This window comes from Schistocerca serialis, chromosome 7 (assembly GCF_023864345.2).
Source record: "Schistocerca serialis cubense isolate TAMUIC-IGC-003099 chromosome 7, iqSchSeri2.2, whole genome shotgun sequence".
NCBI lineage: Eukaryota > Metazoa > Arthropoda > Insecta > Orthoptera > Acrididae > Schistocerca > Schistocerca serialis.
The window spans coordinates 584634233-584884443 of NC_064644.1; the positions used below are offsets into that span (position 1 = coordinate 584634233).

The 250211-nt window shown below is 42.0% G+C and overlaps 1 protein-coding gene across 1 annotated transcript; it reads left to right on the plus strand.

Moving 5' to 3' along the window:
• Positions 1 to 79803: 79803 nt before the first annotated feature.
• Positions 79804 to 204596, plus strand: LOC126412161 (trans-1,2-dihydrobenzene-1,2-diol dehydrogenase-like). The gene is made up of 6 exons (XM_050081627.1): positions 79804 to 79938; positions 85052 to 85253; positions 120722 to 121013; positions 159530 to 159779; positions 180741 to 180888; positions 201686 to 204596. The coding sequence occupies exons 2-6, from the start codon at positions 85052 to 85054 to the stop codon at positions 201790 to 201792; spliced, it is 999 nt and encodes a 332-aa protein (XP_049937584.1). The 5' UTR covers positions 79804 to 79938; the 3' UTR covers positions 201793 to 204596.
• Positions 204597 to 250211: the final 45615 nt, after the last annotated feature.

A 250211-nucleotide genomic window follows, 5' to 3' on the forward strand; every position in this document is an offset into this window, starting at 1 on the left:
CCTCTCTGGCCGGCTCATCGGACTCAGAGTACATTGGTATGAAAAGTAGCAAAGTTCCATACTTAAAAAGAATAAGATTTCAGTTTACTTGATGTATTAATTACTAGGTGGGTCTTTACTGAAACACAAATAAATGCACATCATGTAACATTTATTACTGACTAAAATTTATGGCGTTTAAAATTTTCGCATGTAAATAAATATAGTGAACCTACGAAACAATTTTCACGTTTTATATCACATTACCAACTATATTTCTCTTTCCGTAACATTTCCAGTTTTTTCTACTGTACATTTATGTTTCTAAAGTCTGTTTTTCTAGAAGAAACTAACATCACTCTTTTATAAAAAATAAAATAAAAAAAATTCGTGTGCTCATCACTGTTATGTGTGCAGGTCGAAAAATTCACTTCAAAATTCTGTCTGATTCCACTGCTGCTCCCTACTGGCAATTATTATTAACTCCTCGACTGTGAGGTTTCGTTACATTGTTTGTAGAGCGTGACTCTGTCGTCTAACGAAAGAATCATTTGATAGTGCATGGCGATACAGTAACTTCTCAGAGAAAACAATAATTTTACAAACTTATAACGTTTTAGCAGATTCATTAGCAGCTCATCCCTGTTAAATTACAAAATACGATGGAGGAAACAAAAAGAAGAGAAATTACGATGGGTTTAAGTTTGTCACTGTCTTAAAGAAATATGCCCTGACAGTATGAAATAACAATATTTACCATGGTGATCAGCAACCACCCTATAGACTTCCAATGGTTACGTGTGCCTCAGTGCATCTTTCGCACAAGATCAATGACGAAATGTCCGCCCCGGTAGTTGAGTGGTTGTCGGCACGGTAGCTCAGCGTATTCGGTCATAGGGCTGCTCGCCCTCTGTAACAAAAAACTGAGTAAAAAGGGATCAACTATCAACTTGAACGGTTGTCTTGCGACATCCGCCCAGACCAAACGCAACGAACAATACCGAACAAAATGAAAGAAAAAAAAGTGGTCAGCGCGACAGAATGTCAATCATAATGACCCGGGTTCGATTCCCGGCTGGGTCGGAGATTTTCTCCGCTCAGGGACTGGGTGTCGCGTTGTCCTAATCATCATCATTTCATCCCCATCGACGCGCAAGTCGCCGAAGTGGCGTCAAATCGCAAGACTTGCACCCGGCGAACGGTCCACCCGACGGGTGGCCCTAGTCACACGACATTTACATTTAATGACCAAATAAGTAGGATATATCTCCTGTGGCCTTACAACACCAGATGGATGTACACTACTGATGACGACCAATCGCTAACGAGGAGAACTCGGCAAATGCTATATCCAGATTTCCCAGAAACTTCGCTCAGTGGAAGAGGAGTCAAAATAAGCGAATAGTTGTCTTGGCTTATCCGTAGATGCTGGATATTTTCTGAGAAAACAACGCTCACAGTTTTCGAGGTACCTTACATGAATTTGGCAAACGATATTTTCAGTGGCTGGCGTCGTGGCCAGTCAATTTTGCGCCTGATGTAAGAAACTCGTTAATTGTTTTTATTTGTTTTAGTTTTTTTTTCATTTATCTACCAATGTCAGTAGAAGATTAATGCACGAATCTTTCTTGTCAAGTTAGGAAGTACAAGGGTGTTATATTAATTGTCAAATTACAACTGGGTTTCACGATAATTGTCGTATATTTATTATATAGTAAATGTGTGTATGGTATTTTCATGGGCTATAATCTCTCTAAATTCTCATATTCTTATGTTTCTTTCTTATATCAATTATTATATTAAGTAGCATATTTTATTCTTATGTTTATTCTTCAGCAAGATTTGGTGCATTCCCTTGGATGAGACTGATTGAAGAAACATTCGAAACATATAAATTCTGAACTCGGGAACATCGTGCGAAGGCAGGTTTGCCACACTGACATTTCGTCGTATGAATCTCTCTCGGGAAATAAGAATCGTTAACACTACTAAAAATCTCATGCATTGGCAATAATTTCGTAGCAAACCACTCACAACGGATCAATTTACCGAAAACTGGCGCGTGAAACTGATTATGATTCAAGAGACACTACAGGAATTTCACCGAAAACAATTTCAAATAATTTCCTCGTTCATTTATTTTTTTCTTTTTAATTCGTTAATTAGACATGGAATTAGTAGGCAAATAAAGACACACTGGAAAACATTCGTGTAGTAATCTTCTACAGGTATGGGTAGATAAATGAAAAACAAAAATAAAAATAATAATCGGGTTTCGAAGGCACGGCGCAAAAGTTTGCGAGCCACTGTGCCACCGCTACGGTGGAACTAATTACTCACTAAAAGGCACATGAAGTACCTCAAAAACTGTGGCGGCGTTTTTTCAGAAACAGTCGAGACTTTCCGAATAAGCCGACACATATATTTGCTTATTTTTATCCCAAACGTGTTGCGGTATATGGAACCACATCTCGAACCGTGGACCTGGTTTTAGAAGACATGTTCCTGTGACTGTTTTTCATCACCAACATCTAGGAGCCCATGCTAGTGGATGATTTCCTCAAACATTTACACCCCCCCGCCTCCTTCTGGCACGTGGAACTCTTTTTGTATCACAGCAGCGGATGTCTTTAACCAAAATCATCGGCGCTCTGTCACCACCCACGCAGCCGCCTCCCGATCACCAGCTCACAAACTATTCGTTCAGGCAAGACATACAATCAAGGCCAACAGAACTTCCAAGACTGTCTGTCATCACCCAGCTCTTTATCGACATAAAACAACAAACACTTCCGCTATGTGAAGAGAACTACTCTGTGTGTGTTCAAGTTCACGACCTTACTGCCGCATGTTCAGTACCTCATACATCTCGCTCGAGAATAGCATAATTTCGACAATATTAGCACAAATGAGACACCGGGCGTGGGCAGCTGGCTAGAGATGCACACACACACACATCTGATTGGAGAAGCATGCAACATCTGTACCATCGCCACCGCAGCTTAGTACAGTGTACCCTTCTCCCGGTGCCCATAATCCTACTGTATGTGTTTTCCCCACGCCTCTAGATATATACACTATTGGCCATCAAAATTGCTACACCACGAAGATGACGTGCTACATACGCGAAATTTAACCGACAGGAAGAAGATGCTGTGATATGCAAATGATTAGCTTTTCAGAACATTCACACAAGGTTGGCGCCGGTGGCGACACCTACAACGTGCTGACATGAGGAAAGTTTCCAACGAATTTCTCATACACAAACAGCAGTTGACTGGCGTTCCCTGGTGAAACGTTGTTCTGATGCCTCATGTAAGGAGGAGAAATGCGTACCTTCACATTTCCGACTTTGATAAAGGTCGGATTGTAGCCTATTTCCATTGCGGTTTATCGTATCGCGACATGGCTGCTCGCGTTGGTCGAGATCCAATGACTGTTAGCAGAATATGGAGTCGGTGTGTTCAGGAGGGTAATACGGAACGCCGTGCTGGATCCCAACGGCCTCGTATCACTAGCAGTCGAGATGACAGGCATCTTATCCTCATGGCTGTAACGGATCGTGCAGCCACGTCTCGATCCCTGAGTCAACACATGGGGACGTTTGCAAGACAACAACCATCTGCACGAACAGTTCGACGACGTTTGTAGCAGCATGGACTACCAGCTCGGAGACCATGGCTGCGGTCACCCTTGACGCTGCATCACAGACAGGAGCACCTGCGATGGTGTACTCAACGACGAACCTGGGTGCGCGGATGGCAAACGTCATTTTTTCGGATGAATCCAGGTTCTGTTTACAGCATCATGATGGTCGCATCCGTGTTTGGCGACATCGCGGTGAACGCACATTGGAAGCGTGTATTCGTCATCGCAATACTGGCGTATCACCCGGCGTGGTGGTATGGGATGCCATTGGTTACATGTCTCGGTCACCTTTTGTTCGCACTGACAGCACTTTTAACAGTGGACGTTACATTTCAGTTATGTTACGACCCGTGGCACTACCCTTCATTCTATCCCCGCGAAAACCTACATTTTAGCAGGATAATGCACGACCGCATGTTGCAGGTCCTGTACGGTCCTTTCTGGATACAGAAAATGTACGACTGCTGCCCTGGCCAGCACATTCACCAGATCTCTCACCAATTGAAAATGTCTCGTCAATGGTGCCCGAGCAACTGGCTCATCACAATACGCCAGTCACTACTCTTGATGAACTGTGGTATCGTGTTGAAGCTGCATGGGCAGCTGTACTTGTACACGCCATCCACGCTCTGTTTGGCTCAATGCCTAGGCGTATCAAGGCCGTTATTACGGCCAGAGGTGGTTGTTCAGGGTACTGATTTCTCAGGATCTATCCACCCAAACTGCGTGACAGTGTAATCACATGTCAGTTCTAGTATAATATACAGGGTGATTCAAAAAGAATACCACAACTTTAAAAATGTGTATTTAATGAAAGAAACATAATATAACCTTCTGTTATACATCATTACAAAGAGTATTTAAAAAGGTTTTTTTTCACTCAAAAACAAGTTCAGAGATGTTCAATATGGCCTCCTCCAGACACTCGAGCAATATCAACCCGATACTCCAACTCGTTCCACACTCTCTGTAGCATATCAGGCGTAACAGTTTGGATAGCTGCTGTTATTTCTCGTTTCAAATCATCAATGGTGGCTGGGAGAGGTGGCCGAAACACCATATCCTTAACTTACCCCCATAAGAAAAAATCGCAGGGGATAAGATCAGGGCTTCTTGGAGGCCAGTGATGAAGTGCTCTGTCACGGGCTGCCTGGCAGCCGATCCATCGCCTCGGGTAGTTGACGTTCAAGTAGTTACGTACAGATAAGTGCCAATGTGGTGGCGCTCCATCCTGCTGAAATATGAATTGTTGTGCTTCTTGTTCGAGCTGAGGGAACAGCCAATTCTCTAACATCTCCAGATACTGTAGTCCAGTTACAGTAGCACCTTCGAAGAAAAAGGGACCAAAAACTTTATTGGCTGAAATGGCACAGAAAACGTTCACCTTAGGCGAGTCACGTTCATACTGAGTTGTTTCCCGCTGATTCTCAGTGCCCCATATACAGACATTGTGACGGTTGACTTTCCCGTTAGTGAGGAAAGTTGCTTCATCACTAAACACAATCTTTGAAACGAAAGATTCATCTGTTTCCATTTGAGCAAGGATAAAATCACAGAAATCGATTCTTTTAATCTTATCAGCTGCAGACAGTGCTTGAACCAATTTCAGACGATAAGGTTTCATAACTAACCTTTTTTGTAGGATTCTCCATACAGTTGATTGTGGAATTTGCAGCTCTCTGCTAGCTCTGCGAGTCGATTTTCCTGGGCTGCGAACAAATGCTTGCTGGATGCGTGCTACATTTTCATCACTCGTTCTCGGCCGTCCAGAACTTTTCCCTTTGCACAAACATCCATTCTCTGTAAACTGTTTATACCAACGTTTAATACACCACCTATCAGGAGGTTTAACACCATACTTCGTTCGAAATGCACGCTGAACAACTGTCGTCGATTCACTTCTGCCGTACTCAATAACACAAAAAGCTTTCTGTTGAGCGGTCGCCATCTTAGCATCAACTGACGCTGACGCCTAGTCAACAGCGCCTCAAGCTCCCTTAATTCGCCGACAGATAGTGCTCAGGTCTGCCTTTTGTCATTGCAGAGTTTTAAATAACTAAAGTTGTGGTATTCTTTTTGAATCACCCTGTATTTGTCCAATGAATACCCGTTTATCATCTGCATTTCTTCTTGGTGCAGCAATTTTAATGGCCAGTAGTGTATGTGCTGTTCAGGCAGAGTGCTGTCCGCAATGAAACTGTTCATAAAACGAACATCACACCAGGCCCTCCAGTTCGGCACAAGGCACGCAGATTAGACTTGCATAAAGTGCGTGTGGCCAAGTTGATTATACATGAGATATTACAAGCCGATATCGTCAGACGGTCTGATAGTCCTTGGGCCTCTCCCATTTACCTGACATCGAGAGACGATGGTTCATACAGTTTGAGTGGCGAATATCGGGTTCTTAACGCCCATACAATCCCAGACATTTATCCAATCCCGAATTTTCAGAACTTTACTCATAATTTAGCTAGCGTCTTGGACTATAGGAAGACTTATTTTCAGATTCCCATGAATCAAGAAGATATACCAAAGACAGCCACTATCACCCCTTTTGGAGTTCATTAATTCTTTTACAAGCCATGCGGACACAAAAATGGAGCACAGACTTGGCAGATGTCCATAGACTTTTTTTAAAATAAATTTTCCCTTTGCTACGATTATTTGATGATATATCAGTCTTCTCAACATGAACATGAAGAACATTATGACTCAAATTTTGATGCCCTAAACGAGCTGATGAATGTGTTAGCGAGCAAGCACACAACAGACAAGTGAGATACTAAATGGACCCCTCAAATCCAGCAGGCATTTGAGCAAATCAAAGACTGCCTTTCTCAGCCTACAAAGTTGGTATACCCACTACCATCGCGCACCTATCGTTCTCCAACAACGGGAATTGTTGACAGTGTATAGAGTAGAATGCCAGTTCAGAGATGATGTTGAGGGCACACTTCTGACCATCTAAACAGATCATCAGCCTCTGGTAGATTCTATCCAGAATCCACCAATGGTTGCTGACCACGGCGTTCTCGCCATTAAATTTGATTTCCCACCATTTACCAGAGTGTCTCCAGATACATCTTTGGCCTGTAATCTTATTGACTGGAGTAGAATTGATGAATCCTACTTAGAAATGAGCCATGGTGACCAATGAAGACATGTCTGGAGATGCCCCAAACAGCAGTGGGATACCAACCTGACTGTCACCCACCATACAATCCAACAGCTGGGAGTGATGGTCTGGGGTGCAATTTCTTTTCATAGCAGGAGCCCTTTGTTTGTCATCCATGTCACCCTTACAGCACAGCGGTATATCGACGATATTCTACACCCCATTTTTTTGCCCTTCATGTCAAGCCATCCGGGACTTACATTTCAGCAAGACAATGCCCGCACGCACACGGCGAGAGTTTCTATTGCTTGTCTTCATGCTTGCCAAACCATACTTTGGCCAGCAACGTTGCCGTATCTCTGTTCAGAACGTTTGGAGCATTATGAGCAGGGCCCTTTAACCATCTCGGGATTCTGACGATCTAACACGCCAGTTGGACAGGTTTGGCAGTATATCCCTCAGGAGGACGTCCAAGAACTCAGTCAATCAATGCCAAGACAAATAATCGCTTGCGTAAGGGCCAGAGGTGGACCAACGCGGTATTGACGTGCTAAGTTTGTGGAGCTCTTTCTCTTTAAACAAATCAACCAATTTTTCTGAAATTGTAATCATTTGATTGCCTGTGTATGTTCATCACATCTATCGATTTTCCTCCCATTGGGATAATTCCTTCGTGGTATGTCGTTTTTTCTCCCCTTTGAGTGTTTATCAGAAAACCTTTTAATGAAGAAACTATGACAAGCGGTACAGCACTTATGGAAATGCTACGTGAAGCAATGCAAAATAGACTGATTGGGACATTGCAGAGGATGGACATGACACGAAGCAGTAAAATAGCCTGGAATCTTAGCAAAAAGCTCAATGGTGACCCAAAAGGCTCCAGTTAGTCTGCTGAGGCAACACCCAACCAATTGGCCCATCAATTTCTCTTGAATGGAAAATCCAATACAAGACACCAAAAAGTAAAAATCCACCAGTACGCAGACGTCAAAAATGTGGATTCTGTGGTTCTTCAGCCATGGCCACGAAGATCCTAAAGATGCGGATAAAGGCAAGGATAGTAGTGCTGCTGAAGCCTGAGAAGGAACCAGACTTGCGAAATAACTGCCGACCTATATCACTTCTTTGCCACGTACACAAATTGTATGAGAGACTCATTTTGAACCATATGGCAGACTCTATCGATCTGAGACTTATCCCTCACTAAGCTCGTTTTAGGCATGGCAAATCAACTACCAGTCAAATTCTGTACCAGACAGAAAGACAAAAGAACTACACGGCTACAATTGATCGACCTCAGCTCTGCATACATTACAGTAAGGCACAGGTTGCTCTTTCGGAAACTCTATAACAAACTCAGAGATTACCACGTGGTCAAGATCATTGAGTCAATTTTACGTCGTCCTCGATGGAAAAAAAGAGCCGATGGAAAAACCGAACAAATGGACTGGCCCGTTTAAGGAACCCAGCACCCCTCTCATTTTAACATATACATTAACGACCAGCCAACACCTAATCAACCTAACATTTCCTATATGCAGACGACCTGATATTCACAGCTCAGGAGAGGACTTTCGAAGACGTAGAGCAGAAACTGAAGAAAGCACCCAGAGATTTGTCAGAATACTATCAAAATAACTCCTGTTAATCGAATACACTCCTGGAAATGGAAAAAAGAACACATTGACACCGGTGTGTCAGACCCACCATACTTACTCCGGACACTGCGAGAGGGCTGTACAAGCAATGATCACACGCACGGCACAGCGGACACACCAGGAACCGCGGTGTTGGCCGTCGAATGGCGCTAGCTGCGCAGCATTTGTGCACCGCCGCCGTCAGTGTCAGCCAGTTTGCCATGGCATACGGAACTCCATCGCAGTCTGTAACACTGGTAGCATGCCGCGACAGCGTGGACGTGAACCGTATGTGCAGTTGACGGACTTTGAGCGAGGGCGTATAATGGGCATGCGGGAGGCCGGGTGGACGTACCGCCGAATTGCTCAACACGTGGGGCGTGAGGTCTCCACAGTACATCGATGTTGTCGCCAGTGGTCGGCGGAAGGTGCACGTGCCCGTCGACCTGGGACTGGACCGCAGCGACGCACGGATGCACGCCAAGACCGTAGGATCCTACGCAGTGCCGTAGGGGACCGCACCGCCACTTCCCAGCAAATTAGGGACACTGTTGCTCCTGGGGTATCGGCGAGGACCATTCACAACCGTCTCCATGAAGCTGGGCTACGGTCCCGCACACCGTTAGGCCGTCTTCCGCTCACGCCCCAACATCGTGCAGCCCGCCTCCAGTGGTGTCGCGACAGGCGTGAATGGAGGGACGAATGGAGACGTGTCGTCTTCAGCGATGAGAGTCGCTTCTGCCTTGGTGCCAATGATGGTCGTATGCGTGTTTGGCGCCGTGCAGGTGAGCGCCACAATCAGGACTGCATACGACCGAGGCACACAGGGCCAACACCCGGCATCATGGTGTGGGGAGCGATCTCCTACACTGGCCGTACACCACTGGTGATCGTCGAGGGGACACTGAATAGTGCACGGTACATCCAAACCGTCATCGAACCCATCGTTCTACCATTCCTAGACCGGCAAGGGAACTTGCTGTTCCAACAGGACAATGCACGTCCGCATGTATCCCGTGCCACCCAACGTGCTCTAGAAGGTGTAAGTCAACTACCCTGGCCAGCAAGATCTCCGGATCTGTCCCCCATTGAGCATGTTTGGGACTGGATGAAGCGTCGTGTCACGCGGTCTGCACGTCCAGCACGAACGCTGGTCCAACTGAGGCGCCAGGTGGAAATGGCATGGCAAGCCGTTCCACAGGACTACATCCAGCATCTCTACGATCGTCTCCATGGGAGAATAGCAGCCTGCATTGCTGCGAAAGGTGGATATACACTGTACTAGTGCCGACATTGTGCATGCTCTGTTGGCTGTGTCTATGTGCCTGTGGTTCTGTCAGTGTGATCATGTGATGTATCTGACCCCAGGAATGTGTCAATAAAGTTTCCCCTTCCTGGGACAACGAATTCACGGTGTTCTTATTTCAATTTCCAGGAGTGTAGTTCAAATAAGCGGTTCCCACTTTAGATCTCGGCAAGCAAAGCGAAAGTCAGTGTTTCATGGAATAACACGACACTGGAACGCACAGATAAACAGACCAAAGTGGTTTTGATATTGCATAGATATCTGACATATAGACACCACGTGAAAAGATCCGTCAGAAGGTGGCCTCTAGAAACAATATTTTGTGAAAACTCGTAAATAGCAAATGTGGAGCAAAACTTATTATGCTGTGAACCACTACCAGAGCTCTATGCAGCTCTACAGCTGAATGTGCCTGCTGGCTGTAGACCAGATCAACCTATGCAATGAAAATCGACATAAGCCTTAATGAAACATGTCTCTGAAGAACATCTCACGAATTTCTGGAGAGGCTCCAACAAACCATCAGCGATCGACATCCTCTCTTTGGTACTGAGTGCGAACCTTGACGACTGAGATCCCGTAAAATGTTCTTAAATACAGCCACTGAAGAACTACCACCTGACTATCCACCAGTACAGGTAGGGCCTGGCGGCTCCAGAACATGGAGACCCTGAACTTTGTAATATCAAGGATGGTCTCAGTGAAAACAAGCGTGACCAGGAGGGGTCGTGGTAATGTAGATGAAGACAAATGCGATTATGGTGCTTTGTAAGACATGGAACACCCCCTGGCCTGTCCAGACTGTCCCCACACGTGCAACCTCGGGGAACTGTGGCTGGATAAGAAAGAAGCCCTGGACGTGGTCCGATACTGGGCTGAAAAAAGGCAGAGTCCACTGGATCGAATGCTGGAGATATTAGAAAACTACACATCACAGTTAACAGTCATGAGTGAGGAGAATAAAATACGGTTTGAAATAGTGGAAACTGAGCTAAAACTTTGCAGTCAAAAACTTGATTGGCAGATCGCTGAGGTTAGGCACGAAAAGATACAGACGGAGGTCACTAACAACCTGGACAATGTGAGGAAAGCGTGTGAAACGAAAGTTGACAACTGAGAAACGCGGGTAAAAGCGAAGATGACAGACATGTCTGTGCCCATATACACCATATAGGAGGAAAGCATATCGTCCAAGAAAACACAAACACGAGTATCAGTCCTCGAGCAAGAAGTGTGTGCAATGCGACAAGGTAATGTCTCTGTAACGCAGGTCATGCATTCCTGATGCACGGGGTAGACTTACCACTGCCTATTTTCGGCCGAACACGCAGTACCCACCAGAATGCATATATAAAGAAGTTATATGCATATCTTGGTGCGAAAGAAGTGCAGAAATATAATGCTTTATTCGTTGCACGGCAGACGCTCTACCAGGAAGAGGGTGCTTAGTTTGGCTTCACAATTCGCGAGACCAGTAGTTACAATGTTTTCTGCGCTAAGTTTCTGGCAACATGCTGGAACCTGGCTGCACAAACAAGTGCAAAGATGAGTATACAGGGTAGTCCATAGATCGTGACTGGGCCAAATATCTCACGAAATAAGCGTCAAACGAAAAAACTACAAAGAACGAAACTTGTCTAGCTTGACGCTATGGTTGGCCCGCTAGATGGCGCTGCCATATGTCAAACGGATATCAACTCCGTTTTTTTAAATAGGTACTCCCATTTTTATTATATATTCGTGTAGTACGTAAAGAAATATGAATGTTTTAGTTGGACCACTTTTGTCACTTTGCGATAGATGGCGCTGTAATAGTTACAAACATATGGCTCACAATTGTAGACGAACAGTTGGTAAGAGGTAGGTTTTTAAAAATAAAAAAACAGAACGTAGGTACGTTTGAACATTTTTTTTCGGTTGTTCCAATGTGATACATGTACCTTTGTGAACTTATCATTTCTAAGAACGCATGCTGTTACAGCGTGATTATCTGTAAATATCACATTAATGCAATAAATGCTCAAAATGATGTCCGTCAACCTCAATGCATTGGCAATACGTGTAACGACATTCCTCTCAACAGCGAGTAGTTCGCCTTCCGTAATGTTCGCACATGCATTGACAATGCTCTGACGCATGTGACGCACGCGAGCTATGTGCCGGACATCCATCATGTTGGAAGTACATCGCCATTCTGTCATGCAGTGAAACATCTTGTAGTAACATCGGTAGAACATTACGTAGGAAATCAGCATACATTGCACCATTTAGATTGCCATCGATAAAATGGTGGCCAATTATTCTTCCTCCCATAATGCCGCACCATATGCCTGGTTCAAATGGCTCTGAGCACTATGCGACTTAACTTCTGAGGTCATCAGTCGCCTAGAACTTAGAACTAATTAAACCTAACTAACCTAAGGACATCACACACATCCATGCCCGAGGCAGGATTCGAACCTGCGACCGTAGCGGTCGCTCGGTTCCAGACTGTAGCGCCTAGAACCGCACGGCCATTCCGGCCGGCGCCGCACCATACATTAACCCGCCAAGGTCGCTGATGTTACATTTGTCGCGGCCATCGTGGAATTTCCGTTGCCCAGTAGTGCATATTATGACGGTTTACGTTCCCGCTGTTGGTGAATGACGCTTCGTCGCTAAATAGAACGCGTGCAAATAATCTGTTATTGTCCCGTAACTTCTCTTGTGCCCAGTGGCAGAACTGTACACGACGTTCAAAGTCGTTGCCATGCAATTCCTAGTGCATAGAAATATGGTACGGGTATAATCGATGTTAATGTATCATTCTCAACACCGACGTTTTTGAGATTCCCAATTCTCGTGCAATTTGTCTGCTACTGATGTGTGGATTAGCCGCGACAGCAGCTAAAACACATACTTGTGCATCATCATTTGTTGCAGGTCGTGGCCGACGTTTCACATGTGGCTGAACACTTCAGTCTCCTTTAATAACGTAACTATGCAGCGAACGGTCCGGACACTTGGATGATGTCGTCCAGGATACCGAGCAGCATACATAGCACACGCCCGTTAGGCATTTTGATCACAATAGCCATGCATCAACACAATATTGATCTTTTCCGCAATTGATAAACGGTTTTTTTTTTTTCTTTATTGTATTTCAATTCCCCATCGGGGCGGGCTGGCAGCAGCATATGCGCTGCTCTTCAGCCGAAAGACATAGAACAAAACAAGAGAAGACATTTAAAAACAGCAAAGGAGAGAAGAAGGCGAACATAGATATAAAAAGGGAGAACATCATGGAAGGCAATAGACAAAAAAACGGGGTGACTGTAAAATGGAGATAAAAAACTGTTTAAAAGTAGCACACACAAAAAGCCAAACACTGCGACGATTAAAAGAACACAAGGCACAGTAAGACTGGAGCATAAAGGTGTTGACGGATGGCATAGCACATAACTTAACACTGACGGCGAACCTCAAGGCAGTACACAATTAAAATCACACCTCTTGATGCACACGAGAAACAGCACTAAACACAACACTGATGTGGCACACTGATGATGATCAATACAGAGGATCTGCCAGGTTCAAGGAGATGAGGGAGACCTGAAGAAGGGAGGGAGGGGAAGAGATGGGGGAGGGGAAGGGGGGGCACGCGGAAGAGGGCCAGGTAGGGAGGGATGTGGGAAGGAGAGAGGCAAGTATGGGGTGCAGGGTCTCAGGGGAGGGGGGGATGGAGGAAAATCCGCTCTGGCAGAAGGAGGAAAGAGGAGAAGGGGGCCCTGGGGAGGGGGGGGGGGGGGAACAAGGCCGGGTTATAGTTGGAAGGAAGGGTATATGTCACGGCGAAGTTCGTCATCCGGGAGGGGGAGGCGTTGGAAATTGCCCTGATGAAGGAGATCGAGGGTGTGGAGGTGGAGAGAGGGATGGATACAGCGATAGAGGTGCGGCAACGGGTGGTGGGTGGAGAGGAAGGAGGAAACCAGAGGGTGGGGGGGATCAACCCTGCGAACAATGTAAAGGATGCGGAGATGTTGGAGGAACAAGAGGAGGTGGGGGAAGGGGATCAGTTCATACAGGAGCCGTGTGGGGGAAGGAAGGCGGATACGGAAGGCAAGGCGGAGCGCATGGCGTTCAAGGATTTGGAGGGCCTTGTAAAAGCGGGTGGGGGCGGAGATCCAGGCGACGCTGGCATAACAGAGGATAGGACGGATGAGGGATTTGTAGGTGTGGAGGATGGTAGAAGGATGCAATCCCCATGTCCGGCCAGACAGGAGTTTCAGCAGGCGGAGGCGGGAATGGGCTTTCTGCTGGATGGTCAGGAGATGAGGGGTCCAGGTGAGGTGTCGGTCAAGGGTGAGGCCAAGGTATTTCAGGGTGGGGGTGAGTTGGATAGGACGACCATAAAGGGTGAGGTAGAAATCATGGAGGTGAAAGGAGTGAGTGGTGCGGCCTATGATGATTGCCTGGGTTTTGGAGGGGTTGAGACGGAGGAGCCACTGGTTACACCAAGTGGTGAACTGGTTAAGGTGGGTTTGGAGGGTACGTTGAGACCGTTGAAGGGTAGGATAGAGAGCCAGGAAGGCGGTGTCATCAGCATATTGGAGAAGGTGGACTGGTGGGGGTGGCTTGGGCATATCAGCTGTATACAAGAGATAAAGGAGATGGGAGAGGACAGAACCCTGGGGGACGCCAGCCGTGGGATAAAAGATACGGGAGTTGGTGTTGTGGAGGGTGACATAGGAAGGACGGTGCGAGAGGAAGGAAGCGACCAGACGGACAAAATTGATGGGCAGGGCGTAGGTTTGGAGTTTAAAGAGGAGACCGGGATGCCATACACGGTCATAGGCATTTTGGAGGTCAAGGGAAACAAAAATGGCGGAGCGACGGGAGTTGAGCTGGAGGGACAGAAGGTGAACAAGGTTGAGGAGTTGGTCGTCAGCAGAGAAGGAGGGTCGGAAGCCACACTGGGTAAGGGGGAGGAGGTGGTGTTGAGCAAGGTGCCGATGGATACGGTGGGAGAGGATGGATTCAAAGACCTTACTGAAGACGGAGGTGAGGCAGATGGGACAATAGGAAGAGGCGGCAGAAGGGGGTTTGTTGGGTTTGAGGAATAGGAGGACGCGGGAGGTCTTCCACAGGTCAGGGTAGAAGCCAGTAGAGAGGATGACATTATAGAGATGGGCGAGGACAGTGAGGAAGGAATAGGGGCTTTCTCGAAGGTGACGGTAGGTGACACAGTCGTGACCAGGGGCCGTGTTGCGTTTGGACTGGAGGAGAAGTTTAATGTCTTGTGCTGTGATGGGAGTGTTGATGTCGGAGGGGGGCAACTGCCCCAAGTACTGGAGACTAGGAGCAAGTGGAGCGACTGAGGTATCAGCACATTCCATGACGGTGGGGAAAAGAAAATAATCAAAGTGGGGATCATTGGGGATGGAGAAGACCTCGGAAAGGTGGGAAGCGAAGTGGTTGGCCTTACTGAGGTTGTCTGGAAGGGGGCGATCGTCATGGAGAAGGGGGTAGCGGGGAGCGGAAAGGGAACCAGTAAGACGATGGAAGGCGGACCAGTACTTGGAGGAGTTGATAGGGAGGGTGGCATTGAGTCGTGTGCAGGTCTGGCGCCAGTCCCGGCGTTTCGTTGCTGTAATAAGGTTCCGTACGTGTCGCTGTATTTGCCGGTGGCGTTGGAGTGTATCCCTGTCACGAGTGCGGAGGAAGGAGCGATAGAGGCGGCGGGATTCACGGAGGAGGAGGACAGCCCGCGGAGGGAGAGTGGGATGGTGTGGGTGGATGGTTTTAGTAGGAACATGGGCCTCCACGGCGTCAGTAATTACCGTCTGAAGGAAGGACGAGGCGCGGATGATGTCGTCAGGATGGCGATAGGTAAGAGGGTGGCTTTCGACCTGGGTGGAGATGGAGTCCCGGTAGGCATCCCAGTTGGCACGGCGATAGTCATGGACGACCTTGGGAGGGGGTGCAGGTTGCGGAGCTGGAGGGGGGCGGTTTGCAGACGTTATGGTGAGAAGGACAGGGAGGTGATCGCTACCTGTGTGGTCAAGGACGGCGACAGTGATACGCCCAAGGAGGTTGGTGGAGGCAATGACAACATCGGGGGTGGTGTTACTTTCGGGTCGGGTGTGCTGGGGAATGGGAACAAGGTCACCCTGGATTGTGGAGAGGAACTGATGCCACCGCCGAAGGGCAGCAGGAGTGCGGCTATGGACGTTGAGGTCGGCGGCAATCACATAGGTGGAGAAGGTGTGGTCAATGTGTGAGATGAAGTCATAAGGAAGAGGAGCAGTGGAGCGGACATAGATGGTGGCACAGGTAATGGTGAGGGAGGGGAAGAAGACGCTAAGGATAAGGTGTTCAGTGGGGTCATTGAGGAGAGGTTGTGGCCGGACGGGGATATGCTTAAGGTGGCCAATCGCGACTCCACCCTGCGCACGAGGACCAGGAGCATCAGTGCGGTGGAGGATACAGGGGAAGGTGCGGATAGAATGGTGGGGCTGGAGAAAGGTTTCGTTCAAGAGGAAGGTGTCGACCTGGTGGTGGGAGAGGGTGTGCATGAGGAGGTATTTGTTGGAGCGGAAGGAGCGAATGTTCTGGAAGAGGATGCGAGACTCGTGCCGTGCCATGACGGGAAGGAGGGGGGGAAGAGAGGGAAGGGAAGAGACTTAAACTAGGGTGTCGAGGCGGGTGAAGGTGAAGTGCGCTTGGTTGTGGGAGTAAGTGGCGAAGGTGTTCAGGTGGAAAACAGAGCGAGCAGCAAGGGATATTTGTTGGAAGGTGTGCGGGCGCTGAAAAGGGTGAATGTTTTGGAGTACAACGGTAATGAACCGGATGATGTCCTCGGCCGTGGGGGGTGGATGGAGGGAATTGTTAGGATGGACAGGAGGATCGACGGGACGAACTGGGACTGTAAGTTCAGGGGTGGCTGGAGGGGGTTTAGCTTTACACTTGTGGGAGTATGTGGGATGGGTGCCATTGCAGGTATTACAGGAAGGAGGAGCAGCGAGGTTGGGGCAGTTCTTGAGAAAGTGGGAGGCCTTGCAATGGGGACAGGTGGGGGGGATAAACGGTCCATTTTAACACGGGTAATGTATCACGAAGCAAATACCGTGCGCACTGGTAGAATGTTACGTGATACTGCCTACTTATACGTTTGTGACTATTACAGCGCCATCTATCACAAAGCGAAAAAAGTGGTCCAACTAAAACATTCATATTTCTTTACGTACTACACGAATATGTAATAAAAATGGAGGTTCCTATTTAAAAAAAAAACGCAGTTGATATCTGTTTGACCTATGGCAGCGCCATCGAGCAAGCCAACATAGCGCCATCTGGTTTCCCCCTTCAAGCTAGACGCGTTTCGTTCTTTGTGGTTTTTTCGTTCGATGCTTTTTTCGTGAGATATTTGGCCCGGTCACTATCAATGGACCAGCCTGTATATCTAGGACAGCATGCGCCACAATTACGCCAGTCGATCACAACATACGCTGGTCACTTTGTCGTTCTGATGGGATACTTGGACGACGAAATGACGTGAGAAATCGTGTAGCGCGAAACGCTCACGTTTCCCCGTTCACGTACAACTTGTCGGGGCACTGTCGAGAGAACAATTCCTCGCTACTTTAAGGTCCTTGGACGGCATCGCAGAGCAGGAGAAACAAAGGACGGCACACACCAACGCAATGAGGACAGACAATAGGGCGCTACAAGGGTTTGTGCAGCCCAATGACAGGCAGAACTGGCGCAATAACGGACAAAGGAAAGAAGAAGAGTAGGCGAGAGCGAGACCAGGCCCCCACAACCGCACGAGTGGTCGACTGTGAAGAGCGGACAAATTGAATAGCTGGGCGGCGGCCATTAGAGTGGTAAACTGACGCGCGGAGTTCGAATGTTTATACATCGCTTTTGGTTATAAAATGCCTTCCCTTGAGTTAGGTCACAAACATAATGCCTCATTTAAATACGTTACGACAATATACTTTTTAATTTATGAACAAGCAGCAACTAGTCACTGTTTATGAATTTATCTTACGTACTACATGGAATCTGCCGTAGCTAAAAGTTGTGTACTGGACCCCTAGCATTTTTCGTAGTTCATTTACGATAGATGTACGAAAAATGCATCAAAATACTCGAAGATTTGCCCACTATATTAACAGATATTTCCTGACTCTACCTTGCTTTAGATTTTATGACGAGAAGTGCGTTATATATGGCATAGTGCTTTGGCAACTCACGTCCAAATTATCAAGTTTCAGCCTAACCTAGACCATGAAAACACTACCGATAAGCCAACTTTCTTCAAAAATGTAAAATGGTATTCTGTCGGTCGGAAATCTTGCTTCCTGACAGCGTGTAACCATTTTTGTAACGACTGTGGTTTTGAGAAAGGAAAACTGCAAATAGATGTACAGACATTAAGCTAATACCGTGTTACAAAAACATTTATTAAGCAAGTGCACTGACATACAAAACAACTTAAAATATCCATATACTTGTGAAATGTAATATTCGTTCCCTTCTCGAATTTATTTGTACAATTAATCGCTGCACAACTCTTCACCATTGTACTTCTTTTGATTGGAACGTACAGACAGTAGAATTACGAGTAACAAATACTGTATGTACGCCCCAACAAATATACAACGTTGAATCAGGGTCTTCATAAACAACAATACTACACAACACGTCAGACTACAACCACTATAATGGCGTCCAGCCGAAGGTTCAAATTATCCCGTGACTGCAGCGCCATCAGTGAGTCTAGTTATTTTTTACAAGGTCTTTGAGCGAGACAGACACCATGGTTCACACGAGGGCAGGAACGAAGTGCCAAACCACAGACGCCACGTGAACTGCGTGTAAGCATCGCATAATGAAGGAGAGACTGTGAGAATAATGGAGGTTCACCACCTCTGGCGTCTCATCAGGCAGAGGAGCGTGAGATCATACAAGTGAATTACCAAAGAAAGTGAGATATCGCAGGGGACGCCACAGTAGAGAAGGGCCATTACCAGGGGCGCTGGCTTATAAAAAATAGTGGGGGCCCATACTGGGGATCTTGCTCCCGGGAAATTTTCTAAATTTTAGATGAAAAATAGTGAGTTTTGAAGTTTTTAAAGCATTTTAGAGTTGTATGATCAACATTAGAATCCCGAAAACTGGACTCTGGATAACTCGACACTACGGGAAACTCGACATGCCTGATAAATTTTTTGGCTTTGAAAAAAAAAATCAAAAACATAAACACGCACGGTATTTTCGTAAAAAGCTAATCTAATTTACAGTAATAATCACGCTTATAGACTATTACAGAGCAGTGAATATATAGCTCTGAAAAGACTGAAATTACACTCCTGGAAATGGAAAAAAGAACACATTGACACCGGTGTGTCAGACCCACCATACTTGCTCCGGACACTGCGAGAGGGCTGTACAAGCAATGATCACACGCACGGCTCAGCGGACACACCAGGAACCGCGGTGTTGGCCGTCGAATGGCGCTAGCTGCGCAGCATTTGTGCACCGCCGCCGTCAGTGTCAGCCAGTTTGCCGTGGCATACGGAGCTCCATCGCAGTCTTTAACACTGGTAGCATGCCGCGACAGCGTGGACGTGAACCGTATGTGCAGTTGACGGACTTTGAGCGAGGGCATATAGTGGGCATGCGGGAGGCCGGGTGGACGTACCGCCGAATTGCTCAACACGTGGGGCGTGGTCTCCACAGTACATCGATGTTGTCGCCAGTGGTCGGCGGAAGGTGCACGTGCCCGTCGACCTGGGACCGGACCGCAGCGACGCACGGATGCACGCCAAGACAGTAGGATCCTACGCAGTGCCGTAGGGGACCGCACCGCCACTTCCCAGCAAATTAGGGACACTGTTGCTCCTGGGGTATCGGCGAGGACCATTCGCAACCGTCTCCATGAAGCTGGGCTACGGTCCCGCACACCGTTAGGCCGTCTTCCGCTCACGCCCCAACATCGTGCAGCCCGCCTCCAGTGGTGTCGCGACAGGCGTGAATGGAGGGACGAATGGAGACGTGTCGTCTTCAGCGATGAGAGTCGCTTCTGCCTTGGTGCCAATGATGGTCGTATGCGTGTTTGGCGCCGTGCAGGTGAGCGCCACAATCAGGACTGCATACGACCGAGGCACACAGGGCCAACACCCGGCATCATGGTGTGGGGAGCGATCTCCTACACTGGCCGTACACCACTGGTGATCGTCGAGGGGACACCGAATAGTGCACGGTACATCCAAACCGTCATCGAACCCATCGTTCTACCATTCCTAGACCGGCAAGGGAACTTGCTGTTCCAACAGGACAATGCACGTCCGCATGTATCCCGTGCCACCCAACGTGCTCTAGAAGGTGTAAGTCAACTACCCTGGCCAGCAAGATCTCCGGATCTGTCCCCCATTGAGCATGTTTGGGACTGGATGAAGCGTCGTCTCACGCGGTCTGCACGTCCAGCACGAACGCTGGTCCAACTGAGGCGCCAGGTGGAAATGGCATGGCAAGCCGTTCCACAGGACTACTTCCAGCATCTCTACGATCGTCTCCATGGGAGAATAGCAGCCTACATTGCTGCGAAAGGTGGATATACACTGTACTAGTGCCGACATTGTGCATGCTCTGTTGGCTGTGTCTATGTGCCTGTGGTTCTGTCAGTGTGATCATGTGATGTATCTGACCCCAGGAATGTGTCAATAAAGTTTCCCCTTCCTGGGACAATGAATTCACGGTGTTCTTATTTCAATTTCCAGGAGTGTATATTTAAATAGATCCTAAACTATCATTGAAAGAATAAAACCTAAAATATTGATGTCACACAGTAATAGTACTTTGATTAATAAGTGAAATAACTAATTTAAGCTTACTTTGTATAAGACCCAGGGTTCATTAAATGAAAACAATATCTCAGAGTTAATGCTTTAATACAATTAATAAAGTTAATACAGTATGCCTAATACTTTCAGTCAAAAAGTATGTAAATAACGGGTTTTAATTGGGTCTTACACCCTAAAAATATTTAAGTATTTGAAAATAACTAATACAGTACTATAGTAATATAATAATGAGTACTAAAGTAGAACTAATATTTCGAAACTGAAAATTTAACATTATGGATGTATTTAATTATCTATTTTATGAAGATTTTTAATATTGCTCTAAATGCCATTATTAGGGCTAGAGTGTCTTTAGAAAGGTGCAAATTTCGACCGTCTGACTGGATTACTGAATATCAAGTCGTTGATGACTGGTCGGATATCCAATTCATCCAAAACATCTCAGTGGGCATGGAGAACAGCCAAGTAGTTCATTCGCTTCTGTCCCATTGTTGATCGGAAATATGACTTCAGACGTCTATGGACGCTAAATGACCGTCTGCTGTTGCTGTCGTGACTGGAACTACTTGGAGAAGCTTAATGCACTTCACTACTTCACATAACATTTCTCCAACTGCAGGCTCTAGTGTAATGTACTTTCTTACATACGCATGTTTTTTAAGACCAGTTGTTTTTTATTAGCGATATCGGGTAACATATTCAAGTGTGAGCGCAGTCTCTCCAAACACTCTTGTTCAACTGCAATAACCTGTGTGAGTCCAGCTGAAACAAACCGCTCAGTAATAAAAGACTGCACCGTTTCACAAACTTCAATGTAAATAGCTTTGTAGTATTCCTTTGGGGTTTTGAAAGTATGCGGTGAGCTGGCTTCGTTGTTTTCATACTTCTTTGGTATATTTCGATTCCGAGAAAGCGAAGGATCATTAACTTCTGAAGGTTTTTCCTTTAAACACAATTCCTAAAAGTGTTCAAAACTATCACGCCTTCCATTCAATATACAAATTACAAATCAAACCTTCATATATTTTTTCCAGATCATCAACACTTAGATGAAGGCATTGAATTTTTTCATTGACATCCTCTACTGGGTCCATTGCATGGCAATAAAGACGTAAAAAGAAATAAGTCTTGAATTCTAACACTGACACAAGGTAGCCTGCACATTTGTACCCTGCCTCTGTTTTGTCCCCTGCAGAAAATGTTTCAAAAAACTCTAGAAGTTCTTCAAAGTTTTTCAGTGTTCTCAAGATACTAGAAGCTCGCATAGTCCTTCGAGACGGGCAAAGGGGTCGTAGACCAGCTTGGTCGTTGGCGTCCTCACAGCATATGCTTCTGAAAAGTCCCATTGTTTTGTTGGATCCCCTTACGGTCTTTATTAAGTCCTTGGCTAAAGCCATAATATCCCTCACAGACGTAAGGAGGCAGAGACTGTGTACAATTGCCAAGTTTAAACTGTGAGTAGTGCACTGCACATAACATCCTTTTGGTTGTATATCCAAAACTAACTTTTTTAGTCCTTTGAACTCACCTCTCATATCACAGAACTGTCCTCTTAAGTTATACATTGACAAATAAACACGAGCAAAATCGTCTTTTAAAGTTGTTTTCATTCACCTCTAAACCAAAGACTTGATACTTCGGGGGGGGGGGGGGGGGTCATAACCTTGTGGTTAGTGTCTTTCAGTGAGTTAGTTGTAGTTCTTATTTCTAACTTGGCTTTTGTTATTTTTACATGTAAACAGTGGGTTATTCGTAGTAGGAAGGCAGATTTTGACGAAATATTTAGAAAAGAAGGGCCAGAGTATTTAAATAGGAGTCATTCAGTATGCAGTATTTTGTAGAGAAGGACTTCAGGAACAAGAATTTTGCAAAGCCAAGGGTAAGAACTGTTTCAAAGCAATAAAATGGCTATATTTAATGCCTGTACAATGATTTCTTACTTTACTGCTGTTAACATACAACATTTTTTCTCCTCGTTTCCGTATTTGGCCTGGTTCTGTTCCTTCAGTTTTGCCCAATAGAAAGTAAAGTAATTTCAGACCAAGCCCAAAGAAGAGAGAGCAAGAAGAGGAAGTGGAGCAACAAGAATCAGTCGCTGACACTCAGGCTGAAACGGACGATAGTGTCACCTAATTTTAAAGTGTAGAATGTTACAGAAAAGAGTATCGAGACAGAAAGGAGTGACTCGTGCTCCGAGATCCGAGTTGTGTATTTTAAAACGCAAAGTTATGAAGTGCAACATTGCTAAAGGCAATGTTTCTCATGATGTGGCAGGCACGTTTATCAGCCTACAGGAAATTATGACAAACAGGAAACCTAAGGGAAGAAGGCATACAGAACAAGACAGGAGCTTTGCTTTGTCTCTTCATTTCTGTTCATCAAAATCGTATAGGCTTTTGCAGAAATATTTTTGTTTACTTACTTCAAGAACATTGAGGAGATGGTTGCAAAATTCAGTGGTTAAGGCACGTATTAATAGCTTAGTGTCTGATTTGTTATAACTAAAGGCTGAAAAAATTTAACCAGAGGAAAAAATTGTGTCAGTAGTATTTGATGAAATGTCACTTAAGTCACTGTTGACCCAATAGTGCACAAAATGACTTATTCGAAGGTTTTGAGGACGCTAGTGTAGAAATTTGTAGTGATTCAAAGTTAACTGAGCGACAGTTATGTAACGAAGCTGTGGTAGTGATGGTCAAAGGTCTGTACTTAAATTTTAAGCAAATAATAGATTATTATTTGTCCTTAGAAGTCGTGAGGGGAGATAGTAAAAGATATGTTGATTAACATTTTGGTTCAATAGGATAGTGACCTAATACCTAAAACTGTAGTTTGCGATCAAGCTACAAATGATGTGAAAAATGAGAAAACTCTTAGGGATTAACTCAGAAAATTCATTTTTTGAAGTGAACGGAGAAAAGTTTTTTTTTTCGCATTGAAGAATTTTATAAGAGAGACTCAGTAGTCGTACCTAGACTTGCCCCAAGCCCCCAAAACTATGCCTCCCACTCCCTCCATTCTCACCAATGAGGGTGTATTTAGCAGTGAGACTGTAAGTCACTCTGTTGCTTGTGGTACTCACGTACATTTGAGATTTTGTTCTTTGCCACCCTCAGCAGCTGTTACAGCTGATTTCATTGAAATGTGTGATAACCTATTTGACATTTTCAATTCATCAAAATGTAGCAATCCCAGAGACTGTAGAAAACCACCTTGCAGTGATTCTAAAAATTTACAGAAAATGTTGGAAATTCAGGAAATTTTAAAGCAGCTATTTGTTCTTAATAATGGAAAAAAATCCACATTGTATTCAAGGTCGGATTGATAATATGACCGCTCTAAAATCCTTGTGGTCAGAATTTAATGAAAGGTTTAATTTTAAATTTCTTTTTACCAGAAGACTGACACAAGATTGTATTGAAAATGCATTTGCCATAGTGAGAGGTAAAGGGAGCAACAGTGTTACCTCAGATGCATCAAAATTTCGCAGTGCCCTTAGGACAGTTATGATAAACAGTCTGTTATCCGCAACATAAAGCAGTAACTGTGAATTCGATATTGCAGCATTTCTTATTACACAGAAAGATCTGCAGATGAGGAAACTTACAGTTTGTGTCATCTCTCTTTAATGTAGCCGCTGATGGAGTTAAAGATGCAGTAGATGTTGCACAAAGAAATGCAGATAATTGTTATTTGTTGGGCCATAAGCAGAATTGAGCACAATGAGTGTAAAATTGCTTTAACACTTTCGCTGCGGCATCGGTGCAGGCGCGCAACAATTCAAACAAGCAACAAATCCACCGCATTCAGGAAAAATTTGGATTGCAAAATGCAAATTCTTAAGAAGGAAAAAAAGGAAACTGGATTCATTTGAAATTATATTTACTTCAAATGCGCATTTTTAAGATTGACTCTGGTAGAGGTCGTCAGTTTAGAAGCGTGTTTGCTCCTGGTATGAGAGATTTAGTCGTTTCATTTATCATAGACGCCCAGGGGAAGCCCGGACGTGTAGAAATTAGTAAGCGAAACACACCCTACGTGGAGGCTTCTCTCGTGTCCCCCATCACTTCAATTGCGGTGCTATTAAAACAAATTTAGCACAACAAGTTCTTTCGCAAAAAACTGAAGTGAGTGCTTTACAACGCAATAAGAAATAAGTCGACTTAACACAAAAGAAAACCTCATTTTCTGAGTACTCGTGAAAAAAATTTCTTACTTTCACGTCATAAAAAGAAACCATGCAATGTCAAAAGAAATAAAAGAAGTTGTCTTTGATAATCGGAATTTCCCCGATATTATCGCGTTTTTGCTACTTATGGGAAATTATACAGCAGTTCAACCAGTATCCAGGTTTGTCTGGGCAGGTTGTACACTCGTATGGTGTATCACTGCGTTTGCCTTGTTCTGCGCACTCCTTACACCGCTTCCTCATAACTTGCTTCTTCCCTGCAGTAGCTTCCCACTTTTGCACAACGTGTGTTTGTGATTTTTCTGGCTCACACTTCGTGGAACGTCCATTGGTGGAAGGAAGTCCTTTATATTGCTCATTCTGTAATCGTACAGCGTCATTTTATTTCCTGAGTATTTGTTGTACAGATATAGAGAATTGAAAACTAGCATGTCAATGACATGAAAGAATAGCTTTTTCGGCCAGCGGATAGTCTTTCGTTCACATAAATAATACGATAACATCTGATCTTGTTTGTCACTCCCAGACATACACGCATTGTACCTAATAATAGGCAAAGGTTTCGTGACTACTTGATGGCACGCATTCGTCACTTTCTCCATAACATTTACATGTTCTGTGGAAATTTAGGAAACCTCTCGTCGATCCTTCCATTTTCCAATCATAACTCCATTAGAATACCGCGTAATTATGTCTCCTCTCCCACGTTTTGCCGATACAACGTCTTCGGGGGTATATTTCCTATTTAATTTCAGCTAAATGTAGCTAATTGTAGCTAAATGAAACTGTTATAATAATTGTCCAAGTAAATGTGATGACCAACATGCAGGTTTTCTGCCATCAAATGCAAAACGACCTTTTCAGCGTGACATTTTCCCCCCTCATATCTCCAGTACTTCGCGTGCACACAGCACACTTATTTATGAAACCGTCTGGATTGTTGAGCATGTACATCTTAATGCCATGTTTATTACGTTTCCTTTTTATGTATTGTCTAAATGACAACCTTCCCCTCCAAAGAATCATTGATTCATCTATTGATAAATCTCTTCCCGGGTAATACATTTGAGGCATTCTCGTGTTAAAATAATCCAATACAGGTCGTATTTTATATAAACGATCGTCTGGTTTCGGGTTTCCTGGAAGTGGATTTTTTGCAAAATGCAGAGAGCGTAATATGATCAAATACCGGTCTCTGCTTATACTCATCGCTTTTCATCTATTCTCAAACAGCGGTTCTTTCTTCCAGTAGTCTTGTAATCGCGGATATTTAACGTTACTCATATGTAACGAAACACCCAGGAAAACTAGTAATTCGCCTATACTTAGAGGTTTCCGTTTACAGATCCTAGATCCCTCTTTTGTATTTTCGCTCAGTAATATGTTGACTGCGTTATCGTTCGCTTCGTCAACTACAAGTTGCAACAATTCGTTTGTTACCAATAATCTGAAGAAATCCATAGGAGAATTGCCAGCAGGATGAATTTGCAAAACTTCTTCCTTCGTAAATGTATGATACTGCATATTATGTGGTTCTTTATGCCAGGACTCATCTGTATATCTCCGTGTGACAGTTGGGGCTCTTTTTCGTCGTCGATTTCCACACAATCGTCGTGATCCGTATTGTCGTCAGATTCGGTACTGTCACGAAACCGATTCGAAAGCTGTGCTTACTCGCTATCATCACTCTGCAGTTCTGCAGCCTCAAAATGACAATCTCCGTGGTATGCCTCGTCCTCTCTACACAGAAAATCACTGTCGTGTAGTACACTAAGTAACTGTTCCTCTGTCAATTTAACACTTTTTCTGCTCCTTTTCACATTGGAAGTTCCAGATGTTGGTTCATTAGGTGCCATTACGAAAAATATACGTTCGATAACTGATCACACAAAACAAAAGTTTACACGCTTTGATGCTAGCTTAGACGCTGTAACTAGACTAAGCAATCCCACAGTGAGCGCAGACGCTTATGAGCGGCAGCCGCACTGGCTCGTGGCTTGTTGTGACGCTTATAAGCGTCAGCCGCAGCGAAAGTGTTAATACACTCCTGGAAATTGAAATAAGAACACCGTGAATTCACTGTCCCAGGAAGGGGAAACTTTATTGACACATTCCTGGGGTCAGATACATCACATGATCACACTGACAGAACCACAGGCACATAGACACAGCCAACAGAGCATGCACAATGTCGGCACTAGTACAGTGTATATCCACCTTTCGCAGCAATGCAGGCTGCTATTCTCCCATGGAGACGATCGTAGAGATGCTGGATGTAGTCTTGTGGAACGGCTTGCCATGCCATTTCCACCTGGCGCCTCAGTTGGACCAGCGCTCGTGCTGGACGTGCAGACCGCGTGAGACGACGCTTCATCCAGTCCCAAACATGCTCAATGGGGGACAGATCCGGAGATCTTGCTGGCCAGGGTAGTTGACTTACACCTTCTAGAGCACGTTGGGTGGCACGGGATACATGCGGACGTGCATTGTCCTGTTGGAACAGCAAGTTCCCTTGCCGGTCTAGGAATGGTAGAACGATGGGTTCGATGACGGTTTGGATGTACCGTGCACTATTCAGTGTCCCCTCGACGATCACCAGTGGTGTACGGCCAGTGTAGGAGATCGCTCCCCACACCATGATGCCGGGTGTTGGCCCTGTGTGCCTCGGTCGTATGCAGTCCTGATTGTGGCGCTCACCTGCACGGCGTCAAACACGCATACGACCATCATTGGCACCAAGGCAGAAGCGACTCTCATCGCTGAAGACGACACGTCTCCATTCGTCCCTCCATTCACGCCTGTCGCGACACCACTGGAGGCGGGCTGCACGATGTTGGGGCGTGAGCGGAAGACGGCCTAACAGTGTGCGGGACCGTAGCCCAGCTTCATGGAGACGGTTGCGAATGGTCCTCGCCGATACCCCAGGAGCAACAGAGTCCCTAATTTGCTGGGAAGTGGCGGTGCGGTCCCCTACGGCACTGCGTAGGATCCTACGGTCTTGGCGTGCATCCGTGCGTCGCTGCGGTCCGGTCCCAGGTCGACGGGCACGTGCACCTTCCGCCGACCACTGGCGACAACATCGATGTACTGTGGAGACCTCACGCCCCACGTGTTGAGCAATTCGGCGGTACGTCCACCCGGCCTCCCGCATGCCCACTATACGCCCTCGCTCAAAGTCCGTCAACTGCACATACGGTTCACGTCCACGCTGTCGCGGCATGCTACCAGTGTTAAAGACTGCGATGGAGCTCCGTATGCCACGGCAAACTGGCTGACACTGACGGCGGCGGTGCACAAATGCTGCGCAGCTAGCGTCATTCGACGGCCAACACCGCGGTTCCTGGTGTGTCCGCTGTGCCGTGCGTGTGATCATTGCTTGTACAGTCCTCTCGCAGTGTCCGGAGCAAGTATGGTCGGTCTGACACACCGGTGTCAATGTGTTCTTTTTTCCATTTCCAGGAGTGTATAAACTGAACAAAATTATCATGACTCGTGCTTTCATACATCTGCAAAAAAGTACGGGTATGAAAAAAGCAAAATGTTTTTTCCCAATGAGTGTGCAAAATTCTTGTCTTCTACAATTTATGACATTTTCAGGATTCATTTTAGTAATTTTTCATTGGAAAGCAATTGTGAAGTTAGAAATTGGTCCATGGACCGATGAGTCAGTGTGCTGCTATAGAGGGTGTCTCTGATAATGGTTTACTCTTATTGGCTAAGAAATACTTTTAGGTGCTGATTGAAGCATATGTAAATAAAATAAACATCTCTTGTGCGTCTCTGTCATCGAAAAAGAATGTGAAACTGCAGAGTGATTAAATAACTTTGATTAAATAACTTTTGTAAGACGTCAATTGTAAGTAGCATTCAGTTCTCTGACGAATGAAATTGTTTATTCCACAGCAAAAATATTTCCTTTATGCCAAGATTCCAACCCTATGATTCATTAAATGCCTTCTTGGGCCCAAGATATCTCATACTTCTTTTCATGCGTGTATTACGTGCTAGCAGGCGATCAAAATATAGTTATCATATCGAGCCACTAGATGTCACCGTTATGCGCTGTCTCGTCCGGAACTAATGCATTTTTGGGCAAGGTTTGTAATTTTGTTTTTGTTAGTGTAAACGACACTGAAATAAATATAACTTCTTATTTCTGTTTTGTGTCGGACTCAAGGAATTTAGCGTTGAAAATGTTTTCCAGCTGTTTGTATCCCACCTAAAGCAATCACTGTCTATATACTAGGTTTTCCAAGTTCGTAGTTTGTAGTTAGTAAAAGAAACGTGACAGTCTCATAATTATGTGTTGCAATGATCTAGACGTGCCGATCAGTCTTTGTGAATGGTGAAATTCATGCCCTGCTGCGTACTAGATGAAGAGAGACTGTCATAGGTCTACAATCGAGGACGACATGCAACTTGGAAGCGTATATCGAACAATACGTAAGTGTCTTACACAAGAGCAAGCAGCGGTGCATATAAGGCAAAGTCATTCCGTATGTGTGAAACTGGTTGACGGAGACGTCTTATGTCGCTGGAAGGACTTAACCACATCATACACGCAAGAAGGGTTGTCATAGATGCCAGCAGATTGGAATCTTAAGTGGGTAAATCTACATAAGGCTGACAGAAATTTTTGGGTTTGATACGAAACATCCAAATGCTTTATGTGCAGTGTACGAAAGGAGTCGGAGGCATTCTAAACTATCCTATTCGAAACATTCCACAATTTGTATGGTACACTAGCCATTACCCGCTGCGTCACTCACGTATCTGTAGTTTTGTTATGATGAGTGGTGTGAGTAAGTAAGTAATTAATATTACAAGATGTCTGTGTACATATTGGTATGGAGACGTATGTATAAAAAAAGTATTCATTGTCAGTATGTAGGTACATAATGAATGTGTTTGTTATGTTTGGTATGTCGAATATGGAAACATGAATTATATTTTCTAATTATACTTAAAAGAATGCCTCGATTCATTACATTTGTATGGAAGTAGAGTTTTTCTGGCTTTCTCTGCTTCACCTAATACTGGAGATGAGATATTGCCACGAAAGCAACATATGTCAACCGTTTCTTCCTTCCGTGGCTACGAAGTCTTTGGCGACGTATTTCTTAAATAAAAATCTCTCGGTGTACACGCCGCGACAATTCAGGATAAAACTCCAAGCTTTCGACCATGGTCGTCGTCAGGGCTAAAACAGTTTTAGCCCTGACGACGACCATGTTTCTTCCTTCCATTTTAATGCGTTATGGTGCCTACATTTTTGATCCATCACCCTATGATGACTAATTAATAATTAACATAGTTAATAGATCATAATCAAATCCAGCCTCCCACGTTCCACGCGTAGAGGTACGATTGTCGGTTTGTCGTAGAGCCTTTAAATGACGCTGCCGTTGTGTGTCTTGAGACGTCGAAAATGCAACGTCCTTGTGACGGTTCTAATGTCTCTGTAGCTCTCAAGGCGGCCAGACGTACTGCATCCAAGTTCCGGCGGACATGAAATTGCTCAGACTTTTCTTGTATTTGAGTAACTTCCGCAGCTTGAGCTTCTTCGAAGTCCACGGTAAATCAGACACGTTTGTGAGGTTTGTAGTAATAGTTTTAAATATGATCCTCGGGCTTGCCATCCGATTTTCTTGTTGTATCTCAATCAAAACTCTCCAGCTATGCCAGGCTGTGTAGGAACTCAATACTGTAAACTAAGACGACAATAACATTGGATTTGCACTGTCAAGGAATAATCTATAGACAGTAAGAGCCAACGACCATCGCGCCACTCACGTATACCATATTTAAAAATGTTAATAATACTCAAAAACATACAACTTTCTAAAGTAGCCTAAGGTCCTCCTCAGGGACCATGCTATCTCCGTATCCAATACCATGGGAATCGGTTCAGCGGTAGAGTCGTGAAAACATAACATAGAGAGTTACTTACGCAATTAATAATATTAGTATGGAAATATGGATTAAACATGTTGAGAATTCAATAAGCATTGTATTGATAACAGTTACGTAGAGTATATCAAACAACAAAAGCATTTTCACAAATATGATAATGTTCAAAAACCAAACAGTCAATAGCTTTCTCAAAGACGAATTATTGTTCCTTATTTCGCGTTATATTCTTCAAATCAATAAATATGTAGTACTACGCACTTTCTAAAGTAGCGTATGTTCTTCCTCGGCGCTCAAGCTGTCTCCTTACCAAATTTTATCAAAATAGGTTCAGCGGTTTAGTAGTCAAAGCGTAACAGACAGTGTTACTTTTGCATTTATAATATGAGTATGGATTCAAGGATCTTATAGATGCTTTCTTGCTGATTTTACCCGGCCTTCCTCCTGCTACCACACTGTCTTGACGCTGGTTCTCACAGAGATAAACTTAAAGCGTTTATCACGTAATTAGCTGCTAAAGACACCACGTACATTTCAGAGCACTTTTTAGGTGGACTTCTTGTTCTAACAAGACGTTGAAGGCTGTTTGACATTTTAGAGTAGAAGAAGCATATATGACAAATCACAATCATTTACAAATGGAATTATATGTATCGACTGTGATTAGTCATCTATGCTTGATTTGCTCTTAAGTGACTAACAGCCTTCAGTTTCGTGGTAAGACGACGCATCCAACTGGCAAGTTCTTGGAAGATAGGTGGTATCTTTAACAGCTATCTATGTGGTAAATTCTTCTTCAAAGTCATCTCTGTGAGAGACGGCTTCAAGACTGCAAACCATTTCTCCGATATGAGGGTTACAGTGTGGTAGCAGGAGGAATACTATGTAAAATCAGCAAGTTGGCATCTAATAGACCCGCAATCGGACTACATAGATTGGAGTTGACTGATGTTAAAACTGATGTGCTGATTGAGGAACGGGCTGAAATATTGCAGTAGCTCTAAGTTCTTCTTCGATGTACGTGATCAACTATATGTTAGTAGGACTTTTACCGTCTTACCCGTTGTCAATCCAACCATCCCTCTCTTGTACTTTCATTCCAATATGCTCTTCTACATGTTATTTATTACTCTCTTCCTATAGCCAATGCTTTTCTTACGATTTCAAACATCTGTTAGTTATCTCGTTGGAAGTCTACACTTTTGACAGTCGAAAGTGTTACAGAGACTTCCCATCGCTGCAGGTATGTGATAGGAAGATATCCCGCAAAGGTCACTTGCTGTAAGAAACTACGAGAAGCACTACCAGAGAATCTAGGTCTTAGACCTTTTGTTTCACGACAGTACATGTACCGTAACAGTTCCAGGTATTATTATTTCTCAAAATACTTAAAGATTTGTTGTGTAGCATTACGAGGCACGCATGTAACTTCTGTTGATCTAACTTACACGTTAAAGTGTGCTTGTCAGTGACTGATTTATGCTGTCATTACAGTGTAAGGTATAAGACAGGTCCGTGCTCGTCAGTACTTTTAAGATAACGTCATAGAAATACAAAGGGCGTTCAAAAAGTTTTGCACAGTCATCATTAATTTTTTTAATTTTTTGCAGGAGGAGAATGTAATTTTTTGTGAACATACTCGGAACATTTGGCTATACATTGAGCCTAGTCAATGTAGTCTCCATCAGCTGTGACGCATCTGACCCAACGCTCTTTCCATGACGTAAATGCACTTTGGTAAAATTCTGGGGATTGACTTTTACACCACCGCTTGACACAGGAAATAAGGTCTTTCTCACTATCAAATGTTTTACCGCGCAGGTGGGTTTCAAATGGCTCTGAGTACTATGGGACTCAACTTCTGAGGTCATCAGTCCCCTAGAACTTAGAACTACTTAAACCTAACCAACCTAAGGACATCACACACATCCATGCCCGAGGCAGGATTCGAACCTGCGACCGTAGCGGTCGCGCGGTTCCAGCCTGTAGCGCCTAGAACCGCTCGGCCACCCCGGCCGGCGCGCAGGCGGGCCTTCAGACGACCAAAGAGGTAAAAATCAGACGGAGCCAAGTCCGGACTGTAGGGAGGATGAGGAACAATTTTCCAACCCATTTTCCTGATTTTCTCCTGCGTCATAACGGCTTTATGGGGTTTGGCATTGTCATGGTGTAGTCTGATGAACTGACCCTGAAGCTGTGGTCTGTGGGTCTTGATGGCACGTTGCAGTTTGTCCAGTGACAAACAGTAATAGTCCCGGTTAATTGTGGAGCCAGGTTCCAAAAAGTCAATGAAAATGACACCACACTGATCCCAGAAGATGGAGGCCATCACCTTTTGGCCTGCTGTTCGTGAAAGTCTTGGTTTCTTCTTCCGAGGGGAACCTGGATAACGCCACTCCATGGATTGGGTTTTGCTCTCAGGTGCGAACAAAAACAGCCATGTTTCATCCTGGTTAACGACGCCGTCAGAACACTGTTTCCACTCTTCAGTAAAGGTCTTCATGAGGCCCTCGCACACATGCTTCCTTATCGTTTTCATTTCTCTTGTCACTAATCTCGGCACCCAACATGCACAGATTTTTCTGTACTCTACTGACTGTATCAGTGATACCCCACTACCCAGTGACAAACGAGTCATTTCAGCAAGCTGTCGTGTCGTCACACATCTGTCATTTTGGATGATTTGATCAGTGGTCTCCTTATTCACATCACTCACTGCTCCGCTGGATACTGCTGCGATCCACTGTGTCTCCCCATAAACAGGGAGCAACTTCTTGTTAATCGATGTGGCAGAGTCATCGCCGGTCTCGAAGAGGAACGCCATCACTGACCGTCGTCGCAATCTGACATCTACTTCCCGGTCCATTATGGCTCACTTGTAAATAAAAGAAAATACTTTTATATACCAACTTATAGCTAAATGTTCCAAGTATGTTCACAAAAAATTTCATTCTCCTCCTGCAAAAAATAAAACAATTAGAGACAACTGTGCTAAACTTTTTGAACTTCCTTTGTACTATTTTCGTGCTAAGTGGTTTACTGTCATTTCAGGCGAGAGAATATCTTGTATAGTACTGGTGTGGAGGTAAGATGGCCATAAACAGCTAACGGAATCTGCCTCTCGTTTAGATATGTCTATGCTGATTCTACCTGTAGGGTAACGATATAGGGCTGTGTAGACTATAAATAACATGCTTCTTCAAAGTGGTTTACAGTGCTGGAATGTCACCTGCTAACAACATGGTGGAAATTCACAGCAAAAACTTCTTCTGAAGTCGGCTTTCCAAAACATCCCAAAGGTGTTCTATGACATTCAGGTCAGGACTCTGCGCAGGCCAGTCCATTATAGGGATGTTACTGTCGTGTAACCACTCCGCCACAGGCTGAGCATTATGAACAGGTGCTCGATCATGTTGAAAAATGCAATCGCCAACCCCGAATCGCTCTTCAATACTGGGAAGCAAGAAGGTGCTTAAAACATCAGTTTAAGCCTGTGCTGTGATAGTGCCACGCAAAACAACAAGGGGTGCAATCCCCTCCATGAAAAACACGACCACACCATAACACCACTACCTCCGGATTTTACTGTTGGCACTACACACGCTGGCAGATGACGTTCACCGGACATTCGCCATACCCACACCCTGCCATCGGGTCGCCACATTGTGTACCGTGGTTCGTCAATCCACACAACGTTTTAAAACTGTTCAGTCGTCCAATGTTTACGCTCCTTACACCAAACAAGGTGTCGTTTGGCATTTACCTGCGTGATGTGTGGCTTATGAGTAGCCGCTCGACCATGAAATCCAAGTTTTCTCACTTCCCACCTAACTGTCATAGTACTTGCAGTGGCTCCTGATGCAGTTTGGAATTAATGTGTGATGGTCTGGACAGATGTCTGCCTATTACGCAGTATGACACTCTTCAACTGTCGGCAGTCTCTGTCAGTCAACAGACGAGGTCGGCCTGTATGCTTTTGTGCTGTACGTGTCCCTTCACGTTTCCACTTCACTATCACAATGGAAACAGCGGACTTAGGGATGTTTAGGAGTGTGGAAACCTCACGCACAGACGTATGACACAAGTAACACCCAATCACGTGGTTGCAGGACGTGTTGAGGAGACAGGAACCGAAACTTTGGCTGGTGCTGAGCTCCTGTCCGCACTCCAGCCTCCGCCTTGAGACCTTGTATTAAAAATATGCAGCTGTCAAGCAACTATGCAACAATGCCGCGTTTGCAGCGCTTCCGAGCGCTGTGTTTGTTGTTGATGTGGTCTTCAGTCCTGAGACTGGTTTGATGCAGCTCTCCATGCTATTCTATAATGTGCAAGCTTCTTCATCTCCCAGTGCCTACAGCAGCCCACATCCTTCTGAATCTGCTTAGTGTATTCATCTCTTGGTCTCCCTCTACGATTTTTACCCTCTACGCTGCCCTCCAATGCTAAATTTGTGATCCCTTGATGCCTCAGAACATGTCCTACCAACCGGTCCCTTCTTCCAGTCAAGTTGTGCCACAAACTCCTCTTCTCCCCAATTCTATTCAATAGCTCCTCATTAGTTACGTGATCTACCCATCTAATCTTCAGCATTCTTCTATAGCACCACATTTCGAAAGCTTCTATTCTCTTCTTGTCTAAACTATTTATCGTCCATGTTCCACTTCCATACATGGCCACACTCCATACAAATACTTTCAGAAACGACTTCCTGACATTTAAATCTATACTCGATGTTAACAAATTTCTCTTCTTCAGAATAGCTTTCCTTGCCATTGCCAGTCTACATTTCATAACCTCTCTACGTCCACCATCATGAGTTATTTTGCTCCCCAAATAGCAAAACTCCTTTACTACTTTAAGCGTCTTATTGCCTAATCTAATTCCCGCAGCATCACCCGATTTAATTCGACGGCATTCCATTATCCTCGTTTTGCTTTTGTTGGTGTTCATCTTATATCCTCCTTTCAGGACACTGTCCATTCCGTTCAGCTGCTCTTCCAGGTCCTTAGCTGTCTCTGACAGAATTACAATGTCATCGGCGAACTTCAAAGTTTTTATTTCTTCTCCATGGATTTTAATTCCTACTGTGAATTTTTCTTTTGTTTCCTTTACTGCTTGCTCAATATACAGATTTAATAACATCGGATATAGGCTACAAACCTGTCTCACTCCCTTCACAACCACTGCTTCCCTTTCATGCCTCTCGACTCTTATAACTGCCATCTGGTTTCTATACAAATTGTAAATAGCCTTTCGCTCCCTGTATTTTACCCCTGCCACCTTCAGAATTTGAAAGAGAGTATTCCAATCAACATTTTCAAAAGCTTTCCCTAAGTCTACAAATGCTAGAAATGTAGGTTTGTCTTTCCTTAATCTATTCTCTAAGATAAGTCGTAGGGTCAGTATTGCCTCACATGTTCCAACATTTCTACTGAATCCAAACTGATCTTCCCCGAGGTCAGCTTCTACCAGTTTTTCCATTCGTCTGTAAAGGATTCGTGTTAGTATAAGCCGTGGCTTATTAAACCGATAGTTCGCTAATTTTCACATCTGTCAGCATCTGCGTTCTTTGATATTGGAATTATTATATGGCCTTTGAAGTCTGAGAGTATTTCGCCTGTCTCACACATCTTGCTCACCAGATGGTAGAGTTTTGTCAGGACTGGCTCTCCCAAGGCTATCAGTAGTTCTAATGGAATAGCATAGCCTTCAGCTACGTCATTTGCTACGACCTAGCAAGGCGCCATTACCAGTTACTATTGATGCTGTAAAACATGTACCGTCAAGAGCGATATTCACCAATTATGGATTAAAGTTAAGTATTCCACAGCTACGTACTTTTTTTTGCTAGTCTCACTTCCTTGTCCTGTTCCAGACCTCACGCCAGCCTGCGTGAGCTAAAACGCGTGCCTTTCGGCTTCCTCTCATAGTGGGTTGGTTCTCTTGCCAATCCACAACATTGTCTACTCTCGGAGCCTTGTTTCGACTCAGGCCTTTCAGTGCTCTGTCAAACTCTTCGCGCAGTATCATATTTCGCAATTCATGTTCTTCTACCTCCTCTTCCATTTCCATAATATTGTTCTCAAGAACATCGCCCTTGTATAGACCCTCTATATACTCCTTCCACCTTTATGCTTTCCCTTCTTAGCTTAGAACTGGATTTCCATCTGAGCTCTTGATATACATGCAAGTGCTTCTTTTTTGTCCAAAGGTCTCTTTAATTTTCCTGTAGGCAGTATCTATCTTTCCCCTAGTGATACATGCTTCTACATCCTTACATTTGTCCTCTAGCCAATTCTGCTTAGCCATTTTGCAGTTCCTGTCGATCTCATTTTTGAGACGTTTGTATTCTTTTTTGCCTAGTTCATGTACTGCATTTTTATTCTTTCTCCTTTCATCAATCAAATTCAATATCTCTTCTGTTACCCAAGGATTTCTATCAGCCCACGTCTTTTTACCTACTTGATCCTCTGCTGCTTTCACTATTTCATCCCTCAAAGCTACCCATTCTTCTTCTACTTTATTTCTTTCCCCCATTCTTGTCAATCGTTCCCTAATGCTCTCCCTGAAACTCTCTACAACCTCTGGTCCTTTCAATTTATCCAGGTCCCATCTCCTTAAATTCCCACCTTTTTGTAGTATCTTCAGTTTTAATCTACAGTTCATAAACAATAGATTGTGGTCAGAGTCCACATCTGCCCCTACAAATGTCTTACAATATAAATCCTGGTTCCTAAATCTCTGTCTTACCATTATATAATCTATCTGACACTTTCCAGTATCTCCAAGCTTCTTCCATGTATACAATCTTCTTTTATGATTCTTGAAGCAAGTGTTACATATGATTAAGTTATGCTACCAGGCGGCTTCCTCTTTCATTCCTTAACCCCATTCCATATTCACCTACTACATTTCCTTCTCTTCTTTTTCCTACTATTGAATTCCAGTCCACCATGAATATTCAATTTTCGTCTCCCTTCACAATCTGAATAATTTCTTTTATCTCATCATACATTTCATCAATGGTTTCTTCATCTGCGGAGCTAGTTGGCATATAAACTTGTACTACTGTGGTAGGCGTGGGCTTCGTATCTATCTTGGCCACAATAATACCTTCACTATGCTGTTTATAGTAGCTTACCCGCAATCCTATTTTTTAATTCATTATTAAACCTACTCCTGCACTACCCCTATTTGCTTTTGTATCTATAACCCTGTATTCGCCTGACCGGAAGCCTTGTTCATCCTGCCACCGAACTCCACTAATACCCACTATATCTAAATTTAACCTATCCATTTCCATTTTTAAGTTTTCTAACCTACTTGCCTGAATAAGGGATCTGACATTCCACGCTCCGACCCGTAGAACGCCAGTTTTCTTTCTCCTGATAACAACGTCCTCCTGAGTAGTCCCCTCCTGGAGATCCGAATGGGGGACTATTTTACCTCCGGAATATTTTACCCAAGAGGACGCCATCATCATTTAACCATACAGTGAAGCTGCATGCCCTCGGGAAAAATTACGGCTGTAGTTTCCCCTTGCTTTCAGCCATTCGCAGTACCGGCACAGCAAGGCCGTTTTGGTTAATGTTACAAGGCCAGATCAGTCAGTCATCCAGACTGTAGCCCCTGCAACTACTGAAAAGGCTGCTGCCCCTCTTCAGGAACCACATGTTTGTCTGGCCTCTCAACAGATACCCTTCCATTGTGGTTGCACCTACGGTACGGCTATCTGTATCCCTGAGGCACGCAAGCCTCCCCACCAACGGCGAGGTCGATGGTTCATGGAGGGACCGAGCGCTGTATGACTTGGAAAAAACAGGATCATTAGTTTGATACTGTGCCAGAACGAGCGGAGTAGGCGCCGGCCGCTGCCTTAGATGCGACAACTAGAGTAAGTTGCGATGGCGCTGTCCATTGAGCAACTTCGCCGGTGATGCGCCGTTGCGAGGTTGGGAACAGTAGGAAGACAAGACGAGCAGGAAAAATTGGTCCCGTGTGTGTTGGGTACATAGTTTATCCATCTGCCGCTTAAAAGTGCGAACGAAGCATTCTGCTTCTCCGTAGGTTTGTGGACGAAAAGCTGCACCGGTCATGTAACGAATCCCGTTGACTGTACGGAAGTCCTCAAATTCTGCAGACACAAATTGACGTCAATTGCCAGTCACAAGCAACTCTGGCAGACTCTCAAGGGAAAGGTAATCTATTTGGACTATTTAATTGATTGAGAATGTTGGAAAAAATTAGTGTACTAACAACATTTATTTTACCAAACGAGACATGAATTATACTAAACAAGTTACAGATTGAATTCCCTTAACTACTAACAGATGATTAAACACTCCACTGGTTGGCGCCTGGTTGGCAGAGACAGTTTAACTAGGTGATCAGTGAGTCAAGTACTCTGTCCCTAAAAGCGAAAGAAATACAAAATCTCACAGTCTAGCGATCAGGCAGATAGATCGCAATTTACTCTCTACCAGAGCCCTGAAATCACGGTAGATTTCAGTCTGTGACACACCCGTTTGCTGGTCATACCAAGAACCAATTTGGCTCACTTATACGACAGAGCACACAAGGATGCCAAACGTCAAATCTGGTAACCCAAAAACGAATATGTGTGCCCTTCACAAATGAGGAGTCCCGAGACGTTTGCTGTCACACTGACGATGCAGTTAGAAGAACTTCAATACAAGCTCCCCAGTCTAAACTACTTGCAAGTGAAGTCAGTCTCGGCACAGGTCCCAAGTACCAACCACACATGCCAGAGCTTCGACCAGAAGTCCTCACCAGACCAAAGTCCCCCACCGGGTGCTTCCTACAAATCCAGAAAAAAAAATTCCGTTTTCCCGCAAAGTGCACCAACGACACTGCCCCTCACACCGTCTTGAGTCAATCACAAGGCTCTAGAGGCGCTAAATCTCCCCTCCCAGACGACAGCACAAACTCATGTCGAACCAGGGCAAGAGTTAAGAAAACTGCATCTCTGAGAAAAAGAAACTGCCAATTACTGGCCTCTTTAAGTCTTCACAGAGAGGGAAAAGATGACTCAGAAGTCGTTTGTCTTCCCATGGCAACAAGCAAACAGATACAATCTCAAAGATCCTTATCTAAATCGCCTGTGCTTTGGAGCTTGTTAGTCCTAGCTATGAGGTGTAATAAAGATTCCATCCCTAAATGCTTCTCGGATGCCAGAGTTTTCTTACACGACAGGGGTGGCCGAGGGAAGTGGCTCACAGGCCTTCTTTCACTATCGGCGAACATGAAAACGTGAATTTTTATTACATGTGGCTCTCCACAAAATGCTTGGTTTACGTCTCCCCTGTGTATATGCTTTGCTTTAGACCATCGCCCTTGCCCGGGCTTCTGCTGGCCCCGTGGCACGTATTGTGGCATTGTTCTGCTGGAGCCCTGTCCTGACAAGGGGCTGCCCTGTATGGCTGTGGACCTGTTCGGCAAAATTTACTAAGGGATGGGCTAGCCACCAATTGCTTAAAACTCCCAACAAGCCATTTCTACGAGCTAAGAATCATAAAAATACCCCAAGCTTTCAGCTCCCTACTAGGCTCCATCAATGTCTGCTCAGGCTGTTAACTTTCTGGAGTCTCGCTCAAGGTGCGCCAGGTTGTAATAAAATCCTTAGTAATTTTCCGTATGTGAAAAATAGGAGAGAGAGTAACTTGTCCTCTCACATACTGCAAGGCTTGAAGAGTACAACATGTCGTCGTAGAGTAGCAAAAGGAGACTTGCTATTGTGCCGATGACAGTCAGCCAATGAGTGTACTGGTAGGGTGCAACAAAATCCAAATGCAAGTGCTGCCAAGGCGCTTCAGGCTCTGGCTAATCAAAGAATTGTTGAGGACAGGCTGCCTGGTGTTCTGCACAAGTGTGGCACTTAGCCGTCATCTGCTCTATTTGCTAATTATTTTGTGTGGACCCTGATGAAGAAAACTAGGAACGTATCACTGTGAATCATCATACACTATTGTTCAGATTCAGTGGCTAGTAGTAGGACATCTTGGGGCACAGATAAGTCATGCCACCGCGCAAAGTATCAGCAAACAACCAGGCTGACAATTTGTTTCACAGTGCGAGGCCAACCATTGTGGACGTAGGACAACAGCATCTGCAAGTCCTGCGCAACTGTCGTGGTCTGAGCGATCTTCCAGTGATCTAATGGACACTGCTCCAGTGTGCCTGAGTCCTGTGCATCAGTGTAGCAACAAGATGCTTCTGAAGCGTCAAAGTCAGCAACTGGTCCCAAAGGAAGGTGCGAAAGCGTATGTGTATTGGCATGCTTGTATGTGGGCCTGTACATTGGTAGTGGGATAAAATGAGGCCCAACGTTGCAATTTCTGCTCTGCGCCATTCGGAATGGGCATGGCTGGTTTCAAAAGTGACTGCAAACCCTTGTGGTCAGTGACCAAGTAGAACTTCCTTCTATACAAATATTGATGAAATTTATTCACACCACAGATGATGGCAAGAGCCTCGTTCTTTGTTTGCAAATAGCTGCTCTGAGTGTTGTTGAGCTGTTTGCAGGCGAAGGCTATTGATCTGTCAGCTGAACCACTCGTGTGAGAGAGTACAGCACTAGTGCCGTACGAAGAGCCAGCCACTGCCGAGACTACAGGTTTGGAAGGATCAAAATGAACTAGGCAATGATCACTGCGTAAATTGTTTTTGAGTCGAAAAGTAATGCCACATTCCTGAGATCACACAAATGGTACACCCTTGTGACGAAGGCGGTGCAACAGTGCTCAATCTGAGCTGCATTCGGATTGAAGCGACGTAATGCGTCAGCTTCCATACCACTGATTGTAATTCAGTTACATTCCTTGGAGGTTTGAAATCACGAATGGCCTGCATGTGCGACTGCGACGAATGAACGCCCTCAGAATTAATTATGTTCCCCAAACACTCTATCTCAGTTTGAAAGAACACACACTTGTCCCGGTTGCATTTAAGGCCTACCTCTGATAACGCCTGGAATAGGGTGCGCAAATTACTAAGGTGTTCGTCTGCTATGCGACCTGATAGCATCAATCATTTAAATAACCTGTACACGAAGGCACAGACGCAGTTAATAGTTCCAAATAGTGTTGGCAAATTGCAGGTGCAGATACACTAACGAAAGGCAAACGAAGAAAGATGAAGAGTCCCCTGTGTGTATTAATGACAAACATTTGCTTTGACTGTTCATATGATGGTAGGCATCGTATAAGTCAATCTTAGGGAAGTAACGACTAGCTCCCAAACGGTCCATAAGTTCATCAACTCGAAGCAAAGGAAATGAATAAATCGTTGTTTGAGGGTTCTCTGTTGCCTTAAAGTTCGTACAAAAACGCAGTTTGCCGAAAGACTTCTAGTCGAGTACTAAGGGAGACGTCCACTGACTGGCCGTGATGGGTGCAGTGACGTCACTGTCCTGCCACTGTGGAAGCTCACGAGCAAACTGTTCACGGAACATGTGAGGTACAGCGCGAGCAGTGAAGAAGCGAGGTTGTGTATTTTCTTTGCTGGTGACACGCGCAACAAAATTAGAGGCTTTGCGGAAGCCATCAGCAAATGATTCTTCGAATTCCACACACAACTGAGCGACACTGTCGTTCGTATGAAAGGGAGCAACTGTCTACCACATACAACCCAAACGAATCAAACAAGTTAAGGCCAAATATATTTGCACTGTTCCGTAAACGCAAAACCTGAAATGACACGGTCATTTGGAAATTCTGGTATATGGCAGGAAGGCTGCAAGAACCTACCACTAGAATGTCTTACCCATTATTTGCTGTAAGGGTAGCGTGCGATTTCTGCAGTTTGGGCTTGCCAATATCATAAGTATTGCAACCGAGCAAAGAAATCGATTGCATCTGAATGGTTTGGCCGCCTATCACAACGTCCACGGTGAGCGGCGTTGTACCGAAGAAAAGGCTACTGATTTCTTGAACTGAGAACCACCACATTTCTGTTCCACAGTAGAAGCTTAGTTTGGTTCAGAATGCACAGCATGTGCAGTAAAGCTTGGCTTCTATGTACATGTGTCAGGAGAGGGAGCCTTCCTTTTATGTAAGCATACAGCTTGAACATGTCCATTCTTACCACGTGAAAAACAAGTTGCGTTTCGTGATGGGCGTAAGTGACGCTTATGCGCCAAAGAGCAGCGCGGGTAACATTTGACGCCGGTACCTTGCCGTCATGGCTGTTTTCGTGGCTGGCTTTGCTGAGTCCGAGTGGGCCGCTGTGCGCTTGACTTAGGCCGATATTACACTGGCAAATTTGTCAAAGATATTTTATAGTGTAATAGGGAACGTAGTCAAATGTCGTCCAATATTTGATCAAATCTAGGGCATCGCTGTAGATTTGATCGAAGAAGCCGCTTGTCTTCTGTTCACTGCAATGTGACATCTTACCACATGGAGCGCTAGCATCGCTGCAGCGTTCTGTCGTCTGTAGTGTTTTTATAAACGTTGCCGGTAAATACAATTGGTGTGTGCCGACAACTACAAAATTAATAGAGATGCATGAAGCTGATTAGGTGCTTTACAACGCGATGCACCCTGAATACAAAAATAGATTAAGAAGATTGGAGACCTGACCTGACCTAATCTAATCTAACATACCCTAACCCTCTCCTGTAGCAAGGAATCGAAGTGTTACAGTGAGCCTGTCTTCTGCAGATGTAGCAATCCTTAAGTGAATATTGTGCTTTGTGATATGAGGATACACTTACAGAAATGTATGCTCATCCATTCTTAAGTAATTGATGTACGACTTGACGCCCTCCACTATAAGCTCACGTAACAAGTTTTGTTGAATGCTTTTATCGTGTCGTCGTAAAACCCACGGCTTCACCCAAGTATGTTTTCTTTTTTCCCCCGCTTCTCTTCCGCATGTGCACATAGTGCAATTGTGGTACATGCAACTGCTGCGGTTAATAACAAGTTGTTGTTGTCAGTCATCTTGAACTTTGACGAAAAATATGACAGTGTAATACCCCTTCTAGCGCTACATCAAAGATCTTTGTCAAATATATTTGACGGAATATTTGAGCCGGCCAGTGTGGCCGTGCGGTTCTAAGCGCTTCAGTTTGGAACCGCGTGACCGCTACGGTCGCAGGTTCGAATCCTGCCTCGGGCGTGGATGTGTGTGATGTCCTTAGGTTGGTTAGGTTTAAGTAGTTCTAAGTTCTAGGGGACTGATGACCACAGAAGTTAAGTCCCATAGTGCTCAGAGCCATTTGAACCATTTTTTTGAACGGAATATTTGATCACATCTTTGATCAAATCATTGAAAAAGAAATTTGATAGTGTAATACCGGCCTTAGAAACGGTCTGTTTACGTGGCCGCGCGATGCTATTTCTAGGCGGTACAGTACAAACGTGACGGACTGATAACGCTACGGCACTGTCACAGGAGTCTCGACAGTCAATGATTTGGAAACCAGTAGCAAGGAAGGGTCGGGATACTTGTGATCTTTTCCCTTTTTTTCAGCCACGATCTCAGTAATGGCTTCACATATCATGAGGTCACTATAATACTTGCCACACGTATATTTAAACTTACACTGCATATGTAAGCCCTTGTAAATCTGTCATCCACTCTCTCTAAGTCTGCCCTGACTGCTTCTTTAGTCACAAAAATTTAAACTGGCAGCCACCATACGGACTTTCTGATCATAGTATCTATTCAAAGCGTGAATTTTTCATAATTCAAAGATTCTGGCCGCAAAGTGGAGGAGGATTTTCAGCACGTCCTGTATAATGACACATAGCTGGCATCTGGCGTGCAGGTAGACGAGCTTCAGACTGGGCCAAGTACTCAACCGAGTCTTCTTTAACCTCTTCAAAGGGCGAAGCCGAGGCGCAAATGATAGCTGCGTAAGTTGTGGCGCTGCCGTAGTTGGTGGCGACTGAATGTCGTTCTCTCTGGCTGCAATGTGCATTTGAATGAAGCCTCTGACGATCGCCTCAGTAAGCTACGTCATTTGTTGCGTCTGTAACTTAGGAAGCTGTGTTAGATCGAACATAGATACCAAATGCGCTTGCAATTGTAGCACCTTCTAAAAATGTGAAAAATGCTAAAGTTAAATCACTATGTGGCAGCAAAAACAAGTAAACTGAACAAAAATCGCAAGCACGGATCTGAAACAGAAACATCCACAACCACAAATGGTAAAAACTCAAACAAAAATGTCCACAAAGCTATAGAAAACGGGCGACAAAGGATATAAAACGAAGTAGCTTCGTAGATTCGACAACGTGACTGCTTTGTTCCGAGAAGTCAAATGTTACGTCCTCGCTGCTAATGATATCTGGAAGGTGACCAAAGGATCTGTCGCCGTAGAAATCTGGACATGCAAGCAAAAGATTAGTTGACACGAGTGCTCTTTAAACAAATATAATTATGTCAACTTGTGCAGAAGAATTGCCTCACTGTCGACAATTTGTGGCAGACGCGCGTTAATACGAGCAGAGGCTCGACACGGGCGTGCTTCTAACAAGTACACCGTGTGTATGGCGGTAGAGCTAACTACACTACTGGCCATTAAAATTGCTACACCAAGAAGAAACGCAGATGACAAATTTATTATACCAGAACTGACATGTGATTACATTTTCACGCAATTTGGGTGCATAGATCTTGAGGAATCAGTACCCAGAACAACCACCTTTGGCCGTAATAACGGCCTTGATACGCCTGCGCATTGAGTCAAACAGATATTGGATAGCGTGTACAGGTACAGCTGGCCATACAGCTTCAAACACGATACCACAGTTCATCAAGAGAAGTGACTAGCGTATTGTGACGAGCCAATTGCTCGGCCACCATTGACCACACGTTTTCAGTTGGTGAGAGATCTGGACAATGTGCTGGCCAGGGCAGCAGTCGAACATTTTCTGTATCCAGAAAGGCACGTACAGGCCCTGCAACATGCGGTCGTGCAGTATCCTGCTGAAATGTAGGGTTTATCAAAGATCGAATGAAGGGTAGAGCCACCGGTCGTAACACATCTCATATGTAACGTACACTGTTCAAAGTGCCGTCACTGAGACGTGTAACCAATGGCACCCCATACCATCACGCCGATGACGAATACACGCTTCCAATGTGCGTTCACCTCGATGTTGCCAAACACGGATGCGACCATCATGATGCTGTAAACAGAACCTGGATCATCCGAAAAAAATGAGGTTTTGCCATTCGTGCATTCGTTGAGTATACCATCGCAGGCGCTCCTGTCTGTGATGCAGCGTCAAGGGTAACGGTCTCCGAGCTGATAGTCCATGCTGCTGCAAACGTCGACGAACTGTTCATGCAGATGGTTGTTGTCTTGCAAACGTCCCCAGGTGTTGACTCAGGGATCGAGACGTGGCTGCACGATCCGTTACAGCCATACGGATAAGATGCCTGTCATCTCGACTGCTAGTGGGATCCAGCACGGCGTTCCGTATTACCCTCCTGAAGGGAGCGAGATAGGGTTGTAGCATCTCCCCGATGTTATTCAGTCTGTATACTGAACAAGCAGTAAGGGAAACAAAAGAAAAATTTGGAGTAGGAATTGAAGTTCAGGGAAAGAAATAAAAACTTTGAAGTTTGTCGATGGTATTGTAGTTCTGTCAGAGACAGCAAAGTACTTGGAAGAGCAGTTGAAGGGAGTGGAAATTGTCTTGAAAACAGACTATAAGATGAACGTCAACAAAAGCAAAACGAGAATAATGGATATAGTCGATATAAATCAGGTGATGCTAAGAGAATTAGATTAGGAAACGAGACACTTAAAGTAGTAGATAAGTTTTTGCTATTTGAGCAGCAAAAGAAAATGTAGAGTGACAATGGCAAGAAAAGCGTTCCTGACTAAGGGAAATTTGTTGACATCGAATTTAGGTTTAAGAGTCAGGAAGTCTTTTTTGAAAGTATTTGTCTGGAGTGTATCCATGTATGGAAGTGAGACATGGACGACAAACAGTTTAGACAAAAAGAGAATGGAAGCTTTCGAAATGTGACGCTACAGAAGAATGTTGAAGATTAAGTGGTTAGATTAGGTAACTAATGAGGAGGTACTGAATAGAACCGGGAAGACAAGAAATTTGTGGCACAACTCGACCGAAAGAAGGGTTCCGTTGATAGGACAAATTCAAAGACATCAAGGGATCACCAGACTAGTGTTGAAGGAAAGTGTGAGGGTATAAATCGTAGAGGGAGACCAAGAGATGAATACAGTAAGCAGCAAGGTTGCTGTAGTTATTCAGAGACGGAGAGGCTCCCAGAGGATAGAGTAGCATAGAGAGTTTCATTAAACCAGTCTTCCGATTGAAGACCACAACAGCAATTCAGTACATAAAGGGAGATAAAAATCGTATAGTCATGGGGGACTTTAATGTGACTGTAGAGGAAGAAGTAGAAGAAATTGTTATGGGGCAATAAATTAGTCTAATAATGGCGAATACTCCGTTCAAGAATCACAAGAGGCGAAGGTATACTTGTAAAAGGCCGGTAGATACGGGAAGATTTCAGTTAGATTACATTATGGTTAGGCAAAGATTCCGAAATCAGATACTGGATTGTAAGGCATACCCAGGACCAAATATAGATAATAATTTTGTAATTTATGAAGAGTAGGCTGAAGTTTAAGACACTAGTCAGGAAGGATCAATGCACAAAAGAGGTATACAGAAACACTAAGGATAAAAGAGATATGCTGGAAGTCCTCTGAGGCTGCAGATACTGCGATAACGAATAGCTCAGTCAATAGTTTATTTGAAGAGGAACTGAAACCTCTAAAAAGGACAATCACAGAAGCAGGAAAGAAAAAGTAGACAGAAGGAAGGTAACTGCAAAGTATCTATGGGTAACAAAAGAAATACTTCAGTTGATCGACGAAAGAAGGAAGTACAAAAACGTTCATTGAAATTCAGAAATACAAGTCACTTAGGAATAAAATAAACAGGAAGCGCAGCGAAGCTAATGTGAAATGACTGCATGAAAAATGCGAATAAGTCGAAAAAGGAATGATTGATGGAAGGATTGACTCAGCAGACAGAAAAGTCAAAACAGTCTTTACTGAAATTAAAAGCAAGGGCTGTAATATTAAGAGTGTAATGGGAAATTAACTGTTAAACGCAGAGCAGAAAGCGAATAGATGGGAGGGGTACAGTGAAGGCCTTTATGAGGGGGAGGACTACTGATGACGTTGTAGAAGAAGAAACAGGAGTTGGCACGGAAGAGATGAGGAAAACCGAGACAGAATCAGAATTTAAAAGAGATTTTGACGACTTAAGATCAAATAAGGCACAAAGGATAGATTACATTCCATCGGAATTTCTAAAATCACTGGGCAAACAGATACAAAACGAATCTTTAACATAATGCAGCGCGTCAGCAACCGTATATGTATAGAAAATAAACAATTTTTTTTCAATTGTTTGGATACAAAACGGTTCTTCTATTCAATACCACCTCATTAGTTATGTGATCTATCCATCTAATCTTCAGCATTCTTCTGTAGCACCACATTTCGAAAGCTTCTATTCTCTTCTTGTCCAAACTATTTATCGTCCATGTTTCACTTCCATACATGGCTACACTCCATACAAATACTTTCAGAAACGGCTTCCTGACACTTAAATCTAGACTCGATGTTAACAAATTTCTCTTCTTCAGAAACGCTTTCCTTGCCATTGCCAGTCTACATTTTATATCCTCTCTACTTCGACCATCATTAGTTATCTTGCTCCCCAAATAGCAAAACTCATTTACTACTTGAAATGTCTCAATTCCTAATCTAATTTCCTCAGCATCACCAGACTTAAGTCGACTACATTCCATTAGCCTCGTTTTGCTTTTGTTGATATTCATCTTATATTCTCCTTTCAAGACACTGTCCATTCCGTTCAACTGCTCTTCCAAGTCCTTTGCTGTCTCTGACAGAATTACAATGTCATCGGCGAACCTCAACGTTTTTATTTCTTCTAAATGAATTTTAATGCCTACTCCGAACTTTTCTTTTGTTTCCTTTACTGCTTGCTAAATATACAGATTGAATAACATAGGGGAGAGGCTACAACCCTGACTCACTCCCTTCCCAACCACTGCTTCCCTTTTGTGCCCCCTCAACTCTTATAACTGCCTCTGGTTTCTGTACAAATTGTAAATAGCCTTTCGCTCCCTGTATTTTACCCCTGCCACCTTTAGAATTTGAAAGAGAGTATTCCAGTCAACATCGTCAAAAACTTTCTCTAAGTCTACAAATGCTAGAAACATACGTTTGCCTTTCCTTTATCTTTCTTCTAAGATAAGTCGTAAAGTCAGTATTGCCTCACATGTTCCAACATTTCTACGGAATCCAAACTGATCTTCCCCGAGGTCGGCTTCTACCAGTTTTTCCATACGTCTGTAAAGAATTCGCGTTAGTATTTTGCAGCTGTGACTTATTAAACTGATAGTTCGGTAATTTTCGCATCTGTCAACACCTGCTTTCTTTGGGATTGGAATTATTATATTCTTCTTGAAGTCTGAGGGTATTTCGCTTGCCTAATACATCTTGCTCACCAGATGGTAGAGTTTTGTCAGGACTGGCTCTCCCAAGGCCGTCAGTAGTTCTAATGGGATGTTGTCTACTCCCGGGGCCTTGTTTCGACTCAGATCTTTCAGTGGTCTGTCAAACTCTTCACGCAGTATCGTATCTCCCATTTCATCTTCATCTACATTCTCTTCCATTTCTATAATATTGTCCTCAAGTACATCGCCCATCTATAGACCCTCTATATACTCCTTCCACCTTTCTGCTTTCCCTTATTTGCTTAAAACTGAGTTTCCATCTGAGCTCTTGATATTCATACAAGTGGCTCTCTTTTCTCCAAAGGTCTCTTTAATTTTCCTGTAGGCAGTATCTATCTTGCCATTAGTGAGATAAGCCTCTACACTCTTACATTTGTCCTCTAGCCATACCTGCTTAGCCATTTTGCACTTCCTGTCGATCTCATTTTTGAGACGTTTGTATTACTTTTTGCCTGTTTCATTTACTACATTTTTATATTTTCTCCTTTCATGAATAAAATTCAATATTTCTTCTGTTACCCAAGTATTTCTACTAGCCCTTGTCTTTTTACCTACTTGATCCTCTGCTGCCTTCATTACTTCATCCCTCAGAGATACCCATTCTTCTTCTATTGTATTTCTTTCCTCCATTCCTGTCAATTGTTCCCTTGTGCTCTTCCTGAAACTCTGTACAACCTATGGTTTAGTCAGTTCTTCCAGGTCCCATCCCCTTAAATTCTCAACTTTTTGCAGTTTCTTCAGTTTTAATCTACAGTTCATAACCAACAGATTGTGGTCAGAGAGCCCCTGGAAATGTCTTACAATTTAGAACCTGGCTCCTAAATCTCTCTCTTACTATTACATATTCTATCTGATACCTACTAGGATCTCCAGGATTCTTCCATGTATACAACCTTCTTTTATGATTCTTGAAACAAGTGTTAGCTATGATTGAGTTATGCTCTGTGCAAAATTCTACCAGACGGCTTCCTCTCTCATTTCTTAACCCCAATCCATATTCACCTACTACGTTTCCTTCTCTCCCTTTTCCTACTCTCGAATTCCAGTCACCCATGACTGTTAAATTCTCGTCTCCCTTCACCACCTGAATAATTTCTTTTATCTCATCATACATTTCATCAATTTCTTCATCCTCTGCCGAGCCAGTTGGCATGTAAACTTGTACTGCTGTAGTAGGCGTCGGGTTCCGTATCTATCTTAGCCACAATAATGCGCTCACTATACTGTTTGTAGTAGCTTACCCGCACTTCTATTTTTTTTATTCATTATTGAACCTACTCCTGCATTACCGCTATTTGATTTTATATTTATAACCCTGTATTCACCTGTCCAGAAGTCTTGTTCCTCCTGCCACCGAACTTCACTAATTCCCACTATATGTAACTTTAACCTATCCATTTCCATTTTTAAGTTTTCTAACCTACCTGCCCAATTGAGGGATCTGACATTCCACGCTCCGATCCGTAGAACGCCAGTTTTCATTCTTCTGATATTGACGTCCTCTTGAGTAGTCCCCGCCCAGAGGTCCGAATGGCAGACTATTTTACCTCCGGAATAATTTACCCAAGAGAACGCCATCATCATTTAACCATACATTAAAGCTGCATGCCCTCGGGAAAAATTACGGCTTTAGTTTCCCCTTGCTTTCAGCCGTTTGCAGTACCAGCACAGCAAGGCCGTTTTGGTTACTGTTACAAGGCCAGATCAGTCAATCATCCAAACTGTTGCCCCTGCAACTACTGGAAAGGCTGCTGCCCCTCTTCAGGAACCACATGTTTGTCTGGCCTCTCAACAGGTACCCCTCCATTGTGGTTGCACCTACGGTACGGCCATCTGTATCGCTGAGTCTAGGATCGGTACCTGGAAGGTACTGGTAAGAGAGAACATAAACACACGCACTCCTAGTGCTACAACGTTCCGCTCTTAAAACGGGCTATAACGCCATATCACTTGTGTTTCCGATCTACCAGTCATATGGAATGGAGCGCTGTTAACATTCCAATGTAAGAAATATATTTCAAGCGGGTGACATAAATCCTTCATCGCAGTTTCTCTACGATAAACTATGTTATCGATCCATAAAACGAAAAAACTACTTCCTTAAGACATTGGCTCTGTGTGATGCGAGTACAATATATCTTTCCGGAGATGTACAGCGCCCACTGTTCACATCCGATCACAGGTTGGAAATTATACTATGCCTACATCAGCCCTATATAAAATGATCGTTAGTAACGACGAATACCTCTTACAAGAAAACAGATAAACGCATAGCAGCAACGTCCAGCATGTGTAAATTACAAGTCATTCCGTCACCAATTCTGTAAACAGCACATCTGTCAGGCAAATGTATACATGGGGATTGCAGCGCCTCACAAGCACCTATTGCTAACTTAGTTATGAAGCTGAAGTCTCGATTTTACACCCAAGATGCTACAGGGGGATGGAGTACATTGCATAAATCATAATTTGTTTAGAGGAATGTGCCATGTTTCATCAAACATGAGATGGAAGTCCTCTGATGACCTACAGGTTTACCATTAACAATCGCAATTAGTGCTTTAAACCACATACAATACACGTGGCTGCATACAAGTCGAACACATGCTATGTCACGCGAATGATGCACCTTAGCAGAACAGTGGAAAAACTGACCTGTAGCAACTTCCCACCTCACTAGATTGCACCATCAGTCTACCATTTAATAGTACTTCATTACAGCTCCATCTCAATCGATCACCCCATCCGCTCTCCATTATCCTTTAACACAGATGCATGTAAGTTTAGAGGCAGATGGTTCTCGGTCTTCCTGAAAAGCGTTCAATACAGTAGTCATTTCGCGTGTATCACTAGTACCTCAACAGACATACAGCATAATGCTGCCTCAACAGAGAAAAACTCGACTGCTTCCTCGATACCCTTCACTTCCATGTCGACGTTTTCTCGAATTTCTTGTGCTGCCACATACTCGTCCCCACATACAAATTGTTCTGCGCGAACAAGAAGATATACAAGTACTTCCTCAAGTTCCCCACATTTCGGTGTATATTCGGTTAATTTATAGCTATTCCCCCATAATTTCTCGCAATTCTGTCGATTTTTCTATGTCACTTCTATCCCTGTGATCATGACGTAACCTCACGTTCTGCGTTCTAAAATTGCTTGTAAATGAAGCACAGCTGCCAACACATAGCCCAAGTGCACTGATCGGGAGGTGTAGTATAGCAGTGTACTCGATTGTGTCGAGTCACCTCCACATTTGGAGAGCGTTTGCTCCGTTTTCTGTATGTCTGTGCATATGCATGTGTCGTGGAAGGCTCCCTGGACCCCGTCCCCTCAGCAGGTGGGCCAAACTTCGAACATAGTATGTGTGTTCAGCCGTAACAGGTGGCTGGTCCACCTGCGAGCCCTATCCCAGATTTGACATGTGGTGGATCCACCACCAAACATCGGTCCAGATATACAGGGTGATTCAAAAAGAATACCACAACTTTAGGAATTTAAAACTCTGCAACGACAAAAGGCAGAGCTAAGCACTATCTGTCGGCGAATTAAGGGAGCTATAAAGTTTCATTTAGTTGTACATTTGTTCGCTTGAGGCGCTGTTGACTAGGCGTCAGCGTCAGTTGATACTAAGATGGCGACCGCTCAACAGAAAGCTTTTTGTGTTATTGAGTACGGCAGAAGTGAATCGACGACAGTTGTTCAGCGTGCATTTCGAATGAAGTATGGTGTTAAACCTCCTGATAGGTGGTGTATTAAACGTTGGTATAAACAGTTTACAGAGAATGGGTGTTTGTGCAAAGGGAAAAGTTCTGGACGGCCGAGAACGAGTGATGAAAATGTAGCACGCATCCAGCAAGCATTTGTTCGCAGCCCAGGAAAATCGACTCGCAGAGCTAGCAGAGAGCTGCAAATTCCACAATCAACTGTATGGAGAGTCCGACGAAAAAGGTTAGTTATGAAACCTTATCGTCTGAAATTGGTTCAAGCACTGTCTGCAGCTGATAAGATTAAAAGAATCGATTTCTGTGATTTTATCCTTGCTCAGATGGAAACAGATGAATCTTTCGTTTCAAAGATTGTGTTTAGTGATGAAGCAACTTTCCACACTAACGGGAAAGTCAACCGTCACAATGTCTGTATATGGGGCACTGAGAATCCGCGGGAAACAACTCAGTATGAACGTGACTCGCCTAAGGTGAACGTTTTCTGCGCCATTTCAGCCAATAAAGTTTTTGGTCCCTTTTTCTTCGAAGGTGCTACTGTAACTGGACTACAGTATCTGGAGATGTTAGAGAATTGGCTGTTCCCTCAGCTCGAACAAGAAGCACAACAATTCATATTTCAGCAGGATGGAGCGCCACCACATTGGCACTTATCTGTCCGTAACTACCTGAACGTCAACTACCCGAGGCGATTGATCGGCCACCAGGCAGCCCGTGACAGAGCACTTCATCACTGGCCTCGAAGAAGCCCTGATCTTACCCCCTGCGATTTTTTCTTATGGGCGTATGTTAAGGATATGGTGTTTCGGCTACCACTCCCAGCCACCATTGATGATTTGAAACGAGAAATAACAGCAGCTATCCAAACTGTTAAGCCTGATATGCTACAGAGAGTGTGGAACGAGTTGGAGTATCGGGTTGATATTGCTCGAGTGTCTGGAGGGGGCCATATTGAACATCTCTGAACTTGTTTTTGAGTGAAAAAAAACCTTTTTAAATACTCTTTGTAATGATGTATAACAGAAGGTTATATTATGTTTCTTTCATTAAATACACATTTTTAAAGTTGTGGTATTCTTTTTGAATCACCCTGTATATAGCGCAGGGCAGATCCACACTCGAACGCTATTTGGGATGTGGTATATTGCGGGTCTGCATCCCAACATCGGTTCATACAGTGTATGTGGCGTATCCACCTTCAAACCCTATCCCGTGCATGGTATATTGTGGATCCGCATCCCGACGTTACTCCGGATATAACGCGCACCGGATCCACACTCAAACACTAACTCAGGTCTGCTACGGGTCCTGGGAGCCATCCGTGACACATGCATATCCACAGACATATAGAAAACAGTGCAAACGCTCTCCGAAGGTGGAGGTGACTGGACACAATCGAATACAGTGCTATACTGCACTTCCCGATCAGTGCATTCGGGCTAGGTGTTAGCAGCTGTGCTTGTGTCATGATCGCGTGGATAGAACTGACATAGAAAATAGATAGATTTGCGAAAAATGATGGGGGAATAGATATAAATTGACCGAATATACACCAAAATGTAGGGAACTTGAGGAAGTACTTGCGCAACTTCTGGTTCAAGAAGAACAATTTGTATGTGGAGATGAGTGTGTGGCAGCAAGAGGAATTCGAGGAAACGTCGCCATGGAAGTGAAGGGAATCGGGGAAGCAGTCGGTTTTATCTCCGTCGAGGCACCATTATGCTGTATGTCTATTGAGGTACCAGTGATACACGGGAGATGCCTACTGTATTTGACGCTTTTCAGGAAGACCGAGAACCATCTGCCTCTAAACTTACATGCATCTGTGTTAAAGGATAATGTAGAGTGGATGGGGTGATCGAATGAGATGGAGCTGTAACGAAGTACTATTTAATGGTAGACTGATGATGCATTCTAAAGAGGTGGGAAGTTACTGCAGGTCAATTTTTCCACTGTTCTGTCAAGATGCATCAGTCGCGTGACATAGCATGTGTTCAGCTCATATACAGCCACGTGTACTGTATGTGGTTTAAAGCACTGTATAATTGAGATCGTTAACGGTAAACCTGTCGGTCATCAGAGGACTTACATCTCATGTGTGATGAAACGTGGCACATTCCTCTAAACGAACTATCATTTGTACAATGTACTCCATCCCCCTGTCACATCTTGTGTGTAAAATCAAGACTTCAGCATCATAATTAAATTAGCGATAGGTGTTTCTGAGGCACTGCAATCACTGTGTATACATTTGCCCGACAGATTTGCGGTTTACAGAGTTAGTGACGGAATGACTTGCAATTTACACATGTTCGACGTTGCTGTTGTGCATTTATTTGTTTCCTTGTAAGAGGTATTCGTCGTTACTAACGATCATTTTATATAAGGCTTATGCAGGCATAGTATAATTTCCGACCTGTGATCGGATGTGAACAGTGGGCGCTGTACATGTCCGAAAACTATATTGTACTCTTATCACATAGAGCCAATGTCTTAAGGAAGTAGTTTTTTCGTTTTATGGTTCGATAACATAGTTTATCGTAGAGAAACTGCGAAAAAGGATGTATGTCATCCCTTTGAAATATATTTCTTAGCCGGCCGCGGTGGTCTAGCGGTTCTAGGCGCTCAGTCCGGAACCGCGCGACTGCTACGATCGCAGGTTCGAATCCTGCCTCGGGCATGGATGTGTGTGATGTCCTTAGGTTAGTTAGGTTTAAGTAGTTCTAAGTTCTAGGGGACTGATGACCACAGATGTTAAGTCCCATAGTGCTCAGAGCAATTTGAACCATATATTTCGTACATTGGAATATTAACAGTGCTCCATTCCATATGACTGATAGATCGGAAACACAAGCAATCTGACATTATAGCCCATTTTAAGTGCGGAGCGTTGTAGCATTAGGAGTGCGTGTGTTTATGTTCTCTCTTACCAATACCTTCCAGGTACTGATCCTAGACTCTGGAACAATAGAGTTGATATCTTGGTTGATTTATGTAGAAATGCGTCGAACTCCATCCGTCTGGAGCTCCATTGCGCACAAAAATCATTCGTTTCTTGTTCTTCTTAACCATCTGCTATTATATCACGTCACTTTTAAATGTGATATTATACATCGATAAGGAGTGCTAACCTCCTCGATATTGGCGCATCTCGAGAAATCTTGTGCACTTGGATGGGTGAGGACTCAGGAACGGGACGTGGAGTGTAGCGGCCTACTTCGTCGGTTGCAGATTAAATCGGTAACGGGGCTGCAGGGCGGTTTGGCCAATGACAGTGTGAGGAGGGTCTTTCACTCTCTAATTTTACCCAAATCAGCGAGAATGCTCTGTGACTCCCATACGCAGAGAGATAGATAGTCATTTAACCCCTATGTTCAAGGTGTTAGAAATATGTTGAGCGCTGTCTGATGTACATCGATGATATATGTGTTCGAGAATTACCAATGAATGGACCTACTGCACAGTCATCTATCCACGTTCGCAATGATACTCGCAAAGTGGAGAAGGGGTGGTTTAGCTATGATACTGAAAATGGGAAACATGCTGTCGCATCATTGGTTGGTGCTGAATTTCGCTCAGTCCGGAACCGCGCGACTGCTACGGTCGCAGGTTCGAATCCTGCCTCGGGCATGGACGTGTGTGATGTCCTTAGGTTAGTTAGGTTTAGGTAGTTCTAAGTTCTAAGGGACTGATGACCATAGATGTTAAGTCCCATAGTGCTCAGAGCCATTTTTTGTTGGTGCTGAATTTACTCTAAAATTGCTAAAATAGTACGCACTATCGACATGTAATGCTTATAATTAGACTACATCAACGGTGTCTTTTCCACGCTTTTGGTTACCACATAATGGTTGAATGACATCGCTTGTTTGAGTTGGAGAAAAGGTTTGGTGAATGGACAACACCTTCTGAGGTGGACAGCACCGAAACAGTGATCGCGTACATGACTGCAATATGATGAATCAGTTAAAACGGAATGTAGAGTCATCAGCTATTCCATGACTACGACAAATGAGTTTAAATGTAGATCTCGTGAATCACATTCGGACTGTAGTTTGGAAAACATCCATAACGCCGCAAAACTCCCTCAATTTGCTTATGTTGTAACTCTCATTTATTGAAAATCATTCAGTGATTGTGGCATGTTATGTTAGCCACAGTAACAATATGATTTACATTGTACGATGTCAAGTTTTTGTGAGAGGCCGTCGATCAGAACGTCTTAATGTCAGTTTAGGACCTGACATATACCCCGAAGTCTTCGCAGAAAAAACAAAATTTATGGCAGTGTACAAAACATGTTAGAAAACAATGTTTCAAATAACGGTACAAGGTCACAGGGAGCGTCTCTTGCGACTTACACTATAGCCTGTGGGATAAAGTCATCGTCCTACAGTATGGGTGATGAAACCTTTAACTGCCTTCTGCAATGGATCAAAAGCTGTATATTAAATAGGATCGTCTCGCAGCGGCAGCTGCAGCAGTTTGACAGGTAAATTCGATGAATGATGGGGTGTCCCGTTAGGGATGCTATTCTGGGAAGCATCGCAACAACTCTCTCTCTCTGCACTGGATCCACATCGCAGCTATGCGTCATCGTGCCTGCAACGGCAGCTAGGTGAGTTCTAGATTGGATGAGGAGCTTTTATGAATCGTAATTTTTCTCTGTTGGATGCTACAAATAACGATAATAGCATGTTGAGCTGATAGGTGTGAAAGGATGTGGATCTTCTTCGGACTGTAGTATCTGTATCTAGTTTGGAGACGCACCGCAATGTGCTCATTTCCATCGAATGGTCAAAACACAGTCCTATTGCACTAACTTAGGTAATTCTGTTTCTACACAAGTGGCAGAAGGTGCTGGATATGGCTTTCTCCAGCCTGCTCAGTTCTGACTTAAATTGGAACGATCACATGCGCAAAGCTGCAGAAATGGGAGCAGTTGCAGATTGTGTAGAGACTGACTAAAACTACATTGGAATTTTACTGTAGCACATAGGATTGAGAAAGACGACTCGTTTAGAGATATGAGAGTGCCAGAAATACGATTCACTTGTGGTCGTGATCCTACACAAGTATGTGGTTGATCCTTCTCAATTAGTCATCGCTTATAACTCAGTGGATATATTGCAGAACCTCTGACATGGTATCGAGACAGAATACGTTAAACATACTTGAGATATATCTAGCGGCATGAGCGAGTTGCAGATAGCGGTTTCATACCACGTTTCTTTGCCGAAACACTTTCAAAATTGAGCGATTTTATGACGAAGTTGCATCGTGGGTTATGTGTAAGCAGACTGATGGTCTGATAAAACACACTCCTACGATCACCAATTCGTTATTTGGCCGTAGAAACCAATTCATTCTAGGGTAATGCCATACCTCGATTTACGAAGCCAGTATAGATTTTAACATGGGTACTAGTGCGCATCTGTAGAACCTAGACCGCATGTGATGGTAACATACTGTAGTTGTTGCGATCGGGTTTTTTAACATCTGGCCAATTACGTCTCTCTTTCTAAGAAACAGTGGTAGCACATGCAAGAAAAACTTATGAGTCATGTCCACCCATCTCTGATTTTCTCTCAGTATTATTTCGTATCGTAGGTTGGTTGGTTGGTTTGTGGGATTAAAGGGACCAGACTGCAACGGTCATCGGTCCGTTTCGTATCGTAGGCAATCAGTTATTAATGAGGTATTAGTAGTAGTAGGGAATGTGTGATAGGTTCACCTTGAGCATCAGGCTTATAAAGTATGTATTTGTGTTCCGACATGTGCAAAAGAGATGACCGTGGAATACTGTGATAGCAGAGGGAAGAGTATGTCAAATAAGAATGGTGCGGATATTTCTTTTTCCAGAGCCACAGCCGTCAGCAGGGTGTATTTCCAATACTTCGCTCATTGTCGAATGTCCTTCAATTGAGGCCCCGATCGTAACATTTAATTGTAAGTACAATGGTAAAACATATATGTGACTGGTTTTGTAGGATGATTCCGTGTATGCGTTGCCTCTGGTGGGAGTGATCACATTTCCCGTTAACGGTAGGAGCTGTCAGAATGGAGAGGCCTGTTGGAGTGTAGAAATGTAGATGAATTAAAGGTGTTGTCCTCTAGACGACCGAATAGCGAACTATTTCTTAGTATGTGTTGGATGGCTTTCGAGATCAAGTGGAAATTTGAGAATATTGAATATGGAGGTGTGTTCGCACTGGACTGTTATTCCCTCCCGTGTAAATTGTTCAGTTGACTGCTTCTGCACTTGTCGCGCCTTTATTTAGTTGAGAGAAGATCGATTGTTGTGTGTGCATCTAGCATGTGGAAGACACGTTTGCCGGTTCTCTAGACATGAGAAACACCTTAAGCGACCTTGTAAATTATAGGGATGATTTGGAATCTGTAACATCAACGACATCGGTATTCGAGAGTGGAAATATCAGTTTCCTCTATTTGTTTCGAGTTTTCACGTAAAAGTCCTCGCAGACGGGATAAGCGCTAGAGTTTCAGGTTTGTAGAGAAATAACTTCCAGTCTATATCTTCAGAATTATGTTGCATGAGCGATCAGTAGGCTACTGCTGTGTGCTTGATTTCGAGAACAACTGCCTAAATGGCACAATATTATGGCAAACCATGCGAAAATACGTGTGTTCTTGTAATTCCAGAGACTGGAGATTGGTGTAGAGAAGCAATCAAGTAAGTAGGTCCAGACCAGAAACAGTAACGCGCTTGTTCCGAGGGGAAGTGAGTCAGAATTTGTAGAAGAGTTTTGACAGTGACTTCGGTCACTGAGGGTACTGTGGCCACCAGTTGGGTGTCAATGCCCGCCAAACCTCACGGTAAATATCTAGTGCCATGAGTATATGTACTGTGCTGTCTGGCTTCGAGGTTTATGTATGAGTGATGTAAAAGGGCTGACTTTGTATGGTGCAGGATATGAATTGTATGTTTATTACATCGACACGGTATGCAGTGATATATTGATGGGTCAGAGATCGGTTACACATTCTAATATTCAGGCTCCTGTCCTTGGTGGGAGAGCAGTATAATTGAGTAGGAGTCTTTCTGTATTTGAATATATGTAGGGTACATGGTCATGTATTGATGGGTCGCAGGTAAAAAAAAATGGCTCTGAGCACTAAGGGACTTAACTTCTCAGGTCATGAGTCCCCTACAACTTAGAACTACTTAAACCTAACTAACCTAAGGACATCACACACATCCATGCCCGAGGCAGGATTCGAACCTGCGACTGTAGCGGTCGCGCGGTTCCAGACTGTAGCGCCTAGAACCGCTCGGCCACTCTGGCCGGCGGTCGCAGGTCAGTTTCACGTTCTAATATTCAAGCTCCTGTCCTCGGTGGGATGGCAGTGTAATTGAGTAAGACTCTTTTCGGATTTGACGATATGTAGGATAGTTTGTAAGATCTAATTGCCAGTGCAATATGGTGGTCTGTGTAAAGTAATCGCTGAAAGTCTGGTCTGCAGAAAAAAAAGGTTGATTGTGCTTCCACACCCATCGCATCAGTAATTCATAGGGTAAATTCTATAAGAGCCAGTCATAATGCTCTATTCATTCACATCCTTTGAACTAGGATATAGGAGTCTCTACATACCAGTGGGAACGTTTGTGTGTGTTGAAAGCAGGAAGGGTAATACGTGATGGATGGGGTACCACGTTAGGACTGCGAGGAAGACTGTATTTGTTGTTATTCTGCGCTATTTTCGTAAACAGTTTCTGTTAGGGAAAGAATTTCCATGCATACAAGCTGAGACATCAAGAAAGCGAGCATTAACTATTTCTGGGACACTATATAATTTTCGAGAGGTCGACTCGGTTCTTATTTTTTACATAGCCATGTGACATCATTATAAGAATGAGAACCTTGTTAGATGCACTTACAATGGTTTGTAGCTATGCGTGTGCACATCACGGCGTTGAGTCAGTCACGCTGTTCAGTTAAGCATGGTTAGATGCATTTCGCATGCCACGCTAGGAACAATGCGCCCTGTGCCATTCGGTGACGTCAGTATCCCCAGGTATCACATCAGCAATGGTAAAACACACGTGCTGCCATGAGGTGACTCGCATATAGGACCCGTGTGAACGTGCGTTGAAGTTTTGTGACATTAGTATAACACTCGGAGAACTCTAACTAGATGCTCGAAAACAGAAGCAACTTTCACCTGCTCACTGTAGGCAGCAGTGGTGTGAGACCAATAGCTTGCACTGGCTTGCATCTGGTGGTGGATCGCAGCGGCGTTGGCGCGCTCTGGAAATAGGTCTTTGCTCCCATCTGGTCACGTCAGCAACGGTGCGTAGGTGAACACGTATTTCAAGAGGAATTTCTCAGGTACAAAGTATGAAAGGCATATTGCCGCCTCATGCTTGTCAGACCCGAATGGGCACCTGTGCGTGGTTTCTCATCTGATGGCTGCGTCACGTCGTGGGGGCTGCCGCTAGCCTCCTATGCAGTCCAGCGGACAGGGGGCAACGGACGGTGCTTGCATGTGTTGATTGCGTGTCTGATGCATTATTTTGCGAGCAGGTCTGTAGACTGTGCTATGCACTATTTGGACAGTTTACGAGTTGATTTCATGTGTGCACATCGGGGTACTGCATTATTTAGGAGGATTCTGCATGTCTGCACTGAAAATATTTCTGTAATTTAGGAGCTGTTTGCATGTCTGCAGAGCGTTATTTAGGAGTAGTTTACAGGTCTGTGGGCTGTGATACCTAAACAATTTGTTCCAAAAGAAATAAAGTACATTCCTTCCTTACTCTCTCCAGTAGCCCAGCACAGGTTAAGTCATTTTCGCGCCATTTTCCCCTCCAGACTATCATCTTGGATTACATCACAGGAGGGATGACAGCCCCCTCTGGTGGCAGTACTGTGTATTAGGTCAGTTGGACTCTAGATCTCATGGTGGAGACACTGTCTGCAAAATAAAGACTTAAGTCTAGCACAGACAGAATCCTTTTCCCACCATTTCCCCCACCTCGCACCGTCATGTCAGATTATGTCACAGAATGGATGACAGTGCTCTCTGGTGGTGGTACTGTATACTAGATCCAGACCTTGTGGCAAAACAATGTTTCCCGCCATCTTGGATAATGGTACTTGCGTCAACAGCTGACATAACGGTAGCAATGTTGGATTTCGTCACAGATGAGAACACCCTCTGGTGGTGGTACTGTGTACTAGGCAAGTTGGAGTCTGGACCCCATGGCGACCACACTGTTTCCTGCCATTTCCCCCACCATCTTGGATTATATCACAGGAGGGATAACAAAACCCTCTGGTGGTGGTACTGTGTACTAGGTCAGTTGGAGACCAGACCCCTTGGTGACCAAACTGGATGGTGGTAGCGCCTCTAATTGTTTAAATAAAATAGTGCATGCAAAATAATAAAGACTTATATCCAACACAGGTCGAGTTCTATGCCCACCAAACCATAGGAGGAGGTTGCGATCGGGTAACGTAGGTTAGTGTAGGTGGCCCAAATGCCCTTTCTTGCCGCCATTTTCTTAGGTTAGCAGATTAGCAGAGGTAACTGTGGTGTGATGCATTATCCTGTTTTAATTTGATCTTCCCACAATTTTTCTGGGGGAAGGAAGGGGAGGAGAGTTAGGTTAGTGGAGGTAGCCTAATTGACCTATCTTCCCACCAAGATTCAAACTTACCGCCATAATCCGCCATCATGGATGACATCACAGCCGTCATGTTGGATGACCTCATCGCCTCCATCTTGGATAATGGTACTTTGTGCCAGAGCCCACCTTGCTCCAATACTTCTGAGTATTTACGTATTTGGCAGGGTGTGGCCTCTCATGGTACTTTGAATGATCAAATATTAAATTGTTATTAGGAAATAGCACCCAAGTGAAATGACATAACGTAATTTGTTATTAATAAATAGACACAGACTGATCCTCTCCCTTTGCTACTCAGCTCCAGAGTGAATCTCTCCCACTCAAGTCTTCCCAGTTATGAAAGATAATATGAGGGGGCTGATCTCATTGATCCAGGAGGAGGTGGAGAGTCTTCTGCCATTTAATTGTGACCCCATTGTCTAGGAGAGACATGTTGGCGCTTCCCACCAATTTTATGTCACGTAACTACTATCACGCACTTGCCTGGAGGGATTCGTCTGGGTGACGTTGATCAATTCCTGGCCCTTTCCCGGGAGGACAGGACCTCGCCCAAGAGTGTAACCTGATACAAGATGTGATAAGAATGGAATGTTCTAGAACCGGTAATAATAACCTACTGCAGGCTATCGAGATCCTGCAACTTTTCTCAGTGCCTCTAAACTTATTTCAGTCACTGAAAGTGATGTGTTTCCTAATATTTACCTGCCCTTGTATTCACCCTTCATAACAACTTACTGGGAGATGAAAAAGCTTGCACAGGATAGAGTAGCATGGAGAGCTGCATCAAACCAGTCTCAGGACTGAAGACCACAACAACAACAACAACTTACAACTAGAGAAGGAACTTCGCCATTTTTTCCTCTACTGTCGTGAAACAAATGTTAGGATGAAGAGAGTTTAGAATTTAGAAGTTCTAAAGATGAATATAATAGCATTCAGTTGATTCTTTGCTCCATTTTTCATGTTATGCATCCATAGACATGGTATGTTTCATAGATCGTATCAAGATGAAGAATCATTGGTATATGGTCTGACCCAAAGTAGCCATTAGCAGAGAGAAATATTCGTCAGAAACTCAACGTTAAATTCCAGTTTCATTTCAGCCACAGATATAATGGTGGGGAGGAGGGGGGGGGCATGTAATAGGAGTCATAATTTCGCCACCCCCATGAGCAAAATTACTACTAATCACTGATCTAAAAAAGTTATTATGATTAAATTAAAACATTTTGTTCTTTATTTTCGTTACTATTAAAATTCTAGGCATATCTTCTGACGTATGTCACATGTGGAGATGATGGTATGTTATAAAGGAATGTGGCGGGAGGGGGAACAGTAGGGGGAACAGTAAGAAGTAGAGCGCATATATAGTAAAAAGCTGCAACGTATCCCCCCCCTTCTGCCCCCTAAACCGAACCCTGGATTCGCGCCTAACTCATTTCCATTACTATTGACTACAGCTTTCTCATAAATCCTCAGGTTCTGCCAATATTGTAGCTTGGGAACCAATTCTTGAGCATGTAGCCTGGTGCATAGTTCATAGGCCTACAGTACATTGGTGGGACTGTCTGTATAATGCATGTAATAGTGCAGCTCTCTGTTTCTCTCACTGCACTGATTGAGGTGTACCCACCATAAGAACTACCCCAAATACCGCACACAACTGTTGTTAGATTACGGTTGCACATTCAATATCGTGCCTTGCTGTGGGCGGTTTTCGTGACGTACTATTGCGTAAGAATCACGGTACACTTGCCAGGGTCGATTTAAAGAAACGTGAGGCCCATAGTACTGATCAGTGTATCTCCACCGTACAATCACATATAGGCTCTCTAACGCCTTTGCGCAATGCGTACTAATATTTTATTTACACGTAGAACATGAAGATAACGTCTAATAAAATTTTGTTTTACTAATTTAAGTACAGGGTGACACACGGGAGACGGACGGTTTTGAACTGCGTAGTACTGAGGGCGCGGTGGTGGGAGGTGGTCGTAGTGGGGATAGTTCTGATCCACACAAGACGCCATTTCATTTACTCAGTCACTATGGAGCAGTTGGACTTGCAACGTCTATTACAGTTTCGTGAAAAGTGGTGAGTCTATTATTGCTACGCAGCGATTGTTTCGTGCGCGGTTTAATGTCGGTCGACATGGAGCTGTTCCGAGCTGTAACACAATCCTCAGATGCGTGGAAAACTTCAGATCAACTTGAAACATACTGGATAAGAAGCATCGTGACCCGAGATGCGGAGTAACGACACCAGAAAATGTTGAAAGGGTAAGTCAAGCGGAAGTCAGAAGCCCAGAATGGTCATCTAGACTTAATGCTAGTGAGTTACGAATCAATCGTGAATCGGTTAGACGAATTTTGCATAAAGAATTAAAATTCCATCTCTACAAAATGCTCAGTGTCCAACAACTTAAGGAAGCTGATTTTGCTGTCCGAGAAGACTTCGCTTACAGAATGCAAGTGAGCCGCGCGGGATTAACCGAGCGGTCTGAAGCGCTGCAGTCATGGACTGTATGGCTGGTCCTGGCGGAGGTTCGAGTCCTCCCTCGGGCATGGGTATGTGTGTTTGTCCTTAAGATAATTTAGGTTAAGTACTGTGTAAGCTTAGGAACTGATGACCTTAGCAGTTAAGTCTCATAAGATTTCACACACTTTCGAACATTTTTTTTTAATGCAAGTGATTTTGGGATCGAATGAAAATGAAATTTTATTGATCAGCAATGAAGCTCATTTTCTTTTAAACGGGACAGTGAACAGGCAAAACCTACGTTACTGGGCTCCAGAGCATCCACACCTTATCCACCAGCGTCCTCTACACTCGGAAAAAATAACAGTTTGGTGTGCTCTTAGCCCTGTTGGCATTATTGGACCTTATTTTTTTTTTATTAAGAGAACGGGGCCACAGTTACCGTTAGTTCGGTTCGTTACATTCGTATGCTTGAAACATTCTCGAAGCCAGAACTAAGAAGACGACGAATCCCTTTAAAATGCGTTTGGTTCCAGCAGGATGGGGCAACATCGCACACCGCAAACACTTCAATGACAGTTCTTAGACGCGTGTTTCCTGGCCGGATTATCCCCCCTTTTTTCTATGTTCCTTGGCCTCCCAGGTCTCCCGACTTGTCAGTATGTGACTTTTTTCTGTGGGGGTACCTTAAGAACTGTGTCTATAACCACAAACCACGAAATTTGGACGAGTTGAAGAATGCAATCATTCAAGAAATTGCTGCCATCCCTGCAGAGATTTTAGTCCGTGTGATGGAGGATTCTGAGAAGACACATGAGTCCTGCATTCGAAATGATGGACATCACCTTGACGACATTATTTTTCACAAATAACTTTGTTAACTAAAATGGCAAATAATGAGCTTTGATATTGTGTAAATAAAAATGCATTAATTTTAAAGTTGGCTGAGTATTATTTCATTCAAAACCGTCCGTCTCCCGTGTGTCACCCTGTATTAGATTGACTTGTATGGATATTAAGGCTGTTGACCATAAAACTGAAATAAGAAGTCTTTCATTCACTGAAACTAACCGAATGAACAGGGTGTTCTTACTCTTGCTTTTACAAAGTGGGAAGGGTAAGGTAATTTCTATTCCAACCCCTGGACGGAACAGAATGTCGTGACACGCGCTGTAGGACTCATAGCTTCACATGGATATGCCCACTCCATGCGCGTACTTGGCTACGGAGGCGGGCTCATTATACCTGATAATTCAGAAGTAATTGTGGAGAAACTAAACTGTTTTGTGTTTTTAAAAACACCCTGAGTGCGATTTTGAAAAAAAAATCGTTTAAAAACAGTCATTATACAATTAGAAAAATATAATATTTTTGTTTCTCGCAGTCAGTCCGCCCCAATAGGTGAACGGTCAGCGCGTTGGATTGCCACGCACGGGGGCCCGGGTTCGATTCCCTGTTGGGGAGGGAGATTTTCCCCCTTCAGGGACTGGGTGTTGTGCTGTTCTCATCATCACTTCATTGTCGACGCGCAAGTCGCCCAATATGGCGTCGCACTCAATAAGACTTACACTTGGCGGTCGAACTTCCCTTCTGGGAACTCCGAGCCACTGACGCCATACCCTCATTTCCATTCGTCGCAGTCAGATGTAACAGGAAACTAGTAAACAGCAACAGAACGAACCTAAATAGGAACTTCTTCCGGCCTCTACCGATCACAACCACGGATTGTTACCGTACATTGATAATGAAATTTACGAATTTCACATCTTCTGCTTCCTTACGCTGACATGAGGCAAGAGATCTGCTGTTACTGCAAGATTCTAGTGGTGTTCGATGGAAGTCTTTACGTATCTTCGTAAATGTACGTATGCTCTTTTTTTAACTATTGAAAATGATTCACATTTTCACATATTTAGCAGAACACTGAGCGAACGCCAAAACTGTTGTTCGATCGTTTCTTGGGAGTGGTCTCCAGGCTTGAAATCGAATTTTGATAATCGCCAATATCTCTCAGAAATCTGATGCTTCTCGCAGCGTTATTGCGTTACGGTCAAAAGATTGCTCTTTTAATCACAGATTGACACCCATTATGCCACCCCCGAGGCCTTTTCTTTTCGATTCTGAACGGCGGTGTGTCTGAAATGTTTTCCTCTGCCATACATAAGAAAACTGCGTTATTTCAAAGCTGGTTGTCATGATGCTGATCTCAATCCTAAGAGAGACCACATTACCCGTGCTGAATGAATTAGTTTACTCAGTAGTTGTGGTGTGCGTACTGTAAGATCTTCAGTACACACACCATCAGATTATTTGACTTGTCGCTCTAACGAAGTAGGCGAGTGTCAGCAATATGTCTCGTGGTCTTATCGTGGCGTGTTTATCTTCTGCCGTTAGGTCAGACAATAGAAATGCCATTTGCACGCTTAGAGTAGCAGATTGACGGTGACCAACTTTAAACAGAACTTGATTAATTTTCACATACCTTTATTAAAATAATAACAAGCATAAAAATTACTTAACTTGGTTCTGGATGCTATTTACAATTGACAATCTGAAGTTCCTTTGGTATGGGTACGTTAATCTTATTCTCACATATATCTCTGATACTTGACAAAAGTGTCTATACATTTATCTTCATGGCTATGTACAGAATATAGTAATCTTATTAGGCGCAGACTGAAACTTGACTATAGACTGGTACAGACAAATGCAGACTGGTACAGACTGGTGTAGACAAATGCAGACTGACTAATCGGAGGTCTGTACACTCATGCGTTCATGTATCACTGCGCGAGTGTGATCCGCGAGGAGAAAAGGTTCTATGTGTTAGCAGCAATCTCATTGGCTGCGTTACACATTAATACACGGATCGGCGGAAGCAGAATTTGGTCCGTCTCTATGGCAGCGCCATCTCGTAGTGCGGAGATGGACGAGCGCTGCGCCTGCGCTGTTGTGCTTAGCGGGGCGCGCTCTAGTGGGAAAGTTGTGTATGCGCTGACTACGCGGAACTATGTACACAACAGTAGTGCTGTGTGAAAGAGAAAGGGCTGATTTGTGGATGTGAGGATGGCTTCTGCTTCGATCCAAAACAATGGGTGCTACTAAGTTTCAAGGTCTTTTTAGCGATTTTGCGGTCAAATGATTAACCCCGTCATCCGTCATATCCGACCGACATCCTGACCAAGAAAAAGTCTTGTATCTACTATTGATTGTTGACCTGCTCAGAAGTAACATGCGCATACTTGGACGCGGAAGCCAGTACAAAAACAAGTGCATGCATGAGATAAGGGAATTATTTGGTGGTAAGATAGCGTCAAAAGATGACAAAGCTAAAATTCTTGCATAAAAGTAACTTTTACTGTTTCATGATTTTTTTTATAATCAGAGTTATTTCAACGTTGCTAGATGTATCTTTATCGTTTTGCCCCATCCGGTAAGGATGTGAAGACGGAGGCGACGCCGAGATGTCCTCTTAGACGATTATATGCTTGAATCAATACATTTCTACATACTAGTATTGTCCGTGGTCGAAATTCGACCAATTGTGCACATACATATCAACAATCTACTGCAAAAATAATTTTTGTGACTGATGTAAAAGGCTGAAATCATCTCTAATTGAAAGGCGACAGCATACATATTGCCGTATAATAACCTTATTTCCAGGCTGTCTCGCAGTGGGCATACTTGGTGTATTACGGAACAAATTAGCATGTCATCCAGTGTCTCCATTACGAAATGATAATGGATATGCTAATGGACCCAGTGAGGAATCTAAAACCAAGATGGTTCTGACTGTATCAGTATTTAAAAAATCACGCCTTATTTCTTTCGAATAGTGGCTCATCACCAGCTGTGGTAAAAATAGCGGACACATCAGTTTGAACTGCATCATTTCACGCTGAAGGTCTAATTTTTTCTTAATGATAACAATCATATAAAATCCCTCTGTTTTCATTTTCCACCCTCGCACAACAATCTTTCATCGCAGTGAAAGATCGCACAAAAGGATTAGCGTGTTCTAATCCAATAGCAGTTCCATGCGTTTCATTGTTATCGGTAGTACACAATTGAGCTGATTGTTTATTCAGTCTATAGCGAACGGTAGTGTCGACATCACAAAAATATAATTGCGCGTAACATGGTAAACGACATGCGCAGAAGTCATTGGATCTGACCAATAATACAAAATGTGTTCTTAAAGTGCCGCACTTCACATAAAACTGTGATTGAATTTTGGCCTCAGAAGTGACTGCAGCAAGTGCTGCATTGTAGCTGCGAATATTAATAATTCTAATTCTTTGATTTATCGTGAATTCTAGGATCATTTGAAGTGCGTCAATGATAAATTGCGTTTCTGTTAACGCTGACAAGTTAACTTTCCCCTATCACAATACAGTGCCGCTCTGCCACATACAGTAACCTCTGACGCGAATCACGTTACATTACGAAATCCGCACCGTAAATTCATCAAACCGCGATTGTAACTGCCAAAATTATGTGCAATTACCTTCAGTGCATATTTAAATGTATCGACCAGTAAATCAGCTAGTCACGTATCGGAAATTTTAATGCGTGATGGAGACGGTGTTATGAAGATGAAAGCATCTACTTCCTTGTACCACTCTTAACTGCTACGTACACACATGATTTTTTTTTCTTTGTGCACGTCTATGGTATAGTATTTTTCGAATTAAATAAGTTTAATTGGCCTCCTTGAATGGAAATGGAAATGCCGTGTGGCTAGAGCCTCCCGTGCCTGGTGCAAGTCTTTCGAGTTGACGCCACTTCGGCGACTTGCATGTCGATGGGGATGAAATAATGATGATACAGACAACACAACGCCCAGTCCATGAGAAAATCTCCGACAAGTTAAATCTATGATCATTGAATAACAAATTACGTTACGTGTGCAAGTGTGCAGATGATTCGCAACTGAATGTAGGTTTTGTAATTGTTACGATTCTCGTCGTCAGTTGTTATGATGACAGGTGGCCCACGCTAAATAGAAACATATTTTGTACTTAAATTGTGTTACAGGCTTCTTCATATGATGCATACATATCCCTTAACTACTATCGACCGTCTCTCAGACCGCTACTAATTTTTGTGTCGTGATATTTCTCACACCCCTGCAAAGCCAAATGGACCCTTCTTTATACCTTCCTATTGGCTGTCAAACTATACGTGTCAGCATTCTTGCATTGTTGCTGCTCTTTGTTTCGTAATTAGTAGCCTTGAGAGGTCTCACAGACGTACCATAGTGTTTGCGTGCCGCGTTTTTGTTGCATGCTACTGTTTCTCCATGGCGGGGAAAGCTGGGCCTTATATGCAACGTGTCTTATGTGAGACAGATGTGGGTGTTCAAGATCGCCCCGTTGAATCTTCGGATGAAGACTTTGATGACAGCGATAATGACCCGGCTTTTGAGATATTTAGAGATCACGACACTAATTCAGAGCAGGAAGCTGAAAGTGATGAAGATGTGACAGCTGATGACGATGGAGCTTACTTCTTTGGTAAGGATAGATGTTTTCGATGGAGAAAAAAGCAGCCACCAGCTAACGTAAGAACAAGGCAACACATCATCGTCTTGCAGCTTCCTGGACTCCGACAGATGGCGAAAAGTCTTGGAGAAAACCCTGCTGTTTTGGGGGTATGGAAACTGTTCTTTACACCAGACATTCTAGACGAAATCATTCGATGGACAAATCTGAAAATATCTGAGCTTAGAGCACAGTATGATAACGATTGCTTATCCAATCTACAAGATGTTGATGTCACTGAATTGAAGGCTCTAATTGGTATATTCGTGTATTCAGCCATTTTCAAGTCGGGGAACGAGTCTGCTTACAGCTTGTTTGCAACCGATGGAACAGGCGGAGATGTTTTCAGATGCACTGTTAGCAAAGAAAGATTTCTGTTTTTATTGTGTGCATTACGAGTTGACAATCCAGATGATCGGGTGGAAAGAAAGAAAATAGACAAATCAGCAGCAATTTCACAAATCCATTTGCGTTTCATCGAAAGCAGTCAACTTTGCTACTCTGTAGGTGCAACAGTGTGTGCCGATGAAATGCTTGTTCCTTTTCGTGGACGGTGTGGGTTTAGAATGTACATGCCAAACAAACCGGCAAAGAATGGCCTGAAAGTTCAGTATCTGACTCACGCTCGTACGAATTACTTGTACAATGCATACATTTATTCTGGAAAAGGCAGCGACGGTCACACCCTTCCCAGCCATGAGAAAGGTCACAGTGTTCCCACACAGGCTGTTCTTCGATTGGTGAAACCCATCGAAAACACAAGGATAAATGTTACAGGTGACAACTGGTACTCATCAGCAGAACTAGTCAATGAACTTTCAAAAAACGGTCTCACATACGTTGGTACGCTGAAAAAGAACAAAAAGGAGATCCCACAGAACTTTTTACCTAATAAGAAACGTGGTGTGAATACATCTGGTTTCCTTCGTGCCCAAGAAGTCCAAAGATGCAATACTGATCTCTTCTATGCACCATTCAGTAAACAATGATCCTGAATCAGGAAAACCTGAGATCATCCTGTTTTATAACACAACAAAAGGTGGTGTGGACTGTCTCGACCAAATATGTGCAGCTTATTCGTCAAGTCACCGGACAAGAAGATGGCCTTTGGCCATTTGCTTCACATTAGTGGACGTTTTTTGCGGTTTAAATTGTTATGTGAAACATCAAGCTTATCCAGAGGCAGAAGTAATGACGAGATTGCGCTTGATGAAGGCTCTAGCAAGAGACCTAGTTGAACCTCATATGAAGCGTAGAATTTCTATTGGACGCTTGCCACGAGAGTTGAGTCACACCATCAGAAGAATACTTCACTTACAAGATGAGCCTCAGACGCCGAAAGAAGAATTCGAAAGTCGAAAAACGTGTGCCTTTTGCCCTCTTCGTCTGAAGAGGAAAACGAGGTATCCATGTCAACAGTGTTGTGTTCCGATTTGTTTGGAGTGTTCTAGGAAGGTCTGCGTGAAGTGTTTGCAGGTGGAAATTGACAAGTACTTAGTTTTTACTTGTAATTTTAGAAGTAAAATGTGGCAAAGTTTCTCCATTCATACACTTATGAACTGAAATATTCTCTCTACATTGCAATGATGAGTCGTAAACTGAAAGGTGACTTCGCACTCAATTGATCGAAAGTCAGGTTGGATTTTTCAAAAAACGGTTCAAATGGCTCTGAGCACATGCGACTTAACTTCTGAGGTCATGAGTCGCCTAGAACTTAGAACTAATTAAACCAAACTAACCTAAGGACATCACACACATCCATGCCCGAGGCAGGATTCGAACCTGCGACCTGCGGTCGCTCGGCACCGGACTGTAGCGCCTAGAACCACACGGTCACTCCGGCCGGCTTTGGATTTTTCCCCTAGTTATATTGCCAGTTTGTAATATAATCCCACTAATGAAAATCTGTGTGTGAGTAGAGAGCTAACTATTTACTGATATTGTCGTAACTCATAAAATAAAAATCTACTCCAGATTTCGCTTTGTTTTAATTGTCGAAGTGTTTAAAATACTGCATTGTTTTAAAAAAAATTCTACAAAGGCCATCTCTAAGAAGTGTAATAAATGACGGGAAGTCAAGAAACTATATATATTCTGCAAAATTCTGCTTTAATATATAAAATATAAAAATGCGGTTGAGAGACCCTTCCATAGTAATTGTGTTCCTGTGAATGACCATAGTAGTTAAGGGATATAATTACAAACATATCTAGAGAGGCATTACTTATGCCATGCTTGACTAAGCGCCTTGTTACAGGTTGCTTCCATCAGCTGAAGACTATGCTACATTCCTAGTTGACGTCCCGAGCAAGAGTGGACGAGAGCTCGCTAGATATGTCACAAGCCGCGGAGCGGCGCTAGTTGCGACTCGCGGGTCCAGCGATATCTACACTCCTGGAAATTGACATAAGAACACCGTGAATTCATTGTCCCAGGAAGGGGAAACTTTATTGACACATTCTTGGGGTCAGATACATCACATGATCACACTGACAGAACCACAGGCACATAGACACAGGCAACAGAGCATGCACAATGTCGGCACTAGTACAGTGTATATCCGCCTTTCGCAGCAATGCAGGCTGCTATTCTCCCATGGAGACGATCGTAGAGATGCTGGATGTAGTCCTGTGGAACGGCTTGCCATGCCATTTCCACCTGGCGCCTCAGTTGGACCAGCGTTCGTGCTGGACGTGCAGAGCGCGTGAGACGACGCTTCATCCAGTCCCAAACATGCTCAATGGGGGACAGATCCGGAGATCTTGCTGGCCAGGGTAGTTGACTTACACCTTCTAGAGCACGTTGGGTGGCATGGGATACATGCGGACGTGCATTGTCCTGTTGGAACAGCAAGTTCCCTTGCCGGTCTAGGAATGGTAGAACGATGGGTTCGATGACGGTTTGGATGTACCGTGCACTATTCAGTGTCCCCTCGACGATCACCAGTGGTGTACGGCCAGTGTAGGAGATCGCTCCCCACACCATGATGCCGGGTGTTGGCCCTGTGTGCCTCGGTCGTATGCAGTCCTGATTGTGGCGCTCACCTGCACGGCGCCAAACACGCATACGACCATCATTGGCACCAAGGCAGAAGCGACTCTCATCGCTGAAGACGACACGTCTCCATTCGTCCCTCCATTCACGCCTGTCGCGACACCACTGGAGGCGGGCTGCACGATGTTGGGGCGTGAGCGGAAGACGGCCTAACGGTGTGCGGGACCGTAGCCCAGCTTCATGGAGACGGTTGCGAATGGTCCTCGCCGATACCCCAGGAGCAACAGTGTCCCTAATTTGCTGGGAAGTGGCGGTGCGGTCCCCTACGGCACTGCGTAGGATCCTACGGTCTTGGCGTGCATCCGTGCGTCGCTGCGGTCCGGGCCCAGGTCGACGGGCACGTGCACCTTCCGCCGACCACTGGCGACAACATCGATGTACTGTGGAGACCTCACGCCCCACGTGTTGAGCAATTCGGCGGTACGTCCACCCGGCCTCCCGCATGCCCACTATACGCCCTCGCTCAAAGTCCGTCAACTGCACATACGGTTCACGTCCACGCTGTCGCGGCATGCTACGAGTGTTAAAGACTGCGATGGAGCTCCGTATGCCACGGCAAACTGGCTGACACTGACGGCGGCGGTGCACAAATGCTGCGCAGCTAGCGCCATTCGACGGCCAACACCGCGGTTCCTGGTGTGTCCGCTGTGCCGTGCGTGTGATCATTGCTTGTACAGCCCTCTCGCAGTGTCCGGAGCAAGTATGGTGGGGCTGACACACCGGTGTCAATGTGTTCTTTTTTCCATTTCCAGGAGTGTATTACGGACCCCGGTCGATATCTGCAACCCCTAACAAGTATAGTTTCGAAAGTTGATACCACAGTAAAAAGATCAATTTTCTTCTTTTGATTGCGATGTAAAAGTCAGTAGGGTGAGTGGGGTTACTTGAAACAGCGGGGTGATTTAACACGATTTGCAGTTATCTTGTTTTTAATGTTGGCGTCATGATGTGTTTTGTATTGTAATTGTTGGTTTTGCTTGTGATTTGAACAATCAGACGATGAGCAGTAGTCCTAGCAAGAAATTTAAGTAAATGAATGAAGTTAGTGTCTTCTAGATATCGTTTGTGTTTTTGACTATTTTAGGCCTGAAAATATACCGTTGTAAATTTCTTTTCCACAAGCCAAACTATAAAATCGCTGGTAATTTTGACGAAAATATGAGCGTAGCCTAACCGGTTGCTGATGACGTCACAATAATTCATTGTTGTCTCACCAGCTTTGTTTAAAATTCTTTTTTTATAATTCCATGTCTAAGGTGGAGTAATTCGGAATAGCTATCAATATTTTATATTTATTGAAAAACAGTTGAGGCCAGCAATGATGATGCTGGTCAATGTTGCGTTGGTCACTCAGGAAAAAAGGTCAGAAAGTCTAATTTTTCAGAACTTTACAGTCTACTTGTGGATGATTTTACTCTAGTGTCCCGAAAATGCGATGGAGGCTCAAATAAGGAAGAGGTTTGTTTCTCAAATTTAAAAAAAAAAAAACTTTGGAGACTAATGGCTTTCTTTAGTCTTCAACGGTATGAAACTGTTTAAAGGGCCATAGCTGACACTGCATGTGAAAGATTTACTTAAGTATCGAATAGCTATATTCTTAGATTCCCCATAATTTCTTGTACAGTAATTAATAATTTCACAGCTAAATTATTTTTGTATGTTTTTAAAAACGTTTCTGACGTTTTTGGATATAGAGGAATGTTCTATACGAGTCGTCGTCTTTGACGAGTGACACAGGAAACATGCAACAAATGCCGTAAATAATATAGTGCCTATAACGTGGTAATTGGCGATTTATCAAACGGGCTAGGGTACAAATCAGTCTGTAACCACAACCAGGATTTCTTAGTATCGCATTCGTTGGCTTCACCAACTCACAACCAAGTTGTCACTTTCCGGTCTAACCTGTGCCTCGGGCTAAACTAAAAATCAATGCGTCACCACATCTAGATTTATTTTTTTTTTTTTTGCTCTCAAATTCGTTGGCTTCGCCGACTATCAGCAAAACTGTCAATATATACGCGAAAAGGTGACGTGACAGCAGCTATTAACATTACATCACTGGCCAAAGCTGACGACTTGCATCGGTCGAACATTCCTCTTGTCCCCATTTTTACCATGTTATCTAAATGTAATGTCGGAAACAGAAGTATTTCAGAAATCCGCTACTAAGGTGTACCTTGAAACACAAATATATTCCTTTTTTGTAGTAGTAGATATTGACCTATAATCTTATCACCTACTGGAAAAGTCACGTGTGAGCATGCCTCAGAGTTTGGAATATATTTTGTTGTGTTGCCATTCATTGGTGTGATACAGGATGGCTTCAGATTTCGAAAGTGTTTCAAGTAACTCCAAAAGACGTTAGCTTTTTTCTACATATGGTTAAATACGGGCCGAACCTACGATATGTATGGAGAACACACACACTCAAGGATGTGTGAGGAATATCCTACCATCATCACTTTTGAAATAACAGAGCTGAAGAAAATTTTGGTCAAACAGCTTAAGCTTGCTGACAATTCACACCTTTCTTTTCTTTTTTTAAAAAAAGTGGCACTTTCTACAGTCCCTTGATCGTGCTAGTAATCATATGCTGCCGGCCGCGGTGGCCGAGCGGTTCTGGGCGCTTCAGTCCGGAACCGCGCGACTGCTACAGTCGCAGGTTCGAATCCTGCCTCGGGCATGGATGTGTGTGGTGTCCTTAGGTTAGTTAGGTTTAAGTAGTTCTAAGTTCTAGGGGACTGATGACCTCAGACGTTGTCCCATAGTGCTCAGAGCCATTTGAACCATTTTAATCATATGCTACAGCCTAATATGTATTTTATTTTTATGATGCAAGATATCAATATATCCATATTCTTCTCCGAGGAGTGGCGGTTCTGGTTCTGTGACCAGTAGCACGTGTTATTTCCATATATTACTTAGCCTGGAACCGCGCGACGGCTACGGTCGCAGGTTCGAATCCTGCCTCGGTTATGGGTGTGTGTGATGTCCTTAGGATAGTTAGGTTTAAGTAGTTCTAGGGGACTGATGACCTCAAATGTTAAGTCCCATAGCGGTAAGAGCCATTTGAACCATTTATGTTACTTCCCTTATGTTTATCAATCGTAAATAATGAGGTGAAAAAACTTCCATCCAACATCGCTAGAACCTTGCAGTAACAGGTTAGTGTCAGTAGGCAGAGGGTGTGAAATCTGTGAATTCATCGTGCTTTTGATCGGTAGATGTCGAAATAGGTCTCTAAATTGGTGCCATCGCCGTTTACAGGTTTTCTGTTTATATCTGGCCGTGTAAAACAAAATATCACATTTTTTAAATTTTGTATTATTATCATTTTTAAAAGATTTTATTTTTTCAAAATCACGTTGTACATATAGCCTGTTTAATACAAAGTGTTTTTGAATACACAAAACGTTTTAGTTTCTCCATGAATATTTCTGAACTATTAAATACAACGAGGGCGAGTTCAGAGCGGGAATATCGTGTGATGCTATTGCCACCCAAGTGGCAGTATTCACTGCCGCACACCAGCGTATCCGATTAGGTTAAACATTAAAAAACGCATGTAAACCTTACAGAAATGCTTTGAATTATGATTGACAACCATATAAAGGCTCACTAGCTGAAAAAGGAACGTATAGTGAAATCGCAGAAACAGCACTAAGAGAGCTAGAGTATCCCGAACCTTAAATCAAGAAATTCTTTTTACGAAATCGCGGTGCCTTTCTTGTCAAGAAGAACGATGTAATGTAGCTCCGGACATGCGTTAATGTCCGAAGGAACATAGCCACATTCTTTAACAACGCAGGCACTGCAGTATCGTTTATTATCACACGATACCAGACAGCAAATTTCAATTAAAAATGTCCTCCCCTTGCGGGAACTACTTAATGTGTGTTCGAATACAGGTTGTGACGCTGGAACGACGCCATACAGAAGTCTGGCCCTGGCCGTGTGTCGTGCACTGATAGCAAATGTGATTGAGGCGACCGCTCACGTAAAACGGTAAATCCGGGTTGGAGTCCCGGTTTGGTCAAATTTTCATTGTCGTCATTCCTTTATGCAAACGGTTGTTCGTATTTGCAACTACGAATACATTTCGCGAATTCTTGCTGTTCGCCTGTTTCACTTAGCAACGTTAAAAAGTACCTATACCAACAAACAACTGTTTAGGGCCATCTCTTTCAACAATCTCTGAGGACAATATTGCGGTGGAAGTTGGTAATAATGTCAATAAAATTTTTCAATTTGTAACGTGAAATAAGTGGTTTAAGGAACGAGAAATGGGCCCAGCGTAGTCTCCAAACCTACGAAAACACACACAGTTGTATACCAATGGCCCATTACTTTCATTTTCATACAGAGCTGAATCCAGAAATCTTTGCGAGAGCCGGGGACGCCTGAGCACGTAGAACTTTTGTGTCACTTATTACTAAATTCTTTAGAGCAAACAAAAACAATAACGAGCAAACTTTCAAATTTCCAAAGTCTTAAAGTTATGTTGCAAAGATTTTTTTTTATATATAAGGATTAAAGATTAAGAAGAGAGAAGTGTGGTTATGGGGAGTAGGCTGCAGCCTCGTATCCCCCCCCCCCCCCCCCCCCCCGGATTCTCCCCTCTGTTCACATAATCTTGTGCAACATTACTGCTTTCTACTATCGGATAACTTACGATCCGACGAAAAACAGAGCAGTGAGGCTGCTGGAGTCTTGCCAGCGCGGGGTCCGTCATTACTGTGTTAAAGATGGTTTGTGTATGTTACGCAACAGAACGACCTGTTGACATGGAGAGCGATGGGAATTGTTTCCTCAAAAATAGGAACTTTCTCCAGAGTCGACGTAACGTATCACAGGTCCCTTGTGCTTTCCCCTCACGCTTTTATAGTACTGCCTGAACAGATTTATCGGTAGCTCGGGTGACCGAGCCCGGGTTCATCGTTCAACACGTTATTAATACATACTCTACTAGATGCACTACTCATATACATCTACGTTTACACTCTGCAAGCCACGCGATGCACAGTTTGAAATGTCATCGAAGAACCACCTTTATTACTCCCTTCTCGCCTTAATATATATATATATATATATATATATATATATATATATATATATATATCACTCTTCACTGTTGCTTTCAAATTGGCAGTGTATTGTCACGGACGGTCAATTGTAACCGGCATTAATGTTTATAAAGAAAAGCAAAGAACGGATTTATGTGCTGGTACTTGTCGGTTTTTAGAAGACTGATGACAAAGTTGATAGATTCGAATGTTTATCGCCGCTGAAGTGGAAACCTAAATATTACTTTTATTGGTTTTTTTACTTTAATTAGTGTTAAGGGTGCAATGTTGAAGTACAACAGAGCCACCTACAGTTCCGTTGGCTAAATGACTATGGCACTTCACAGCGTTGACAGTCATTTGTGGTGTGTTGAAAAGTTTGAAGACTTGTTATTGAGCCAATGTGGCTTCCTGTGACTTGTGAATGCATGGATGTGGGTCCATTACAATTCAGATTTCTGTAAAATTATTGATTTGTCATTACATGTAGTTAATTGCAAATAATACCCTATCACATAATCTATTACAGTGAATACCATGCTCATAGGTACTGTCAAGAAGGACTCTTGAGGAATGTGGAACAAGCGAATGTATAAATTAACTAAAAGATATGGAAATCATAGAAAATTTGATCTACATGCCTACCGGTACTGTTTTAACAGTATCATTATGCTATTAATACTCAGGCCAGCTAAATTTAATCCAATCAATTAGAATGAAATAAACTACTCTAATGTTATAAGCTGCAACTGTGGTACAATGAAGCTGCTGGCGTAATATGGAATAACGTTATTCGTTAGAGAAGGTTCTCTGTTCCCGGCCGGGTATGAGCTTGGAATGAGAAATGAGTGTGTCACAAATACACCATCGGTGCTGTATTTTAGAAGACGGGAAAACGTGAATTTAATACCGGTATTTAATGGTACAGTTCGCCAGCGTCTGCCGGAAATTGTACAATCGGCTTGTGTTCGCTAAGTCAGTCACAGTTTCTTCTAGCGAAGGCAGATTGTTGCTCTTACAGTCCCAGAAATTTGCATTCGTACTTGGATATAGAACTATTGGGTCAGAGTTTATCAACGTGGAATATTATACGCCTCCATTATATAACGAATGATACCAGCGTCTGCTACTGATTTAAATAGCTACAAGGCTAAAATTCTCTGTTGTAAACGCAGATTGCTCTCGCCCTGGAGTGAGACTAATTCCTTCTAACAAGTAAGAAATTATGTAGCAATAAGTTTCTTTTCTAATATTAGAGATTATACGTTGCGCACATACTTAACGACCGCCGATTGTGGTATTGCACGGTAGTCGCAAATCTTTTAGTTTGAATTATATTTTCCATGGATAATGTTTGAATGGTCCTCCGTTTTAGAAGATACCAAGTAGGATGTATTTCAAATGAATCAAGTGTTACTCTGAATACACATACAGCATTGAAGGATTTCTATAAAAAAAAAAAAAAAAAAAAACATATAGAAGTGTGCATATAGAAGACCAGAGTTGTTATATTTTGCCTAATATCACTCTATAATGTATGAAATAAACTCTGGGTAAATATCCTTTACATTACACAAAAATATGGCTACTATATAATATGAAAATTGCGCCGAGGGCTCAATGAAACACCAGTATAATTATTTACTGTACATAAAGGGCCTATTACTTAATCTAGAGGGGTATAAAACTAAGCAGTAAATAGCTACTTATTTATTCCACAGTAAAGTTGACTTTGCATGTAAATATAAATATTTTATAATCTGTTACTGTTGAGAAGGAATAATAATGACCCAATTATAAAAAAAAAAAAATAAAAAAAATAAAAAAAAAACAGTAAAAAGGTGATCATATTCATCTTTAAAGTTGTATGGGCAAAAATAAAGTGACATAAACAATTTTGTTACTTGCTCAATGATAGCTTATTCACTCAAAAGAATTCTTCTAACTTTAAAACCTACAATTTTCCTGCTTCATGAGCTCTTGTTCTACAGATGAATAATTTTTTAGGAAATTGCAGGAAGAAATAACAGCAGAAATGTTAACATTTTTCATTATTTTGTATTAAGTAAGTAGTGAGTATGGCCCATCCAGGTATGTGTAAGTTGAGTCATGAAATATTAAGCTGTGCTATGCAAAATCTTTTACATACCGGTAACACACAGTTCTCCAGCTGTTCACAACAGGAAACTTTGTGGATGTAACACGTATTTGAGCACAAGAAAAGACCACAAATGTAAACACAATGCCACTAGCATCTTGGTGAATCCATCATTAATCACACTTCTAAACTTGATTTAGTTGCTTCTCTTGTTCAGGGCATAGCTAAAATAATTTGTGTGTTTGAAGGAATGTGAATTTTTGTTGAGGTTTAACTGCAAAGACACTCAGAGATTTTGTGGTAGGCCTATCTATTTTCTATGCAATGAATTTTGATGTACTGTTGACACCAAAAATGAATTAACAGTTAATGTTTCTACTGTTCGTGAAAACTTTTGCTTCAACAGTTCAAGAGTTTTGTTTGATAAGAGTTTGGCTTTGGCCAATGACGTAATATTAATGGCTGCTGTCACATCACCTTTCGGTGCATATATTCACAGTTTTGTTGTTAGTTGCTCAAGCCAACAAATGTGGAAAAAGAACTGTTTGCAGTGACACATTGATCTATAGCTTAGCTCAAGGTATAAGTTAGGTTGACAGCTGACTGACTGGTTGTAAGTTGGTGAAGGCAGTTCTGATAGAAACAAAAAACCTAGTTGTGGTGATAGACAGATCTGTAGCTTTGCCCATTTTGTTATAGTCACCATATTGTTTCCAGCATTTGTTGCATGTTTCCTATGTCACTGGTCAAAGCCAACGACTCATATCAAACGTTCCTCTAAATCCTGCTCCGTTTTCCATTTGCTTCTCTTAGCAAGATTGTGCAGTGGTAGGACACTGGAATGTTATTCACAAGGATGGCAATTCAGATCCCCATCTGCTATTCAGTTTTAAGTTTTCTGTACTTTCCCTAAATCAGTTAGGGTGAATGTCAGAATAATAGTTACATAGTGGCTCTTCTTTCACCAAATTTGTAGTTGGCATATGTTGTATGTAGCTATGTGACATTCATCATAAGACTTAAGTTATTGGTCATTTGTCTCTGTTATACACACACACACACACACACACACACACACACACACACACACACACACACACACACACACACACACCACCGCAGGACAGTCTTGGAGCACAATCTTAATTTCTCCTTCACTAATTAATAACCAGGTTGTCACCTTCTAATGTAGCATAGATCTCAGTCTTTGGTATAGTTCAGTCATGAGTCTGTCACCACAGCCATGATTTAGAGGGGTGACTGTCTTACTGGGACCAAGGTTGAGCATGGTTCCCTTGGAACAGCACAGCCATTTTCCTTCACCATCTTCTCTCAACCACAGCTTGCACTTTGTCTGTAGTGGCAACATCATTGACAGGGCATTTAACTCATCTTCCTCCTTTCCTTCAAATTTCTTCAGATATTAATTTAAATGGGCCTATTTTTGGTTGTGGTATAACATAATTCCAAATTCAGTAGCCTCTGATTCTAAGAGGGGACAATAACAATTGAGAAGTTCTCCTAACCTTAATGAAGAACTATTCAGCGAGGGGAAAAAAAGAAAGCTATACAATTATCTAAGAAGTTAATTTAGTGCAAAAATAATTTCTTATGCTTTATATAGGTTGCACATGTTTGCAGGGAGCTATCTGTCATTGGTGAATAGGAAAATCTTGTGCAGCCAAAACCATTTGGTATTTTTATTTCACGATGGCCAATCTCAACAGGGTCTTGCTGTCTTCATCAGCTCTTCAGAATTTGTTGTTAATATGCACACATGCCACCAGTACAGTGAGTGAAAAGTGTTGTGATTGTATTAGTGGCATACGTGCATGTTAATATGAAGTTCCACAGATCTGCTGATGACAGTAAGGTTATGTCGAAACTGGTCATTGTGAAATAAAATAAAAATACCAAGCGATCTTGGCTGCAGAAGATTTTCTTATCCATCTTTTTTAATGTGCTGACATTATAATCGAAACTTTTTTCTGTTGGACAAGTAATATTGACCTTATATATATTAAATACCAGATAATGCCACACTAATACTGAAAGCTTATGGGTAGAATGACAGCAAAAAAGAGTTTATCATTGTCAAGAATGTAAATAACTCTTTAAAATAAATTAAACCATTTTTTTTTATTCTCATCATTATCTACCGAGCAGGGAAAAATAAAGCTGCCTCAGAAAATATTTATAAGACTGTCAAGGAAATGACTTTGACCAATAACAAAAAATTCTGGAAACCATCATTTTGACGCACCAGTCTGTTACTGTCACATGACTGCACATCTCCCACATCCTCTGTCTCAAGTACTGCGCTGTGTCATTATGTTTCAGTGAATGAGAGACTAGTTGAATACAACACAAAAAAGCACATTCATTATCAAGTGTTATGCAGAGCACAACTCTTGGGAAATGTATGTGGAACTGGTTGTATAAGGTGTAAACACTAGAAGTGTTTTGATAGACCATGCAGTGCAAAATGTGGTGGAAAAATGGCACGAAAAGGATTCTGTAATGAATAAAAACAATGATGCTTATTAACAAGGGTCAGTCCTGCACCAGTCATGTTAAAAAAAATTTCTGGGCCAGTTTTGTTGTGCCCATCCTGTTCATTTATGCTCTGTAAACCACTGTGAAGTGTGTGGCAGAGGGTACCTTCCATTGTAAAGAAAATGTAGATTGCAACTTAGCTTAAAGATGACATGTTAAGTTGTAGACAGGCACAATTAAGACACACTTGCACATTGGCTTTCAGCCACAGCCTTCATCAGAAAAAGAAAGAGAAACACGCACACATTCATTCACAAAAGCAAGCACACCCCACGCACATGTGACCGTCATCTCTGGCAGCTCGGACCCGAATGCAGCTGTCTCGTATAATGGAAGCAGCAATTTGGAGGGGGCAGGGAAGGGTAAGGGATAGCAGTGTACATGTGTGGGGAGAGAACAGTGCTGTCCAGCAGAGTATGCAGGGACTAGACTGCCAAGAGGTTGAGCATCAGGAGGTTGTGGGGCAAGGAGATGGGGAAAGGGAGGGTGAACAGAATGAAAAAGTAGAGGAATGGGGAAAGGTGGGAGAGTGCATTGGCAGATGGTGGGACACAAAAAGGGGTGGGAATTAAGAATGAGGAGGAGGTAATAGGACAGAAGGTGTGTAAACTGTTAGGTGGAGGGTGTTGGGAACAATATGTTTCTGTACGTTGAGGGTGGAATGATTTTGGGAGCGGAGAATGTGTTGTAAGGTTATCGATTATCTGATCCCAGCCTCAACCTACGGTAATGTCCTCTTCCCACACCCTTCACCTAATAGATTCCACCCATGCTGTCATAACACCTCCCTATTCTCATCTCCCACCCACTTTGTGTGCTCCCTCTGCCAACACTTCCATCATCTTTCCCAGCTCCTCTCCTTTTTTGCTCTGTTTTCCCACCCCACCTCCCTGCCCCATAGTCTCCCAACGCTTGACGCAACATCTGCTGGCAGTCTAGTTGCTGCATAGTCGACTGGACAGCACTGCTCTCTCCCCCCACCCATACACTGCTATCTCTTCCCCTTCCCCTTCCTTGCTCCCTCCAGATTGCTGCTTCCATTCCACATGACAGCTGCATTCTGGTCCAAGCTGTCAGGTTTTTTTTTTTTTTTTTTTTTTTTTTTTTTTTTTTTTTTTTTTTTTTTTGTGTGAAGGCTGTGGCCAAAAGCTAATGTGCCTGTCTTAATTGTGCCTCTCTGCAACTTAACGTGTCATCTTTATGGTAAGTAGCAATCTATCTTTTTCTTTCAGTGTTGATATTCCAATGTGGAGTTTCCATTGTTTGATTGTACTTTCCATTGTACCTCTTATTAGGGCTCTTTCCATTCTGCTAAAGCCAAAAGAATGATTGCTTCAATGCCTGTATGCACACTGTAATTAGTCTAACCGTGCCTCTGCGGCCTCTACAGGAGCAATATGTAGAGGATTGTCCCTAGCTTAATAAAGCATGCAGGTTTCACTTACAATAAATTGCCTTACTGTCTCTTAAATTATGTGCATTGTAGTGAATAATTAACTTTACACAGAAATTAACCCACAATCTACATTTCCTTCTCTGTGTAAACTCTTATTCAGTCAGCTATTGTAAGGAGTATTTCATGGATCACTGACAGTGTGTTCCAGATGTTAGTGATTTTGTTTTTCTTTGTGATATATGTGCCATTCAAATAATTGCAAATTTTAACATTTACAGATGGCAACCAAATGGGGAATTGCCAGTGCTGGCAAAATCAGTCATGATTTTGTTACTGCACTGAGCACTCTACCACAGGAAGAGCATAGAGTAGTGGCTGTTGCTGCTAGGGAGCTGAAGAGAGCTCAAGATTTTGCAAAGCACCATTCTATTCCAACTGCATATGGTTCATACGAAGAACTTGCGAAAGATCCCAATATTGGTAAGTGAAATTATCATTACAGGGGTTTCTCTTACACTGCAGTAAAGAACTGCTTAAGAAATGTATCTGTATTTCATTGTATTACTGCCACAATCATTCAGACTAATTTACTTGTGAATCCTGATATTTATGTAATTAAAAATAGATGAATTTTTATGTACAGGTATAGCTATGTCTCCCACTATTTTCTCCCTTCAGTGTTAAATACTTGTTGGTTACTTTTAAATTAAGGAACATCCTTAGTGTGCATGCATGTCACTGTTAAAAATCTTGTCACAGCGTTTTACTGCATGTACCTCTTCAGATTGAAAGAATGTCTTTTTGGGTAAATTTCATCAAATTGTCATGTGATGAAATCGCCCAGATTTAAATAAAAGGATGATAATAATAATACATTTGGAATAGCCGACTGGTTGGAGAGTAACTATTACAAACAAAATCAGGTGATACTGGGCTACTGTGTTAAATGTTTTGCCTATGTACTTATCCATTCCTCAACGATGTTTACATAGTTCTTTCTGTGAAAGACAGATCACTAATAAATTACGAAACAAAATTGCTACTCAGTACTTACCTTCTGAAGGCAAAATGTTTAGTATAGCCAGTAGACACACACAAAATACACACACGTAACAGTGATAGCAAGATCCTAACTTTTAGAATTATTATTTCCATCTTTGGGGAGGGCAGAGGGTTAAGTTGGGGAAGGTTGAAAGGGAAGGGCAGGTCACTCAGACATCAGGGTGAGAGGGATGCACCTGTAGTGAGGCAGGAGGAAAGGAAAAGAACGGAAGAGCTAGGTATCGGATTGATAATTGAATGAATGGTAGAAGACAAACAGTAAATCAGTAAGCAGATGTGAACAAAGAAAGGAAACTTTGAGAAGGAATTGGAACAGATGAATAAATGGCAACAATAGAAGAGACTAATGTGAACCGTGTTCTAAACTTTCACCCTGCATCAACAGAAAGTTGTTGCAATTGGAGATCCAAATGACTTGATCGCTGATATAGAAAAATAAATCTATATCATGTACTATAACGTGTTTCACAAAAGAGTACTCTCTGCTGTCAGAGTAGTTGAAACTAGAATCAGAAGCAGGTCTATGACAACTGAGTGTAGAAGTTACAGAGGGCCTGAGTGCGCCAGCTGTCTCATTGTGTCACAAGCGATCCTGAGAGCAAAATGTTTGTAAGAGTGGTGCTAAAATCTACTGAAATAGCAGCCTGTGAATAATTTTATCATCTGTTGCAATGATGACTGGATATCCTTTTCTCAACAAACTAAACTGATGTACTACATAAAATGGGAACAAATTAGATGACGTGAGCAGGAACATCCATACCCAAAGTTGGCCTTCATATTTTGTCTTGGAAATATTGTCCAATAAATAAATTGAAAATATCTTCATTCTCCCGGTTCTACCCAAGACCTGTTTTTCTTCAGTGCAAGGAATGAAAACTGCACTGAGCAACAGAATTAAAGGATCATATTTTCAAAACCCCATAATTCCCACCCATTGCAGTGCTTAAGTTTGAAATTTGGCTCAGAGGAGCGTACAACTATCTCCTGTAATGATGCAAAGGCTTGGCAACCTCCCGATGTCAGCCTCAGTTTCAGCAATGCTTCAACCACAAGGTGTTGCAAAAGAAAGGCCACAGCTCAGAAGTTCGTGTGGTGTGTAAGGTAGCTTAACGAATAACAGGTTACTACAAAATTTTGCCACAATTCTGCCCAATGCCACTGTGAATATGTCGCATGACCGGAAGGTCATTACACCCCCTCTTACCCACATTTCATCATTTCTTTTGACGCCTCTGCAACAGAGATCAGAACTGCCATGCCTAACATTGAAATCATGTGATTTTCTTTTGAGTGACCGAGGAAAAGCTTCCAGACACAACACTGCTCAGAATCCGTACAAAAATGCTGCAGGCGGTGGCATAAATGGCATTAATGAAACACTTCACAGTCGAAAATGACAGTTATCAGTGTGATGAGCAATAGGAAGATATTCTTCAAAACCTTTGACACTGCTGACACCTTCAGGCATTTCAAACTTTCTGTACACACGTTTTGGGGCTGTGTCCCCATTGAATGTTATCTCACTCATTTGCAGCATAGCGTTCTGCAGTTTTTGCCCTTGTGTAGAGACTGGAACCACTTTGGACCATTCAGAACAATTTATTGTAATTTGAACATGATCTGAAGAAGTGAAGGGTGCCTACGTAGGGTGCTTATACTTCCTCAATGCTCCTATTTTGTGTCCTCCTGTAGCATGATCACAGGGAGATGCAACATGGAAACATGCATGAATAAAATTGCAAAGGTTCCTCCAAGACCTCCCCATTCACCAAAACCCTCGGTGGAACCTGCCCGTCTTTATTGTGAATTTTAAAGATGTACCTGTGCAGACAGAATCCGTGATGAGATTCTCAGGCTCCTGCAGATGGGTTACACTGCTGGCCTTTCACCACTAAACTGTTGCTCTTGCACCTGATAGTAGGCCACCTGGAATCGGAATATGTCAAAGGAAGGTTGCCAGTCAGCAAGTGCCTTGGACTTTGTCATTGGTTCTGACTGTGCAGGTACATTTTTAAAATTCACAATGAAGGTGAGTGGGTGCCTCTGAGGGTTTTGCCAAACTGATGGGTCCCAGAGGGACCCTTCGCCATTTTATTTATGCATGTGTCACTGTGCATCCGCTGTGATCATGCCATAGGACAACACAAAATAGAAGTGCTGAGAAAGCAGAAACAGCTTTAACAGCTTCAGATCACTTTCAAATTTCATCAAACAGCTTTGAACAGTCCTCAGTGGTTCCAAGGTGTACACAAGAGCAAAAATTTGGATCGCGCTGCGCTCCAGATGGGTGTGATAAAGTTTGATGAGCGTGCAGGCCCACAATGTCCATGGAGAGGAATTGAAACATTAAAGGATGTCAGCAGTTTCAGAAGTTGTGAAGAACATCTTCCAGTTGCTCAACGCACTGAAAACTGTCATTTTCGACCGTGAAATGTATGGGACACAACGCCCCAGGGAAAGGTGTGGTTCCAGTGGTGTCATTTACGCAACCCTCTGCGGCCTTTCCGCACCTGTTCAGAGCGGCAATACATCAGGAATATTTTCCTGGCCACTGATAACAAAACCATGTGATTTAAATGCCAGGCATCGCAATTCTGATCTTGATCACAGAGGCATCAAGAGGAAGGGTGAAATGTGGGTAAGAGGAGGTGTGACAACCTACTGACTGTGTCACACATCCACAGAGACAGTGGGCAGAATTGTGATGAAATTTGGTGCCAATGTGATAACATTAATCCACCTTACAGGTCACAGAACATCTGAGCTGTGGCCTTTCTTTCATATGTCGACACCTTGCTGTTTCAAACACTGTCAAGCCCGAGGGTGATGTTGCAGGGTGCCATACTCTTGCCCATTATAAGGGAAGGTTATACATACTGTTGACCCACTTCTCAAACTTTAGCAAAGGGAAATATGATCCTTTAATTCTGTTGCGCAGCATATTTAAAAAAAAAAAAAAAATCTTGGCATTCTGAGTAATATAAGAAACTACAAAGTCTGTGAAAAAGTCATGTTAAACATTGATGTCCAGGATGAGATAATAATAATAATAATAATAAGCAAAGAATAGATTGCTACTCAGCACATAAAGGAGACATTGAGGCCCCAGTAGCCGGAAACAGTGTTTGTGTTTGTGCTTGCGCGTGCGTGTTTTTTCCTATTTCACAAGGAGGACTCTTTTGTCCGAAAGCTTAAATGTTTAAAAGTCTTTCCATTGTGTCTGCAGCTCAACCACTTCTCTATGTGGTAAGTAACAGTCTATTCTTTTTATAAAATGTCACCTGAGAATTTTATGAAAAATTGAAGTGCAATAAAAATGTGATACACTGCAGATTTGGATATAACACATCCTAAAAATAATAGATTTGTTACTGCCGAACAATAACAGATTCAAATGAGGAAATGAAAATATTCTTGAAATCTCTAAATTTGAACACTGTAGAGCAGGTGTAGCGAAACATCAGTCTGGCCCCTGTTAAGAATTGCTGGGCCAAATGTTCAGTTCATGAAAATGCTGCAATGAGTGTAATGACAGCAAAGATATCCAGTCTGCTTATGATGTTCTCCAGTGCAACATTGATCTACAAGACCAAAACGACTGGGCACTCATCGTCAACTAGGAACCAAAATTAGAGATGATAGGTGACAAAGGCATTATTTCTGCTGTATGAAATGAGTGGTAAAGCAGATGATGGTGTCATGTATTTTGCAGTAAATGTTGTGTAACATAGTATTTTATTTGTAATTTCTGTTGTGTCGGTAGCTGGGCCGACACCGTGAAGTTTAGCTGGCTGAAAATGCAAGCTACACTAACGCTGTAGCCGATAGGGCACGCACGGCTAAAGCAGACGGGCGTGAAGTCTGGAACATGAGAACTTATAAATGAATAAGAAGGAAAGTATGTAGATGCTTATTACTTATCTTTTTATTAGTCCTTGGAATACATCTCTCTTGAATACTCGTAAGCTATAGGCACTGATACAAATGGCGCCTTGCTAGTTCGTAGCCATTAACTTAGCTGATGGCTATTCTGTCTCTCGGCTAATGAGAGAGAAAGGCTTCGTACATCTGGTCGGTAGCTAGGTTCTCATACAACTGGGCGGTAGCTAGGTTCTCGTACAACTGGGCGGTAGCTAGGTTCTCGTACAACTGGGCGGTAGCTAGGTTCTCGTACAACTGGGGCGAGTCCACTCTCGTATCACGAGACCTGCCTTGGTGGTGGCGCTAGGTCTGCGATCACAGTGGCGACACGCGGGTCCGACATGTACTACATGGACCGCGGCCGATTTAAGCTACCACCTAGCAAGTGTGGTGTCTGGCGGTGACACCACAATTTCTATAGTGTTATTGTTGGTAATCAATTGAGTGATGTTTATCTAGTTTCTGTATTTGGTAAGTTTTTAGATGTTTTATGTGTAATGTTCTTTCAATTTAAATACTGTACAATATATATAGTACAGTATAATGTTGTGTTATGTGCTTTTCCAAATTTTCCATGCATAGTCAGTCATTCCATAGCTCTCTCTCTCTATTTACATGGATATATGGAGGGTAAAATATGTCCCCTGACAACTGTGTTACTTCATATTGGAATGCAAATGGCCAAAAGCTTACTTGGATGAAATGTTTCTTCAGACTTCAATTGTATGGGAGTGCAAATGGTGAGAAGCTCATCTGGGTGAAACGTGGATTAATGCTTATTAAACAGAGATAAATACCAAAGCATTACTGTTGAGGAGAGGGAAAGATTGGGGTGCAGCCAATATACCAAATGATACAAAAAGATAAAAAGAAGAACAGAATTCAATTATTTGTTACAGAAAAACTATAAAAGATAAAACACATTACACATATCACAGGATAAAGAAAGATTCAAAGTTTTGACACAGCTGCACTGTTGTTTGCTTTTAGCAACATGGTGACTAAACGACAAAAGAAACCATTTTGTTATATTAGAATTTGCATGAAGTCAATCCATTATTCAAGTGCAACAAGCATTCTGTCATTGATTCAGAAAGAAGCCAACTCTGTCAAGCAGATTTATGACTGGCATTGAAAATTCTTGGAAGTTGGTAGCATATACAAAGGCAAGAGCACTGGTTGGCCATGCACGACTGACGAAAATGTCAAGCATATCCGAGATGCATTCACATGGAGCCCTCGGATGTCTGCAAGCTGGGCAAGCCCAAGTACATTAACTTCCTCACACAACAGTGTGGCATTTCTGAAAGGACGCCTGCATATGAAGCCTTGCAAGTTACTGTTATTGTAGCAGTTGCGTCCCAGTGACCTTAACAGTAGGTACAAATTTTGCATTTAGGTTCTCCAGGGTATGCCAGAGGACACTTTCTTTGGATGACTCATCTTTTTGGACAAGTCAATATTTCATCTATTAGGTAAAGTAAATTGTCACAATGTAAGAATTTGGGGGACACAAAATTCTGGCATCGTCGTCGAACATGAGAGATTCACTGAACCTGAATGTGTTTTGTACCTTTTCTGTTCACAAAGTTTATAGACCTTTCTTTTTGCCAGAGGAAGCTGACAGGAATGTCATGTTGCCCAATTGGTTGCTTTCTGAATGTCACGAACATTCCAATGATTCCATTTTTATGCATGATGGCACCATGTCTCACTTTCACCTTGAGGTACGGTGTTATCTGAACACCACCATTCCAAAACTTTAGATTGGAGGAGGTTGACAACAAGATCTCGTTAATTGCTTTTGGCCACCCAAGTCACAAGCCCTCACACTTTGTAGATTTTTATTTTTTTCTGGGGGGGGGAGGGGGGTAGGTACAAGGGTACATAAGACAGTCTTTGTCCCACCAATTTCAAATACACATAAGAGCTGACAAGGGGACCGTATGAAGTTACCCTCACTGATTTGATTCATATTGACAGGATGTGCAAGGCATGACTAGGACTGCAACATGTACACACAGGAAGATACAAGTCTCAGCCATGTTCGAGAAAACAAAGTTTGAAAAGTTTCTTTACGTATTCTTTATGGTCACTAGTACTCAATAAGTCCGAAGTGGATGGAATATTCCTGCCTGCACTTTTTTTGACTGTGCAAACTGTCATTATTCAATGATTCATTTATTATTTTCAGAATCTTTATCCTGAGAAAAAATGTTCATAATGAGATTGGAAAAAAAATTGAATGTACAAGAACTTTCAATCAAGTAGTGTAGTCATTTTATTTGTATTATTTTATCTATGTGTGGGCCAAGTTTAAAGTGTGACCAATGGAGCACTGTACAAATCAGGATGGTGCTGATCATAGAAACATGAGAAACAATAATTATTGCAGTGTACAGCACTTCTAATGAACACTGAATCTTTGCATGTGTGTTGTTTTTTCAGTTTGTCTATTGCAAAATAAACTTGGGTTACTCATACAATGTAGGCTTTCATGGCCAGCATCTTCTTCAGTTAAAACTTCCAGGCTGAGAGGCCGAGGTCAATGTATAAAACTGCTTCCTGACTTTTGTCTCCAACTTCAGAAGACTTCTTCTGAGGTAAAACAGCTGCCTCCACTAAGCTTAATGGGCTTCGCATTTATAAAAGGCACCACCATATGTCACATGACACTGACAGTGTGACTCTCTGTGGATAGCGTTGCTATTAAAAATAATATATTGTCATTCTGTTGGCACAAAGTCAACATCCATATTTTGTCCAACTTCAAACCTTCTTCTTTTCTGTTAAAATTATTATGTTGTTTATAAATTTCTATTGCCTTTCGAAACATTGTTGTTGTTGTTGTTGTGGTCTTCAGTCCTGAGACTGGTTTGATGCAGCTCTCCATGCTACTCTATCCTGTGCAAGCTTTTTCATCTCCCAGTACCTACTGCAACCTACATCCTTCTGAATCTGCTTAGTGTATTCATCTCTTGGTCTCCCTCTACGATTTTTACCCTCCACGCTGCCCTCCAATACTAAATTGGTGATCCCTTGATGCCTCAGAACATGTCCTACCAACCGATCCCTTCTTCTGGTCAAGTTGTGCCACAAACTTCTCTTCTCCCCAATCCTATTCAATACTTCCTCATTAGTTATGTGATCTACCCATCTAATCTTCAGCATTCTTCTGTAGCACCACATTTCGAAAGCTTCTGTTCTCTTCTTGTCCAAACTATTTATCGTCCATGTTTCACTTCCATACATGGCTACACTCCATACGAATACTTTCAGAAATGACTTCCTGACACTTAAATCAATACTGGATGTTAACAAATTTCTCTTCTTCAGAAACGCTTTCCTTGCCATTGCCAGCCTACATTTTATATCCTCTCTACTTCGACCATCATCAGTTATTTTGCTTCCCAAATAGCAAAACTCCTTTACTACTTTAAGTGCCTCATTTCCTAATCTAATTCCCTCAGCATCACCCGACTTAATTAGACTACATTCCATTATCCTTGTTTTGCTTTTGTTGATGTTCATCTTATATCCTCCTTTCAAGACACTGTCCATTCCATTCAACTGCTCTTCCAAGTCCTTTGCTGTCTCTGACAGAATTACAATGTCATCGGCGAACCTCAAAGTTTTTATTTCTTCTCCAAGAATTTTAATACCTACTCCGAATTTTTCTTTTGTTTCCTTTACTGCTTGCTCAATATACAGATTGAACAACATCGGGGAGAGGCTACAACCCTGTCTTACTCCCTTCCCAACCACTGCTTCCCTTTCATGTCCCTCGACTCTTATAACTGCCATCTGGTTTCTGTACAAATTGTAAATAGCCTTTCGCTCCCTGTATTTTACCCCTGCCACCTTCAGAATTTGAAAGAGAGTATTCCAGTCAACATTGTCAAAAGCTTTCTCTAAGTCTACAAATGCTAGAAACGTAGGTTTGCCTTTCCTTAATCTTTCTTCTAAGATAAGTCGTAAGGTCAGTTTGCCTCACGTGTTCCAGTGTTTCTACGGAATCCAAACTGATCTTCCCCGAGGTTGGCTTCTACTAGTTTTTCCATTCGTCTGTAAAGAATTCGTGTTAGTATTTTGCAGCTGTGACTTATTAAACTCATAGTTCGGTAATTTTCACATCTGTCAACACCTGCTTTCTTTGGGATTGGAATTATTATATTCTTCTTGAAGTCTGAGGGTATTTCGCCTGTTTCATACATCTTGCTCACCAGATGGTAGAGTTTTGTCAGGACTGGCTCTCCCACGGCCGTCAGTAGTTCCAATGGAATATTGTCTACTCCGGGGGCCTTGTTTCGACTCAGGTCTTTCAGTGCTCTGTCAAACTCTTCACGCAGTATCGTATCTCCCATTTCATCTTCATCTACATCCTCTTCCATTTCCATAATATTGTCCTCAAGTACATCGCCCTTGTATAGACCCTCTATATACTCCTTCCACCTTTCTGCTTTCCCTTCTTTGCTTAGAACTGGATTTCCATCTGAGCTCTTGATATTCATACAAGTCGTTCTCTTATCTCCAAAGGTCTCTTTAATTTTCCTGTAGGCGGTATCTATCTTACCCCTAGTGAGATAGGCCTCTACATCCTTACATTTGTCCTCTAGCCATCCCTGCTTAGCCATTTTGCACTTCCTGCCGATCTCATTTTTGAGACGTTTGTATTCCTTTTTGCCTGTTTCACTTACTGCATTTTTATATTTTCTCCTTTCATCAATTAAATTCAATATTTCTTCTGTTACCCAAGGATTTCTACTAGCCCTCGTCTTTTTACCTACTTGATCCTCTGCTGCCTTCACTACTTCATCCCTCAAAGCTACCTATTCTTCTTCTACTGTATTTATTTCCCCCATTCCTGTCAATTGCTCCCTTATGCTCTCCCTGAATCTCTGTACAACCTCTGGTTCTTTTAGTTTATCCAGGTCCCATTTCCTTAAATTCCCACCTTTTTGCAGTTTCTTCAGTTTTAATCTACAGGTCATAACCAATAGATTGTGGTCAGAGTCCACATCTGCCCCTGGAAATGTCTTACAATTTAAAACCTGGTTCCTAAATCTCTGTCTTACCATTATATAATCTATCTGATACCTTTTAGTATCTCCAGGGTTCTTCCAGGTATACAACCTTCTTTCATGATTCTTAAACCAAGTGTTAGTTATGATTATGTTGTGCTCTGTGCAAAATTCTACCAGGCGGCTTCCTCTTTCATTTCTGTCCCCCAATCCATATTCACCTACTATGTTTCCTTCTCTCCCTTTTCCTACACTCGAATTCCAGTCACCCATGACTATTAAATTTTCGTCTCCCTTCACAATCTGGATAATTTCTTTTATTTCATCATACATTTCTTCAATTTCTTCGTCATCTGCAGAGCTAGTTGGCATATAAACTTGTACTGCTGTAGTAGGTGTGGGCTTCGTATCTATCTTGGCCACAATAATGCGTTCACTATGCTGTTTGTAGTAGCTTACCCGCATTCCTATTTTCCTATTCATTATTAAACCTACTCCTGCATTACCCCTATTTGATTTTGTGTTTATAACCCTGTAGTCACCTGACCAGAAGTCTTGTTCCTCCTGCCACCGAACTTCACTAATTCCCACTATATCTAACTTCAACCTATCCATTTCCCTTTTTAAATTTTCTAACCTACCTGCCCGATTAAGGGATCTGACATTCCATGCTCCGATCCGTAGAACGCCAGTTTTCTTTCTCCTGATAATGACATCCTCTTGAGTAGTCCCCGCCCGGAGATCCGAATGGGGGACTATTTTACCTCCGGAATATTTTACCCAAGAGGACGCCATCATCATGTAATCATACAGTAAAGCTGCATGCCCTCGGGAAAAATTACGGCTGTAGTTTCCCCTTGCTTTCAGCCGTTCGCAGTACCAGCACAGCAAGGCCGTTTTGGTTATTGTTACAAGGCCAGATCAGTCAATCATCCAGACTGTTGCCCTTGCAACTACTGAAAAGGCTGCTGCCCCTCTTCAGGAACCACACGTTTGTCTGGCCTCTCAACAGATACCCCTCCGTTGTGGTTGCACCTACGGTACGGCTATCTGTATCGCTGAGGCACGCAAGCCTCCCCACCAACGGCAAGGTCCATGGTTCTTGCATGCACGCATGATAATGTATATAATTTCGTGGTTCTCATCTCAAAAAACATGTATATAATTTCGTGGTTCCCATCTCAAAAAACATGTTCTGTTATGGGATATTTTTCGATATGCCCCAGATGAAAGTTCTTTTTGTGTTCGCCTATGCATTTATTGACACTTTTTTTCATAGTTCCAGTACACAATTGTCTGCAATTGCACGGTATTTTATACAGGGTGATTCAAAAAGAATACAACTTTAAAAATGTGTATTTAATGAAAGAAACATAATATAACCTTCTGTTATACATCATTACAAAGAGTATTTATAAATGTTTTTTTTTTCACTCAAAAACAAGTTCAGAGATGTTCAATATGGCCCCCTCCAGACACTCGAGCAATATCAACCTGATACTCCAACTCGTTCCACACTCTCTGTAGCATATCAGGTGTAACAGTTTGGATAGCTGCTGTTATTTCTCGTTTCAAATCATCAATGGTGGCTGGGAGGGGTGGCCGAAACACCATATCCTTAACATACCCCCATAAGAAAAAATCGCAGGGGGTAAGATCAGGGCTTCTTGGAGGCCAGTGATGAAGTGCTCTGTCACGGGATGCCTGGTGGCCGATCCATCGCCTCGGGTAGTTGACGTTCAGGTAGTTACGGACAGATAAGTGCCAATGTGGTGGCGCTCCATCCTGCCGAAATATGAATTGTTGTGCTTCTTGTTCGAGCTGAGGGAACAGCCAATTCTCTAACATCTCCAGATACTGTAGTCCAGTCACAGTAGCACCTTCGAAGAAAAAGGGACCAAACACTTTATTGGCTGAAATGGCACAGAAAACGTTCACCTTAGGCGAGTCACATTCATACCGAGTTGTTTCCCGCGGATTCTCAGTGCCCCATATACAGGCATTGTGACGGTTGACTTTCTCGTTAGTGTAGAAAGTTGCTTCATCACTAAACACAATCTTTGAAACGAAAGATTCATCTGTTTCCATTTGAGCAAGGATAAAATCACAGAAATCGATTCTTTTAATCTTATCAGCTGCAGACAGTGCTTGAACCAATTTCAGACGATAAGGTTTCATAACTAACCTTTTTGTAGGACTCTCCATACAGTTGATTGTGGAATTTGCATCTCTCTGCTAGCTCTGCGAGTCGATTTTCCTGGGCTGCGAACAAATGCTTGCTGGATGCGTGTTACATTTTCATCACTCGTTCTCGGCCGTCCAGAACTTTTCCCTTTGCACAAACACTCATTCTCTGTAAACTGTTTATACCAATGTTTAATACACCACCTATCAGGAGGTTTAACACCATACTTCGTTCGAAATGCACGCTGAACAACTGTCATCGATTCACTTCTGCCGTACTCAATAACACAAAAAGCTTTCTGTTGAGCGGTCACCATCTTAGCATCAACTGACGCTGACGCCTAGTCAACAGCGCCTCAAGCGAACAAATGTACAACTAAATGAAACTTTATAGCTCCCTTAATTCGCCGACAGATAGTGCTTAGCTCTGCCTTTTGTTCGTTGCAGAGTTTTAAATTCCTAAAGTTGTGGTACTCTTTTTGAATCGCCCTGTATATCCCAGGTATTGCTAGGGGTTGTCATGCTTCTTCTGTCGTTCTTAAATATCCATTAATCTTCTTGGTATTCTAAAGGTTATTTTGACACCACATTTGACCGAAACTTTCCCTATGCAATCCATAATTTTATTAATGAACAGGCGAAAAACTTTTCCAGGTGGCAGTCCTTATTGCTCAGTACTTCTGGCTTCCTATCTTCTTTGATGGACTGCTCGATCAATCTCCTTACTAGCATACCCATATTTCTTGAAGGCTGACAATAAGTGATTTAATTCATCTTGCAAATATGGCTCACAGATTTTGTTGGCTCTATGTTTTAATGACAACTCGTTTTTGTCTAGGATGACGGTTTGATTCCTTGTGAATGTATTGATCAGTGTGTGCCCATTCTGTATAGCTTATGGCCCAGAGTTCCATCCACCTGTTTGATTACAGATACATCCAGAAAATTAACTTGACCATTGCTCTATTTCTCCATCTTAAACTGTATATTTGGGTTAATATCGTTAAGATGCATGAAGAAGACGCCCAGCTCCTCCTCATCACGAATCCATAATACAAATGTATTGTCCACATAGCAGTATGCCACTTAGCCGGTCTTTTACTGGTTATCTGCAGTGCCTGCTGTTCAAAGAACTTCATAAATAACTGGGCAACAGCTGCACTAAGAGGGCTATCCATAGCCACCCTATTAATTTGTCCGTAAAATTCATTGTTGTACTGGAAATAAGTTATGGTAAAGCAGTTGGAAAAAATCTGCTATGTATGAAGTAGCTTTGTTTACAGGAACCATAGTAAACTGGGATGCTACATCAAACCTGACAAGAATATTACTTCGGCTGACATTTTCCTTCAGTTTTTCAGTGAAATACACAGTGTTTTTAATGTAATTGTCAATTCTACCAGTATACAGCTGCATCAAAGAGAAGAGATATCGAGCCACCTCGTGAGTGGAAGATACTGTGGCATTCACAGTTAGTCTGAGAGGAACCTTTGGCTTATGCACCTTTGGCAGTTCATACAGTCTGTGTGGATAAGCTTCCATTCTGCAGAGCTGTTTTTTATCATCTGATGAAAAAGAAGACTGTTTTACCAGTTGATTGGTGGTTCTCAAAACTTTCATTGTAAGATCCTTCCAGAGTTTTTTATAAGCAGTGGGATCCAAAAGGTCACTAATCTTCTTGTGGTAATCTTTGCTATTCATCAAAACTATGGCATTACCCTTGGCGCTGTAAGTACATTCATGCCCTTAGCCGAATTGACCTCCCTCACCACTTTCTTTTCCACTAGACACACATTACTGTTATGTGGCTTTGCTTTGCATAATATCCAGACTGTCTCTGTCTTAATTTCACAGTGTATTGTAGTGATAAGATGGATTCCTGCCTCCACATTTGTTATAATGTCCTCTGTGGGAACCTTTAGTGGCATTGCTGCAAAATTGCTGTTGGGATTGTGGGAGGACAGCGTAGATTATCTTCAATCAGAAAGATTACCAACAATTAGTAATAAAATAATATTTATTAAGTATGAAGAAATACTAAACTTAAATGATACTTCTTCTTGTGAAATGCCAAGTACATTTAGGCATTTTAAGTTATTACCAGACCTTTCAAATATTAAAGTCTTGTCACTGTGGCTCTGAGTGATGCCGAAGCAGAGTCCAAAGCTGGCCTATGGAGCCTAAGTCTTGGAGATGACTGACAGAAACTGCAACTTGTAGACTTGGCAGTAACTGGAGACTGTACACGACTTGGCGTACTGGAGAGAACTGTCCCCCATAGCTCAGTGCTTTAGTATTTAATGAGATATTGACCAGTCACTAACCACACATGTGATACCCACAGGTTGGCAACTGCGGCCCCTGGTGGACCTCAGTGTAGTTTGTACTGCCAACCCATACAGTCACTACACTACAAATGTTTTGAGCTCAGCTTACCAATTGTGGTGCAATACTACCTGGAGTCACAAGAACTGTCACTGCAAGTACCTCCATTCCTCAGAACTGAACTTTCTTCTTCAGTTAATTCTCTCCCAGACAAGTTAATAACCATTCAAGTAGTCACAGCAACTGATGTTTCACGTCTGCCTTTCTGCAAGCCATCAAACTTATTCTTCTGCCTATTAGTTGACAGTTCTGCATTGAGTTCCACAGTCCTGAATGTTAGATCATCCACCTTGTTCTAGTCACAACACTGCATTACACTGCTGATATACAGAATATGTAGATGGAGATACAACAGCATACTGCTAGTTGCCACCAGTTCTCATCGCATATGGTGGATCTACTCCTATAGCATCACTAGTTTCCCCCTGCGGGTCCGGGGTAAGAATAGGCCCGAGGTATTCCTGCCTGTCGTAAGAGGCGACTAAAAGGAGTTTCAACCGTTTCGGCCTTCCATCTGATGGTCCCCCTTGGGGTTTGACCTCCATTTTTCAAAATTCTACAGAAGTACGAGCCTTTTGGGGAAGGACACCTTACGTGGTGTACCACTGGTCCTAAGTGCACTAAGACCTTGGCACTCAGCATTGTACCAGCGTTGTAACCATACCCACTACTCCTCAAATTGGGCCTAAATGCCTGATGGGTTGTACAAGTTACGCCCATAGTGCGTCCCCATCTGCACCAGCGATCATGATGGACTTTCCATGGCACCAGAAATCCAGCACGGTAGCCAGCCCGTTGTGGTGGGGTCGTCATGTACCCTCTAGGTTGTAGCCCCCTGACAACACAGGGATCGTACTGCTGATACCTGAGCTGCACCCTCCCCACGTCGGCCAAGGAGTAGATGCCCGTCTCCTTGGGGCATCAGGACTCCCGGCAACGGTCATCCTGCCAGGTGGCCCTTGCTGAGGCTGGGTGGCGCCCGTGGGGAGAGCCCCTGGTCGGAGTGGGTGGTATCGGGGCGGACGTTTCGCAGATGAAACGTCAACATGTATCAGGTCGCTCTGCGGCCGAGTCTTTCAAAAGAAAAGGTACCGTTTCTAGTTCTGGTTCTCCTGACCTTTCCCCCTTGGCCACTCCATGGGAGGAGGGACAGGCCCGCCGGCTTGGGGCGAAGTACTTCCCCCGCTATTTGGTCTGTTCTCGACCCGATGGGGGGACGTTCGCCACCTCCAAGCCCATGTTCTTTGTTCAGCACATTGAGGACGTCTTCGGGGAAATCGAGGCTCTCAGCAAGATGCGTTCAGGGTCCGTTCTTATCAAGACCACCTCCGCCACACAGTCGGCGGCGCTCCAGGCGTGCGACCGCCTAGGGGACATCCCAGTATCCATTGTCCCACATCTGGCACTAAATAGGACGCAGGGGGTTATTTTTCATCGTGACCTCCTGCTACAATCTGATGAGGAGCTCAGGGCCAACCTGGAGCGCCGAGGCGTGCATTTCGTCCTGCGAGTCCTGCGCGGCCCCAAAGACCGTCGCATCGACACCGGGGCCTTTATCCTCACCTTCGAGGGGGACGTTCTCCCGGAGAAGGTAAAGGTGATGTGCTACCGGTGCGACGTGCGACCTTACGTCCCGCCTCCTATGCGCTGTTTTCGGTGTTTGCGCTTTGGGCACATGTCGTCACGGTGTGAGGCTGAGCCCCTTTGTGGCGATTGTGGACGTCCTCTTAGTGAGGAACATACATGCACCCCACCACCTCGGTGCATTAATTGTCCTGGCATCCACTCGCCTAGATCCTCAGACTGCCCCGCATATCAGAAGGAGAAGAAGATACAAGAACTCAAAACTTTGGATCGGCTCTCTTATTCTGAGGCCAGGAAGAAGTATGACCGCCTCCATCCCGTGCCGTTGACCACTTCGTTTGCCTCAGTTGTGTCCACTCCTTCCGCGGTATCCTCACCCCTATCCTGTCCCCCCTCCGCCTCCTCCGCCCATCAGGGGGCTCTGCCTCCGCCTCCCAAATCCCTCCCTTCCAAATCCTCCTCCCCCGTGGCCCCCACCCCCTCTGCCCCAGGGGCCACCCTTCCTCCTCCTCCTCTCCCCCCCGCCACCTGAGAAGCGATCCTCTTCTCAGGCGTCCATCGGGGAAACGTTCCGGACCCCAGCTTCCGAGGTCCGGCGTTCCAAAACGGATCCCGCGCGTGAGGACCTTCTTCGGGTCCAGCCCACCATCCCTGTGCCTCCTCGGCCTTCCAAGAAGGCCTCCAAGAAGAAGTCTCTATCCCCCTCTCCACCCCGGCGCGTTTTGTCTGACGCTCCATCCGTGAGTCGCTGCTCCCGGCCGTCCTCAGTTTCGCCGGGACGCTCTGCTGCCAGGCGCTCAGCTGGCCTCTCGTCGGCAAATGATGCTGCCCCTCCTACACAACCAGACACAGCGGCCGCAGCTGGCGACGACTCGATGAAACCGGATCCGCCTCCCGCCAGTTGTAGCGTTGTTCCCTCGCAACCTGGCCCTCCGCGGCCGTCGAGGTGACCAGCTCTTCCCCCGTCTCGTTCCCCCAACTTTTTGACTAGCGATGGCCTTGTTACATTGGAACATAAGAGGTATTCGATCTAATCGGGAGGAATTACAACTGCTCCTCCGCCTGCACTGTCCGCTCGTCCTTCGTCTCCATGAAACCAAGTTGCGCCCGACTGACCGTATTACCTTTACCCACTATACCTCGGAGCGGTATGACCTCACCCCTGTGGGCGGTATCCCAGCTCATGGTGGGGTCATGTTGCTCATTCGGGACGATGTCTATTACCATCCCATCCCATTGACCACCCCACTCCAAGCAATAGCTGTCCGTATTACTCTTTCTGCTTTCACTTTTTCAGTTTGTACCATCTACACTCCACCATCATCTGCTAATAGTCAGGCTGACATGATGCACCTGATTGTTCAGCTTCCCCCGCCGTTTTTATTGTTTGGCGACTTCAATGCCCATCATCCCCTTTGGGGCTCTCCTGCATCCTGTCAAAGAGGCTCACTCTTGGCGGATGTCTTCAACCATCTCAATCTTGTCTACCTCAATACCGGCACCCCGACTTTCCTCTCGGACACTACTCATACCTACTCCCACTTGGACCTCTCGATCTGTTCTACCACTCTTGCCCCTCGGTTCGAGTGGTATGTCCTTTCTGACACCTATTCGAGCGACCACTTCCCCTGTGTCGTTCGTCTCCTGCACCACACCCCATCCCCACGTCCTTTGCGCTGGAACATACCGAAAGCTGACTGGGGACTTTACTCCTCCCTGGCGACCTTTCCGGACCACGATTTTCTCAGTTGTGACAGTCAGGTCGAATACCTCACGGCTGTTATCATCAATGCTGCCGAACGTTCCATTCCTCGTACTACCTCTTATTCACGTTGCGTTTCCGCCCCCTTGTGGAACAAGGCTTGTAGGGACGCTATCCGTGCTCGACGACGTGCTTTACACACCTTTCGCCGCAATCCTACGTTGGCGAATTGTATTGAATACAAACGACTCCGAGCACAATGCCGTAGAGTCATCAAAGACAGCAAAAAAGCTTGTTGGGCCTCTTTCACCAGCTCCTTTAACAGTTTTACTCCCTCTTCCGTCGTTTGGGGTGGCCTGCGCCGGCTGTCAGGCATTAAGGCCCACTCCTCGGTACCTGGCCTGACCTCGGGTAATGAGGTCCTTGTTGATCCTGTGGCTGTCTCCAATGCCTTTGGCCGCTTTTTCGCGGAGGTTTCAAGCTCCGCCCATTACCACCCTGCCTTCCTTCCCAGGAAAGAGGCAGAAGAGGCTCGGCGAACTTCCTTCCACTCGCTGAATCTGGAAACTTATAATGCTCCCTTTACTATGCGGGAACTCGAACGTGCGCTTGCACTGTCCCGGTCCTCTGCTCCGGGGCCAGATGCCATTCATGTTCAGATGCTGGCACACCTTTCTCTGGCGGGCAAAAGCTTCCTTCTTCGTACTTACAATCGCGTCTGGACCGAAGGTCAGGTCCCCATGCGTTGGCGTGACGCCGTCGTTGTTCCTATACCCAAACCCGGGAAGGATAGACACCTTCCTTCTAGTTACCGCCCCATTTCTCTTACAAGCTGTGTCTGTAAGGTGATGGAGCGCATGGTTAATGCTCGGTTAGTCTGGATTCTTGAATCTCGACGGCTACTTACTAATGTCCAATGCGGCTTTCGTCGCCACCGCTCCGCTGTTGACCACCTTGTGACCTTGTCGACATTCATCATGAACAACTTTTTGCGAAGGCGCCAAATGGTAGCCGTGTTCTTCGACTTGGAGAAGGCTTATGATACCTGTTGGAGAGGAGGTATCCTCCGCACTATGCACAGGTGGGGCCTATGCGGTCGCCTGCCTCTTTTTATTGATTCCTTTTTAACGGATCAAAAGTTTAGGGTACGTGTGGGTTCCGTATTGTCCGACGTCTTCCTCCAGGAGAACGGAGTGCCTCAGGGCTCCGTCTTGAGCGTAGCCCTTTTTGCCATCGCGATCAATCCAATTATGGATTGCATTCTACCTAATGTCTCAGGCTCTCTCTTTGTCGATGACTTCGCGATCTACTGCAGTGCCCAGAGAACATGCCTCCTGGAGCACTGCCTTCAGCGTTGTCTAGACAGCCTCTACTCATGGAGCGTGGCAAATGGCTTCCGGTTCTCTGAAGAGAAGACAGTTTGTATCAACTTTTGGCGAAAAAAGCGTTCCTTCCGCCACCCTTACATCTCGGTCCCGTTGTTCTCCCATTCGTGGAAACAACTAAGTTTCTAGGGCTCACGTTGGACAGGAAACTGTGTTGGTCTCCACATGTCTCTTATTTGGCGGCCCGTTGTACACGTTCCCTTAATGTCCTCAGAGTTCTTAGCGGTTCATCTTGGGGAGCGGATCGCATTGTCCTGCTTCGCTTGTATCGGTCCATAGTCCGATCGAAGCTGGATTATGGGAGCTTCGTCTACTCATCCGCTCGGCCATCCCTCTTACGCCGGCTCAACTCCATCCACCATCGGGGGATACGTCTTGCGACCAGAGCCTTCTACACTAGTCCTGTCGAGAGTCTTTATGCTGAAGCTGCCGAATTACCATTGACCTACCGGCGCGACGTACTGCTGTGTCGGTATGCCTGCCGGCTGTTGTCTATGCCCGACCACCCCTCTTACCAGTCCTTCTTCGCCGATTCTCTCGACCGTCAGTACGGGTTGTATGTGTCTGCCCTGCTGCCCCCCGGAGTCCGCTTCCGTTGCCTGCTTCGACAATTGGATTTTGCCCTCCCTACCACCTTCAGAGAGGGTGAGAGCCCGACACCACCTTGGCTCCAGGCTCCGGTTCATATTCATCTCGACCTCAGCTCACTCCCGAAGGAGGGTACTCCGGCTGCAGTGTATTGCTCACGGTTTGTCGAACTTCGTGCTCGACTTGCCGGTCACACCTTTATTTACACCGATGGCTCCAAAACTGACGATGGTGTCGGCTGTGCCTCCCTCCATTCTTTCGCTGATAACGGTTCTCCTGTCAGCCTGGGAATGAGGCTGCGGATGCTGCAGCCAAGGCTGCAGTCCTCCTGCCTCGGCCAGCCTCCCATTGTGTCCCGTCATCTGACGTTCGTGGGGATGTATGTAAGAGGCTTGTGTCGTTGTGGTGGGATGCTTGGTCATCCCTCCAAGGAAACAAGCTCCGGGCAGTAAAACCGCTCCCAACTGCTTGGACAACCTCCTCCCGACCATCTCGGCGAGAGGAGGTCCTTCTGACCAGGTTGCGGATTGGGCATTGCCGGTTTAGCCACCGCTACCTGCTCTCCGGTGACCCAGCCCCGCAGTGCCCTTGTGGTCAGGCATTAACAGTGCGCCATGTTTTATTGTCGTGTCCCCATTTTAGTCAATTTCGTGTTGTCCTGTCCCTGCCATCTACTTTACCAGATGTTTTAGCTGATGACGCTCGAGCAGCTGCTCGTATTCTGCGTTTTATAACTTTGACTGGCTTGTCCAAAGACATCTAACCTTTTTACTTATTTTATCTGCATCTTTGTCAGGTCCTTCTGGTGTCCCCCCCATCCCCTTGAGTTTTACTAGATTCCATGTGCTCTAACAACAGTGACTGGGCGCTAATGACCTCAGTAGTTGAGCGCCCTTAAACCCCACCAAAAAAAAAAAAAAAAAAAAAAATAAAATAAAAAAAAAAAATAAATAAATAAAAGCATCACTAGTTCCATGCGGTTGTAAATACAGTTCACTTGTGCCAGGTGAAACATTCTCCTCACCTTCAGAAATTTCAGAACTGTTGCAGTTTTCTGGCAGCATAACAGGAAAATGAGGTACACAGTTGTTGAGCTTTTTTTCTTGTGCAGTCCCTCCAGCTGCAAACCCAAAATTGACATATCCACTCTGCAGAGGCTGTACTGAACATTGAGGGTTTAATGCATCTTATTAAATTTAACCACTGTTTAAAGCTATTTTTCCACACCAGGGATGCCAAGCGTAACAAATATTAGGGTCAATGGCAAAATGTAGTCTCACAGTGAACACAGATTTGACCTCCGTAAGCTACACAGTGGGTTACAGTAAATGAAACTTTCCACCTTAAAGGTGTGCCAGGATTATGAAATGTGGTGGATTTGAGCAAGAAATATCCACAATCACTTTCCATAGCACAGTTGGCAGCAACTTGCTTACCTAGTATCTTCTAAATACAGCATCCTGCTTGGTTTCTTCTCCTTTGGTCACAAGCTCTAACACTTATGCCATAAACAGTGCATAATAATGTGACAAGTGCATAGGTTTAGATGCAAAGCATAATAAGAATTGTAACATGTTAGGATGCCAACTAATTTTGTTTTATTTCATTAATTGCAATATTAGTAAAATGATTTCTATAGCCAGTCTGTCACTAATATTCATCACAAGACTCCCAGTCATTAATCATTATTTTCAGAGAACTGCAGATGTCACAAAAACGCTTCATACAATCTCAGAATCAACATGAGATTGCACAAATATGTTTTCTGGGGTAGCTTTAACAGTTAATTCTGTTTTTATACTGAGCTGCATTTCACACACCAGATCATGTGTTGCCACCTCAAAAACTGATTGTAGACTGCCTTGGATTAACATAACGTCGCACAAGTACACCATCCGAGGTAATTTTTTAACAAACTGTTCATGTTTTTACATGAGATCAGATTTTATACACAGATTCATGTATTACCTGCTCAGAAACCGATCATAGACCATTAGTGAGCTATCTAAGCAGTAATTGGCCCATTCTTTCCATGAATAAGCACTGACAGTAACTAGAAATTGTTATTCTTATTTTCTCAGGAGCTGAGTAATATTGAAATTATTATTAACAAGTAGTCTGTGCAAGTAATGTATTAGCACAGTTGTAGCTGCATATTAACATTTAAACAATAAATATAAATAATAAAAGATTCACTACTTGTTGTTGAGCATTGCAGGTGAATTCACACTCTCTTTCTGCTACATTACGATACGGCTCTTGCTTGCCCAGCCGTTCTTTCGCTATGTGACCACCTGGCGAGTTGTTTGATGAGTCTGCTTTGTGATCCTACGTACTTGCTAGCCTCCTGTAGCAAGATCTTCCTGTACCGTGCGTTAAAACAAAGCAACAAAAATGTAATAAACATGGGCAGGGATGTGGCATAAATGCCACAGGTTTTCATAGCCAGTGTTGTTTTCAGCTAAAGATTTCAGGCTGAGAGGCCATGGTAGATGTACAAAAGTGCTTGCTGACGTTTCATCTCCAACTGTGGAACCTCCCCAGGGCGGATCACAGTTCTTTTGTGTGGCGCCCTGCCCTCCCTCACTATCCTCGCTCCTTCCCTGTTGCTCCCTCCTTCCCCTCTCTCTGTGTTCTGATTTATGTTGACCTGACTATCCACCTGGTCTCCTGTATTGGTTGCAATTTTATTCCTTTTGTCTGTTCTTTCATCCTTTTTGGTGTTTAGGTCCCCCCTTGAGGTTTGACCTCCACTTCAAAATTTCCTGTTTTTAGTGTGAGCCATTTGGGGAAGAACTTCCTCCCTAGCATCTACAGTATGGATTTCTCCCCCTTCCCTTCTCCTCTCCCTTCCCTGCTGCAGCCCCCTTCCACCCTGCTAGGTCACCAGCACACGTAAGCAGTCTGTGTGGTGGGACTGGGATCACACTACTGACACCTGAAATGTTCCCTCCCCATGTATGCCAAGGAGGGGTTGCAATCTTCCTGGAGTGTAGGAACTCCCAGCAATGGCCACCGTGCCAGACAGCCCTTACTGTGCCTGGGTGGCACCCATGGGCAGAGCCCCCGATTGAAGTGGGTGATATTAGGGTGGATGGGCACATGAAGCATATCAAGCTGCAAAAATCTGGCCATTCTCAAACGGCCGTCTCTTCGAATGGTGAAGCAGGGTGTATACGACCCGGGACAACTGGGAGATCTGGGAAAAACCCAGGAATTTTTTCATCCAGGAGAAAACCGAGAAAAACCTGGGAATTGTTTAGATTTCCGGGAATTTTTCATTGTTTTGGTTTTCAGTTAAATTTTTGTGGTTTTGACTGGTAAGAACCAATAATCTAACAAAGGATATTACTGTATCCCATTACTGCAGAATAATACTGAAGCACCAAAACCTGAACAAGATAAAAAAAACGAAAATAAAACTTAAGTTGCGAAGGAAATGCGCCGTATACAACAACAAAACACAGTTTATTTATTTATTTATTTATATACTTGTTCCATAGATTTGTACATGTGAGCAAGTCACTCAGATGTGGAACGTGTCAATATACATAATAAAATACATAGAATGAAGACATTGTTATAGTATTAATAACAGTGCACAAAAGTCATACTTATTAGCTTAAAAACTAGTCAACATAAATGTGAAGATAGCAGTTTCATATTTAGGGCATTATTGCATTTATTTTAACCTTGAACAGTAATCAAAACTTCCCACTTTGGGTTTAAAAGTGGCCCAAAAATGGAAATGAGAAAAACAGGAATTTTTACATTAGGGAATTATTACATTAGTTTAACGGTAAACAGTGTCAAAAAAATTTAAAAACATCTTTCCAATCTGGGTTTTACTTATTTCTCTGAAAGAATTCCTCTAGTGAATAAAGTGAGGTCTCAAGTAAATAATTTTTCAAGCTACGTTTAAATACTGATGTACTACTCCTTATACTTTTGATGCTGTTGGGTAGGGAATTGAAAATTTTCATTCCAGCGTACTTTACCCCTTTCTGAATAAGTGTCAAGTTCTTTAACTCACAGTGGAGATCCTCTTTTCTTCTGGTGTTATGTTCATGATGTAGGCAATTCGTTTCATACAGAGTGGGGTTATTTATTATGAAGCACATCAGTGAATATATGTACTGAGATGTTGCTGTCAGTATTTCAAGTTGTTTAAAAAGATTTCGACATGAGGTTTGTAGGGGTACACCACAAATGATTCTTATTGCTCTTTTTTGTGCTGTGAGGATTTTCTTTGCGGCAGTGCTTATACAAGCATCTGCCAACAGAGCTTAGGAACACTATGCAATGCTTCATAACAATGAATTGCCTCTGATGAGCTTGACATGACAACTGTTTAAATTAGAGTCGTTTGAGTTGTTGCAGGCGGGCTCTTGTGCATGCGCAGTTTAGTCGCATATGAGTAGTACCTTCTCCCGCTTCTGGTTACAGCAGTGTGGCTGTACCTAGTATGCCCCGGTTCAGAAATATAGTAAATCTGGGGCTGATGCACAGAGCAGTCAGAGTTGTGGTGGGGAGGTGGGTCGTCTCCACGTGACCCGTGCTTACGTTGAGTGATTTTGTTGTTTCGTCTTCATTTATTGCTCTCACGTTAAATGATGATGAAATGGATTTTTGTGGCCGGGAGCTATCAAATGAATTAAAATACGTTCGCTTAGTAACGGAAGGCTAAAATATGTTATTAATTTCAGATTTTATTTCCACTTTTCTAACAGTCAAGCGTTAATTGCCTTGCAGAACAATGAAGTTATTTTTGTCGGTTTGCTAAAGAGATTTGGCTTTTATTAATCTTTTCTGCTGAGGCAGTCAATTTATTTGAAACGAAGTGTTTGAAATTAAACTCTTGGCTGGTTTCAGCTGTTTGCTGCATTTCAAGTGCGTGTATGGCATTATACCATAATAAAGAACCAAACATGAGATAATACTGCACTGGTACTCCAAGAAAATTTACATCCGAATATGGACATACAAATGTGCAGTTTAAGCCGAATTACGCATTTTAGTATGGTTCAAGAAATTCCGATGCTCTTGAAGTGTCCTCTGATGTCTTGTTTCTTTTATGACATAATATAAGATCTTTTAATGTTTTACACGTATGAACATATGGGTTTCCTGCATCATCGTAACTGGGCAAGCGCGGTGACATCTGTTATCTGGCGCTGTCTTGCAACTGCTGAAACGAACCTATTTCTAACAGGTTGTGGGAAAATATTGCGAATGGTGGTTTGAAAAGCGTTACATTCAAAGCAAATTTCCTTTTGCGCAAGATGAACTATGTGCGAGAATGTACGATGAATTTCTTAAACCACAAATCACTCTCATATAAAAATCAACTCTTTGAGGACGACCATTTAGAAGAATTTCGAGCCCAGATCAGACATTTGCATAATTATTAAAAATTTTACTGGCACATTTGTGTGATGTATCTTAATTTCAACCATGAACTTTTCTTATTTGTGTGTTCGCGCTACTTAAGAGTGATCTTGCTATTGGCTGACGTATGCTGTCAGCAGCGGGGAAGATCAAGTGACATGAGCTATGACAGGCCTACAAAAAATCGCAATCTCGATTTCAGTGCTTCAGAAAGTGACATGCGGTGTTTGGTGGAATTCAAATTTATACCATCGTAATTCGAAAATATTAGCATACATGCCCACCGCCCCGGAGTTTCGTTTTATAAAGAGCCGGGAAATTCTATGTCGGTATATAAAACCATAAACATTCAAAGGATTGATGAGTTTTACATTGCCGATGAAGAGTATACTGTCACTTGACACAGAAAAAGTGTATTTTCACCTGGGAGAACGTGTATTTTTAATTGGGAAATTCAGGAGAAATCTGGGAATTTTTTTTCTTTGTCCACGTATACACCCTGTGAAGGCTCATTGAATGCTGCTCTGCATGACCTGGCAACCTTCCCTTCCCTGGCTACACCATGGGAGGGGGGCCAGGCTCACTGTCTTGGGATGAATCCCTTTCCCCATTACTTTGTCTGTACTAGGACAGAAGGGGACACATTCACCACCACAAAGCTATTGTTTTTCATGGAAAATGTCGAGGACAAGTTTGGTGAAGTGGAGTCTCTTAGTGAGATGCAGTCAGACTCGATGCTGATCAAAGCTTCTTCTGCTACCCAATCCACAGCCCTTCGTGCCTGTGATCATCTTGGCAATGTTCCACAGTCTATTACTCTTCACCAATCTCTGGATATGGTCCAGGCAGTGATTTTTCGTAGGTACCTCATCCTGCAAACTGATGAGGAACTCCGGGCTAATCTGGAGTGGCGTGGTGTCATTTTGTTCGACGTGTGCAGAAGGGTCACAGAGACAACAGCTCTGATACTGGCGCCTTCATTCTGGCGTTTGAGAAGGATACCCTCCCAGAGAAGGTAAAGGTTATGTGCTACAAATGTGACATGAAGCTGTACGTCCCTCCACCTATGCAGTATGAGAGACTCCATCCATTGTCACTATTTTCAACTTTTGTCTCTGTTACTTCATTTCCTCCTCCTACCTCTTCGTTACCCCATCCCTTCTCCCTCCCCCTCCCCCCCTCCCTATCCCCCCTCCCCCTCCCCCCTCCCCTGCAGTTCCCATGACCTCCCATCCTGGAGCCGCTCCTCCTCCCTGGCCAAAGAAGTGGCCCCCTTCTTCAGCACCTGCTGGTGATTGGGGTCCCTCCTGGGACTCCTCTCCCTGCCATCTGTCAGGCCAGCAGACTCCTACCACCACTCAGCCACGAGATGCACCGTCTGTGCACCCCAAGGTTGCCTGCTCTCTTTCGGTTCCAGGTCTTGTAGATGCCTGTACTCCTTCTGTGCCCTGCCCTCCTTCACCTCTGAAAGAGAAGAAAACGAAACATAAATCCCTAGACAAGGCATCCCCAGTGCCCCCAGAGGTGCCATCTCCCCCCTCGCAACTTGAGTCTGACATTTTATTTATGGATGTCACCCCATCCTTGTTGATGACTACTGACCAAGTGACATAACCTCCTCTCAGCTTCTTTACGTCTAACTCGGACTCTCGCAACATGATCATCCAGTGGAATTGCAACCGATACTATTGTCACCTACCAGAAATGCAACATTTTATCTTGTCCTCTTCCGTGTTCTGTCTTGTTCTTCAAGAAACACATTTCCATTATGACCACTCCAACATTTTGTGGTTATCGAGTGTTCTGTTGGAACCGTGCCAGCCCCAGGGTAGAATCTGGTGGGGTCTGCACTTCAGTTTGCTCCATGTCATTAGTGACTGGATACCCCTATGTAACAATTTGGAAGCAATAGTGGTTTGAGTGCAAACAATTCTGGCAATCATCATGTGCAATGTCTACCTCCCTCCAGGTAGACCACTTCCTTTCGCTGAACTGTTTATCTTAATCTAGCAACTCCTGTCCCATTTCTCCTCCTTCGGGACTTCAATGCCTATCACCCACTGTGGGGGGCATGTCACTTCAATGGGTAGGGTCTCCTAAATGACCAACTTATCACATACTTCAATTTGTGTGTCCTCAATGATGGTTCACCTACCCACTTCAGTGCTGCCCATGGCACCTACTCTGCTATCGATCTTACGATCTCCTTCCCTGCCCTCATGACTCTCTTACATTGGTCATCCCATGTTGACCTTTGCGACAAGTGACCACTTTCCTGTGAGCCTATGTTCCCCTGCTGCCGCCAGGCTGGCAGGCCACCATGTTGGGTATTCTGCAGTGCCAGTTTGCCTTCATATACAATCACTGTGCACTATGACACCTCCCTCTCAAGTTACATTGATGTAGTTTTACAGTGCGTCTCTGCCAGTATTCTTCATGCTGCTGGCACTTCTGTTCCTTGATCCACAGGTCCCCCTCATCGTTGACCGGTACCATGGTGGACAAAGGATGTCGCCGCCACTGTCCAGGACCACTGATGGGCACTACAGTGATTTCAGCGACACCCTTCACAGACCAACCTCCTCGCTTTGAAGCATCTCCATGCTAAGGCTCGTTATCTTATTAAGCAGAGTAAAAAGGAATGTCGGGAGCACTATGTTTCCTCCCTGGGGATGTATGCCTCTTCATTGCAGGTTTGCTCCAAGCTCTGTGACAGTGAACTGTTCAGGGTCTTAACCTCCAAGGTGCTCTGTGCACTGATCCATTGGTCCTCACAAAACACGACACAGTTTGTGATGGCATTGGCGTCATCTTCCTATCCTGCTCCCTTTCTCCAGCAGAAATGCAGAGTTGAACAGACCTCACTCTGTTTAATCCTGCTCCATGCTGAGCTCTATAATGCATCCTTCAATGAATGGTAATTGTTGCAGGCTCTCACCTCTTCCTGAGACACAGCCCCAGGCCCAGATTACATCCACAACCAGATGATCCAGCACTTCAACATTCCCCAGAGGCAACGTCTCCTCAGGGTCTTCAATCACATTTGGCTCGTGGTTGCTTTTCCGTCACAGTGGCGAGACAGTGTAGTTCATCAGAGGGAACATCTCCTCAGGGTCTTCAATTGCATTTGGCTCCCGGATGCTTTTCCATTACAATGGGGAAACAGTCTAGTTATCCCCATCCTTAAGCCCGGGAAGAACCCAATGTCTTTCGACAGCTATCGCCTAATTAGCCTGACGAATGTACTTTGTAAACTGCTCAAGAGGATGGTCAGCTTCAGATTATGTTGGATACTCGAACCTCAGGGCCTATTGTCCCCTTATCGATGTGGCTTCTGGGCAGAACACTCTCCAACTAGTTGTTTACTCAGATTGGAATCAGCCATCTGACAGGCCTTTACTCTTCGCTGATACCTTGTCACTGTTTTCTTTGACCCACATAAGGCATACAACATGGCTTGGTACCTTCACATTTTAGTTACTCTCCATGACTGGGGCTTCCATGGTCCCCTTCTGATTTTTATCTGCAAGTTTTTATCTCACCGGCTCTTCTGGATTCGAGTTGGCACTTCACTCAGCACCTCTCAGATTCAGAGCGGTATCTCACAGGGTTCTGTGCTAAGTGTCACACTCTTCCTCATTGCCATCAATGGGCTCATGACCTCTGTTGGGCCTCTAGTTATCCCAGCATGTACGTCGATGATTTTTGCATCTGGTGCAGCTCCCACTCGGTAGCATCTACTGAGAGCCAGCATCAAGGCACCATCTGATGGGCAGCTGCATGGGCCATCTGCCATGGATTCCAGTTTTCTCCCTCCGAAATGCGGGTTATGCATTTTTGTCATTGGCCCGCAGTACACCCTGATGCAGAGCTTTATTTAGGTGACCAGTTCCTCAATGCTATAGCACAGTCCCGTTTCTTGGGACTTATTTTTGATAACAAGCTGACATGGTTGCCCCACATTCGCCACATAAAGACTACATGTATGCGGAAGCTTAATTCTCTCCATCTCATAGCCCACACATCTTGGGGTGCAGACCGTTCCACTCTTCTCCATCTTTACCGTGCTCTGGTCTTGTCCAGACTAGATTATAGTAGTCAGGTTTATGGCTCAGCAGCTCCGTCCACTTTGAAACTGCTTGACCCTGTCCGTCATTGCAGGCTGCATCTGGCTATTGGTGCCTTTCGCACTAGTCCTGTTGATAGTCTCCTCACAGAAGTGGGGATTCCCCCTCCACACATACGAAGGAGCCAACTCCTTGTTTCTTACGCAATCACCATTCGCCAATTCCCTGATGATTCTTTGTACCCTGTACTCTTTGCCATCGAGGGATGTGTCCCTCCTAACAGCCACCCATGGGTGGGATTGCTGGTTGGTATGCGTCTCACTTCCCTCTCTCAGGATCTCCATCTCCACTCACTGATCTGCACCCCGTATCTTTCCTCCCATACCTTCCCACGGATGGTGCCTAGACCATAGATTAGGTCCGATCTATTCCAGGGTCCTAAGATTTCTGTCGCTCCTATGGTTTTACAGTGTCTTGTATGTGTAATCCTTGCAGAGTTCCAGTGTGCCACCACATTTTACACTAACGGTTCTATGACAATCAATAAAGTGGGATACGCTTTCATGCCTCCTACTGGCTTTGAACATCATTTATTGCCGGGATCATGTAGTGTGTTCACAGCAGAGCTCCTAGCCATTCACAGGGCCCTCCTCCTTGTTTCTCAGGCCTCCCTCTACAGTGTTTTAATTTGTTCAGACTCCATGCACAGCGACCAGGCTATCGGCCGATGCTACTCTCGTCATCCTTCAGTCTCTTCTATCCATGACCTTCTCCCTGCCCTTGAGCGTTCCGCCTGTTCAGTCATCTTTCTCTGGGTCCCAAGTCTTGTGGGCATCCCAGGGAATGAACTCGCTGACTGTTTGGCTAGAGAAGCAGATACTTACCTCCATTTCCTTTCATGATTCCAGCTGTGGATATGCAGATCTACACCAAATCTCTCTTTTCCCAAAAGTGGAATGACATCTGGAGCGCTACTGCTCATAGTAATAAACTCCGCACAATCAAGGAGTCTACTGCAGTTTGGTGCTTTTCCTTCCACTCCTCTCGGAAGGAGTCTACATTGGTCATACCCGGCTCACCCGTTGTTTCCTCCTACATTACGACCCAACCCCACAATGTGGAGCCAGAGTGATATCATCTCACATATTGGAGGAATGTCCCCCTCTTTCGACCCTTCATGTTAAGTATAGTCTTCCCGATTCCTTAAATTTAACATTAGCAGATGATCCACAGATGTTTGAACAGGTCCTCAGTTTCCTCTGTGAAAGTGGTTTTTATTTCCAGATACTTTACTCTTGGAGCAGGGGCTGGTTAGTTGTGGTTGGGACTTCTTTTAGTCTTCTCGGTCTGTGACCCCATGACTGCCCCCTTTTTTCCAGTTTTTAGATTTGGTCTCACCTTTTATGCCTTTACTGTGTGTGTTTAATGTTCATTATTTTATAATTTGACTCCTGTGACTGGATCCATTCACTTTTAGTGGACTTTCTTTCTTCTGCGACTAACTTTGGAATTGTGGGACTGATGACCTTGCCGCTTGGTCCCATAACCCCTCTCAATTAAGTAATTAATTAATCCAACTGTGGGAGACATCTCCAGAGGTACAACAGCTACTGCCACTAGTAGAAGAGGAGGAGATTTAAGTTAGATAAAATATAGATGCCAACAGAATGACAATTCATTATTTTCATTCAAATATGTCATCACATGACATATGGTGGCGCCCTCAGTTTGCTCTATAAATGTGAGAGCCCCCTCAAGCCTTAGTGGCAGGAGCTGTTTTACCTCAGTTGATGTCTCCCACAATTGGAGACAAAACATCAGGAAGCTGTTTTATGCATTGACCACAGCCTCTCAGCCTGGAAATATTGACTGAAAAAACTTGAGTTTCATTCATAACTGGTGCTTAGACATCATGCAGTTTCAATTCATATGATTCATATCTGTTGTTGGAATAATGTGGGAATGAAATTAAAAAATAATAATAATAATAATAATAATAATAATAATAATAATAATAATAATAATAGAGTACCCAGATTTGATCCACAGACCTCATGTTTATGAAACTAAGTGCCTGCTTGCTCAGCTGCAGAATCCTTGATTGCTAGTGATCATACGAAACATGTGTAAAATGTTGAAATTCAGTTTTCTCCAAAATGGTTTAGAACTACATCCTGCTATTTACGTATTGCTGGTAGGTTCAAATGGCTCTGAGCACTATGGGACTCAACATCTGTGGTCATAAGTTCCCTAGAACCTAGAACTACTTAAACCTAACTAACCTAAGGACATCACACACATCCATGCCCGAGGCAGGATTCGAACCTGCGACCGTAGCAGTCGCACGGTTCCTGACTGAGCACCTAGAACCGCTAGACCACCGTGGCCGGCATTGCTGGTAGGCAATGAAAATCTCACACCTCGAGTTTTTAAATTTTTGCAGGAGGGGGTTGTGGCAGGAAGGGCACCCAGCCACCATCTGCAACTAACACTGCCAAATCAACAGTAACATGGCCAACCACGTGTGACGTGGTACCAAGGCCCCAAGAAAGAAAGAAAAAGAAAAGTGGTTTCTTACAAAATAATATGAAGTGATACAGATACGGTTGCTACATGTGTAACTACTGTATGTAGTAGAATCCTAGTTGTTGACAGATTAGAGAAAGCCATGCACTTTCACATCTCTTTTTGATAAAGGAGCTACTGGTTACTGGACTTACAAGGTTATCTCAGACAGATGGAGTCAAAAGGTTGTTTTTTTTTTTTTTTTTTCATTGATATGTTGAAGTCCTAGTTGTCCCCTACACAGCCTATCAGTATGAAGCAAATCAGTGTGGGGGAAGTTCATACAGTCCCTTCATTAGAAACTGAATTGTTGAAGCTGTTGAAACAGTAAATAGAGACCTGTTGATTCACGTTTGCAATGGAATGGATTACCATTTTGATGTTCCTCAAGCTACATATGGTGCTCATGTTGAGTGTATAGCATAGTGTCTGTGCAAACATAAAACTTTGAACCTTCTTCTATTCAATGACATGCACAATCTGTTTATCTTTCATAGTTTCTCTACGATAAACAACTGAAATCTGTTCTTACATTTGGATCACCCTGTATAAGTTAATTGTCCCCAGACTTTAGACGGTTTCTCTCATTTTCCCTTTCTTAGATCATGGTGGAAACTATTGTTACTAGTCGTGGTTCTCAGTCTTGTATGCTAAAACAAAATGCACGTTGTTTGCAAGAATAAACTTGGACATTTGCCTTAAGTAATAAGAGTGGAATGGAATGTGACAGTAGGCTGCAAATTCATCAAATCAAGTCTTCAGGAGGTGGAAACGAGAAATAATGGTTGCAAAGTGAAACTGGAATAATTATGTGACTTTCTACTACTCAGCAACCTGATGTAAATGTCATGTATTGTAACTTACTTTGTATGTAGATTTTGCTCTGAATAATACACTTTGACTGATCAGTGGGTACACAGTTTGACATTTATTGCATCTACATGTGAACTGTGGAATATCTCCCAGCATATAGACAGACCAAAGGCTGCAGGTGGTTAAGATGTACTTATTGTATGACCTACCTGGTGTTGAAAACTGAAGACTAGTATTGTTTCCTTCAGTCAGTCAAAATTCTCAGTAACATCTAGCAAAATACTGGATGCTACTAACTCATTACATTGCAGTCCAGATGTAGACAAAGGTTGCTCATTAGAAACTAAGCTTTAACCAATTTGCCTGACATGATGTAGTAGTGTATTGCCCAAGAAAACAATTACAATAAACTGTTCCTTTGTACCTATTTAGAATAAGCAGTAAGTATTATGTTAGTATTGTGCCTCAGAAATAATTTAACAGTTAAATGGGAGTCTTAATTTCATATTTTTTGCACTGTTTGCATGATGTTTATCAAAATGATGCTGCACAGGGACTAACATATGCTTAATAATGCTGTTGACCCCTAAACAATGCTGCCATTGTCCAAACTGGATAAAATGAGTGCTTTATAAAATTTTAACAAAACTTTTTGAAGCACACCTCAGGAACCTGTTACCAAGGAAATAGTGTACAGTGTTCCTTCTTGCAGGAAGTTGTTAGTTGCCTTATATATGGTAACCATGTAAGTTTATCATCAAAAAGAAGTCCTCCAAAATGGTACTGGTCCACTGCTTCCTGCATTTTGGAGAAATAGTTCTATACAGGGATGGGCAGACCATAATCTACAAAACTGTATGATGCTTGTTTTAGTTGGTGAGAAATTGTATCCATGGTTTTGCAGCCTTTTCTTATCTTCTATATAGCTGTCTGTAGTTGATGTTAGGCTGGACACTGAGTCACATCGGCATTCCAGGTAATGAGTTGACTGACAAACTAGCCAAAGAAGCAATGGGAATTTAAATACTCAAAGTGATACTCAAACTGCTGTCTTAACGACACACGTTAGGTACCACATTCTGAAGAAATGTGAAGACAAATGGCAATATAGTACACAATTCAGTAAACTATAATTGAGATGGCTTAAGAAGATCCTTGACAGCTTGCAGCAATGTTACCACTTTCAGCTGTGAAGTGCCAACAGCTGCTGGCGAAATCAATAGCTGTCTATACCGCTGTGACAACACTGAGGCATTGTCACAGAGACATTTACAAAATCACATTACTGTGCCTGATTGAAGTAGGTATGCATAGCTACCACACCCAGCCTCTGCAACTGTCAGGTATTAACTTATGCTGACTCGACTATAAAGTTCATCAAACAGTGTCTTAGACCACCTTGGCAGTGGACATACCAAAATAACTAATGAATTTCTACTAAGCCAAGAAGCAGCCCCACAATGCATCTGTATAGAAACACTGATTTACCATATCCTAAAAAATTATCCAGCTACCAAAGATCTGTCATGTCAAATAGACCTAGGACACCGTCTGTCAGATTACAGCAGATGATGAAAAAGCTGTAAGCCGTGTGCTACACTTCCTAAAAAAGCGTGGATATTAAAGCAAAATTTAGAGGCAACATCATTGTATGTTGGCCTAATGGTGGAGGTGGGAGGATGGACTTCTCCCTCCTGGTTTAGCCCCGAGGCGCCACCCAGTCTGTTCTTCTCATGAGAACCTACCACGGGTGACAAACCATCTCTATTTCTATTTCTGAATTACAATAGACTAGCTACATATACTTGGTTGCCATTTTAACTTTTACCATGAGATCTTAATTTTATTTTTGACAGCTGAATTTTAGTAGGGTAGTTACCCCTTCATGTACCTAGTGCAAAATATATGATACTCTTACTGCTATTAAACAAAGAGAGGGAAAAGAAGGCTTGTACCTACATCTTCAGATGCCATGAGAGGATCAAGGGGCTAATAACCACATAGTTGAGTCCTTTTATATTTACAAACATCTCTTCCTCCTCCTCCTCCACCTCCTCCCCTATACGGTTAATGCACTCTCTTCTGTACACAGTGTCATTGACTATAAACTAGCATACAGTATGTTTCAAAATTCCAGCTAGAGATTAAAAGCATTTGTATAGTGTTCTGGAGAGATAATCATTTTGTGTGTAAAGGTGTAATGTTTCCATACCATACGACATAAATCGGTAACTCCCACATGGGCGAAGGGGATACTGTAAGTTACTGTAACTGGTAATTTTTAAATATGTAACCAATTAATGTGTTAACAATACCCCGTGCTAACCACTGTGGTAGAACCAGAACAGAAAGCAGACTGCCTGTGGGAAAACAACCCCCACCCCACCCCTCCCAACACGCGCATGCACACGCACACACATGAGACAGAGGGGGGGGGGGGGGGGGGGGGAGGTGAATACTGTGGATTGTGTTTGCCTTAGCACCTATTTATGCCGTACCACATTAATTAATTGATTAAAAATGTAATTACTGCTGCCCCCAACAAATGTGGAAGAGTGGAAAGCATTGTTTCACATTAATCATATCTGTGTAGTTAATACTGTGTGTTGTAAAGGGATACAAACCACGATCTCTTCGTTTTGTGGAAAATATGCTGGCAGTTGAAATATAACAACACACAAGGACCATCTCAAAGCTCATTCTTGCCTAGGCGACTCGCTGCTAAGTCTGGAAGGGGAATCAAGCAGCTGTTGACAGACTGAAGCTTCCAATTGGCCTGTGAGGCATGGCTGAATGGCATAGTTGGTAGCTCACTGCCTGCTAAAGGTAGAGATTCAGGTTCATCTTACAGTCTGGCAAATAGGTTTAATTTGTCACATATCACCCTCACACAATATATTCTACACTGTGTAAAAGGTTTTTTTCCCGTTATTTTAAATGTTTGTGCCAGAGGCTTGGAAGCTGTTTTTCTCCAGGATGGCTACCTATTTGAATCATTGCTTACATAGTTTCCTTGTGCATATCCTTAGTATTTAGAAGGAGATTTTAGAAATATTGTGTATATTCTTTCATTGTATTGATTGTTCCAGTGTACTATGGTTTTAACTATTCATTTTGAGATTGACATTATCTTAAACATGAAAACTACTTCTTTACTTTAAATGGGAGAGATAATAGATTATTTATAATTTGCTTGACAAAAACTTTTTCAATTTTGTGTCATTTGACCCATTTTAAATAGATATATCCAATAAAAATTCCTTTGTTTGTATTTTTGTAGATGTGATTTACATTGGAACCATCCAGTCACAGCATCTTGAAGTTGGAAAACTGATGTTGAATAATGGAAAGCCTATACTCTGTGAAAAGCCGTTGACTTTGAACTTAAAAGAAACAACTGAGTTGATATCATTAGCAAAGCGGAAAGGGTTATTTATGATGGAAGCAGTCTGGTCTCGTTTCTTCCCTGCATATAGCATGCTGAAGAAAGAAATAGAATCAGGTAGCATAGGTGAAGTCATTCAAGTGATGGCAAATTTTGGGTTTCCTATAGAAGACTTGGAGCGTATAAGGTAGACACAGAACTTTATTTTACCCATTCTAATTAAATCATATGCTTTAATTAGTATCTGATAATATCTTTTATTGTTTTTATAAGGCTTATTTTTCTAGGGATGGCAGCTTCTGTGCTATCATTAGTTGCTTAGATTTGGGATAAAGCATGGAATGGCTAACATTCATGCAAGTTTCCTACCAGCTGTTTCTAATTTGGGTTGAAGACATTGTTGGCATTCAGCCATTCTGGATCAGACACTCCCATATCTTTTGATCTCTGTGAGGTATTTAATTTTTGCTTATTTCCCTTACTTGGAAGGCCTTCTCTATTTGTCATCCGAGTATAGCCTCTAAAGCAGATAGAGGCTTCCAAGAGAAAAACACACACGAGGGGAATGTAAGTTTGCAAATGACCTGGAACCATCCAGCCCTAACTATAAATACATTAAATATGCCGATGATACAAATATACGTATCAAAGGAAAGACCCCAGAAGAGTTCCAAAATGTATGTATCAGAGTGGTTTGCAATGAACAATTTAATAATAAACACACCTAAAACAAACACTGTGCATTTACATACGGTGCAGAATAAACAGCCTTTAACTGCAACTACAGAACTGTCAGGCAAAAGACTTGAAATTGTAAATAGCACCAAATTTTTGGGAGTTTGGATCCAAGATGACCTAAGATGGCAGAAACACAAACAACACCTATGTAGTAAATTAAATACTATTTGCTATAGTATAAAAATTCTTGTTGGATGCACATCTATGCAAGCCGTAAGAAATGTGTACTATGCCCAAGCAGAATCACTACTAAGATATGGTTTAATTTGCTGGGGAAATTCACCACCCAGCAAAAGCTGTTTTATTGCACAAAAAAGAATTATAAGAGCCATGGAAGGCTCAGTACCTCGATCTTCATGCAAACCCTCATTTAAAAAGCTTCATATTCTTCCATTACCATGCCTATATATCCTAGAAACAATAATGTTTATAAAGAAAATCATAGATGAAAATAGCAAGATTGCTCCAAAAAACCAAAATATCCATTCATACAACACAAGGAATAATCAAAATTTACATATGCAGTTTTCACATACAACACTAAAACAAAAAGGACCCTTGCAAGCAGGAAAAAAACTGTATAACAAACTACTTAAAGAAATTAAGGCAATAACTGGAATGCATAAATTCAAAACTGCAGTGAGTGACAACTTGCTACAGAATTGCTACTACAGTGTTGATGAATTTTTATCTACAATTTAAATATGTGAATAATTTAGTTTATACAATTAAGGCCAAAATGTGTACATGTAGATTTATCAGTGTATTATATGTGGTCTATTACATGTATGTGTGTGTCTGTATAACAAGGCCAAAGGTATGAAATGTGTGCGTGTAAAATTTATTTGTGTATTTGTGAAATGTTATTCCCATATGTTATATTGCTATATACTGAAAACCATACAACAGTTTTTTCTGTTGCACTTTATTGCAAATTATTTGACTTGTCCTATATCATTATGTACCCCTGTACAGCATATGATTCGCAGGACCAATAAATATACAATACAATACATTGTAATAGAAATAAACAAATATGATACACAGAAATTGAGAAAATGAAGGTAAAAAGTATAAACGGGGGAGAAGAAACTACGTATTATAGAGGTATGTGGGGAAAACCCAGGTAATCGCTACTTCAAAACTTCCTGTATGGGAACTTGGTTATTAGCACATACTTACTTCCCAATAACTACCTTGGTCTAGGTTAAATGAAGCTTTGCTATAGCCGTCTGTCTTGACGTCACAGCCTCAGTCCTTTCTGCCTTGTTCCTGTCATTATTTTCCCACTGTTTTGCATTTATGCATTTGATTCACCCATCCTCCATATGTTGAGTCTTCTAGTGTCATATATTGTCTTTTATTGAGAATCTCCTCAATTTTTTGATTCTAGTGTGAAGTTTCTTTAGTTTTACATTCTTCTTTTCCATCTTGCAGTTCATTGTGTTTGACTTGTTAATTGCTCCCATTGCCATTTTTTACTTTAGAGTGGTGACCTTCTCCGTTGGTGTCTTACAGTACTTACCATGTGACTTGAAGACCTACACAACTTACCTCAGTTGTTTGTGAACAATACCATTTATACATAAGGCCACAACTCAAATTGCCAGGGTGCCGTGAAACACATTCATAGCAATAATTTAAATTTTAGTGAGTTTGCAGCAATATAACTGTTATGTCAGTGCATTTAAATCCAGTCACCCTGCTGTCCATTGCTTGTGTTAATACTAACCTTTAACTTGACTCAGTACTCTTGTTTTGTTTATTACTGCACAACAGGCATAACATTTATTTTCATTGAAAAGTTCTCCACTTGTTCTAGGGCACAGGATATACAATGTTGAACTTTGGTAACATACTTTGTAACAGAACTAGTTCAAATTTACCTTTCATATTCAGTTTTACTTCTTCCTCTTCTCCCAACGATATAAACATACTATACTGACTGTGCCAAAGAGTTACAAGCTGCAAAGTTGTTTGATATAGAAACAGAACTTTGAGTATATATAAAATGTGTGTTTCCATTAGATGTGTCTCGATTGCATCAATTGCAAATTTATATTGTTTTAGAAAAGTAAATGAATTAAGTGTTTAGCTGAAATATGTTTTATGGAAATACATGCAAGAGCTTCTGGAAAAAGAAAGTTAAGATGACTCACAACATACATGACATGGAATGCTCATGTGGCATGTGTTACTGATACTTGTGTACCAGGAAAAAGTTGAATATGGGTGAATAATACTACTACTATTGCTCCTACTCCTACTCCTGCTGCTGCTGCTGCCGCTGCTGCTGTAGTAAATGGCAGTAAAATTCAACAATATGTGAAAAGTGTAGTTAGTTTTTTCTATTTTAAAAAAATATCAACTATTGTTTTAAGAAGCTTAATATGGGACAACATACCAGCTCCACATTTTGTCGTATGTCAAAAATGTGACATTTTAATGCAATGACATGACATAAAGTTTTTAAGAAAGAGCAAATTCAAAAGTTTTTTATTATTTTTGCTCCTGGCTTAAATTTTAAGGTAAATTATATATTTTCTATGTTGTTTAAAATTCAGTTTATAGATAGTTATAGAAATGAACAAAAATGCTGTTGTAACAACAAAAGTCTAGGATAGAAACAGTAAACAAAATTTAGAAAGTCGGCTATTCATCTGTAGCTGATTCACTGGCATGTAGGTGCATGTAACAGCACAGAGATTGCAGGTCTTCAAGCTACTCCCTTTTTCTAGTGTAATTGCAAACACGCACACACGCGTGCACTCAGCAGCCCAGAGCTGCCGTAACATTTACTATACTGAAAGCAATTATAATCGCAATATAGAAGTAAAAATAATTTCCATATAGACAAAAAACATCATCATTTAAGATGTGTTATATGCATGCTCTAGTTAAAGTAAATGAACATTTTTACAAACAGAGAGCTCCTTAAAAGAAGGGGTGAGAAGAGAAGCCAAGGGAAGTCAGTTTTCAGACTTGCTATCTGATGAGGCATGAGGGACTCCTGAATACAACAATGCAATAATAGAAGGATTTGTTAGTGGAAAGAAATCTAAAGGAAGACCACAAGTAAGGCGGATAGGCCAAATTTTGAAATATGTGGGACGTAGGACCTATGGAGAAATGGAGGAAACTGGAAAGATGTGTGGAGTGGAGATCTGCTGACATCAGTCCTCGAATTAATCACTACACAGAAAGAAGATAGACTGTGCATCGTAATCTAGGGTTTAGAGTGCAATTTTATATTTTTATGCAACAGGTTAAAATAAGGTTATGTGCAGGCATGAGGCTGGAAATTGAATTCCCCAGGAATTCAGAAACTACGAGGGCAGTTCAATAAGTAATGCAACACATTTTTTTTCTCGGCCAATTTTGGTTGAAAAAACCGGAAATTTCTTGTGGAATATTTTCAAACATTCCCGCTTCGTCTCGTATAGTTTCATTGACTTCCGACAGGTGGCAGCGCTGTACGGAGCTGTTAAAATGGCGTCTGTAACGGATGTGCGTTGCAAACAATGGGCAGTGATCGAGTTTCTTTTGGCGGAAAACCAGGGCATCTCAGATATTCATAGGCGCTTGCAGAATGTCTACGGTGATCTGGCAGTGGACAAAAGCACGGTGAGTCGTTGGGCAAAGCGTGTGTCATCATCGCCGCAAGGTCAAGCAAGACTGTCTGATCTCCCGCGTGCGGGCCGGCCGTGCACAGCTGTGACTCCTGCAATGGCGGAGCGTGCGAACACACTCATTCGAGATGATCGACGGATCACCATCAAACAACTCAGTGCTCAACTTGACATCTCTGTTGGTAGTGCTGTCACAATTGTTCACCAGTTGGGATATTCAAAGGTTTGTTCCCGCTGGGTCCCTCGTTGTCTAACCAAACACCATAAAGAGCAAAGGAGAACCATCTGTGCAGAATTGCTTGCTCGTCATGTGGCTGAGGGTGACAATTTCTTGTCAAAGATTGTTACAGGCGATGAAACATGGGTTCATCACTTCGAACCTGAAACAAAACGGCAATCAATGGAGTGGCGCCACACCCACTCCCCTACCAAGAAAAAGTTTAAAGCCATACCCTCAGCCGGTAAAGTCATGGTTACAGTCTTCTGGGACGATGAAGGGGTTATTCTGTTCGATGTCCTTCCCCATGGTCAAACGATCAACTCTGAAGTGTATTGGGCTACTCTTCAGAAATTGAAGAAACGACTTCAGCGTGTTCGTAGGCACAAAAATCTGAACGAACTTCTCCTTCTTCATGACAACGCAAGACCTCACACAAGTCTTCGCACCCGAGAGGAGCTCACAAAACTTCAGTGGACTGTTCTTCCTCATGCACCCTACAGCCCCGATCTCGCACCGTCGGATTTCCATATGTTTGGCCCAATGAAGGACGCAATCCGTGGGAGGCACTACGCGGATGATGAAGAAGTTATTGATGCAGTACGACGTTGGCTCCGACATCGACCAGTGGAATGGTACCGTGCAGGCATACAGGCCCTCATTTCAAGATGGTGTAAGGCCGTAGCATTGAATGGAGATTACGTTGAAAAATAGTGTTGTGTAGCTAAAAGATTGAGGAATAACCTGGTGTATTTCAATGCTGAATAAAACAACCCCTGTTTCAGAAAAAAAATGTGTTGCATTACTTATTGAAATGCCCTTGTAAGTACAGGAATGTTTCAGTAGACACTCCTATACTCATCAGAGTATTTGGAATTGTGGATGTAAATTACACGTAACTCCAATCTTCATATTAAACAGATTTTTACTATGCATTTGTATAAATATATCACAATGTTCTGTTTAATATTACATAATGCTTTGTTTGGAGTGCTGTTGTTTGTTGTCATCATCGTTGTCGTCATCATCTACGGTCTGAATGATGGTTTTATGCAAGCTCTCTACCTCTCCCCACAAGGGGCTCACCACTCTTGGGGGAGTTCAGGTTTGGCTACCACAGGGTGCTAGCCTTTGCAGAACCTCTTCCCGTCCCATGCTGCCTGTCTCTACTCCTTTTACTCTTTTCTCCTCCCTTGGAGATGGGGAAAATGTCTTGGATATTTTTGGGAATACATGTTACAGTTTCAATAGCCGAGCTTTGGTATAGTCCCTCATCTGCTTTTCTTGCTTTCTTCGTTCTCCATCGCCTCCCCTTCAGTGTTTGACATTTCTCTTTGTTTCTTCTCCCTCCCTGTGCACACCTGAAGGCTGGCTCATGCATTTGACACCAGTCGCAGGTCAACAGGTATGGTTCGCACACACCCTTGGTACAGGCCAGACCCAGGGAAGGGTGACTGCTGGAGCTGTTACCTTCCCAATTGCCGATTGGCCCCTCTCTCAGGAGATTGGGAGATGTGACCTGAGGTGTGAACAATCACCTAAGGTGGTTGAGCCCTCTTTGAGAGTGCCCTACCCCCGCCCGTTGGAATGAGTGCCCTGTCGGAGACACTGGCAATCATGGGGGATTTTTTCACAATGAGCCAATCACCATCTCAGTCTATGTCTCGTAATGTAAACGGAATGAGGCTAAAGATTCAAAGACTCTCCCAGCTGCATTCCTTGCGGTATTATGTTCCAGAGGTGGTCAGTCCTTCACTACTGTTAATCTGTGTATTATTTATGAAGGTGGTGATGCAGTTGCAGGCCCTGTGAAATCCTGTTCTCGCTTCTGGAGACCAATTGCTTCTGGAGACCAAATGTGATTTTCAAGTCCAACATCTGTTGCAGCTTCACTCTTCCACGGCTGTCCTGTTAGTGTTGAGGCCCATTGAAAGCTGAATTCTTCGTGTGGTGTTATTTACACTAGGCTGCTTGATGGTCTGACCAAAACGGAAATTTAAACTTACCTGTCTGATCAGGGCATCATTGCAATCCATTAGATGATGAATAAGGTAGATGCATCCTTAGTGCCGTCACTCACTCTTTTTCTCACATTTGGTAGAGTAGTGCTTCCATCAAAGATCGAAGCAGGCTATGAAGTTATCACTGTCCGGACTTGACGTGCTGTCCAGCCTGCTCCAGAGATTGCCCATATATCTCAATGTGTGGGCCATCCGGGAGACCTGGGTGAAGGAAAAGTGCCTTACCCTGTCACTCGGAAGTTATTAGCTGGTCAGAAACCCTGTGTTTTACCATCCAGGACTTACAGTACTATTCTTGCTACATATCACTCCACGAAGGACATGACCGTGCATTCAACACCATGGTTGAAAAGTTGCTCATTGTCGTGGTAGCATCCCCATCTCCTTCTCCTCCAGCTGCGCAACAAGCCACCAAATTTTTGCCTCACAGCAAAATCACCCGCTACACAACTGGCAGGCCAGAAAGGACAGAAGAAATACTCCAGCGAAGACTTTTTACGTCCCTCCAGCTAGCAAACAACTAAATCATTATCTGCCAGCCACAAAGTCTGCAAGAAATCAAACAAGGGCAAACTGTCTTCTCCTTCACCAACTCGAAGATACTTTTCAACAATGTTGCCACGTGATACCCTCACCCAGTTGGCCTCTGTGGTGCCATTATGCACCAACAACCATTTTCCTGCCCTGGACTCCGCAGACCAACCAAAGGAGAACTGTGATGCCTCTGTAGATCTCATGGAACAGGATCTTCCAGCCTCTGCTCCCTGTAGCAGAGAATCTTCGAAGGCAGGCACTTAGCACCTGTCAAGATGATACCCCTTCCTTTTCTCCCTCCTCCTCTTTCCTTGTCGTGACTCTTCTCCAATGGAACATTTGTGGCCTTCAGTACAATAAGGAGGAATTACAGCTGCTCTTGGAATCGCAAAATCCACTTGTTCTCTGCCTCCAAGAACCAAAATTGTATCCTCCCAACTGCTTTGATCTCTCACATTTCTTTCCGGTCCACTTTGACCTTCCACCCGAGGATGGAATTCCATCTCATTTGGTATGACATTCATAGTCAAACATTCTCCCTGAACACCTGGCTGCAATCTCTTGCAGTCCATATTGTCCTTCCCACTTCACCAATTCCCTTTGTACCATTTAAATTTTTCTGTCATTTGGTGTTACCAGGGCAGACTTCTTCCAGCTTGTTGGGCAACTCCCTGACCCCTTCTTGGTGCTCAGTGGCTTAAATGTGCACTTTCCCCCTCTGGGGCTCTCCCAGAACCTGTCAGAGAGATGCCCTCTTGGCTGACCTTCTCAATCAACTCAACCTCATCTGCCTTAACACTGGAACACCCATGTTCCCGTTCAGACTCCTTGCACACCTATTTCTTTTTGGACCTCTCCTTCTGCGCTGCCCAGCTTGCCCATCATCTTGAGAGGTCCATTCCCTCTGACACATGCTCGAGAGATCTTTTCCTGTGTGCTATCAGTTTGCTGAATCCTACCCACTTATGTGCAAACCCAAATGGCAGCTTTTCAAGGCCAATTGGAGGCTTTGCTCCTCTCTGGCCACCTGCGACAAACAACTTTCCCCCATTTGTGATGATCAGTTAGAATAACTTACCAGCTAGAATACCTTACCTTACTGCCACAGAACATTCCATTCCCTGCACTTCACCTTTACCACACCATATCCCATCTCTTGGTGGACTGAGGCATGCCGTGACACAGTTCGCACATGGAGACGTGCTCTCTGCGTTTTTAACCTTTGTTCTATGATGGCGAACTGTATTTGTTGTAAACAGTTGTATGTGCAGTGTTGTCATGTTTTTCAGGATAGCAAAAAAGCTAGCTGGATTTCATTTACTAATTCGTTTAACAGTTCCACTTGCGTCATGTGGGTCAACCTCCAATGACTCACTGGGATCGAGATCCATTCCCCAATTGCCGAACTGACTGTAGCGGATGATGTGGACCCTACTGCTATTTCCAACACCTTGGGCCGCTATTTTGCAGAGATTTCGAGCTCCACACACTATCACCCTGTCTTCCTCCATCGAAAATGAGCGGAGGCAGCTTGGGCGATACCCTTCTCTTCTCAGAATCATGAGTGCTGCTACGACACTTTTACTATGAGGGAGCTAGATAATTTTCTTACTTCATGCCAATCCTCCACCCCAGTCTCGGATGATGCTCACGCTCACGTGTTGTAGCACCATTCTATTGCGGGCTAGCACTTTCTCCTTCATATGTACAGTTGCATCTGGGAAGAGGGCACGCTCCCTAGAATCTGGCATGAAGCCACTGTCATACCCATACCTAAGCCCGGTAAGAACAAACACCTTCCTTCTAGATGTCGCCCTATTTCTCTCATCAGCTGTGTTTGCAAAGTGATGAAACATATGATTCATGCCCGGCTGATATGGTGGCTCAAGTCTTGCAGTTTACTAACCACTGCACAGTGTGGATTTTGAGAGTGCTGTTCTGAAGTTGACCATCACATCACCTTGTCAACCCATGTCATTAAAGCACTGTGGCTGTGCGTTTTGATTTGCAGAAAGCCTGTGACACCTGCTGGATGTGTCGTATCCTCCATACTCTGTACACATGGGGCTTCCAAGGCCACCTGCCCTGTTTCCATCAGGAATTTTTAAAACACTGAGTTTTCAAGGTACGTTTGGGTTCTGACTTGTCAGACAGCTTTATCCGTGGAAACAGTGTACCTCAGGGTTCTGTCCTGAGCATCGTTGTCTTTGCTGTCACTATTAACTCTATTATGGCCTGTCTCCCATCGGGCACCTCTAGCCCCCTTTCCCATTGATGATTGTGCTATCTATTGCAGTTCTCCATGGACTTGACTTCAGTGTTATCTTGATCGTCTTTACTTGTGAAGCATCGACAATGGCTTTTGCTTTTGCACTGACAAAATCATTTTGTATGAATTTCTGGTCGCACAAAGGATTTCTCTTCCACCGTCTTTATGTCTTGGGCCTATTACTCTTCCGTTCCTTGAAACTTTGAAATTCCAGGAGCTCATGCTTGATAGGAAACTTTCTTGGTCCTCCCTCATGTCTTACCTGGTCGCCTGCTGTACCAGTCCCTCCATGGTGTAGATGACCTCTGTGGTTCTTCCTGTGGAACAGATTGGATCACCCTCCTACGTTTCTACTGATACCTTGTCCTTTCGAAACTAGATTGTGGGTGTTTTGTTATGCATCTACATGTCCATCCATCTTCCACAGTCTCAGTACAATCTACCATCATGGTATCCATTTAGCCGCTGGCACCTTTTACACTATCCCAGTTCAGAGCCTGTATCCAGAAGCTGCCAAACTATTGCTATCATACCAATGCGATGTTCTCCTCAGCAGTTATGCATGCCATTTCTCTGCGATGCCTGGCCACTCATCCTGTGCCGCCTCCTTCAATGACTCCTTGACTGCCAGTCTGGGGTGTGTCCATCTTCTCTGATACCTCCTGCAGTTCGCTTTCAGCTATTGCTCCGGCAACTTAACTTCACACTTCCTGCAATTCGCCTGATGGATGTGAACCCTTCACCACCTTGGCTTTCCCCCCTGCAGGTCTGGGGGTTAGGAAGGAATACCTCGGGCCTATTCTATCATACGAGGCTACTAAAAGGAGTTTCACGTTTCGGCCTTTATGTGATGGTCTCCTGTGGGGTTTGACCTACATTCTTCAAAATTTTCCCAAAGAGTGAGCCAATTGGGGAAGGGTGCTGTACAAGGTGCATTGTGTCCATCATGCATTGAGATCTTTAGCCCACTTTCTCATTGTTGCATTGCAGTCCTGCCCATTCTCCATCTCTTGGGTGAGGACACCTTCCTGGGTGCGTTTTCCACCATGCACCATGCAGTGCCGATTTCTACGTCGACGATGACCATGGACTTCTTTGCACCTGATATCCAGCACGGTAGCCAGTCCGTTGTGCTGGGGCTGCCATGTACCCTGTTGGTTGTAGCCCCCTGACCACACAGGGATCTCTGCTGATGCCTGAGCTGTTAACTCCAACATGCCAAGGGCTAGATGCCCATCCCCCTGGGGCATCAGGACTCCCCGCAATGGCCATCCTGCCAGCTGGCCTTTGCTGCAACTGGATGGTGCCCATGGGGAGGGCCCCTGGTCGGAGTGGGTGGCATCAGGGCGGATGACACATGATGAAGCATAGTCCATCATCTCTTGCTGGTGGTGAAACACCAGCAGTCTCTAAATGATCACAAGCTCAATTCAACGCACAGAAGTACGACCCCAAATCGTTCCCCTCCCTGGCCACGCCATGGGAGGAACGTCAGGCTAAGAATGACAGCAGATGTTATTCGCCCCGGTACCTTGTATGTTTGAGAGCTGATCGGGAATCTTTCTTGATGATGAAGCCTCAGTTTTTGGTTGAGCATTTAGAGAACAAGTTTGGGAAGGTGGAGGGCTTTTCCAGAATGAGATCTGAGTCAGTCTTGATCAAAACAGTGTCCTCTGCCCAGTCACAGGAGTTACTCGCTTGTGACAAGCTAGGGTATGTTTCTGTAACCATCACGCCCCAAAAGAGTTTAAATATGGTCTAGGGTATCATACTTCACAGAGACATTCTTTTGCAGTCTGACGATGAGCTGTACACCAATTTAGAGCGGTGAGGTGTACATTTCGTCCGGCGTGACAACCAGGGTCTGAAGGATAATCAGGTTACCAACGGTACCTTCATCTTGTCCTTTGAGGGTGATACATTGCCCGAGAAGGTCAAAGTGATGGTCTACCGGTGTGATGTAAAGCCCTATATCCCTCCCCCGATGCGGTGCTTTAAGTGCTGGAAGTTCGGCCATATGTCTTCCCGGTGTACTTCCAGTGTCACGTGTCGAGATTCCGAACACCCATCTCATCCCAATACTCTATGTGCCCCGCCTCCCATCTGTGTCAACTGCGGAGAGCACCATTTGCCTTGCTTGCCTGACTCCAGGATTCTCCAGAAAGAAAGGAAAATGATGGAGTACAAGACCCTGGACAGACTGACCTGCACTGAGGCTAAGAGAAAATTTGAATGCCTGCATCCTGTGCCTGACATTGTCTTATGCTGCTGCCACAACAGTTCTGGCACCTTCAGCTCTGCCAACCCAGGTCACCTCTCAGAGTCTACATCTGTCCCCTTGATGGTGGGGGCATTTCTCTTCCTGTTGCTTCTGCGCCACCTACTTCAGGAGCAATACCCCCCCCCCCCCACCCCCCACCCCCCCTCCCCGCCCAGCCATCAGGGACATCTGTCCCCACTTCTAAGCCGGAAGAAGTGTGTCTTCTTCGGCTTCTCTCACTAGGAAGGGGTCCCTTGGGTCACTCCCTTCCCAGGTTTCTTCTAGTGGAAAAGACGACACCCACCAGTGGCTGAAGAGTCGTAAAGCAGCTGGTCATATGGCTTCACACTCATCCTCAGTCCTGAAGACTGGGCCAGTGAAGTCTTCCCAGCCAGGGAAACCCAAGGAGCAGTGAGAGAAATCCAAAAACAAAACTCCTAAGACCAAGGAAATTGCGGTGGCTCCTACACCACCGCTACCTACAAGCTCTGCGGCTGAGGATGGGATGGAGATTTTGGCATCCGCTGAGGACCTAGATCCCGACAGAACCTCAGACACAATGGATATAGACTGCTCAGGAAATAAATCGGTGGAAGCAGGTGACTCTGAGGTGTAAACTGTCTCATTCAATGTTCCATGCCTTCCCAGTCTCACGATGTCATCCTCCAGTGGAATTGTGGCAGTTTTTCCACGGCAACTGTTAAGCTTGACACCTGCTATCTGATTTGCTCTCCAGGAAACCTGGTTCCCAGCAATGCAGACCCCTACCCTCCATGGCTATAAGGGATATTCCACGAACTGTAGCGACTATAATCGAGTGTCAGGTGGAGTTCGCGTTTTTGTCCTAAACTCAGTCTGTAATGGACATGTGCCCCTTCAAACCACTCTTGAAGCAGTGGCTGCCAGAATAAGGATGATGCAGGAAATAACTGTCTGCAATGTATATCTTCCTCCAGATGGTGCAGTACCCCTGAATGTATTAGCAGCACTGATTGATCAACTCGCTAAACCTTTCCTACTTTTGGGAGATTTTAATGCCCATAACCCCTTGTGGGGCGGTACCATGCTTACTGGCTGAGGCAGAGATGTCAAAACTTTACTGATGCAATTCGACCTCTGCCTCTTAAATACTGGGGCCACCACACATTTCAGTGTGGCTCATGGTAGTTACTCGGCCATTGGTTTATCAATTTTCAGCCCAGGACTTCTCCCATCTATCTACTGGAGAGCACATGACGACCTGTGTGGTAGTGACCACTTCCCCATCTTCCTGTCACTGCCCCAGTGTCAGGCACATGGAAGCCTGCTCAGATGGACTTTGAACAAGGCGGACTGGGGAACTTTCACCTCTGCTGTCACCGCTGAATCTCCCCCACGCGGTAACATCGATGTGATGGTTGAGCGAGTGACTAGCACAATTGTTTCTGTGGCAGAAAATGTGATCCCTCACTCTTTAGGGTGCCTGAGGTGTAAGGCAATCCCTTGGTGATCACCAGAAGTCACTGAAGCAATAAAGGAGCGTTGGCGAGCTCTACAGCAGCATAAGCGACACCCTTTCCTGGAGCACCTCGTAGCTTTTAAACGGCTCCATGCCCGTGTTTGCTACCTTATCAAACAACGGAAGAAGGAGTGTTGGGAGAGATACGTCTCCACCATTGGGTGCCACACGTCACCTTCCCAAGTCTGGGCAAAGATCAAACATCTTTTCAGGTACCAGGTCCCAACAGCTGTCCCCAGTGTTACCATAAATGGTGAGTTATGTACCGACGCAAACGCAATTGCCAAGCACTTTGCTCAAGCCTCTGTGTCGGAGAATTACCGCTCCCCCTCCCCCCCCCCCCCTCCCCCGCCCCCGCCCCCTTCCCAGCATTTTTCACACTCAAACAGCAGCTGGAAAGGAACATCCTCTCATTCACTACACGCTACAGTGAATCCTTTAATGCCCCATTTACAGAGTGGGAGCTCCTCAGTGCCCTTGCACATTGCCCTGACACAGCTCCTGGGCCTGACTGCATCCACACTCAGATGATTAAACATCTCTCATCTGACTACAAGCGACATCTCCTCGTCATCTTCAACCGGATCTAGTGCGATGGTGTCTTTCCATTGCAATGGCAGGAGAGCACCATCATTCTGGTGCTCAAACCTGGTAAAAACCTGCTTGACATGGATAGCTGTCGGCCCATCGGCCTCACCAACATTCTTTGTAAGCTACTGGAACGTCTGGTATGTCGGCGGTTGGGTTGGGTCCTGGAACCCCATGGCTTGCTGGCTCCATGTCAGGGCTGCCGCCAGTGTTGCTCTACCACTGATAATCTTGTGTCCATAGAGTCTGCCATCCGAACAGCCTTTTCCAGATGGCAACATCTGATTGCGGTCTTTTTTTGCTTATGTAAAGCATACAACACGACTTGGTGACATCATATCCTTGCCACATTGTATGAGTGAGGTCTCCAGGGACCACTCCCGATTTTTATCCAAAACTTCCTGTTGCTCCATACTTTCCGTGTCAAGTTGGTGATTCCCATAGTTCCATCCATATCCAGGAGAATGGAGTCCTGCAGGGCTGTGTATTGAGTGTGTCTCTATTTTTAGTGGCCATTAACGGTCTAGCAGCGGCTGTTGGGCTCTCCGTCTCACCTTCTCTGTATGCAGAGAACTTCTGCATTTCGTACTGCTACTCCAGGACTGTTGTTGCTGAGCGGCATCTCCAGGGAGCCATCCATAGGACACAGTCATGGGCTCTAGCCCACGGCTTCCAGTTTTCAGCCGCAAAGTCGTGTCTCATGCACTTCTGTCAGCGTTGTACCGTTCATCCGGAACCCAGAATTTATCTTAATGATGAGCCACTCACTGTAGTGGAGACATATCAATTCCTAGGACTGGTTTTCGACACTCGATTGTCTTGGCTCCCTCATCTTCGTCAGCTTAAGCAGAAGTGCTGGCAGCACCTCAATGCCCTCTGTTGCTTGAGCAACACCAATTGGGATGCAGATCGCCGTACACTGCTGCAGCTCTACAGAGCCCTTGTCCAATCCCGAGTTAACTATGGGAGTGTGGTTTATGGATTGGCAGTGCCTTCAGCATTGCATTTACTCAGCCCTGTGCACCACTGTGGGGTTCAATTAGCAACAGGATGTTTTAGGACGAGTCTGGTGACCAGCGTACTGGTGGAGGCTGGTGTATATCCACTGCAAATCAGGCGTATGCAACTGCTCGCCAGTTATGCAGCACACATTCATAGTTCCCCTGAGCTTCCGAATTACTGTCTCCTTTTCTCATCCACGGCAGTCCATCTCCCGCATCGGCGGCCCAGATCAGGGCTAATGATTGATTGCGGTTCGCGTGCGGTCCCTTCTCTCCGAACTGGAGTCCTTCCCTTTACCGCCTCGACTTGCGGTCCATTCACGTATACTTCCATGGTGTACGCCTCAGCCGCAGCTTCGTCTGGACCTTTTGCATGGCACTAAGGACTCGGTTAATCCCGCCGGTCTCTACTGTCACTTCCTCTTGATTCTTGACGTGTTCCGGGTCTCTGAAGTGGTTTACACCGAGGGCTCAATGGCTAATGGTCTTGTAGGGTTCACATATGTTCATGGAGGACATGTTGAGCAGCACTCCTTGCCAGTTGGCCGCAGTGTTTTCACTGCAGAGCTGGTGGCCATATCTCGTGCTCTTAAGTACATCTGCCCATGCCCTGGCGAGTCATTTCTCCTGTGTACTGAGCCATTGAGCAGCCTACAAGCTATCGACCAGTGCTACCCTTGCCACCCTCTGGTAGCATCCATTCAGGAGTCCATCTATGACCTGTAACAGTCCTGCCATTCTGTGGTGTTTATGTGGACCTCAGGACACATCAGAATCCCTGGCAACGAACTTGCCAATAGGCTGCCCAAACAGGCGATGCGGGAACTGCTTCTGGAGATAGGCACCTCCGAAGCTGACCTGCGTTCTTTCTTACACTGCAAGGTTTTCTGGCTTTGGGAGACGGAATGGCATAACAGCACGCACAACACACTGTGATGAATGTGTGGAAGTCTTCCATGCAGGCCTCTCGCAGGGAATCTGTTGTCCTCTGCTGGCTCCACATTGGCCATACATGGCTAATGCATGGTTACCTACTCCGTCACGAGGACCCACCTCAGTGTCGCTGTGGCTCCCAAATGGCAGTCGTCTACCTCTGCCCACTTTTAGCCGCTCTGCGGCAGACTTTTAACTTTCCCAGCACCCTGCCTTCGGTGTTGGGAGACAATGCCTCCACAGCAGCTTTAGTTTTACGTTTTATCCATGATAGTGGGTTTTATATTTCTATGTAGGTTTTAGCGCATGTCCTTTTTCCCTCCGTTTCCTCCACCCTAGTGCTTTTAGGGTGGAGGTTTTAATGTGTTGCAGAGTGGCTGGCTTTCCCTTTTTATTCTCATGGTTGGCCAGCCACTGTAATCTGCTTTCATGTTTTACTCCGTTCTGTTTTTAGCATCTCTCTCTTGTTTTCTTATCATCTTTTGTTCCTTTTAGTATTCATTGCCTTTCCTTCATTCTTGTGGCTTTTCCTTTCTTTCCGTTTTGTGTTATATGTTTCGTCCATTTTATTCTCACCCTTGTGGCATTGTTATATTAGGAACAAGGGACCAATGACCTCATGGTTTGGTCCCTTCTCTCTCTTTAAACCAACCAACCACCTTGGCTTCGTGCGGCAGCCCTTGTTCACCTCGGACTTCATTCAATTCCTAAGGGCACTACTCTATCTCTGTAAGTTTCTTGAACCTAGCACGGAAATTAGTGAAAGTACCTTTGTGTATACTGATGGCTCTCAGATTGGTCATTGTGTCAGATGTGCCTTTGTCATTGGCATCAATGATTTTTGGTATTGGCTTCCAGAACACTGCTCAGTATTTACAGCAGAGCTCTTCATCCTGTATCAGGCCACGCATTACATCTGGCGACACAGGCTTTTCAATTGTGTCATTTTCTCTGACTCTCTCTGTGTGCTTCAGAGTCTCTGTGTCCATCCCTTAGTGCAGTGGGTCCAGACAAACTTTCACTTGCTCCCTCTTGATGGAGCCATTTTGATGTTTATGTGGGTCCTGGTCACATTGGTCTGACGCTGCTGCCAAGGCTGCAGTCCTTGTACCTCGGCCCGCTAGTTCTTCCATTCCCTTGGATGATCTCTGTGTTGCCATCTGTCAGTAGTAGTGTCACTTTGGCATCATCTTCCCTTCAAGGGAACAAGCTCCGAGACCTTAAACCTCTGCCTGCAGCTTGGCCGACCTCCTCTCAGCCCTCTCGCTCATTTTAGCCAGGTTGTGTAGTGGGCACTGTCTTTTTAGCCATTGCGATTTGTTAAGTGGTTGTTGTTCATTGTCATCAGCCTTTGACAGTTTGCCATTTCCTGACAGAATTCACTTTTTTTAACCACTTATGTCCTAATGTATGTTTGCCATCTGAGTTATTGGCCATTTGAGTAAACAACGCATGGGCTGTCAACTGTGTCTTACTTTATACATTTCGTAGCAATATGCGAAGAACATTTAATCTTTAGTGCAGGATCTCCATTATCTCTATGGCATATTTTATGGCCATTTCCCTGTTTTTAATTGTCTTTCCTTCCATTGAGTGGGCTTAACATGTAGTAGCTCTTAACTTCTTTTTCATCTTCATGTTCTATAGTTCTGACATGGGTGCATGTGACCCTAGTTGTTTTTGTGCCCTAAAACAAACCAAAACCTTGTCACTTGCAAGTTGTTAACTAGTCAAAAGTCCTGCATTTTACCATCCAGCATCTATAGTACCATTCTTGCTACATCTTTCTTCACAAAAGACATGGCCACACAGGTGTGTGACTTCCAATTCAGCACTGCAGTTGTAAAATTGCCCAGTGTCATGGAAGCATCCCGGTCTCCTTGTTCTACAGCTGTGCAACAAGCTACCAAATCTTCACCCCCGGTGATGAAATCATCTGCTCGACAGCTGGCATGCCAGAAAGGACAAAAGGAATACTCCTGCGAAGTCCTTTTATGTCCCTCCAGCCAACAACTGTCTGAGTCTTCATGTGCCATCTGTAAAGGCTCTAAGAAATTGAATAAAGGCAAATGGCTTTCTCCTTCCTTGACTCAGAGATCCTCTTCGATGGTGTCATTGCGTAATACCCTCACTCGGCTGACCTCCATCTCACAAGTGTGCAATGCCTACTGTTATTCTGCCCTGGAATCCACAGGCTGACCCAGGGAGAATGCCAATGCCTCTGTAGATCTTGTGAAACGGGATCATCCAGCCTCTGCACCCAACAGCAGTGAATCTTAAAGGCTGGTGTTCAGCAGCTGCTGAGGTGACTACCCTATATTTGTTCCCTCCTCCCCATTCCCACTTATGACTCGTCACCGATGAAATGTTTATGGCATTAGATCTAGCAAGAAGGAATTACAACGGCTTTTGGCATCGAAGTGTCCTGTTGTTATGTCTCCAGGAAACGACCACTTTGACCTCCTGCATTTCCTTCTAGTGCACTTTGACCTCTCCCCACCCTCCACCCCCACCCCCACCCCCAAGGACAGCATTCCATCTCTTGTGGGAATCACACTGCTCATTCAAGGCGATGTCCATAGCCAAACCATCTACATCTACATCTGTACTCTGCAAACCACCATAAGGGAGCTTGGCAGAGGGTCCATCCCATTGTACCAGCTGTTAGGGTTTCTTCCTGTTCCATTCGTGTATGGAGTGCAGGAAGAATGATTGTCTGAATGCCTCTGAGCATGCAATAATTATTCTAATCTTATCCTCATGATTCGTATGTCAGTGGTATGTAGGGTTTGAGGTATATTCCTGGAGCAATCATTTAAAGCCAGTTCTTGAAACTTTGTTAACAGACTTTCTCAGGATAGTTTGCGTCTATCTTCAAAAGTCTTCCAGTTCAGCTCCTTCAATATCTCTGACACTCTCACATGGATTAAACAAACCTGTGACCATTCATGCTGCCCTTCCCTGTATATGTTCAGTATCCCCTGTTAGACTGTTAAAAGCCTTTGACTGTGTGGACCACAGCATTCTCTTAAGTAAATTACAATATTATTGTGTCACCGGCAATGCTGCAAAACGGTTTGAGTCTTCTCTCTAACAGGAAACAAAGGGTGTCATTGCAAAATACCTGTGCAGTAAGTGGTCAGTCTTTATCTGATTGGGAATCAATTAAATGTGGTGTTCCTCAAGATTCCATCTTGGGTCCACTGCTTTTTCTTGTGTACGTTAATGACCTCTCGTCTGTTACATTATCAGATGCTAAGTTTGTTTTGTTTGCAGATGATACAAACATTGCAATAAGTAGCAAGTCAAGTACAGATTTATAAATAACTGGTAATCAAATTTTCACTGACATTAATAAATGGTTTAAAGCTAATTCACTGTCATTGAACTTTGAGAAGACCCACTATATGCAGTTCAGAACTTGTAAGAGATTTCCTTCCAGCATGCGTATAACATATGAAGACTTGAAAATCAAAGAGGTTGACAATGTTAAATTTCTGGTACTACAACTCAATAATAAATTCAGTTGGAAAGCGCATACCACAGAATTTGTTAAGCACGTAAGCAAGTCTGTATTTGCAGAGAGAATGATGTCAGATGCAGGAGATATAAATATAAAAATAACTTGCACACTTTGCTTACTTTCATTCTATTACGTCTTACGGGTCATATTCTGGGCTAACTCATCAAACTGAGCAAAAGTTTCTAGGGTGCAAAAGCGTGTGATAAGATTCATTTGTGGTATAAATTCAAAAATATCATGAAGAAACCTGTTCAAGGAACATTGTATTATAACCATTGCTTCTCATCGTATTTATTCCTTAAGGAAATTTGGTGCAACTAATAAATCTCTATTTCCAACCAATAGCTCAATACATAGTGTCAATACTAGGAATAATAACAATCTACATAAAGACCTAAAATCACTTACCTTGCTTCAAAAAGGGGTCCAATATTCAGAAATGCACATTTTCAGTAAATTGCCAGCAACCATTAAAAACATGGTTTCAGAGAAAGCATGGTTTAAACAGAGTTTTGAAAGACTTTTTGATAGGCAACTCCTTTGCTCTATAGATGAAAATCTTAGCAGAGACTGTAAAAATGTCTTTTAGATTTCAGTTTTGACAGCACTTGGCCCAACAGTCAAGATTAGGTATTTTGTGTATGATAAATATATTAGTAGTGCATAACAATGTTTCATTCTCACAGTGTGTTAATTCTGTAAATATTAGCTGTACTAGTTTACCACATCGTAATCACCTACTTCAGCAATCTCCTGAGAAATGATCAGGGTAGTAAGAATTATATTCAAATGTTTTATATTTTTATGTTATACTTTCTGACATGTTCCACCCCCACTAGAATCATCTAATCTAATCTAGTCCTATGTGGTATGGGCCCTGCACACTTGAGCTGTATTCGAGAACCGATTGCACGTAAATGATTTGTGAGAAATCTCCTTTGTGCAGTGATTGTACTTTCCCAGCATTCTATCAATAAACCCAAGTCTACCACTTGCTTTACCCACAACTGAACTGTGTGATCATTCCATTGCATATCCCTACAAAGTCTTTCAACCAGATATTTGCCAACAGTGATTTATTGGTACATACTCGTAGTATCCTACATTTTTTCATTTTGTGAAGTGCAAAATTTTAGATTTCTGAACTTTTAGAGCAGGTTGCCATTCCTGTACCACTTTGAAATGTTATCAAGCCTGACTGAATATTTATGCAGCTCGTTTTCAGATAATACTCCATTGTAGATAACTACATCATCTGCAATAACCTGGATTTTACTATTAATGTTGCCTGCAAGTTCATTAATATACAAAATGAACAGAAAGGGTCACATCACACTTCCCTGGGGCACACGCGAAGCCACTTCTACGTCTGACAATGACTCTCCACCCAAAATGTCTTCAACCTAGTCACAAATTTCAGTTGATGCCCCATATAATTGTACTTTTGACAATAAGCATAGGTGTGATACTGAGTCAAATGCTTTTGATAAATTGAGAAACCCTGCATCTACCCAAATGCTTTGACCCAAAGCCTTCAGTATGTCATGTGAGAAAAGAAGTTGGCTTTCGAAATCTATGCTGGTTGGCTTGAGAAGGTCATTCTGTTCTAGCTATCTCATTATGTTTGAGCTGAGACTGTGTTCTAGGATCCTACAACAAATTGATGTCAAGGATATTGAGCAGTAGTTTTATGGGTCACTTCTACTATCCTTCTTGTAGACGGGTGAAACCTGTGCCGCTTTCCAAGAACTGGGCATGGTTTTTTGTTTGAGGGATCAATAATAGATTATAGTTAAAAGAGGGGCTAACTCAGCCGCAAATGCAGTATGGAATGTGACAATGATTCTATCGGGGCCTGGAGCTGTGGTCAGTTTTAACAGTTTCAGCTATTTCTCAAAACCACTGATTCATTTTATTCATCTTTACAGTTGCACGAGGCTTAAGTTGGAGCAATTCTCCCAGGTTTTGCTTTGTAAAGAAACATTTGAAAAGTTAGTTAAGCACTTCAGCTATTGCTGTGCTACCATCAGTTTCAGTTCCTGTCTCATTCACTAGGCACCGGATGCTAACTTTGGTGCCACTAACAGCCTTTACATACGACCAGAATCTCTTTTGGTCCTTTGAAAGCTGTTCTGCCAGTATTCTGCTATGGTAGTTATTGAAGGCATCTTGCATTGCTCTTTTGGCAGCCAAATGCGTTTCATTCAGCATCTATCTATCTCTAGCCTATGCTTAATTTTACAACTATTATGCAGTAATCTCTGTTTTCTTTAGAAGTTTCTTTACAGTGACTTATACCATGAAGGTTCCCTCCCATTATGAACTGTTCTACTGGGTACATATCTATCCAGTGAATGGCTAACTATTCTTTTAAACATGAGCCATGGTTCCTCTACATCTTCCTGCTCTGCACTGAATGTTTCAAGTTTCTCATTGGGATATGAGACTACTGATTTTTTATCTAGTTTACTGAACATATTTATCTTTCTGCTTGTTTTAGCTGTCCTTTGTACTTTGGTAATAATTGTTGCCACAGCTGTGTCATGGTCATTGAGACCAATTTCAACGTAGACATCCTCAAAGAGGTCATATCTATTTGCTGCCATTAGATCCAATATATTTTCATCTTGAGTAGGGTTTCTGACTATTTGTTCTAGGTAGTTTTCAGAGAAGGCATTTAATAAAGTTTCACGGGATGTCTTGTCACGCCTATCACTAACAAAACTCTAATTTTCCAAATTAATTGTTGGATGATTAATGTCCCCACTGATGATTACAATATGATTTGGGAAATTACATCCAAGTTGACCGAGGGTTTCTCTAAATTTTTCGATAACATCAGGAGGTTAGTCAGGTGGGTGATTGAAGGATCCAATTATCATTTTATGCTCAACCCTGTTGCTGAATCTTTGCCCAAACAATCTCACATGCAGCTCCAATTTCTATCTCTGTGGATTTGAGTTTGTTGTCTACTGCAACAAATACACTGAGTCCATTTCCCATCTGCCTATCCTTTTGATATACTCATAAATTTTCCCCAAATATGTCATTGCTATCAATTTCAGGTTTCAATCAGCTTTCTATGCCTAGTATTATGCGAGCTTCACTGCTTTTCATTAGTACTTCAAACTCTGATGCTTTGTTGCAAATGCTTTGTCAGTTTACCATTAGGATTTTAATACTCTAACCTATGGTAGGCATTTCTTTCAGTCTTACACTGATAGGTCTGGATTCAATGCAGAGTTGCCTAATCTAAAAAAAAGAAAAAAGGAAAAGAAAAGAAAAACCTTTTGTGCACACCACATACAGTCAGTTACCTGAGTAGCAGCCTCTTAAGTGTAGTGCACACCAGACCCATTTAGGGGGACTCTACAGTTCTCAATCTTATGGCGCAAATCCAGGAAGTCTCAGCTTAGTGTGTCACAGAACCTTTGAAGTCTCTGGTTCAATCCTTCCACTCAACTTTGAACCAAAGGGCCATCATCAGTTCTTGGGACAATGCTGCAGATTGTGAGCTTCGATGAAACTCCATGAACAAGGTTGGCCTTCTCAACCTTTTCTGCCAATCACTGGAATGACCCAAGAATGACCCAGTGCCCAGACGACTGCCTTGTTTGTTCCAGCATGTGGAATAATCTGCAGTTGGCTGCCCCCTTATCACTCGGTGGTTGCTTGAATAGCCTCTTTAGTATGCTGAATGAGGCCCCCAGGTGTACACTCTAAGTGCCCCTGGTGTCCTTTCCTGTCCCTTGCTGCCATTTCCCTAAGAGGTACTGTCATTCACCATGTGTTTGAACCGCCAATGATTAATAGACCCCTACCCTTTGTGTTTGCCTTCTCCTGACACCCAACAGAACAGGTTTCCCCCAAACAGGTGAAATGAGTCCCACTAGTACAGTTGCAGTGAAAGACAGCACTTCAACATGGTTGGTTGGGGAGATAGGTACAACACCAGGAGTCTTTCCTGGTCCCCGTCCACTCTCTACAGGATGCCTAGATCTCTAATTCACATGCCACGTGCAGTCAAGTAATGATAGGTCCTGCACTTTCTGCAGAGGAGACAGGATCCATTGGAGGGGATAGTACTTCAGGTACCTCTGATACTGGTACTCAGGTGCTCCTCCAACACACCGATTTGCAGCAGCTGCCAGTCATTTGACAGTAGTCAGTGCAATTTCCAGCTGCTTACAAATGTCAATCAACTCGTCTCATGTTCCAGAACAGCATTCACAATGGGGCTGCATTTTAGGTGATGCAGCATATTATGAGGCAATAACTTTAAATTAAGACCGCTGATTACTTCTTCATCTATTGAGCTAAAAAGTTGCTAATTCCCTATTAGAATTGAACCAAATACACAAAACAAGATTTGTATTGAGACAACACAGAAGCCTGTGGTAAAAATTAGTTTCCTAAAACATTTTGATGTTAATTATAATTGCTAGCAAACTCAAAAACAGAGAGAATTGCAGATAATATATAGAGCTACTCCTCTTTAAGGAAAACTAAATGTAACACAATATGTTAGCTAGAAAATCTGCTACAGTAACTAAATCACAAACGCCAATTTGCTACAAATTGCTTGTAAATTATGCAAAGGAGAATTGTAGCTTCCGAAAATTCTCAAATGCACGTTTATTTGCATTGATATATGATTAAATTCAGGGGTGATGTATCGTTGGTGGAACTGTGAACCAGAAACGCTGAATTGCTACAAAATAAATTATGTACCCAAAACAATTGTACCAGTAAATTATGAAATTATAGTTTTGTAAGTGCATGAAAATTCTCAAAATAATCTGTTTCTCAAGTAATTGTACAATGAAATTAGAGAATAATTGTTTTGAATGAGGATAGACCTATTGTTCTCAAAAATTTGAAAAGAGCACAATTAAGGTTAAGCCTACAAATGACTCACTGAACACCCGGCTGCAAGCTGTTGCAGTCCATATTTTCCTTCCTTGTTTCACCTTTTCTCCTTGTAACGTCTGCATCCCTCAGTCATTCGCTATCTCCAGGGCAGACTTCCTTCTCCTTATTGGTCATCTCCCTTGCCCCTTTTTGCTGCTCGGTGAATTTAATGCACACCATCCCCTTTGGGGCTCTTAAAGAACCTGTCCGAGAGGTGGCCTCTTGGCTAACCTTTTCTCAATCAAGTCAGCGTCATCTGTCTTAACACTGGAGCACACATGTTCCTTTCAGACTCCACACACATCTGTTTCCATTTGCACCTCTCATTCTGTGTTACTCAGCTTGCTCATCACCTAGAGTGATCCATTCTCTGTGACATACATTTGAGTACTATTTCCCATGAGCTATCCATTTGCTGACTCCTACCCCACCTATGTGTAAACCCAATTGGCAGCTTTCTAAGGCTGATGTGAGGCTTTACCTTTGACAAACAATGTTTCCCCAGTTGTCATGGCCAGATGGGTACCTTGAGAACGTTGTCCTTATTGCAGCAGAACATTTCATACCTTGCACTTCATCTTTACTGTGCTATGTCCCAGTCCCCAGGTTACCCGAGGCATGCCACAATGCTCTTTGCACATGGAGACATGCTCCCCACATTGTTAACCGTCATTCTATGATGGCAAACTGTATCCACTCTAAACAGTTGTATGCGCAGTGACATGGCATTCTCTGGAATAGCAAAAAGCTAGCTGGATACATTTACTAGTTCTTTTAACAGTTTCACTCCCTCTTCCATTGTGTGGGGCAATGTCCGTTGGCTCTCTGGGACTGAGGTCCATTCCCTGATTTCTGGCCTGCCTGTAGCAGATAATGTAATTGTGGACCCTATTGCTATCTCCAACATCTTAGGTTGCTATTTTGCGGAGATTTCCAGCTCCACCCACTATCTCTCACCCCCCCCCCCCCTCTCTCCCCCTTGGCTTCCCCCCTCGGAAAGGTGTGGACAAGTCTCAAGCAATACCCTTCTTCTCTTGGAATCAGCACTACAATGCTGCCTGTACTGTGAGGGGCTAGAGCATGCTCTCACTTCATGCCGATCTTCTGCCCCAGATTTGTACAATGTTCACATTCAGACATTGCAACACCTCTCTCTTGCGGACAAGCACTTTCTCTTTCATACATACTTTCACATTTGGGCAGATGGCACTTTTCCCAGACACTGGCATGAAGCCACTGTCTTACCCATACCTAAGCCCAGTAAGGACAAACACTTTTATTCTAGCCACTGTTCCCTTTCTATCACCAGCTGAGTTTTCAAGATGATGGAATGCATGATTCACGCCCTGCTGGTATGGTGGCTCGACTCGCAATCTACTAACCAGTACACAATGTTGATTTCGAGCATGCCATTCTGCAGTTGACCATCTCATCACTTTGTCAATCCATGTCATGAATGTTTTCTGCGGAAATAATAAACTGAGGCCATGTGTTTTGATTTGGAGAAAGCATATGACACCTGCTGGAGAACTGGTACCCTCTGTGCACATGGGGTTTCTGAGGCCACATGCCCCATTTTCTCCAGGAAATTTTAAAAGACAGTTTTCAAGGTACATGTGGGTTCATCCCTTTATCCAGGAGAACGGAGTGCATCAAGGCTCCATCCTGAGCATCGTCATCTTTGCTATAGCCATTAACCCTATTATGACCTGTCTCTCCAGGCATCTCTGGTTCTCTTTTTGTCGACGACTTTGCGATCAATTGCAGTTCTCCACGGACTTGTCTCCTTGAGTGGTGTCTTCAGAGATGTCTTGATCATCTTCACTCGTGGAGCATCGACAGTGGCTTTCACTTTCCCACTGACAGAACCATTTGTATGAATTCTGACAATGCAATGGTTTTCTCCCACCATCTTTACATCTTGGACCAGTTGCTCTTCCATTCGCTGAAACTATGAAATTCCTGGGGCTCATGCTTGATAGAAAACTTTCTTGGTCTTCCCATGTTTCTTACCTTGCCGCATGCTGTACCTGAACCCTCAGTGTCCTGCATGTCCTAAGTGGTACTTCCTGGATAGCAGATTGGACCACACTCTTCAATTTGTACTAGTCCTTTGTACATATGAAACTAGACTATGGGTGTTTCATTTATTAATCTGCATGTCTGTGCATCATAATACAATCCACCATCATGGAATATGTTTGGCAACTTTTACGCTAGCCCAGTTGAGAGTCTCCATGCAGGAGCTGCCAAATTAACACTGCCATATCAGTGTGATGTTCTCCACAGTGTATATGCATTCTATTTGTCTTCCATGCATGGCCATCCATCCTATGCCATCTGTTTTGATGACTCCCTTGACCACCAGTATGGGGCGCACCCTTCTTATCTGTTACCTCCCGGAGTTTGCTTTTGGCTACTGCTCCAGCAGCTAACTTCACAATACCTGCCATGTTTCCAATGGGTGTGAACCCATCAACTCCTTTGGCTTTGTGTGACGGCCTGTGTTCATCTTGGACTTCATTTTCTTCCCAAGGAAACTACTCTGGATTCAATCTGTTGCTGTAAGTGTCTTGATCTACACATGCAACTTAGCAATAGCACCTTCATGTACACTGATGGCTCTAAGACTGATCGTGGTGTCAGGTGTGCCTTCTTTATTGGCACCGACCGTTTTTGGCATCAGCTTCCAGAACAGTGCTCAATATTTACAGCAGAGCACTTCACTCTCTATCAGGCCACCCAGTACATCCGCCAACACAGGCTTTTTGTCATATTCTCCAATTCTCTCAATTGCCTTCAGAGCATCTGTATGCTGTACACAGTCCATCCCTTAGTGCAGTGGGTTGAAGAAAGCTTCTTCACTTTCTCGCTATTGAGGGAGCCATTGTGATGTTCTTGTGCGTTCCTGGTTACATCAGTTTGTTGGAAAATGAGGCTGCTGATGCTGCTGCCAAGGCTGCAGTCCTCACACCTTGGTCTAATAGCTCATCCATTCCTTTGGTTGTTCTCAGTGTTGCCGTCTGTCAGTAGGTGGTCTCACTTTGGTGTCACCACTGGTCTTCACTGCACAGGAACAAACTCCAGGAAATTAAACCTCTCCCAACAGCTGTGCTGACCTCCTTTTGGCCCTCTCATCTTGAGGAGAACAATTTTAGCTAAGTTGTGTATTGGGCACTGTCTTTTTAGCCACTGCCATTTAAGTAGTGATCCCTAACCACTTCATAGTAATTATCATTAACCTTTGACAGTTTGCCATTTCCTGACCGAATGCCCTTTTTTAACTGCTTATGTTCTAGTGTATGTTTGCCATCTGAGTTATTGGCTGTTTTAGTGAAGAATGTATTTTACTTTTAGTGTGTCATAGCAATATGACAAAGAACATTTAATCTTTGTTTTGGTACATCTGCTGTCTCTATGGTGTATATCGTGGACCTTTCTCCAAGAGGAAGTCCTTGTTTTCAGCTCTCCTTCCTTCTGTCAATTAAGCTTAACATGTAGTTACTTTTAACTTCTTTTTCTTGTTAGTGGTCTAAGGTTACGACATGTGCACTTGTGACCTCAAGTTATTTTTGCACCCTAAAAACCAATTGCATCTCTGTGTAACTATTTCACCCTGCATCCACCTGAACCTACTTAGTGTGTTCATCTCTTGGTCGACCTGTACAATCTTTACACTTCACACTCACCTCCATTACCAAATTGATTACTTCTTGATACCTCAGGTTGCATCTCTTCAACCCATCCCTTCTTTTAGTTGAGCAGTCATGAATTTAATTTTTCCTCAGTTTCATTCAGTTTCTCCTCACTAGCTACTTCATCTACCTATATAATCTTCAGCATTCTTCTCTGGCAACACCTTTCAAAAACTTCAAATTCTCTTCTTGTGTGAACTGCTTATTGTCCACATTTCACATCCGTGCACTGTTACTCAGAACAAATACATTCTGAGCAAACTTCCTTGCACTTATATTTATAATACACATTAATAAATTCCTCTTTTTTAGAAATAGGATCTTTTTGGGAATAGAGGAGATGACTGTCAGAAAGGCGGGAGTGCTGATTCATTGATAGGTGCACAAACAAAAGATACAGGGCATGGCTAGCTTTCAGAATGCACTTCCTTTTTCAAGCTTGCAGTACACACACACACACACACACACACACACACACACACACACACACACACCTGTCTCCCTACATTGTGCTCAGTCAATTGCCAGCTCTTTCCTGGTCCACAGTTAGTGAATTAGGGTGAGGTCGTGATGTGTGGGGTGGGGTGAGGGATGGAGAGAGGTGGGAGACAGGAAGTAAGTTGCGGGTAAGTTTATATCGGCTCGTGGGAGAAAGAACCAGGGGAGAGCTATCTGTGGGCTAGCTAGAGGTGGCAGATGGCTGGGCATGTGATTTTATAGACTAGGGTGTGAGATAACAGCACACAACTGGTTGATGTGGGGACACGAATTGGGTGGGGCTACTGGGGCAGGGGATTTTGTGTGTGTGTGTGTGTGTGTGTGTGTGTGTGTGTGTGTGTGTGTGTGTGTTTTACACACGTGTGGGTTGGAGGGCAGCAAGTTACTTTAGGTTTAGGCCAGGAACATTACGGGAGCAAAGGATATCTCCCATCTTCGCAGCTCAGAAAAGCTGATGGTGGTGTTGGGAAGGATCCAGATGGCAAGGGTTGTGAAACAGCCATTGAAATACGGCATATTGTTCTCTGCTGCAGGATGTGCTACTGCGTGGTCCATCTTGTTTTTGGCAACAGTTTGACAGTGGCCATTCATTTTAGTTGACAGCTGGTTGGTTGTCATATCAATGTAAAATGCTGTGTATTGGTTGCAGCAGATCTGGTTATATAACATGGCAGCATTTACAGGTGGCCCAGGCTCTGATGAGGTAGGATAAGCCTGTGACAGGACTGGAGTAAGTGGTGCTGAGTGGGTGGATTGGTCAGATTTTGCATCTGGGTCTTCCACAGGGGTATGATCCCTGTGGCAGGAGAGAGGGAGTGGCATAGTAATGACCTAGGATATTGTGGAGGTTGCACTCTGGTTTCTGTACAAATTGTAAATAATTTTTTGCTTACTGTTTTATATCCCTGCTACCTTCTGTATTTCAAAACAGTTATTTCAGTCAACATTGTCAAAAGCATTTCTCTCATTCTACAAATGCTATAAACATAGATCTACCTTTCTTTAACCCATTTTCCTAGGTAGGTCAACATGGCCTCAGGTGTTTCTACATTTCTCTGCAACTTAAACAGATTTTCCTGAAGTTGGCTTCTAGCAGTATTTTTATTCTCCTGTAAATCATTTGTGCCAGTATTTTGTGACCATACCTTTCTAAATTGATAGTTCAGAAATATTCACATGTCACCATGTGCCTTCTTTCTAATTACAATTATTTCATTGCTCTTGATGTCTGAAGGTATTTCGCCTCTTTCGTATGCTTTGCACACAATGTGAAATAGTTCCGTCATGGCCGGCTCTCTCAAGGATCTTAGTAGTTATAAGGGATGTCATCTACTTCAAGGGCCTTGTTCCAACTTAGGTCCTTCAGAGCTATGTCAAATTCTTCTCAGAGTACCATAATTATCTTCATCTTGTATTCATCTAATTCCTCTTCCCTTTCCATAAAAAGTCTTTAATTTCATTTCCTTTGTATAGCCTTCTGTATGCTTCTTCAACCTTTCTCTTTCATCTACATGTAGATACACACTATGCAAGCCACCACATGGTGCATGGTGGAGAGTACCTTGTCTACTAGTCATTTCCTTTCCTGTTCCACTTGCAAATAGAGTGAGGGAAGAACAACTGCCTATATGCCTCCTCTTGCTTAGTACCTGCTTGCCATCTGCAAACTTAATATTCATACAGCTGCTCCTTTTCCTCTGGAAATCTCTTTAATTTTCTTGTATGCGGCATCTCTCTTTCCCCTACTGATGCATCCCTCTACTGCCTTGCATTTGTCCTCTAGCTATTTTATGCTGCCTGTCATCTCATCTCAGGTTTTTTGTCTCTACAGCCCCCTTTTGGTGTGAGCTATCAGCCACCATTCTCTGACCCTATCTCCTGCTCCCCACCTATTTTTCCCTCTCTCTCAACACACCCAATGCAACCCCTCTCCACAGTCTACCATAATTGTACTACTTCTTCTTCTGCTTTTAGTGCCACATTTCCTAATGTAATTCTTTCAGCATCACCTGATTTGAGTAAACTACAGTTGTTACTCTTCTTTTACTTTTGTTTTGTTCATAATACCTACACATACACACATACTCCACAAGCCACTGTGTGGTGTGTGGCGGAAGGTACTGTGTACCACGACTAGTCTTTTTCTTTCCTATTCCGTTTGCAAATGGAGCGAGTGAAAAACAACTGACTATATGCCTTCATATAAGCTCCGATTTCTCTTCTCGTCTTAACAGTCCATAGGCAAAATGTACAATGGCAGCAGCAGACTCACTCTGCAGTCAGCTGTAAATGCCTGTTTCCAAATTTTCCCAGTGTTTCATGAAGAGAGTGCCACTTTCTCTCCATAGATTCCTATCTGAGTTCATGAAGCATCTTCATCACAATCGTGTGTTGATTGAACCTAGTGTTAACAAATCTAGCAGCATGAAACACTTAAGCTGTATTCTAGAAAGGATTGCACAAGATGTCCTGTACACAGCCTCCAATGTAAAAGAGCTGCTGTCCTAAGACTATCCCAATAACCATAAGTCAACCATTCACTTTCTATCCTTACATGCTCATCCCATTTCATATCACTTTGAAGCATTACACATAGATATTTCATCAACATGACTGTATTGAGCACCATACCACTAATATTGCGTTTGAACATTAAAGCATTGTTTTTCCTACTCATCTGCATTAACTTATATTTTTCTGTATTTAGAGCAAGCTGCTATTTATCATACCAAATAGAAATCCTGTCTGCCATTCTGCATCCTTCTACAATCGCTTTCCTGAATATTACTGAATCATCAGCAAACAGTAACAGATTGCTGCTTGCCCTGTCCATCAGATCGTTTATGTTTATTGAGAACAAGAGTAGTCCTATCACGCTTCCCTGTTTTTATTTCTTCTCCTATAACTTTAATTCCTTTTCTAAACTTATCCTTGGTTTCCTTTGCTGCTCGCTTTATGAACAGGTTGAATAACACTGGGATACAACTGCCATGATAACAGAATTTTGTAGCATGTATTTCAGACAAGATTTTTTAAGGCTTCTGCTTCTCTGCCTCCCTCCACATAAAATGCTATAAATGTAGGTTTCTCTATCTCCTAAGATAAGTCATTAGGTTTGTTGTATTACCGTGGACGGCCCTACATTCCTCTAGAATCCAAATTTACCTTCGTCTAAGCTGGCTTGTGTGAGTCATGATACTCTTCTGTTGGTTATTTCTCAGTGCAGTGGTAATACAGGAGCAGGTGTAATGATGAGTAAGAAAATAGGAATGCGAGTAAGCTAACATGAACAGCACATTGAATGCATTATCATAGCCAAGATAGGAACAAAGCTAACACCCACCACAGTAGTAAGTTTTTTTATGAACTAGCACCACAGATGACAAAAAATTGAAAGAATGTGTTAGGCAATAAAAGAAGTAATTCAGATAGTTAAGGTAGTGGAAAATATAATTTCGATGCAGGGACTAGAATTCGATAGTGGGGAAAGGAAAATCTGTTGTTTGTGTAGCACCTCCCCCCTCCCCTCCCCCACCCAAATAATGTCTTTAAAGCAGCTGTAACCTGCTCAGCTTTTAGTTCATTGTTAAGCATTTAAATTCTGGTTTACCTCCATGGTACATTGTTTAAATTTTGTTTTTATAGACAGGCATTTCTTGTTATATTTTTTGTTTAATCATATGCTCTTTCCATTGTAGTAATTCGTAAATGTATTGCAAATTTTTGTAGTTCCATTCTGCTGTGTGGATTCTGTGCAAGATATTGAAAATTACTAACTTATTCTACTTTACCTATTTACCATCTTATTTTTGTGCATTACTAATATTTGTTATGCTTTTTTTTCTGAAGTTCCTTATTCTTCCTAAAGATTTTAAGCCAGGTCATTAACCTTAATTTGGTTTGTGTTCTTCCCAGAATTATCGGTTCAGTTTTGTAATTTTTACATATGCCCTCTCCATGCCACTTCCATTGTTAACCTTTCACCATTTGGGTTATATGTACTATCCGATCAAAAGTATCTGGACACGCTTGTGTAAGGTAGATGTGGTAGTATGAAAGGAGACAAGGAGTATTATGTTGTTAGAAAAGCAGAAAAGCAGACTGGGTTGGCGAAAAGAGTGCTCAGTGACTTCCAATGTGGACTAGTCATCGGATGCCACCTAAGCAACTAATCCATCTGTGACATTTCAACTGTTCTCCTGCTACTCAAATCCACTGTTGGTGATGTGATTGTGAAGGGGAAATGCAAAGCAAAAACCACAGCCAATCCAACACTAGGCAGACCTTGTGTACCGCCTTGTTGAGCATTGCAGAGAATGGTTTTAAAAAAATCTCCAGTCTAAGGGTTTGGGTTGGCAAATGCCTAGAGAAAGTTACATGCTGTCCTGTGTGGTGAAGTAAGTGTTACATATGGGGGTATATGTCCGTGGCATTTTTTAATAAAATCTTCTCAGTTTTCAAGCTGCATAAATTCGAATAAAATTCTTTATCATTTGATAGACATCTCCATCACCAGTGTCAGGAGTAAAACCACTGACTGCTGGGGCTGGCATAGTTTTCTGCTTATATAGCCATAACAGTGGCCTGTGGCACAGAAACAGAGGCAGAAATGGTAAGTGTATGGAAGTTGGTTGAGTAGAGTGTAGCAGCTTTGACCTGTCACGGAACCAAGTGATGTCAGGTGGTGCGAGAGGCAAGCGCCATGTTCGAAACTGCTACACCCACCCTGCTACAAGCATCAAACATTTGTTGTTGCTTCCTTTCGATACCTTCCTGATAGGACCTCATGGTGAAAATACATTGCAGCAGTTTGTCGATCACATGACCAGTGTCCATCCCAAAATTAAACTTCCAGTTGAGATGGAGAAAGATAGCAGGCTACCGTTTAGTTGAGTGGAAGGCAGGAGGCCAGCTTGGTCACTTAGTGTTTGGGAAATCTATGCACACTGACCGATACTTGAACGCCAGTAGTTTTCACCATGCTGAACACAAGAAATCATTCATGAACATATTAATACACAGAGCAGTCTGAATTGCAACACATGAGAGACATGTTCAGAGAGACATGTTCAGAGAGAATGATTATAGCAAAAGAGACATTGGAAATGCTTTGCTGCCACCAGAGGAGGACTCCTTGTGAATCAGCAAAAGAGGCCAAGCCGGCTGCTTTTCTGCCATACTGTGCAAGGGGCAGCAAGTTTGTTTACTGCAAAGACATTGACTAAAACCAGTGTTTCAGCTCTCCACCAGGATAAGAGATATGCTGCACCCGATTAAAGATGACATAGCTCTTCGTATGCCCAGTGTGTATGGTGTCCCTTGCGAATGCGGCAGCATTTATGTATGTCAGACAGTTTGCACAGTTGAAGAGTGTTGTACTGAGCACAAGCGACATATTAAACGAAGGGAGCTTGACAAGTTGGCCATAGCTTATAAAACAGACACAAAATACAGTTGGAAGCACAAGAGTCATGGCTCATGCATCAACATACTGGGATTCTGTTATAAAAGAGGCAGTGGAGATTAGAATGAACAGCTACAATTTTAGCAGAGACCAGGATACACACTCAGGGGGGCAGGCTTTGGATGCTGAAAGGAAGCAACGGTGATGAATGCTTGACACTTGTAGTAGGGAGAGAGCAGCAGTTTTAAATGGGGCACCGGCCCCTTGCATCACCTGAAGTCACTCGGTCCCATGGCAGGCCAGTGCTGCTACGAGCTGCACAATCAGCTTCCATGCACGACTCATTTTGGCCATCTCTAATTGGTGCCAGAGGCTCCCATTATGGCTATATAAGCGGAAAACCGTGCCAGCCCCAGCAATCACTGCATTTATTCCTGACAACGTCAGAGATGGCTATAAAAAGCTTGAGAATTTTATTCGAATTGATGTGGCTTGAAAACTGAGAAGATTTTATGCAATATGGGGGTGTTTTTCATGATTAAGGTCAAACCTTTATTGCACTTAAGAAACTGCTAAATGCAGAAGAATATGAACACATTTTACAGCATTATGTTCTGCTTTCAGTAGAGGAACAGTTCAGAGACAATGATTGTTTATATCGGTATAAGAATTCACACTGACATAAAGCAGCATTTGTGAAGCAATGGTTTGTGGACAGTAACATTCCTCAAATGGACCAGCCTGCTCAGAGAGTGCTGACCTGAATCCAGTGGAGCATCTTCGGGATGAGTTAGAACATCAGCTTCACACCAGATCCCAGGCTTTGAGTCCCAACCTGTGCCAAAGGAATTGGGATGAGGACATTGGATTCACTCAACCCCCGCATCCTCTAGCATCACTCTCTACTCTTGTTTAAGTACTTGGCTTCACTCAGATCCCTGCATCCTCTAACATCACTCTCTACTCTTGTTTGAGTACTTGAGGAAGAATGGGCTGTCATTATCCTCCAAAGACATTGACACCTCGTTGAAAGTGTCCCCAGAAGAGTTCAAGCTGTCATAAAGGTGAAGTGTGGACACACCCCAAATTAACACTTGCTGTTAGGTGTATGAGTACTTTTGATCAAAGAGTGATGTGGATTTCATAAAGAATACTTATTGAAAAAGTTGCTTTCCATCCCTTCAATTAATTTTCATGAGCCAAATTGAAGCAATTCTTCATTGGATACTTATGTGTGTTTATCGGGGCTTATTTGCAAAAATTAGTAAATGTTTGACATATTGTATAACTTGCATCCTAATCACCCTTCTTCTTCCTAGCTTTGGGGCAAAGAGTCCCTTTGTCCAGCAACAAGAGAGGAGCTACTTGAAAGAACACAGCCCATGTCCTCCTCTTTTCAAACAAAATTTATAAACTAAATCAGTTCAAAACCTATGAGATAAATAATCATGTGTTACAAGTCACCAATTTAATTTGAAATGATAAAACTTAGCTTAGTAGGATCCCTCTCACAATAACTTCACTAAATTCTCTCCATCATATGGCTACACTTACCACTTTCACTCAACCTGCCTCCCCTGTCCCCCTGCTGTATCCATACCATGTACAGCATTTTCAGGCAGTGTCACCAGTGATTTTAGTGCACGGGTACACTTCTGTGAGCAGTTCATTCAACACTGAACATTTCCTTTAGGAAGGTGTTTCATAATGTGCTAATACATTCTTCTCTTGTGTGTTTCCCTTGAGTAATATGATGAAGAGTTATAGAAACTGAGCTCTAACATTGACATATAGCATTTCCACACCCATGTTCATGTAACATATTTTTTACCTCTATGTATCAGAAATGTTTTATGGAAGTCTGGCCATGCCTTTTTGTGAGATCCTGTATTGTGCATTTCTCCTTTCTCCATTTTCAGGTTTTCATGGTTTGGTTTTAATATTGTGTGCAAATCTCTCTTTAAATTTAACTCTTTGTTTTTATGGTTTTCGCTGTGTTTTGGTTTCATTGCCAAAGTTAATTTTTGTCCTTTTGTTTATGACAACATATTTTGACCATCTTTTTCCAAAGTTGTTCGCCAGCACGCTATTGACTTTTATGAGAACAGTAACTTATTGTGTTAAGAATGTTTTGTGAGCAACAAAACCAGTTGGCAAGACAAGTAAATACTGCTGAATATCTGGTTTTTATTTGCAAATGCGAAATTGTTCTACCAAAGAGTCATGCACTAATGCATTACCAGAGAGGCTGATTATGGTTTGTACACAAAAATCCCCTAGAACTGAATGTGATGATACCATGGGTAAGGTACTGAACACCTCTTGATAGATCTGGGTTAAAATTTGTATACAAACAGCTAAATTTATTGCTCCCAAAGGTCACTTGAAGGAGAATGTTAGGATGATTTCTTTGGAAAGAACACTGGCAGTGTCAGTACGCTGCTGCTTTCATGTCCAATTCATGTTATGTTCCATCTCATGACATTGTTATTGATGCAGTGTACTACGTCTTCCTTTCTCAGGTGAGGAGAGACATACGGGAACAAGATGATGGGAAGATCAATGGTAAAACATTTGCATCAGATGACATTTGAAAACTAAATGCTCCCTCTGGCAGTTCTGAGTAAGAGGTGATAGAAGGAGTGAATGAGATTACAAATGGAGACAAGGCAAGACTCAAATTAGGAAAGGGAACATACTTACATAAATGTGAAAGATAGAAAACACAAGCTTTGATTATGGAAGAGGAGAGTCACAGCCCACATGGTTATGCATGGATGAGGAGGAAGAGGGAGGGGGAAAAAAGAGTAGAAATAGACAACACTGTAAGGGTAAAAAATGTAAATAGCAGGAACCCCCCACAATTTACAGAAGTTATTCTCTCATATGCAAAATTCTGAAACAATGGTGCTAGAAGAAAGACAGCAAATTAACAGTGCAGTGTAACAGAGAACAATATCCTCATTTGTGTTGCAGAGCATGCATCTACCTTTAATATTTACAGGTTCATTGTATCATTCCTTTAATAATGATATCTCTCACTGCAATTATTTCTCGAGATGATAAGATTTTGGAGTGATTTTGCATACATATACACTGCCCATCAAAGAAAAGTGAAGCACCCAGAAGGGGAGGAGGCAATGAAACTTCATGGGTTGAGAGGATGCGTGAAAGAATAGAGTACCCCCTATGTTCGGGACGCATGCTGTGATTCAGTTGGGAAGGGCTCATAAAGTCATATTCTTTCCTCAGGCAAGCTGGCCAACAATTGTTGTAAGTGATCCATGATATCTGGGATACTGGCACTGAGAGTTGACATCCATGCTGGTCTGACCCATGTTCTATCAGAGATAGATCTGTGAATCTTGCTGGCCACTGGAGTACTTCAATGTCATGCAGACAGATTGTAGCAGCACACGTCATGAGTGGATGAACATGGCACAACGATGCTGTCACAGGAGAGGCAACACACGAGGACACAGGATGCCTGTGACACTTTGTGCCATCAATGATGTTTCAGTTACTACCAGCTGTGACAAGAAGTCATTGTAAATGGCTTCCCACACTGTGACACCGGGAGTATCACTGCTGTACCTCTGCAAAACATTACAAGAATAGGATCTCTCCCCTGATTGCCACCATACTCATGATGATGGTCATCAAGGATATGCAAAACAGCGATTCATCCCTGAATGCAATGTGACACCATCAGCCAGCAGTTCGTGCTTTCCAGTCACTGCACTATTCCATACTCAGCTGTTAAATGTAAATGTCATATGACTAGGGCCTCCTGTCTGATAGACCGTTCACTGGGTGCAAGTCTTCCGATTTGACGTCACTTCGGCGACTTGCGCGTCGGTGGGGATGAAATGATGATGATTAGGACAACACTACACCCAGTCCCTGAGTGGAGAAAATCTCCGACCTAGCTGGGAATCAAACCCGGGCCCTTAGGATTGATATTCTGTCGCACTGACCACTCAGCTACCGGGTGCAGACACTCAACTGTTTGTGTTGTGGGCTTAACGACAGCCTATGCATGTGATGGTAATGCGCTAGTCTGGCTGAGGCTAGTATCTGACTAGTGGTATAGGATGACACAAAATGTTGCAGAGAATCCACTACATGGTCTTGGATGGCAGGCACAGATGTGAAGCAATTAAGATGTTCTTGGTGCACAATATGATGAGCTTCCCTTGTAGGGTTTAGATGTGGTCAACCAGAACCTTGACAAGGAACAGACCTCCTTAATGTTCCCATGCAGCTGAACATCAGGCCACAAATTTGGATATCACACAATTTTACCAGCCAGCCAACTGGAGACTGGCGGTGTGGACCATTTCCAACATTGTCAGGTGCTCATAACATTCTCACACGAGCACACAGCATATGTGTCCTTCAGTGATCACTCAACGTCTGATACTGTTTATGCCACTTATATGCCCAACCAGTCTGGTAACAACACTAATGCACTCCAGTGGCCATTCTACTTCTCATAGAGAACTGCAGCTCTTAATCATTTGCACATCTGTCGACGATGTGTATACATACAAAGTCGCATTGATATCTAACTGTGCCTTCTGAGAAATCACCTTTTTTTTGCAGGTAGTGTCTATACTTCTTGTCTATTGCTCCTGGTGATTAAATGCTTGTAAAAGTCCAATAGTCATTGAATTTCTCCCTTGTGCTTTGTGTGTGCACCTGCCATCTGTGCTGTAACTGCTTCTGTTTTGGCTGTTGGTTAATGGATGCTAATCTCCTGCCTGATTTGAGTGTTAAATATCACTTTCTGCATTTGATCAGTAAATAAAACAATAGATGCATTAGAAACAGACATTTAAAATGTAGCTTATAAGTCTTTAAACATCAGCTGCAATAGTAATTTCTGCTCTTGGAGTTGTTTTTACTTACTATATTTTGAAATAGTTTAAGTCACTTCTGTCACTAAGTATTTAACTGATTGATAATTAATTCTTGTTCTCAGACTGCGAGAATTTGGGGGTGGCAGCATCCTTGACCTGGGAGTTTATTGTCTGCAGTTTGCTTTATTCATATTTGGACCTGTGCATCCGAAAGAGATTGTAGCTGCAGGGGAGTTAAATGAAAATGGATGTGACAGGAACATGGCCTGTGTTTTAAAATATGAAGGTGGTAAAACTGCAGTTCTTAGTTCAAATGCTCGTGTAACTCTTCCAAATGAAGCTTACATAGTTGGGACCAAAGGCAGTATAAAAGTAAGTACTTTTATTATAGTGTAAAAAATAACTTTTTTTTTTTTTTAAGTGAAGCAGTTTCCATGGGTCAATCATTTGTATCACTACACACCTGAAGCTGTGAATTGCAAAGTATTGAAGTACTTGTTATTGATAACCCTATTATACAACAATCTTGTGAAAAGCAACTCTCTCTCTCTCTCTCTCTCTCTCTCTCTCTCTCTCTCTCTCTCTCTCTCTCGTGTGTGTGTGTGTGTGTGTGTGTGTGTGTGTGTGTGTGTGTAGGGTGGGAGGGGGGGGGGGGCAACTGAACAAAATGTAAAAATAATTGTTTACCTTCAAATGAAACTTAAATTTGTTATTTGATTCAATGTGTAATTCATGCAGCTACAGCATCAGATGTCTGAGTTATGAGCTACATTACCATAAACTGCCTCTGTAATTATAGTCTGTAAATGAAAAGAGCAAAAGGAGAGAAATGTTAATTACAGAAAAGAATAATGAAGCATGGGACATGAGTGTTGGCAATAATAAATTTACTGGGAAAAGCAGTTTACTATTTTCCCCCTTATGTTCAGTATACAGATCTACAATTTTCCAATACCGAAGGAAACATAATTTTACTATGAATGTTTTTCTATTCTTTTTTACATTGACTGCACTCACAAATATCCACTTTTTTATTTAAGTGTTCTACTTACTTAGCAATATAAATAAGAATAATAATAATTTTATTATTTATTATTATTATTTCTTTCTTGTCTCAGACGTTATGTCTGGTCAAAAATGGAAGGTGACGTGGACCTTGATCAAGCGTGACTTCCTTTTAACTGTACAGTATATGTTACATTGCATTTAGGAACTTTCGGGTAATTGAACAAATGTCAATAATTACAGATTTCTGTAGTTGTATATATAAGTTTGGATGTATTATATATAAAAACAAAGATGAGGTGACTTACCGAACAAAAGCGCTGGCAGGTCGATAGACACACAAACATACACACAAAATTCAAGCTTTCACAACAAACTGTTGCCTCATCAGGAAAGAGGGAAGGAGAGGGGAAGACGAAAGGAAGTGGGTTTTAAGGGAGAGGGTAAGGAGTCATTCCAATCCCGGGAGTGGAAAGACTTACCTTAGGGGGAAAAAAGGACAGGTATACACTCGCACACACGCACATATCCATCCACACATACAGACACAAGCAGACATATTTGTAGCTGTATTGCATTGATGTACTGGTGGATATTGTGTGGTATGACTCCTGTAGTTGATAGTATAATTGGTATAATGTCAACTTTATCCTGATGCCACATGTCCTTGACTTCCTCAGCCAGTTGGATGTATTTTTCAATTTTTTCTCCTGTTTTCTTTTGTATATTTGTTGTATTGGGTATGGATATTTCGATTAGTTGTGTTAATTTCTTCTTTTTATTGGTGAGTATGATGTCAGGTTTGTTATGTGGTGTTGTTTTATCTGTTATAATGGTTCTGTTCCAGTATAATTTGTATTCATCATTCTCCAGTATGTTTTGTGGTGCATACTTGTATGTGGGAACATGTTGTTTTATAAGTTTATGTTGTAAGGCAAGCTGTTAATGTATTATTTTTGCTACATTGTCATGTCTTCTGGGGTATTCTGTATTTGCTAGTATTGTACATCCGCTTGTGATGTGATCGACTGTTTCTATTTGTTGTTTGCAAAGTCTGCATTTATCTGTTGTGGTATTGGGATCTTTAATAATATGCTTGCTGTAATATCTGGTGTTTATTGTTTGATCCTGTATTGCAATCATGAATCCTTCCGTCTCACTGTATATATTGCCTTTTCTTAGCCCTGTGTTGGATGCGTCTTGATCGATGTGTGGCTGTGTTAGATGATACGGGTGCTTGCCATGTAGTGTTTTCTTTTTCCAATTTACTTTCTTCGTATCTGTTGATGTTATGTGATCTAAAGGGTTGTAGAAGTGGTTATGAAATTGCAGTGGTGTAGTCGATGTATTTATATGAGTGATTGCTTTGTGTATTTTGCTAGTTTCTGCTCGTTCTATAAAGAATTTTCTTAAATTGTCTACCTGTCCATAATGTAGGTTTTTTATGTCAACAAATCCCCTTCCTCCTTCCTTTCTGCTTAATGTGAATCTTTCAGTTGCTGAATGTGTGTGATGTATTCTATATTTGTGGCATTGTGATCGTGTAAGTGTATTGAGTGCTTCTAGGTCTGTGTTACTCCATTTCACTACTCCAAATGAGTAGGTCAATATTGGTATAGCATAAGTGTTTATAGCTTTTGTCTTGTTTCTTGCTGTCAATTCTGTTTTCAGTATTTTTGTTAGTCTTTGTCTATATTTTTCTTTTAGTTCTTCTTTAATATTTGTATTATCTATTCCCATTTTTTGTCTGTATCCTGGATATTTATAGGCATCTGTTTTTTCCATCGCTTCTATGCAGTCGCTGTGGTTATCCAATATGTAATCTTCTTGTTTAGTGTGTTTTCCCTTGACTATGCTATATTTCTTACATTTGTCTGTTCCAAAAGCCATATTTATATCATTGCTGAATACTTCTGTTATCTTTAGTAATTGGTTGAGTTGTTGATTTGTTGCTGCCAGTAGTTTTAGATCATCCATGTATAGCAGATGTGTGATTTTGTGTGGGTATGTTCCAGTAATATTGTATCCATAATTTGTATTATTTAGCATGTTGGATAGTGGGTTCATAGCAAGGCAGAACCAGAAAGGACTTAATGAGTCTCCTTGGTATATTCCACGCTTAATCTGTATTGTCTGTGATGTGATATTATTTGAATTTGTTTGGATATTAAGTGTGGTTTTCCAATTTTTCATTACTATGTTTAGGAACTGTATCAATTTAGGATCTACTTTGTATATTTCCAATATTTGTAGTAACCATGAGTGGGGTACACTATCAAAAGCTTTTTGGTAATCATTGTATGCATAGTGTAGTGACCTTTGTTTAGTTTTAGCTTGATATGTCACCTCTGCATCTATTATCAGTTGCTCTTTACATCCTCGTGCTCCTTTGCAACAGCCGTTTTATTCTTCATTTATAATTTTGTTCTGTGTTGTATGTGTCATTAATTTCTGTGTAATGACTGAAGTTGATATTTTGTATATTGTTGGTAGGCATGTTATGGGGCGATATTTAGCTGGGTTTGCTGTGTCTGCTTGATCTTTAGGTTTCAGATAAGTTATTCCATGTGTAAGTGTATCAGGGAATGTGTATGGGTCTGCAATGTAACTGTTAAATAATTTAGTTAGATGTGAATGTGTTGAGGTGAATTTCTTTAGCCAGAAATTTGCTATTTTATCTTTTCCAGGGGCTTTCCAATTGTGAGTAGAATTGATTGCTTGGATAACTTCATGTTGCAAAATTATCACTTGAGACATTTGTGGTATCATCTTGTATGTATCTGTTTCTGCTTGTATCCACCGTGCATGCCTGTTATGTTGTACCGGGTTTGACCATATGTTGCTCCAGAAGTGTTCCATGTCTGTTATGTTTGGTGGATTGTCTATTTTAATGTGTGTGTTATCTATTGTCTGGTAAAATTTGTTTTGGTTTGTGTTGAATGTTTGGTTTTGTTTCCTTCTATTTTCACTTTTTTTGTATCTTCTAAGTCGTTTGGCCAATGCTTGTAATTTCTGCTTCTTTTCATCTAATTGCTCTATCACTTCTTGTTGTGAGATTTTGCCTAACCTTTTTCGTTTGTTTTTTTTCTGACATTTCATTTCTTATAAATTGTGTTAGCTGCCCGATGTCTTTTCTCAGTTTTTCTATTCTGATCTGTAGCCTGTGTTGCCATGCTGGTTTTGTGGGTTTCTTCTGTGTGTTGGTTGGTTCTGATCTCTGCCTAGTGTGTATATTTAGTGTAGTGAGTGCTCCTATATAAACCAGTAGTTGTAACTCTTCCATAGTTGTGTTTTCATTTATTTTGTTGTGTATGATTGTGTTGATAGTTTTTATTGTTGTTTCGACTTGTGGGTTATTTGGTGGTCTATGCAAGAATGGTCTAATGTCTGTATTTGTGTCTTTGTATTCTATATATGTCAGCTGAAATTTTTCTTCTATATCTAACATGTGTGTCACTTCGTGTTCTATTTGTGCTTGTTCTGGTGGCTGTCTTTAAGATTTCGTTTTCCTCTGACTGTTTAATTGATGCGTGTTATTCTTTGTTTGTTTGCTCTGGGATGTTTGAGTCCATTACTGTATTTTCTTCTTCTTCTGATTGCACATTATTTTGTTCCAGTATTTGTTGTACTTGTTGTTTGATGTTTTCTAATTCTGACTGGGGTATCCTGTTATTTTTGATTATTACACGGATCTGATCAGCTAGTCGTTGTTCTGTTAAAAATTTTAATTCTGGGTATCTATTCCTATTTTTTGTCTGTATCCTAGATATTTATAGGCAATTATAGGCAATTTATTATTATTATAATTATTATTATTATTAACTGCTTAGTGATGATACCCTTGCAGAACACATCTTTTTCTTTCCCTTGCTTTGTGCTTTTTGTCTGGCAAGTGTCATTAAGGTTAAGCTGTTCTTTCCTTTCTTCATATTTTACAAAACAATATACTTTATCATCAATCAGAAAAAAGCTAAGTGTACACAATGTTCATGTATTACTGTACAAAAGATAAAACTACTGTTATGTGGTTGTAAACATATAGCCATCCTGTATATGTTTTACAAATACTTAAGGTCTGAATTGCACACTCTTGCACTGGTACAGGCATTTGTGGAATCTGCAAAATTATTAAGTGAAAGTCTATAGTGTTTGCTCTGTATTTGGAATAACTAAGCAATTTTTTGCTCTTACATTTCCATCTTATACAAAGATGTGTTCAGCTCTCCTGCTGGCATTGAAGTTGCTTTTCATGTGTGTCCTTCTTTGCCTCTAAAAAAAATTTGGTATCCCTCTGCCATACGTTAGAAAGAGCAGCTTTAGGAATCATAAAAGCTGTAATAGCTCATATTCTCCAACTTTTTACAAGGGGTTAAAGAGTTGGAGAACATGAGCAACTACAGCCCATGACGACTTCCTTCAGGAGTTAATTCACACAGTCTTAACGTTTATTGTCATTCTGTTAAGGAAATCATAGGTACCATTTAAAATTTGTCACCTTCTGCATTAGATTAATTTTTCATCAGAGGCATTTTCCTGGAAGATTAATTTCCATTTCCCACATCCACGCTCGACCAATTTATGTATATTTCACAATAACGTACAGTGTCTTGCTGCTTGTTCCATTGTCACATTCTGCTAGTAAATTCAACTGCAGTTAATGTGGTCTTGCATCTTTATTTCTCTCCGGCTACATTTTTTTTTTATTTGTATGTTTGCTCTGATGTCTCCTTCTATCTTTTTTTTTTCTGCTACTGATAACCAGCACTGTTTGATTAGAAGATCTAGGCCACATTCTTATAAATTTATGGTTTGTTTAAGCTAACTTTTCTTTCCTTGTTCTCCAAGAGAGAGCTAGCTGAAACTGCTTTGGTATGTTCTTTGGTTCTTAGGGCAGATAAAACTTATCATGAGATAACTGTTGCAATTTTGTGTGTGATGTTTAGAGCTGATTAACGAGACATTTTTTAAATATTTGTAACAGTTTTCCTGTGGAATGTTAAACAGCTCTTGTGGCTATTTTATTTCCTTAACACACGCTATGCATGGCTGTTGTGACATCCCACATGGTTGTGGAATTCCCATCAAGCACTATTCTTGGATTCACCATATTCATTCTTTAACAGTGTTTCTAAGCTTATGGCCCTGAAAGATGGTCTGCATATAACACCATGTGGAAATTCCTCCATTGTAAGTTTTTTATCACTTTTCCAAAATTCAAATTTGGACATAATACACTTGTAGTCATCAGTCAGAGTGTCTTTTTTGATGCACTATTTGCCTCAGTCTTGACCATGAGGCAGGCTATTGGAGGCTGCCTGTACCATTACACCAATTTTATAACTCGTCCAATCAAATGTTGGCCAGTTTTAACAATTGAGGTACGGTATCCTTAGTTACGTTTATCTTTCTAAATCCTGAGAGATTTTTGTACTCTTTCACATGCCATGCAATAGCTTGTATTGTATTTTTCCTTATTCACTTCAAAATCTTAATGACCTATAAGAGCTTGGGTCTTCCCTTTTCTTAAGAATATTTACCTGGGCTTGCTTCCTGTGGAAGAAATCCTGCACTACAGTGAGATGAGTACTGCAAATTGTGAATTATGTAATTGGTAGAGACTTGTAGTAAACTTAACATGAATTGCATTTGGACCTATCATATTTTCTTTATTGTTGAAGATACTTTGTGAACAAATCAAAATTGCTCTTTATTGTTTCAGTAAGGATTTCCTAGTTGCAGTTCTGTCTCATCAGAATTGTCATTGGGAAGTAAAACTGCCATTAAGACATCCACTGAGGATTCCCAATAAGTTGTCGACCTTCAGTCTTCTTTCTGTAATGCAGAAAGAACAGTTGGTGATTTTACTTACTACAGTTTTATAGGATACTCCTCAGATCTCTGTGACATTAGTCTTCAGAATGAGCTTTCCAAAGCTCTGGTTTCATTCTTTTTAAAAATCTTTATATTTCTGTAACTATGTGAGAATTTATTGGGTAATTTGTGTGCACAAACACAGTCATTGTATGGGATTTTGCTCCATAGCTTTCTAGTGCCTTTCCATTACTGGAAGGTGGTAATGGGAGTAGCACACAGTGACTTGGAGCTTAGATTCCTGTCACTATTTCAATCACTAGCGAATAAGCACTAGCTCTGTTGGCTGATAAGTGAATTTCCTTTGGCCTTTTTCCTCGGACCATACCGACAATTATTCGAATTGTATGGAGTGATTTAGGAAAGAGAAACTTAAGAGGACTGTCAGTTTTATTGACAGACTGGATAGGGTGTTCCTCAGATATCTTTCTAAAATTGCTCTTCAAAATAAGTTTCCCAAAGCACTGTATTATGGGTATTAAAAATTTAAAGGAAGTGGTTAAAATCCCATGAGCTTTTGATTGAGCTCTCCTCAGCCATTGTCAAGAGTTAAATGACTATCATTGACTTGCAGTTGTGATGGCCAAGTACCAGGCTGAGCTGAGATGGTGTTTCCAGATATTTTTATTTCTGTAGCTTCTTTTATGATGCTATCCCAGAATCTTTCTGTCCTCATGATGACAGAAGTTTTGTCGAAGATAATCCAGTTTCGATCTTCTAAAGTGTGTTCTGCCAAGGCTGATATTTCCTGATAACATAGGCATAAGCGCCTCATGTTGCATCTGACTTCTTCTGCAGTGTGTAATGTTTGCCTGACATTGTAGCAGCCACACTGACATAGTATCTCCTATGGTGTTCTGAGCCCTAGGTCTCCTTCACAGACCTCATTAACTGTCATGTTCTTGGTGGGGGTCTGAATACTAATAAACTGTTGTCTGTCTTCAGCTGTCTGCTGATCTTTCTCGACACTATGCAACAGAAAGACAAAAAAGCACATTTCATGCTCTCTTCTTTGATGGAGTTTCCCTGTGCATATCACCAGAAATGGGCTGTGATACATGGCAGTGACTGTAGCCATTTGCCCAGAAGACTTTTCAGATGTGACTTAGTTCTAGTGGCAGGTTTTCTGTGTCTGGGATGACTTTAGCATGATGTATGATGGTGTTTGTAATGCTACATATGTCAGATGGTGGTGGCTCAGAGTGCAGATACCAGTCTCTGTGTATGGGTTTCCTGTAGACACTGTGGCTGAGGTGCCCATTGAGTTTTTGTTGAACAAGGATGTCAAGAAATGCATCTCTCTCTACATAAACCTGATGTGGTTGTGAATGCCATCCAATAGTTTTGAGAACTCTCCCTGTTCATGCCACCATATAAGAAATTTGACAGTGTCAATGTGTGCTTAAACAATATCACAATCGTACTATCAAACAAGTAGGAGAAGAGATCTATACAGTCTCTGACAGGAATGCACATAAATAGAGAGACCACATCAAAGCTGACTGTTATTTCACTTTCCCCAAAACAAAGATGCATAATTCAACTGATAAACTCATTGGTGTTTTTGATGTGATGTACACAGTGACCCATATAAGGTGTAAGGAGGCTAGCCAAATATTTTTCCAGTCTATAAGTTGGGCACTTAGTGGTTTTTACAGTGGGACAAAGAGGTGAATTTAAAGACATCAACTTTGACACGGCTCCAACTAAGCCAAGTTGCTTTTATTGTTACATCAATGACACATCATCTGCCAGTACCACTAGAACTAAACCATATCCGAAGATTCTTCCAGGAAAACGGCCACAGTAGTCGCCAAGCATCACATGCCATTTTTGGTGATATGCACAGGGAAATACCACTAAAGAAGGTAGCAAGAAACGTGCATTTTTGCCTTTCTGCGACACTGTATCAAGAAAGATTAGCCAGCCCCTGAAGAGAGAGAGAGCAGTTCATCAGTGTTCAGGCCCACAGCAAAAATATGACAGTTAATGAGGACTGTGAAGTATGACCTAGGGCTCAGAATGGCAGGAGTGTAAAAGATACCGTGTCACTGTCACTTCTGTCAGGCAAACAGTACACACTGTAGAGCAAATCCAGGTGCAAGATGAGGTGTTTACCCCTATGCTATCTGAAAAAATCAACCATGGCAGAACATGATTCAGAAAATCAGCCCAGGATTATCTTCGATGAAACTTCTGTCGTCATGAGGACAAACAGATCCTGAGATAGCATTATAAAAGACGTAGGAATAAAAACATCTGAAAACACCAACAGTAAGGGTCATGGTTTGCGTCTCAACATAGCTTGGAACCTGGCCATCATGATGGTGAAGTGGGTGCAATGGACACGGGACAAAATCACTGCCATATTTGGTGAGGGAATGAGCACCAGTGACTTCACAGTGTGTAATCCCTTCTTCTGGTCAAGTTGTGCCACAAACTCCTCTTCTCCCCAATCCTATTCAATACTTCCTCATTAGTTACATGATCTACCCATCTAATCTTCAGCATTCTTCTGTAGCACCACATTTCGAAAGCTTCTATTCTCTTCTTGTCTAAACTATTTATCGTCCATGTTTCACTTCCATACATGGCTACACTCCATACGAATACTTTCAGAAATGACTTCCTGACACTTAAATCAATACTGGATGTTAACAACTGCAGATGTATAGCAGCAAGGCTATGGCTGTCATTTACCACCTGACAGTGGCAGAGGTGAACTCTGTTGATAACACTTGATTATCATTACAGCTACTTATTTGGAGGCTAGGCTGTAGAATTAAACATAAGTCTAATTAATTGCAGTTTAAGTGTAGGTTTTATGGAGGAGACATTTCTTCATTGCTGTTTTATTCTGCTTACAAAATAGGGCTACTAGAAATTATAAAAGGTACGAAATTGGCTAGTCTGAATGTCCTCTTCCTCCTCCTCATTTTTATTTCTGCACATTCTCATTCAAAGACTATTTCTGCATTTACTTCTTCAAAGACTACATGAAGGAGTAAAGGGATATTTTCACAGAACTACTTAAATGCACAGAAAATACTCCCAGTGTTGCAGTCTAACTGCAGTGGGCAGAGATTGTTGTGAAAGTAGTGCCAGTGTAGACAACGACTTGCAGGTTGTGAATTATGAAGCAGTTGTTGAAGGCAGCTGTTGAAGTTAACTGTATATTACTGAACAACATGCTTGCATGAAACAGACCTTGGCAATGGCTAATATATAACTGACTCGTGGTCATGAAAATGAAAGTTATGACACAGTTGCTTTTACAAGGGAACCTGCTTCTGAGTATAAGGAACGGGTCTTGCAAATGAGCTCTCTTGCCCACGACCTGTGAATGTGTGAAAAGGCGATTGCCAGTGGGAGTGACAAAGGGTAGATAAAGACATTACATAGGAGAGTATTGTGAAGGAGAGGGGGCAGAGAGAGAATTGTAGTGTGATTATTTGTCATCTGATAGGAGAGCAAGCTATATGAAGAGAATACTGTTAGTCTTTACATGTGTGTGAGATCTTCTGCATTAAAAAATGACTGCTCATTTTCATATATGTGGCCTGTGGGATGTGGGAATGCGCATCTTCTGGTGTAAAAGGGTGGCAAGTGTGTATGAGAATTGAGAATTGTCAGTACTTGGTGTGTGCAGTTTTCTTAATTCGCCATACTGAACATACAAACCTGTTTTTAATAAATCGACCAAGTGACAAAGGATCACACTAGCACTGGAACAGTCTCAGAACTAACTACAACAGAATTATTATTGCTATTTATTAATTTATTCTGTGAAACTTTTTGGTTTGAGGGCAGACAGTTCTATATTTATTAATGAAGCAATATATTAAAAATTGTAGTCAGAGCTCCTGCCACCGAATAAATCAGGATGACCAAATGTAGCAGGAAGAGGTTGTGTTGTTGTTGTGGTCTTCAGTCCTGAGACTGGTTTGATGCAGCTCTCCATGCTACTCTATCCTGTGCAAGCTTTTTCATCTCCCAGTACCTACTGCAACCTACATCCTTCTGAATCTGCTTAGTGTATTCATCTCGTGGTCTCCCTCTACGAGTTTTACCCTCCACGCTGCCCTCCAATACTAAATTGGTGATCCCTTGATGCCTCAGAACATGCCCTACCAACCGATCCCTTCTTCTGGTCAAGTTGTGCCACAAACTCCTCTTCTCCCCAATCCTATTCAATACTTCCTCATTAGTTACATGATCTACCCATCTAATCTTCAGCATTCTTCTGTAGCACCACATTTCGAAAGCTTCTATTCTCTTCTTGTCTAAACTATTTATCGTCCATGTTTCACTTCCATACATGGCTACACTCCATACGAATACTTTCAGAAATGACTTCCTGACACTTAAATCAATACTGGATGTTAACAAATTTCTCTTCTTCAGAAACGCTTTCCTTGCCATTGCCAGTCTACATTTTATATCCTCTCTACTTCGACCATCATCAGTTATTTTGCTCCCCAAATAGCAAAACTCCTTTACTACTTTAAGTGCCTCATTTCCTAATCTAATTCCCTCAGCATCACCCGACTTAATTAGACTACATTCCATTATCCTTGTTTTGCTTTTGTTGATGTTCATCTTATATCCTCCTTTCAAGACACTGTCCATTCCATTCAACTGCTCTTCCAAGTCCTTTGCTGTCTCTGACAGAATTACAATGTCATCGGCGAACCTCAAAGTTTTTATTTCTTCTCCATGAATTTTAATACCTACTCCGAATTTTTCTTTTGTTTCCTTTACTGCTTGCTCAATATACAGATTGAACAACATCGGGGACAGGCTACAACCCTGTCTTACTCCCTTCCCAACCACTGCTTCCCTTTCATGTCCCTCGACTCTTATAACTGCCATCTGGTTTCTGTACAAATTGTAAATAGCCTTTCGCTCCCTGTATTTTACCCCTGCCACCTTTAGAATTTGAAAGAGAGTATTCCAATCAACATTGTCAAAAGCTTTCTCTAAGTCTACAAATGCTAGAAACGTAGGTTTGCCTTTCCTTAATCTTTCTTCTAAGATAAGTCGTAAGGTCAGTATTGCCTCACGTGTTCCAGTGTTTCTACGGAATCCAAACTGATCTTCCCCGAGGTTGGCTTCTACTAGTTTTTCCATTCGTCTGTAAAGAATTCGTGTTAGTATTTTGCAGCTGTGACTTATTAAACTCATAGTTCGGTAATTTTCACATCTGTCAACACCTGCTTTCTTTGGGATTGGAATTATTATATTCTTCTTGAAGTCTGAGGGTATTTCGCCTGTTTCATACATCTTGCTCACCAGATGGTAGAGTTTTGTCAGGACTGGCTCTCCCACGGCCGTCAGTAGTTCCAAAGGAATATTGTCTACTCCGGGGGCCTTGTTTCGACTCAGGTCTTTCAGTGCTCTGTCAAACTCTTCACGCAGTATCGTATCTCCCATTTCATCTTCATCTACATCCTCTTCCATTTCCATAATATTGTCCTCAAGTACATCGCCCTTGTATAGACCCTCTATATACTCCTTCCACCTTTCTGCTTTCCCTTCTTTGCTTAGAACTGGGTTTCCATCTGAGCTCTTGATATTCATACAAGTCGTTCTCTTATCTCCAAAGGTCTCTTTAATTTTCCTGTAGGCGGTATCTATCTTACCCCTAGTGAGATAGGCCTCTACATCCTTACATTTGTCCTCTAGCCATCCCTGCTTAGCCATTTTGCACTTCCTGTCGATCTCATTTTTGAGACGTTTGTATTCCTTTTTGCCTGTTTCACTTACTGCATTTTTATATTTTCTCCTTTCATCAATTAAATTCAATATTTCTTCTGTTACCCAAGGATTTCTACTAGCCCTCGTCTTTTTACCTACTTGATCCTCTGCTGCCTTCACTACTTCATCCCTCAAAGCTACCCATTCTTCTTCTACTGTATTTATTTCCCCCATTCCTGTCAATTGCTCCCTTATGCTCTCCCTGAATCTCTGTACAACCTCTGGTTCTTTTAGTTTATCCAGGTCCCATCTCCTTAAATTCCCACCTTTTTGCAGTTTCTTCAGTTTTAATCTACAGGTCATAACCAATAGATTGTGGTCAGAGTCCACATCTGCCCCTGGAAATGTCTTACAATTTAAGAGGTAGAAGGCACAATATTAAGGCTCGTCCGAGCTTTCCAAATGATTTATTGTTTCCAACCACAGTGCCCTCATGCACCTCGGTCTGCGTCACAGGGCCCCGTAATGCTGAGGAAGCCCCCCAGTGGCCCATGCAATGCAATACTGTGTAGAGCCGGCCTTGGCCAGCTGTGGAGTTCTGATGGCATCAGGATGCGCCAGCTGCTGACTCTGCTGTCCCCATCCTCGTCGCCTCAGTGCCACTCTGAGGAGCCACCGAGTGGCCCACTGACAACTGCAAGATGGCCCACGCTGTGTTCCCTCGCCGACGTGGCTGAGATCGCAGCAACAAGAAGTGCCTGTGATCTGGCATCTGAATCTGCGGTCCTCACCTCGGGATGCCTCCGGCGTGTGTTGGAAGCCAGGACGACTGCCCGCAGTAGTAAGCCGTGGAGTGGCCCGCTGCTGGCTGGCTACAGACCCCTCGTTGCCTCAAAGAGTCGAACCAGCGACCCACTGTGGACTGGAACATCGGTGCCCCATCTGCTGTTGCATGTAGCTGGTGGTGTGACACAGCCCGCCATCCAGGAGAGCTGCCACACTTGAATGAATCTTGTTAGAAACCTGCACCTATTTATACGTGGGTGTGCACCTCTGTTTTGCCATATGCACCGCTTCCCGTCACGTACTCATAACACGCTAGGTTGGCCAGTGGTCCCCTTTCATAAATTTGACGGCCCTGTGGCCTCTATTCTACTTTGCAACTGTTGGTATGCGTAACTCACTGCAGTCTGACACCTGGCTGTAACTTGTGCTCAGATTATTGCACAAAACTAACTTTCCCTATCTGAAACGGTGGTGCTGCTACATTATTCCCCTCTTCAGAAAGACCCGGTCCCTGGGTCAACCCCTAACTATCTCTCAACTTGTTTGGGTTGGCACCTATGACATATTTTCTTACTATTAGAAAACTTAAATGTGGTCTAGTGCCCCTTAAAACCATGACATGAAACAAAACGTAAAAATTCCTTACTGGACAACCACTGCTCGATTAACCCCTTACCTACTTGTCTCGTGCCCTCAGTATCCAATCCACTACCCTTGGTTCCCTCTTGGAATGAGCTCTCCACCTGATCAGAAAGAAAACAACACATAACAAAGTTAAGGCTGCAATGACACTTGGCACAGAGGTGCTCAAAATGATCGTTATTTGCCTTTATGTTTCCCTGCACTGAGCGACATGTTGCACAAGCTGTTTGGCTGATATGCGCCCCTCTTGCTCTAAAATGAACTGGTTTACGGATCTCAACAGAGCTGGCTCCAGAGTTTGGTTTAACAAGGTCAGATTCTGCCTTGGAAAAAACTCTAAAAGTGGCTTCTGGCCAGTACAACTGTGGCTGCCATAACATTCAATTGCATGACTCCTGAAACTGACGGTGGCAGGTGGAAGGTTGGTCCTATTATGTCACACTTGGTTCCATCGATTAAAATTCTGCTCCCCTCAAGCTCTATACATTTCACTTCTGCAAATACTCCCCACTCAAAACAACTTGCCACTACTACCAAATTCTCGTAGGTGGAGAAGATTCAATGCATCCCAACCTGTTTCAAGCGCAACTTTGGCTCCATGATGTCCCCTGGACATTCTGTTCCTTTCCCCTCTGGCTAAAAATAACTGCACCGCGCACGTTTCCCGTATTTGTAGCTTCACAGATTTTCCTCCAACATTCACTATTTTTTATCCAAACTCAGCACCGATTGTGTGACTACTTTCATCCTTAAATTTACATTATATGAACTGGTGCAATAAACAAGACATTCCTGACCCAGCACTGTCGATAACTAAAAATTTAAACAGGGAATCGTATGACTCTGACATCGTTCAACACATATTTATTACAGCTTTGTCACAAAATTCACTCAGACGCATTTATTTCTCCAGAACTGTGTTTGATTTCTCCTTCAACAACACTCCACATATGTCAGACGCTACACTTCCATTTTCAATGACCTGAGGACAGGGATCGCCATCACCCTTACTCCCTCTTCAAAAGGACTGCTGTCCGCAGCAAGCTATATTTGAAAATACATACAACATGTGAAACTACAATGTCTAATTACTTTACGCAAACCCAATGCTACACAACACGGAAAAAAAAAGAAAACTACAAATACTCTACTACTTTCTGGATTGCAAAGCATATGGTACTTCATGCTGTACTCTATCTTCCTGGTTTTCTCTGTGCTTAGCACCTCTCTTCACTCTCTCTTTCTTCCTCTTTGCTTCCTGTCACACACCTGGAATCACAAACTGCCCAATTTGTACTATTGTTGTTCTAGTTAGCAGCTGAAGCTTAACATTAACGGGGGATGTGGTTTCAACAACTTGGTATGGCCCTTGGTACCTCGTGAGGAACTTCTTCGTTTTCCCTTTTTGTGTATAGGAGCTGGACAGCATTACCCATTGCCCCACTCTATTTTGCGGTAAACTTCCTTTCTGCTTTACTGCATCTTCCTGCCTTTCCAAAGCCTTTGTATTCGCCTTTTGTACCTGTTTCCGAACATCCTGAATTGTCCTTGCAAATTGAGGTACAGATCACCAGGTCCTTCCTTTCTGTAACTTCACCAAATCAAACAGCGACGGCATTTTTCGCCCGTACACTACATCATATGGAGACAAACTGGTATTTGTATGGAGTTTTGCATTGTATGCTCATACATTATACTTCAAATACTCGTCCCACTGATGGTGATGAGAATCCACGTAAAAACTCAACATCTTCCCAATTGTTCTGTGCACGCGTTCTGTCTTTGCCTGTGGATGCAATGCGCTCATCCTCAACTTCTTTACACTCAACAATTTACACAGTTCCTTGTTTAAGTCTGACCTGATGTTGGTCCCTTCATCAGTAATTATTGTTTCCAGTACACCAAACCCTCAAAATCCACTTGTTTACTAACACATGTGCGACCACTGCTGCCTGTTGATTTGGCACAGCCACTATCTCCACATACATTGAAAAATGATCTATTATTTTCAGAACAAATCTGTTCCCTGATGGTGTTTGCATGATAGGTCGTAAGACATCAGTCCCCAGCAAGGAAAATGGACATGTCGCTTCTGGTAATCGTTGTAGCTGTACCTGTTTCCAGCTCAAATCTGCTCTCTACGCACATGGTGCACAATTCTTGACATACTGATCCACATCTACTTTCCTACCTCTCCACCAATACACCTCCACAACTCTCCTATTCATCGCTCTACACCTACATAACAAGATAACACGTGATCATGTGCTTCCTTTAAAACACCTTCCCTCAACTTTGCTGGCACTGCTACCCTTGGCCCTAACTTCGTTTCCCTGCACAGAAGACCATCATACATATTAAATTGTGGCTGTGTCTGATACAATATAAAATTGTTGTCCGCGTCCTGTAATTCTTGCCATACCGCTAGGTCATAACCTATGACTTCTACTTTTGCCACCTACCTACTCAGTGCCTCCGCATTACCGTGCTTCTTCCGAGGCTTGTGCACCACGTCATAGTCAAATTCACTAAACCTTAAAGGCCATCTAGCGAGCCTGACGGACAGATCCTTCAACCCCAACAACCACTTCAATGCAGCATGATCTGTCACTACCCGAAATCTTCTCACATATAAAGAACATTTAAAATATGTGATTTCATAGATTACACTAACCATGTCCCTCTCAGTTGTTGAGTAATTCCTCTCTGCTGCATTCAACTGCCTAGATGCATAGGCTACAGGATGTTCTTTCCCATCAATTTCCTGACTAAGAACACACCATAATGCTTGATTCAATGCATCACATGCTAGTATAAACTCCTTTTGAAAATCTGGAAACACAAGAACCGGACTTGATGTTAGCACTTCTTTCAGTTTGTCAAATGCTTTCTGACACTCTTCTGTCCACTCAAATTTCATACCCCTCTCTAACAATTGTGTCAACAGCTGTGCTAAATCTGCAAAACCCTTCACAAAATGTCAATAGAAATTGCAAATTCTGATGAATGACTGCACATCCTTAACTGTTTTCGGTTCCCGAAAATCCCTTACAGCCTTTACCAACCTCGGATCTGTTTGCACTCCGTCCTTACTGATAATATGACCCAAATTTTTACTTCTTCTAATGCAAAATGACACTTCTCCAGACTCAACGTCAAATGAGCTGCTCTTAACCTCGTAAAGACTTCCCTTAACCACTGTCTATGTTGCTTCATACTACTTGAAAACACTATAATGTCATTCAGATAGACCAGACACTGTCATGGTTTCAAACCCCTCAAGACACTGTCTAGCAACCTCTGAAAAGTTGTCAGAGTGTTTTTCAAACCGAATGGCATTCTAATGTACTGGCAATGGCCTCCAGGAGTAGAGAAAACAGTTTTTGGACGATCCTCTGGAGCCACCTCTAACTGACGATAACCATTTGTCAAATCCATCGTAGAAAAGTACTGGCACTGGCCTAAATGATCCAAAGTCTCCAATATGTTTGGAATAGGATATGTGTTTGTTACTGTTTTATTATTGAGGTATCAGTAGTCACAACAGAACGTGTATTTCTTAGTTCCATCCATAGATTTTTTAGGCACAACGACAATGCCCACTCCCCAGCAACTATTACTATGCTCTATAATACCGTCCGCAATCTGCTGATCAATGAAATCCTCCACAATCGGCTGCAAATACCTTGGTATTCTTTATGGTTTACAGTAAACAGGTGCTTAATTCCCTGTCGGTATCCAGTGTTGAACTGATGAAGTTGCTGGTAACGGCCCTTGTGGAAAAAACAAATCCTTAAATTCCCACAATAATTCTTCCATATGCTCTCTTTCTCCTCCTTTCAAATGCTTAATTTTGTCACGCAATGCAGTTCTATCAGCAGCTAGTGGTTGATCGCTTCACCTACCTCTCGAACACCAGTCTTCGTCATCTGGCACATCCAGATTTGCTACTAAAATTCCTTTCCTCAAATTCTCATCTACAGCTCTAAAATTATCAACGTTCATGCGAACTACTCGCCCGTTGTACACGTACAATACTACATTTCACAAAACAACCCAATGGACCCAAAACTTCATTATCCTGTAATCGTTCAATAACACATACTGTACCCACAGGTAGATTTTACTCCACACCTACCCAAAGCAACTTCCCAGTGGCACTAGCACACACTCATGCGAATTAAGCCTTAATGCTAATGTACACCGTTCAATTGGTTTGTTCATTATGTTGAATGCCCCTCGCGACAGCTCTGCATTGACAACAGTTTTCCCTAGCTGAAATAACATTCCACCAAGTTCCACTGTTCATTGTCCAAGGTCAATTTTGGCATGATGTTGATGCAAGAAATCTACTGCTAGGATCATGTCATAGACCTTGCTTACCCATGGTACTACCTCCATGCATACATTAAATCGGACTTTCTCTATTCGAAAGTCAACTGTCACCGACCCCAAAGGCGTGACCTCCTTATCCCCTACTCCGCGCAACCTATAATGTGGTGGGTCTAGCTTCCTTCGTCCCATTATATTCCTAGTAGGCACTGACACTTGCACCCCTGTGTCCAACAAAATCTTAAACTTTTTAGTTCCTTTGGATCCTACCACTGAACATTCCACCTCTGCATATGTATTCGTAGCATTGAAATTAAACGAGAGCTACCTTAGGTGGGTCTTGGGCCCCCTCTGCCGTTTAACACTTGTCCACCTCTCCTATCTCCACTTCTCCATCGTCCCCGCTGCCGATTTCCACCCCTTCCTTTATTCCTCGGTGACTGGGTACATTGCCTGTGCACATGTCCCATACAACCACACTTAAAACATTTCACACCTGCTGCAAACACTGTTTGCCTCTTGCGTACCCCTGTTGCCACATCTATTTCCTCACGTTGAATTGACAGCTGAATGACCGAATACAAAGCTTTCAAAATCCCTTCACGCAATTTCCGTGGCATATGTGGCGGTAACCCTCTCAAAAATACATAAAGTGCCCTTTGCTCGGCCTCCTGCAACAGAACATCATTCGCTTCATCGCTCTGACCAAACTCGTAAGTATACTCATTAATTTCCCTTATCCTGTCTGTAAATTTCTCTATCGTCTCCCCCTGCCTCTTTGGCATTTTACTTAACCTCTCTCCAAAGTACCAAGTGCTATTCTGTTTTTTGTGCCTTTGTAAAAGCCCTTCCTTTAACTGCTTAAACTGTCCTGCATTCCTTAAGGCCTCAGAACACCATAATATGTATTTGTTTCACCCATTAATCTAATCTTGGCTATATGTAACAACTGCTCATGAGACCAACCATCCATCACCACTGAAGTCTCCAAGTCCTCCACAAACGAACGCACATCCTCAGGCACCTTGCCAGAAAGTGGAATAATCAAACTCGCAGCAGCTGGATCAGTCCCCTGCACTCTAGGCAACAACGACTTATCAGATGCGGTTTCCCACTCACTTCTAGATGTTAATTCATTTCTCAACTATGTATTGTCTGCTGTCAATTGTGCTACTTTTTCCAACAAAATCCATACCACTTCTGGTTCCGACACACCTCGCGTCCCTGACCCTGCTATTGTGTTGTTTTCGTTCCCAGTTAGTTCCGAAACAAAACATTTAAGTACAAGAATAACCCAACTCCTTACTCCTCGGTATCATCATACTCTGTAACATCATACTCAAACCAATACAAAAGTAATTAAACGCCACGAAAAAAAAAAAATAATAATAAATCTTACTGCCCCAACTACACTATTCTCAAACAACAACAACTACTACTACTAATAATAATAATAATAATATACCTACACAAAACATCTAAAATGTGGCTCCTGGCAGGCCATACTAAAAACACAAACAAGAAAGAAAATATCCAACACTCAAAAGAAAACTTGTCAAAACTCACAACAACTTGTGACTGTAATGCAGGCGGTGGGCTTGAACGTCGTACTGGACAGATGCTTTTCTGACACCAAATGTAGTGGGAAGAGGTAGAAGTCATCCGAGCTTTCCAAGTGACTTATGTTTTCCAACCACAGTGCCCATGTATACCTCGGTCTGCGTCACAGGGCCCCGCAATGCTGAGGAAGCACCCCAGCGGCCTGTGCAATGCAATGCTGTGTCAAGCTGGCCTTGGCCAGCCGCGGAGTTCCAATGTCATTATGTTGCGCTGGCTGCCGACTCAGCTGTCCCCATCCTCATTGCCTCAGCACCACTACGAGGAGCCGCCGAGTGGCCTGCTGACAACTGCTAGATGGTGCGCGCCATGTTCCCTCGCTGGCGTGGCTGCGATCACGGTGACAACAAGCACCTGTGATCTGGCATCCAAATCTGCGGCCCTCACCTCGGGATGCCTCCGGCATGTGTTGAAGTCAACACGACAGTCCAGGCTGGCTACGGACCCCGCGCTGACCTCAGAGGGTCGAACCAGCGACCCACCGTGGTTTGGAACACTGGTGCCCCATCTGCTTCTGCATGTAGTTGGTGGTGTGACACACCCCGCCATCCAGGAGAGCTGCCACACTTGAATGAATCTCGTTAGAAACCTGCACCTATTTATACGCGGCTGTGCGCCTCTGTTTTGCCATACGCGCCACTTCGCGTCACGTACTCATAACACATTAGGTTGGCCAGTGGGCCCCTTCTGCCTGTGATTTGCGACATGCAAAACCACTACGTATACTCTTTCAGCAATCTGATGGCCCTGTGGCCTCTTTTCTACTTCGCAACTGTTGGTATGAGTAACTCACTGCAATCCGTCCCACACCTGGCTCTAACTTGTGCTCAGAATATTGCACAAAACTAACTTTCCCTGTCTTAAACGATGGTGGCACTACAAAATGAAGATTGTTTTGTATGATAGGAAAGGATTGTTTGAAGTACTTGTTGTGTGCTGTTTTCTGCTTATGATGTAACTATGTTTTATATTTTTCTTAAGAGAACTGATGAAAGGAAAGCTTGCTCTTATAAAATTATCTATCTTTAATGGAACCCAGAAAACTCAATCCAAATTATGTGAAGCAAAACAAGACAACACAGTGTTCAAAACTAAACTTATCTTGAAAAAATAATGAGTCAATTGCAAGTTGACTCGCACTGATTTATATTAGTTTTTTGATTTCCCAAAATTACTCATTGTATTCCCTTCCAGACACAACCAGTATGATAAATTTGTTTGTTTTAAACATTACTGTCTTTTTTTTTTTTTTTCTTCATTCACTCCCTGCTTGAGCATCCAAATTAGTCAGTGCCATATTTTATGTAGCTAAATGGAAAATATGTGTTACAAAACATTTATATAATTTCCAGTGATAATAATAGTTTTCCATTGTGTGTGCAGTTGCCGAGCTTCTGGTGTCCTACAAGTTTATCAACACCAGAAAAGAACTATGATTTCATTTTGCCAACAGCATCAAAACCTTTTAATTTCAACAACAGTGCAGGTTTACGCTATGAAGCTATGGAAGTTCGAAAGTGCCTGAAAGAAGGTAGGATAAATTTAAAAATTTATTGGTGAAATTCTAAAACAGATCGTGACTCCATACTTTTCTTTCTAATGTTTTAGCTGTTAAATTTGGTACTGATTGTGATTTTGTTGTACAAGGAGTAGCATATGAAACTCTTTTCACATTTGTTAAGTATGCTCAATTAGCAGCCAGCAAAACAGGAATTATTGAATAAGTGCTGAAAATACACTGACTGAGAACCATAAGTGAACTTCTAATTCTTTTAAAGTAAAAATAATTTATTGAAAGTGAATTAAATAAAGTAAACTGATGCTGGATGGAAAGAAAAGTTGATCCAAACTCTAGTTTGGATAAACAAGGTGCATAGAGGTAGTGAGAAATAGTTACTAGCTGTGCCTTATTTTCTGTGTCTTATATGTCTAGGAATACAGGTTTTAAAACTGATTTTGATTCTGTCAAGGACTCTCCCTCCCTCCCTCTGTCCCTCCCTCCCTCTCCCTCTCCCCCTCCCTCCCTCTCCCTCTCCCTCTCCCTCTCCCCCTCCCTCCCCCTCTCCTTCCCTCCCCCTCTCTCCTTCCCTCCCCCTCCCCCTCTCCCTCTCCTTCCCTCCCCCTCCCCCTCCCCCTCCCCCTCTCCCTCTCCATCCCTCCTTCCCCCCTTCTCCCCCCCTTCTCTGCCCCTGCCTCCTCCCTCCCCCTCTCACCCTCCTTTTTTTCCCTACTATTGCCTTTCTTGTAACAGAGAAAATATTTAATTAACAATGCCTTTCTATTCAGCTCAAAGTGCTCCTGTTTTCCTATTATTTGCTTTCAGTGCAGTCATAATTACATATGATGTTCATTTTATCAGATTAGACCAAAATATTTTCATTACATAGAATTTGTTCTAATATGTAGATAGAAGTAAGTTTCTTCAATAAAAGTAACAACCTAAAATGAAACATTTGCTTCCTAAAGACAGAACAGTATCTACATGAAAACATATTTTTCATGTCTTTGACTGTAAATAAGTGTAGTGTACATGTATGCTACCCAAACAGCAAACACATTCAAAGAAAAAACATTAACAGTGCTTGTACTTATGTGTTGTATGTAGAAACCAATACAAGAGGACATGTTGCCAATTGCTTATATCTTGACTCTTCCACATCACATTGCAAAGAAACTGTGACACAGTCATAACAATATTCTGATTTTTTTTTTTATTTCCTGCATTACTACTTTGAAAGAGATGTTTTATGCTACATTATTACTTTGAAGGAGAATGGCACACCATTTATGAGTCAATCATGCAACTTTCTTTTTAAAATCTGTACTTTGGTTTGCTATTTTAATCTTGAACTACGTAGAATTAAACCCTTTTTTATCTTCATACCTGTTTATCTCTTAATACTTTCATATACGCTGCTCATTTTATGATATATATTGCCTGATGGAGAGAATACTTCGTATGCAGGTTTGTTTTATAATTTTAAGCATTTTAATCCCTGTTTTACTACTACACACATGTGTTACTGGTAACTTACATTTTATGTGTGATAATATATTATTATATTACCTAGCAGAGGGATCAGTATAAGTGGACCAATAAAAATAGTTAAAGAATGATTGAAATGTGTAGAGTACGTAATCTCTTTCCTAAATTAAAATATTTTAAAAGGAAACTCCACAAATTAAAGACTTCAAAATATCAAAACCTTGTAAAGTGTGAATGGCAGCTGGACCAAGTCTGGATGGAGAAATTCCACCCCTGGTAAATTCACAGTGTAAGATTCTTGAGGGTAGTAGACTCAGGATCAGACCATTAAATTGTAAAAACAGAAAACTGACACCAACAAAACGGGAAAGACCTTCCAATAAAAAGAGAGAAAATTTGGCTCAAATATGTTGATTAAAATATGGAGCACTACATGAAATTATTAGGAAGATCCATCAACACTAAAAGAGTTGACTACTAAATTAATCGCAGCAGAAGAGTTAGCCCCAATAAATCCCAGAAAGAAATACAGATGGTGAAGTGAATAATGCGACCAAGACTGGATAAACCATCAAGACCTGAAGTCAAAAGAATCAAATTTAGAACTAAAAAACACAGATGAATACAGCAAACTTTGATCATAATTCAAAAAATGTGCATATAGCATTATTGGCCCAGAGACCGTGTCTGGTGTTGTATGATTGCTTGGTCCAAGTCTTTATGTTTGATGCCACTTACGTGACTTGTGCATCGATGAAGATGAGCTGAAATGATGATCAAATAAACCCTCCAGTTATCAGTGAGGCAGAAACCACAGTTAGAGTACTAGTGGAAAATGTAAAACCTGTGATTGTAAATTTCCATCAACATCTAATTCAAATGTGAGTCACAAAGAAATTTCTGCAGCCCTAGGCCTTGAAAATGATTCATACAATATTTAAAGAAGAAAATAAAAACTAGCCAAGATAACTATAGAGGAGTAACCTTTCTGAACAGTGTGTACAGGGTATTCTCAAACATAATTTACAACCAAATCAAAAGCAGTTTAGAATCTCAAATTGGAGAATACCATGGAGGATTACATCATGAAGATTTAACGAAAGTAAAATTGGAGCAAAACCCTCAGTAATAACAGATGCTGATGATATACCTCATATATACTTGGATGTGGAAACATTTCATGTCCAAATTAACAGGTGTCATTTGAGGAAACTGATATTATGCCCATGAAACCCCTGTGCGTAAACTGTCTCCTTAACTATAAATGAAATGCACAATATCATGTATGTCCTTCAGGGTAAATTTATTTAGTTAATCAGTTTTTAGCTTAAAAGGCTATTGTCAGATTTTAACCGACTATTGTTGCCAAAGAAGTTACAATATTTGTAAACTATACTGGAAAAGTTATTACTCATCTAGATTGAAGCATGAACATGCTGTAAATGTCATCTTTGACAGTGCAGTGGTAATGCAATGAAAAAATAAAAAGGTGAACAGAAAATAAATATAAAGGAAGAAAACTAGGAAAAGCATTAATGCTAAACTTGAAAAACACTGCCTGCCTTTATAATCTATGGCTTTATTTGCAGTGGCAGATGTTCCTCTTGACTTCCTGGTATTGTACTTCAAGGTAATTTTCTGTTGTACACCTTTTTTGCTAAACAAAAGTGTCCTGTTGACTTAACTTCTTGTTTCAAAGACTACTGCAAAAGACTGATAATTGTGTTGTAGTGTCACATTTCATCTTGCCAACTGATGACATTTACTATGAAACTTCCTGGCAGATTAAAACTGTTTGCCCGACCGAGACTCGAACTCGAGACCTTTGCCTTTCGCGGGCAAGTGCTCTACCATCTGAGCTACCGAAGCACGACTCACGCCCGGTACTCACAGCTTTACTTCTGCCAGTATCTCGTCTCCTACCTTCCAAACTTTACAGAAGCTCTCCTGCGAACCTTGCAGAACTAGCACTCCTGAAAGAAAGGATATAGCGGAGACATGGCTTAGCCACAGCCTGGGGGATGTTTCCAGAATGAGATTTTCACTCTGCAGCGGAGTGTGCGCTGATATGAAACTAGGAAAGGCAAAGGTCCCGAGTTCGAGTCTCGGTCGGGCACACAGTTTTAATCTGCCAGGAAGTTTCATATCAGCGCACACTCCGCTGCAGAGTGAAAATCTCATTCTGGGGAGATTTACTATGTTTCTGACTAATTCTGGGTGAGTAACATCTTTTTCAATGTTGTTTATAAATATTGTAACTTCTTTGACATTTGATAGCCACTTAATGTCTGATGATGGTATTGCAAACTGAAAATGGTTAACTAAATAGATTATTCTTGTAGAATTGGCATGGGCGACCTTTGGTGATCTACAGGCTTGTTTCATATACTCAGTTAAGCTTGCAGGCCAACTATGCGCATGTAGCAATAGCAGTGCTCCTAGTGCATAAAGGTAAAACTTTGGCATGTGCGATTTTAATTTTTTGGGGGTAACGCACTGATATGAATGACACCCTTTCATGATATGCCATGCCAACAAGTTATGCCTTAGAACAGACTCTTTGAGTACATGCATTTTACGTTCACTCGATCTTCGGGTGTTCACATTAATGAACAAGTCATGTACAATGTATATTTATATAATAGAGGGAAACATTCCACGCAGGAAAAATATATCTAAAACCAAAGATGATGTGACTTACCATACGAAAGCACTGGCAGGTCGATAGACACACAAACAAACGCAATCATACACACAAAATTCTAGCTTTCGCGACCAACGGTTGCTTCATCAGGAAAGAGGGAAGGAGAGGGAAAGACGAAAGGATGTGGGTTTTAAGGGAGAGGGTAAGGAGTCATTCCAATCCCGGAAGCGGAAAGACTTACCTTAGGGGGAAAAAAGGACAGGTATACACTCGCACACACACCCATATCTAACCACACATACACAGACATAAGCAGACATTTGTAAAGGCAAAGAGATTCGGCAGAGATGTCAGTCGAGGCAGAAGTACAGGGGCAAAGGTGTTGTTGAAAGACAGGTGAGGTATGAGTGGCGGCAACTTGAAATTAGCGGAGGTTGAGGCCTGGCAGATAACGAGAAGAGAGGATATACTGAAGGGCAAGTTCCCATCTCCGGAGTTCTGACAGGTTGGTTTTAGTGGGAAGTATCCAGATAACCCGGACGGTGTAACACTGTGCCAAGATGTGCTGGCCGTGCACCAAGGCATGTTTAGCCACAGGGTGATCCTCATTACCAACAAACACTGTCTGCCTGTGTCCATTCATGCGAATGGACAGTTTGTTGCTGGTCATTCCCACATAGAAAGCTTCACAGTGTAGGCAGGTCAGTTGGTAAATCACATGGGTGCTTTCACACGTGGCTCTGCCTTTGATCGTGTACACCTTCCGTGTTACAGGACTGGAGTAGGTGGTGGTGGGAGGGTGCATGGGACAGGTTTTACACCGGGGGGCGGTTACAAGGGTAGGAGCCAGAGAGTAGGGAAGGTGGTTTGGGGATTTCATAGGGATGAACTAAGAGGTTACGAAGGTTAGGTGGACGGCGGAAAGACACTCTTGGTGGAGTGGGGAGGATTTCATGAAGGATGGATCTCATTTCAGGGCAGGATTTGAGGAAGTCGTATCCCTGCTGGAGAGCCACATTCAGAGTCTGATCCAGTCCCGGAAAGTATCCTGTCACAAGTGGGGCACTTTTGGGGTTCTTCTGTGGGAAGTTCTGGGTTTGAGGGGATGAGGAAGTGGCTCTGGTTATTTGCTTCTGTACCAGGTCGGGAGGGTAGTTGCGGGATGCGAAAGCTGTTTTCAGGTTGTTGGTGTAATGGTTCAGGGATTCCGGACTGGGGCAGATTCGTTTGCAACGAAGACCTAGGCTGTAGGGAAGGGACCATTTGATGTGGAATGGGTGGCAGCTGTCATAAAGGAGGTACTGTTGCTTGTTGGTGGGTTTGATGTGGACAGACGTGTGAAGCTGGTTTCCCACCTTCGGAAAGGCAACTCACTCACCCTTCACAACCTGTCCAGCAAACCTCAACCTCCTCTCATTGCACACAAACCCAGTCTCTCCCATCTACTCAATCTCCCACTTCCAGCTCCACTCCCTCCAAAACCTCAAAATTCCAATCAACACAAAATGGAACCACAACACCCTAATTCAGTAGTTAACCTTTCCTCCAAACCTCTCTCCCAATCCGAAACCTCTGTCCTATCCAAAGGCCTCACCTTCAGCCCCACTCCCAGATTCAACCAAACACCTCTTATCAAAGATTTACTGTCCTACACTCGTACTCTCTGCTGGAAATATCACTTTTCCACGAAGAAAAATGATCCTAATCCTACTCCTAATGATCCAACTCCCCAAGACACTATCCAGATTGAACCCTGCCTGGAACAGTTCCGCCCTCTGTCACAGCGGGACCCACCTCCTCTTCCTCAAAATCACCCTCCCCAAACCTTCCAGGAATTTCTGACTTCCAGCCTTACTTCTCAATCCTTCTTAAAAAAAACCTTAATCCTAGTCCCAACATCACCACTGCTGAAGCTCAAGCTCAAGCTATCTGTGATCTGAAGGCTGACTGATCCATCGTCATTCTTCCGGCGGACAAGGGTTCCACGACCGTGGTACTTGATCGTCGGGAGTATGTGGATGAGGGACTGCATCAGCTTTCAGTCAACTCCACATACAAAGTTTGCCAAGGTAATCCCATTCCTGATATCCAGGCGGAGCTTCAAGGAATCCTCAGAACCTTAGGCCCCCTACAAAACCTTTCACCTGACTCCATCAACCTCCTGACCCCACTGACACCCCGCACCCCTACCTTCTACCTTCTTCCTAGAATTCACAAACCCAATCATCCCGGCTGCCCCATTGTAGCTGGTTACCAAACCCCCACAGAACATATCTCAGCCTACGTAGATCAACACCTTCAACCCATTACATGCAGTCTCCCATCTTTCATCAAAGATACCAACCACTTTCTCGAACGCCTGGAATCCTTACCCAATCTGTTACCCCCGGAAACCATTTTTGTAACCATAGATGCCACTTCCATATACACAAATATTCCGCACGTCCAGGGCCTCGCTGCGATGGAGCCCTTCCTTTCACTCCGATCACCTGCCACCCTACCTAAAACCTCTTTCCTCATTACCTTAGCCAGCTTCATCCTGACCCACAATTACTTCACTTTTGAAGGCCAGACATACCAACAATTAAAGGGAACAGCCATGGGTACCAGGATGGCCCCCTCGTACGCCAACCTATTCATGGGTCGCTTAGAGGAAGCATTCTTGGTTACTCATGCCTGCCAACCCAAAGTTTGGTACAGATTTATTAATGACATCTTCATGATCTGGACTCACAGGGAAGAAGAACTCCAGAATTTCCTCTCCAACTCCACTTTCCTTGACGTTGACCTCCATCTGTCCAATGGCCAGCTTCACACATCCGTCCACATCAAACCCACCAACAAGCAACAGTACCTCCTTTATGACAGCTGCCACCCATTCCACATCAAATGGTCCCTTCCCTACAGCCTAGGTCTTCGTTGCAAACGAATCTGCTCCAGTCCGGAATCCCTGAACCATTACACCAACAACCTGAAAACAGCTTTCGCATCCCGCAACTACCCTCCCGACCTGGTACAAAGCAAATAACCAGAGCCACTTCCTCATCCCCTCAAACCCATAACCTCCCACAGAAGAACCACAAAAGTGCCCCACTTGTGACAGGATACTTTCCGGGACTGGATCAGACTCTGAATGTGGCTCTCCAGCAGGGATACGACTTCCTCAAATCCTGCCCTGAAATGAGATCCATCCTTCATGAAATCCTCCCCACTCCACCAAGAGTGTCTTTCCATCGTCCACCTAACCTTCGTAACCTCTTAGTTCATCCCTATGAAATCCCCAAACCACCTTCCCTACCCTCTGGCTCCTACCCTTGTAACCGCCCCCGGTGTAAAACCTGTCCCATGCACCCTCCCACCACCACCTACTCCAGTCCTATAACACGGAAGGTGTACACGATCAAAGGCAGAGCCACGTGTGAAAGCACCCATGTGATTTACCAACTGACCTGCCTACACTGTGAAGCTTTCTATGTGGGAATGACCAGCAACAAACTGTCCATTCGCATGAATGGACACAGGCAGACAGCGTTTGTTGGTAATGAGGATCACCCTGTGGCTAAACATGCCTTGGTGCACGGCCAGCACATCTTGGCACAGTGTTACACCGTCCGGGTTATCTGGATACTTCCCACTAAAACCAACCTGTCAGAACTCTGGTGATGGGAACTTGCCCTTCAGTATATCCTCTCTTCTCGTTATCTGCCAGGCCTCAACCTCCACTAATTTCAAGTTGCCGCCGCTCATACCTCACCTGTCTTTCAACAACATCTTTGCCCCTGTACTTCTGCCTCGACTGAAATCTCTGCCGAATCTCTTTGCCTTTACAAATGTCTGCTTGTGTCTGTGTATGTGTGGTTGGATATGGGTGTGTGTGCGAGTGTATACCTGTCCTTTTTTCCCCCTAAGGTAAGTCTTTCCGCTTCCGGGATTGGAATGACTCCAACTCTCTCCCTTAAAACCCACATCCTTTCGTCTTTCCCTCTCCTTCCCTCTTTTCTGATGAAGCAACTGTTGGTTGCGAAAGCTAGAATTTTGTGTGTATGATTGCGTTTGTTTGTGTGTCTATTGACCTGCCAGCGCTTTCGTATGGTAAGTCACATCATCTTTGTTTTTAGATATATTTTTCCTGCGTGGAATGTTTCCCTCTATTATATAAATATACATTGTACATGACTTGTTCATTAATGTGAACACCCGAAGATCGAGTGAACGTAAAATGCATTTACTCAAAAAGTCTGTTCTAAGGCATAACTTGTTGGCATGGCATGTCATGAAAGGGTGTCATTCATATCAGTGCGTTACCCCCAAAAAATTAAAATCGCACATGCCAAAATTTTACCTTTATGCACTAGGAGCACTGCTATTGCTACATGTGCATAGTTGGCCTGCAAGCTTAACTGAGTATATGAAACAAGCCTGTAGATCACCAAAGGTCGCCCATGCCAATTCTACCAGATTAATCTATTTAGTTAACCATTTTCAGCTTGCAACACCATCATCAGACATTTAGTGGCTATCAAATGTCAAAGAAGTTACAATATTTATAAAGAACATTGAAAAAGATGTTACTCATCCAGAATTAGTCAGAAACATAGTAAATGTCATCAGTTGGCAAGATGAAATGTGACACTACAGCACAATTATCAGTCTTTTGCAGTAGTCTTTGAAACAAAAAGTTAAGTCAACAGGACACTTTTGTTTAGCAAAAAAGGTGTACAACAGAAAATTACCTCGAAATGCGTTTCTTCCTTATTGTACCCATTACCGGTTCTGTTTCCTTGTAGACTGTTTCATTTGTAGCTTACTTAAGACATTTTCCATTAGCTGCCTTAAAAATTCCCTCACAAAATTCTTCAACACTTATAGTAATGGAACTTTCTTGATGAAACATAAACAAATATAGACAACTGAAGATGAGTTCCCAGGAATCTGGAAATGTGATCATGGAAAAATTAACATCTATGAAAACAACTGGTTGCAGCTAATTCATTATAGATTACCTTCAGTTTCAACAATTATAGTTTTTTAATATGTCCACTGTGGACAATAACTATTTACTAATGTTAACAAGACAGAGACTAGGAAAACAAAATACGGCATTGAGATAGGCAATCCCAGTCCATAAATAATTAGGAATAGCTTTGTGAATTTCTTCCAGATTGAAACCAATCGCAGACTGGATCCAGTCCGTGGGCCACTGGTTGCCCAACCTTGCTGTATAATATACACAATATTGTGCCTTTTCATTTATAATAATTATATTGCTTTACCAAGAAGCAACAAAAGGATTGCTTAACATCTCCATAAATCAGATAAGTAACATAGTGCTGTAATTTAAATACCTGGAAGAAATCATCATGCACAGCCTAAGCAAGACAGTAACATCAAAAATAGAATCAGTAAAATAAAGAATAAAGAAATTTTCGCCTTGTGAACATGGGATAAGAAATAATTGATAAGAGATATTGAAATCCAACAATATAAAATGGTAACTATCTCAAAAGCAGCATCAGCTTGTGAGGCTGCTCCAAAATAAAAATGAAATAACTGACCAGGTCCTCAAAATTGAAAAAAGAATTATCAGACTTTGTGTAAATAGAAAATAGATGTTGAAGGAATTTGGCGAATATCCTTGGGCGAGGAATAACAATAGCCTGTACACTATTGCAGTTGCTCTAATCTCTTTAATTTTATTATTTCTTCATGTGTACACTGGATAGGTGAGCGTGCAATGGGTGGTGGTATGAGGTAACGTTTTCTCAGTCTCTCCTGTGAAGTCAGTAAACCTGAAATTCATAGATTATGATTCATTGTACACATGTTGTGACAGTGTTCATGATCTCTAAAAACTATAAACACAGAAAATGAAAGTTGGCGTACTAAATAATGATAATGAACCACTTAAAAGAAAAGTTCTCAAAAAAAGAAAATAAGAAACTGAGGAGAGGAAAAAAAAGTTTGTGTGTGTGTGTGTGTGTGTGTGTGTGTGTGTGTGTGTGTGTGTGTGTGTGTGTGTGTGTGGAAGAAACAATGAAAAATAAATAGACTGCCATCAAATACAAGGAAACAATCTAACTTTAAAAAGCAGACATACAAGGTATTAAAAATGACTTTAGTGATAAATGATTCAGTGCTCAGAAATACTGAAAAATCAAAACTGCAAATCTGATGTTCTCCCAGGAATAGAGATATTTCAACTAAACAAACTTATTAAAAATGTGCTGCAGATAGGCACACACAAAAGCAGGAAAACTTGCTAGAGTACACAAATACACACCTGAATCCTCTCTCTCTCTCTCTCTCTCTCTCTCTCTCTCTCTCTCTCTCTCTCTCTCTCACACACACACACACACACACACACACACACACCTGTGCCCCTACATGGTTCCAGATAGACCGACAGTGCCAGTGCTGTTTCATGGTAGGTGGGTTGGTTGTGGTGGGCGTAATGTAGAGTGGGGTGGAGAGATGGAGAGGGACTGTTAGTGAGATACTAGCGTCTCAGAGGGAGGCTAGTTTGTCAATTAGGAATGTGGGAGGGAGGGTTGGCAAGTAGTAGAGTTGTAGTGGCCAGTGGGAAGTGGCACACACTGAAAGCATCTTGGGGACATTAATTGGGAGAGGGCAGGACTAAAGAAGGGGAAACAGTTGGGTGTAGGCTGCAGCAAATAAATTCTTGAAACACATTTTGCTCAGCATGAATAAAATACATAACCCATGCTGTGTTTAAACTAAAAACATTTTAGCATCGCAAAGTGAATGATGGTGTCAACTAGCGCTCCAAGTGGCCTTACACCGAAAAACACTAAATATGGTTCAACAAAGGTGTCATGATGATCACAACAATCACAAAACTGCGTTTGCACAGTAGAGATAGTTTGGAAATAATTGTGATTGGTCATGATATCTTCATTCGAACGAACCTGGTTACTTCCATTATGTGCTACGCCAAGTAGAGCTTGGCAGCTGTGGGAGACAAGGCACAAATTGTTCCAACTTTTACATGTTTACCGGTTCATATCTGCCGAGTAGAGTGCTGTGGTGTCAAGAAATTTAATCACGTAAAATTTGTAAACACTATTGGATGACCAACATCATGCCAGTGTCATTTTTTCTCAACAAACATTTTTTCGTAATGCATAAATCACAGGAAAATGATAAATATGTTGATGCAAAATTGGGTGCAAATTCACATTGTGAGCATAGTAAATTTGATGGGACTGATAAAAAAATGTTGTGAATGGTGGGAAAATGTTAATTCTGGGAACATAAAAGTGGTGTTATGTGGTAGAACTTATCAGGAGAGTCTCAAAATGGCCAATAACAATTCACAAGTCATAACAAAATAACTCATCAAAAATTATAGAAAAGGTTACAGAAACCAACATATCCAGTTTACAAACAGTAATAGTTTTCCTTTTTTACAAGCAGTACAGGCTTGTTTTGAGTGTGCCCTCCCATTGTAGCAGGCTTCAAAGCCCCAACAGAACGTATCTCAGCTTTGGTAGACCAACACCTCCAACCTATCACCTGCAGACTCCCATCCTACATCAAAGACACAAACCACTTCCTAGAATGCCTCAAATCCATTCCCAGTCCTCTCCCACCTGAAGCCTTTCTTGCCACCATAGATGCTACATCCCTTTACGAAACATCCCACATACCCATGGTCTCTCTGCCCTTGAACACTACCTCTCCCAACACCCACCTGAAGATCTTCCAAAAACCTCGTTCCTTATCACAATTACCAACTTCATCCTCACCCATAATTACTTCACTTTCGAAGGCCAGACCTACAAACAAATCAGGGGAACGGCCATGGGAACCAGGATGGCTCCGTCCTATGCCAACCTCTTCATGGACCACATGGAGCAGGCTTTCCTGAAGACCCAACAGCTGCTTCCCCTGGCCTGGTATAGGTTTATTGATGACATCTTTGTGGTCTGGACTCATGGTGAAGAAACACTCCGTAATTTCCTCCATAACCTCAACTCCTTTTCTAATCTGAATTTCACCTTGTCCTTCTCCAAAACCCAAGCCACCTTCCTGGATGTAGACCTTCATCTTGCTGGAGCTCACATCCACACCTCTGTCCATATCAAACCCACAAACAAACAACAGTACCTTCACTTTGATAGCTGCCATCCATTCCACATCAAATGCTTCCTTCCATGCAGCCTAGGTATTCGTGGCAAACGTATCTGCTCCAGTGACGAATCCCTCAACAATTACACCAATAACCTGACCAGTGCTTTCCTCTCCCACAACTATCCTGCAGACCTTGTCCACAAACAGATCTCCCGAGCAATACATTCCTCCCCGTCCAACAACAATTTTCCTGCCCCCAGACCACACAGAAGCATCCCCCTTGTCACCCAGTATTATCCTGGCCTCGAATACATCAACAAATTACTCCGCCAGGGATATGACTTTTTCAAGTCAAGCCCTGAAATGAGATCATCCCTTGACAAAATTCTCCCCACACTGCCCAGAGTTGCCTTTCGTCACCCCCCCCCCCCCCCAACCTCCTTAAGTAACATCCTTGTCAAACCCTACAATATTCCCAGACTACCTTCTCTACCCAGTGGTTCCTACCCCTGTAACTGACCCTGCTGCAAAACCTGCCCCATGCATCCCCCCCACAACCACCTACTCCAGCCCCACTACTGGTAAAACATACACATTTCAAGGCAGGGCCACATGTGAAACAATACATGTTATTTATCAGCTGACATTCCTGCACTGCACAGCCTTTTGCTTCGGTATGACAACAACTAAACTGGCTGAGCGCATGAACGGACACAGACGAACTGTCCACCTAGGAGATGTCCTATACCCAGTAGCAGAGCATGCCCTCCAGCATAATTCTAGGGACCTAGGAATCTGCTACACTGTACGTGCCATTTCTCTTCTCCCACCCAACACATGTCCCTTGGAACTGCGGAAATGGGAACTTGCACTCCAACACATCCTTTCATCCTCCCATCCCCCTGGACTGAACCTACATTAACCAACCTCACTCCCATTTACTCTTCAGTCTTCTCTTTCCCCTTCCTCTTTAGCCATTCATGCATCTTTTCATCCTACATAGTTGTGTTTATCTTTATACTATATACCTCTTTACTTCTGTATGCATCCTCTTTGGTTTGAAGCTGGCACAGTACTTACAGTAGAATATCTTTGGCTTCCCTCTGACAACCATGCCTCCATCCTTGCTACCCTCCCTGTTTACCTTTCCCTGTTGCTTCATAACCTGGGTTTTGAGTAACTGAATCCACTTTCCCTTCTTCCCTTTCTTTCCCCTCTCTCCTCCCTGACGAAGGAACAAAGTTCCGAAAGCTAGGAACGTAAATTTTCTGTTCTGTTTTGTGTATCTATCGGCTGTACTGAGCTGAGGTAAGTACTGGCCAGCCCCTCTATCTCTTTGTTAGTATTTGTTTCACATCTTTATATGAGATTTTCCATTAATCATTTATATATTTTCTAAGACTTTTTCTCTAGGACAGATTCCCTGTTTGCTCATTGTATGTTGATTATGAATTTTCTCACTTTGTTTCGTAACTTTATACCACCTATGTTTGGTCCCTATATGTGTCTGACCTCCATGTTTCCAAAACGTTTTAGAGAAGTGCTGGCCATATGGGCGAGGTCATCCAATAACCAGCATCGCAGCCAGTCCATGTGAAACCTCATCAGGTACCCATGTGGTGGTAGCATACTGACTACGCAGGGAACATAACCATTCATGCCCTAACTTTTACCTCACTGTGCATGCTGAAGAGTAGGTGTTTGTCCATTTGGGGGCACCAAGACTCCACACAGTGGCCATCAAGCCATTGTTCTGGCAACCGTGGGGAAAGCCTTCGTTTGGAGTAGGGGATTATATGGCACAGTGAAATGACCTAAGCTATTGGCGAGTGACTGAAAGGCTCTTGGCAATCTCTTCATGAAGACATGAATTCTTCAGTGTAGATCATTATGATTTTAGGGACTTTTCCTTCCTTAGTCACATCATGGGAGGAAAGCAAAATAACTGGCTTCCAGAAACTTGTTCCTCCCATTTCCTGGTTTTCAGTTAGACATGTGGAGGATCCTTTCTCTCTACTAAGCCAATATTTTTTGAGAGGGATATTGAAAACATATTTGGAGAACTCTCTTCTCTTAGTAAATAATGAAGTGTTTCCAGCTTAATTAAAACACTGAACATTACCCAGTCTTGGATGTTACTACCTTGCAAAAAGGTTGATGTACCTGTTACTGTAGCATCCCATAAGAGTGTAATGGTATGGGTATAATTTTACACCAGGACTTAGCACTACTGACAGATGAAGAAACACAAAAACACTTGAAATGAAGAATCTGTTTAGCATGTTGAGACCTGCCATACAACAAGGTTTACACTTAGAGCATTCGTTCTCAGTTTTGAGGGAGATTTGCTTCATCATAAGATCCAAATCATGTTTACAGCTGTGATGTGAAGCTGTATTTCCCACCCGTGATGTGATGCTTCAAATCCCAACTCTTGAAGTTTTATGTCTTCCTGTTGTACATACAACCCAATTGGTAAAGACTGTGGTTGGCCACTTCATGAAAACTTACCTTGTGCACTGCTATATGTCTGCAGACAGTTGTGGAAATTATCACCATCCCCAAAGTATATTACCCTAATTAAAGAATGCAAACTCCGAGAACTGGAGATCTTGATTGTCCCTCTTGGTTTGAAGCTCAGAAAAACATGATTCTATCCTGTCTCAATGATACTGACTTTTGCCACTACTGTGGCCAGGTTGTTGACAGTACCTAACATATCTATTTCTTCAACATGGACTTTCAGTAGTCACACAAGTAAATTACCCTGGGAACAATAGGCTCTCCCCTCTCATGGTTCATACAGCACCATCTGTAGGAACCTCGACTGCCCCATCTGGTTGGAGAAGCATCATTTTCCAGTGGCTGAAGGTGGCATGGACTGTGGGTCTCATGGTTGCTCACTCCTCTTTGGTTCCTACAGCCACACAAAATAAGGTCTCACAAGACTCCATTCACCAAAAGTAGTGAAAGAGAGAAAGAACAACTCTCAGGAGAAGGCTACTCCAGTGACCCCGGAGGCTCCAGATCCTCCTTACTCCACCAGCCTCTGATCCATGTTCATTGTTCTTCCACCTCCATTGGTTACATACAGTGATCCTGGTGTGTGACCTATCCTTTTGAGCCCATCACACGTAATGAGGACACCCATAATGTGATAATTCATTGGGGATGCAGTGGACATTACTGTCACCTGTCAGAACTACAACACTAATTTACTCCTGTTCTGTGATACCTGTAGGTCTCCAAGAACCACATTTCATTGAGCGTTCCCCATCTCTTGGAGGTTACCTTGCATTCTGTCAGAACCATACTGGCCCTGAAAGAGCCTCTGGGGAGGTCTGTACATTGGTACACAAACGTGTTGTCAGTGAGTGGACTCTCCTCTGTACCACATCAGAAGGAATAGCAGTGAGAGTGTAAATGGCCTTAATGATCACCAATTGTAATGTTTATTTACACCTATCCAGGGTGCTTACCTTTTCTAATGCTTGAAAAATTCAGTAGACACTACCCTGTGTGGGGGAAGTACCTCATTGTCTTGTAGAGGCCTTCTGATTGTCCAGCTTCTTTCTGATCTTTATTTGTCCCCTTAGTTATGGTACTCCTATCCACTTCAGTACCACCCATGGCACCTTTTCAGCTGTCACTCTTATGATCTCTTTGCCCAATCTCTTGGCTTTACTACAGCAGTTTCCATACAAAAATTTTCATGACAGTGACCATGTTGCTGGTGATCCTGTAATTTCATTGTCATCACCCGACAGACCAGTTATCATGTCAGGCTCTCCGAAGGCCAAACTGGTAATTGCATACCTGTCAGATTACATCAGCGAGATTATGAGAGACATGTCCGACGTGATCACCTGCATCACTGAAATGCCATGGTGGACCAAAGACGTTGCAATATTCAGGACCATTGGAGACCCCTCCAGCATCCTTCACAGGCCACTCTCATCACTTTTAAGTGGCTCCACACTAAGTATCTCTCAAATTAAACACAGTAAGAAGGAATACTGGCAGCACAATGTCTCATACTTTAGGATATATCTCTTTGTATCTCTCCATCCCAGGTGTGGACTAAACTGTGTAGTCTTTTCTGCTGAAGATCAACAACTGTCTGGGTCTCTTCAATCATGGTGATAGTTCTACTGATGTTTTGATCCTTGTTGAACACCTTCTGATCCATCTTGTGACAGTGTTGGCATTGTCTTCTTACCGAACTACCTTTCAAGCGCATAAGACAAGTTGAAGTCATCTTACTATCCTCTACCCTGTGTCACACTGAGCTATGTAATGAACCTTTCACTGACTGGAAAGTGCTTCAGGCTCTTGACTATTCACACAATACTGCCCCAAGCTATGATTTAATTAATAATTAGCTGATCCAAAACCTGAGTCTTAACTCAACAGCTACTGACCACTTAACTTCCCAACCGTTCTTTTCAAACAGTCAGAGGATGATACCCAACCATTATACTGGGTTCACAAATCGTAGAGCTGTTAGTCTCCATAACATTGTAGTTTATGGTAGAGAAGATCCACAGTTGACAATCTGCTTATGTTTGAAATAGCAAGCTGGCTGTGTTTTTCTAAATGCCAACAACTCATTGCCCTCTGTTTTGACTTACATAAGGCAGAAGACCCCACATGAGGCTCCCTCCTGATTTTTTTTTTTTTTTTTTTTTTTTTTGTTAGAGTTGGTACATCATTCAGTTCCCCATGAGTCCAAGAGAACAGCATCCCACAGGGCTCCTTGCCCAGTGTTACTCATCCTCATTGCCATCAGTGGGTTAGTGGCGTCCATTGGGTCAGTGGTCAACCTGGTGCTATATGTGGATGACATTTGCATTTGATATAGTTCCTAATCTGGAGCCTTGGCTAAATGCCAGCTCCGGGGGCCATCCAAAAAGCCTTCACTCAGGCCTTTTCCCGTGGCTTCAGATTATCTCTGATGAAAAAGTGAGTCATGCGTTCTGTCATCTTCCCATACTCTATTCTGACCCAAACTTGTACTTGCATATCCAGTGCTTGGATGTTGTTGCACACTCCTGATTTCTGAGAACCTTCTTTCGTAAAAAAAAAAAAAAAAAAAAAAAAAAAAAAAAAAAAAAAAAAAAAAAAAAAAAAAAAGCTGATGTGGCTGCCCCATATTCATCAACTAAAGACCAGTTGCATGTGAAAACTCAAGTCTCTCTGCTTTCTTGCTCACATCTCTTGGGTTGGATACAATGCTACTCTCCTCATTATTTACTGTGCTCTGGTCTCATCTCCTTTGGATTATAGTTGCCTAATTTATGGCTCTGTGGACCATTTGTCTTTGATATTATTGGACCTAGTCCATCATCGTTGAATAAAATTCTGGACTAGTCCTGCCCTTGTCCTGTAGGCAGTCTCCTTGCCAAAGCAGAGACCGTCCCTCCTCAGTTCAGATGATACCATCTCTTGCTCACTTATTCAGTCACCATTCCACACTTTTCTGATCATCCAATTTATGAAATTCTTTTTGCAGGCAAGGGCTATTGACCCCCTACAACTTGCCCTTGGATGGTATTACTAGTTGGAAAGTGCCTCAAGGCCCTCCTCATAGCCCCCTTAGGATATGCTTCCAGTGTCCCTCCTCCCCCCCCCCCCCCCCCCCCAAGTCAGTCAGTGATTAGTACCAAGGCTACAAATTAGGGTGATTAGTACCCAGGCCACAAATAAGGGCCTATCTATTTAGAGTACCTAAAGTTGAAGTTATAATAGAGGGAAACATTCCACGTAGGAAATATATATCTAAAAACAAAGATGATGTGACTTACCAAATGAAAGTGCTGGCAGGTTGACAGACACACAAACATACACACAAAATTCAAGCTTTCACAACAAACTGTTGCCTCATCAGGAAAGAGGGAAAGACGAAAGGATGTGGGTTTTAAGTGAGAGGGTAAGGAGTCATTCCAATCCCGGGAGCGGAAAGACTTACCTTAGGGGGAAAAAGGACGGGTATACACTCGCGCACACGCACACATATCCATCCACACATGTGTGGATGGATATGTGTGTGTGTGCGCGAGTGTATACCCGTCCTTTTTCCCCCTAAGGTAAGTCTTTCCGCTCCCGGGATTGGAATGACTCCTTACTCTCTCCCTTAAAACCCACATCCTTTCGTCTTTCCCTCTCCTTCCCTCTTTCCTGATGAGGCAACAGTTTGTTGCGAAAGTTTGAATTTTGTGTGTATGTTTGTGTTTGTTTGTGTGTCTGCCGACCTGCCAGCACTTTCATTTGGTAAGTCACATCATCTTTGTTTTTAGATATAAAGTTGAAGTTACCTTTATGACCTGCTAGTGTTTATTCCTTTCATTTCTTCAGGACTGTCAGGGTGCTACTGTTACTTACACTGACAACTCTAAAATTGTAGCTAGAACAAGAAATGCTTTTACATCTTCCACTGGTGAAGAACATTTGTTGCCAGGAATGTGTAGTGTTTTTATGGCGGAGCTGATGATAGCCATTAACAGAGCCATACGTTTTATTCAAGAGACCTCCCTCAACCACAGTTTAGTATGTAGTGACTCAATGAGCAATCTCTATTGACCGATGTTACTCCTGTCATCCTGTGATATCTGCTATCCATGACTTCCTCCATAACCTTAGTCATACTGCTTGCTCAATTATTATCTGGGTCCCAAGTCATGTGGGTGTCATAGGGAATGGACTGGCTGACCGTTTGGGTAGAGAAGTGAAGTCATTGCACACAAATTTTATCCAATTTGAGATATCATCTCACAATATCACTCTAAACAACTTATTGGGAGTATATAGTTGTAAACATTTTCTCTCTCTTAGCACTTGTAGGTTTGTACATGCCAAGTGACAAAAAATGGTTAGACATATTAGTTTTTAATATTTTAAAAAATATTCATATCTGACAGTCCGTAAGAAATGCTATTTACACATGAGAGTTACTAATGAACTTCATGCCATGAGGATATGTCCTTACTGTACATAGGGAGTTTTGCAATAGCTAGCATTTATTATGAAACATTTGTAATTTCAATAAATATGGAAAGTTCTTGGTGGAATACAAAAACTGCAATGAGTAACAGTATTCTTTCACCATACAGTTGAACTGATAAGTAACTTAGTCATTTAAACAAGTCTGAAAATGTAGCCAAGCGTTCTGACAATATTTTCCTTTGGAACTAAGTGTCATAAAACATGTGCATTTGCTCAAATACACTGCCCTACAGATACTGCTGTGAGTGGGGTGGTGTCAGATGCAGGGGGTGAGAGGAGATGATCTTCCAGTTTTAAATAGTAATGAGTAAAGTGTACAGAAACCAGATGGCAGTTACAAGAGTTGAGGGGCTGAGAAGGGAGTGAGACAAGGTTGTAGCGCATCTCTGATGTTATTCAATCTGTGTATTGAATAACCACTAAAGAAAACAGAAGAAAAATTTGGAGTAGGAATTAAAATCCACGGAGAAGAAATAAAAACTTTGAGGTCTGCCAATGACATGGTCATTGTCAGAGAGAGCAAAGGACGTGGAAGAGCAGTTGAATGGAATGGTCAGTGTCTTGAAAGGAGGATATAAGATGAACATCAACAAAAGCAAAACGAGGATAATGGAATGTAGTCGAATTAAATCAGGTGATGCTAGGGAATTAGATTAGGAAATGAGACATTTAAAGTAGTAGATGAGTTTTGCTGTTCGGGGAGCAAAAAACTGATGATGGTCGAAGTAGAGAGGATATAAAATGTAGACTGGCAATGGCAAGGAAAGCATTTCTGATGAAGAGAAATTTGTTTACATCAAGTATACATTTAAGTGTCAGGAAGACTTTTCTGAAAGTATTTGTATGGAGTGTAGCCATGTATGGAAATGAAATGTGGACAATAAATAGTTTAGACAAGAAGAGAATAGAAGCTTTTGAAATGTGGTGCTACAGAAGAATGCTGAAGATTGGATGGGTAGATCATGTAACTAATGGGGAGGTACTGAATAGAATTGGGCAGAAGAGGAATTTGTGGGACTGCTTGACTAGAAGAAGGGATCGGTTGGTAGGACATGTTCTAAGGCATCAAGCGATCATCAGTTTAGTATTGGAGGGAAGTGTGGAGGGTGAAAATCGTAGAGGGAGACCAAGGCTTGAATACACTGAACAGATTCAGAAGGATGTAGGTTGCAGTAGTTACTTGGAGATGAAGCAGCTTGCACAGATAGAGTAGCACGGATAGCTGCATCAAACCAGTCTCTAGACTGAAGACAACGACAACAATAACAACAACAGCAACAACAATGAGTAAGGTGTAGTTCTTAGATTGTTGTTTTTTAATGTTAAATAGTAATATGTACATGTTAAATTGGAACCTCCTTCCCACAATCCTCCCATCCTCTATAAAAGGTTGGAAGAGGAGGCTACCCATCACCTCTGTCCTGAAAACTAAAATACATATGTCAAATACGTCTCCCCATTCTTCACGCACCTCTTGCTGTTCAGTTCTTCTATAAAATTGTCTTTTGCTAATTACTTGCATTTTAGTATGTGAATGTTACATTATATTTCAGGTCTCCAAATCCACAGAAGTTAACCATTTTATTCTGATATATTATGTTTCAGGGTTGTTGGAGAGTCCCAAAATGACTCATGCAGAGAGTTTACTTCTGGCTGAATTAGAAGACAAACTGAGACACATAATAGGAGTGAAATTTGATCAAGATGATTAGAAAACCTTGTCGTTTGTATAGTGATTGACTAATGATATTTCATATTGTATAATTGTGCTCCTTAGTGGAAAAAATATGAGTATGAAACAGTATATTGTATGTTTCATATAAAGTGATGTTTTGCATACATTTTTGCAGACAAGATAAGGCTTCAGAAAATCAAATAGAAATTTTTCTCCCTCCCCCCTACCATGCCCACCCACCATCATCTCCACCCCACCCCCAACCCTCAGCTGTGTATCCTGCATATTCTAGTGAGCAGTTGTGACAACAAATTTAATGTAACAAACAGTTTACTGTAATGATTGATTGTTTTTCATATTAGGGTACCCAGAGTCATACCATTAGAGGCATTACAAAATTAAAATGCACAGAATGAAGTCTTCTGAATGTAACCATATGATTGCAGGATAGTATGCTGCAGCTGTGTTCTTGGCTTTGCTGTCCACAGCTTGTTTCTTGTCAGTTCCAAATACTCATCGTCCTATTGCCACATCAGAGATCTGCTTGACAGTGCGAGTTCAACATGTAGGGGAATAGTGCAGCAAATTGAACTTAAAGCTTCCTTGGTTGCAGTATTGCAAATCATTTGCCCCCCAGCACTCAAATAGCCTGATAATGTAGTGACCCAACTTTCCCCTGATTTTGACCTAAAGCATATTCTAGATGTTTTGGATTGGTTTACCTGCTGGATGCCTCAGCAGAATTGCCATCACAGTATTTTGGCAATAAAAATAGATCAGGGATTGTTGTACCTAGTCACATGTCATCTACTCCTGTGTCCTCAAGGTCGCAAAATATTTGGTAGCATTAGGAGATGCAAATTCTGAGCATACATTTGTGAAAATGATAGAGCAGCTAACTACATCCCTATCTTTTCCACATTGTTTTGCATCATCTTAAATTGTAATGCTTGCTTAGATATCATAAAAATTGTCTTTAGGTGCGTAAACTAAAACACAAATCCTTAGGCTCAATTCCCGCATGGGATGCAGATGGGATGTGACAACTCTCACTGAAGTGGTGCTGTCACAAAGCTGTGAGATGGTTGTGCTACAAATGGATCAGAATGTGTTGTTCATATGGATATATTGATTCAGTGGAATTTTTGTAACTCACAAATCTTGAGCAGCAAAGAAGATATTGGGTACATCTGTTATGGTTGAAAAAAAAAAAAAAAGGAAGAAAATGGCACATTCAACGTAATGAAAAAGCTGAACACATATCCCACATGTTTCCAGCTTTTTTACAGAATGTCTCAAAAGTGTTTGCTTATTACAGTAAATAATGAGAAAGATAGCATTCAGAAAAAGGCAATAAAACTGGAACATTTTGATCCTATTTCTTATTTTTCATATGATATTCATTTGAGCATAAGCCTAAATATTGCTGATTGTGCGAGAGATGCTCAAAATGTTGGAACACTTCTCCAAAATATGGTCATCTGTTTGTAGAACTTAAATTCCTTGTTACATGGCTTACCTTTACTACCATGTGACATAGATTTTGCCCTTATAGAGAGGAACAAAATATCCTTTCACCCAGAAAACTGGTTTCCAGTCATTTTCAACATCAAAGGCTATGGATTCCTTCTGTGCAAGATGAAACCAGAGTATTTCAGAGATCTTAACACACTACTTCTCAGGTTGCACAGAGGCTCATTCTATATAACTGATATGTCTGGCTACACATTTCATCTGACTACCATACAACACTAAGGGGAAGGAGAATGGTTAATTCTCAGCAACCATGGATTCGTCAAAGCATTGCAGACAAGCCAGGAGGTACTGGGAAAAAAAATCTTCCACTAGATAACATTAGTTTATGTATCTTGTGTGATAAAATTCTGCCAGTAAAAAGTGCCTAGGAAAAGTCCTTACTTGACATTTGTCAGTATATGCCAACCAAAAGATGAATTTCTGTGAACAAGTACCAAGGGAATAGTGGATTTACATGTCTGTCTGGCAAAACCAATTGGTTGAGGACAGAGAATGTAATGCTTGACTGTACATGTTTAGTGTAATTGCAACAGGAATAATGTTAAATTTTTCTCTGCCTTCTGCTGCTACTGCTTGTGAAGATTTTTAATGTAGTAAACCTTGTGTGTTTTGACTTGGGTTGTTGTACTTTCTCAAAATAAAGTTTCTATTTCTGGAATAAATAACACAGAAAAACCAGTGTTTTAGCAGCACAATGTTGTAACTACACAGATTCAACATTGTTTGTCCATGAAAATAAAAAAAGATAGTGCTATTTTCTAAAAAAGAACAAGTACTTGTGTTATTTTTCAAGAAATATGCAAAAATAATGTTTTACGTAACAAATATGTAAACATAAAATAAGTAGGCATAAAATATCCAGAATACACAGTACTTTAGCTGCAGCAATAGGAAAATCCTATTTATCATTCATTGCTCTCTGGGATACATGCCATTTGTTTGGCAATATGTAAACAAAAGCGGTTATTGAATGTGCCATTAATGAACTTGTTAGCTGTGTACTGTATACATAAATTTTTCTTGTCTACACTAACTCTGCTGCTGGATCTGTGGTTTTCTACCTATAGTTTTAAAATAAAAATAATTCCTAAAGTAATATTAAGTTAAAATATGACTGTAACTGACTTCATAAACCACATACAAAAGAGAAGTTTAAACCAAAAATTTGTGTAGTGTGCGACCATAATATGTCAAGTGTTGCATGTCGTAGCTCCTCGCAACCAAACATCAATTTATATCGCTTATTTACTCGGGACTGAAAAGATGTATCACTCTCCTTCCATCATTAAAAACAATTTCAATATGTTTTATATATTTTCTATGCAACAATATATGTCCTAAAACCCACCAAATATAAACTTACCAGTGACTACAGACTTTTTAAAATATGCTCATTGGTTTACATATTTGGGAAATATCAAAATTATAAAAATAAAATCAGTTCACTATTGAGCTGTGGTTTTGGGCTATAAGACATGGAAGAATCATTTTTTACATACTGATTAGTTTCCTCAAACTCAAATGAGCGAGATGGTGTAGTAGAGAATGTGTGTGAATTCCAAGACAGTGATTTTTAATTTTTTATGTGAAAAGTAAATGTTTCACTGAAAAACTATCTACAGAGACAAATGTACCTTCGCTTCAACTATTCAAAACTATTTTTCTGAGGCACATCAGTTTGGCTTCAAACTAATGAAAGGAGCAGCATGCTAGTAGTCACTTCGGTGCAGCACTTGTGGCTATAAACGGACATGGTACATGCCACGGAGCGACGTGTCTTCACCACAACAGTTCTGTGTGAATTGCTTCAATTGTTAATGTAGAAGTAGTGCGGAACAGAACCTCATTGTCATCAGACATCTGTGGCACACCATTCCTGTGTGAATTGGGCCTTAGAACCCCATCATACGCCAACTAATTCATCATGAAAGGAATGCAAGAAACGTGTCTTAAAAGGCCTCCTGTTGTGGAAATGCAACTTCCTGTGGCACAAAATGTGTGCAGAAGAAAGCTGAAAATATATAAATGACAAGTTTTGTGTCCATCTCATAATGTTGAAGCTGAAGACAGCTGTAAATTTTAAAAAAAGCCAACTCTACTTAACAGCAACATTGAAACCTTTAAGAAGGAACTTGCATTACTAAAAGAAGAAAATATGAGACTTTCAAGTGGAAAGCAATTTAATTCCAAACCTACTCAGTGTATAAGTGTATGCAACCAAGATGGTGGTGGTGGTGGTTAGTGTTTAATGTCCCGTCGACAACGAGTTCATTAGAGACGGAGCGCAAGCTCGGGTTAGGGAAGGATTGGGAAGGAAATTGGCCGTGCCCTTTCAAAGGAACCATCCTGGCATTTGCCTGAAATGATTTAGGGAAATCACGGAAAACCTAAATCAGGATGGCCAGAGATGGGATTGAACCGTCGTCCTCCCGAATGCGAGTCCAGTGTGCTAACCACTGCGCCACCTCATTCTGCAACCAAGAATTCAGACATCAAAATATTACACACATCGAGGTAAATATTCAGCTTAATCTGTTGCGATGAATAAATCTTCTCATGTTATTCTTGACAAACTCTTTATTTGGATAAAATCATGCACATGACTCAGGTTTCAGGCTGTAAATCCCATCTTCAGGTGCTTATAAAAAGGAAAACTAAGAGGGATTCTTCATAACATTAATTAATGTTAGAAGAGCTCATAGAAATGTGAACATCAGGTTATACCTTGATTGCATATGAGAAAGTTGGACCTCTCATGAAAAAAATCCAGCAAATTTATCAAGTAGTGTGTGGGATCCTGTTCAAGTGGGGCATGGAAGGGTACTCTTGAGTCAGCCGGTACCAAAACCAGCAAATGGGACCTATTGAAAAAAACATGAATGTAAAACAGCAAATGAGCACACACTACCAGCCTATTTGGTATGAACCAAGTGCAAATGACAACACGAGATGTGCACTTAAGAAATTAAAATGAAGCCCAGCAGGATTGGTCAGGAGACAGCCATGTGAACCGTGACGAGACTCTTGTGGACACACACCTGTCAGAGAGTAGCTGCCACTGGAACCACCAAAGAAAACATAACCAGAAACACAGATGCAAATCCACGTTTCCTCCGAAATGCCACCAACTACTAATAGCACTAAAACCACCTTACGCATGGCATTAGCTAAGATATGCCTAGTACAGAGCAAACAATAAAAGCAAGGCATGCAATATATAATGCAATTGTCAAGAAATAAAAATAATAATAAAAAGGAATAATGAAATTGACAAGAAATGAAATTAATAAAACCATAGAATAAAATATAAAAGGAGCCAAACCTGCATACCACAAATTAAACATAATAGTGGAACATGTCTCTATACAGAGTATGTCATACTGAGAATGCGAGAAACACTCGAAAGGAAGCGGGGAAAAAAAAAAATACGAACCATGTGAAATCAACAAACTTATATGAATGGACTAATGTATACACTGCTAACACAAACAGGAGAGGTAGCCACAAAGAAAGAACAAAGTGTCAACAACAAGTTTCTGTTACTCACCACTTGTCTTTTGAAAGCCATCATGGTGCCACGCAGTGAAATACATGTATGTCCTGAGATAAGAACACATCAGATAAGCAGTCTTTTTGTGATACAGGCATTGTGACTCTAACCTATCAGTAATGTTTTCGAAGTCTGCTATTAAACCAACTTTTGCCTTTAATTTTCTGATGTATTTTTAATACTGTTTTTTAAGTAATATGCGGCATTTGTATTGATACTCCAAAAATGTAATTAAGCTTTCCCTATTTAAATTTGTTCAGATATTCCTTTTGGGTGGGCTATAGAGCATGTTTATTAAAAGTTGCAATTAATTTATAGTTAGTGCTATAGTTCAGTCCAGGGAAAACTTTGTGAGCCAATCAGTATAATTCTGTATACTGACCCGTATATAAACAGAAAACTAAGCATTACAACTTTCCTGTAAGGCTCTTTAAATTTTTAGAAACTTATGAATTGATGAGATATTTAACATTCAGAATCATAAGCAGCCCCATTTTCCATCTCGCATTTTGTCATAACTACTGTTATATTCCAAACCTTGACTACATATTTTTATTACTTTAATTTTTTCTATACCAGATGACAATAAAGCATCAATTAATTAATTCACTAATTAGTTATTTCTTGAAATTTACTATTGTCTGCAATATGGCACTCCTACATGTAAGCAAAGGGATTCATGTTGTGTAAGAATAACATCATCCAGGTATTTTTCTAAATTTCTAACCAGCAACATTTTCTATAAGCCAGAATCACATTGGTTCTTGTAGGTCATCCAAATACAGGAAAATCCAGACTAGCCAATTTTTGGAGTTTAATGTAGTTTATGGAATAAGTTTATTCTTATGCCCAAAATTGTCAGTTCACAGTTAGACAGCCCACGAGTAAGAACTATGTTGGATGCACATTTGATGTTGGCCTCTGCCACAATCATGTGCATTCTTTACATGAAAATACATGCACTGACAACTGTGAAATTTAAGAATTTTACACATTAAAGACTTTCGAGTGATTTCTATAGCCCAAATTAATGAAAATATTTATTGAACTGTGTTTAGTAAGTGGGGAATGTTATGTCATCAAAACTAGTGATTCTTGGACATAATTTCATTATAGACAGATTTCATTTAATTACCACAGAGCATTTTTTCTGTAGTAAGTTACTAAAGAACAGTGTCAAGTGAGAACTGTGACATTTTCATGTAAATATGAACTGTTTTGTGCCACAGTAGAACAATTAACTTTAATTGTAGGTGGTGTTCTGTTTCAATGTGCTTATAGATTTTCTTAGATGACAAACTGGTTACTATTACTAATAGTCTATCTTAGTGAAGAACAGATGTGTGTGTTAGTGCAAACTAAATTGAGTTGTCGTGTACAACTTTGAGCAAACACCATCCCATCTTTTGTGGTGGTCAAGAGTGGTACTATTGAGGAGAGACTTTGAGAATCAAGTCATTATGGCTACAAGATGACAAGTCGTATAAATGCTAAACAAAGCTCAGCAGAGGATAATCTGATTCAGAGTAATGGAAGTTATAAAGGTGTCTTTGTATATGCAGGCGGGAGGGGGGGGCGCTCATCGACACAGCTACAGTGAAGGTGAGGTGATTAGTGAAATAGGATCATTATGGGAATAGCAAAAAAGGTTTTGCTAGGAACCAAGACTGTGATAAGTGGAATTGTACATAGAACAATAGTTAGTGGCAGCTATAAACTGATCAGCCAGAATGCTACGAACACGGACCTATTATCGATATAAACCCATTCAGGCAATAGCAGTGTCACCTGACTAGGAATGACTGCTAGTCAGACAAACACAGGGTGCATGTAGTATCCATGAGTGTGCTGCCCATGCATAGAATGGGGAAGATGCTTGATTAATCTGAGTTTGACCGATAGCAGATTATGTTGGCCTGGAGGCTTGGCATGAGCATTTTGGAAACTGCATGACTTTTTGGGTTTTTGAGGAGTGCTGTGGTAAGTGTGTTCAACACATGGCGAAATTAAGGTGAAACCTTATCCAGACATCATTGGATTGGGCGGCCAACAGTCGTTACATATTTCGGATGTTGTAGGCTGGGCAGACGGGTAAAACAGGACAGGCGGCAAACTGTGGTGGAACTGATACCAGACTTTCATGCTGGGCAAAGTAAAAGTGTGTCTGAACCCACCGTGCACTGAACACTCCCAATGATAGGCCTCTGCAACCAGTGATCCATGCATGTGCCAATGTTAACACCACAACATCTACGACTGAAATGAGCACATGACCATTGGCAGTGGATGTTGGCACAATCGCAGGGCATTGCATGGTCCGATGAATCCTGATACCTTACTTATCATACCGAGGGGAGGGCATGAACCCATCATCTTCCATGGGAACAACTCCTTGGTGGCAGCTCCATTATGTTCTGGCAAACATTCACATGGGCATCCATGGGTCCAGTGGAGCTTGTGCAAGGTACAATGATGGCCAAGGTGTTCCGCATACTGATTGCAGACCATGTACACCCCTTCATGACGATCATGTTTCCTGACAGCAGTGGCATTTTTCCACAAGATAATGCACCATTTCACAAGATCAGGACTGTAATGGAGTGGTTCAAGGAACACGTTGGTGAGTTTCAGTTGATGTGCTGCACCCCCAACTCACCATATCTGAACCCGATCAAACACATCTGGGATGTGACTGAACATGCCTTCAGAGCTCATCTCTGTCTTCCTGGAATTTATGGAAATTAGGTGCCAACTCCCTCCAGTGACCTACCAAGGCCTCATTGCTTCCATACCACAATGGGTCACCTTTGTTATCCGTGACAATGGTGGACATACTAGCTATTGGGTAGGTGGTCATAATCTTCTGGCTGATCAATGTATAGACAGGATAAATGACTTTTAAAAAATTTAATATATTGTTTGTTTCTCAGTCTCAGTGGCACAGTTTTTACTGTGTGATTAGTTTGTCTTCCTGAAAAATCTTCAGATTTGTGTAGTTGTGTCAGCAGTGTGTTGTGTCTGTATCAGAATTACACATCAGAATACTAAAGTTCTGGTACAGACATAATGTGTTGCTGATGCAACTACATAGATTTGATGAAGATCCAAGAAGAGCGAAGCTAGTTATATGGCAAAAGTTGTGCAACTGGGACTGAAAAATAAAAAGTATACAAAAATTTTGTAAATATCAATACCATTACTGAATTATCCCGTAATGAATATGTCAGCTATAGTGACAAATGAGTGTTTGCGAGATTAGCGTGACCCTTCAGGTGCAGTGTTGTTAGACCTAAGTAAGTTCATTACTGATAATTGCCTGGCACACTGTGGCCTGCACTCAAATAGTTCATACTGTAAAACTTGCAGTAAAATTTTTATGAATGCACATGGGGAAATAATGATTAGTGAAGGGGATGGAAATTTGAACATGTGTTTGGAACCATGAGTAAAATTAGCGTCAGAGTATAGGTCAAACAAGAGGGCACTGAGATGCCTCCCAGTAAACAGCAGGAGCTTAATCAGGAAAGAAATAGAATTCAGTATATTAGTTGGAGGAATTGAACATGATGACGTGATAGGTGTAGAATCCTAGCTGATGGAGGATATTGATGACATAGAATTTTTGTAAGATAAACCATGTATTCAGGAGGAATAGAGGAACTGGGGGTGGGGAAATTAGAAAACCTGATATATTCAGTCAAAACTGAAGCAGATTACATCAGAATATGAAGCAAAGCAATTTTAGTGCGAGAAGCATATGCAAGGCAACAATGTCAGTCAAATGCAAAATGTATGGCTCAGCACTTATTGAGACAAAGAGTTAGGTGTAATAGATGTATAGATTGGCGAATGGGATGACAGTATAGTTGATTGCTGAATTGTGGAAACTTGGCTGAAAAGAAGGGTAGAAATGTAATAACTGGCACACCTCAACAGGCGAGGAGTATATTGGGAAGAAAAGTGAACTCACAGGGCTGGGATCAAATTGTAGCAAAGAGACTGACCTTGGAAGGGAGCTATGAGGAATTTGTTACAGAAAATACAAGTAGTAATAATTTACGAGACTTTTTACAGATAAAATCTGGTGATATAAGTCAGAAAATGAACATAATTGAGGTTGTAAGTGACCATAAGGCTGTAGTAGTTGAAGTTTATGTAGAGCAGAAGGCTGGCAAAAGTGTGAGCAATTTCACACACTTTCAGTCGGCGATTCTCCATGACCATTTTGTGCACTTCTGCAATGATTTCTGGAGTAGTGACACATCTTGGTTGACCACTGCACAGATCATCATCTAAGCGCTCCCAACCAAATTTAAATTCATTTGTCCACTTGGCAACAGTTGAATATGAAGGAGCAGAGTTCCCCAGTGTATTCTGGAAATTGTCATGAATTTCCTTTGCTTTCATACCTTTCTTTATGAAGTACTAAATCACTGCTCGAATCTTGATTTTTTTCCACCTTCGCAAAGCACTACATGGGAACAACAACAGAGCCACGTCACCACCACAGCTCTCTTCCAAGATCACTGACATGGCATGTGTTTACAGGCAACAGTCCAATGAATATCATGTGAACAACTCGTTGCACTATTGCTGACCTCTCGTGGTGATTCCGAGAACTTTTCAACCACCCTTGTATAAGCATAAATGCGAACATCTGCTTAATGACATAGTTTGTCACCATTGTTGTTATTCTTTAATGCTTTACTTATGAGCCACACTTCATATGCTTACCACTATTAAAAGTGTTGTTTTAGGCTTGATAAGAGAAACAGAGAAGCGAAAAAATTAGTTTACTATACCAATTGACATTACAAGCTTATTAGAAGCCAGCTCATTGAATTTCTGTACACTGTGTAAAATGTAAATTTGAAAGAAAGCTCAGGTGCTACAGTTTCACTTCATGCCCTCTATCACTGCTGCCAGCCTATGTGATCCACTGTGTTTGGTGTGTGTATGGTGCAAAGTATGTACAATAGTATTGTACGTAGTTGTTGCAACTGCAGCACATCAAATACACGAAAGTCTTTAAAATGGGCTATTGCTAAACCTTTAATATATTTCCATGTGAAGTCTCTATCATAACACCTTATCTGCACAAAAAGTATATTTTCAGTATTTCATAACACACATCCAGTACATGAGCTCATTTTCTGTGTGTTAGTTTGGTGTGGCAGCTGCGCTGGCTATATTGGATGACTTAACAAGTTGCCAGCCAATAAGAGTTCACTAGCTGGAAATGGGCAACGCTTCCTCAATTATAACCAAACGTATTCTTTGAGACTCAGTGTTTGAGTTTAAAAGGTTGATGATTGATATTGTTGCTTTTCAATAGTTGTATCATAATTGCACAGTGAAGCTAAATGTTGCAAGTTGTGTTGGCAACATCTATCATGGATTACATCAGCATTTCCTTTCTCACGTCTCCCCTCTCCACAACAGCTTAAAATATTCCCTCAACTCTGCCACCACCTGTGGTGTGAACCACCTGTTTTCTGTGCCGCTTATAGCTCATTCATTCACATCAAATATCAATAGGAAGAAAACGGGATGAAGTCAAGCAAGATGTTGAGTAAGAACTTAGAATCAAGATAAACCTTACTAGGAATAAATGTAAAATCAGGCAAGTTTTAGCACTGATCTTATGAGCTTTTCACAGGGACTACAAATTTTTGGTGTAGAACCATGAAAAACGTAAAATCGGAGAATGTAAAATTGAATTTCCACTGTATTTGGAAAATAGTGACAAGAAGAAGGAACAAGATGACAGGACATCTGTTAAAAAATCAGGGCATGTCTACTGTGGTACAAGAGGGAGTTATAGAGGGCAAAAACTGTAGAGGGAGACAGAGATTGGAATACATCCAGCAAATAATTGAGGACATAGGTTGCAAGCACTACTCTGATATGAAGAGGTTGACACAGAAGAGGAATTTGTAGCAGCCCACATCAAATCAGTCAGGAGAACGATGACTCGGAAAAAGAAAAAAAGCTGGCACTTGCCCTTACCAAGGGCAGAGACCATCCTGCCACCACTGCTGTTATTGAGCATAACATTTTTGCAATTTCTGTACAGTCGTTAAAGGATGGGATGTCATGGCACCACCTGAAGAAAGAGTAAGAAAATTGATTCCTTTCACTCCAAAATTTTTGGTGTATCCAATCGAATGATTTGCCCCCACCACCGCGCTCAGCGTGAAGAGATTGGCTAAGTCTCAAAAATTTCTCGGGTATTCAGCTGGATGGCATCGTCCAATAGGTGTGATATTTCAGCAAGCTGACTTCTTGCGATGTTCAGGTTTCCTGGAGTCTGATTGATCTCTGATGGATGCTGACTTTATATAATCTTTACCCCCGCAGCCTCCTCCTTGGCACTTCCACGTGGTCCGCAGCTCCAGAACTCCAAACTGGCCCAAGAAGACCTAATGGTGAGCTTTGACATAGTATCCCTCTTTACTAGGGTACCTCTTAGAGACACTCCAAGACTCATAAAGGAAAAAACTCAGACCAACTGTAACAAGAGTTTTCTAATTTACTTTCTGTTCAACGGGAACAAACAGATGGAGCAGCAATGGGCTGTCTTCTATCACCAGTAGTGGCCAATATGTTTATGGAGGCTTTTGAAGAAGCAGCTCTCAAGTCGGCAGTCTACAAGCCCTCTTGCTTTTTACAATATGTAGACGATACATTTGTTATCTCGTCACATGGACGACATCGCCTTCAAGACTTTCTGCAGCATCTGAACTCACTGCACCAGAATATCAAGTTCACAATGGAGGTAGAAGAAAACAACCAGCTTTCCAGATGTGCTCATCAAGGAAAGACCAGATGGCACTAGGACACAGTGTCTACATAAGCCAACACTCACGGATTTGTACCTGCATGCCTCCATCTGCCATGCTCCTTCACAGCGAGAGGGTGTCCTGAGCACACTGGTCCACAGAGCTTGCAAAATCTTGGAGTGTGACAGCCTAACAGCTGAATTACAGCACTTACAGGCCGTGTTCCACACAAACGGTTAGAACAACCACCTGATAAAATGCTTCTTTGGAGCGAAGAAGCCGAGATTGCAGCCTTCTGAGGATGAAGACAAACCATACGTCTCAAAAACTTCAACAAAGATCGACAGAATACTCCGTGTTTTGCCCTCCATCCAAAATGAAGATGTTACTAGGATCAGTCAAGGACTATGGAAACTGGGAGGGAGGAGATTAGTGTTTAATGTCCCGTCAACAATGATGTCATTAGAGACAGAGCACAAGCTCGGATTAGGGAAGGAAATTGGCCGTGCCCTTTCAAAGAAACCATCCCGGCATTTGCCTGAAATGATCTAGGGAAATCACAGGAAACCTAAATCAGGATGGCCGGAGACGGGATGGAAATTGGGAGTTTACCGCATCCTTTGCCAGTGCAGGAAAATGTATATAGGCCAGACCATCTGGACAGTGCAGGAGAGATGCAGTGAACATAAACGCCACACAGACAACGTATAGCCAACCAAGTCTGCCATGGCAGAGCACTCCATCTCACATGGACATTACATGAACTATGATGGGCAAGGTGTAACAGCAATTGAACACCTTCTGGGACTGTATCCTCAAAAAAGAAGTGGAGATCTGGTTGCGTGACACGCTAATAAATAAAGACAGCAATTTCCAGCTAAGCAAGGCCTGGGATCCAGCCTTGAGTATGATTAAAACACAATGACAGTTTGCTCCTGTCAGGACACCTGAAGCAGAAGACGCATTGTCACCAAGGCAGCAGAGTTCCACACATGGCCATGGCCGGGGAAAGACTGCAACCTATGACCCGTTGCAGAGTACTGCGCTTCCCCCACCACATGGTGCCGCACTTCCCCTACCACCGGCTGCAGACATCACAGAAGAGCCAAGACGGAGGCTGCGGGAGGGAGGGGGGGGGGGGGAGGGGGAGATTATATAAAGTTGGTATCCATCAGAGATCAATCAGACTCCAGCAATGCCTGAAGGTGGCAAGAAGTCGGGTTGCCGAAATATCACGCCTGTTGGACGATGCCACCTGGCTTCATACCCAAGAAATTTTCAAGATTTCTGTACGCTGGGGAAACCTCAGATCACACAGGCTAGCCAATTGTTGGAACACTGTTCCAGGCCAGTACCAACCTGTTATTTATTAATATGCATTTTGTGCACTAAGAGCTTAAGTTTCTGCTGCAATTTCCTGTTTTTTCACGAAATAAGCAATATTCTGTTTCATCACATAGACAACAGTACTGAGGCATCCTCTCCATATGAAGAAAAAAAAAAAGTTGGAAGCTGAAGGTGAAGAAGAACGTTTCAAGGATATTCATCTTCCACTTGTCATCTGGTGCTGATTGGCGCACCATTGCTTATTTTGGGGGAAATGTAAGTGTCACAATTGCAGCAGTGACAACTGTATTTTGAGCAGCTCACAACTTGCTTGTTCTGCTGCACAGCTTGTGTTACGTATTTGATTATAATTGGTTTCATTTGTCTCGTTAACTATGAATTTGTGAGCTGCCAAGATAAGGATATCTTGTGCATTCTCTCAATACAGTCTTACTTATAATTTGCTATAATCACTCCCCCACCGGCCATGGTGGTCTAGCGGTTCTAGGCGCCTAGAACCGCTAGACCACCGCGGCACAGTCCGGAACCGCCTGACTGCTATGGTCGCAGGTTCGAATCCTGCCTCGGGCATGGATGTGTGTGATGTCCTTAGATTAGTTAGGTTTAAGTAGTTCTAAGTTCTAGGGGACTGATGACCTCAGATGTTAAGTCCCATAGTGCTCAGAGCCATTTTTGAACCAATCACTCCCCCCCCCCCACACTCCCTAATATTGTTAGTGTATTTTGTGTAATTTCTTTTGAGATTTTAGGAAAGTTTGTCTGTTTTATGTGGATTGATCTCTCTATTTTTGTCTATGATCACAAATTGTTAGGTCCTCAGACTACTGGTTTCAGTCAGCAGTGACCATCTTCAGATCTGTAGCAAAACATGGAAAGGACACAAACACAACTAGTGGATTGTGTACAGCTTAAAACAATAAAATACACAATAATGAAAAGTATTACTGACGTACATGGGAAAATCGTGCACTTTAAATACGATGAGGAATATCTGTTTTAAAAACCATGTTCTAGTATAATGGAGACATTGTGGTATCATCAAAAGATAACACAAAATCAGTTCAGCATTGTCACACACAAATTAAATCTCATATATACTAGAGTTATTTTTTTAACAGCGCTTCTGTTCAAAATGAATTGTGACCCAGTAGCCACAAAATGTTTGTGCCGCAAGCTCTTCAGATGTTGCTACTGCAGGCATATGCATATTCTGCAGTCATATAATCATGCAATATGGAATAAAAACAAGAAGGTAATCATTAAAGTCTGTAATAGGCCCACCAGGTGAATAAGTCATTACAGGAATAAAAAGCAAAGACAGATTGTTAAGAAGGAAACAGTTGAGTGAAAATAATTCTGATATGCACTTGTGGCGAATTTTAGCTAAAAATATGCCATATTTAAGCAAGTGTATGGAATTCACAGAACAATATAAAAATGATAAAACAAATAGAGACAGAACCCAAAGCAATAAAACCAGATTGTAATAAGTAATCGATGCGGTCTGCCAGCGTTGTGGGGTGGCAGGTTCAATTAGAGTAATAGTTCAAGGGTTTTGGAAATACTGTAAAATATTGTTTGCCACCTTTCTATGTGAGCCTGGCAACTATTTTTGTGTTCAGCCATTCAGCAATGGAGAGCATACTGGCCATAGTTTCCAGTCTGCACGTCCACATTCTTGTCCATCCCACTGTAAGAAATGTTGTTATTCTCTGTTTGCTTAGTGAGATCAGGACTATTATTATAAATGAAGATTTGGTGTTCCAATTGATACATTTATTTAGTAAAGGTTCTCATGCACAACAAGAAGTATTCATTATGTTCATATTGGCAGTAAATCTCTCTATCCTAAACAGCACAATAAGTAGGTCAGAGGTGACCTCTACGGTAAGTTCCTACCAAATTGTCTTTTGCCCTGACTCCTGATACTCAAAATAAATGCTTGCCACAAAAGTGGAAGATAATTGTCACCACTTTCCATGCGGATTTGTAAATATCACGGACAGCACACAAACAGTTACTTTAGTGAAAATCTAAACTATCCAGGATGGTGTACAGTCCTCGTGAGTTCATTATCAATTATTACTAAAAATCCACATTTTGAAACAGCCTGTCTGTGATGTCATCTGAGGCAGCATATACTCCGGCAGTTGACACACTGATCTTACAGTGGCTGGATACGAAGTGAAACATGATTTTGCCTCTCGGGCTATATTTATATACATGGCACAGCAGACAGCCAAGGGAACACTTGCTGTCATCCGCCTTATGCACACGGCAGAAGTCTCTAAATGGCCACTTTCTTGTTCAAACAATATTTAATAACAAGGTTATGAATTAATTTAGAATCTTCTTAATTTTTGTGTGCATGTTGGTAAGTTGGTTGAAATCACAGAAAAAGTTTCACCTCGGTTGCACAAAAACTTTGCCTTCTAGAATTTTTAGAACAGAACTGACAGTAGATCATTACCTCTAAACTATAACTTTAGGAGGCCTTGTATGGTTGTTATTAACATTATGGTCCTGTAACTTGTTATAGCTCTATTATTTAATTGGTTTTATCATGTGCTGTAACCAAAATTTTCTAGAATTAAAATTACAGATACTTAATCAACTCCAGTTAAGGACGTTTTAGTTCCAAATTTAGTTTTCCTTAAATTACTTGAAAACTGTTAGAGGTAGCTTAATGGGGTCACGTAGTTATTATTTTTAGGTTGAACTGAAGCCTCATACCAATTTCCACATTTCTAAGTTTCATATTTAGGGCCTTCAGTTTTTCTTAAAATGTGGATTCTGATTAGGGGAAACTGGGGGAGGTATGGCCCACTTTTTATAAAACATGTGGTAAGTATGTTTTTCTTTGATTTTTGTCTACTAATGGATTATAATTTCTGAATATTTACAGTATGTACCAGTTTCATAAAAATGTTCTCCATCCTACACAAGTAACTTTAGATCAATTTTTATTCATGACTAACATATGGGTCAAACCTCCCTGGTAGTATGAAAAGATATTTTTTTAGCACTCTGGCTAGATTCCCCAAAACAAGTTTCAACAAAAGATTTAGATGCAGGATCTACTGCTTGGTCCCTCAAACACGTTAACTCAATTATATTACTCTCCACAGAAGTTGGTACTACTGCAATGTCCTCTGTAGAAGTGGATGCAATTGGATGATTCTCCATAGAATTGGCTGCTGTCAGATGACCCACTGTTGGAACCGATGCATTTTCATGAACCTCCTTAGAGGTGGATGGCACTGCTACCTCTTCTATAGAAGGAATGTCTCCACTCACGTACGGTCTGCCTGAAACATATGACCCTAAAAAAACATCCTCTGTAAAAATGTTGGTGTCAAATGGCCAAATACCAGTGCAAGCAAACCCTTTTTGGATATTAACTGGGTTACATGCATGAGGAAACGCTATTCCAGCCAAGCTAGGAATTGTACATATAGATACTGTCTCCCAAGGATGAATGCACATATAGTCATCAGCTGCTTTATTATAGGACCAAATATGGTCCTGTCTAAGGGCTGCAGTCTATGGCTAGTATGAGGTGGCAGAGTTAGTAGTTTTTTGCAGTGAACACATGGTGTGTCGTGGGGCGATCACTCTGTTTTTAAAATAATTGAAAAGCCACAATCACTTAAATATCATTTACTAGATGAATGGTTTAGGCGCTCTGAAGGTGCCATCATCGGATCTGTCAAGGTATAACATAACAGGTTTGAGGGAGGGCTTACATGAGTTAACTATATACATTACAATTTTTACAGAACCAAATACCTGAAACGTGGATTAACATTTATAAAACCATATGGACATCATGGCACATGAGGCAGACCATCTGATAAAATCCATTGTCACAACCAATAAAAAATAATTAAAAAATTGCTGTCATGGTCATTCTTTCCATAAAATATAAAACTGAAGTCACCAGATGAAACTACCACTGCTCGCCTAACACCAGTCGACATCATCACTGCCCTATTCGGCACAGGCTTACCTGCTGTGATTCTAGTGGTTCACAACCAGCCACCAGATAGTGCTTCAAGCAGCGCACACACAGTCCCACGGTATAACCACACATCACTACTAAAACAAAACTTTACTATAACAGCTTGTCACATACCCATGCAAAGCCCACATTTGAGCTTACATTTCCTGTACATACTATAATCACTACAAAGTACATCAATTACAAAGTAAAAGCATCTGAGGCACAGACATTACCCATTAGCGCCTTACAAAACTACATATTGTAATTCACCTTTATTCATATAAGGACGTCAGGAATATGCACACAGAAAGCTGTTCATAACATGACTTAGGTACAATGTGACAAGCAATTAAATCCTGTATGCTGGGCTTTACCTGTCTAGGCACTATGGTCTTAGATATTGTAAGCGTTAAGAAAGAACGTATCGACTTGCTATAACATCTCTCACCATCTATACATTCGTTATGAGCCAGGTACAAATCAACTACGAAAACGTGCATAGGCACATGGAATTGGTTTTGACAATGGCATTTATCAGATGGTCTGCCTCCTGTGCCATGATGTCCATATGGTTTTATAAATGTTAATCCACGTTTCAGGTATGTGGTTCTGTAAAAATTGTGATTTATAAAGTTAACTTATGTAAGCCCTCCCTCAAACCTGCTATGTTATACCTTCACAGATCTGATGATGGCACCTTCTGAGTGCTGAAGCCGGTCATCTAGTAAACAATATTGAAGCGATGGTGGCTTTTCAATTATTTTAAGAGTCAGTAGTGTTATTCCATTATACTTGACAATCAGTAGACCTTTTGGAGTGATGTGTGAGTCATGATTATCAAGTATAATTAATGTTGGGTGATCAGTGGATGTTTTAGAGAATCTGATGAAATTAAATGAAACAAAAATTTCTCTAAATTCTCACCAGTCATCCGTCCACTGTCATGGCAGCAGAACTCTGATCCTGGAGGAGCACCAACTTTCATTAAATCACTCACTCTTTTTCTAGGGAGCACAAATAGGAGTGGCAAGGCTGTAACAATAGCACTAACAGCACAACAAATTGTCACTAATGTTCCTCTTTCTGACGACGTGACCTTTGAAACTTGTTTCTCTCCCTTACTGGCAATTATCTTCCCTCGTCGTTGGCTTGTGCTGACTCCTGTCTCATCTACATTATAAATGTTTTCAGTACCAAAGGCATGTTTGTCAAAAATGTTACTTAAATTATCAAAAAATTCCTTCACTGTTGTTGTGTTAAAAGCTGTTGCTCTACCAAGGCTTGTAGCTTGTGGAGTTCGTAGGGATAATTTCTTGTCTTGTTCCACAGCATGAAACCACGGAGCAAATCGTAACTTGCTTCATTATGTTTCGAGTTGTTTGGATAGTTGAAACTGTGATTGGTTAAATTAAGGGCAGCAGCATATTTAAAAAAAAAAGAAAAAAATTCTAGCTTGAATTGGTGTTAAACCATAGTTTAACTTACTGGCTTGAATCAAGTAATTCATTAGATCAGCTTCCTGGTCCATTGTAAATATTTGATTAGACACATGGTTTGCTCGAAAGTTCATTTCCTGGCCAGATCTTACTTTCTCAACATATCTTCCCAATGTCTTTCTGTCCAAATTGAAATCTTTTGCAGCCTTTCTGATGCTTTCACCTCTTTCAATAACTTGCATAACAGCTCCTTTCATTCTTTCAGGGGAAACCTTCTGCCTGGTTTCCAAATAAAGGGCATCCTGAAGAAAAGAAACAGAATATCGTTAAAACTGCAGTAAATTGGATATAACTATTGGGTCAAACCTCCCTTAAAATTTTGGGTCAAACCTCCCTTGGCATATCCTCTTCACAAAAGTGCAGTATAAGCAATAAAACATTTCAAAATATTTACGAAATTTTTTCATGAAATGAAAGAGTAATAAACAATGAATAAAATGCATTTAATCCCATTCTCATTAATATTCATTTGACTTACCTGCAGGCATACGAGTGAAATGAGAAATATTCAGTTTGTTCACAGTAAACAAATAAACATTAGCTGTTGCTGCACTGTCTCACAAAATGGCTTACTTTGCGTATGTTTCTTTCTAAAGGTAAGCTTAACACTTACCACCGGATGCCATCACATTTCTGTGTTCCAGAGATGATAAAACTAGGGTGGGTTGAACCTCCCATATGGTCAAACCTCCCAAATTTCCCCTACAATTTTTATTTTATCATGTTGAGACTTGCACCAGTTAATTTTGACATGCCCTTTTACATTATGACCAATATATGGCTTTCTAGCTGTATTATTTAGTGCCACTTATCTTTTCATAAAACGATGTATTTAGGAAAACTGTTGATCTAACCACTCTAAGATTTGACATTTAAAACATTATTACATTAAAGTATATGCTGACAAAGTTTTAAAAAGCAATTTTAACTTTTAATTTTACTCTTAATTATGGTGCAATACTTGTGTGCTACATGTAGACGTGTTACGGTGACGTGGTGCTACTAGCAGTGAACTGGGGTGAGTCCCGGCACACTCGCTCGCCTCTGTACCTCACAAACAATACAGTGCTTGTTTCAGTACATCACCCCCTATTTAGTTTTGTGAAAAATTTTTTTTTAACAAAATTAAATATTAGAAACAAGGGATATTATTCTAGCTGACCTCTTTTAAATGAAATTGATTTTTAGAAAATTCCTTAATACTACACATACAAAATAATCATGCTTATATACACATAAAAAACATAACATAATGGACTTTTACAAATCATTTACATAAATTACATAGAAACATGAAATAAAATTTTCAGTAATTACAATTTAATAAAACAATAAACTGGTAGCCAAGATCGCAGGAATTTTTTTAATTCCATGATTACCAGTTTCAGCAAAACTAAAGCCGCCATCATCGGATCTTCCTGCAATCTTGGCTACCAGTTTATGTTTTTACAAGCATATAGATCGCTCCCACATGAGCACAATGTGCTCCCTACAAAATCACAATTTTTTTTCACTATTCAGTACTCACGTTTTTCATCACAATCGCAGGCACCAATGTAAGTGTCCGTATGACACTTTCACTAAATGATTACAAGTATGGGTGGGAGTTTACTTTTTCATTCTATTTTATTACGAAAAGGAAAGGGGATACTTTCCTGAAGATCACGTTGACCTTGTGTCCTTTTCCTATACAGCTTGTAGGATGCCTTTCGTGAAGCCTCCATGTCCCTGAGAAACAGATAACATAGCCTAAGCTTCTGTCCTCAACTTCACATCTAAGGGAGGACAAGGAACATTTTATATTCTATTTTCTGGCAATAGTTCTAGTAACGGAGGCATTTCCAGAATGAAAATTGGCAACAAGTTACATCCAAGAAGAAGAAAAAAAACTGAGGCGTTTTACTTCATAATTTAACCTGAATCACAAACTTTGCATTTATGTTTTCCTTTTTATCATAATTCATAGCTTTTATGCATTCAAGTTGCATTTATGTTCTTAAATAGTGACTTTTTGGGCTAATTTGTGACTTATTGTATTACTTGAGATGTTGCTTTAACTTAGAAGATTGAGTAACCTTTGTAAGTTTTACCTCCATTTGGCTCAATTATTGTACAGAGTAGTGTGCTAAAGAAGTCATTTGTTTGACAGTACTTACTTTGCTTTATTGTGCACATCATGAAAAAGCTGTTTTTATTATAACATATCAATTCTTTGTTCTTACTAAACTTTATAGAAACAATAGTAATGTCATCGTATGTGGTAACTTTAACATAAACTTACTCACAAAAATTAACAATCATAAACGCTTTTCGCGGATGACGCTGTAGTATACAGAGAAGTTGCAGCATTAGAAAATTGTAGCGAAATGCAGGAAGATCTGCAGCGGATAGGCACTTGGTGCAGGGAGTGGCAACTGACTCTTAACATAGACAAATGTAATGTATTGCGAATACATAGAAAGAAGGATCCTTTATTGTATGATTATATGATAGCGGAACAAATACTGGTAGCAGTTACTTCTGTAAAATATCTGGGAGTATGCGTGCGGAACGATTTGAAGTGGAATGATCATATAAAATTAATTGTTGGCAAGGCGGGTACCAGGTTGAGATTCATTGGGAGAGTGCTTAGAAAATGTAGTCCATCAACAAAGGAGGTGGCTTACAAAACACTCGTTCGACTTATACTTGAGTATTGCTCATCAGTGTGGGATCCGTACCAGATCGGTCTGACGGAGGAGATAGAGAAGATCCAAAGAAGAGCGGCGCGTTTCGTCACAGGGTTATTTGGTAACCGTGATAGCGTTACGGAGATGTTTAGTAAACTCAAGTGGCAGACTCTGCAAGAGAGGCGCTCTGCATCGCGGTGTAGCTTGCTCGCCAGGTTTCGAGAGGGTGCATTTCTGGATGAGGTATCGAATATATTGCTTCCTCCTACTTATACCTCCCGAGGAGATTACGAATGTAAAACTAGAGAGATTAGAGCGCGCACGGAGGCTTTCAGACAGTCGTTCTTCCCGCGAACCATACGCGACTGGAACAGGAAAGGGAGGTAATGACAGTGGCACGTAAAGTGCCCTCCGCCACCCACCGTTGGGTGGCTTGCGGAGTATAAATGTAGATGTAGATGAATCACTACTGTCAACCTTCAATCTGCTCCCCATGATCTCATTCCCAACGAGAGTATATGGCCACAGCAAGACCCTGATTGATAATCTGTTCCTAGAGTCCACAAATTACAATGAAGTGATGACACGGGCAGTAACAAATGGTCTGTCTAATCACGATGGTCAAATGACAACCCTAAAACTTGCCAGCAAAAACAGCACATGGCCATTGTAGCCAAGTTAAACATGTTAGAACAATAAATGCTGAATCTACTTGCTTGTTCGGAAATAGTTTATGCCATGAACAATGGGAGGAAGTCTACAAGGCCGACACATTGAATGAGAAGTTCAACTCTTTCCTGAACTTTTCCTTAAACATTTTGAAACTTCTTTCCCCCAAAGATAGATTAAAATCAAACCAACCTGTAGTAAAAGGAAAGAGTGACTAACTACTGGCATCATGTAACAAAAAGAGAAATTTGTATGTACAACAGAGGACTAGTACAGACCCAGCAGTAAAGTTGCATTACAAGAAATACTATAAAATTTTAACAAGTGTAATCAAGAAGGCACTATGCACAAAATATTAGCAACTCAAACAATAAAATAAAAACCATATGGCACATCATAAAAAGTGAGACAAATAGGAACATAAAACCTGACAATAATAACTAGAAAGTTGCAGCCTGAGATTTCAACAATTTTTTCTCACTATATCTGAAAAAACAGTGAACCATAAGGAACAGTCTCACACAGAAGCTATTGAACTACTTAATGACATGCAAACAACATCTAAAGTAGCACTTCATTTCAGAAGTACAACTCCTAAAGGAATTGCAAAAAACCATAAAATTACTCAAAAACTCAGATTCCTGTGGATACGGTGGCATATCAAGTAGGATATTAAAATCATGTGCAGACTTAATCAGTGATATATTGTGCTATTTGTGCAACCAATCTGTGGAAACTGGTTTGTTCCCAGATAGATTAAAACATGCAGTAGTGATGCCAATCCACAGAAGTGGAGCGAGGGATGAAATATCCAACTATCGGCATATCTCTCTGCTGCCAGTGTTCGCAAAGGTATTTAAGAGAATAATGTATGATAGGATTTATAGTCACACTACACAAAGTAGGTTACTGGCTCCTACACAGTTCAGCTTTCGTAAGGGTTCCTCCACAGACAGAGCTATATTTAACCTAACAGATGAAATTTTAGGTGAACTAAATTACAAAGGTATCCAATGGGGATGTTTTGTGACCTTGCCAAGGCATTTTATTCTGTAGATCACAACACACTCTTAAAAAAGCTTCCTCATTTTGGCATTAAAGACAAATTTTTGACTTGGATAGAAGCATACTTACAGAACAGGAAGCAAAGGGTTGTCTTAAGGGGGATAGGTACAGCATTACAATCACACTGGGGAAATATAAAGTATGGAGTCCTGCAGGGCTCTATTCTTGGGCCACTAATTTTCCTGATCTACATTAATGACCTACCAATCACAATTAATAGCAGAGCAAAAGTAGTAATGTTTGCTGACAATACAAGTATCCTCATAAAAGGACCCAACTCCACATTGCAGGAGACAGCCATGACAGTCTCTGCTGAAGTATACAAATGGTCCACTGCGAATAGCCTAACCTTAAATCTTTCAAAAACCAATATGATGCAGTTTCTGACAAAAAATAAAAAAATAAAGTTCCTGAAATACATGTCAACAATCACAAAATTAATGAAACCCCACATACAGAGTTCTTAGGTATCCAGATGCACAGTCACCTAAGATGAAAAGAACAAATTGATCAGCTGGTCAAGAAACTTAGCTCATGGTTTTTTGCACTAAGAGTTCTCCATCAGTTAGTGGACAGAGAAATAATGTTGTTGTCATATTTTGTTTATTTCCATTCTGTTCTTTCCTATGGCATAATCTTCTGGGGAAATGCTGCAGGTGTTGAAAAAGCCGTCAGAATACATAAACGAGCAGTGACACTTATATATGGGGGTCCCTAATGGAGCATCTTGCAGAGGTATCTTCAAATCTCTCAGGATACTTACCATCACAGGTCAGTATATATACTCACTGATGTTATTTGTAGGCAAAAAAGGGAATTGTTTCAGAAAAATTGTGACATCCACAACCATGACACAAGACAGGTGTAAAATTTTCACCAAGGCTCTGCAACTCTCACTACACTACACAGGGGAGTTACTGAGTCAAGTATAAAGCCTTCAATAAGCTCTCTATCAATATAAAAAAGGAAATAAATAATGTACAGGTTTTCAAAAGGAAACTAAAATTATTCCTCATCGAACAAACTTTCTATAAAATGAATGAATACTTAGAGTTATAAGGTATAAGGGTGGGGGAAACTGCCTAAGAAACGCACTCCCTTAAAGAAAAAGTGTGATGCTGTTACTTGTAGTTTAACTGAAATTATGGTGATAAAATCTAAATTTATCTATGTCATTACGAGAAAATGTGAACTATGTATCCCACGCTCTTGAGCATTTACTTAACCCTCTTCTTAAGGAATGCAGTTAAAATTTGTATTTAATCCAAACTATGACAATGAAGCAAATTTACCTGCTTATATATGTCAGTAGCATAAAAATACGCACTGTCACTTATTCTACTATTTTAAACAGTCACTTAAACTGTTTTGGCATAATGCAGACTTTAACACTGCATGCAAGTAATTGTTCTTGGTAAATAAACAAATGTCTGTGCAATGTGATGTAAAAATGTTCATGTACTACTGTATTGTATCAATTGACTTGTCCTATATTACTTGTACACTGGTTGTACAATATGTAACCAACAGGACCAAATCAATAAATAAATCTGCATTTCTCAACATATTTGTAGGATTCTGTTGTCTATTTTCATCAATTAAATTTACCATCTGTCCTAAGTGAGATTAAGCGTTTCTCAGACCTCTTTTTATAAGACATGAGGGAAATTACTCATCAATTTTCTACCATTTAACCATATATGTTGTTTCTTTTATTTATAACTTATTTCGACACTTCTTTCTCCCTTTTCTCTTCATCAGCCTACTGACCTCATTGTTTATTTATACATTTGGTGTGATCCTCACACAACTTCCACACATCTCCTTTAATTAATATTAATAACATTATGGCTTGCTTCTAGGGGCACTACATTCTTACCCTTTCTTACCTTCAGACAACCTTATTCCCAATTCAAAATCATTACTTTATGCAGTGTCTGTTGGATCAGATTTTAGGAACTTCCATCTTCAATAACTTCTCTTAATGCAAAGTGTCTCTCTATTTTTGTAGTTACTAACCCATTTTATGGATCTGATTTTTATTTATTTTAGCCATGCTTTTCTTATTATTGGTGCACAAAAATTACTGCTTATTATTTTAAACCTTTTGAATTTACTCCTGCAAACTACCTGTCACATTCTTTTGTAAGTCCTCATTCGAGTATAGTCATGTTTGGAAATCATTCTTATTCACTAGGAAGTCATTACAACCTAACAGCCTATATAGAACATGAGGACATATATTCTTTACTTACTACGATAGAACAGAAGAAGGGAATGAAACTTCAAAAGGAAATAAAGTTTCACCCAGCTGGGATTGCACCGTACGCCAAACTGTGTATCCACCAAAGAGTGGCTGACTCCCTACAGCAACTACTATACACAGAACAGAAGAGGAGAACGAAACTTGAAAAAGAAAAAAAAATTCATCCAGCTGGGACCGCACAGTTCGCCAAACTGTGTGTCCGCCAAAGAGTGGCAGACACCCTACACAGTTACTGTTATTTTTAAATCACTTTGTTGTCATCCTGAATGGTCCTTGATTCCCCTGCATAAACTTCTTGCTTTTAGGTATTTCTTTAGTTTTTACTGCTACTAGCTAATCAATGATAAAACTAGTAGGGAAAGCTTGTGCATCATGCCTTCTTTTTCTATCCAACGTTCTTTTACTAGAAATTTGATTTGCTGGCCATGCCTTTGCATCTACTTCTTTTGGGATATAGTTCTCTTCCACATAAGCATCTTACACCTTACTACTGAATTCAGTATCTTCCTGTGGGGATGGCGGGATGTCCCCCTGGACTGAACCTCCGTTAACCAACCTCACTCCCATTTACTCTTCAGTCTTCTCCTCTTTCCCTTTCCTCTTAGCCATTCACACATCTTTTCATCCTACATAGTTGTGTTTATCCATATACTATATAACTATTTACTTCTGTATGCATCCTCTTCGGTTTGAAGCTGGCACAGTACTTACAGTAGAATATCTTTGGCTTCCCTCTGACAACCATGCCTCCATCCTTGCTACCCTCCCTGCTTACCTTTCCCTGTTGCTTCATAACCTGGGTTGTGAGTAACTGAATCCACTTTCCCTTCTTCCCTTTTTTCCCCCCTCTCCTCCCTGATGAAGGAACAAAGTTCCGAAAGCTAGGAACGTAAATTTTCTGTTCTGTTTTGTGTATCTGTCGGCTGTACTGAGCTGAGGTAAGTACTGGCCAGCCCCTCTATCTCTTTGTTAGTATTTGTTTCACATCTTTATATGAGATTTTCCATTAATCATTTAAACTATTCTCTACCTCTGAGCAGCTGCATCCCTGCGTAGCATTGCTACCTATTATACTGTCGTCAGTTTTTACAGTTTGTGGCAAGTCAATACAGCTATCAGGTTCCTTGACCTCATTATTATTGCAACCTGCTTCAATCATCAGTACCTCCACTTTAAAACTTTGCAAAACTGACTCTACTTCCTCTACTGCAACTTTACTCTTCAGATTGCCATCATTGTCAATGATGTAAGCCTTTGTTTCATATTCATCCCTGTTAGATTCAAACCCGCTAATTTCTTCCTCCCTATTAACTATAGTGTCTTCTTTCTCTTCCTTGACCTGTTTTTCTAGCGTCCAAAATGCTGTCAACTATATTATGAGAGCGGTTTAACACATCACTGGTACTGTCTGTTCCTATTTCATTATCCGTGATTTCTGTTTGCATGTGTTAACTGAGTGTGGTCTGCATTTTTGTTACTAGCTGTGTTACTGTTCCTGCTTTGTGAGTGCCAGTTTCCTCATAGACGGGATTTAGTTTCCGGCACGTGGCCTGCTATGTTCATTTGATACACTATTAGATAGGGTAGCATTTTGCTCTCTGCCTTGTCTCAGCTGTACAGTATTTACATTTCTACTTTTGTCATAATAACTGTTGCAAAAGTGTGGTGGCTGTCTACCCCCTCTTCCTCTACCACAGCCATGATTATGATAATTAGACTTCATATTGCGAACCTCCACACTTCTATCATTCATGTTCCTGCTGTCATTATTTCTGTTATTTACATGTTTGTTAGAAGACCTGTTATTATTTTGTATCTGGTCCTCAGCAGCAGCTACTTTTTATACTCACTCTAAATACTCAATGAACCTATCCACATTCTCCCTATGTGCGGAAATGATTCTTTTCTGCCAGTACCAAGGCAGCTTACCTTAGACCCATAATAATCATTTCTGGTTTCCTCTTTTCTGTCAGATGTGACAGTCTTAAAACTCATTTTCAAGAGAACTTTTTCACTGGCTCACGTCCTGGAGCCAACTTTTTACCACTCCAAAACTCTCTTAAGACACTATTTTGTTTGTTGTGTGACCAGTACTCCTTAAGACATGCAGATTTAAATTCAGAAAGAGTTTTGCATCTTATCATTTTGTCAGTTGACCACCACAAAGCATTTCCTGACAAATGAGCCGCGAATGGTAGCCGTGAGGTCTGAGGCACCTTGCCACAGTTCGTGCAACTCCCCCCGTCAGAGGTTCGAGTCCTCCCTGGGGCATGGGTGTGTGTGTGTTGTCATTTGTGTAAGTTAGTTTAAGTTAGATTAAGTGGTGTCTAAGCCTAGGGACTGATGATCTTAGCAGTTTGGTCTCATATGAACATACCACAAATTTCTAAAAAAATATTTCCTGACAAATGACTTCTTATGAAAGAAATTAATTATGGTGCAATACTTGTGCACTACATGCAGATGCGTTATGGTGATGTGGCGCTACTAGCAGTGAACTGGGGTAAGTTCCGGCACACTCGCTTGTCTCTGTATCTCACAAACGATACAGTGCTTGTTTCACTATAGCGTGACCACCAGAATACCGCATAGACAACAAGTGCTCAGAGGAACTTAACCAGTAGAGGGCCCCTCATACCCTGTGACACACTATTCCAAGGAAAGAATGATAAAACATGGTACCAGTCCATTAAAAAGATTATCTAGTTAATAAAGTATATTATACGAACAGAGAAGGGACAAGAAAATGTGAGAGTTATATCCTCAGTTTAAGAAAACAAAGTAAATATATAAAGCATTCTATACTAGGTAAAGCCAAATGCAAGATACATATGAGAGAGGCTTTCAGTGATTAAAGTAGAACATTGTCAAACAAAGCAAAGTAGGCACTGGTACAAAATTGCTCTGCCCATTGAGCTTTTCTGCTGGCTCTTATTTTTTTGCTTTATAAATTTCAAGTCTTCTGAAAAGCATGGCCTTTTACATGAATTGCAAGCATCATAAAGAACAATTAAAATCTGTTATATTCAGACTTGACTTAGATTTCAAGATCCCTTAACTGCCCTTCAACTTTTACTTGGTTAAGTGACCCACAAGTATAACATGTTGTTTACAAGTTGTTGTTCTCACTCTGACAGTGTTCTCATTCTGTACAGTGACCAAACACAACCAACTGCTGTCAGAACTTTAAAAAAAGAGACCCACATTGAGTTTCAAAGCCTTTTCATATGTTAATGAGGACTCTGAAGGGTGCAAGTAAGGATACAAAGGAATAGCCTTCACGTGCCTTGTAAGGCCACAGTTGGAATATGCTGCAGGGATAAGAGATCAAGAGCAAAGATACCTTTCAAAGAAGACAGAAGTGCAATGCAGGATAACCAGGTATGTTATACGAAATTGCAGGAGGACAAGTAGTGTCATGGAAATGATTAAAAAATTTGAAATGGGAAAGACTTGGGGGAATTACCATGCATGTGTGAATGAGGGTGCATGGGAAGGCATAAGACATTGATTGGTCACTGAAGGGATATGTAAGAGAAAGGAAATTCCATTAATATAAAATAAGGTAGAGTAGTAAAAGAATGGAACAATTTACCAGGCAATGTCCTCAGTCAATTCCCAGAAAGCATCACTAAACTTGAATACCTGGTCCAATAGTTGTGAAACCCCGACAGGATAAATTTAGTTTTTATATTAAGTTATTGAATGATTAACACTGTTGATATAGTATAATTAAGTGATGTTGGTCACCTTCATCACACTGGCAGCAGCTACATTTTGTAGTACTTCGAGAACTTCGGAGTAAATTCTAGAACCACTTGGCCTTCCACCATTTGAACACCCAATATTTTAGAGGTGAGTGGGAGAAACAAATACACCCTACTGCACATCGCCTATTTGAGTGTGCAGGTAAAAAAACAGTTACGAGAAAAAGATGGACCCAGCGGCAGACAACGGTCCACAGAGTTTCCGTGTGCAGGTAGAGAAGAACAAGAAAAGTTTATGTAGTATTCTGTGCTCTTTAACGTCTGTGTTGATTGTAAAAAGACTAATGAACAATTGAATATAGATTTCTATGTACATTCACATATTGGACTCGCTTAAGACTAGAGACTTTTAACTTACTTCATGTCTTGGCTGTTAACGAAGCCAAATTATGTGGTTATCAAACCAATGATATTTGACTATGTGTAAATCAGTCTAAAGTTTAAGGACTAAGTTAGCTTGCAGAAGTTATTGTCTGTGGAAGTTGAAAATATAAAGTGATTGAACTGAAAAGTATTCTACAAGTACCCATATTATTTGAAGGATAGAGAAGTAGTTTAATAAATTCCTTTAATCTGCTATAGTCCTTGGAGAAGAAGATTTTGGGAGATTGATGTAGCTGATTACCCAGGGAAGAGGATCAGCTACACACAATGTGCAAGTTAACTGACTTAAGAGATGTGTGAGCCTTGGAACCCAATACCACACTGTCTCTTGTCATCCGAAGAACGTTAGAATTTGTGAACAAATAAAAATTATCTGATACCTAGACTCAGTCAGGGCTTTAGCTTAAATTAAGATATGACGCTGCTCATATATTGCCAGAAGAATCATAGTCATCAGATCCTGCTTTTATAGGAGCCTAAATGGTCATATAGCTCATGAACAGTTGTTACAAACATGCACAAGAAATATTTGCAAAAACTGTTGACTGTACCTGTGATTGAAGTTTGCAAAATGAAATTTGTTTCTACTGGATGACAATGATACTTAATTCTGAGGTAATATATCTTGGCCAATAGCCATCAATGGGGGGGCAGCTGAGAGTTTATTGTGGTATGGTGCCTGTGACACATTTTGCACTATAGCTGAAATTTTGTGTTGGAAATGCACTGGTGATGTACAAATAGGGAGGGGGGGCTACAAAAATGTGTGTGTAGAAAATATATATATATATATATATATATATATATACACACAATTTGTTGCGAAAGCTTGAATTTTGTGAGTATGTTTGTGTTTGTTTGTGTGTCTGTCGACCTGCCAGCACTTTCATTTGGTAAGTCACACCATCTTTAAGATGATGTGACTTACCAAATGAAAGTGCTGGCAGGCCTCTGCACTTCTGCCTCGACTGACATCTCTGCCCAAACTCTTTGTCTTTAAATATGTCTGCTTGTGTCTGTATATGTGTGGATGGATATGTGTGTGTGTGCGAGTGTATACCCGTCCTTTTTTCCCCCTAAGGTAAGTCTTTCCGCTCCCGGGATTGGAATGACTCCTTACCCTCTCCCTTAAAACCCACATCCTTTTGTCTTTCCCTCTCCTTCCCTCTTTCCTGATGAGGCAACAGTTTGTTGCGAAAGCTTGAATTTTGTGTGTATGTTTGTGTTTGTTTGTGTGTCTGTCGACCTGCCAGCACTTTCATTTGGTAAGTCACATCATCTTTGTTTTTAGATATATATTTCCTACATATATTTCCTATATATATATATAGTTATAATAGAGGGAAACATTCCACGTAGGAAATATATATCTAAAAACAAAGATGATGTGACTTACCAAATGAAAGTGCTGGCAGGTCGACAGACACACAAACAAACACAAACATACACACAAAATTCAAGCTTTCGCAACAAACTGTTGCCTCATCAGGAAAGAGGGATTATATATATATATATATATATATATATATATATATATATATATATATATATATATATATATATATATATAAAAAACAAAGATGAGGTGACTTACCTAACGAAAGCACTGGCAGGTCGATAGACACACAAACAAACACAAACATACACACAAAATTCAAGCTTTCGCAACAAACTGTTGCCTCATCAGGAAAGAGGGAAGGAGAGGGGAAGACGAAAGGAAGTGGGTTTTAAGGGAGAGGGTAAGGAGTCATTCCAATCCCGGGAGCGGAAAGACTTACCTTAGGGGGAAAAAAGGACAGGTATACACTCGCACTCACGCACATATCCATCCACACATACAGACACAAGCAGACAAATTCCCACGTGGAATGTTTCCCTCTATTATATATATATCCTTGTAACCACCCCCGGTGTAAAACCTGTCTCATGCACCCTCTCACCACCATCTACTCCAGTCCTGTAACCTGGAAGGTGTACACGATCAAAGGCAGAGCCACGTGTGAAAGCACCCACGTGATTTACCAACTGACCTGCCTACACTGTGATGCATTCTATGTGGGAATGACCAGCAACAAACTGTCCATTCGCATGAATGGACACAGGCAGACAGTGTTTGTTGGTAATGAGAATCACCCTGTGGCTAAACATGCTTTGGTGCACGGCCAGCACATCCTGGCACAGTGTTTCACCGTCCGGGTTATCTGGATACTTCCCACCAACACCAACCTATCCAAACTTAGAGATGGGAACTTGCTCTTCAATATATCCTCTCTTCCCGTTACCCACCAGGCCTCAATCTCCGCTAATTTCAAGTTGCCGCCACTCATACCTCACCTGTCATTCAACAACATCTTTGCCTCTGCACTTCCGCCTCGACTGACATCTCTGCCCAAACTCTTTGTCTTTAAATATGTCTGCTTGTGTCTGTATATGTATGGATGGATATGTGTGTTTGTGCGAGTGTGTACCCGTCCTTTTTACCCCCTAAGGTAAGTCTTTCCGCTCCCGGGATTGGAATGACTCCTTACCCTCTCCCTTAAAACCCACATCCTTTCGTCTTTCCCTCTCCTTCCCTCTTTCCTGATGAGGCAACAGTTTGTTGCGAAAGCTTGAATTTTGTGTGTGTGTTTGTGTTTGTTTGTGTGTCTATAGACCTGCCAGCGCTTTCGTTTGGTAAGTCACATCACCTTTGTTTTTAGATATATTTTTCCCACGTGGAATGTTTCCCTCTATTTTATATATACATATATATGTATATAAGAAGATGTGACTTACCAAACGAAAGCGCTGGCAGGTTGATAGACACACAAACAAACACAAACATACACACAAAATTCAAGCTTTCGCAACCAACAGTTGCTTCATCAGGAAAGAGAGGGAAAGATGAAAGGATGTGGGTTTTAAGGGAGAGGGTAAGGAGTTATTCCAATCCCGGGAGCGGAAAGACTTACCTTAGGGGGGAAAAAAGGACAGGTATACACTCGCATACACACACATACCCATCCGCACGTACACAGACACAAGCAAACATTAAAAAAAAAATCTGCCTGAACAGGCCTGGAAGGCCCAATGGTACTGATCGATCACAATGTCATCTTCAGCCCACAGTGTAACCGGGTATGGGCATGGAGGGGTACATGGTTAGCACACTGCTCTCCCATCCATTGTCAGTTTTCATGAACGTCTTTGTATTTCAGCAAGCTGTATAAGGAAAGAATTTCACAAATATCTTTTTGTCACCAGCCAGTAACAAGTGTGGCACAGTAAGAAATGAGCTTCCATGATTCTTAGGTGTACTGCCACATCAAAAGTCAATAATATTTTGGTGGACAACCATTGCCCCATCATCAGTTGGGGCTGATGGAATAATGTGTCTGCTGTGGGCTCAAGGTAGTGATAGTCGCCAGTGCAGAATTCAGACCTCACTAGCCCCATGCTGCTGGCCCTCCACTGTTCGGTGGCAGGGTTGGGTGCAGCTGCAACAGTGGAAAGAGTCTCAGTTGCTTTCCGCCTGCATCCAGGTGTCACATTTTACTCTGATGGAGCTTAGTATTGGCTCCCATGCCTTGCTCTGTGGGTAGCCATTACCTCTGTTGATTAAATTATTAGTCACACAAATTTCAATTTCTTCTTTGAAAATGCAGTCCCAAAATTTATCAGTGGTAGCCAGGACTTTCATTTGCAGGTAATTCATTTTATGTCCATTTCCAGTGCACTGTTTTGCTATTGCAGATTTGTTGGAGTCCAGTAAGTGGGCATGGTGCTCATTTACCGTACATTGATCTTCCATTGTGTAAAATGTTTGTCCAAAATGGGTGTATCAGAAAGGACTTTACAACTGAAATGGCTTTGGTGTCATTTTATAGCAGAATACATAAACTTTTTTAACTTAAACCTAAAAAAATTCAATGTGACTTCCATTGGTTGTGTGGCACACATCCCATCTGAAGTCGATTTCTTGCCAAACTCACTGCGGCATGTCAGGTATGACTCATTCAGTGCAATGTGGATCCTCTGGTAGAGAAGCTGGTAAGAGTGAAACAAAAAGAGTGTCCTTCATGAATCACCAAAAGAAAAAGTCAAGAAGTGTCAGGTCCGGCGAATAAGAGGGGGCCATGCAATTGATACACCTTGACTCAACCCATTACTTGAAAGCAGACAGTTAGGCAATCTGAGATATCAGAGACATAATACGGTGGTACACCATCTTGCATAAACTGTATGTTGTGTTCTTGGTCATCAACATCAATCTGAGGGATTAAAAAGTTTTCCAGAATATCTAAGTATACTATACCACAGATAATTTTCTCTTGGAAAAAGAAAAGTCTGAAACTTTGCTCTTGCTCAATGCAGGAAATACATTCAATTTTGCTCTATCACATTCATGTTCCAGGGTTCTTCATGGGTTTCCACTACTGCAAATCCTAGATTTCTGTTATTAATTTAACCACTTAATTGCCAAGTTGGTCATCGCTGAAGGTAATCTTTCCAATTAAATCTTCATCCAACTGATGTAACATTTCTACATAAAAGTTCTTACAAGCACCATCTGCACTGTTCAACATGCATGACTGGACAAGTTCAGCAGTCAACAGTTAGTTAGGTAAGCCCATCCACCATGGCAAGGCCATCCACATGGGATGGGAAAATTAGTTTTTAATTGTCCGGGGCCAAAAATCACATAAGAAACAAAATTACATCTGTTTTTAAGTGTTGTGAGTCAGGCACAAGACATGTTAATTGGCCGTGCCCTTTCAAAGGAACCATCCCGGCATTTGCCTGAAGCGATTTAGGGAAATCACAGAAAACCTAAATCAGAATGGCCGGAGACGGGATTGAACCATCGTCCTCCCGAATGCGAGTCCAGTGTGCTAACCACTGCGCCACCTCGCTTGGTCAGAATGTCTCGGAGGCCATGTTCAGAATGCTTAGTGCAATGCGTGCATTCAATTCAACTTTCTTTGTAATTGGAGCACTGAACACAACGTCTTTCAGATAACCCCACATACAAAACTCACACAAATTAAGATCAGATGATCTGGACAGCCACGCTGAAGGGAAATGATGGCTGATAATTCCAGCATTTCCAAAATACCTCTGCATCTGTCCCTTCACTGGCTGTACAATATGTGGAGGAGCACCATCTTGTGTATGAATGAGCCTACCCACACATCCACACCATTGAAGGGTTGGAATGACACTGGTGCACAAAAGACTCTCATGGTATTTACCAGTGACAGTGCAGGTAACAGGACCCATCTCCTTGAAAAAATACAGCCTTACAATAAACCATGCCATCAACCCACACCACATAGTCATCAGCACAAAGTGAAGTGCTATCTGTTGATGTGCAAGCAGATTTCCCGCCCATATTCTGCATATTGACATGTCCTTGGAGATGGAAATGGGGTTTGAATGTCTACAAAATGTTCCATGGCCATTGAACATTGGATAGCAATGCGGGATGTTTAGTACAATTTTATGTGCTGTGCTTGCAGGCATGTCCAATATTCAGGCCATTTCCTGTGCACTGCAGGTTTGCACATCATCTGGGACAGAAACTGGATCCATAGTTTGTTACCTATGCCACATTGCACTTAAAAGAACATGACTTTTTAAATTTTTTTGACCCTTAGCAGACATTGGACCAATGCCTTTTTTTATATGCTTGTGTGACGTGAGCTTCTGCAAGACTATTGGCGCACAGTCATTGTTCATGTAAAAAAACTTTATCAGCAGTGTGCAATCCTACATGGAGACAGTTATGTTGGGCATCTTGGATGCAAAGTGAGGAAAAGTTCTGTGCCATGTGTGGATTGGTTTGATATTCATTGATTATTCAGATGCTTACAGCCCATCTATTGCTAATTTTTTTTTTTTGTATGTGTCATTTCCCCCTGTGTCACTAATATACTGTTCAAATTTGATATCATTCTGAGTGGTGGTTCCATTTCTACAGTATTTAGAAACTGGAACTTTAAATATGGACAACCTGTGCATGTACAGACAAATGATTACAGTTTTAGAGAAATTGGATTATTTATTCAAGAGAAAGAGCTTCACAAATTGAAAAAGTCAGTAATGCGTTGGTCCACTTCTGGCCCTCATGCACTTTGGGATTAATTGACAGCATTGTTGGGTGTCCTCCAGAGGGATATCGTGCCAAATTCAGCCCAACTGGCACATTAGATCATCAAAATCCCGAGCTTGTTGGAGGGCCTTCCCCCCATAATGCTCTAGACATTCTCAATTTGGTAGAGATCTGGTGACCTTCTAGCCAAGGAAGAGCAAGCACAAAGGAAAACAGCAGAAACTCGCCATTTGTGGGCAGGCATTATCTTGATAAATGTAAGCCCAGGATGGCTTGCCATAAAGGGCAGCAAAACAGTGCTTAAAATATCGTTGACATGCCGCAGTGCTGTAAGGGGGTCACAGATGACAACCAGAGGGGTCCTGTTATGAAATGAAATGACACCCCCAAACCATTACTTCTTGTTGTTGGGCCATATGGTGGATAACAGTCAGTTTGGTAACTCACAGCTGTGTGGGGCATCTCCAGACACTTCTTCAGACTGGAATCTCATTGACTTGAATAGAATTGTCTTCAGTGACGAGTCCTGTTTAAATTGAGCCCCAGTGACCAGCATAGACATGTGTGGAGATGCCCCAGACACTAGTAGGACACCAACCTGACCATCATCTCACAGTCAGGAGTCTGCCATTTATTTTCATAGCAGGATCCCTTTGGTTGTCATCAGCAGGACCCTTATAGCACAGTGTTATGTCAACGATATCCTGTGCCCCATTTCGTTGCCCTTCCTGGCCAGCCATCCTGGTCTTACATTTTAGCAACATAATGCTCACTTCCACATGGTGAGAGTTCTTCTGCATGTCTTTGTGCTTGCAAAGTGCTATCTTAGCCAGTAACATTGCTGAATCTCTATCTCCAACTGAGAACATTTGGACCCTTATGGGCAGGGCCCTCCAACCAGCTTGAGACTTTGATGATCTGACGCGCCAATTGGACATAATTTGGCAGGATATCCCTCAGGAGGACATCAGTGCCAAACCAAATAACTGCTTGCATAAGGGGCATAAGTGGACCAATGCATTATTGACCTGTTCAATTTGTGAAACTCTCTCTCTTCAATAAAACATCCAATTTTTCTGAAACTGTATTTTCTTCTTCTTCGCAGATGGATCACTTAGGACTATGTGTAATCAACATTTGTTGGCCTTCCCTTTCATCCAGTATTCCTTCATATGCAATGAATGGGGTAGTTTTTGTTGTGCGGACCACATATGTTGATTAGTTTTTCTCTCTTCTTCCTCAAAACCCTGGGTGTTTGTGATTTTTCTGATTTCATTTCTGTCATGCAGATTTGGAGACCCTAATTCTCTCAGGTCTTTTTCCATCTGTTTGTACCAGTTTGGTCTTGTAGTTTTGTTCTTTAAAAATGTATGGATTTTGTGCATTAATCTGTTTGAGTCCATTCTTTCTAAATGCCCCATGAATTGGATTCTTCTCATGCGCATTGTGTCAGTTATTTCGGAGATATTTTTATATATTTCTGCATTGGGTTTTGGATAATGCACACCATCTTTAGTTGTTGGTCCTAGGATGTTCCTCATTATTTTATGTTCTCTCACTTATGATTCCCCTTTTAGTGTTCTGTGTTGATGATTTAATGTCTCAGATGTGTAGAGAGCTTGGAGTTTAATTACTGTTGTGTAGTGTCGTATTTTGCAGTTCCATGAGAGACTCTTTTTGTTGTAAACGTTTCTTGTTGTCTTAAATGCCGTCTCCATTTTCTGGACTCTTGATCTGACAGATTTCTTTTCATCACAATTTTCTGCAATCCATTCACCTAAATGTTTTACTCCAGAGATGTAGTTATTACCAGTTTTGAGATCAGAAGGTGCATCTTTGATGTCAGTCATAAATTTTGTTTTTTCAAATGAAATTTCTAATCCTATTTTTGTTGCCTGCTCTTGTAATAATTCTAACTGTTCCTGTGCATCGGTAATGTCTTGGGCGATCAGTGCCGTGTCGTCAGCACAGTCTAATTATATGCCCTTATGTTTTGATCCCAGTCTGTGTGCTGGTGCACCTGTTTCTCTCCATTCTCGAACAACTTTTTCAAGAGCACAATTGAAGAGCCACTGGGGAGACAGTCCATCCCTTTGTCATACTTCTGTGTCTATTTCAAATTCTGTGCTCAATTCTCCCATAAATTTTAGTTTGGATTTGGCCTCCATGAGTGTTTCTTTTATGATGTTTGTTGTCTTTTGATCTAGTCCAAATTCTGCTAACACTTCAAAAAGGAATTCCCGGTCTATACTGTCATATGCTTTTTTAAAGTCAACAAACATGATGACATAACTTTTGTTTGAAGTACTACGCAAATATTTTATCAAGTTTTTCAAGTCAAGGATCTGTTCTATGCATGATCGACCTTTTCTGAATTCACCTCGATATTCGCCTAGTTTTGAATCCAGCTGAGGTCCTGCTCGGTTTAGTAGGGCTTTAGATAGAATGTAGTATGTTATTGACAATAAAGAGATTTCACGATAGTTGTCGGGGTCTTTTTACTTCCTTTTTGGTACAGAGGATGTATGATTGCTGTCTTCCAATCTGTGGGGATATTTTCAGTTTTCCAGATTTCATCTATAATGTCTTTGAGTTTTGCAATAAGATTTTCTCCTGCATTTTCCCATAATTCTGTAATGATTTGATCTTCTCCTGATGCTTTTTTTATTTTATTTTATTTTAAGGGTGTATTTTTCCTGTATCAAACATATTTAATTAGCTGATTTCCCTATATTTTTAAGTTAGTTCATACAGAACTGCAGCCCAAACAAGTAAAGTAATACCATCCATAAAGTACAGAGGTGAATCAGTGTTTTCTTGTGAGTGCATAGTATGTTGTGTTGGAATGACATATTGATATATTGAAGTCAAACACATGCAAGTGTGGAAAAACTAGGTTTGGAGTAGGATCAGTGGTCCACCAGATGCCATAACTTAATTTACAGAATATAAATGTAGATTAAAACCATTTTATCTTCCAACAGGACAATAGTTTTAAGGATACTGCCAAAAAATACTGCAATGTTGTTTCTATACAACACTCCAAAGTAGCTGAAGATACTCCAGTTTCCTAATTTGTAGATGTTGAAAATTTATTGAACACCTAAGAATGCTGCATTAAAAGACTTGCAAATAGAAGTCTATCAGAACTGGTAGAGTCAACTAATAAAATCTTCCAAAGAATACATATCTGTTTACAGTGACACCTAGCCTGACGAAAGTTTTAATTTTCAGCCTTCTCTCTCCATTGATACTGTCATAGTAATTCATATTCACACAACCTTCAATGTCAGGTTTCATTTGTTCCATAATGCTAAGTTTCCAGATATAATCAGTCCATGTTAGCACAATAATTTGATCACAGCATCTAGTGAACAAAAACATGTTAGAATACTTGGGGCACATCTAAATTGCATGTCTGACTAGAGGTTTATTTTATTTGATGTTATGTTTTCATTTTAACCTCTTTTTGCATACTTTACATGTAAAATAAATAAATAGTGTCTGCAATCAGTGGCGCATGATCTTGTTAGAACAGTGATTCATCTCATAAACAAGCTCCAAGACTGAAATATCTAGTTGCCCAAATATATTTTATACCTAGTAATATGAAATAGGGCAGAGGTTGGTAGGTAAGGAAGTAGGTAACACTACTACATAAAACACTGATTTAATACATATCACACTTAGGGGCACATAGTCTATCATGGGCTTGATAATGACTGAGAACTCAAAATTGGCCAACATCAAATAGATCCTAAATTTTTCGAGCCGATAATGGACAAGGTTTTAATAAAAAAAGAAAAAAGTATGTTAAGACTTTGGATCCATGAGCAAGAAATATTATTAAATGAATACTTTCACACATGGAAAATGAGTAACATAATGTTGTTATAGTCCTACCCACACTAGTAATTTGCAAAGAAGAGTAATTATTTGTTGATGCCTGACTGCCTCAAAATATTTCATGGTTCTTTAAATGGTGAATCATGTCCATTGTATGTTGGCTTTTGAACTATTATATGGGAGCAAATATGATATTGCACTTTTCTGCGATATCTGTGAAATATTTCCTCTTTGTCCCATCAATATGTACTATAAGTATCACACTCAGTATAGCTCAAATGAAATGACAGGATTTTCTTTGTTTGCCATTGGAGGTGCACTAGATACCATGTGTGCTATTCACTGTGAACAGAAGGCCACACCTCCATTCATGACTCAGTCGATTGGCCCATTCTGCAAGGCTTATGAACTTGTTGTTCTTAGACTCTCATTTGCCTGGCTTACATTGTTATGAGTCTCACGAGAAACATTTTTGAGAAGACGTGCACACTCATATACCACCCTTCTTAAAAATAAAAACATGAAATTGCATAAACCTGTGACAACTTCAGAATTAAGCACGTTGTTTAATATCTATTACTAGTAAATAATCATTTTGCAGTTAGTAGTATTTGGTTTTGCAGCCATTTCAGATTTCCATCAAGAAAGTTTACAAAAGCTTGCAACAAGCATACACTGTAGACATTTTCCCACAATTGCATACATTTTTAATAGGTCATTTGCAATATTTTGACAACTTCATTCAATAATTTGATTGATATGCAAAACTAAATAAAACTATTCAGAAATGTCTTCTAGAACAATGAATATGAATTACTATGGGTTCATAGATTCTCAGAAAGCTTTTGATTCAGTTTCAACCAAACAGCACTTGAGATACAACACATCAGTTCAGTTTATGTTATTGTGCCAAAGAAATGTATGTCAATTCTTCCTTCCTTTAGACATCATTGCAACAGAGGGAAATATTGAATCAAAAGAGAAGTCAGACCAGGAGAATACATAAACTAAAACTATTCATAGTAGCCTTAAGAGGATGTTTTGAGAACCCTGAACAAGGATAAAGTGGAAGGAACACATTTTCAAATGTTTTATTTTTTACAAATGTTTTATTTATTTATTTTGCAACTTTGAGCATATTCACATGCAATTGGTGTCACCAAATTTAACACAATAATAATAACAACAATAATAATATAAACATGGGCAAATGTCATTAACTATAAGAAAATAATCCAAGAGAGATATGCTACATACTTAAATAAATGCCAATAACAACAAAAAGTTTCCTAACAGAGCAGTTACGAGATATTTGAACTATGTAGTTAAATGAATGATAAACATACTAAGTAATCAAACAGATAAGTAATAATAAGTATATGAAACAGTAATAAAATAGTTACACAATGTGGCATATGTGAAGTTCGTAGTTAATTTATTGTTTGTTCTCATAAGAAATATTGGTCATTTGACAAATACTCGAGGAACTCTTGAGCAGAGTAAATTACTTTACTTTTCATCCATTTCAAAAGACTGGTTTTAAATTCATTTACTGGCACTGTGTATACATTTTAAGGTAATCTGTTGAAGTAGACAGGACTAAGATATTTGTAACTATTACGACTCTTTGCAAGCCTAGCATATGGCACATGGATTGTATGTCCACATCTTATGTTATGGTCATAAACTGACCTCCTCAGGTCAAATTTACTTAGATTCTCTTTAAAAAAGACAAGGAAGATGTAAATATAAAGGCCGGGCATTCTCATTAAATTTAGTTTCTTAAAAAAATCTCAAATTCATATGAGATAAGTCCTGCAGTGCACCTTCTTTTGCCATTGAAACACTAATTTTGAGCCTATGGAATTGTCCTGTAACAGCACCCCATAACTCAGATGGGAGTGGAAGAATGCAAAATATGCATATGATTGAAGTTCTTTACTGACACTGCTCCTCAGCTTGTACAGCAGGCAGATGACAAATGCTAGTTTGCATTCAGGCTGAATACAATGTCTTCATCTTGCTTAGGCGATGGTCAACAGCGTGTACAAATTTTATGACATGTCCTTTTGTCAATGTGCCATTATATTTTAATCTTGTCACAATTTTTTTATTTTTATTGGCAATTATGGTTTTCAGTGGTAACTCATGGCAAAGTGTGTATGACATGTGATACATCTGTGGTAATATTTCTGCTGTTGATGATGGTTTAGAGCTGAAACTGGTAGCATAATAAATAACACAATCACAAGCAGCATAGCGTTATGCATTTTGTAAAACAATGTCTTCAGTTTTACTATCATTCTTTTGCAGTTAATTTGCCTCAACACAAGTAGTTTACCTCTCCATTACCACTACCATGCTGTGTCTCACATTTTAAACGTTGGTACCATTTGTGATGAGTGTTGCGTCATCTGCATATAACACTGCATTATATGGAATAACTGTTGGGAAATCATTTATGTAAATAATGAAAAAAAAAATCCAGGGACAGATCTCTGAGTTACACCCTTTCAACTGGAAGACATTCAGACATTTGATTATTTACCTTAACTAACTGTTCTCTATGTCCAAATTAGAGTGCATTAGGCAAGAGCTTTGTCTTTCCTGAAGTCTGACAGTAATGCACAGATAAAATCTTTATTTTCAACACAACTGTATATTTTTGCTAGTATGCTCACAACTGCTTTGACTGTAGAAAGGCTGGATATGAAGCTATACTGTGAGGAGGCAAGTATATCATATGTTCAAAATATTGACTCATTTGTTTATACATGCAGTATTCTATTATTTTTGATGTTATGGGTGTAAGTGATATAGGTCAATAGTTATCTATTGGTGTAACAATAGATATTTTTAAACACTCTGAAAAAATACCTTCATTTAAAATTTCATTATTTTAGTCAGTGACATTACACATTGAGTTCTGATATATTTAATAACACAGTTTGAGAGGCCATAGTAATCCTTGCTCTAGCATTAATGAGCTATGATCAGCTGACTTACACGCATCCAGTGAAAGCTGTATGCTTGCTAACTGTTCATTTCTGACAGCAGTGCCTCTGCTTTGCTCACATCCTCCATGATGCTGTCATCTGACTGAGGGCTGACAAAACGTGCATTTAGAATATCAGGTGGAGTTGGTATGTGGTATACTTTATCATAACAGTTTATTTCTGTTTTAATAATTTCCCAAGCAGCTTTGCATTTTGGCACATGTCTGAACAAACTAAACATTGCAGATGATGATGATGATGATGATGATGATGATGATGATGATGGTGTAGTGTTGAACTTGGTGCAGCTGAATTTATGCAACAAATACAAAAACTTAACTGTCAGTTTCAAAGTAATATGGAAATGCAATAAGAGAAATTTGTAATGGAGAAATTGACAAGAAGATTGTCCAGATTAACAATGAAGCCCCAGAACTAATTGTTGACTTTTTGTGTTTAGGGCAGGTTCAGATAATGACAGGATTCATGGCGTAAGACATAAGCATAAGAGTAAAAATGGCACTAAGTGTGGTGTCACTGCCAGACATCACACTTGCTAGGTGGTAGCCTTTTAAATCGGCCGCGGTCCGGTAGTATACGTCGGACCCGCATATCGCCACTGTCAGTGATCGCAGACCGAGCGCCACCACACGGCAGGTCTAGAGAGACGTACTAGCCCTCGCCCCAGTTGTACAGCCGACTTTGCTAGCGACGCCACACTGAGAAATACGCTCTCATTTGCCGAGACGATAGTTAGCATAGCCTTCAGCTAAGTCAATTGCTACGACCTAGCAAGGCGCCATTACCATTGTATAGTGAAATGGAGATGATAATACTGTATCAACAAGACCAGTGTTCACCAATTGTGGATTAAAGTTAAGTATTCCAGCAGCAACGTACTTTTCTTTATAGCATTCATTACGTGTCCTGTTTCAGACCTCACGCCAGCCTGTGTGAGTTTAAGCGCGTGCCTTTCGGCTTCCTCTCATTGTGGCTAGGCTGTCTTGCCTAGACACAACACTAAGCACTTTTGGTAAACTAAACAGAGTTTTAAATAATGAAGCTTATGATGTGCCGGGGAGGGGGAGGGGGGGGGGGGTGAGAAATGGAGATGTCTGGTGGAAGCCTATGTCAGATGGTGGTAACTACAGCTGATTATGATGTATGGACGATGATGATGATGATGATGATGATGATGATGATAATGTCAAGTCATACTGGAGGTTTGTTAAAATTATTTAATTGCATAGATAAAAAAAAAATCTAAATGTGTAACAGTCTCTTCATTGTGCCTATCTGCAACTCAATGTGTCATTTTTATGGTGAGTAGCAATATCTAAACCATATAGCAGATTTTATCAAGTAGACTGCCAACAGGTCATATAGATATTTCACATTTCATTAATAATATTCTATTGACACTATCTTCCTAAAACATACTTGAAATGCTTCATATATGTCACTGCAGACATCAGAAACCTATTTGAGATACAGCAGCTATTGAAATACAAAACAACAAACACACATGTTGCTAGTTCCTAACAACGAGAGTGTAAATGCTCGCCTTTCTTTAGGTTATATCTTTGGGAATTGGTGTTCTGCTTTTAAATTTCCTCTTCAGTTGTAATTAGAAGTTAGCAGAAAAGAAAGCTAGAGCTGCAATTGTTGAGTGCACTCCCTCCACCCAGTTTTCACATTTCCATACAAATTCAGGATCTAAATGCTGCTTTTGCTTGCTTTAGCAGGAACTGCACTCACCATGCAAAATAAGCTCCTCTGAATAACAAAGTTTAGCATTATAGCTCTAACTGTATAGTATCATATCGTGTGTTCCAATTATTAGTGCCAAAAACAACTATCCAGTACTTATAGGATATGTTCATTTTTTATGTTCTCATCCATTCACACAAATGGAAATGCTTGTTCACGTATACAAGCGAATGGTGGTAACATTGGCAAAATGTCTGCAACTGCTATTTCACTTTTGTTCAGTTCCATTCATTTCATCTTCATTATCTTTGCCTGTATCGATTTGAGAATGTTTGCACACCACCACAAATGTAGGTGCAATGTGTGCTGTGTGTCTTGTTGGGAAACAAACTTATTCCATTCACTCGTGGTACTTGTTAACAACAGTAATGTCAGCTTTGCTCTTCACCCTCACGTATGTATTCAGTATAGTTCTTTTGTTTTGGTTTTGTTCTCTGGCAGTATTGGTTATATGTTAATTACTTGTTGGAGTACAAGTTCACTCATTACATATTAATGCAACTGTCATTGCAAAACAGTTGGAATTGCTAAAACTAAACAAGGTCTCATTGCCTGACAGAAACCCTTCCAGATTCTATACAGAATTTGCAGCTGATTGATACTCTCTTAATCGTAATATATTGCAGATTCCTCTAACAAAAACCTGTACCCAGTACCTGCCAAATAAGTAGATGCAGTGCTTTTTGACTTCTGGAAAGCTTTTAACTCAGTATCACACAAATGCTCAGAAATAAAAATATAATCATATCAGGAAACCAACATTTGTAACAGAACTTAGGATTTCTTGGTAGGTAGGATGTAGCAGATCATCTCAGATGGAGTGTTGTCAACAAATGTAGAAGTAACTCCAGACATTCCCCAGGAAGTGTATTTGGATTGTTACTGTTAAATACTACTGAGCCAGCAGTCAATATTAGCAAAATGGTCAAGGTTAGCAAACAATGTAATTAACTAATTACCTATCATGAACTATCTGAAAAAAGCTACACAAAAAACCAGTTAGTCCTTGAGTAGATATCAAAATGCTGCAAAGATTGAAAATTCTCATCACATGTTCATACCGTAAATTTGTGCATGTCACAAAATGTAAAACATAATACCCTACAAGTACAATATCAATGAGTCAAAACTGGAACCAATCAACTCGTAAGATCACTTGAATGTCATTTTTAGGGCTCAATCATACGTAGACCAGTTGGCATACTTCAATTTGTTGGCATGATAACAGGAAAATGCGATCAGTCTACAAATGAAATCGATTACAAAACACTTGTGCAACCTATCATACAATATTTCTCAAGAGTATGGAACCCATACCAAACAGGACTAACCAAGATATTGAATGTATATAAAGAAAAGTATGTTTGTTTGACTTGCAACATACAAATGCTGAAAAGCCTGAATTTGTAGACATTTCTATATTTTGCATATTTCCATTCAATAATGTCATATGGAATAATGCTCTGTGGTAATTCATCTTTAAGAAAGTAAGTCTTCATTACTCAAAAACATGTTGTAAGAGTAATACGTAGTGCTCACCCATAATCATCTTGTAGACATCTGTTAAAGGAGTTGACTGCATAAGCAAACTGTGAAGATGACATGTTAAGCAGTAGACAAGCACAATAAAAAGACACTTACACATTAGCTTTCAGCCAAAGCCTTCGTCAGACAAGCACGCACGCACACACACACACACACACACACACACACACACACACACAAGAACACACACTCACACACACACACACACACACACACACAAAACTGCCATCTCTAGTAGCTCAGACCAGAATGCCAATGTATTCCTGTCTGAGTTGCCGGTGATGATGGTCATGTGTGTGAGGTGTGCTTGCTTGTGTGAATGAACATGTATTTATTTCCTTTCCTGACAAAGCCAAAGGTTTTGGCCGAAAGCTAATGTGTAAGTGTCTTTTGATTGTGCCTGTCTGCAACTTAACATCTCATCTTTATGGTAAGTAGCAATCCTCCAGAATATTGTGGCCACAATACTTCACAATCATTTCAGCAGCACTCACATTTCTCAAAAATATACCAAACTGCTGGAAGGACTTGTTCATCTTTGTAATTAGTGGCCTAACTTCGAACCGTCTACCATGTTTCTTGTCTCGAGCTTGATCATTATCAATAAACTGAATTTAAAGACTATCTCCTGATACCTATTTCGAGACAGTCCTAGGTCATAATCTTCAGACCGGTAATGCGTTTCTGATGGAAGTCTGTGGTACCATGACAAAAGTAGTAAACGTAGGAATATACTCAGTTCTTCTGTGTCAAAAGAGTAGTCATATTCATTTTTATAACAACTTGCATATCACAATACACTGATTCTCTCATGATATAATCAAATGTGTTATTGAAATTCACGATATTTTCTCCAACTTCAAATGGCATGAGATACTTTATTTTGTTTTTCATTTCTTCTAAAGCTGCATCATTTGAAACATTAATTTTAGGAGTTGCAGTATATATTTTACTGAAGTCAGCAGTTGGCTGCGAAGTTTCTTCCGTTTTGTTTAGTTTACTCTAACAGGGTTGTCACAAGTTTCCCCAAGCATATTCCCTGATTTCCAAACATGTTTTAGCCTTTTTCTCTGACAAATTTTGTGATCTCAAGCGTGAGTTAAGATTTAAGTTGACAATCTGTCTTTGCAGTTACGGTACAAGAAACAATAGTGCAAATGAGGAAAAAAAATAAAAAAATAAACACCAACTTGCAAGCAGATGGCATTTCCTGATGTGAGCAAAAGTCTCAAATACTAACATCAACATCTTTTGTAATGAACTGCTTTGGATGAAGAAAGCAAGTCAAATGGTATGTGTTTTTAAACCAACAGCGTAGGCAACCGCCAAATAATGGTTCTACTATGTTTGTTATTGTCAGTTATTACCCACAGCGTTATTTGGTAAGCGTGATAGCGTTACGGAGATGTTTAGCAAATTCAAGTGGCAGACTCTGCAAGAGAGGCGCTCTGCATCACGGTGTAGCTTGCTGTCCAGGTTTCGAAAGGGTGCGTTTCTGGATGAGGTATCGAATATATTGCTTCCCCCTACTTATACCTCCCGAGGAGATCACGAATGTAAAATTAGAGAGATTCGAGCACGCACGGAGGCTTTCTGGCAGTCGTTCTTCCCGCAAACCATACACGACGAACAGGAAAGGGAGGTAATGACAGTGGCACGTAAGGTGCCCTCCGCCACCCACCGTTGGGTGGCTTGCAGAGTATAAATGTAGATGTAGATCTATTACTTTACAGATATTGTGTGATTGATGAAATGAGACCACAGTGGTCAATCCATGCTACAGATAATTTGTTCAAATACTCTAAAAATCAATAATGCTGTAAAAATCAATAATGCTGCTACACTAGCGACAAGAAGTGGTGGCAGCACTGACTGTAAGCTGAGGGGACTGGTAGGAAGGGGAAAAGCAGTAAGAATGAGGGAGTAGGGAAGCGGTGAATGTCCTCAGCTGCACCAAGACAATGACGACGTATGACACCTCAGTAAACAAACCATTTCATCTACTGAGACAAAAACAAGATATCTCCAGTGTTTTCTCAAATTTCTCTGATATTTTCCTGATTCCCCTGACGTGTTAGAAATTCCTTGATATATCCTGATTTACAGAACCTGTGGCAGCCCTGTCTATCTTCAGCACCCATTACTTCATTGTCCACAGTTTCCAAACATGTATTTTCAGTTCTTTGAAAATGAACTTCCGCCGATCCACGAAAAATCTAGAACATTCACAGAACCTGTTGCACCATTATCTGCCTCACCTTCATCTGGCAAAGCATCAATCTCCAGAGGAGCAACCACCACATCAACATTTTCATTGTCTTCACAATCAGTCCTTCAACATTATCATTATTTATAATGTCTAACACTTCATCCATTGTAATGCCTCTGTACACTACGTCATAGTTTGCTTCCATTTTCTTTACTTTATTATGCTACACTGAATAAAGTAAACTTCACTCACCAACTCCATTACTAGAACATAATGCTATTATCACATTGCTTTTTATTACTGATGTGTCAGCAAGCAGTTTCTTCCCAGTGATCTAAAAATAAATCATTTGTCTTTACACTTGCTAAACACCAATGGCAAATTATTTACTTGCAGTATTACTCTATGAACCTTTTCCTGCACAATCAGAGTCAATAGATACTGTAAGCAACTGATAAATATAGA

What these genes read in the sequence shown, in the direction of transcription:
- LOC126412161 (XM_050081627.1), top strand. Translation starts at nt 85,052, where the DNA reads ATGGCAACCAAATGGGGAATTGCCAGTGCTGGCAAAATCAGTCATGAT. An exon ending in GAAGACTTGGAGCGTATAAG is followed by an intron (nt 121,014 to 159,529) that starts GTAGACACAGAA and finishes TCTTGTTCTCAG; the next exon opens with ACTGCGAGAATTTGGGGGTG. An exon ending in GGACCAAAGGCAGTATAAAA is followed by an intron (nt 159,780 to 180,740) that starts GTAAGTACTTTT and finishes TTGTGTGTGCAG; the next exon opens with TTGCCGAGCTTCTGGTGTCC.